Below are 288,358 nucleotides of genomic sequence, written 5' to 3'. Positions count from 1 at the left end.
TGATGAACAACTTAACTCAAGGTTTTCACACACACACACACACACACACACACACACACACACACACACACGCTTTCACTCAATGCTAAATGTGGATTCTCCAACAAGTTTAATAACTAATATTGCTCCTGTAGCTCAGTATAGACTATGGTGGTAGAAAGATTAATGGCTCACTTTCAAGGGAACACATATATAACATGTATATAAAAATATATACACTCTCAGAAAAAAAAGGTACAAAAGCTGTCACTGGGGCAGTACCTTCTCAAAAGGCACACATTTGTAGCTAAAGAGTCCATATTGGTACCTTTAAGGTACAATTTAGTATCTAAAGTTTACATATTAGTAATGTGTTATGTTTAAATTGTCTTTGAGTGATTGTGTCCTGTGGTTTTCAGCTCCAACCCCAATCAAACACACCTGAAGCAGCCAATCAAGGTGTTCAAGGCTACTTGATAATTACAGACAGGTGTGTTGGAGCAGGGTTGGAACTGAAGTCTGCAGGATGGTAGCTCTCCAGGAGCAAGGTTGGAGATCCCTGTATTAGTACCTAAAAGGTACAAAAGTGTACCTTTTGAAAATGCTGGCATGCATGTATAATATGCCATATTTTAACATCCAAAAGCAATATGAATCAGCAACTGGCTTTTATAAAACATATACAGTATATTGAGAAAACTGCTATAATTACATAATAATAATTACAATAATAAAATTAAGATAAAACACACTTGTGGCAATTTATAACTATTTTACATTTTGATTTATTACTCACCGCACTAAGGTTTGGTGTAAATGTTTCAATTCATACAAATTTGCTTTCAATTTACCAATAGTTATGTTAAAATATAAGAATATGTGTGTATATACCAACATGGATGACAGATGTGAATACACAAATACAATTTTAGATCAACAAACTGTAATACTGTATACAATTTCTATTCGAGCAGAGTGCATAAATCTAGGCTATTCACTGGCGTTTACAAAGCACAATGAAAAAACTGTGAAATGTCACCCCCCGGCTCTTAATTTCCTTCAGGAGCATCAGTGAATGTTTGAACATTTTTTAATAGTTGTGTTTGAGTGCCTCAATTGTCCTCAAAATCATACTGCTGGAAAGGGTTCAAATACACAAAAGATGCTGGAAAACTGAATAATCTGCAGGAGCTGTAGGATTTCTCTGAAGAACAGTTTCACAGTTTAACTGTTCAGAACAAACAAGGGACTCATGAACAACCATCACAAAACAAACAAAAAAAAAACAGTTGTGGATCATCCAGGTAACCACACACAGTATTAAGAACTTTTGAACGGGTTTATTTTAATAATTTTAGCATTTTTTTGTCTTGTGGACTAAATGTAAACATCTTTTATGTAAAATATCTTACTCAGGCAGTACTAAAAAAAAAAAAAAAAAAAAAAAAAAAAAAAAAAAAACCATGCATTTTGTATGATCTCTCTTATTTTGTTAAAATTACATTTTCACAGATTCTGCAAGGGGTTCACAAACTTTCAAGTGGCAATGTATATATATATATATACATATATATATATATATATATATATATATATCTGCGAGCGAGAGATACCACTCTTTTGACACAATTGGTTTGTGAGATGTCTATCGGTGCAGCACCATCTGAGCTGCTGAGTATCAGTATATAGCTCATCTTAAGCATATCCTGCCACTGTATGTTCCCTGAGGTAATCACTCTAATGCTTCTCTTTGATTTGATTTCTACCGCACTGTCTCCCTCCTTCCTTGTCCGTCTTTGGCTGATATTCAGCGATATGGCTTCCTCCAGACGTTAATACATGTGAGCAGGCCACATCACTCCGTTATAAAACCTATCTCACCCTCCTTTTCGTCTGTATTTGAGATGATGCACTGGAACTTTACACAGATTAAACAGACTGAATCAAGGTCAGACGTCTATTTCTTATGAAAGTCACATGCCAGCTCAATCACATACATGGTACACACCCCCCACCAAACACACACAATCACACACACTATTAGACACCATAAATGAAATGAGGAGTGTGAAATCCATCATTGTCGCATCCACTGCAGTGGAAAACTATTTTCATTTCTGTGTGTGTGCGCGTGTGTAGGCATAGGTATGTCTGAGTTTACGAGCGTGAAAGCATTCGTATGTTGGTGTGGAGTGCACACGTTCACACATTCTAACAGTTGATGATATTTTGCTCTGACAGCTTGCTGGTAATGGCCATCACAGGCTCACTGTTTATGACAACATGCAGCCGAATCCCTCCACTCCATCTTTATCTATTTAATCTGTGTGTTTATGTGTGTGTGTCCCTATCCTAATGTTGTATGAAGCCCAAAACTCAAGACTGGCCTGGCATACATAATACAGCCAGGCCAGTTTTTTAGTTATTTTACGTCATCTTCACAGATCTGTGTTATTGTCTGTATGCGGAACTTCAAAAAAAAAAAAAAAAAAAAAAAAAAAAAAAGCAAAGCAAAATCATTTCTATTTTTAGTTCAATGTTTTCATGTAAACATACTTTTAAACTAAACCCATTAAACCCCTTTTTATTACTTAAAAATAAAAGTAAATATTAACTAATATAAAATTAAATAGTACAAGACTTTAAATACTATAAAATATTTGTACACAGTGCATCCAGAAAGTATTGCTCCAGATCTGTGCCTCGATACAATCCTTATAGTTTAAGCTAGTTGTCCAGACAACATTTCTCATCTTCCTTTAGTTTATATGGAAGCCCATTTCCACCACAGAATACTTCATATTCGCAATTCGGAGAAAAAAGTCTGAATTGTGAGATATTTCGCAAATTGAGTGTTAACATTAGATTATACTGTGAGTATATGTTTGAATTTCGAGACATAAACTAAGAATTGTGACAAAAAAAGTCCCAGTTACTTCTTAAATTTTTTATTCCATACTGGAAACGGGTTTCCAGAAGTTTAGGGAGAAATACTAAAATAACGCACCCAAAAACTAAAAACTATAAATCATGAAACTCTAAAAACTAAAGAATGATCAAATAAATTACAAAAACACACAACAAAGTTACTAAACCTTAAATAAAAGTTTAAGAATATAAGAAACAGAATATATAAAAATGAAATCTAATCAATCTATGTGCATGCATCCATCACAGTTTGTTCTCTCTCGCCACTAAATTGCCTCTTTTCCAATGCTCTGTTTGCTCTGAGGGTCTGCAGGCTGCTGAACTGATCATTATCTCTTTGTGATCAATAACGTCCTTTCCTCTCGAACTGACAAATGCAAGCTCATCATCTGCACTATCTACAGCTGACAAGCAACGGAGATCATTTAAAGGTAGGACATTTTCCGTAATCAATATGAAGGGAGTATGAGAGAGTTCAGCTAACCCACTCATGTCCAGAGATTGGCGAGACGACGCATCCCAAAAGAGCTCCCCCATGGCTTAGGAGAGATGGACAGTGTGGCCCCCTGTATGGATAGCAAGAGCCAGAAATACTCCAAAGCAGACAGCTCAGGCAACTGGACTGGAGAACGATCTGAATTTTGCCACAGGCGATATTTCTGTGGGCTTCTTAGCAAAGCAATGCCAAACAAGCGTCTGTCTCTCTCAATGTGCCCCCAACGACTGTCTCTCTCTTTCTCTCGCTCCATAAAGGGAGATTTCACGCTATACAGTATTATAAAGCTATTAAATATTGCCACCTCTGGCTCTTTCCTTTCTAACTTTGTCAGTGCTCTGTACTATATATATATATAATTAAACTCATGAACAATCTCCCAACGAAGTCAACCTAAACCCTAACTGTTTTTTTCAAAATAAAAGTTATCTCTCGAGTTTTAGTGGAAAGAGACCAATTAAATGTGTTATTTAACCAGGGTATATTCTATGGTGTCATTTGTATAATGAGCCGTGTTATTTGGAGGAGAAGGACTCGCACTGTTGAAAAAAAGCCCCTGGGTTCTAAAGGGAAATGCCACTGAAGTTATGTTATGGGAAGTGTGGCTTCTCGTGATGATATATTTTGTAGGTGATGGGGGCTTTTTAATAGGATGCATTATTTTAAAGTTTGCATCCCATCTGCATTTTTATATACCCTAAAAGCCAGTGCACCCTGGCCTAGACTAACTTGGAATACTTTAGTATTCTTTACCCACAATACACCACTCCAAATTGCAAATCCTGATGACAAATTAACTGCGTCCCAGTTCAGAGGCAGTGTCTTTCAAAAGCTGTATTCGAAGACCGATTGTGTCTCTGCGGTTGTGACAAAGGCTGTCCCAATTCGAAGGCTCCTTCAAATGCATCCTTCATTTGCCGGGCAATGAAGGATATAACTGATGGATCCTTTGTGGCCCAGGCTATCTGAAGATTCATAGTTCACTGATGATGACAGGACTTTTTGAGAGAAAATGCCAGTGTCCACTGTTGAATGTAAGTATTGGGTTTCAGCTCAACTCCAATATCTAAAGATACAAATTTACAATTGTGAAAGAAACCCTTTTTTTTAAAAAAAGGGTAACTGTTGGAATATCTTAGATACTATTTTATAGGTGGTTTATACTTGTTATTATATACATAAATGGACCAAGGTGAGCATATTAAGATGTCACTGCCGCTCGTCAATGGCAGCTGTCACACTTGCTAGGTGACAAGATCAGTCCTTCGCAGGCTAGACGGTCCCATTTCACAATGCTCAGTCCAACCTTCCCAGTCTTCACGAAGGACCCAGCCTTCGAATGGGGACACAGCAGTTGTACAATGCAAATATGTGCTTTGTTCAATCAGGAGTTTTCAAATTGGGTGCTAGGGTGACCGTGGGACATTTCAGAGTAAAACTTACATTATTTTATAGAGTAGAATCATTTAAATAAATACATTTAATACATTTTGTACTATTTTAAAATGTTTCACAAACATTCATAATATTCACTATTTTTGCAATATAAATGGGTATTCATATATGGAAATATATAGCTATCTTTATATTTCAGGAAGGAAATCTTCATGTTTTTGGGTCCATGGCATCAGATACAATAGTCTGAGAAACTTAACATACAGGCATTATTTTAAAATGTTTAAATCATTTGCATTTTTATAGACCTTAAAAGTCAGGGGAAAAATCTGCAATTCTGAAAAATTCAAAGTAAAAATAGTGCAAAAATGTAAATAAATAAAAATACAAATAAACAAATATTAGATATTAATGATATAAAATAGTAATTTTTAAAGATTTCAAAATGTTTTAGATGTATTCATAATTATTTTCCACACTTTAAAAGGTTCTTTACAGAAATATGTATTTTTATATTTCAGGAAGGATATTGTCATATTTGGGGTCCATGACATCAAAAGGTAAACTCACCATACAGGATATTAATGAGGGAGATGGGCATGACCAAGATGCCGACCAGCATGTCTGCCACTGCGAGCGAGCGCAGGAAGAAGTTTGTTGCATTTTGCAGCTTCTTCTCCAGTGACACGGCCAAAATAACCAAAATATTTCCTCCTATCGTCAGAAAGATAATCACAAGAATCAGCAGGGCTGGCCAGTTCTTCTCCTTCATCGACTCCTTTTCGACCCCACGAGGAGAGGATGAAGTGGAGGAGAGATTGAAGCTGTAGTCAGTCAAGAAGAGGCTGTGGTTCAGGCTCACGGTGGTATTACCAGGCCAAACCATCCAGCCAACAAGGTCTAGGGAGGATGTTGTAGAGCCAAACCCGCCCAGAACTGGCCCACTAGGTGCCCCCATCATCTGATGCCTTTTCCTGTCACCCTGTATCAATCTGAGCTCCTTTCTCTCATGGCCGCTGATGGCCACTAATGGGAAGAAGAGTTCAGAAGTTCAAAAATAAAGTGATCCACTCAAAATGCTATGTGAAGGAGAAATCTACAGCGCTGAGGATATCCATAGCATCTCCTGGTGCAGGTTTCTACCTCAGTATCTTATTCATGGAAACCGGATCTGTAAAACACAATTAGAGAGACACAAGATGAATGTTAACTCATAGATAAAGGTACAATAAAAGAACTGACAGAATATCAAAGTATTACTCATAAAATAATAACAGGAATCAAAGTCACAGAATTGAAGGTTGTGATATTTACAGAACATTGTCTGAAGAATGATTGACAGCACTGCTGACTTGACTCAGTTGTCACAGTGAGAATATCTCTATATTATTGAAGGAAGCACAAATGATCAGTTACGGAAAGATCCATCCATTTCAAGCAACCAGTGGTGCCTTGACCCTGTGGTAATGGAGGGTAATTGAGTTCAGAAGTTAAAATGATACGCTACAATCCGGGTCTCCGCAAACCTGCTGCACTTGCCTACTGAGAGCAATAATTCACCAAATCAGAGGTTACTCGTCATTAAATTAGCTGGTATTAATAACTCAATACACCTGTCAAAGGTAATGTGATGTAATGTCATTATTATCGTGATGGACAAATGGGTAATAGTCACTTCATACAGCCAGTCACTTTGCGCTTGAACCAAACAATGTCTAATAAGCTTCGGAAATGCAGTTTTTTTATACCACTTTCCACTCCAAAGGCTGTCATTTATCACGACTACCAGATCAATACAGTGATTTAAAAATACATCTTTATAGGTTAAGATAATCAGCTTTATTTTCATTAGATGAAAATATTGGTTGGTTCCCTCTTGCAATTTATTATAAGTAAGGTGAAAAGAAACCAAAGTATGAATCAGTAAATCAAGGTGAAACTAGCCATTCCTCTCTGAACTGCAAAGATTGACCCCTATAGACAGGAAATGTAAGTCACGCAGAAAAATATGATAACCTGTCCCGGTTTCCTTCTACAATGCTAAGACGGTTTATTCACTGCAGGGAATAGCAGTTTTCTGATATATAGACATGTTTCCCCGCATCTAAATAAAGAGAAAAATTGCAATGCTCCTCAGATGCAGCAGAGTCCGCAGTAGTTCACTGGAGACGGGAGATAAAGCAAACAACAGCAAAAAGTAAAACGGCCCTGCAATAAATAAATCACCAGATAATCACTTCCTGTGCATCCACCTCACACATACACGAGAGCATTGTAAATGCAATCATACACAGGTTCAAGGAAAGCGCTTAAAAGCCACAAGACTTCAAATTTACACAACCCTGAATCTTAACATGACATTTCACATCCCATTATAAAAGAAAAGATCTCCTTTTGGAAACATGGTGGGTACAAAAAAATATATATATATAAGAAAAAAAAAATCAATATCATGGGCCTCAGCAATCTAAAACAATATCAGCATTAAGGGGCTCTGAAATTAGAGGTCTGTATAGACTGACTTTCTCTCTTATTACACTGTGACCCACACACACTTACATAGAAATATTCATTCTACAGTTCTAAAGTTTGGGATCAGATTCTTATTCAACAAGGATGCATTAAATTGATATTCAAAAAAGACAAGACATTTATAATCTTCCCCAAAAAATAAATAAATAAAAATAAATGAACTGCTGCTCTTTTGAACATTCTATTCCTCAAAAGTATTGACCCCAATCAGCATATTAGAAGGATTTCTGAAAATTCAGCTCTGCCATCACAGGAATTAATGACATTTTAAAATACAATAAAATAGAAGCTATTTTAAATTCTAATAAAGTTTCACAATTTTACTGTTTTCACTGCATTTTTGATTAAATAAATGCATAAGAGACTTCTTTCAAAACCTTTATTAAAAACCTCACCAACCCCGAGGTGTTCAAAACACTATGGGCTCAAAGCATATGTTGGAGAACTGCAAAAACAAGCCAAAACCTCAGCGTTTTAATGAAGAGAACACTGAAAGAAGAACAAAGCTGATTGTGGTTCACCTGATAAGAATCCTAATCTTAGTCTCTCCAACTCTCATTCTCTCTCTATTGCTCTCTCTCAAACGCTCTCTTTTCCCTTCAGACACCTCTTCATCATCTATTAATGAAGTGGATGAGAGTGCACTCACACGAGATTCTGCATTCCAACAATGGGTAATTAGCCTCCTCAGCAGAAGCCAATCAAGTAACTGTGAATTGGGATAAATTGGCGTGAAATAGAACGACTACAGGAAACAAGGACAATGCTCAAATACCTTCCAGAGATTCAAGTGTTTAATCTGGTAACGATCAGCACTGGATTGGAATTTGGGTTCATTTGGAAAGCTTTCATAAAAAAAAAAAAAAAAAAAAAAAAAAAAAACATAAAATGGGTACAAAATATAATTCTGCCTCAGAGTGTTTCAGACGTGTTCTTAGAACTGGTTGTCTCATTTCATATTTGAATTATTTTTGCATGATGGGAATCGTGGGCAGAAAGATTTGCCTGAGGGAACTAAAATTTCCTCCCACTAAGAAAAGTTTAAAAACCTTTTTACTTCCTGACAGGAAGGTTAAATATTCTCCTAAGCTATATCTGAGTGGTGTGTGTGTGTGCGTATGTGTGAAATAAGGATAAGAAATGAATGTTGAGTAGTTAATTAGTCCTGGTGCTGTCAACCGAGATCAACAAAGACAAATGAAGAAGAGAGCAAGGCATGCATTGCGAGACTAATATTAGATTGAGTGACTCTGACAGCACCACTAAGTGAAGGAATCTGTATCTGTGCGTCCATAGAATTACAAATCTAATATTATGGTCCCACTCGCTTTGTTTGGTGATATAAATGAAATGTAAAACCAGGCGAGCGAGAGTAGCCACATGTGTGTGTGGGGTCTGGCACAAATAAACAAACAGACTTGCACAGATCCCAGAGGACCCCAATAACACAATGGGCAAGCACTAAACATATGCATATCCAGATTTCTTCTCTGCATGTGGTTGCGAAATGAACCCCAATTGTTATCCCACAGAGAAGATTCTCACATCTCCTAATTTATTGTTCTGTGTAACTCAGCACTCCTTTTCATAACTGAGACTGTCATTTTTGTCCATAGGGCTGAATAGTGGTATATAGATTAAGGAAGTAACCAGCAGGCTTGAAAAGCCATTTGCTCATTGTCATTCAGTTCAGCACTTTAATGGAACAGAAAATAAATTCCAGTCTCAATTTATCCTGGTAGAGAGAAAAAAAAAAAGTGGCATAAGACCTAAAAACTTGTTTCTACGGAATGGAAGCAGTTTCTGGATTCATTTTTCAAATGCGGCACGTTATAAACATCACTAGAAAATAAAATAAAACAAAACCAAACAATAAACAGCTAAACATGAACTGCTTTTCTAACTGTCGCCCTTGGGCTTTTCTTTTCACTTTATTTTGCAGTTAGCAGGGGGAAATACTTCAGGCTTCTGAAAAAAAAAAAATCACTAAACATCCTTAACACAACAACAAATACTTTGTCTTCTTTTTATATAAATATATATTAGGCTACATGTTTTCACCACAGTCAAATTGTCTTATTGCAATGATACAGTAATTAATCTGCAGCTTGCGGTACATGATGACCATTACCTGTCTCCACAATCTGCTTTTGTAAAATAACCCAGACTAATGATTTGAAATCTATTCATATATGTCGATTTTGCCCTGCTCTTCACATCACTGGAGAAGGTCATTCAGATAATAACTGGGAGCACTGTTACTGGAGACACTAAATCAGGCATAAAATTCCTGCTGCTGCAATATTCTGGCAATTATGGACTCTAAAAGATGAGAACCCCCTTGTGTGTGTGTGTGTGTGTGTGTGTGTGTGTGTGTGTGTGTGTGTGTGTGTGTGTGTGTGTGTGTGTGTGATTTTCTATGATTTATTTGAAATTTACAAAAGAAAATTACAAAAATTTAAATTAAAAAATTAGCATGCAGCAACTTTTTCCTGCACATTCTGAAACAGATCGTCTGTCAAAGGTTAGATTTACAGTCAGCTGGTTACAGGACCATTTGACATGGCTTTTTGCTCATCCACCTGTTTTTCTTTGAACCAGATGCTAGTCACATGCTAGCCAGACTGCTAATGTGCATTTAACAGGCAGAAATCAATAACTAATCAATACCGTTTCATAAAGAGCTAATAATGAGGGGAATACACACATTAACTTGAAAACACAGACACACACATACAAACAAAGTATTAGAGATTATGAGAAACCTATATGAACCATGAAACAGTGCTTTACTTGCTTGAATTAGCATAAGTCACTCTAACACCTTTGTGAGATGAAGCTTTCAGAAAGTCTTCAGGTGTGATAGGAACACCAATCTCACTTATTAGATGATTTCCTGGATGAGTGAATATGTGGACAGGTTTTTATCTGAGAGAAAAAAAAATGCCAAACTTAACAGCAACAACCTTTTTAAAATGCACCTGCTATTGTTTACCACAACTGGTGCGGTTGATAGAAGTTTCCTTTCAAAAGCCGTTCCGGGGTTATCCGCTCACGCTTGCTTGTGCCTACAGCAAAATGCATCTAATAAATTGTGTGTGTGTGGGGGGAGTGGGGGAGGTGTTGGGGTTGGTTGGGTAGAATTCAGGCAAAACCGCACCAAATTCCAAAGAACAGGTCGACGCATGGCATTCTCGGATTTCTTTGTCCTTTTTTGCATTCCGTTTGAAACTCTGCATTTTTCTATTTCTTTTGTGGCAAAGTCACAATGGCCATTGGCATGCCTCTGAGCAGCACATCTGCTGTCTCCAAATGATCCCTATTTACTAATAAAAAATTTTTAAAAAGTAAAATAAATTTATGCATGAGGTCAGGCTGGATTTCTGATAGGCAATCAACCACTCACGATCAGCTCTTTCAGTGTGAGGTGGCATAAATTTAGAGTTCTACACCATACACCATCCCAAATGGTTAATTCATTGTATCCGCTTGCTTTATTTGACATTCTTCATTGTGTATAATTGTAATTATTATAATTAATATTAGAAATACTGTCTGCTGTTGTTAATTTTATTTAATTGTATTTATTCATTTATTTTCTCTCATTTATTACTCATTTTTTGTGTCCCTTTTCACTTTGATGGTGTAATCATATTTTGTATTTTACACAGCTTAAATGCTATGGCAATACAGTAACACAAATGTTATGCCAATAAAGCAACTTGAACTTGAACGTGAAAAATTTATGTGTGGATATTTTCAATATTGTGCTATTCCTCTAGATTTTTTTTTAAAGTTTAGCTTTTATCTATTTGTAATATTACATTTTTTTTTCTTTAAAATTTTTACAGGCCTTGGGGAGTGGGAGAGTTATATTGGCATCCAGGGAGACAGTCTATTGATTTCTATCTTTCTTTGACTTCCTTCAAGCTTTTCAATTCTCAATCTCTGTCTTTCTGGCATATTTCAGGAGCAGTTGGTGAAGAGCCCGTTGATGTGCTCTCTGCCCTTGACTGAGCACCATCGGCTGCAATTTCACCCCCTTCGCTCTCTTTCTCTCTCTAAGTATCTTCTCCTCCCTTTCCTTTTTCTCTTCTCTTATTCCATCAAACAGAGCAACCGTTATTGCTTCTTCTGTGGGAATGGCGCTCATTTTCTTTTTTAACCTTTTTCATGATTTTACTTAATGTATGAGCCTGCCTGTTTATATAACACCTGTTTTTTTAATCAGAAGATACAAACACGCTACTGCTTGAAAGCATCTTTTGCACCATGTGGCTGACTGTTCCATTGAGAGTTTCATTAGCACCTCTCAATCCTATAATCATATCTAAATTAGTTATTATTTTATATGTAAGGAATAATTGACTCCGGGAAGTTGAATTATTAGAAAAATAATGCACACCCGAGGTGTAACGGCGCCATTACACCTCGGGTGTGCATTATTTTTCTAATAATTCAACGGCCCGGAGTCAATTATTCCGCTTATACTACAGTTACCACACCTCAAGACATCGATCAGATGATGCATTTAAAGGGATTCATCCATTTTTTTTTACTTAAATCGCTATTGTGAGAAGGATTATTTCTTCCGCATCTCATCCAACGGCTCCAAAATACTGGTTCCAAAACGTCATTTTAAAGCTGGTAATGGAGGCTTGAGCAGTTGATAGCATTCTAATGCAGTTATTAATGAAGTTAATAGAAAGAGAGCGAGAGAGACAGAGACACACAGAGAAAGAGAAACAAAGAGAGAGAGAGAGCTTGTGTGAATTAGGCTACCTCTGTGCGTCCCTCAACGGTGTTCTGCAGCAGCGTCTCTAAACAGTGCTGTTATTACCTCGCTAGTGAGAAATGTCATGTGTACTTACTTTCGGAAAATCATCTGTCATGTTGTTGTTTTTGTTAGCCCTGTAATTTCCGTTATTAAAGTTTTACTACGAGAAGTGATATGGAACTGTAATGTGGTCAAAAGAGCTGCCTGGAACTACGTTCACCGTGCGTTTCCCAGAAAATAATTGCACACCTCAGAACGTTTGTCAGCCAATCAGATTCAAGCCTTCAACAGCCCCGTAGTATAAATAAATATATATATTGTTACTATAGCAAGCATATATATATATATATATATATATATATATATATATATATATATATATATATATATATATATATATATATATATATATATATATATATATATATATATATATATGCTTGCTATAGTAACATTCAAATGAACAGTCACTGCATGATGCTGAAGTATTTAGCTCTTCGTGATCTGTAATCTGTTTTTAGTAATTCACAATTATAACGCACTATCAAAGATAAATAACGAATTCTTCTAGTCCAATTAATGACCACTTCAATTACTTCACTTCCTCCCATTGACCCCACAGCTCACTGATGAAGTGATGCATTTTTCTATCCCTCATTCTCTTTTCCGTAAAGCTGATTCAATGACACTTGAGCTGCCTGGATATTCAAGGGCAATCAGTGAGACACCATCACCCTGAGCACCACACTGGCCTCTACAGCAAGGTTTAACTGGAGGAGTGGCCTGGGTTAATGTTAACACCGAATAGATTGACGGATCAGTGGTCTTGAGGGATGCAAGGAACCTCAGAATGCCTCCTGCCGTCCTGATTGACCCATTAAATCATTCAGAAGTGTTCACTAGAACAAGCACACAGAGTTATGTGGGGGAATGGTGATGATCTGGGCAGAGCTGGCCTTTGAATGCATGTCTTGGGGCTGATTGCGTTCAGAAGCACTACCTTGCAGCATGTTGTGGGAAGCCTATTCCACTTTATCAAACATTGATCAAAGACACTCTTGAGATATGGCAAAAGAAGTGAGCTGGGGGGAGGGGATACATCTCTGTCTATTACAATGGACAATGGATGGATGGATGGATGATTGGACAGATATACAGACAGAACAATGCACAGACAAACAGATAGACACATGGGTGGATGGATGGATGGATAGACAGATAGATATAACAAACGGTGGAATGATGGATAGAATGGCAGACAGAGCAATAGAATGATAGATAGCATGACAGACAGACCAAAAGAATGGATAGAACAAAAGAACACTACATAGAATGATAGAACCATCAACCTGCATCCTCCAGCCCTGCTATTAACATGTACTGCAGAAAAACAAAGGTTGTATCTTTCATGCTGTCCTTGTGGTCAATCCCCAGTGATGCTCCTACAATAAAGCCAGTTACTGAAGCCTCTGATATGGCCAGCAAAAGAACAGAGAGTATGAATCTTCATTAGCAAAAAGCCCTTGTCGTAGGGCATCCAATGCGCCCCCTGCACACTCCCTTGCCATGACAAAACGGCAATAGGACAAGGACACCTTGCATTTCATTAAGGATACAACCTGTAGCTGTGCTTCAAAGGGGAATATTCAGAAACCCAAAGACGACTGAGTGATTGTCCTGGTAAATGTGAAGTTAATTTAATTTGTAATGATATTGTTAGCCATCTATGACCATCTATCCACTTAATATTGCAGAAAGAAATGAAAATGTGATTGGATTTACACTGCAGAAAGCCTCAGAGGAAAAACTGTATATTGTGTTCCATGTACAAAAATGGGAAAAGGGTGGTGTTATATTATTATCAGACAGCAATACCATGAAGCAAATGAATACAGTAATCATTCAGTACCATGGGTATATATCAAATATAACCATTCATTTGATTTTTATAATAGTGGTACCGTTGAAAATAAATTAAAGCCCACTTGAAAAACAGAGACAGTTCAGTTATAGTGAATGCGGTCTATAAATACTCCCTTCCCTTTTGGGATGTCCTAACTTGTATCTCAGTGATGTTCTATTATAAGTCATGGCAGTTAAATAGTGCCTGTCAATATCATCGGAATGGGGTGATTAATGAGGGAAGAAAAATGAAATGAATCCTTTTGTAAAGAAGGGCAGAAAAAACAATGACGTCTGGAGTGGAATCCATCGATCAGCGTGAAACAGACAGATGGTGCAGAAGATGACAACTTTCATCTCCCTCTTTGGCTCTCTCTCTTTCTGTGATTTATGGCAGGTATTAATTGTTGTGATAATGGTTCAAGCCTTTGTGTGAGGATGAGAGAAGGAAAGAAAGACACACATCAATACAAGTGCACACACAGTACAACCACTCACCAGAGTTGGGGGATGCAGGGGCCAGACACCCTCCATAAAGCTTTAACCCACTCTCACATGAAAAAATAAATACAAATAAATTAAAAATAACTTAAGGGCTCCTGTTCTGTTTAATTAAAATAATAATCAATTAAAATATAAAAATAACACTACCTTGCATTATTTTTGCTTAATGAAATCCAATAATTGTACCTTACTAATTTTGTAGTGTTGATTTAAAAAATAGTGGCTTTCTCAAAAGATATGATGTGCATTTCACCACATTTTTGCTTTCGACATCTATTTGTAAGGTGAAAAAATCTTGTATAATTCCCGTTCCTTAATAACCTTAAGATCAGCCACAAAGACATGATTCCTATGTTCCTTTTAGCCAGGTTACAACTTTTTTTTTCCAATTCTCAGCCAATTTTCACATGTATGAATGATTCTGAAGACATTATTTTATGCCTAATCCTGATTTCAGTGTTAGAATTACGGGAAATGCAAACATGACCCAGATATTTTCCGCTGTTCTACTACATCTATACAGACAATTACAGATTTTGTGAGAAAAGCTTATATAATTTATAAGATCTTTAACATTAAATTGAGTATTTGAGCATATTTTCCCCTCCTTTGCAGACTTTATGTTAAATGAAATATTTTAAATACTTAATAAAACAAATTTGTTGGACATTTGACTGCTTTTGTTATTCGGATAAGTGTATTAAAAGTGATACTCCACCCCACAATGAAAATTTTGTCATTAATCACTTACCCCCATGTCGATCCAAACCCGTGAAAGCTCAGTTCGTCTTCGGAACACAATTTAAGATATTTTGGATGAAAACCTGGTGGCTTGAGACCCATAGAAGCTTCTATGGGTTTGGAATGACATGGGGGTAAGTGATTAATGACAAATTTTCATTTTGGGGTGGAGTATCCCTTTAAAGCTAATACATATAATGTTAAACATTTTCATTATTATTTTCTTAAAAACCTGTACATGATGTAAAGTTTTTAACAGATATTTTTCAACTCAGCATTTTTTGAAAATTCAGAGCTGTAATACATCTTAAAAAATAGAAAACTGAAGAGATTAAAAGCAAGAAAGAACATTTTTAAATAAATTTATAAATAACAAGAAAGAAAAAAATGAAAAACAAATATTTCAAATTATTGTCCTGACATAACACTTCCACACACATGCATAAGTTAAAATAAATGGTTGTTTCTGCACTCAGGCCACAACACATCTTCATCTTAAAAATGAGGAATAGATTTTAGAGGACGTTCACAGTCTGTTCTGATAACCGCGCCATCACAACGCCCATGAATCATGAGACAAATCCCTGGTACTTTTTTGTATATATATATATTAATTCAGGCCGCCTAAAACCATAATTATGTCGCAAACGTCTGAGTGTGTGTTTGCTGAGGAATGTTGTGAGAGACTATGGTAATTAGGATTTGTTTGTTTGTTCTGAAACTTTACTTGCTGACACAAATCCAATGGCTTTCATTGCCCACACAGACCCTGCGAATAAATAAATAAATAAACAAACAAGCCAACAAATAAATGGATAAGAAACAACACTAAAAGTGGGCTGCTTTAGTGCTGAAATTCCTACATCTCTTTGAGTTCTTTCACTAAACTAGCCTCTTGAAAGGACACATAATAATTTATCCTCTTGAAGGCTTTGACACGGTTTGCAAGTGCTGCCTTATTGCTAACACATAACCAAGGCCGTTTCTACACCCGCTGCTGCTTTTGACTTTGCACTGACCATTCAGCTCTAAAGAAAATCTTGCATGCTTAGAGCTTAGTTCTTCTGCCTACTTGTACTGAAGTGGAAAAAGCTGCTAATTCTTCAACTGAATTTACAGACGAGACAAATGTCACATAATTCAACACCATTCTCTACAATTGTGGCTCTTCGAAGCTAAGATTAAGCCCTAATCCTGCTCTCAGTTACACAGTCACACATCCACCTATGTGTCAAGGTACCATATGGATTTTGGCTTTGTGGAAATGAAGTACTGAGGGAGGGTGAGAGTCTTTCTTTCTTTTGTATATTGTCTTTTTGCAATCTAAAGTAAGTAAGAGTGGCAAGTGCTCATTTTGAAAAGCTTTCTGTAATGGTTTGTCCTAACAGGGTCCCTGAGACTGTTTACTGGGTTTATGTCGTTCTGTCATCCTCTTCACCTCTTTGAACCTTCCTCTGGGCTGTTTGCTCTCAGGAAGCTCCTGGAGTTATTCTCACTTCATAGTTTCCAAGAACACTGTCAAGGGATTACTGAATGTACTACTGTTAGGATAAAAAGAGGGTAGAAGAATGAGGAACATTAAGATAGCTTCATGCAACAGCCTTTTCTTTGTTCTTGCTCATCATTATTCAACATGCAGCATTCACATAATTTTACTTGTGATGTCTGTCATTTGGTCACATCGTCACTGTGCAAATTCACCCACTCACTAAAACTTCTCACTCATTTCGTCAGTCAGGCATTTGACCATCCATTCACTCATTCATCATTCCCTCATTTAGATGCTTATTCATTTACTTGCTCCCTGATTAATTTGCATATTTATTCATGCATGCTCTTGCTCATTCACTGACTCTACTTTCATTAATCCGTCCAGTCAGTGGTCACTGACTTATTTACCCTTTTCACTCATTTAATCATTCAGTGACTGAATCGCTTACTGAATCACTCAGTCATTCACATATTCATTCATACATTCTCACTTGCTCCTCTATTCATTGATTTAATTATACAATAATGGATATATAATTTATAATAATATACAATTTATTTAAAATATCTATATACAGTTACATATACAATGATTTACAACATATTAATTCATTTATCACTTAATTAAGGACTAAACAATTCATGCATGTTTTATTTATTCATTCACACATTTCACAGATATTTTATCACTCGGTTCCCCATTTACATGCTTATCTTTATTTCACTCACTGAATTATTTATACATTTGATTCATGAATAAATAACTAAATAAAGGATATTTTTTGCAATAATGTTTTAAAAATAATTATTTTGTAACAAATATTATTTAACAATTTAATTACTGTATTAATAATTAATTCATTTATGCACTCTAATTCATTAATTCATTCTCTTGCTCACTCTTCACTTTTTTCGACATTCTCCCATGCATTTCACAGGCATTTTTTCACAAGCACTCACTCCTCTATTTACATGCTTATTAAAAATGCTAATAATAATAATTTGTTTTTATATAGCACCTTTCTGAATCTCAAGGTCACTTTACAAAGGAAAAAAGGAAACAACAAATGAATAGGACATAAGTCTAATTAATTTAATCACTCACTGAATTAATTATACATAAATGTATTAATTATATATTGTAATCATTCATTATTAATTTAACAAATATACATTTATTAATAATTTGATTCATACATGAATTCATTCATGCACTCTATTATTCACTCACTCAACCATTCATTACCTTATTCATTCACTTACCCATAAACAAAATAATTTTTTCATGGATTTTCTCACTCATTCAGTTCCCTCGTTCTTGCATTTATCCAGGTAATTAGAAAGTCAAAAGAATTGTCCCCACATTGATTCATCCTACAATATACCATTCTGTTATCAATATTCTGCTCTAGTGACTGAAATGAATGCAGAAAGTACCATCTGTTCCTCCCTGTGGACCCTACGACCTGCAGTTTTACAGTGTTCACCTGAGAGCTCCTTCAGTGGGCAGCAACACAGGGTGAACCGTCAGGAGCTTATCCACAGTCAGCTGTCAATCAAAGCCTGCTCTCCAACTTAAGAGCCGCCCACTGTGGGAAAGATACACGCTCGCTCAGACGCTGCTCTTTTCCACCATCACTTACTCTTGTTCTAACCCTACGCACCCAAACAATGAAGCAACCCCGCCCTACCATGAATATACATCGGATATTTTAATAAGATGCAAAGTGAGTGTCAAGGAGAAATAATGAAAGACAAGCAATTAAGGGAAAACGGGAAAGTTAGTGCGACCTTTGCCCTCTCATTAAATGCCCAGGAGCCAACTGCTTTGTCGGCCCATTTCTGATCCACTTCCTTTTGAAATGCAAACCATTAAAGTCCAGAAATTATTTGTAAAAATTAAAAGCAGTTCCCTCTTTGGAAGGCTGTGATCATTTATCTTTTAGGTTGCTTTAACAAACCTTTGGGGGACAACAGTGTGAAGAGGAAAAAAAAAGGTTGACAAGAGTAGCAGTTTTGTTTTAAGGCAATTTAATGTTTTTAAGTTTTTGTCCACAGAAAGAATGAGCCCCGCTTTTAGGAGTTTAAAAAGAAAGATTCTAACTGAGAGAGGTTCAGAGAAAATAAAATTATATTCATTTACTGAATTACAGAAAAGAACAGAGTGTGAATAATACTCGTCTTCTGTTTTCATGCCTGTCTAAATCAAATCAAAGTTTATTTATAGAGCACTTTTTTAAAACAACAGTTTTCCAAAGTGCTGTACAAGCATAATCAAAGTAAAACAATTTTACATGTAACAAAAATAACAAACAATAACACTAACCAAATGCATAAAACAGTTCTCATATTGAGTTAAATGCCCGAGCCTAAAAATACGTTTTAAGACTGGATTTAAAAACAGCAAGTGTTTGGGCCTGCCTAACATATACAGTAGAGGCATGTTATTTCAAAGTTTTGGGGCTCAGGTGTTGCCACGTCTAAATATCATGACTTCTGTTTTTTTTTTTATTGAACTTTTAAAAATTTGTAGCCATCCAGGCCCTAATTTAATCCTAATCAACAATGCACCATTGTTGGACTGTCTTAAGGAAATTAGGGCCTGGATGGCTTCAAATTTTTAAAAGTTCAATGAAAAAAAAAACAGAAGTCATGATCTCCTTAAGACCAACAATGGTGCTATAAAGTTTGCATCTTTAAGGGAGATAAAGTGTATCATCTGCATTACAATGAAACAAGACGCTATATTTCCTAAAAATGGACCCTAATGGAATTAGATAATAGTGAAAATAAGATAGGACCAAGAATGGAACCCTGAGGGACACCACACGAGAGAGATGCAGAGGAAGACACAAAATCCCCAAAACAGACTGAAAAACATTTGTCAGATAAATAAGATCAAAACCACTCCAACGCAGTTCCCCTAACTCCAACGTAATGCTCCTACCGAAAAATCAGGAGGTTATGGTCTACAGTGTCAAATGCAGCAGTAAGATCCAGGAGAATGAGTACAGCATAATCACCTAAATGAGTTACATGTAACAGGTCATTAGGGCACGCACCAGAGGGACCTTTACATAGTACCAGAACTAATTGGGGAACTACCCACTTTTGGGTGTTTTCTCACCGCAGGAACTGGGTGCGGTTTTAGTACCGGACTGCCTTTTTCAAGAACCAAATTAGCTCCTACTCCGGAGCAGGGTCTAACCAGCACAACTGGTACTACCCGTGAAGTAAGTATATACTGACTGGCCAAACGCGTACGAAAACACCCTCACCCTCACCCATTATTTAAAACGCTGTGTAACATACTGTAAACATTGTGTCAACTTATTTCGCAAGTATGACGAACAGTGATAGATGGACGGACACTGAAGTGCAGGCTCTTGTAGCAAATGTAGCACTGCCAGTTGTCTTTGGAGATTCTTAGTCCTCCTTTCCGTCCTTTTAATCGCTTTACGTATACGTCAACATTCCATGTCCATTATTGTGAAACCTGTGAGACACAACAAAAACACAGCTCCGATAACAGCGTTCTCCATCCTCCTGTTGTTAATGTTGTTCTTCTTTTGTTAACGTTGTTGAAAGCCACACACAAATGACGTCGCTGTCGACCGGCTTACGTCACTTCCTGCTACACACTGTCGGTGCGAATGCAACCCTTTAAATGGTACTGGGAAACAGTTTGCGACAATCGTCTCAATACTTTAGTACTGTACATTTAGTTCTGGAACTAAAATGTTGCGAAAGGCCCTATTATAACCTTATAACAGGGCCGTCTATGTTGTGTTGAATGATTTAAAACCAGACTGAAATATTTCTTGCAAACCATGTTTACTTAAAAATGATTGCAATTGTGTAAAAACAACATTCTCTAATATTTTATATAGGAACAGAAGTTTTGAGATAGGTCTAAAATGATCAAGAATCGAGGTATCCAAATTTGATTTCTTAATCAATGGTTCCACTATTTCATGTTTAAAATTTAGAGGAACAAATCCTGAGGCAAGACTACTATTTATGATTTCCTGAATTTTAGGTCCAAGGGTTTAAAAAACATTCTTTAAAAATTGATAGTCTAAAGAAAATAGTTTAGCCTTTCTCTCACTTTTTCTTCACTGTATTTTTGATCATTCGCTCATCTCCCTCCACAGTTCATGCACAGGAAAAACTACTCTCACCACTTCACTGTCACATGGTCAATGGAGGGAAAAATAACTTTGCATTTGAATAAATATGACTTGCAGTCCAACATGCACACACACACAAAGGTTTGAGCACACATGCCCAAGGCTTTATTGAGTTTGTATAACGGGTGGCTGAAGACAGGAGAACAGGATCCCAGCATCTGCAAATCTCTGAGAACTGCGGGTAAACCACTAAAACAAATCACATCATGACTGCACGCCATCTTTAAAAGGATTAACATATATTATATTTGATGTAATTTTGGAGGATAAGGAAAAAATGTCACTTGTGTAACATGTAGCTCTGATCACATGGGTCTCTAGTTTCCTTTCACACTTAACCCTGGGATAAGGTCTTATTAACATCCCAGAAAAATGCTAGTTTTTACCCTAGGTTAACCCCTTATTGCAGCGCTAAAATTATATAGAATGAAACAGTGCTGTGCTAAAATGAAACAGTGAGTGTGTAGGAACAGACAGCCAATCATAAACTGCCTCAGTGCTTAACTTATTAAATATTAATATGCTTTTAAAGTCACAGAAACTTTCTGGCATGTCACAAAATGAATAGTCTGGAGTCTGGAGGACACAGCTAATGCATTGATTGGACATTAACTGAAGAGATCAAAAGACACTATTAGAAATATTATTGTTGTATCAGAAGATTTAACAACCAGTGAATCTAAGTAGTTCAATATTACAGATTGACAAACTGACATGTATTAAAACAAGCTTTTCACAGGCTAAATTTGTCAGTCTATGCAAATTAGAATGTTAACCCAACAGTATGAAATTTCAAGACCTGACTATTCAGGATTAATTATGAACCAAAATGAAGTATGAACTGTTTAAAATATGAATCGGAATAACCTGGTTATTACATTTACCAAGGGATAGGAAATAAACATTTATGTATTTGGCAGATGCAAAGTGACTGATGTTGCATTCAAGATGTACATTTAATGTTAGTTTCATATGCGAAAAGTCCATCTATGATAGCAGACCTTGTTTTGACAGCCAAACAAAAAATTTGTAGCTATAGTAGGAATGCCAAGTTCATGTGTTTGATTCCCAGGAAATGCAATAACTAATAAAATGTACATATTGAATACAATTTCAGACACTCTGGATAAAAGCATCTGCCAACTTAAATATAAATACAGATTGTTTTGCCATTACCTCTGCAATGCCATTTAGGGTGCAGAAATCACTCAAAAATAGTTTCAATATCTCAAGTCACTGATTACAATGTATTAGCAGATTTCCAATAAATCCTATAAAATGTATTATATTTTTACTTCAAATCTCCTGTAACCTGAAACCCAAACACATCAGAAGCTCTGAGGATATGCTAGTGACCTCAAAGCTGACTGGGTCACAGATATTTTTATGGAGCACTGTATGTACAGTGAGTTGATTAAAATCTCATCTCTGATGTAACAGGTAGAGGAAACATGGCCTGCTAACACACATCCATTAAGCATTTACGCAAGATCCTCCAGCTCTGCAGGAGAGAGGCTCTTGATGCAGATGTATGTGAGATAGAGTGAAAAAATCTTCAAACAATGCAACAGAATTGTGTTTTTGTACATGAGAAAGGCTCCCGTGTTTTTACAAAGCTATGCTTTGGAGACTAAAGCTAAAATGGACAAAACCTCAACATGGGGATATCGTCAAAGATAAAATTATTATTATATATCTTCCAATAATTAAGATTACAAATAATTTGTAATGAAATGCTTAAAAAATGTATGAAAAAAATTTCAATAATATAATTTATTTGCATTATATTGCTGTACCCCACTTGGGGGGGAGGGGTGTTAAATAAACTTATTACATATATAATAAACAACAACTTAATAAACATCTAAATGTACAAAATGGTTTGTTAGAGCATTAGGTTCAAGGTCAGGGAATAGAAATTTTCATAAGCTCAATATAAACAATAGAAGCCTATAGAAAGTCTACTATAATTGTTAAGGAATAGTGTGTGTGTGGGTCAGAGGGTTTCTCAAATATCTTCTACAGCAGACGTTTAGTGATAGATTAGGTCTTCTCATTATCTAGCTCTGTGCTGCACCTCTCAAAAGACACTGGCCTGTATCCGTTGATTCACTGAACCAATTTAACCAAAATCACTCCTGGGAGAATCGAAAGAATATCCTTAAACACCTGTGATATACTGCGGACACAGAGGTGATAAGGCATTCATATAGCAGAAATAGAGCTAAATGATGAAATACTGTGTAACAGGACTGACATAGGGCAAAAAGAGAGAGAGGGTAAAAATGTAATGTAGGAAGACTAGATCACAGATGAACATGGAAATGCTTATAATGAGTAGAGCTGCCAACCTTCCCCTTTAATGAGAAATCATTCCAGACTGCAGGGAACAGAGTTGGATTCTGTATTAAATCCATATGGGACAAATTTTGTCACTTATATTAGTGTCTTCCATCCAAACACCTAGTTGTGTGAACCTTAACATTGGCTGTTGCTATTATTTTTATGTACATATACTGTACAGCTCCAGGCATGCGCTTTGCCTGTGTAACGTATGGTTTTGTTTATAGTCTGGTCAGTTGTCACAGATGGTTCACTTCAATCTGAAATGGTGCATGCGGTAAAAATACATGTCGAGCATGAGAGTGTGCCTTACTCTCCTCTGCTGAAGTTGACATCCGCAGTAATGAGCGATAAAGAGAGAATCGTCTTATATACATAAAACAAGAGAATGTGTGTGAGACAGAGAGGTTGGTAAATTGTAGCGGGTTTGAAGTAACTAATTAACTGCAGAGACAGATTTGACCTTTCTCTCAGACTATATCGATTTCCCCTACAGCACACACACACATAAAGATAAATAGATAGATAGAGAATGCCAGACTGTAGAAGTGACAAACACAAGAAAGTGTGAGAGAAAGTATTCACTGAATGTGAATCCACAAATACACACAGTGATAGTTGACCCAGCTATCAGAACTGCACACACATGCATCTTTGGTTTGCAGCTGTGTTTATGTTAAAGGGACTATCTTTCTCCTGAATTCCACTTACAATGTTAGCCAAGGTTTCTTGCATCAAAAACAGCCATAATTTAATTTTACATTCGTCACAGCATGTGGCGGTGTGTTAAAATGAGAAAATAGATCTTCCCTATTATAGTCAACAAATCTGTCTACATCCGAATCAGCCGATGCTTTCAGATGACGAACACCTTGTTCCTATTCCTGAGGTGCTGCTTGCAAATAGCCATTTCACTAAGCCACTTTATATTCCTCACCCTTCTGAAATAAAATCATGAATGTCTATATAGTACATCAAACTCTTTTATTTCATAGAGGAAGGAATATTGATTTTTCTATGATACAGCGTCTTGGACTGAATCAGAGGGGATTTCATTTGACTTTTTTTTTTTTTTGCCACTGATCAACAGAAAAGAAACTTGTTAAACTGACAAAAATTAACTGAAATGTAATAAATATAATATAATATATAAAGTAAGAATGTGTATGTGTTTGTGATAAGCCGGCAATAGACCATCAAACCTAGATTTTACAGCATCCCTGCAACCCTAAAAAGAATAATATAATATAATATAATATAATATAATATAATATAATATAATATAATATAATATAATATAATATAATATTATAAATATTAATATAATATACTATAATATAATATAATATAATATAATATAATATAATATAATATAATATAATATAATATAATAATAAGACGGGCATTCATTCTTTTGGCATTTGCAATTTTGCATTCACATTCAAGTTGGAAACATTACACAAAAGTAGCCTAAACAAAACAAAACAAAACTTCTTACATTATTATTGTGATATACTTTATAATTATATACTGTGATCAATAAAATAAGATATATTTTATAAAGTAAAGATAGGTGTTGCCACAAAGTTTCAAATAAACATTTAGTTTCCCACACATAAATATGACTTCACCTGGTCATTCATGAGCTCAGAATATTGCTTCTGACTCCACTTGCTTGGCACATTAATATTCATTGACAATATAAAATAGTTTTTTTAGTACTGAGATTGAGATTTAAAGAGATTTCAATCAATTGTAATATAAATGCAGCTCTATTTGGAAGGTACTGAAGAGTTAGTCTGTTTAGTTGCAGAACTTGCAGCATGAAGAAAAAAGAACACTCCGAGCAACACTGCAGAAAAATAATTAAAAAGCACAAGGCATGTAAAAATACAAGAAGATTTCCAAGTCATTAAATAACCCTTGAGTGCAGATGAGTCAGCAGTTAAGAAATGGAAACAGTACGGCACAGCTGTAAATTTACCTGTCCTCAAAACCTGACCGTGCCAGGAGGATACTAGTGACGGAGACCATTAATAGAACAACTCTAAAGAAGTCACAAGCTGCAGTGGCTGAAACACTGTACGAAAAGTATAATAACTCTTGTCCAGGTGCTTCACAAGTCACAGATTAACATGAGAGTGGTAAAGAAAAAAGCCTCTGCCAGCGTCTATTTCATGCACACAATGTGAATAAGCTACAAGAAGTAAACATGTCAGCAGTGTGGATGCACTTCACTGTGAACCAAAAGGATGCTAAAGTACAATTTGCTCAGCTGAAATATAGATAGGTGACTCATTCCTGATTTATCACCTGAGAACACGACACCCTGAACAGCATACAGAGTGAAATTACCCAGCTACCCAAACTGAATTACCCAAAATTTGTTTTCAGTTTTGGCTTCCGGATAAATAAAACTTGAATTTCAGTTTTGTTTTTTTGATCAAAAAATCATTTTTGTGCATCACTTCTAAACTTTCTATTTGACGTAAGCATGGCATCAAGCCAAACACTCTGCATCAGAAGCCATCCCTACTGTGAAACATGGTGGCGGCAGCTTCATGCTGTGAGCAGGTTCCCTGCAGCAGACTTGGCAGGCTTGTGAAATCAACGCTTCTGAACCACAGGGAAATCCTGAAGGAAAACCTCCTGGAATCTACGACACCAGCAATTTGGGATAACATGTTTTCCAGCAAGACAATGACCCCGAGCACAAATCCAAAGCTATGCAAGAATGACTTAAAAACAACAAGTTCCTCTGCTCTACTGCTTGAGCTGCAGGAGTGCATCTGAAATACATTTAAGTCAAGAAAACCCTTAGTATTTATTAGGTTTAATAGTAAGAGTCCTGTCAATCGCTCACCTCACTCTTCTGACAACTCTTAAAGCGCCCCTGCACCACCTCAGCCCCACCTTTTATTTTAATATCTCTACTTTATGCTAACTAACATTAATCCATTATTAAGTTCATGTGTGGGTTTAACGCTCATTCCCTTCATTTGCGCAAAACAAGCTAAATCTCTTTACTTCTATGACTTTTTAAGGATTAGATGAATGTGTACTCGGGAAATCTTATTAAAGCCTTTACGTGTGTGACAGCAGCATTAGTCTTGCAGGTCTACAGCAGGGTTTTCCAAATGGGGATTTCGTGAGGAAACCGCAGGGGTTCATGAGTTAATGAAAAGCTAATAATTAATTAAATCAAATGTAAAATTTAAATAAATGGGGCTTCACTATTAATCAAAAAATAAAATAGAAACCGTGATATACTGTAGCTTAGTGCAATTATCAAATCAAAGGCTCTGATTTAATTAGAAAATTAAAGCTCGATTTGAAATGTTAAAATCTTCAGGGTTTGAATATTTGAAAGTGAAGAATTGAAGATAAATATCGGTAACCTGTAGTGTAAAATAAAATGACTTATCATTTATTTTACAGAACAACTTTTAAAACAATAGTATATTTGTCTTCAATTTTATAATTAGAGCTAAAACTACTACTACTAAAGTTATTGGGCTTTAGCAGTAGCCATACGTTTTCTTATAAGATGAAATGTCATATTGCTGTTGAAATCACCATTTATGACAAAATTGCATGCTTTAAATGCACACACAAAGGCTCAAGTCCTTCCATTCAGTCTTGTGGTTTCATAAAGTGCTGTATGTTGTTATATGGGTAACTATATGGTGTTTTGAAATTGATCACCACCCTGTTTTTCTTTTTCACTTCTTCTCTTTATAACTTTCTGTGATTGCATTAGCATGTCTATCACCCGTGTCAGCTGAAACGCGCATGTTAAAGCCATAGTTCCTCCAAAAACGAAAATTCTGTCATCATTTACTCACCTTCATGTTGTTCCAAACACGTATGCATTTTATCTGCTGAACAAAATATTGTGAGGAATGCTGACAAACAAACAAATAAACAGGAACCAAAATTGTTCTTAAAAGAAAGAAACTCATACATTCTCGTACCCTGACTGCCTTTGTGTTTGTAATTTGGTGTGTAGATTGACTGTGGAAGTGAAAGTGACGTGACATACAGCCAAGTATGGTGACCCATACTCAGAATTCGTGCTCTGCATTTAACCCATCCAAAGTGCACACACACAGCAGTGAACACACACACACACCGTGAACACACACCCGGAGCAGTGGGCAGCCATTTATGCTGGGGGTGCCTTGCTCAAAGGCACCTCAGTCGTGGAATTGCCGGCCCGAGACTCGAACCCACAACCTTAGGGTTAGGAGTCAAACTCTCTAACCACTAGGCCACGACTTCCCCAGTCATCTTAGAGTACAAGAATGTACAACATAAATGATTTTTGTGTGTGCACATGTCAACATACAAATGTGTGTGTTTGTACAGTGTTTATGCACCATTAACAGAGCAGTGTTCAGGTCAGCATAGATAGCCTGCAGACGTGCAGCTGTCTGTGCAGCTTTCTTAATTAGCATAATTGGTCCAAATGAACCCTTAATGAACTCCAAATGAACTCTCTAATGAATGATTTCAGACTTCTAACTCTGTCCGATTTTCAATTACTTCTCTAGCATTTCATCTTTCTCTCATGTTTTAAATGCTGTCTTGATTCTGTCCTACTTATAAAACCCTTGGCTTTCTTTGTTCCTCTGTGTTCTTTCAACAGAAAACAGCATTTTCTTAATTCTTGTTCTTCAGTTTGAAGATCTAGTGGTTTATAAACTACTCATTAATCTATATAAAATCTAGTACATTTTCAGATTTTTGACTTTTTAGACAAACTCCGTGACCAACCACTCCATTTTGTTTTTACATGCCAATAAACTAAAGCTAGATCGCATTTTGCCAGACCGACAAGAGTGCTAAACCATTTTTGTATGCTACTTCCACCAGACAGTCAGAAATAGCACACAAAAATAGTCATTCTCTCTCAAAAAGAAGTAAAACAAGAAAATTCAGTAAATTTTAACTTAGCTTTAAAAACATACATTTACTCAGACATTTTGTGTACCCCCAGACCCAAGTTTGAAAACTCCTGAATTAGTTCATATGTTATTGCCAAAACTGTAATTTACTCAAAAAGAAAAGTGTATCCAAACTAACTCCTTCACTAATGCCTGACTTTGTGCTGTTAGTAAAGTGATTTGTCTTCACTTTTCTGTTGTCTTTGTTGGACACATCCATTTCCTGGCCTCTATTAATGCAGACAGAAGCGTCTCTTTCCTTCTAAGTGGTTTGTTGTTCTAAGTGATTTGATTTGTTTTTCCATTACTCTTCCCCTCTATGTCTGTCAACAAAACCTTTGTCTTGTTTCTCTCTCTCACATCTATTTATCTCTTCCTTTGTCACCAAACTCTTCCTTCTATCCTCCTGGACATCTTTCCATCCTGCACTCTCTTAATCTTTAACCTTCCTGTCATCCATCCATCCATATGTCCATCCATGTCTCAATATTATACTGCACTTGTGAGTCAGGTTGGACTTGCGTTGTCTTCAGGTTGACAGGTGTAATTTCCAGAGGAATGCTGGGAAGGAGAGCCCCCAGAGAGACACGTGCAGAGAGGTGCTGAATTCCTCTGTCCATCGCCATTTCTTTCACAGAAATTTCCATTCGATCATTCAGCTCCAAAAGATTTCTGATCTGTCGTATCAAATTTAGAGTGGTGCGCTACAGAACAAAACAGCAGAGAATACAAAAGCGTTTTTTTCCCCTGGGGTAAAATTGCTCTTTGAAATGGAAATCTGCAATTCACAGATACCAGAAAGAGCAAACACAGGAACACAGCCAAAAAGAAGAAATCCAAATTCCACAAGAATAGAAATACACACAAGAAAGAAAGAACAAAAAAACCCTTTAAACTTCACTATTACTATCACTAGTGTTAGTGATTTGAACAAACTCCCCAACATACACTCTTTTAAAAGAAGGTTCTGAAAGGGGATTTTCCCAGTGATGCCATAGAAGAACCGTTTTTGGTTCTCAAAAGAACCTTTCAGTGAACAGTTCTTAAAAGAAGATTTTATTTTCTTAGTATAATGAATTAAAAAAAAATATATAAAGAACCTTTTGAGCAATGGAAGTGTTCCACAGATGTTAAAGGTTCTTCATGGAACCAAAGATGCTTATATCGAACCTCTATTTTTAAGAGTGTAAGTACTAAATCTCATCCTGCACCTTTTGTGCTTTTGACATGAATGCCATCTAATATGAAATGCTTTTCTCTTACAACTGTCTTTCATGTGTAATCAAACGCTCTCTGCTCTCCTCCTCTTCACTTCTTCCATGACTCCGTCTCTGTATTTAAGGACAATCTCTTGAGCCTGATAAATATCTCAGTTAATGATCCTTTCTTTCGTTTTCTCTCACAGTGAAGAGCACCACTTCTCATCCATCAAATGCAATCCTAAACTTTGCAATCAGCCTCAGATCATGTGTGTCTGAGTGTGTATGGGTTCAGTTTTCCCTACAATGTGTGCGCCACCAATGTACCTTGAGGAAAATGGCTTAAAAAGTATGAAATATCGACTCAATAAAATAACGTAAAAATGAAAAAATTTTGTTAGGATTATATTTAGTGGTATGGGACAGAAAAAAAAGCACAGTATAAAACCAGCAGAATCAATGGAATGCCAGAAAATCATCGTTTTGTGATGCATGTACATGCTGGTGTGCCTTTAAGAACATGTGTCCTTGTGCATTAGTGTATTTGTGCATGTGTGTGTGGTTTCATGTCCTTCACAGCTACAGTATCTCAGTAGTCACAGCACGTTGCTGTAATTACCAGGTGTCTGAGACTCAACTCTAGCTCAATACTATTTTCCTGTAGAACTTACAAAAGCCTACACAGACACACACATATTCACATGAACTAAACCCACATTGTCGGTCAATACCAAAGCATATACACCATCAGAGTCAGTCATATTTACAAATATCACACTCTATCACGCAAATCGCAAATACAAATTAAAAAGAAAGAAAAAAAAATCAAATAGACAGCAAGGCTTCAGCAATCACAGAGTGCATGGCAAAGAAAATCAGCAGCCAGGGACCCAGCTGTGTTAGATAGAACCCGATATCGATCTGTGCTATCACTTCCTTTCAGCCAGTAAGGTACAGAAAAAAATAAAGAAATTCCACTACTTATACATGAAAGTATCAGCAGGTTCATGCAAATGTATAATTGATGTCATTTTAACCAATGACACCTCGGTAGATAAATAATTTACAGACACCCACCCCCCCATAGCTGGTTAGAGCCAGGCCTGTGCAAACTAAAATCATGCAATACCCCTGCTTCTTTACCATCAGAATTTCTAGAGATGATGAGAAAGTGCTAGGTGTTTCGGAGGTGATCTGCAAATTCTGCTGTATTTAAAGGTGCAGTGTAATTTCTGCATTGCTACCATCAGAGAATTGCAAAACTATTTTCAAACATGTTTCCTGAACACTCCTATTACCTGACAAACCACCCTAAAGTCATGCCATTGGTTGAGCCAATGTTGCTAAGCTAGGCTGGTTGGGTGAATAAACAGAGCAATTATTAGTAGTAATTACTTACTATGAATATTAAACTGGGAAAAGAGAAATATTTAAACATTAGACTTACACACATTACCTTTAATGTTGAGAATAATTACATTATTTAGGATCTGTATTCGTCTTGGGCTGCTAATTAGGCTAATAATAACAAACCTCTCATCATCAGCAGGAAAACAAACGTATTTAAACTGTTTATTTGCTTGTGTATCTGCATATGAAATTGAGGTAAATAACTGGAGGCGGGTTGTTGCTGTAACCTCACCGTAATTTTCTTTTGTAGTTTGCTAGTCAACTGACTATAAAAATGCTGTTCTACTTTCATTTGGTTTACTTGATCTCATGACCACCATACTTTGCCTTTGGCATTGTTAATGTGATACATAACTGTGTGTGATGACTAATGATGTCAAAGGTAGCAAAAAGTGTTTCCCTCATGACATCGCATCCTTTAATTTATATTCACAAGGTCCATAATTAACACTTTTGCTAAACAAATAAATGCAAAATGGGCTTTGGTGAGTAAATGTATGTAAATGTAGTTACTATATTACAATATTTTCTAAGTAAATTTGCATTTCTCTAGACTCAGTTGCCATTTCAGATGAGTGCATTCTGAGATTGCAATACATTTTATTTTATGCTTTCTGACACTTAGCCAACAAAAATATTATAAACACAATCTAGACAAGCTTTGTTTCTAACAGGTGTGGATTTAAAGAGACTGGTTTGAATATGATGCTGCAGTCGTGTGCACTGTTTGATACAAATATCCATGGAAAGACAGTGAAATAATCATTTTGTAACTAGGACAAATGTATCTTAATTATACATTGTAAAATACAGGTTTATATTTATTAAAAGAAAATACGAGTGGCTGCTAAATGCTCTCAATTTCACTCACCATTGGTAAGTGGTCGGTTAAAGCCTTATGCACATTCTCAAGAACAAATCATTAGCAGAACAGAACTGTAAGTACTCTAACAGCAGTTAACAACAGTTCACAGCATAATCCCTTTGCACAGCAGCCTGGGATTGAACCTCCAATCTGGTTGGCAATGAACTTTGCCTGCAAAATGTCAACAAAATATCACTTTTATAGTGCTTTCTAGGTAGACTGCTCAGTTAGTGCTGGATGTCTATCTATTACTCTGTTAGGCCTAACACACTGACCTGCACTCACTCTGTCATGCAAATGCAGTGCGAACATCTGTCGGCTCTCACTGCAGTCAGCATTGACTTCCGGTTGTCAGGGTCATGTAAAGACAGAGGTCCCCAATGGGTGCTTACACTTACTGAGCTCCAGTTACACAATGCTGTTGTGTGCTAGAGAGAACATTTCACTCCCTGAGTCCCTGCAATGAATTATTCAGACTGGTGGTTTGCATACGAATGCCAGGAAAAGTGAATACTGGCACCAGCCGTCCTCAGGCATAAAGCAACCTAGAGCCCTCAATATGCCCGAGATCCTTGACAGCTGCAGGAAAACTAATAAAACATTTTGTACAAGTTCAAACATGCAAATCACATCAACATAAATTAACACTGGCAGGGTTGGATTAAACATTTTGAAATAGGCAACCCTCTACTATCAAGAGAAGAAAAGAGAGGAGAGGAGAGGAGAGGAGAGGAGAGGAGAGAAGAGAAGAGAAGAGAAGAGAAGAGAAGAGAAGAGAAGAGAAGAGGAAAATATACACTATTGGGTCAGTAATTCAAGAAATTAATATTTTCATTTAGCAAGGGCGCATTAAAATAGTCAAAAGTGACAGTAAAAACATTTTAAATGCTACAAAAGATTTCTACTTGAAATAAGCTTTTGACATTGACAAAAATAATAAATGTTATATTAGAATGATTTCTGAAGGATTATGTGACACTTAAGACTTGAGTAATAACTGTTAAAAATTCAACAACTGTAACATTATTCAACAACATTGTTGTTTTTATTGTATTCTTGATCAAATAAATGCTTACCATGCAAACACAAATGAGATTTGAGAGCTATGACACAAGATGTTTTCACTAAATAACATGATTCTTCCCGCATGAATATTTTCTACCTATGAAACCAGTGTAGCAACTCACCAATCTGCTTTAACAGAACTGCTGAGACATGGGAAAACTTAGACAATTTTTAATTAAAAAAGAAGAATGATAATCTGGGTTTTGCTCCTAAAGCTTTGCTTCCCATGTGTTTTGAGAGAACCATAGCTCTTGAATGTGTAAAGAGTTACAGATGTGTGATCAATACACTTAAAGTGACAGAGCCTACACTGAGACTGATGTGTAAACACACACACACACACACACACACACACACACACACAAACACACACACACACACACACACACACAAACACACACGGTCTCAGAGGAGAGAGGTGTGTCGCGCTTTGTAATTGAGGTGTGTTAAGACAGGCAGATGCAACAATTACAATCTTTTCTCCATTATTCCCCTGTCTCCATTTAAAATCCCTCTCTCTTTCTCTCTCTCTCGATTTCTCCCAGACTCGCACACATAAAATCAATCTCCATTCAAAATCAGCCATGTAATTGCTGTAAATGAGTCTGCTGTAATGAAACCAGTTTAACAATAAGAGACCACAGGGATTCAATGCAGTGTTCATGAAGGATGGGCAATAGAATCTGTGATCGGATATTGACAGGCCGACATAGTTATGCAAAGTCCTCACATTCTCAATGTCTGTCTGTCTATATACAAAATATGTTATACACACACTACCAGTCAAAAGTTTGGACAAACTACCTCATTCACATTTTTCCAAAATGTTCTTTATTTCAGAAGTAGAGAAACAAATGGCTTACAAGACCAGTAAGCTTCCATTCTTCAAGTAGCTGCCACTTTCGCTGATAAGAGCTTTGTTCACGCTTGCCATTCGCTCCAGAAGCTTCATGAGCTGCCACCTGGCATGCTGAAGGAGTTCCCATATATGCTGGGCTGGCTGCTTTTCTTTCACTCTCACGGCCAACTTGTCCAACTTGTCATCCATTCCAACTGACCTCACTGTTCTCTTTTTAAATGGATTTTGTCATTTAGTGCCATTTAAATCACAAAGACTATTAGATTAATTTTTGTCCATCCATGAGTACAATATCACAATGAAACAAGGCTGCATTTATTTGATCAAAAATACAGTGAAAATATTTAGAAATATTTTCAGTTAAAATATATTTTAAAATTGTAATTTATTTTTGTGATGTCATAACTTGGGACACACACACACATAAAAAAAAAAACATTTCTTATTTTTATCACTGTGAACAACAGTTGAGCTACTTAAGCTGTTTTTAGAAACTGCAATATATTTTAACACATTTTAGATTTGATAAATAGAAAATGTAAAAAAAAAAAGAAGCATTTATTTGAATATATTTTCACCATCATAAAACAACATAAAAGTCTTTACTGTCACGTCTAATCAGCTTAATGCATCATTGCTGAACATAAGTGATAAATAAATAAATAAAAAATCATACTGAACATAACAATGACTTATTTATATTTATGCACTTAGCAGATGCTTTTATCCAAATTTATTGACTAGGAAACAAGCTACAGAGGAAGTGAAATGCAGAGAAGAGTGTACTATTCCTTACATTACTTACAGTGTGTGTGTGTTTATAAATACATATAATCATAATTTGTGTTCCTTGAACAAATGCAGACAATTCAAGGTTTTCAGGGAAAAAATGGTATATGTACAGTATATATAGGTTGTGGAGGGTTTATAAGTTTTGACATGTGTGAAGTGAAGTCCTTGGAGAGCATGTGGGAAAAACAGCAGGAGAAGACATGGAGGAAAGAGTGTGAGCTGATTTGATGTGAGCAGGGCCTGACCTTGGAGAATCGTGCAAAAGAAAGAGCATATTGAGAGTGGAGGAGTGTTAGCAGAGGATTTCTTTGTGCAGGTAATGAAGTTTGTCTGCAGCTTGCTGACTCTCTGGTGTAAAGATCCTGATGCAGCCCACTGAACATGTATGACAGACTAAATCTGTCACCATTCACTATGGTTCCTTGGATACAGATTAAACCAAGACCATTGACATTTATGCATATAGCAGACACTTTTATCCAAAGCGGCTTACAGTGCAAACAGGCTAACATTTATTTATTTATTTTTTTACCTAATATGTGTTCCCTGGGAATCAAACCCACAACCTTTTGCGCTGCTAAAGCAATGCTCTACCACTGAGCCGCTTCTGCTCTATTATGTACACACTACTCTCTCGCTGTCACCTCATTCCCTTTCAGTCGGTCACTCTTGATGTCACGTCGATGACTGACGAATTGGGATCTCACTTAGAGAGACCACTCTACTTCGAGTGTACTAGATTATTGCATCCAGCTGCAGCTGATCATAGTGTGAGCATAAAAAGGCAGCAGGTGCAATGCATACCGGCTTTTCTCTTCGGAGCAGAGCGATCACATTATTCTGCTCCTGACTACTCTACAGAGAGAAGCCTGAACGAGTTTGAGAGCGCACTCTTTGAGAGCTCTTCGTGTTGGTGGTACACTTCAGCGGTGGTGGTTTCCGGTGTTGAGTGGGTTGCACACATCAGGCTACACTACCCCCTTTTTGTGTTGCAGGTGGCCATCTCCTCTGTTCGCTTCAGCACACTAAAAGAGCTTTTTCTCTAAAAGAGCATTTACGGGTGTGTCTTTTTTAAAGACAACATTGTGTGGCAAACTTGATGTTACGTGTTTGTAAAGATGATGTGGGTCTTTCTATAGACAACGTATCACCCGGATGTTTCTGGATGCGGCCTTTACCTGGTGCTGGGTGATGGTCACGATCGCTGCCTCATGTGCCTGGGCATTTAGCACGCTGAGGTGGTGTTTGTGGATGAGTCATGTTCTCATTGAGGGAAGATGATCATCTCGGAGTCGCGGGCCAAGCTCTGTTTCCTCAAAGGGGCCGCAGTTGGTTTACTGCAGTGTCCCTGTTCCAAGTGGAACGGGTACGTTTTCCCAGTGTTATCCAATCTCACTGAGTGGGTAGTGCTATGACAATGGTGAATGGTCTTCTTGTTGTGAGCCCCGGCCTACACCAAAAAGGGGTGCAGGCAGCTCGCACAGGGCACTGGAAGGGGCAGCATCCATGGCGCTTTGGTTGAGGATCCCAATTTGTCAGTCACCGACGTGACATCGAGAGTGACCGACTGAAACAGAACATCTCGGTTACATATGTAACCCTCGTTCCCTGAAGGAGGGAACAGAGACGTCATGTCCCTTCACCACGGCTGCTGTACAGCCACTGAGCGGCCAGGTCACCGGCTCAGCTCCTCAGTGAAAACCTGGCATGCATTGCATTGCCTTTTTATGCTTACGCTGTGATCAGCTGCAGCTGGATGCAATAATTGCATGCCAATGTGCATTGGCTCGTTTAGTTTACACTCGAAGTAGATTGGTAGAGGGGGAGAAAAGCTATTTATATGAGTGAATGTCATTAAGAAAATGAAAAAAGTGAGTAAAAAGAATTTAAAATATTTATATTCAAGATATTTATATCCAAATCCTACTTCTCACTATCAAAATATTGTTTAATATTCTAAATAAACATAAATGTAATCTATAAAAATATTTATAAATATTAAATACCCAATGAGAATCATTGATTACAATAATAATAATAATAATAATAATAATAATAATAATAATAATAAATAGTACTTTTAGTAAAAATTAGAAACACATTGATTTATTGACAATTTTAGGGTAAAATATTTAGATTTTGCTTTTATTTATTAATAACTTAAAAATTACTTTTTAAATTTATTAATAACTTAAAAATACTTAAAAACTTACTTCCACTATAATAATGTTTTTTTTTTAATCATTACTAACACATTTTAAAAGAATAATACATTAAAAACTATATATATTCTAAATATATAAAGCCTATTTCTCATCAATTTTTTTTTAAAAAGCTGTCAATAAATATTAACAAATCGAAATTACAATAATGGGAATTATTAAAATTCTACATAAATCATAAGAAACACATTGAATGTATGAAAAGATTGGGGTGAACTTTTTGGATTTTGATACATAATATGACGTTCCTGACAGATATTATTAGATCCATCCACAGATCTCCCATGGAAGAAGAGAGATAAAAAGAGAGAGTGACAGTGAAAGAATGTTATGTTGTAACATCCAAAGTGTTACCTCTAGGGTCACAACAGAATAAAATGTACTATCTTCACCATCAAGTGGAAGATTTTTCGAATGGCCTGAGCCAAAGTTTCACCAGATACAGCAACCCACACACACTAGCTTTTTGAGTCACTCGTATCAAACAGGAGGTAAAACTATGAGTCATACGAATGTGTGCACTCTGAGTGAGAGTCTTCAGACAGCCTCACGCCCAGAATCCATTATTACAAACAAGAATTGATCCCGTCAAACAAAGACTAGAGAGAAAAATTATAGTCTTTCTCTTTTTCTGTCTCTTTCTTTTACCCTCTCTTTTTCTATGAAGAATGATGCAGATAACTGCTGTATTACAGCAATAGGATTCAATATTGAAGTGATTTTCATAAACATAGTCATTAGTGACTCTAGTCTGACAGAAAGGCCTTGACATTACACTCTTCCGGATGAACCACACACTAATTTAACCACTTCATTACCCAAGGTCTATTTGCTTCAGCTTTTCTGCTGAAGTTTTTTTCATGTGATTCACATGCAACTTAGTCAATGGGTGGTTTTGCATAGTTATGCAACAACTGCATTTGAATACATATAAAAGTACTTTCAAAATTATCCACAGCCTCTCCTCTGGCTGTCACAGACATCTGTGCTGCTGTCTCTGTAAGAGAGGAACACTCTTAATTGGTCAGCGATATCATTAAATTACCTCAGCAATAGCCTTCACATATTTTACTTGATGTAACTACCTGCTCATGCAGTCTTTTATTTCATATTGCTCCCCATCTCACTTTCCTTAAAGGGTTAGTTCACCCAAATGACATGGGAATTGACATGCTTGTTAGCAAACATCTATTTTCTTTAGGCCCTGAGATAAATCTATACCACCCCATCCTGAAAAGATCACATATTCGGTATGTGAATAATTAATCTTGCTCAGCATCCGTTGATCAGTGTTGCACATACACATCAGCAGATGATAATCACTTCTTGAGACTTGCATGCCCAGCCTGACTGGAATGTTTCCTAGGGTAATTTTTCTCTGAATTAATGGATTTTGCATTAATTTCAGTTTGACAAAGGTTAAAGTCAACATGAAGCAGCATTCACATCCTATTCAACGAATGTAATGTAGCTTGGCTGGTTAGCATGAGCTCATTTGCATAGTCCAAACTAATTGTGTATTCAAATTATTATTATTTATTTTTTTTGCAAGCAACCTATAAATTACTAAAATGTCATTATGCTATAGCAGATGTTTTACCAGTGCCCAATATTTTTAGTGGGCTTATATTTTATATTTTGTTCAGCTTTTCTATTGTTTTTAAAGCATTTTTTTCATCTATTTTTCCATGTAATTCACATGTAATGTTTATACAATGACTTCATATTCAATCACTAAAGTGTTACCAATGCTTTCTGTTTATTATAAGCACATTAAAGTTATGTTGTCTGTCACTTTAAATGCTTGAGCTCTTTAAAGCAGGATGGATTCTTTGAAAGTGATTCCAATTAAATTGTTTTTGTGTCATTATCATTGTAATTGTGGTGTAAACTCTGGTTTTTTATATATTTTGAACAACTTTTTATATTCATATTTGCATTCACAATAATGTCCAAGTCCAAAAATCAATTAAATGGATGTTTTGTAATGGAGTGACTACAGACCAATTGCTTTTGCACAGGCTAGTATTTCAGCTCCAATACATCAATTATTTGCTGAGGAACTGGTTGCCTATGTTGCCGTACATCCAGATGCTCCTGGCTAAATTTCTCAACAATGGTTGTATGTGTGTGTGTGTGTGTGTGTGTGTGAGTATGTGTGTGTGTGTGTGTGTGTGTGTGAGAATGGTTCCAGGGGCTCTGAAGAAGGATAGTCAATAACCAAGCCTGACGCTCTGACAATACAAAAACAACAATAAAGTGGCACCATGGTTGCCAGAGGATATTAAAGTGTTTTTTTTTTATTTATTTTATTTTATTTTATTTTATTTTTTTTTGGGGGGGGTATCCCAGTTGATGTATTTGAACTACATAATGCATTAAGCAAATTATAAGAACCACTTAATAAGTGGTAATTGCTAAGGCAAGCATTATTGCTTATATTTGACACACCAAATACTAAGTATAGATATATGTAACCCTGGACCACAAAACAAGTCTTAAGTGTCAATTTTTCAAAATTATCTGAAAGCTGAATAAATAAGCTTTCCATTGATGTATGGTTTATTAGGGTCGGACAATACTTGGTCAAGATACCACTATTTGAATATCTGGAATCTGAGGGTGCAAAAAGGGTGTCAAAAATATTGAGATAATGGTATTTTAGTTTTTGAATTTGTATTGTTGGATTTTTATATTTGTATTTTAATATTATGTTTTTATGTTTTTACAGTAGGAAATGTGGAAATTTTCTTAATGTAACATGATCTTTACTTGATATCCTAATGATTTTTGGCATAAAAGAAAAATTGATAATTTTGACCCATACAATGTGTTTTTTTTTGGGGCTTTGCCAAAACTCTGCTTTGCCAATAAATAAATATATTAACATAAAAATATATTCATAAATTAACATAAATATATTCACATAAAAATAGTTATTTTAAATTGCAATATTATTAAATATTTTATGTTTTTACTGTAAACTTTAATCGAAAAAATGCAGCAAAGTAATATATATACACCCGAGTAACCACTAAGCAACAGCATCTGAATTTCACAGACCACTTTGTGAAGACAGCATGGTGAGTGTGCAAAGTTTGTTGATTGCAGCACTTCAAATGACTGAATCCTTACGATGAATCACTTATTATATTCATCTTTTCTAAGTTGCTTTGGATAAAAGCATTTGCTAAAAAAAAAAAAATAATAATGTAAATGCATATAAATGCACTACACTTACTCAGAACATCCTGGCAACTCCAAAGTGATGTCCTGGCAACAACATATAGGCTACTACAACACGCAAGCACAATGAGTTATGCAAGGTCAAGCACCACTTTACATTTTCTTCAGAGAACACAACATTAATGTGCTTCTAGTGCTACTCAACATGATCACTGAAGGGTTTAAATGGGAATGGTAGGGAATAGATATTCTCTTTCTGACTAGGTACGTTCTGTTGTCCTAGTTTAGGTAACTATCAAACCAGATCTGGGTGCAGATCTGGGTGCTACCAATCTCTGCCGGTGTGAAGATCAGCAGATGGTGCTAAACAATGTGAAATTTAGATGACAGGTCCGTGAGAGTCAGAACAGAATCCCCCCAAGCTGACATTTGTCTGCAGTGAAACAAACACAGACTCAGGAGAATTATCAGTCACTCACCCTCCCCTTGCTTCAGGTTGTGGACCCGTTTATCTGATGGTGTCAATCTCACTGCAGACTGAAGGGAGACTGCAGCCCACAAGACCACATTACTTTTCATTTACATGTAGCAGATGCTTTTATATAATTTATGTGCATTACGTTCATCTTATTTTGCATCTTATTTGTTTTCAACATTACAATGCATGGCATTGTACAAATACGAAAAACACCATCATTGTAACACACAGGACTAAAATAGTGTCCAGTGCAATGGGAACATATTAGGTTGTATATTTAAGTTGTATATTAAGTGACATACAAACTCTCTCTCACGCCCACAGAAAAGAAGAACACAGAACTATTAGAAAGCAAAAAAAGTTACGACCTCTCACATCTTTATGACTTTGGTCCTCTTCTATTTCCTTTTGAGGGAGAGAAAATAAAGAGATGTATTAGAGAAAGGATATATTAGAGCTGGTGCTTCAAACAAAATACCCCAATTAATCATTCTGCCCAGAACATCACGCTTCCAATCAAGGCTGAGGCTTGAGCTCGATTACCTTTAAAAGCAATGTGACCCTCAATAAAGAGGATGAGGGCCCTGCGAAAATAACTAATATGGAGGAAAAGGGGGAGGTAATTTCTTTTATATCTAGAAGGCAGGAGGTTGGCTCAGTTTTTTACAGTAGAAATGGTGGCAGTTAAAAAGTACTGAGTAATAATTTTTTAGAGAAAATTTTTTTCCTGATCTTTATCACAATGTGGACATCTTCCATCTTTGTGTCCCACAAATATGACAACATATCTAATATAGTGCGATGACCATTTGACATGATGACATAACTAAAAAAACTACTACTTTTCCTGCCCACAAATAAACAGTGCAACAGAGTCTTACTGTGTGTGTGTGTGTGTGTTAAACAAGCATGCTTCTGATGCAATTATCAAAAGCTATAATAAAAAAATATATATATATAAATTCATGATATTTGTAAATGATCTTACAAATAAATGATCAAAATGTAAATGATCTTACAAACGGTTTTAGATAGAGTTTAAGAAATGTGAAAACGTTTTAACATCAAAGTATTTAAATTACGAGTACAACTCATAGAAATCAAATCACATATTATATTGTAAATAATAAAGTGGTTGGAGTCACTGTGAACTGTAATTTGGAATCAGTTGTTTGAGTTTTAGCTATTTCAAAAATCTTTTTCATTGTAACTTTTAGAAAACAGTTCAAAAGAATCATGAATAAATGCATTTTTGCTTTGAGATTGAGCGCAGACTTTGATTAAACCGATAAGTGATTCTGTTCTAACACTTGAAAAGGTTTTATTATTACACAGAATTTCTTCCATTCAGCCATTTTAATGAAATAAGAGAAAATAGGTGTCTGAAAACAGCACTTTAACTGAAAAACACACAGCACTTTCTTTGTACTCTGATAATTAGTTGCAAAGCAATTTCCATCTGAAGCTGCCTAGGTGAACTCTGTTGCTGACTGACACAAACCAATCTTATAAAAAATGAAAATGGTTCTGAGATTGTGTATAAATGAGAAAAAGGAAAAGAATAACTTTGAAATGTTAAGCCCTAAATTAATGAGGGCAGGAGTTTGCCTAAATCTGGTGTTTTCCCACGGCTACATTAAGACCAATGTATAACATAATGGATAAAGTTGTAGTGTTTGTGGTTGTTTATCTGTTGTCTCTGAGTCCCCTGGCCTCCACATTGCAGGCGCTGTGAGGACCAGACTGAAGACACACAGCATGCACAATGAGGAGACCAGAGAACCCTAAAATTGGACGTCTGGACAATATAGAGACTGCAAAAATGTAAATCAGCCAATTAATTGCATTATGGTTTGAGGTCTGCATTTATTCCCCATGATATTTTCCAGTCATTTTGATATGGATGTGGAATGCTTGTTAATGTTACTGCATTAGAATAAAACTTCCCAAAAAATTTTGAGAATTTTTGTTCTTTTTATTTTTTTGGTGTTCCCGGTTAAAAATAAGTAGCCTATTAAAATGGCTTATAAATGTATTACTTATACATTTTCTTACAATCTTTCTATCAACTTTTTGTTTTCTTTAAACTGAACCGACTGTTTATTTGCCTCTTTGATCTGAGTTTATGCACCTCCATTTTTAAGTAATATTATTAGTGAATATTACCAAAAATATCCACAAGTAACAGACTGTAATTACTTGAAAAAGCTTTATATATTTTAAAAAAAGAATTATATATTTAAAATTATGTAGATAAATAAAAGCAGTCATTTGATCGTATGCAAATCCTGGAATTCAAAGAGAAGATACTGGAAAATCCATCTTTATTTAATTAACATTGTCCATTACGGCATTTAAGAATTTAAACCTAATGAGCATGACTTCAAAAGAATAATATAAATAAATAAAAGATGACCTTCAGAAAAACCTTTGACTGGGTTTAATGTCTACTAATTTATTTCCACCAACATTAACTTCAAACCCACTTAAAGGTTCTTCTAAAGTAAAAAAAAAAAAAAGAATGAAAGAAATACCAAAGGTACAATGATGATGACCATCATTTTCTGAGAACACATCTCCTTCTCAGATTAGCAGTATGGTTCAGTGCACTGGTATGGTTCACTGTCTCAAATGGACCGTAAATTAATTATAGCATGCTCGTTTACCCACAAGTTCCATTAAGCTCATCAATGAATCAATATTCGATTTAGTAATGGATATCTTTGCCCTCAACCTTCAAAGATCCTGCCACTGGAAATAGTAGTCTGCAATTATTCAGAAACATTAAGTCTATTCAAAAAGGTTTTTCTCAATTTGTGCCATTGCACAGACACAAGTCAAAACACAGCCTGTTTTCTTTCATGACCTCAGGGTGTTGCTTGACATGACATGATGGCAATTATTGAAATTTTAGTTTTTAATTGGAGGCCAGTGTCACTCTAGTCATGACTGACCTGTTATTACGCTCAGAAATAAACCCACCCACCTTTTCCCCTTGAGTGAACACTTAAACACAGAGGTTATTGGTTTTTTCAAGCACGTTTTGTTCACATACAGTAACATTATAGGTATCTATGAGTTCTGCCAAACTATTCAATTTTTTTTTATTATGAAGAAAATTACTGAGACAAGGAAAGCTTCAGCTACCTGAAGTTGTTAGTTTTATGTGTGTGGGTGTTGACAAAAGTTGACTGAAATACTCTGAAGAGAAGCTGACCAATAACAACCCATAGAAAAGCATAATTGAGATGAAACTCAGTCCTAAAACCTTAACCCTTTTCCACCATTCGGCCACCTGTGCTGAGCTTCTGGAACTTTCTGCCACCTTCTAGAGTATTTCATGCAGAAATCAAGCCAATCAGTCTGACACATTTAGGAGAAACAAGTCAACCACACATCATAAAATCTGAAAAAGATTTGTGTTTCAGTTTTGGGTGCATATTCACCTTCTTGTGAGCATTTTTTATTTCTTTTTTAGATGCTGTCAAACACTTCAGAATGGAGACATCTCCAACACCTACTCAGTCCATGGGCAGCTTCACACTGACACTCAAACAACAACTAATGAAAGAGAACAGCTAGCTGTCTTTGCTGATAACTGAGGAGCAGAAGGGGGTACGAAGTGAACACATAAAGGGAAGGTCTACAGGATACTTATTTGTATGTATGTATTTATGTGTGTGTATGTGTCTGTGTTTGTGTGTCCAACAAAACGCAATCAAGAGAGGTTTCACTGATTAAAGCCATAGACAGTTATTAGTACCTGAGGACCATAAAAAAAATGCCAAAGGTACCTACAAAATCTAACAACGTCAAAAGGGGGTTTCAAATTAGGAGGCCAGAGACCTTCAGGGGGTTTCAGTGTGTGAGTGTTTGTGTTTTCTTATGGCTGTAAAAGTTAACCGTAAAACTGCTATAGACTGATGTGTATTGTGAAAAATGGTATTCAAAGTGGCACATTCCACAACCTGTCATTTTGGCAGATTGGCTTCAATATAAGCAGTTTTTAGAGAAATGATAAAGTTTTGAGTTCTGAAACTTACAGGACGTGTTTATAGTACAATGTACAACTTATATGTCAAAAGATTTTTTATTTCTTAGTGCTTCACCCCTTTAAAACCGGGGTCAAGTCAAATTTTATTTATAGAGCAAACTTTAACACAATTATCGACGATCCAAAGTTCATTACAATAAAAGGTTAGATAAGAAACAACAGAGATCAAAATTAAAAGAAAAAATATATATATAAATATATATAAATAAATAAAATCAAAATATGTATATATATATACACACACAAAAAAATCCAATCCTGTTACTGGAGGGCCACTGTCATGTAGATTTTAGCTCTAAACCCAATTAAACACACCTAAGCAAGCTAATCAAAGTATTCAGAATTACTAGAATTTTCCAGGCAGGAAGGTTTGGAGAAGTTGGAGATAAACTCTGCAGGATATTGGAAACAGAAACAGAAATTTTTTGAAATATTATAAATTCCTTTACTGTCACTGCTGATCAGTTGATTGCATCCTTGCTGAATATAAAGTATCAATTTATAAAGTAATAATAATAATATTAATACAATATACAAACACACATAAAAGTTTATCAAGGACAACACAAGGACAGCGAACCCCCCCCCCCCCCCCGTACTATTTAGAACATTTCCTGTATTGTTGTTCCGCAACCAAAGCAACCATCAATGCTGGTAGCCAACAACAACTGTTGTGCTGTGGAGGCTGATCTCCAGCAAGGAACATTATTAACTCTCTTAACCAGCAAGGATTTCTTGTCCATCCAGTTTCATCTTAAAAAAGACAGTGCTTGTCTAATCCCATAAAACACCACATACATTACAGTAGAGTCTGCTGACTCCTCACAGAGTTAAAAGTCAATTATAATAGCATTAAAAAGAACTCCGAATCTGTTTTTGAAAACCTTTCCCACATACAGACAAATCACCACAGAAACAGACAGATGGAGAGAAAGCAGCATGAGTAAAATGAATATTCAGAGGAAATCCTTGCCATTCCTTCTGTCAGAAGAAAGCAATTCTCATTAAATCCAACGTGATCACGGCACAACTTTAATTAAATCTCACAGTATGAAGCACAAATGCTGCTGCTATCAACCAAACACATATGTTGCAACAGATCATGAGTGTGGAGTTGATATCATATAGAAACACTCACACGTCCATTAAATATTAATTGCAATATGCAAGCATGTATCATGGCATGACCAACACCACAGAGCAGATGGTGCACAAACTGCATCCCTGTAAAGTATGTTTATAGATTATAAAGAAGCATATCTCAGTCATGACATGATCTACTTCACACACACACACACACACACACACACAGTCTTTCGCTATGGTTCATGTCAACGAGATCAATTACACCTCAACCACGCAGAATCTGCACAGAAATACTAAATAGCACGCAAAATTGACCAGTTCTATTTTTCTTACTATATATTACAATAAAACTGTATGTCCTGAAGGTCACAAAAGCAATCGCATCCTTCAGCCGCCATCGACCTGCTTCACAATGTTACTGGAATGAAAGAGGAGAGCTACGGCCACTTATCGACAATCCCACATTGAATGATAATGATTAGCAGATCACTTATGTCAATGAATAGTGATGTTGACACGGTTTAGGGAAAAGATGAAGCATAGGGGACAGAGAGGAAAAAGAGCAAACATTTCTTTCTATTCCCCAGACCGCTGAGCACAATGTGACCAGTAAGGACTTAAGTCATTCATCTCCTCATGAAACCACAGAAAATCATTAATAGTGGAGTCTGTCTCGCTCCTTTAAGTGAATCGTTTAATCACTGAATGGAACTGTGGGCAGGCAGAATAAATGGACCGATGCAACAGTGATTCATCTGCTTTGTTTGGAAGCCTGCAGGACGAAAGGGAGTCGAATCGAACCCATTGCAAAAGAAATACAACACAGATCATTCTTTCCAAAGATATACAGAAGGCAAGAGAGAAAGAAGAATAGATAGAAAGAACTAAACCCAGGTGGAGAAGAGTAGTATTAAATGTATTAAAAATATACTTGCAATTCAAGTAGTGTTTATAATACATTTCTATTCCCAACATGTTTATTTGAAATGCATTTAAAATATACTGAATTGCATTTTAATATATTTCTAAAAAGTATACTAGAAGTACTTTTGTATTAAATATATGCTTAGTTATACTTCTAAGAACTATGCTAAACACAAGCATACTTGTATATTTCTAAAAAGTATACTAGAAATACTATGTTAATAAATGTATTCTTAGTTTCACTTTTAAGGAATATACTAAACTTAAGCATACTTTTAGTGACGTTTTAGTGTATTTACAGTATGTTACTCTTACTTAAAGTATATTTTATGCCTACTTTGTGTAAGAACATAACAAAATGATTACACTTTTAGTGGGATTTTAATGTAGCTACTTTATAACCATGTGTAGGCCTACTGCAATATATTTAAAATATTTATGCATTTATAATTTTTATATTTAGAAAAGTACGATTTTTTTTATTTTTACATTTACAATGTACAGAGGTTTGTCAACTATTATTAAGCATTGCAATACTTAAAATATGTTGTTTAATATGTTTGGTTGATTAGCCTGTTGTCCATTACATGATACATTAACTGTAATAAGCTACTACTGAAATTCCCACAAGGATTTCAACATTATATCTGAAATGCTTAAAAAAAGGTAAAAAAGTATATTTACTTGTGTCTAAATTCAAACAACACACTGACTAAACCTGATTTGTTCCAGAGCCATTGAACGGCTCTGATTGGTTCGTATGATAATAAGCTAGCACCGGAGAGCTTCATAAATCAAATATGATGTGCGTGCAAATGTTCCTTGAATGTGAATATAAGTCTAAATTTAAAATGTTATATTATATAGAGCTATCATGTATCTTTAGAGCACTTGGAGGAAACCACTCAATTCATATGGATTACTTTGGCAATGTTTTTTTTTTTTTTTTTGCGATTAACTTTTCGAAACATGAACATCTCTGGTGAATCGTCTTTCATCGGAGGGACATAAATCTATCAGATTTCATTAAAATATCTCATCTTTTCTTTCGAAGATGAATGAAAGTCTTACATGGTTTGGAGCATCTTAAGGGTGAGTGATGACAGAATTCCAATTGTTTTGGGGGAACTATGAAATTAATTAGAAAATATAACAGTATGTTCTTATTTTTACCAGCTTCTGAAAGCGTGTATGGCATCTCACTTTTGGAACCTCACTGTGACTTCAGGTAAGATTTGTATTTAATTAATGTTATTCGTCTGTGCCAGTCTTGTTTTTGACATGCATTGGCAGAAAAAAAAATGAGTCATGACATGTACAACATTAATATTCTTTTATTTGCAAAATGAAGTTATGTATTTATTTCTGATTTCCTGAACAATTTGGCTTCATTGTAATGAGGTTAATGATTTTCGAAAAACCATGTTTATGAACATACAATTACTTTGATTTAAGCTGATTAGCCAACTGTGGTAGTGTTTGTTGATTGCTGTTTATATTTGTTCAAGCTTGACAACCTTATTGCCTTTATTTTCTAATATATATTTCTCATTACAGATAAGAACAAAGATCAAATTGTAAGAAGGGTTGCTTTTAAGAGAGCATACAGTACATCTGAAACTGCTGAGGCTGGGAAGGTTTTTGACTATATTACCGACCAGGTACATTGTTCTCAGCGTACTGACATTCTAAAAAAGAAAACAAATCATCAATCATCATTTGCTTTTTGTGTGTGTGTGGAATATTAACATCTGCTGTTTTTCTGATCAGCTGCTATAGCAGACAAACTGAAATCTGAGTGCAGAGACAAGCAAAGGAATAGTAAGTATATTTAAATGTTGTATCACCCTTTTATAGAGATTTTTGTATCAGGCCTTTTTCGGAGGGTGATTCGGTCAATCTTGGAAGAAAAACTTTAGCAATGTGTCCTTTCCAGTTGGTTACCTTGTGCTTCCTTTCAGTCTTTCATGTAAAAATCTGTTTATTTAATATTTTTGGTGTTTTTTGTTTTGTTTTTTTTGGACGACTAGGACAACTTGTTGCTTTATTGAAATAATTTATCAAATTATATGAGTGATTTGTACTTGAACTCTGCTCACTGTAAGTGCTGTTGTTGGGCTTCTTTTAATCTTATGTAACTCAAAGAGTGCTGTACAGTGAGGACATACAAGAGGATAAGAATGGACACTCATATGTCAAGTTTGATGACGATATTGTCAAACAGTAAACTGAGACGTCAACAAAATTCTAATGAATATCAGTGCAAATTATCATACATATATATCATGGATGCAAAATTGTTATTAGCTCATTTTAACAGATTCTGTCGGTTTTTCCTGTCGGTTACACCGGCATCACTCCAGTCCTTGGGTACTCTGGCTCCACCAACGATGTTCATCGCTGCGGCTATGCCCAGGTCTCAGGAACCTGCGACGATGCTTAGCTCCATCAGCTCTCCGTCTGTGCCTTTGGATCACCAGCTCTGTCTCCATCGGTCGGCCCCCAGATGTCGGCAGCCACACCATCTACATCTTGGCTCCTTGCTCCCTTGATTCCGCCGTGTGTTGTCAGCACTGGGATGCTCTGGGTCTGTGCCATGTGCCAAACACCATCTAAGCTGCCAGGGCATCATTGTCATACTCCCATCACCATCCATTCGCCACATCCTGCCATCATCCCCACACTTTTGCCTCTAGCCATATCCTCGTCCACCTCCAAAACCCCCTTCCATCCCTCCCTATTCTGTTTCTTGAACTTTATCATCTTCAGTCCTTGCACACACACAGCTATTCACTTCTGCACTTTGTTTTCCAGTAAAAAAAAAAAAAAAAAAACAGAATTTTTTCTTCAGAAAATTGCATTGTAATTTTTGTATTTATTGATACTTTTTAGTAATACAGGTATAACTGATATGTTCTACATATAGATAAGATATCACTGCCATAGCATTTCAGTCTTTTTTTTCATTTATTATAATGTTTTTTGTATAATGTATTAAAATGTACTTGAGTATGTTTGTAGTAATACAAATATACTATAAACATACTTGTATTTCAAGTGCATTTTTAATCCATTTAATAGTATGTATATACAAAGGTGTATATATGCTGCTGTACTTTTTTAATGTACTTTATAAATATTTGTAATGTACACAACAATATATAATACATTAAAGTTTTCTAGATATCAAAGTGTGTACGTGTGTGTATATACTGAAAAAAGCAGCTTTATAGTGTAATGCTAATGCATTTCTAATGAGCTGAAATACAGTTGAAATGTACTTGAAGCACATTAAAACGATGCTTCAAATATACTCTAACTGTAGCTCATGAAGTATTAAAAGTACATTTTAAATGTATTTTAAGAAATACACTTAAATTGCAACAAAATATATTTAAAGTGGTTCCATTTTAACACAATTTCAATATATTAAATATATTGCAAATAGATCATGTATATTGATAATAAAATCGAACTTAAACATATCTTGAAATACACTTAATATACTTAAAGTTGTTTCAAAATAATACATTTAATATGAACTAAGTTTAGTATAGTTTAAATATATAAAGAGTGTCTGGAAAAGCACAATTTAAATATATTTATTTTTCACCTGGGAAGACACACCAAAAGGCTCTCAAACATCTCACTGATTCAAGCCTGCGGCATCAACTGCACTCGTTCCCCACGGTGTTTCTGATGTTTGGGTGTGTGTGTGTGTGTGTGTGAACCCATCTGATGGATGGTGTTAAACTTCTCCAAGAGATTTTGTATTTTATGTTCCTCCACCTTCTCTAGTGGCTCCACTCCAGAAGCCATCGCGAGTCTGCATTTGTATAGTGCGTTTTAGTGTAGCTGCCATCTGCGTTTATCTACGAAGCATTTAAATGGAATGGACTCCATAGAAAGGGTCCTGTTTCACAGACAGCGTTTGAGATGACCTTTCCCAAATCGTGCGGTTGTTCTGTGTGCTCCATGAGAAAATGAAGATGAAATTTTAAAGAGGTTATTCTTGGACAGAGAGAGAGAGAAGCAAGAGATAATAGGTGGAACAGAACAAACATTTTATCTTGAACAGGTTCTACTGACCCAAACACAACCATTCCATTAATAGACACAGCACCTTCATGGGGATGCACTTTAGGTCATATTCCATCATCTCACACCAGCATGCACACATAGCACACACGTGCACAACCAAGCTGCATCTCATTAGTATTGTGTTGTATCACTGGCAAGCCGAGGGTCATTCCACACACACACACACACACACACACACACACACACACACACATATATATATATATATATATATATATATATATATATATACAGTATATATATGTATAATGGGAATTATTAACAAAACTCAAAAGAAAAAAAAACTCAACCCATTACAGTAATAAGAATTTTGAGTGATAATTCATGAAACTAATGTCACAATGCAAATACCCTAAAACAAGCTTTATCTTAATAATGCAAAGTACATTTTATTTTTTATTTGGGGTTGAGATTGACCCTTTTATACATTAATTATATCTAACACACACACTCACACATTTGTTCTGTGTTTTTTTCCCCTCTCTTTCCCTCCTTCTACTGTGTGCATTCACCCTCTTGCTTACAACCACACACAGACACACACCACATGACACAAAGAGCAGCTAAAAGACAGATGAACAGCTCCTCTCTTTTACCCTTTCAAGTGTTTCAGTCTCTCAACTAGTATGGCTGGCCATCCTTCCTACAAAACCGCAGAGGGAGAATACATTTAAAACTGTGTAAACAATATCCTTTAAAAGCATCACTCACCGTCCACCTCTGGGGAACTTGCAGAGGAAGCAACCTAATCTGACTATTAACAAATACCTAGAGTATTTCCATTAAATCTTTCTCTTGATTCAGCCTGGATCAAATTAAACATATTGAAAACCAACCAGGACTTACATTAAACAAGGGGCTCGAGCAATAGCCTACAGTCTTTGTTGAGGGTTCTTGTGACTTAAAACATATTACAACATTTAAGAAACCCTAGCTGCCTCCCCGTGACATTCCTGGTAGCACCCACAACAGCCATGGGCAAGCATTCACACATTTTTCAGAAAATAAAAAAATACAGCTGTAAATGTGTCTGTAAATGTACATATACAGTACATAAGTGTAAAGGGATGTACAGAAGGTTTTTTAATCTCACAAAACATTCGAATGGAAACAAATTAAACGACTACTGAGTTGTTACAGAGAATACTTTGTTGACTGATTGAGAATACATTGATGCGCTGTTTTTCAAAGCAAGTGATTCTAAGTGATCTTAATGTAATGACTCTTTGCATATGTGTGGAGATTCTTTGAGTATGTTGAATTAGCTGACTCCTAAATTAGTCTTTTCATTAGAGAGCAGATTCATTTAGTGCGAGTTGTTTCTGAATGACTCTCGAGTGACTCTTGGCATTGGAGTGTGATGGTTTAAATGACACCTGAATGACTTTGTGCATCAGTTGGCTGATGGAGTGGGCAGTAGGGCATAGCCGTGTGATTTCAGGGGCTAAATATATATTAAACACACACACACACACACACACACACACACACACGCTCACACACAAGCTCAATGTTTTTCTCTGATTTCAGTGAACAAGATAGCTATGGTTATAAAATGGAATTAATTATTATATCAATTAACTATATACTACAAAATACTTATAGTACTATTGAATTCTAATGAAATACATGTCTATTTTACAATAGTGCTATGGCCAATTGTTTTAAAATGTGGTGTAATTCATTATGATTTTAGAGCAAGAACTACACTTTGAACAGTCAGACACAGAGACAATAAATTTCTCTCCTATTTTTTCTTTTTCTACAGACAGACAGACATATTGATCTATCTATCAACTATCTATCCATCCGTCCGTCCGTCTATCTATCTATCTATCTATCTATCTATCTATCTATCTATCTATCTATCTATCTATCTGTCTGTCTGTCTGTCTGTCTGTCTGTATTCTACTATCCAATGAACTGATCTATTCTCACTTAGGACAATGAAAAGCATTTGATACGGGGAGAGGACAGAACATCCTTGAATTCTCCATCTGTGACAATGCTGAGAAACGTCTCTCACGTGAACGTACATACACACGTGACATGACTCTGGTGCTTGGGGACTGAAAAGGCCAGAAATCAGATTTTACACTTAACACACTCATACACACACACACACACACACACACACACACACACACACACACACACACAAACAGGGAGAATGTTCCTTGGGGTCGGCACAGATCAGTGGTTTGTCAATGATGTCATCCATCTCTTCTGTGACAGACAGAGAGCTGGAGAATGAAAGTATGTGTGATAGACTGTCTGAATCCACACAGTGGTGCGGCTCAGTCGGGGGTTATGGTTGGATGTGACACATCAGAGTGACAGGCAGCATGTGCTTGTTTTTTAGTGTCACAGAATGTGATGCCTCAAATTTGCCTCTCTGGTTAACAACTGACTGACTAAAAAAATAGACAGATTTCTGACTAACAAAACAAACCCTACAGAAAAATTATGTGTATTAATCAAAAACTTCATTGGCACTAACCTACAAGCAAAACTGTGATCTCTGGGTCGCTGTGGGAGCTCTGCTACAAAGAATAAGATCTGACATCATAAAAGGGATGTGAACAAATCAAATCTGGCAGTGTGAGCACAGAGCAGAAACTTTTCAGCAACAGAGTGAGAGAACGGCTACTGTTGACAGAGATGCTGAAAACCACTCTATAAAATAAAGCAGCAAAAATGAGGCAGAGATATGGGATATTCAACTTCTCACCCATCTGTATTGTTATCGTCGGCCTTCCAGATGAATGATCTGCTAATTTAATTTTCCCCTGTGCCCCTGGCTTCTTCTTTCTTACTTGGATTAGAGGCAAGTTCTTCTTAGTTCTACGTTGTCACCCAAATTAGGTAGTTCACATCTAAGAGATGCATTTGGAACCGACAGAGAGCACAGAACTAGTCAAACTGAATGAACCTTTGGCGCGCACACACACACACACACACACACACACACACACACACACATACACACACATACACACACACACACACACACAAAGAATGTATTTACTCAGAGACATTCCAAAAGCTAAATATTTTATTTGGAGTAACCATTTGCACCTCTTTAAATATTTATATCTCATTTATAGCTTCTTTAGTGAATCAATCCCAATGAGGAGGAGAAAAATAGACCAAGATGCTCCACGCTTCAGTGACCTCTCCAACCACACTGCCGCCTTCACGAAAGCTGCTGTCTTTATTACTCTTTCTGTTCATCCTATTTTAAATGGAATCATATTTCGTAACAGTGATGCCAGTTTTCCCCCATAAAACAGACTTGATTTCTTCTTGGCTTGTGATGTCTTAGAGTACAGTGAGAATCATTTTCTGATCCAATATTTTTGTCTTGCGTTAAGAGAATACATCATGAAGTACGTTTATTTTTCTTTTCTTTTTTCATTGCATAAACCTCACAAAATCAATAAATCATATATATATATATATATACACACACACACACACACACAACACACTTTCTTGATTTTGCTTTGAATGGTAAGCACTGGTGTTTGACGTGTTAGGATGGTGCAGGTTTTTGGTGTGCAATTAATCATGCTCTCTCTATGTTATTAACTATAATGTCATAACATAATAGTAAATAACATTAACTGAGAGAGAGCAGAATCTGTATTACAAACTATATTTTCAGTTCATCTTTTATATCATGGATTGTGGGGTCATACAGACTGTGGCTTAGCTACAGATTTGTCGTGAGTTTGAAACCTTTAATGTTAATGAATGAAATGTTCATTTGAAGTTGTAAGTATACATGAGCCAGCTTTGAAGTTTATCTTTGAAGAAATCTGGGCGATCACTTTGAAGTCAGAAAAAGAAAAGCCATGGATTCCAAGAGTAATGATAATGGACAGGTGCCTTACACATTCACGAGATCTTCTTTGAGGCCAGGAAACCTCATACTAGCAGAAATTTAAAAGAAAAACAATTGAAACAGCAAAAAAGGCAATGACAAATCCCAAAAGCAAATAAATGTACCTTTTTAATTAATGTTTCATTCCATTCGTTGATTAATGTTTCATTCTATTCATGCTTTTTGATGGGTCAATCCAAGCTGCAATTCATGCTTTTTGCATCATCCAAGATATCAGCTTCCTAAACAAACTCATCAGCCTTAAAACAAATATCTACAATGCAAGCCATCCATCATTGCTAATTTTCTCTTGTCAGGCTTTGTATATTAACCATTGTTTGGCCCAGAAGGGGTAGAACACAACTGATCTTGTATTTGCATTTCCATCTTGTTACACCAACTGGTAAGCTCATTCCTGGTTTATGCGAAAGTCATGCAGTAGTTTCTAAGATATCACAGAAAAGAAAAAAAAAATTTCCTGTAATTACACTCTTTTCCCTTCCACAAAAGTTTAGCTTCGTTTTACTGTTCCTAATGGATAAGATATCCATTTTAAAGTTATTCATCTGGGATTTAACTAAAAGTACCACTTTTTAGCCCACAAACGGTCATGATTTTAAGTCCTCTGACAGATAATCTTCTTAGGGTCTTATTACCATAACTCTTTAAATTCTCTCTAAAATCTCTGTGATAATGGTGCTCTATCCATTCTCCTACAAAACAGGGACAAGGGAACAAGTGCCTGAATAAAGAACAATTTTATAAGTTTTTCCCACAAATAAATAAATAAATAAATAAATAAATAAATAAAAATTCTCTCTACCTGAACCAGCTCTTTCTTAATGTGCATCAAGGAAAAAAGCCCAGTGAGACATGAGATCAAGTCCAAATCATGTCCAGGATGCATTTCATTCCACATCTGAACAGCGGGTCATTCATCAGTTTGACAGGTCTAATCCCTTTTGGTCACATTACAGAAATATTTTTGGCTTGATAGCAACTGAAAAAGGACCACCAGACACAGAATTCCAAATACAAGATTTACTGTTGCCACATGATGAGAAATCACACTGGAATCTACACGTAAGATGTGGAAGTATGTTTCCAGTGTCAAGGTGTTTTTTTTTTTTCTCAAATGATCGCTTGAATGGGAGTCTGCAATGTCTGGCACATTTTGTCCACATTTACTGAAACAATGTCTGTGTGCTATTCACACATACACACTCATCTGCAATCAATACGCCCTCCCGTGTCAAACCTTGAAGCAAAATCATGGGAAACAGGGTGACTACAGGTTTTAATAGAGAAATTTCAACACCAACACATGAAGACAGATGGCTATGCACTTCAATGTAGTAGAGAAAACTTTAAATGGACTTTACAAGTCTAGAAGATATTCCCAATACAATTAAAGACCATCTACAGCACTCACTGTAATGTTTAAACAGAATCTATTTCAGGATTATTTTCTGTGGATTTAGCAGTGTGTTCAACTATCTAATGCAACTTTCATAGCAAAGGCAGCACAGATGCAGATTATATAACATAAAATGTTGAATTTTAAAGAAGTCAGTAAAAGTTAAAGGTACATTTAACATAAAAAATCGTTCCAAACCTGTATGCAGAAGATGATATTTTATAAGAATTAGTATGGATTGTATTGTAAGAACACAAAACACACAAAATATCATACAGATTTGGAACAACAACAGGTTTGGGTAGTAAATAATGATGAGTAAATAATGACAGAAATTTCACTTTTGGGTGAACTATGCTTTCAAGCTCAATCAACAGTGTTGTTTACCAGAAACATAATTTCCCTCCATTCCACCAATTTGTAAATGTTAAAATATGTATTTCACAAGTATAACTACAAGACAAACATAATGCATGTTAACATAATTTAGTGCCATGACAATGTAACCCCATAAATCCCAAAATGACAACAGCTTTTCAGTTCAAATAATGCACAGGATTTAACAGAAGAATTAATGCAAGTGCTTTCAAAAAATTAGAAGCTTTACAGATTGCTGGTTTAAAATCCTTCAAAACTTTACTTCCAGTGCCACAACATAACCTTGATTTTTGCCTTTTATAAGGAGGGATAGGTCAAAATTAATTTTTATGGCAATCAACAATGTGCCACAAATGCTGTCAACTGAGTTTAACTTGTACTGAAAACTGAATATTCCTTTAATGTTGCATGACACTGGAAAAGAACATGTCCACCACCATAAGACCCTTTATGTTCCTCAAAGACACAATGCTGACTGGCCTCATGAGCAACAACAAAGAAGCTGCCTACAGGCGGTCTGTCAAACGGTGTCAGAACTGGAGCCGTTACAATGACCTTTTCACACCACCTTTACTTTAACACAGCTTCAGGTTGATAGGACCCATAATTTCACAGTGCCTCAAGTGGGAGGCAATCACCAACTCTACAGTAAAAGAAAACACGACCCAGAGGATTGACTTTCTGAGACAATTAAAGAAATTCAATCTTCTACGCACTGTGACCACAGACGCCATCCTTACCTCATCTATAACCTTCTGAAACAGAAAATCACATCAGTTCAGCAAAGATCATAACTGGCTTCAAAATCACCTTTTATAGATTAATCAGATGCCATAAATACAATTTATCTCCTCAATGTATCACACTATTGTTTATGTTCAGCTCACAATGCTTCATATGCGATTTCAAACTGCCAAATGTGGATGAAAACCAATAAGGCTTATCAATTAGGCAGTTTTGATTTTTTTAATTTATGTGATTCATAAATGATGTCCTATCACTCACTTTGCATGCCATTGCTATCAAACATTGTTTATTGAATACAAATTTGCCAAAAGCAGCTTTGTACAATTAAATGTTCATTTACATGTTACTATTTGCATTTAACATTGATTTTTTTCCCATCAGTTGAGATGTTTACTGTTTACTTATTCTGAAAGCAACTCAAATTCTAAGTACAAACTTGACATAAACTTGTGACCCATTACCTGTCCCAGAAAATTAATAAATACTGTACTAAATGGCAACCTCTGTCCCACAGACACTGACACAAAAAACCTTTTGCAGAGCAACATGCTGTCTGAAGCATCCCATTAATCTGCAGTTTTGTCTTACTCTTTCCGCCTCTTATTTCTATCTCTGTAGTTACGGGTATATACGCTCAGCGGTGCTTGTCTGCAAGCCGACAAGCAAATGACACACTGTCAGAGAACTTTACGTCCCATAACCCTCAGCTGGGCTGCTGGGCGAGGTGCAACTCTTGAGTGACATTAGGAGGAGAAGGGACATCACAGAGTCAGTGAGGTGTGTGCGCGTTCATGTATTTACATGTGTGCCAACCTACACAAAGACAAAAAAAAAAAAAAAAAAAGAATATCAGAAACTCAGTTATAGGAACTAGCAACCAGAGCATTCCCCCGATAACTAAATTTTTCCAAAGGTCCATTTTCCTGGTTGCATTTGCAAGTGACGTAAGCCAGCCTACAGCAATTTCATTTAATTGCAGCATTCACTGACATCAACTTCTAGAGGATGAAGGACAGGGAAGAGCCTGGACTTCAGTGTCGGTCCATTTATCACCGTTTTCAAAAAGCAGGTACTTCTAAAAATAGTTATAGGAATTATGAATACGTTCCTTTGGAATGAAAGCTCCTAAAGTCAGCAACGTGCCCATTTCTCCAGGGGCATGATGCCAGCGCATGTGAATTTGTGTGTGAGAGGGAGAGTTCTCTGTAGGCGCTTTGTTTGTGGCACAGTACACTATAAAACAGGTTTCTTCCAAGCAGTTATACAGCAATCTCCAAGATTCAGAGTCTCCCTGAGACTGTGGTAGAGAGGTCTTCCTTTTCACTCTGCTCTGTCATCCGTAAGACCCCAGATAAAAAGATCACAAAGCAAAGAGGATTAAGAGAATAGAGAGCAGCCTCATGGTTTGGATCAATTGTAAATATGTATGTGTATGAGTTTTTGCCAAGTTTGTGAGGCTTTCCTCACACAGTATCATAAACTCCCACTGCATGAAATACATATTCCCAAACAGTGTGTGAAACAAACTATATCCTCTCACAACCTATAAAGTACAGGTCTTCATGGGTCCACTTGGATCTGAAAATCCGAGGTCTCACCTGAGACCAGAGCAGGTTCGGCACAGGTTGGGTCTGAGATTAATCTGGGTCTTAGTTGATTTTTAATAAATGTGCTTAAAGGCCCCGGTATACTTCAAATTAAGTTCGTTTTCGTTCTTCGTTTGGGAGCAAAAAGAAGTTTGAAAAGGCTGAGTGACAGTATACTGTTTTCCAACACTCCCGCACTGCTGGTAGATTAATGTAAACATAACTCGCGACGCTCAAGCGTATCCCCCAAACACAACAACGATGAAATGATGAAGTGTAGGCAATCTAGATGTGAGATGGGCAACAATGGTCAGAATATTATAGAAAAAAGAATAATGATTAGCAGCAGTTTAGAGTCAAGTAGCATGTTTGCATTACAAAAGAACCATAATCAGTCTTTTATGGGAAGTGTGAATGTCTCATAGTCTGTAAAACTTTAGCATGACGTGGAAAAAAGAATATTGGAGTCAGTTTGTTACTTTATTTTATTAGTGGTCATTTATTTTATTAAACTGGATAAATTGTTACAGCTTTTTATATTTTATGTGGTGTCATGATTTACTTTTGATAAAAACAAAGGTTTATTATTGTATGCTCGTTTGGCATTTCATTTATTGTATACCCTTTAAATTTGCTTATTGAAAGAAAAACAACAGCAGCAGCAGTATGGTGTAACATTTATTTGAAACACATCTATTTGGTACTTGCTACCTTATGTATTTACTCTTTCCTTTCATTCTTTTTCATGTCTCAGCTGTTTATCTACGTTGCTTTTTGCATAACTCCAGGTTGTCGACACCAAGCTAATTTGCAATTTCTTTCTAGGAGTTAAATGCTTTCTCTGAATCTGTAAATTCTCTCCGTGAGCGATCGTACATGTGCGAATATATCTGTGCCAGCTCAGCTATTCGACACTCCAGTGTATTCATGTTGCTAGTGACTAGGCCGGAGATATTGTTCTCTTTTGCCTGACCTCTGTTGAATGAGAAACACACCCATCGACTGCATAACCGCCACAGACCAATGGAAACTCAAAGGTGTTTAGGAGCCAAAACGAACTCCCCCGGAAAGTTTGCTTTGGTCAGCTGTTTCGAACTGCCAAAACGAACTCAAAATGAACTTCGTTTCGGCCTGATTTTGTTCAAAATGACATCATATCAGTTGGTTCTTCGATTTAGTTTGATGTATATTGGGGTCTTAATGGACCCAAAAAGATTCTTGGCAGATGTTGCAGATTTCCATTATTCGCTTCAGGTGTTTAAGAACATAATTATTTGAAACAAATATATATTAAATAGGCCTACTTCTGTGACAATGTTTCTTATCCCCCTACTTCTCTGTTCTCTGCAGTCTGTGCGTCTATGTGTAAATTATCAAACCCTCCATTATACTGCTGTGCACTGCAGTGGTAGGAGCTCCACATTAACTCTGCTCTGCAACACCTGATCCATTTTAGAGAAAGAGTGCAGGGATTTGCTTAGTAATATTCACATAAACATACATTTTCTTCTCATGTGAGGTACAACATAAAGCTATTAGCAATTAATCTTCTTGTAATTGCTTGCATAAGCAGAAAAAAAAACTATGCACTGTTGCCAGATATTAATTAAAGAAATATAATGCTAATAATCAAAATCAAATTAACATACACTGATACACGTTTTGAAATACACAAAGTTAGGCTACATTATCTGCCAACATGGGTTAAAAGCATAGCTAACTTAGTATGAAGGATGAGAGAATGAATATCATTTACAAATGAAGTAAGAGACTGAAGGACTCTCTCAATTCAGGTTCCCTTTCAGACGGTCACTCTCGACGCCACGTCGGTGACCGACGAAAATGGGATATCGCTTCGATAGACCAATCTACTTTGAGTGTAAACTAAACGAGCCAATGCAAATTGGCATGCAATTATTGCATCCAGCTGCCGGTGATCACAGCGTGAGTATCCATCAAGATGGTAGGGTACTTGCACGCATTTTCGGTCAACAATTCGTGCCTAGAGTTTGGGCCGGCTGACTCCCAGGTAATCCTGAGGCCCCCGGCCCGGCTACGTGCCCAAGGTTCCCACTATACCCTTCAAAGACCAAGTGGTGAACCTGCAAGTGCTGCCCCTGGAGGAGGCAGACCCAGCCCTGGCTTTGCTCTGTCCCATCCAAGCATTGAGATGCTATGTAGACCGGACACAAAGCTTCAGGACCTCAGATCAGCTCTTTGTCTGTTACGGAGGCCGGCAGAAGGGGAATGCCGTCTCTAAGCAGAGGATGGCCCACTGGATTGTGGATGTCATAGCCCTGGCTTATCAGGCACAGGGTGTGCCCTGCCCGTTCAGGTTGCGAGCTCACTCAACTAGAAGTGTTGCATCCTCCTGGGCGCTGGCTCGTGGTGCCTCACTGACAGATATTTGTAGAGCTGTGGGCTGGGCGACTCCTGACACGTTTGCTGGGTCCTATAGCCTATACCCTCGTTCCTTGAAGGAGGGAACGGAGACGCCACGTCCCGTCGCCATGGTCGCTGTACCACCGCTGAGCCGCCGGGTCTCCGGCTCAGCTCCTCAGCAAAAAGCTGGTATGCATTGCACCTGCTGCCTTATTATACTCACGCTGTGATCAGCGGCAGCTGGATGCAATAATTGCATGCCAATGTGCATTGGCTCATTTAGTTTACACTCGAAGTAGATTGGTCTATGGAAGCGATATCCCATTTTCGTCAGTCATCGACGTGTCGTCTCCGTTCCCTCCTTCAGGGAACAAGGGTTACCATACGTAACCGAGACGTTTTTCTTTCTTAAAAAAATAAATACATTTTAAAAAATTATCATGCATTAACTGCTTTCCATCATACAACGAAAGTCAACAAGATCCAAAAAACACTGGACCCCATTAACTGTCACTTCAAAAATAAAAATAAAAATAAAAAATAAAAAAAGGAAAACAAAACTCATGCTTTGGAACAACAAGAGGGTACATTTTTGGGTAAACCATCCCTTTAAATACAGTCATAAATCTCAAAATGAATATCCATTTTTAATTTGTACATTATAAATGCCCATGATGTTTTTATTACCTTATTTTTAATTAATTTAAACAAAATAGGGTTTTATTATCAGCCAAATATTAAAAATCACTTACTGATCATAACAATAAAATAATAATCAACTTCGTCGTATCAGACAGAATTTTAATATGATTTTTATAAGTGCCATTACATAATACAATATCCAAACTCCCTCTGAAGTTCCACAATAGATCAAATACTTTTCTAAGGACAGTTAGGTACATCTGATTATAAGTCCAGGTATAGAAAGAGGTAAACAAGCCTTGATAAATGGCCTTTCAACAAGGGACAGAGACTGATCTGGATACAGACTGACCCTATTTATTTAATATCTTCTTTGATGGCTGGCTGGCTGCCTTCCTGTCCTCTACCCTGCCCCCTCTCTCTATATGTCTGTCTCGCTACTTCACAGCATAAATTCAAGTCTCAGACATACCATTGTGTCCTGCTCTGAGGCACTGAACTTTAGACAAGCAAAGACTCCTGCCCTTGACAATGTTTATTCATGTGCTCTACACTGTTTGAATCTCAAAGTCACACCACCCGAAGTGTAAGCACATACTGCCTGGCACATAACGGTGAGCAGTGAGTCGTGATGTCACAGAGGGCACACAGCAAGACAGTAACTGAACATGCTGGATCTACTGATGCCACCCTGGAGAGAATGTCAGTTCCCCACAAAGACATGTAAAGTCTGCTTATTTACCAAGAAAGAGATACCTTTAAGGCTGAGACTTAAATACGTATATCAGGGTATCCGCAGAGCTTTTAAAGTCCAATTTAAGACTTTTTAAAACCTGCACAAATAAAAACAATACCAATGTCCATATGGAACAAACCCACACAATCTCAAAATTGTAATATTTTAAAACTAAAAGGGATAGTTCACCCAAAAATTAAAATTAAATCATCATTTACTCACATTTGTTGTTCTAATGCCTTATGGCCTTCTTTCTTTTTCGGACCATAAAGGGAGATTTTTTTTATTTTTAATTGTCCCACGCATGCTTGTCCATTTAATGCCGGAGTATGGCGATCAACATCTAGTTTTTAATAAAAAAAGATGCAAAAGTATCACAGAATGGTCCCATGCGACACATGCCATATATTACAAGTGTTCGGGGGGTATACAGTAGAGTTAGGTGAGAAAAAAAATATATATATAACATATTTAACGAATATGCTGACCTTGGCTGTTGGTCTCTGCGCATGAGACTCTATTAGTGCAACAGTTCACTCCGACTCACTCAGGAAAAGCACACAAGATGAGAAAATCACTTGGTAATAAAAACCCGACACGAAACAACACCTAGAAATCCCCAAAAAAGTATCTGTGTTCTTCCTTCACTGAGATGAATATCTCCGGACCGGAACTCCGGTTTGTCATGACATTCAAAATGACAGCTGACAGATGAATCCAATAACTTGTTGTTGCGATGAGCACAACAGATATATTTACCTCAAAGAAGAAAGTATTTCATGTCATGTTTTTATTAAAACTGCCATTATATGGACAAGCACGCATGGGACATTTTTTTTTTAAAAAAAATCTCCTTTTGTGGTCGAAAAATGAAAGAAAGGCATATGGCAATAGAACAACACAAAGGGTGAGTAAATGATGACTTAAATTTTCATGTTTTGGGTGATCGATCCCTTAAATATTAGCAACTGAATTGATATTGGTTTATGTACGAGTATATCAATAAATAAAGGGAGGTCAACAGATATGGGATTTTGCTGATATGATGAATGATTATATATATCAATGATTATGAATAATGAATTTAAAGAAAGGCTATTTATAAAAGATTATTGTGTCGAAACTAGTCAAATCTATATATTGAATGTGTTAAATAATGTTCTTAGTTTTGAGTTCCTGTGTTGCGGCTGCTCAGAGAAAAGCTACATGAGTTCACACTAAATTAAATGCCAGATGCATTTTATTGTTTGACCAAAATACAAATAATAACCAGGAAAAAAATGACTTTATGCATTATGTGGGACTTTTAATTATAAACAACCCCAAAATACGCATGAACTCTTATTTTGAAATGTCTATGCTTTACTTCTAGCTGCTCATTCAAAAAGATCAGAAAGATAAAATATGCACTCTTACAATATAAACACTTTAAAGTACAGTAAACATTGTCAAAATTCATCAACAGTAGTTCATAAGCATTCGCTTGGCATAAATGTATGATTTTGACTGAAACTATGAGCCTGTAGAACATGCAAATGCACCTCATTTTGACTTTGAATGTGCAGCCCTCACATTTATTTAATTACATTCATTATAGCCATTTGAAATTCATAAACATAAGGCCATATCCTGTTTTTTTTGTTCTAAATTTAAGACCTCTTAAATGGTTAATTATGACTTACAGCCTTAATTTTGATAACATTTTGATATATTAATTAATATAAATAAAAGAAACTGCATATGCTGGGTACTGTACTTCAAAATGAAGGCACAAACTCTAAAAATAAAGAAATATTTATAAACATTTCTCCAATACCACATTGATTATTTCCTTAACAGCCATAAATTACAAAATTATTAATAGGAGTTAGCCATTAAGAATAATTACAAACTCAATCATGGTGAAAGAGAATTAACATGAGGAGGGGATCACATTTACATCCAAATGATAATTAATCTACATGGAACCCAAACCTCGAAATGCAGCTATAAATTGCAAATCATCTGGATTAAGTCCACTTCAAGCTACTCGATTCAGTTACTGAATGGAAAGTGTTTGTGAAACATGTATGCCTTTTTTTAAAACAACGGGTGATTAATTGACTCTTTGATTTCATGTTGCTTCATAAAATCCTTTTAGATTGTGTTGATTTTTTAGTATATGTTTCATTTCAGTATGGTTCAGCATTGTTCTGGGATGCTTTCGGGGTTCAGCACGACATGCCTCACCTGACTATTAAATCAGTGCAATCACAATAATTATCAAAAATTACTGCAATTTGATATTTTTGTCATGTAAACTTTTATAGTTTTATAGTATAGTGCTATAAAGTCTCTAAAATGGCTCTTTAGCTTTGCACAAAAACTCGATAGAAAAATTTATAGTATTGGGATGTGAGAGTGAAATCAGAAAAGAGACAGAAAGAGGACAGCTGCAGGGGGGAATGAATGAATGGACTGAACTGAAAGGCATTGTGTGGGAGGATGGATGTTTGAATGGCTCACACCTCCTGTAATAGTCTGAGAGATATTTTAAAGCCTCCTTCTGACACCCTGATCTACAAGGTTTCTCAATGTCACAGGAAGGGACACAGTGTGAACAGAAAACCACTTCAGTGCTTTTACTGTTTGACACAGTGTACACATACACACGCATGAACACACAAAAACACAAACTGACACCTGACTCCAAATTTCCAAAATATCTTGTCTGGTCAATATTATTTCAGTTTTCATTAGTAAGGCAACCATCGCTGTTATTGCTATAGTACTTCACTCATACTAAGTATTTTACTTTGGAACATAACAAGACTTGACAAGATTTTCACTTGCTGGAAGACAAATAAATATTATATTTATTACATGTATAGATTTGGCAGATGCATTAATACTCACATTACATTCAAGTCGCATAGGAATCGAACCCATGAAGTTGCCAGTGCTAGCACCATTCGAACTACAAGAAGGCTATTGCAGAATGAACACTGTAGGATGAAAATGAGACTTTAGGGTATGCTGTTTGGACTTGGGCCACAGCCACCAATTAACAATGCACTAACGACATCTCAAAACACCCAGATAGTAACAGCCTGGCAACCATTCTGAGCAACCTCGCATTATGGGATGGGTTTTTTTTTTGGAATGGTAAGCTCAAATTGTATTGTATTTGGTTTGTTTGAATTTACTTTCTAATGAGATCTGGAGCTTGTCCGAGAAACACCATCAGTTCAGAGCCCTTTTTTGGAGGAATTTGTTTTCGGAAACTTTTACAAAGTCTCTGGACGCCATAGATGTCTGTAGTCATGCACAATAAAAGTAATGACTCTAGTTGGCCCTGCTCCACGCTTCACAACTTTATGGTTATTAAGCATTTTCTGCTTCGTAAATTAAATATACCTGCATTTTTACGACTACTGGGACACTCCACATGTGTAGCTGTAACTGAGAAGTTTCGCTGTGTGTGTAATATGATGTTTGTCTGTCGTGACAGTACATTCTGAGGGGAAGGAAGAAAGCAAAGCACGTTTCAGACAACAGAAAGTGATAACCATGCTGGAAAAGCCATATTAAACCAGCCTAAATTGGTTTGCCAGTCTTCGCTGGTCTCCCATCTGGGCTCAAAGTGGGCTGGTTTTAGACAGGTTTTGATCTTAAACCAGTTGAAACCAGCAAAGCAGTTTAGGCTGGATCCGGATTGGAAATTGCAATGGATGCGGGTATTGATGTGCTATAAAAATACATATACGTATGTGCACACAATAATTCCTTCATTAATTTACATTAATACATTTTTATGCTTTAAAACCTACCTGCTTTTGTAGATTTATTGATGAGACATGCTTTCTCTTTGTTAGATCAATTCAGCACTGACACACAAATCAATCAGATTCTAATGTGTATGTGTATGTGATCTGTAAATTGCGACACTGCGAGTACCGTGGTGGGCTGCATTGTGGTCCAGCTCATATACATTCCAGGTGAGAGCCGACGATTTATACAACGCTCACAGCATTTTGGAATTTAAGCCTTACACATTTCGCACATGCAGGGTCCAAAGCCACATGCGAAGCTCTGTGTGTTTTTCCACAGCCAGAACTTAAACCCTCACAGTCAGAGACAGACAGAATGCATATGAGGAATTGCTGTTGACACCAGCTGAAGTATTTCCAGTAAGTATTATGGAAACAGAATGTCCAGATTTTAAATAAGAACATGATGAAAATAGAACATCAGAAAAAAGCCCACGGTCAAGGCCATTGTTTCGTTTAACTTGTCATGCACATTTTGAAATTTAACAAAAGAGACATCCAGCAAAAAAGGCCATCTGTAGCACTTCTAAACATACTGCTGAGCTACAAAGACTACCAATTATCCACTTAATGTTTACAAATACAAAATCGCCATGTGTCTGTAATTTAGTTGTACTCTTCTTATAATAAACAACTGACATGACTTTGTCTGTAATCACAGAAAAGCCTGCCAGCAACAAGAACAAAATGCACAAACAACTTTGCTCCTTTTTCTCATGTGATTAAACTTGTTCGCTTTAATGTAGCAGATGCCAATAATTCAAAATCATTTACAATGTAATAGTGTTTCTGTAGCTCAACTGGTAAAGTGTATCTCTAGCAACGCTAAGCTATTCAATATATAGCTCAGGGGTCTTCAGCCTTTTTCAGATCCCTTGGTGGATACCCTTGCTTAAGCCAAGCTTAAAATAACGAAACAAATACTTTTTATGTGGGCTTCTTGAATTGAGCTTTAGTTAAAGTAATGGTTCACCCAAAAATGAAAATTGAACACCCTCACGTTGTTCCAAAACTTTGTCTTCTGTGGAACATAAAAGAAGATAGTTTGAGAAAAAAAAAAAAAATTCTCCATACAGTGGAAGTCAATGGGCTCCAACATTATTTGATCCCAAGTGTTATACAAAATAACTTATTTTATGTTCTGCAGAAGAAATTAATGCATACAGGTTTAGGACGACATCAGGGTGAGTAAATATGACAATTTTAAATATTTGAGTGGAATGTCCCTTTAACATTGTATTTTTCTGTTTAATATTAATATCAGAATTTCATTTTGTTCCAAAAAAAAAATAAAATAAGCTACTGCTAGGTCCAGAGTTGACTCCTGAGTGGAGTAACACGGCAAAACAATACGCAATTTAATTTCTTTTATATGCTGACATTAGAAATCTGCTTCACTGATCTTTCTAATAGATAATATCGTGCATACAGATGCAGTGTGTGGGGAATAGCTCAGGACTGGTATAAAAATGCAAATACACAGAGACATTTAAGTTCCGGTGTATATTCTGAATGATTCCTAGTAACTGGAAAAACAGGTTCCGCAACATTAATATACAATGTTGTTGTGTCTTCAAGGGAAAGAGTCACCTCTTCTATATGGATTGTGTTTGCCTCACCTCTTTGTCTGAATTATTTTCTTTAATATGTTCAGCAGCTTCAACCTGATACTGTATAAATAAATCCCATTATGTTGTTGAGTCTATTCCACATACACACTGTCATTACACCTGAGAGTGCCTTATCTCGGTGTGACCACTGCATTCTACAAATGATCTACTTCCTGAAAAATTCAAGTTGTGATAACCTAATTTTCATTAATCGATGTGGTTTGCATAGAACTAAAGTGAGCAAATAGTGACAGTGATGCCATTCTAATTGTGGATACTGACAGCGACAGTTCTCCTGGTGCACGGCAAGCAAATCGCAGAACCAGAGGTACGTGTCTGCTTATTTGCATATTTTCATACCAGTCTGTCTTTCTATAAAATACTTGCTACCAACCTCCCTAGAGTCTAGGGGAAACCCATTTATATAAGTCATATTAGAGTCAAAATGCATTAGAATAGGGTTTTTTTTTTGTTTTGTTTTTTTTACTTTTTCATGTCAAGGTTGGCTAAATATTATGGTCCCTTCTGAAAATATTAAGGCAACTATGTATTTTCACATACACAGACCCCTTTATTGTGTAAACTTGATTCTGTATTCTGAAACATACACCTTTAAGTGTGGTATCATATAGGCAACACGTCATTTTTAAAATTATATAACTGGCTTTTATATTGTCATTTTACAAATTCATTAAAATATGATCCAGCAAATATTTGCTTTGTGTTAAGTTGACACACAGTTCACACAGTAAATATTGCAGCAAATGGGTTTTGCAGATAATACATAAGCCCCATTTTTTTTTTACATAAAAATTAAAGCTGCCAATAGAATAAAAAAAACCAATTTGTTTTTAAAAAGCAAAATAAAACCATAAAATCTAATTTGATACATGGGTATAAAAATATGTTAAACATATACAATAAACATCACATCAACTTTGGCAGTCATAAAAATGTATTTAGCATGCTATCATCCCCTAACATCCACGGGCATCCTTAGACTCCAGTTTGAAAACCCTTGGGTTAAAACATCAAAACATTTCTACAGCATTCACATTTCTATAGTATTCTGTCACTTCCAAAAGAACCTTCTAGTTCCATTTATCCTTTTGCTAATAAACTGACTGCTGTATAAGCTATAGTATATCAGGCCAATACTGTATTCTGCTATGCTTGCTGTTTGATCTGAACTGCTGACACCACTTGCACAGTTTAAGGTGTGTAACAACTGGAAACAGGCTGCTGGAATGAACAGGGGCCTCCACAGACATGTCACTTCAAAGGAATACCTCACCTGCCAAAAGGAAAGAGAGAGGTGCAGAGACCGTTTTTCTTATTCCGATCATTCATGAGAGAGCCCAAAGGTCTCTGATGAACTGTAATCCTGAGAAATGAACTTTACTTCTGAGAACAGAGTTCTCAATTTCCTCAGTTTCGTTAGATATATTAAAGCTTATTAATATTAGAATAACCTAAGTTACTCCAGTCAAAACTTCAAAAAAAAATATTCTACTGTTGAAACATTTGGGGTAAGTATGATTTTTTAAATGTTTTTGAAAGAAGAGTCTTTTATGCTCACCAAGTTTGCATTTATTTAATCAAAAATACAGCAAAAACAATAATATTCTGAAATATCAAAATAACCTTTTAAATACATATGTAATTTGTTCTTTTGATGGCAAAGTTGAATTTTCAGCATCACTACTCCAGTCTTCAGTGTCACATGATCCTTCAGAAATCATTCTAATATACTGATTTAGTGCTCAAGAAACATTTCTTCATATCAGAGTTGAAAACAGTCGTGCTGCTTAGTTTAGAAACTTTTTTCAAGATTCTTTGATCTATAGAAAGATCTGCATTTATATGAAACAGACAATAAGTAGTAGAACAGAAATAATTTTTTTATGTCTGTTTTTTTTGTTTTTTTTGATCAATTTAATGTGTCCTTGCTAAAAAAAAAAATTAGTTTCTTTAAAAAATAATATATATATATATATATATATATATATATATATATATATATATATATATATATATATATATATATATATGTACACCACTGACCTAGGGATGTCACCAGTATAAACTTGCAACAAAACCACAATTTGGATGCTTTCACTTTCTTGGTGTCATGTTAAACACATTTTACTTTCTAAAGCTAAAACGAATGCTTGAAAGATGGATTCGTTATTACACTTAATAAAAACCACAAAAACAATAAAACAGTACAATGACAAACTAGCTTACATAACATTTATTCACAAAAATGAATAAGACGAGGCATGGATTACACCACATGCTGTATTATATATCGACAAATAAATTACACAAAGTTTAGCATCGTCTTGTCAGTATTCACGTAATTTTGGCCACACACATCTGTGCGCTTGTGCAGACATGGCAAGTATAAAACTGCCTTTACTTTCTGCATGTGAAATCCAAATCCTGCTGCACTGTGCTGTGACTCTGCAGCACGCTGTATGGAGCAGAGCAGACGCTTTCAGTTTTGCCCACCACAGTGGGTCAGTAATGTAATAGGTGTTTGTCCGAACACCGGGCAACACAGACTACTGCAGCAAGCCTACACTAACCAAAAACATTTGAACAGTAAACGTTACGTTTAGTCAGAAGTGTGGCAAGTGTGACCCCTCTAAATATCAAAACGCCCCCTTTGATTCATCCCACCACCGATGCGCCCTGGTAAGAAAAGTGGCATATGGGCTATCTCTTGTATTTCCACACCTATAAAAAGACAGTCTCAGGGAGAAAGGGTGAGAAACTCCCCATGCTGTGGCACTGAACCTGGGATGTCTTTACTCCCCAGGGTGGAACACTATGACAGGTGGGTTGTTTCTGCAGCTTGTCTCCGGGGCTGTAATCCGGGGATATGGGCATGAGAGTACACCATGACAAGATCAGATGAGATGGTGGGGGGGATGCGAAAGACTAACAGACAGGAAAAGAGAGAAAAGGGCAGACAGGCAGAAAGGGAATTTTCCCCTGTGAGCATACACAACTGTTTCAATGCACTGCACGCATGTATTTATCCATGTTTGGACAGCTTTTGTTTAGCATAAAGCAATTAAAAAATGCAAAATGATTAAGAGGAGGATCTTCTAATGTGCATGGTGTTTGTCAAAACAGCAAATAAATTTAAACTGGAGCAGGTCAGGTCACCGGCTTAAGATTATTGACGTTTGTTATCCCCACAATCTATGCAGGCTGGTTGTTAGTAAAAACACACATTCCCCAGATGTGCCAACAAATGCAACAACAACAAAAAACAACTAAAGTAAATAAAATGCAACCATAATCCCAACCTAAATACTATGAACTACTGTGTTTCATTCATGCTGGTAAGCCATCCCCACTGGGTACAATCAGATTTGACAGAACACTGACTAAACACGGTCCGGGGCCACACCGACAAAGCCTTAATACCTTCACCAAGCAGCCAATTCATATTTATGAGAGAAACCCCAGAGAATCAGAACTTGAACATAAAACCAAAAGCCCAGAACACCAGAATATACTTCAGCACAGCCTCACATTATCAATTTCTCTCCAGGTTGTTGACTCAAGATCACTTGTCCACTTTAATACACAACCTAATGAGATCAGAAAGAAAATGATGAAAGCTGATTCTAGATCAGCCAAGATGCATTCTAGATCATATATTGCCAAGATATATGAACAAATCAAAACCACACCCAGGGAAAAATATTACTTACATACATCCCTTGTAGATTATTTCTAAAGGACCCTTTTTACATTTCCGGGGTTATCAGAAGCAGAAGTCATCAGAGATGGGTAAACTTACATCGTAGTGAACAGGCGACTACAAGCGAATATGATTGCTGTGTTCCTTTTTATTTTGTTTTGTTGATTAATTCATGTCTAAAAACAGTATCAAAATACAATTACTCTATAAAACAATAAGACTTTGTTTCATTCACTTCAGTTTCAAAAAGCATACTTAATATTATGTTTGAACGACGCTAAATATGGCCTAATTACGCTAAATGTGGCACAAACACCTTTCTATATAACACAACATATTTTCAGCTCACTTTCGTTCCCAAACTTAAATGCGAATTATTTATTTATTTTTTTGTTATTTTTTTTTTACCGACGCTAAATGTGGCACAGTTACGCATGCAACTCTAATGTCGGATGATGTCAGTCGTATTGCGTCATTTCATTTTATTACAGCGTCCACTTTTCGAACCTGTACGTCCTCACTCTCTCTCGCGGGCGCGCGCATCTCCAAGTCCCCGTTACGCGTACCCCAAGAAGCGGGAAGGGCGCTGAAAGGATTCTGGACACATTGCGTCGCAAAATGTCACCACACGAAGCCAGGAGTCATAAATTCACAGCTAGGCTCAGAGTGGCCCCACTTATTAAACTGGCATCATCAATTAATCATCAATTTTAATTAGCTCAAGGCAGATATACACCTCAGCAACTACAATGAGCGTGACCCGTGCTCATAAATCTGTCTCTACACATCACTGAATCTGACATAAAACTGGATTTCTTAGAGCAAAGACACCACATTTAAATGCCACTGGAAGTGGATTCATTTGACACTCTCTGACAGTGACACTGGATTGCGAATAATTGAGGTAGGACTTGCGTAAGGTCATGACTCTATTTCATGCAAATGTATGACTTAATGTGTTTATTTCACGCGATTAACAATATGCGTAATTTAAGTGGAGCGATGGGCAGAAGAAACACTAAAGTTCTGTTACACATCACAGCGCGTATCAATGCAATCTTTGAGGTTAATCTCTAACTACATAATAGCAAAATAACCAGCAATGCTGTAATTAACATAAGAAGTCAAAACATTTACAACGCATTGTCTTAACCAGCGCACAGGATCATTGCCAAAAAAAAGAGAAGCCAAAAAGAGTAATTATGCTACTTGAAATGGGTTAAATCTACATTTTAAACGTTTAGGAACTCGTTCACTTTTCCAGCTCACAGTCGTTGTCAGACATAACTTACTGTAAACACTTAAATCAAGTTTTTAATATACTTTTTACAGATGAGTCAAGCGGAAACGCTTGTGGAAAATACAGTTGTTAAAGAAATACGTAATACTTCGCAATGAGAATAAAGCGATATATCCATCTAAAATGAAATAAATAGACACAGCTACAAGTGTTTTCTCGCGTAAATAAAGAATGCATGTTATTTATCATTAACTCACCAATTGAGCAATCGTCTGTCTCCTCTGATCTACCGGCATTCTCGCGTTTCTCCTCTCCTGTTTAGTCTTCCTTCACTTTCATTGATGACGAATTCCTCAAGAACGCAATACTGTGGCAGGAGGAGGATCGTGCTCATTCAGGCTAAAGCTCGGTGAGAGAGAGAGCGCGCGCGTCGTCACTGCCTGCAACCAGCCGCATACCAGCTCGCGGATCCACCAGCTGTCTGCTAAAATGCAGCTGCGCTCTGGCGCGCGGCCACGGGTAGCAAGGGTGGTGGCCAGCCAGCGTTTATTTGTAACGCATCTCTCAAGACTCAACGGTCCGGTTTAATTACTTTGAATGTGCAATAAGTGGACGATTGAGCACTTTTCTCACCATCCAGAAAATGAAAAGTCACAGAGTCCGTTTCATAATACGTCGTCTCATGAAACGACTCTGCATACGGTCCAAAAGCAGTGCCAAACTGAGTTCCTATATAAGAAGTTTGATAAGCCAGTTTTGTAAATGTGGCTACTTCAGTAAATTATCCGCCTTTAAATACTATATAGGCTACATCCCTTAAATTTATTACAATGTACATAGTCGGGCAAATACATTGTGAACACAAAATGCAACTAAATCAGCCACCATAACTGATTTACATCTACTGATAAGCAGATGGTATTTGTTTATTCCTCTCACACTTACAGCAAGAATATTCATCAGAGCCATACCAACTTAAAAAGTAGAAGTAGAGGACTGAGCTCCTTTAAGACTTCACCTTCAACCCTGAAGTAACCAATAACGTTTGTAGCAGCAAATTATGATAGTTTTGCAAGATATATTATCTAATGTTTTCTATTTTAGTTAAAAGACACCTAAAACCACTTTGGATGACTTCTTAATATATATCAGCAAATACATAAATTACATAAAATTGTGTCTAGATTTAATTTCACCCTAAAATCAAATGAAAAAAAGGTAGATTTTGCATTTAAAAAAAAATTAAAGGCACTTTAATACATTTACCGCTGTAATTTTATTTTTAATTTAATTAATGCTTTCAATTTTAGTTAAAAACACCTAAAATAAAATGTTACCACTTATTTACATAGGATTTCATTTCACACTAAAATGTAAAAAAAAAAAAGCCAAAAAAAAAAAACATAATAAACAATGATATTCATTTTCAACTATAATATTATTATTTTTTTTACAAGGGATAGTTCAAAAAACTAATCCCAAGTTGTTAATATTTTTTATGAGTTTATTCTGCTGAAAGTTGTTTAAGATATTTTTTTGTTAGTTGGTAACCAAACAATGGCTAGAGCCACTGACTTCCACAGGATGGGGGAAAAAAAAACTATTGAAGTCAATGGCTACCAGCAACTGTGTGGTTGCCAAAATAACATCTTCTTTAGAGTTCAACAGTAGAAAGAAACCCCATTTGGGTGAACTATCTCTTTAAGCACATTTTCCTCCTGAATTCCCATTACCAATTTATGGACCTTCCATTATTCTCAATAATGACTTTCATTACTCTAACACAATATTTGGCAGTGCAAAATTGTCATAAAGTAAAGCAAGACTATCAACAAAAATTCTTGTGACTTAAATGCAGTGAATCCTCTTATGGACAGCAGCGTCTGCTCTCTTATGGGGTATGACTAATCATACCTAACAAAACACCTTTTCAAAGAGCCAATTATGAAGGACTGCATGGTGCTGTGTGGAGCAGAATACGATTAGATGAGATCTGCAGTTGCGCATTTTGACACCATCTCAGTGCTGAGTGCTATGTGTTAAATTATACAGATCCAGCACGGCTCTTACGAATGGCTTCGTCGTGCCTCTGACATATAATTTGTGACAACAGCAGGGACCTGAGCTTCATCCTAAAGCCAGGCTAGAACAGATCAACTGAATGCACAGAGGCCAAATGGAGCTCCACGAGGGTTGAAGGGCAAGAAGAACGGGGCAATAAAATAGCCGGTTTATGATATGAATGTAGATTATATGATTTGAAAGGTCAATCAGATCCTGTTCAAACATCTCAAGTATAATCATAAAAGCCAAAATTCATTACTGGGCGAACTGGGGTTAGAGACGACTGAAATAGACCATATAATGATCTTGGAAGTTTAGGCGGGGAAAACATCAACCTAGAAGAGCATAAAAGCGCAACTCCTACCTCTAGAAGTTCTGCCCTCCATCAGTGCCTCCTATGTGCATTAGTGTCTGTCTAAAGTGGCCTTTATGCGAGGTGATGAGTGCAGACCCCTAGAGGAAAGAAAATTTTCTCTTCTCTCAACCAGGCTGCCTGCAAGTCTAATGGGCCTCACAGGAACATCTCCCACCACACACACATACACATACACACACACACACACACACACACACACACACACACACACACACACACACACACACAAAGTGTAATCAAAATAGCTGAAAGGTAATCCGGCCTCCCTCTTCAACTTTGCCAGCAGACAGGATCATTAGACTACTCAACAATAACGAGGGATATTTGAGGCACATTTCCACCACTTTCAGGAAAAGTACGTTTGGAGAATGTCAAACGACAACTCCTGCCTTCCTACACCCACATATATCCCACCGACTCCCTGCTGCACGCACATCTATCATTAAGGGCTTTGTAGAAGAAAAGGTAGAAGAGAAACAAGGATACTGATCATAAACTTTTTTCCCTGGGTTCTTTATCTTCCTGTCATTTAATCATTTTTCTGTCATACTATATATATATATATACACCACTGTTAAAAAGTTTGGGATCAGTGAGACTTGAAATGTTTTTTAAAGAAGTCTCTTATGCTACATTTATTTGATCAAAAATACAGAAAAAACAATCTTGCTAATTTTTTTTACAATATAAAATAATTGTTTCTATTTTAATATCCTTTAAAATATAATTTATTTCTGTGATGCAAAGCTGAATTTCCATCAGCCATTACTCCAGTATAAAATGTCACATGATCCTTAAGAAATCATTGCAATATGGTGATTTATTATTAGAATTATCAATGTTGGCAACAGTTGTGCTGCCAAATATTTTTTTGGAAACTGCAATACTTTTTTAGGATTTTTTGATGAATAAAAAGTTAAAAAGAACAGCATTTATTGAAAATATAAATCTTTTCTAACAATATAAATCTTTGCTATCACTTCTTATCAATTTAACACATCCTTGCTGAATAAAAGTTTTAATTTATTTAAAAAAAAAATAAAGAATAATACTGACCCCAAACTTTTGAATGGTTGTAAATATTGTTAGAAAAGATTTATATTTTAAATAAACGCTCTTCTTTTTAAATGGGTCATATGACGTTGCTAAAAAGAACATTATTTTGTGTATTTGTTTCTAATGCAATATGTTAATATGGTTTATGGTTAAAAGAAAACCCATTTTTTCCACATACTGTACATTATTGTTGCTCATCTTTGCCGCGCTTTTCTGAAACGCATTGATTTTTACAAGGCTCATTGGTCTGAAAAGCGAGGTGTGTTCTGATTGGCTAGATATCAGTGCATTGTGATTGGCCGAATATCTCAAGCATGTGACAGAAATGTTATGCCGCTCACCATACTGTGATGCTGTGTCCTGGCGCGATGAGACAAAACCAGTAAAACCCATTACAAACGAGGCATTTGTTGCATCCAGTGAGGACATAATTATGGATTATAATGACTTATACTGTCTTTTTAAATGTTGCGTTGCATATGGCACCGCGTAAACATAAAATCATTTGTCTGCATTTGTGACTGGAGAAATTACAAACAACAAGCCTACTCTACACTGCTCAAACCTCACGTTTGAATCATCAGTGGCAAATTCTTTAAATATGAAAACATACTTACAGGTTGTGAGTCAGAACAGCTGGCATTGTAGGTTCAGGAAACAGTCCTCCGTTAAATGAGTTGCACACACACAAATATTTGGTTTGAACTGTTCTGGAACAGTGTTTTAAATACAACTTAACCACTGATTTCTAGTTGTGTCCTCTTTTGAAAGGCCAAACAAAATAGTTTCGCATTCACAACGAAACACATAGCGTCTCCACAACATGGCAGCGGCGGCAGCAACAATACTACAGCGAGAATCAAAGTTACTCCTTCTTTATTTGCGTGAACATTTGGGTGTTATGCAAATCTTCCCACTCAGTGACGTGGACATGTTGGGGCATGTTTAAAACAAGCGTTTAGGAGGGTGTGGACGAGTCTTAACTTTCATAAAGAATATCTCTTTGGGTTTGAGAATTTAGTGTTTGCAACTTTAGGGATCTTATCTGTTAATGAACAGCTTGTAACACTCCAGAGAGAAAGGAAACCTGAAATCGCATCATATGACCCCTTTAACTTTTTATTCATCAAAGCATACTGAAAAAAAGTATCACAGGTTCCAAAAAAATATTAAGCAGCACAACAGTTTCCAGTACTGATAATAAATCAGCATATTAGAATGATTTCTGAAGGATCATGTGACATTGAAGACTGGAGTAATGATGATGAAAATTCAGCTTTGCATCACAGGAATAAATTAGATTTTAATGTATATTAAAAAAGAAAACCGTTATTTTACATCATAATAATATTTCACAATATAATTTTTTTCAAATAAATGCCGCCTTGATGAGCATAAGAAACTCCGGTAAAAAACACTAAAAATCGCTCTGATCCCAAACTTTTGAACGGTAGTGTGTGTGTGTGTGTGTGTGTGTGTGTGTGTGTGTGTGTGTGTGTGTGTGTGTGTGTGTGTATATATATATATATATAAACAAGCATTATAATCTTATATGTATATATATATAACATGTTAAGCCCTGTGGGGGAGTTTTTGTGGATGAAGTCAGTTATAGGAACAAAACTCCACACATTATGGCACCTTATTGTTCAGGCTGAGAAGATGTAAAAATGCCCAGAATTGTAGAAGATGAGAATTAATGGCTGGTAATAAACATGGAGGTCGGAAAAGCCACTGAAAAGCTACCTTATGCTGTGATTATGGCTTTGTTCCCTATACAGTTGAGGCTGGCCTGAAGCTTTATTCTACAACTCACCCAAAGCAGTGCCAAAATATTGGAAAGTCATGTTCCCACAGTATAGGAACTGTTGGAATTTTCAAAAATTACTTGCCCTCCTGTCATTTTAAACTTTTCCACATTTTGGAACACAAAGGCTATTTTGAAAAATGTGTTAAAACAGTAAAAAAAATGTTTTTTGGGGGGGGGATAATATATACTTCTATAAAATCATGTGAGATTCTGGAAAGACGTCCAGAAATGTCCTTTACACATTTTTCACCATAATTATATGGTAATTCAATTTTTACTTGCAAAAACCATGAAACTGACAGTGAACGTACATGTTAAGTTGTTTACAATTTTTCGTCTTTTGTGTTACACAGAAGAAAGTCATACAAGTTAGGAAAGACAAGAGGGTGAGTAAATGATGACAGAATTTTAATTTTTAGGTGAACTATTTCTTAAAGGACAAGAAAACAGTCTCATATACTATATTTGAACAGCTAGAATGATGCACTGCCCAAATTATCACAAAAGAAGCGAGCATTCGGCTTGTGTAAAAGAAGATCACAGCAGCTGTCTTAGAAATAGATGACAAGTAATTGAGCACAATTTTCTGTCATTATCCTTATTTTTGCATCATCTTAGCATAACAAATCCTGTTGTTTCAATTAGACGTGCACCGCAGAAAGACACACAAGCATGTCATCTGAGAACACGGCATGTATATTCTTCAGTCGCTGAGTTAATCGGCATGTTTTTTCAATACTCGCCAAGCTGTTATTGAAAATAAGAACTTGTTCTTAATTAATTTGCCTGGTTAAATAAATAAAGGTTAAATAAATACTCACTGCAAACACAGTGCCCTGCAATTCTTTATTAATGGTGCTTAATTTTCTGTATAAAACCCTGGACTTGTTCCATGCTCAGCCATAAGGTGGCTGATTTAGATGTATTTTATGTTACATAGAGAAATGATATGTGGTGTAGTATGTCATATGTCTCCCACTGACTAGAGGGAAAAATAATAGTAAATGTAACCACTGTTAAAGTTGTTGAATGTTAAAGGACTGGTAAAGGACTCATGCATTGAGGATTGCACTTGGACACTGAATCAGATCAGGGTCGACTGTTCACGTAACTCCTCTTAAATGCAGATCTAGGCTCAGTTTTACAGTCGCTCGTCTAATGATTAAATGTTCAGAGTCAGGTTAGCAGAGCTGATTATGGAACAACCTTTACCAGTTAGCCAAGACTGAGCCCTACGGATCAAGTTTCATCCTCCTCACTGCAGAAAAACTTAATATACACAAGTCCCACTGACCCCTAACCCCTAACCTTCATGCACAGCTTAATAAACCCGAACAGGTGAAGCATGCAGACCCAAGCGACACCCCATTTAATGGGTATCCTCGCTGATCCTAGTGTTTTCCCGGCTTCAGCAATATGCTACAGAGAGGCTTATTTGAACAGGGCATGCTTGAAGCTTTGTAATTGGTAGGCAAAAGGTAAAGAGAAGCGTTGGTGTGCTCAAATGCAAGAGATAGAGAAAGAGTGATATTATTAGTGACAATGCAAATTTCCCCCTTATCTCCCCTTCACCATATAACCAACAAGTTGTCTCACATGCAAATATCTCATACAAGAGATAAAAAAGCTGTCAGCAAAGCCTCCACATATGTGTAACACAAAAACAAACAAACAAAAACAAGCACACAAATTCACAAACATACACTGAAAATACACACACTTAAAATTCTCGACATTTAGGGAAAACCAGATGAAAATAAAATAAGAAAAAATGATAAGGCAAAATATTAAAAATATACTAAAGTGCCATTCACACAGAAATTTAAAAATGCAAGATGCGTTTTATTTAAAATGTATATATATATATTTTTTTAAGTTGAAGTTCTTATAATTGGAGCTCCACATTTTCAGAACAATATGTTTTTTTTAAAACAGAAAAGTCTATAAAGAATATTTAAAAAAAATAAAAAATAAAAGCTAATTCACTGCTAAATTGATGCTAATGTGCTAATTAGTTCATTGAAACCCAGGTGAACTTCACAGAGCAAATGATTTTTCATAGCATGTAAAACACCACACTCACACAAAATAAATCTTTTGTTGCCTACCAGGAAATATTCTACAAGCGAAGCTTCTAGCTTCTTAAGTCTTTAACGATGGGACTCAATTCATATCTGTAGGCACAGGCAAACTTTTCATGAAAAACTTTTCAACACGTGCATACTTGCATGAACGTGTTCTTAACCTCGTTCTAACATTAATGAACTTGGATTGTTCTAAATGAGCAACAGCGAGACTAAGGTTTGTAATTTGCATAAAACATGCCCAAACCATGTCCATATGAGGGCTTGCTGCACACTCTTTCCTTTCACCACTCCCAGCCATTGACACTCTCTAAAGACGCACTTTCACCTGAGAGATGTGCAGAAAGACCCTCAAGCAATGCTGTGTACCATCCACAAAACAAGTTCAAAAACAAAGAGAAAACTTTTATAAAGACCCAGATTGGAGACCTGTCATTAGCCAGCTGTATATATGCATACAAGTGTCTTTGCACCTTCTCGCAGCTCAACTAATAACTATGTATTTGTACATATATTTTTGTTTCTCATAAAAGTTAGGTTCAATTTTCAAAAAAAAAAAAAAAGTTGACAATTTTTTTCGTAAAAACTTTCATATGCATATTTCATGCACAAATATTCATGGTTAAAGAATAAGCCCCAATGTGTTAAAAAATATTGATTACAAACTAATGTTTGCTGATTCATGCAAACACCTTACTAGAGGTTAAACATTTAATGAGTAAATGATTTCAGAATTTTTTAACTATGCCAATCACACTGAATTAAGAATAAGTGTTAACGAAATTATTGATGAAAACATTTGTTAACAATGTTTTTTCGAATTTGTAAATGATAATGATGACAAGTGGAACGCTGCGCATTATAACAAAAATAAGACGAAAATAAGATACAAAAAATTATAATGCATAACACAGAACATATAGAATGCATTTTTTTGCATTTAAACACAAGATGCACATGATGCTAAAAAAAATAAATAATAGTGCAGCGTTCAAACGTGCCCGTCTAGTATGTTTACGTGTTCTGAGTGAACAGCCCATAATAAGTTTTTTTTTTTTTTTTTTTTACAGAAAAATCTATTAAGGATATTTTTTAATATAACTGATCTATTGAGGATATTTTTTAATACAACTGAATTAACACTCTAAATAAAATTGAACTAACTAAATTTTTGAAGGATATTTTAATCAAATGACAAAAACTATGACTAAAAAAAAATCTGGTTTGAAACCCATTTCTCAGTCTTGCAGATTTCCTGTCAATCTACACTTTCCGATTAATTAAAAGGTCAAAAGCCCATAAATAAAAAATAACACACTGTCTCTCTCTCACTAAGATTTGAAATTTGAAATTGGACATGTCGTGACATTTGGCCGACAAACGTCATGACATTTAGCTGGAAAGTTGTACATGTGTTCCCATGAAGTTGGTTACACTAAAGCTGACTTGCTTTGAATTTAAAAACTTCACAGGAAAGTTATCATACTTTTCATCACAGGTAGAACAAAAAGTGTTTTGTTACCTACCAGGAAATATTCTATAAGCAAAGCTCATTTCAATTAGAACCTAATGTTTACTAATCTTGCAAACACCTCACTAAAATGTATGAGCCAGAGTAAACGATGACAGAATTTCCCTTTAACTATGCCAATCACATTTAGTTACAGAGTTCCGCATTTCAATTCATTCTAATCCAAATCATTTGATCCTAAACTCCAGTCCTGACTGAGACTGAGCACCCAGATGAACATGCCGTCAGTGGACTGGGGAGCCGAGCCCATCGCTTCTGCTGGACTCCAGAGGTCTGGAGGTAAGAGATTTAAAAGCAAGTCTCCCTGAAGCCAAACATCTGAAAGCTTGATTGATCGATCTGCTCTCCTTGCCGCAGTGAGGATTGTGTTTGTGTGGGTGTGTGTGTGTGTGTGGGTAGGTGTGTGTGAGTGGAAGTGTGTAAGGGATTGCATCAGAAGGATAATCAGCTTCTCTGGCTCATGGAAGATGAACTGAAATGGAATTATTTATTGCACTTAACCTTTAAATTGAATTTAACAGCATAGTTCTTGCAAAAATGAAAATTTGCTGAAAATGCACTCATCCTCAGGCTATCCAAGATGAGTTTGGTTCGGAACAGATTTGGGGATATTTAGCAATACATCAGTTGCTCACCAACGGATCCTCTGCAGTGAATGGGTGCCGTCAGAATGAGAGTCCACATGAATCCAGCCCATTAAGTAACATCTTGTAATGTGAAAAGCTGTGTGTTTGTAATAAACAAATCCATCAAGACGTTTTAACTTATAATGTCACTTCTGGCCAAAAATACCATAATCCATGAAATTTTATCTCTGCCTACTTGTGGATTATTTTGATAGAGAAACAAACTAATATATACATCTTGGATGGCCTGAGGGTGAGAAAACTTTCAACAAAATGTCATTAATGGGTACACCATTTCTTCAAACACCACTGTCTGATATTAATGCAGAACAACTGAATAATCTGAGAAAAGCTTTGATAAAGTACACTGAATGAAAGTCTTCTATGAAAACGCTGAGCTTCAGCAATACCTTGACTCAAAATAAGGAGTCCACACTTCTCCCAGTTCAGTCACCAGTCCAGTCTAAGTAATCCTCTCAGACTGTGGATTATAGTATATTATGTGGGGCACCTATGGGTAAACCATCCTATTTAATCTCTATAGAGCGATACGTTTGAATGTCCTTAACCCCAGGAAGGAAACTTGCATACGTCACTATTTGTGTTTGGATGAGATTTGCAATGCCCATATTAGATTAGAAATACCTGATTTCCTCTCACCCTGTTTAAATTGCTTAATGTCCTAGGAACAACTCTGGCCTCGCTAAGGTAAACACTGTTTTTTTTTTTTTGCCCTCATGTTTCAATGCATCACTACATTATCTCAGATCGTCCACAGCAGACTTCATACAGAAGAGACTGTCCTAGTTTCTCTTCTGATGAAAAAATAATGGAATAAAGAGAGAGTGGGCCAAACACATTAAATGTATCTGTGCAAGAGAAGAAAAAAGAACCTTCCACACAGGTTTCTGGGGCAGACGTTGGTTCATCCATGAATCGCCAGTTCTTCCTGCCACTAAGGGTGCTTAGAGAGAGACAGAAGAGAAGTAAGAGAAAAGAGAAAGACGACGACCTGTAAATAGCAAAATCCTCTGCAGGCGAACTGTGGTGTAATTTGGTTTGCTCCCCTAGGACAGATTCACTAGTGCAAAAAGAGAAAATGAGATTAAACAACATGTACTATTAAATCTGACTACATGGGGGCTTATTCAATGCAGAAACAAAATGCTGCCGTTTTCCTATCCAGTATTCAAATGAAAGGGCAAAAGCGTTTATCTAGCATGAATTAAGTTTGCTTTGTCATCTGACCTGATTTCAGGTAGCTGAATCCATGTGCATAGACACACAAGTACACGATAAGGGTGTGTTTGGCTAACATGCTCATTCTGGAAAACTATGAATCACTTAAGATAATGCTGTGGAGAATGGGCAATAGACTGAGAAATAGCTATGACAAAAATGTAAACAAAAATAATAAGTGTTTGTCAAACTTAAACAGGTTTCATAGTTTAAGTAAATGTCTTAAAATTTAAATGAACTCAAAATCTGCCATTATTATCCACCTTATTTTACAACGCGGAAGCCGGTTTTTCTGTGAATGTGTGAGACTTCTGTTTCATTAGCAGCTATAGGGAGATAATAAGCAAAACATAGTTATATATTTTGTGAAAATTAGTTACAACAAAAATTAGGTGATCTGTAGCAGACCTGTTTTGGTTCAGATTCAAATTAAATGTAAAAACTGATATCAAATCAAGCAAAAAGACAACCTAAAAAAAAGTGAGTGGCGTGACATACAGCCAAGTATGGTGACCCATACTCAGAATTCGTGCTCTGCATTTAACCCATCCAAAGTGCACACACACACACAGCAGTGAACACACACACACCGTGAACACACACCCGGAGCAGTGGGCAGCCATTTTATGCTGTGGCGCCCGGGGAGCAGTTGGGGGTTCAGTGCCTTGCTCAAGAGTTGGGAGAGCACCTCAGTCGTGGTATTGCTGGCCCGAGACTCGAACCCACAACCTAAGGGTTAGGAGTCAAATATTAGTAATATTAGTAATATTAAATGCAGCAAATAATATTTACAATATTTACACACTCACACAAAGATGTAAATATTGTTATATTATTATAAGTAGATAAAAACTTTATTATAAAATGATAAGTAAAACTTGATTTTAGACAAAATTATTATTTGCTACTTATATTATATTATATTATATTATATCATATTATATTATATTATATTATATTGATAAAAATTATATTATAAAATTATGTGTAAAATGTTGGTTTAAATTTTTCAGCATTATTTACTTTTTTTGAAATGTGGTCAATCTACAGCAGCATTGCATCGGTCCCTGTATGTGTATGTGTGCATGCTGCTGTAAATCTGTTCTTTCTCCCTGACTGCTGACAACTTCCTTTACCGTTTACTGATCAATTCTCATTCTGTCTCACTGTCTGTTTCTTTCTTCCACAGGCAAGCTGACATTCATTGATGGGGGAAAAAAATATAGAGCATTTCCAGGTGTTATTTTGTCCAGTTGATCACTGTCCAGATCCCATCTTTTAGCATGCTAACAGGGCAGCCAATCTCAGTGTGAAAGCATGATCCTTTATCAGCAGAGCACCACAACTACCATTGACCAAACACGCTCTCTGTCATGCAGACTACAAAGACCACAACCCCCCCCCCACACCCCCATATCTATCTGCTACCTGAATACCGGCTGTGAAAACAATGACCCAGCACATGCTAAAACAATAGCAGCTTCAACTGTCATTCTCAAAGTGAAACCCAGGATCCCAGAGTCCCCCAGGCTGAGAGCCAGACCCTCCTGCCTGGCTGGAGATAACACCTGTGACAAGCTCCAGTAAACCTGCGCCCTGCAGAGGGACAACACAATCCTGCATGTCTCTCATCAGCATAAACAAATAAAGAAAGAGTTTAACATATCAGACATGCAATATTTATCAGTTTACACATGCTGATGCTCTTCAAGAATGCGATGAGATCGTTTAGCCATTTTCTTCTGTTGTCAACCGGCATGTAATATGTAATCTCACTGACTACATCTAAGTCATGCAATGTTGTGCTGTCTTGCCACATGCTTCTTGTTCTTTAACTGTTTGTCACTTTCCTAGAGCTCCTTGCATTTTCTTTTTTACGTCTGTATTTACATATCTGTTTCCCTCATTTTCTTTCAGCTCCCAGCAGGGGAATGATAGGTCTTCAGGAGCTGCTGAGAGATTTAAGTTGCTTTGCTTTGTCTCAAATATATTAATCTGAAATCCTGCAGATAGCATCCTACTTCTAAAAGCCATTAATTGACCGTGACTTTTTGATGTTTTCACAAATAGGTTATAGCAGAACCTTTCTGGAGATATTTGAGATTAAAATCAAGTTTCAATAGCCAGAGGGTGTTTACAAAAATTGGATATTCTGCTAGTGTTTTTTGCCTCCATGGTACATGCTTAAGTAGAATTTGTTGATCTAAGATATACTTTTCGTTGCTTTTTTTGACGTGACGTAACTTAAACAGGTTTCATAGTTTAAGTAAATGTCTTAAAATTTAAATGAACTCAAAATCTGCCATTATTATCCACCTTATTTTACAACACGGAAGCCGGTTTCTGTGAATGTGTGAGACTTCTGTTTCATTAGCAGCTATAGGGAGATAATAAGCAAAACATAGTTATATATTTTGTGAAAATTAGTTACAACAAAAATTAGGTGATCTGTAGCAGACCTGTTTGGTTCAGATTCAAATTAAATGTAAAAACTGATATCAAATCAAGCAAAAAGACAACCTAAAAAAAAGTGAGTGGCGTGACATACAGCCAAGTATGGTGACCCATACTCAGAATTTGTGCTCTGCATTTAACCCATCCAAAGTGCACACAAACAGCAGTGAACACACACACACCATGAGCACACACCTGGAGCAGTGGGCAGCCATTTATGCTGTGGTGCCCAGGTAGCAGTTGGGGGTTCGGTGCCTTGCTCAAGGGCACCTCAATCGTGGTATTGCCGGCCCGAGACTTGAACCCACAACCTTAGGGTTAGGAGTCAAACTCTCAAATTGTGCTTACGCTACATACCACATGTGACTCACTGAAATTCACTGAAATCACGAAAGCTTGAAACAAGATTGGAAACATGTCCATACAAGCTCATACAAACACTCTTTTAAAAACATTCATCTAAGCACAAAAGAACCTGTGCACCTGGCTCTGGTTGTATAGCGTAGACACAAAGGCTACCTCTTGATACTGATGCTCTTCAGACAGTGTGATCCAGCTGCTGGTTTCATACATACTGCAGGTGAGGGAGGTGAATCCCTGATTCTGTGTAAGTTAGACTGTCAAGACATAGAAGGTTACGAAAGGAATCATGCAACACTGATGAAACACAATTATGCATCAGAATTTCCGTGAATCCACAAGTAATTACAGTGTAGGTGCCAAGTGATTTGCCTGGTTTTTCAATCCATCCGAGATAAAATGGTGCGTGCTAGATCTTCTAATCATGATCATTTCTTACTGGCTTATTTGGCTCTTAGAATTTGTTAGAATATCTAGATTAAGTTGTTTGATATAATTGTGAATTCCTGTGTTCACTGATGAGGGTATGTGTTTCAACTGATACTTCAAACCATGATCAGCTATGTAAGCATGTTTTAGTGATGAGACAAAATATACTCAAGGCATCATATAAATAGTAGCTTCTTTGCTCTAATAAGGTAAAATTTTATTTTGAATTGAGGTCAGTAATAAATTAATAATTAGAAGGATTATTAGAATATTAGAACGATTTCTGAAGGATCATTTGACACTGAAGACTTCAGTAATGGTGGATGAAAAATCAGCTTTGCCATCAGGAATAGTTTTAACATAAAACAGAAAACTGATTTACTTTTTATTTTATTTAAATAGCACATTTACAAAGAAAGTGCTTTACAAAAAAAAAAAAAAACATTTAATATTGCATGCAAGCACAATTTATTAAAAACTTTTTTTTATTTAAAATTGTACATTTTAGAACATTGTAAGAGCACAAGAGAAATGCCACCAAAGTTGCCGAAATAAGAAGAAAGAGCTTACAGAAAGTTCTGGATCAATAAAATTAAAGTGATAGTTCACCCAAAAATGAAAATTTGATGTCTATCTGCTTATCCCCAGGGCATCCAAGATGACGCTTCACAGCAGCCTGCATCATCTTCTTCTTCTTGCTTTATGGCGGATCGTAGACTTGTAAGTGTGCCACCTATCTCTCAAGTGGACCATTAACACTCTATCTACAATCTCAATCAGGAATGTCAATGGTCCACTTGAGAGATAGGTGGCGGTAATGCACTTATAAGTCTGCAATCCGCCATAAAGCAACAAGAAGATGATGATGCAGGCTGCTGTAAAGCATTCACAAGAGTTCTAACAGTTCGGACATTGCGTGAATTAGAGGTAAAAAAAAAAAAATGATATAAATACTGTTCAGTTTCTTTGTGTCTTTACACTTCAATTTATCGTCACGAGCCGCAGGGTTTAATTTGGATTTTTCTGTGCATGTTTTTTTTTTTTTTTCTCTCATAGATTCTGTTACCATTACCAAGCATTGTAATGCTGAGAGACTGCAACGGCTGAAGTTAAAAAACATAATTTGTGTTCTACTGAAGAAACAAAGTCACCTACATCTTGGATGCCCTGGGGGTAACCAGATAGACATCAAATTTTCATTTTTGGGTGAACTATCCCTTTAAGCTTTATTTAAAGAAACAATCTTTCTAAGCTCTCTGCATCTACATCCAGGATGAGTTGTGCAGCTACTGTTAGGCTCTTATAAAATTATGAAGCAGATTATTTCCTTAAACTAAAGCAGAACCCCTCAATAAGCAAAATAGCCTGTGTAATATAAAATATTATTATATATATTACCAAATATTAAGAATTATTGTTATGATTTTTCGTATTGACCTGGCTCAACAGGAAGTTTATAAAGCATCTCCGCTTGTAAAACATGTTAAACCTACACCACAGCATTCTGCAAGGACAACTATTCTGAGAAGGGAACAATCCAGGATAAAGTTAAATTGTCAATAATTAAATCAAGATAACTCCGTAAACAACATTTAAATGACAAGACAGTCTTCAATATTGTTGACAGTTCTGTCAGATTCATGGTTCTTGCTGCTACACAATTCATTGGCAAAGTCTACCGTAGACGTGAATCTCACAACTCATTTACATTTAAACTGTAACCAAGCAACTTCTGCAGGCAACACCCAGTAAAGTTCACCTCGCATTAATTCACAAATCAAGGTTATATAAGCAGCATGCATACTTACAGTATATTGCATTGCAATCGAAGCAGCAGTGCAAATAACCAAACAGAATCACAGATGGTTTGTTGTATCAGTTGAATGATTCTAACCTTAATTGTCAGACTCAGTTAGCAAAAAAGATTTAGGCACAAGTCTAATATATATTATTCATGTATGAAAGGATATTTGCAATCATGTCTAGGGATTTAAAAGTTTTATGTTTGTCCCCAACCAAACTTTCGGCAGTGAAGGGACAGACTCATACAAGACTACCCTTCCATAAGTGCTATCACATATTTCACCATGAAAACTGCTAGTGACCTGTATGAATATTGAAACAAGATTCTCTATAATTCACAGTCCAACTCTGTCAATCTGTCTCTGAATAGCATTACTGAGTTTAAGCATGAATGCAGTTGGTTTTTAATTCATTTCATTCAGAAAGAGCAGCAAATGTGTTGTGACATTGAACACCAATGGTCACTCAAAGGGCAGCTGCAGAAGTTACAGCCAAACAAGAGACTTCCCATGTTAATCACATCTAGGAAATAACTAATGAAAATGTTATTGCTGAAAGGATCTATGACAGTGGTTCTCAATCCTGGTCCTGGAGAACTCCCAACACTGCACATTTTAGATGTCTTCCTGTTTAAACACACCTGATTCAACACTTCAGCTCATTAGTGAAGACTCCAAGACCTCAAATGTGTGTGTCAGATAAGAGAGACAACAAAAACGTGCAGTGTTGGGGGTTCTCCAGGACCAGGATTGGGAACCACTGATCTATGATAATGAAGACAAAGACAAAACATGATGTTAATTAAACTACTTTAAATATTTTAAAAAGAATAATGCAATATATTACCAATGCATTAGTGATACAATAAAAAAAAAAATGAAAATCAAATCAAGCATATAATTTATTCAAATAAGTCAATCAAAGTATTGAGGACTGCAATGGGTAGTTATCACAAAACTGTAAAAAAATAAAAATTCGCTTAAAATTGTCTGAATATTTGGTTCTTGTTAATGGATGAATATTGCATTGCAAAATATTGATTAAATAAAAAAAAGTACAAATAAATACAATAAATAAATAACAAAACAATGGAAACTTCTACCACTTGTCACTTTTCAAAAAAGGAATCTCAGGCAAAAACTGCTTCCTTGATTGAGTTCCGCCTCTACTTACAAACAGATAAACAAAAACAGGCCTGAGTGTGACAAATAAGTTTCTTTCTGTCTCATTCTCATCAGCTAAGTATTTATTGCAGTCCATCTGGGCGGCATCCCACCAGCTCGCTCTTTAAACAGCCTGTGACAGCCTGTATGACGGGAGGCAGAAGTGAGGGGACAACAGAGGGTAGGAGAAGAAATAGAGACAATGAAAACAAGAAAATTCCAGTCTAAGTTCCCTCAGGTGTTCATGGGAATCTTCATTTGTGTGCTGAAAGCATAAAACTGCCTGAGGTTTTCCTGAGAGGGATCTATGCTGTATAGGAGTTTTCTGTAAAACATACAACTCTTACTGACAGGTGTATCAACACAAGGACAAAACAGAACTCCAGCTGACAATTGCAATTTAAGAACCAAACATATGAGTGATTCTCCATTATAAAAACATAGACAGTACATAATTTTAGATGCAGCAAATGTAATACATTTTATAATGAGCATTTCAATATTATTACGTCACTTTTATAAATAACATGCTGAACATTGTTAATGGTTGTGTTTATGTGTCTAAACAGGCAATTCCAGACTGCCAGAGATACAATAAATAATATCTTGCTACAGGAACTATGCCTGGCCACACATCCCCTCAAGAATTCAGCAATATCACCACAACATTGTGAAAGTGAAGCTATTAGAGCTGTGTCTACCGGCAGTGAGCCAGTGTGTTGGACTCTTCTAATCTAACACATTACAGTGATTTCAGCAGGACGTCTGATCCACCTGTGTCAGAGACAGAGTGCTGCTACTCCAAGTGCCAGGAAATGGCTTGAGGTTACCAACTGTCACTCATTAATTATGCGGTTCAGCACATACCGGAAAATGCAACTCTCTCCATTGATTTCAGTGTGTTTGCAGGGAGAAGTATTTTTACGGTTTTGCTATTTTAGTTCTTATTTTGAAAATCAGATTCCTGCCAAAAGGAAAGAAGCCAAAAACATTGACATGCTTACTGGACAGCAGAATAAGGTCCAGCCATTAACACAATAGGAATCTAATTTACAAGTATGTAGTTAGATTTACACACCAACTGCAAAATACATAATCCCACACTTTTCCAGGGATTCTACCTGTCCTTCACACAGAGCCTTAAAAGTGTTGCAGTGTTCACTAAGTGATATATTCACAGTTAACCAGATTTTAAAGTAGCAGTTTCCTTTTAATGTTATGGCAGCCACTGATCTGCATGAATGTGATGATGCACGTGAAATGAAAATTTCACAGGTTATTAGCAGCTGACCGCAGAGATTTGATCTGCACAGAAGCACCGTTCTGAAACATTGGTTAGAGTGAAATGTACTGAGAGGATGGGGGGGGGGGGGGGGGTTGGGGAAAGACAAAGACAAAGACAGAGAGAGAGAACGCTCACAAGCTTTTTGGTGGAGCCTCAGGGCCTTATTAAAAAGTCAAACATCTCAAGGTCGGTGGCTGAGAGTAAGCTGGAGAGCTGCAGGGCACCAGAGGCCACAGATAACACAGGTTACATCACTCAACAACCGTTATAATCCTCACAATCACAGAAATGATTGTGAATAAATGATCTGATGATTACTATGGTTTGCTGGAATGAAGTCTAAAGATTATTTCAGGTCACTCCAGGTTGTCGAGTCAAACTTCTGTTCTCAAAGAACCTGTACACACTTAAAAATAAGGTTCTTTATTAGCATCTGTGCTTCCATGAAGAACCTTAAACATCCATTGAACCTTTCCAATCCACAAAAGGTTCTTGATAGTTAAAGATTCTTTTGATTATTAAAATGTTCTTTGCACTAAGAAAAAATAGTACTTTTATGAACTATTCACTTAAAGGTTCTTTGAGGAACCAAAATGGCATTGCTATGAAAACACCCGTTTGGAACCTTTGTTTTTAAGATTGTGTGCACTGACCTGAAAGCAGTTTTTAAAAACATTAAAGTAATTGGCTAAATTAGGTCTCCAGTCTGATCATACTGGTTGGGAAGTTGAAATATGGCATTCCTGTGATGTTAAACCAAACATATAAACAAACAACAACAAAAAAATAATGCTACACGATCATTCAAAAGTTTGGAGTTATAAGATAAATATTTTTTATTCAGTAAGGACGCATTAAATTGATCGAAAGTGTGGGTAAAGACTTCAACATTGTTTCAAAAGATTTCTATTTTAAATAAAAGCTGTTAAAAAAATTTCTTGAGCACCAAATCTGCATCTTGGAATGATTTCCAAAGGATCATGTGACACTGAAGACTGAAGAAATACCTGCTGAAAAATCAGCTTTAATATCACAGGAATAAATTATATTTTAAAATATATTAAAATAGAAAATTTAAATCACAAAAAAAATCATACCAACCCAACGGTAATTCATACATATTTTATGAGGTGGCTAATTCGTATGAATTTGTACGACCTCATTCGTACAAATTGATACGTTTTGTTCTAAATCGTACATATTTTTCGAGTTGCACAATTCGTATGAATTTATATGAATGACCTACACCTAACCCTGCCCCTAAACCTACCTGTCACTGGGGTCTAGACAAATCGTACAAATTTGTACGAGAGAGGTTGTACGAATTAATCACCTCGTAAAATACGTACGAAATGGTGTATTTTAATCATTCATTGCATGCAAGTTATTTTACAGTTCACTTGCAGGCGCAGCCCTAATCCTTTCTATTGAATGCCAAAGCAGGTCTTCCTGGTACACAAAGAATATGATCAGTAATGCTGATTTAATTTTAATTGAATAAAAATAATTCCTTCCTATGTAAAACTCCAGAAGCGCCATTTACACACACACACACAGAGAGAGAGAGAGAGAGTTTAGAAGTACCTCACAATCACTGCAACTTTTCGCACTGCTGAATACTTTATGCAGTTGAACTGAGAAGCTCCCAACCACATTCCTCCTTAAGCAAATGTTCCATATAATTGTATACACCTTGAATCAATGCAAAGCCCCACAAATAGGATGAGGGAAGCCAGGCTAAATAGTCAAATCACTTCACACATTCAGGGATGAGAGAGAAACCAAGCATACCTGCCGTAGCTGAGAACAATCACAATCGGCTCCCTCTGAGGGGGGAATCTTGCTTATATGCTTTACAGACAGCATACTAATGCAGAAGTAAACCAGGGATGCAGGTCTGCCAAAGTCCAGGATCAGCTCTGCCCTTCCTATAGGTTGTGGAAAGCAATTATATGCAGGATCTAAAGAGGTTATGGTTTTAGATCAGCACATTTAATTGGGGAATGCAGACAGAAGCTTGACAGATAGGATATTCTTCCTTTGTAAAAGAGAGAAAGAAAGAGAATTAAAGAAACATTGGATTGGGAATATAAATCACCCTAAAAATGCTTCCTCAAGAGTCTTAACTGTTTACACAACACACACAACGTACATCCTGTTACAAATTTGCATACATTTGCTGCTCATTCAACAGGCCACTCAGCAGAAGCAATTAATCAATACAAATATCCAAATTCGATTAAGCTGTTCAATAATAGTTATGGAAGTATATTCAGAACTGTGCACGACTAAGCAAGCACAGATCACTGTTGTGATGTTAGTTTGCAAGTACGAACATCATCAAAATGATTCATTTGAAGTTGTTATATTCCTAAGGGCACTCATTAGGGTACAACTAACCGGAGGGAAGGTGGGCAACATTGCAAAATGGTAATAACAGTTATAACAGTAAGGTTCAAATGAAAGCAGAAATGCTATCAATGACAAAAAAAAAAAAAAATGAAATAATAATAAAAAGAATAAGAGGACAGATTTTGTCCTGTCCTTTTGATATCATATTCATGTTCTCACCTGAGGTTAAACTGTAATTATCTAATGATGAAATCCAGAGAAATGGTCAAGCCCTGGAGACACTGATGGACAGATAGAAAGGGGTGGGAGAAGCAGAGAGAGAAGGAATTAGGAAAAAGGCTACTATACACCCACTAATTTTCAATGAAGAGGCTTTCTTTAGACTAGAAATTACCAGTGCTGATATACATCCCTTTCTGCACAATTCTTCATTAAAATGAATAAAAGACTGAGTGTCACAGTAGCAGAAAGCTGCCATCACAAAACCTCAAGCCACCCTCCATTAGCCTAAAACATCCAAGATTTAATAAATCACCCTTTATTGCGTGATTCATCAACTATTTCACAACAAACAAGAGCTCAAAAGGTTTTTACACAACCTTGTAATGGACATTTTGTTTGTCCTAGAATCCATTAGCAGCCACACCACAGACCAGCTCATATAGAAGCCCATTTAGTATGTATGTATACTGACCATTAATTTGTCTTTCAGAGACCAGCATTGTAAAGGAAAATAAAAAAATCCTGAAGTTAGTGTTTAAGGACACAATGGGCTATAGATGTCAGAGCTGCTCCAGCAGAGAAGAAACTAAAATAACTTAATAAACTTAATTATTTAAAAAAGAAAAGAAAAGCTAAAAAATAACATATCTGCATTGCATGTACATGCTAAAACAAGATCCCCTTAAAGGAATGATCAATATTTTATAGAATGTTCCATTATAACTTGTAGCCTCTATTTCGGTTTTACATTTAAAAAAGTATGTTGTTTCAATTAGTTACTTTTATTTTTTATTGACAAGTGAAACTGTAGCAAAATTACAGTGCTCTAACAACAGTTATTAGCTGAATACATTAATACATTCAACAAGAATAAATACATAAAGTAAAACACAAAATATAAACACAAAACAGATGTAATAAAGATCAAGTTCCAGTGAAAGACTGTATCTATCTTTACAATAATCTATGATGCCTTTACGTCCACCATTTTGGTGTGATTGAGTGGCAGTTTCTCTCTGCAGATAATGAGGTTAATGGATGTGTCAGCATCTGAAATACACAACTGAGTTTAGAGTTACAGTGTGTCTCTTCCAGTTGTTTATGTAAAAACAGTTATGTTTATGAAAGCCAAAAGTAGCCATTGTGAATGGACAGTATGTAAGCCCTTCACAATGTCAAAAGGAAAAAACAAGAGGAGAGAAGTATCCTTTACTGAACAGAGTTTGTCACACTTACATGTTTTGTTACACTAAAATAGAAAAATACATAATTAGTAAGAAAACAGTTATAAGTTTAAAGGTAAAATTTATAGAGATTTTAAGAAAGAAATTTACCTGTCGAGCGTGTTGACAGTCTGTGTAGCTGGACTCCAGAAAATCAATAATGAGGTGACTTCAGCAGTTACAGATTTGAAAAACAAAATTAAGAACCCTAAACTCTAACACAAAGAACCATTTCTGCATAAAAGGTTTCTTCAGGACAATATGGATCTAAACAGAACTGTTACTACATTTAAAATACCTTTAAAGAACCATCTTTTTTAAAGTGTAAACCTGGACACTTTCTGGTATCTCTATGCTGAAAAGCGGCCAAATTTCTTTCTAGAATTTATCCCACACTCTTGAAATAAACAATGTAACAAGAAACTCATCAAACAGCCAAATAAGAAAAATAAACTACCCAGATTTAACGAAGTAAAAAAATTCTTAACCAGCATTATAGAACCATTAGCTGCATTTGATAGATGCTGATACTATTTAATTTAATTTAAGATAAAAATGATTTCAGGCCCAGCGATATGGCTCATTAATTAAATTATGTTGTTGTTTAATAGGCTCACACTTCTTATCTATATAACCTGTGCATTCAGAGTAATATAGTTTTATGTTTCCTATTTCCTATCTCGCAGCATTTGACAGGGCTAGTGCTAAGAGGTACTAAAATACAAATCTTTGGCAGCTACAATCAATCTTTGGAAACATAAAGCATTAGTCTGTGTCCAGTAAATTCTAGAAGAAACAGTTGATTGATGTAGAGAGCTGAAGAGACATCCTTATGACCATATCATTAATAATCCATAAGCCCTGCTCTTAACCTCCTTTTCCTTTTCAACGACTCAAGACAGGCTGTGTGTGACAATCATTCTTTCTCTGGACATGTGTATGGCTGTGTATTTAAATGTCCTAAATACAATACCAATGTGTGGAGTAAATAGCCAGTTTTACTAGTCAACTCATGCAGTGCTGAAATCATAGTTCTAGTGCTGTAATGGGTGTGTGTGTGTGTGTGTGTGTGTGTGTGTGTGTGTGTGTGTGTGTGTGTGTGTGTGTGTGTGTGTGTGTGTGTGTATGTGTGAGATGAGATGAGAGAAAAAGAGCAAGGGCTAATGAGTGATGAACTAGCATATTCATGTGACAGTTTGCACATTTATAGCTGCCAAAACACATGAAACAAATATTTGATAGTGCTTCTTGTGACACTAAGCTTTCAGACCAAGAACTAAGAAAGACCTGCTTTGCCAAAACCATTTTAATTTTACTGACAAGTGATTGAGCAGTTGTGCTGGTCCAAAAAACATCTGTTGTTGACAATTACTGTGGAAGATTTAAACTAAACTCTGATCAGCGCAGACAGGTGACTGTTTTTTCTACAGCTTAATATTATCTCTAAAAGCAAATTTTCACTTTAAGATACAAATATAGCTCTAGTTAGCAAAGCTATAAACAAAGCTCCACAATGGGCTTTTCTGCACAGTAAAGGCCAAGCATGGACTAAAAGAATGTCTTAGGAATCCAGGGAATGTTTCTTGGGTTTGGGCCATTCAAGGTCAATATCTTGAAGAGATATAATCTACTGCCTGATTTTACAGGAAGCACCGTGGCTTTTTCTCTCTCCCAAAACCTCTGCATGATTGATCACACTATAAGATAATTGCATGTCTGATTTTCAATGCCCCGGCAATACAAAAGAACGATATATAGCTGGCTTCCCTTCCCCAGCCCACCCTCAAAGAACAGCATGAGAGCCATGAGTCAGACTGATCCAACACTCTGAATTAAACTACGTTTCAGTGCACAGTTTGATTTATTGTTGTGATGGTAGTCTTTGATCTATCTCTGAAATACACCGATACATTCCAGGAACTGGTTGCAGCATTTTGTTGCCTTGAGTGAGATGTATTCTGTGTACAGAAGCCTACTTTCTTTGAGTTTGCATCAAAACTACAACTGATAGATTTTTCAGCCTTTCAAGATTAGGAAAGGAGAAAATAAAATAAAGGGCAAAGAGTATAGAGGAAAAAGAAATGGAAAACAAAGGCAAAAGGAAAAAGAAAATGAAATGTAAATAGATTATGAAAAGGAAAAGGCAGACAGAAGAAAGACAGAAGACAGAAGAAATGAATAGGAAAAGAAAAGAAAATTAAAAGAGAAATAACTCTAAAAACAGAAAAAAAGGCAAAGAAAATGAAAAGAGTACAGATAAAATTAAAGAAAATAAAGAGAAAAAAAATCTAAAACAAAATCCGAAGAAAAGAAAAGACAAGACAATTTTCAGTTAGGCCTGGGAAACTATGCGGTGCAGTGGAGGGGAAGATAAGAGACATTTGGTTATTTCATTGGTCGATATCTTTGATCAGAACATTGGTTGACTTTCCTCACCCTCCTGAGGAAATCTGACCTTTTTTTTTTTTTAGAAAATGCCCACAGGGTGCATAGCTTGTTTTACCAATACAATCATTTAGCTGGAGAGAGAAAAAAAGCTTAGTCATACTGCCAAGGTTATCAGAGCCATCAGAACAAATATTTACCCTTGCTATTTAATGCTCTACAGTAGACGGCAGCGAAGTAAATCGAGGCGAAAGGTAAAGCAGCATTTGTGGTTAACTGGCTCTTGTTGGAGGCTGAAATAATTGACTAATCTTGGATCAGTTTCAAAGCACTTATCGGCTCAGTGATCATGGTCTGTGATTACCATATGTTCCTACGTCATAAACAATAACCACATCTGAAGATATGATTGAGGGTGACTACATAGGATGCCACACTGACTTTGTGCTCAAGTTCCTGTCAACTGCAAGAACCCATTCCTCTGAAGGCATTTCTGTCGTATCCCGAATGGCAATTTTTGACGTAATAAATACCACAAGGCCGATTAGGAGAGCCTATTAATCTCACAGGCCACAAAGGACAAAGCCTCATAGAATAAAATGAAAGAGGTGCACTTTGCTAATGGCTTTTGATGACATAATTGGCAGGTGTTTTATAAGACACTGAACATTACGATTATGAACATGCTTCAGTTTCAGAATAATGGCTGATGTTTCTGTCAATGCTTCTTTGCACAGAAGAGATAATATATTTCAGGCGCAGAGGATTAAAAGAGGGATAATTGTCCAGCTGCTCGACTCTGATCATCAAACATAAGTGTGCAAATAAACCAGCTGTGATACCATATAGCGGTCAAATGTGAGACAAAATTGTGAGACGCGTGTTCAGAGCCAAAGTACAGAAATGTTCTGCCAGACTCAGACAGCGAGATTTCATTTTAATGACTTCTAGGGATCATTGGTAAAATGACGCATCAGATATATACGACTGGTTAGTCTGATTCATGTTTATGTCAAGTTCAAGTCAGATTATGTTACCGCGACTGTTATCACTTTCTGCCACTGAAAGACTTTAATTAAGATGCATGCGATAACTTCCAGACAGTATTTTCCTCTCGTCTTGCTGTGCAGAGCTTTTCCCAGGGTATGAAATCAGCAGCTTTAGATTTCTGATTTCTGAGGAGTTAGAAGTGACAACCATGTCTTGACTGCCTCATTGCAGACTTCTCATAGCAGGAAGGCAAGCGAGCATGTCTGTTTAAGAGAGTTGGGTACAGTACATAAGCTCAGAGGTGCTACTGATGGAGAAAAACAACAGATGAATTAGCATTACACTGTTACAAACAGATTTGAACAAAATATGGTATCACTTTATGTGCACACTGCTCCCAAATAAAAAAAAAAAAAAAATTCTAATTATGGTAAAGAAAATGGTTGTCATCTGCACAACTGGGTCCACGGGCGAAGAGAAGGTGAAAAAGAACAAGACACTGGCTTTGTTATGAGGGGCGGGTTGGTTGTAAACAAGGCGGAAAATAGAAGCTAAATTAATAAAATGCATGGGACAATGGCAGGAAAAACAAGCACTTCTGTAAGACATTAACTTTAACAAGGGTGACAGACAGATTGAGTGAGACAGATTGATAGAGTTGTATAAAGCAGGAAAAATCAATGCAAAGCATTGACAATGAAGACACATCACACATCAAAGTCACAACCTGTCCAAGTGTTTTTGTTTATAGTCTGTCTCCTCTTTCTACTACCCAAAATGTGTATGAACAACACATTCTCACTCCCAACTCATCACATATGGACACTAAGTCAGTCACTTTAATGGACTCTTTAGCATCATTTTCCAATGTGCTTTCAATGAGAATACCATTATTATGACATATACAAGAGTTGAAAGATAAAAAACAAAAAACAAAAAACATGAATAAAAAAAAAAAAGTAACAACATAAAATTAGGATAAAACAACATCAGTAAATGTCTTCCACTCAACTGGTTAAAGACTCAACGTGGACTCAGACCCAACACTATACTACATTCTCTAGATTGTGTGTCAGTGTGTAGTATAAGTTGTGTTTAAGAGTTAAGTAAGCCGTGGGTGAAATGTGTGACTTGTCTGACTTCCAAAAAAGGGCAAATTATGAGGGCCTCTTTAGCAGGAACTTCTGTGACCTTACCATTCCAATTGTTTGGTGTTTTAAGAACAACACTCCATACCAAATCATGGCATGACTTCATCAAAAACTGAAAAGTGAATAATAGGGACCGTTGATCACAAAGTATTGTGTCCAAACAACACAGCACTACTGCAGCAGAGCAAAAACAAACAATTTGACCCCCATGCAAATAAAGCAGCTGAAACAATGAAACCACAAAAAGAAAAAAAAATCACTTTAAAAGGTTGAACGAGAGTTATGTTTCATGCCATGACATTTATTGGAGACATTAATCTGGCACCTGCTCTGATGCCAAAAGATAGCAGTGGTATTACCAGGGAGTTAAGCCAGCTTAGAATAAACACAACAGGGCAAAGAAAGCTGCCAAAATCATCTCAATTAATCTGCTCTCATGAGTCACAGCAAGCTTCAGGCAGAATGTATCTGCTCATGCTTATGATGTTTGAACCTATTGCCTTGTTTTTAGAAATTAAAGAAGAACGGAAGGTCACATCATAATGGGGTAAATGCCAATGGTGCATTGCATGCACTCTTTTTAGGGTAATGAGACTAAGAGGCATGAGATGAACAGAAGTTGTTGGTCATGGCCGATTGTGTGCGCATATGCGTGTGTGTGTATTCATCCTTTATTGGGCCAGATTGTTCAGAACTGTAGAGAATCATGTAAGAGGAAGCATTGTTTGTTAATTTGCCTGATTACTGTTTGTTTTTGTGGGTCCCACTCAAAACTAGAGAACCAGTCGTTTGTATCATTCAACTCTACAAGGGGTAAACAACCCCGTGAGTCGACTAAGAATTGAGTGGAAAATGCTTGAAAGAAAACAAAGAATGGGATGGAAAAAAACAAAGAGGAAGTACAAAAAGGCAGGGAAACTGGACAATTCCTTGTTCACCCTTCTACATAAAAGACTCATGGCACAGTCTCGTAATGAATAGATGAATCCTTGGTGCTGCAATCAAAATTCACAGTCACATGGAGAGTGAAGGAAGAGGACCAGACTATCTTCACCCAACCAATCCACCAGCTATTTCCACGACAAAAAAAAAAAAAAAAAAAAAACTGCCCCAGAGGTTGAAGGGTGGCACTAAAAAGCAATGACCCAATTGTGCCATGAGCTAGTACTAGAATTTCAATGACCAGGCTTGTACATGTCCCTGTTGACCCAAAAGTGCTACTAGATATACTGAAAATGTGGCATATTTATTAGTTAGAAGACTTAAAGTTGGTCTTCAAGATTAAATCTGTGTGTTGCGATTTCTACCATCGACTACCATCAGAATAACAAGTAGAACATATAAATTGAGTAGATAATATTGTTTCTCATAGCCGGTCTATGATAAAGATCAGGAGTACTGGTATAGTCCAAAATGCAATCCATTTGATTTGCAGGAAAATCCTTTGCTTCAATAGTACCTATTACTGGCTACATTCACATACACCCTTATGAAGGCAGTAAGTGTAATAAATTTGGAGCTCATACTGTGATTATGCTCATTACTGGAGTATAATATGTGGGGCACTATGGATGTAAATCACACTATACTGGCATGTCTATGCTGCAATTGGATACTGGACATTGTGAATGTTACTGGTTGTCAGAAACAACAGAATGAGGAAGGCTGGGTATTATAGCAATGGAGATCATTTATCAATAGGCAAATAAAATATAGCTGCAACAGGCCTATTGAATTTGAATTTTGTGTCACTAATATTATTACACTTTAAAATAATTGTTGAATACATTTGTGTTGCTTAAGATTTTTGGGGCAAGTTTGATTCCAGGATGCTTTGATGAATAGACAGATCAACATTATAGCATTTATTAGAAATAAAAATCTTATAAATGTATATGCTGTCATTTTTTATCAATTTTACCCATCACTGCTAAATAAAAGTAATGATTTCTAATATTATTTTTTTAGGTTTCTTTTGAACTGTAGTGTATAGTAATATATGACTGTAAAAACAGTTATTAGCTAATAAAATGTTATCTTATTTTCAACAATTACCAAAACACCCATTTCTCCCATAATTCACAGTGTTTAAGTTGCAATGCTAAGGACCGTTAGCTTAGGCTGTCTATGGGACATTGTGCTTGCATTTTCTGAAAAAAGTCTGTCAGAACTAGCTGTTGTCAAAAGTATGGTTAAAACAAGCTTAAGATCAATAACCACATCCATGACTGAACTGATGAGTGTAATTTCTCAAAAGCAGATAACTGTTTATACATTTAAACACTGATCATTCATTGGTTCAGCTAGAAATCATGTACCATTTACCTTATTTAAACAATTTGAAAACCCCATCACAGTTGTGCGCAGATTATTTATATTCTTTAAAACAGCTTTTGCTAAAGAGGCACATTCTCATTTTCCAGTGCAGGTGCAAACTCTTACATTATCCTGTTGTCAGCAAATCACCCAGCAATGTCAATTCACAAACAAATAGTGCATATATCGAAAACCCATACCTGATGTCTAAAAAGTAATTCCAAATACCAATGCTGTAAAATCTAATGTTGATTCATACACTGTGAGAATCCGCTGTTTAGGACTGCAGAGCTCTTTTGCTCAGGACACCTGTTTGGATACCCATCAAGTGTTTGCTCTGGAATAAGTTGCCTGTCCAACAGCTGTTTCAACAACTTCTACAGAAAATGTCTTTATAATCTCCTTTTAATGTTTTTTCATGTCATTCCATGTCTCTGAAAGAATAAGGTTTCTTTCATGTCACCAATGTGTTGACATGCATCATACAACCGAAGTTACAGTCATGTGATGCAAGCCTGGGGTTCTTTGTAGAAGATACATTTCTGCACACTCACAGTGTTAGCTCTGTCATAACCTCACCAGTCAGTTAAACAGTTTTACTTTATATCTTTTCTAGTTTACCTTCTGTAATTTGATCTGTGTTCTGATGTCTGATGGTGTCATAACACTCAAAAGTCTCGGCTACACAAGGCCAACTGAACCAAGTAAACAGACAAATATCAAAGAAAAAACTAATACTAAAGAGTGGGATGATAGCAAATGGGAAAAAAAGATGACACACTCACATTTCAAAACACTTAAGACTAATTGAAACAATATAAAAAATAAAATATCCCGGCAAGCTCCTGTAGTGCAGCTCCTGTTCTACAGATGACAGCTCTGCAATAGGACTTTACTTCAGAGACGGAAAGAGAGGTGGAGGGGGAGAGAAAAGATTAGCGAGCATCTTGTTGAAACATGGTGGCATTAATATTCATGTGATGAGCACCTCCGTTCATCCCTGTTGTCAGACCTGGGAAAGAGAAAGAGGGAGACAGAGAAAGAGGGAGATTAAGAACACAATTGTTCCTTTCCTCTTCTCCACCTGGGTCCTGCAAACAATTAATCAGAAACGGGCTGCTGATACCAGCACCACTAGTATGATAGAAAACATCACTCAACACTTGAAAAAACTGGTTTGAAGCAAGCATTATGAAAGGAGGATTTATGTGCTCGGATCCTGTCAAGTTCCCATGACAAACAAATAAAAGGACTATGAAATGGAAACTTTCATGCCACTTCAGAGAGACCCTGGTAAAAGAATGAAATAACTCCTTTTTCTATTTTGTGATGCAATATAAAACATAAAATACCAACATTGAACCCACAGACTAAAAACAGTATATTGGAAATTGAAAAAGATTTTTGATATTCAGCTCTGATATATAATGAATGCTACAATTACACAAATGTGCTTTGTACTTTACCAGTTCAGCATTTTAAACAGGTATTAAATGGGGTCAAAGGGTTATTCAATTAAAAGCATAGTGACTTGGTATAATAATCAATTTATCAGATGCTACTACCATTAACTCCATTTATGCAGCATGCAATATTTTGGTACACTCAGATAACCTACTACATTTGCAAATTTGTTCTAGTGACATGACATACAGCCAAGTATGGTGACCCATACTCAGAATTCATGCTCTGCATTTAACCCATCCAAAGTGCACACACACAGCAGTGAACACACACAAACCGTGAACACACACCCGGAGCAGTGGGCAGCCATTTATGCTGCGGCGCCCGGGGAGCAGTTGGGTTTTCGGTGCCTTGATCAAGGGCACCTAAGTCATGGTATTGCCTGCCTGAGACTCGAACCCACAACATTAGGGTTAGGAGTCAAACTCTCTAACCATTAGGCCACAACTTACCCATGAAAATTTGTACACAAATTTGTTCTGTACACAACTTAAGCATCCATCAATGCAATGTGACAATTTGACCTTCCATTTCCATTGTAACTTCTCAAACAGTGGCTAATTCATAGACTGCCAAGAGTAAAGACATTTCAGAACAAAATGGAATTAATACTTGTATTTTACACAGCTGAATAAATCATATAACACAGTAAGTCATGTGACAACTATGCAGCATGTCACTGTTTGAAATAGCGCATAATGCTCATTTGTTCAAAGTTGCGATCAAAGGAAGCAGCAACAGAAGTTTTGCATATGTCACCAGAGAAAAGTCATTTTCTCTATTTGGAAGAGATCACTGGATTTTCACAGTAAGATTAAATTATGGGATTTTTCATTTAAACATTACGAGATAAAAAAAAAACGTAAATAAAATGCACAGATGAATTTATAACAAGCACATACCAAATAAATAGGGTTATTTTTCATTCCATTGTAGCTAATAGTGTATCCTGTAAAAGTAGTGTGAACTGCAAAATGGCGTTCTGTTCTGAGCATGTGTTTGTTTAGCAACACTTTCATACATTAGTTTTCCCTCGCAGACACACACACAGAAATCTTCATTCTCATTATCACTTTAAAGGTTGTAATTGGTTGTTAATTAGCATAATTAAAACCAGCTGTAGCTGAGTCTTTAACCCCATGCAGATAAAACTGGTTATAAAGACATTTTGAATTATGTTGTTGTGGCAATAGGGAAGAATATCTTGGGACATGGTGAATAATTGCAATGGCATCAGTGGAAGGAAAAATGCATCACTGAAAGTGAAACCTTTTTTTACTCTTTTTTTCTTTTCACTGAATTGCTTTTGTTCTAAAGGTAGTTTGATGCTGAAAAATATCTTTCTGTAGTTTGTAAAGAAACTATTGGCAGTATCAACATTAACAGCACACCCAGCTTTCGGTCTGGCAGCACACTTCTCCTTTTCCTATTGAATCTCATTACCCACTGAAATATGCACTGAATTGTCAAGCTGGCGCACAGATTGGTTTTGACATTTTGCTTATTTTCTTGGAGCGAGACCCTGCTCTGTCCATTTATGAACACAAATAACAGAGGTTTAGCCACTAAGCTGATAGTATTAATTTAAAACGATCCCTCTAGCAAAACATAGCCCCTTCATTATCAGTGCCCTGCAATAACAACCTCAATGAAACTTCTCAGGCTATGCTTAGTTTTGCTAACAGGTCATCAATCTGTCTGATTAGCTTGGCCTGACTACAGGCAGCCACCCATTCAGTGCTTCCACAGTATTAAGAGGGAATATCCCACTCAAGAAATAGAACGACTGTCTAAAACAGAACGAACAGGGATTTAAAAGGTAAGCAATGCTGCATGTGAACTACCCTGCTGTACAACAACAACAAAAAACAGTTAATTAGCTGGTTTTATAGGACTTTTGATAACTATATGGCTGACCAGATAAACCAACTAGACCTGAGGGGTATTGCACAAAAGTAGAATTAAGAAAGCCAGGATAACAGAAAAGGCGCGGCTTGACCTAGTTCAATCAGCACATCCTGGCTTAGTCTGTTGCACATTTGCTAAGCCAGGATGAGAGCGTGCAGCTATGTCAAGCCAAGTGTAGATAGTTGGGATAAGTGCACGTTCACGGCATTCTGAAACAGACCACGGGATCGATCACAGAAACAATGGCTGCATTTACACTGCAGGTCTTGATGCCCAAATCCGATTTTCTGACTATATCCGATTTTTTTTGACGACCCGCTTACATCATCTTTTAAAAGTGACCCGTATCCGATTTTTGCATTTACACTATACACTGCTGAAACTACCAAACGTAGACGTTCTGACCCGGAAAAGGAAGTAAAACAGCACAAAATGCAATGGATGCAGATGCAAATAAAATTATACAGTGTTTTGCTTTCCACAATATTTTGAAAAGTCAACAAAAAAATCAGCAAAACATTGGTCTCGTACGGCGGAGAGAAAAAAGCGCTTAAACCGTGCCTCCCCATATCTCGTGAAATGTCTTCAAACAAGGATTTATTTCTGCAACAACCCTGCATTTTTGCCTGCACTGTCTCTTCGCCCCAAAGACTTAAAAGACATGAAACCTCCGCATTGCTCCACTGTGTGTATCCTTCGTCTTCCATCGCGCCTATAATAAGTCATGTGATTTCAGTTCCACCTGAGTTGACGTCACTTTTTTTAAGACGTACGACTCGCATTTACTGGGGAATATCCGATTTGTCTGCTTACATGGCACACGCAAATGCACGTATCCGATTCATATCCGATTTATTACCACATATGAATGAGGCCTGAATCCGATCTGAGAAAATCGGAATCCATGCGGTTTTTTCCTGCTTACACGTTAACCGGTCATATCCGATCTGTGCCACATGAGAGGAAAAAATCGGAATTGGGTCACTTGAACCATGCAGTGTAAATGGGGCCAATGATGCAAAAATGGATAAAACCCATGCGGCATACTTCTCGCCAACTGAGCAACAGCTTCTAATGGAAACATATGAAGAGGTGAAACATATAATATGTAAAAAGGGAAATACAGCTTCTTTAATAAAACAAAGACAAAGTTTTATTTCAGCTTATAGATTAGATCAAATCAATTAGATAGAAAAAAAAAACTAAATAAAAATAGATAAAAGAGATAGATTCGAAAGATTAAATAGACAGATAAAATGAGCAAAATAGATCAAATACTGTAGATGCACGTAGTGTATAAGTGTTTGCAATTGATCATACATGTGCTTGCATGAGTAACATGCATGTCCACTGGTCACATTTAAGGCAAAGTGTCCAACTGTTAATTTTAGGGAAATGACAAATAACTCCTTGAATTGTAATTATGATGGCTTCAGTGGAGCACTGGTTATTTGGACTACTTATGCATTCAGTTGGTCCGCTATTGTCTGCCAGGCTTACCCACTTATCCACTATGTGTATCTACAGTATTTGATCTATTTTGTTCATTTTATCTGTCTATTTAATCTATCTCATGTCTCTTTTATCTATTTTTATTTAGGTTTTTAGTTTTCTATCTAATTGATTTGATGTAATCTGATAATTTGATCTGTTTTTATCTATCTAATCATTTATTTATCTCTCTTATGTATCTCTCCTTCTTAAAGAACAAGCGTGTCTGGCCAAAAAAGGACCTGGCAGCAAGTACAGGAACATTTTGCAGGCTGGTAAGTGACTTGATGTGTAAAAAAAAAAAAAAGTCAAATTAAGTGAATAGTGTCTGCTGCCATATTTTATTGTCTGTGTTGATTTTAGCATTGAAAAAAAAAGGCTCATCTATCTGGCACGGGAGGTGGCCCTCCAACCCAAGACTTGACCACAGCAGAGGAGCTGGAGTTGAATAAAGGGAAGCCAGTGATGGAAGAGACACAGTGAGGGACAGCCACTAACTCTGGCCCAGCAAGAGAGACTGGCCTCTTCATACAAGGTACATTACTGCCGTACTACTGCACATGGAAAACAATCAAGTATTTAGATTTTGTTATGTGGACTGTCTGACTTTGCCTTACCTTGCAGTGTATGGTAACACACTTACACTTCATGAGCCACCAGACTATGATCCGCTGGTGACTTCTCTTTATTAAAATCATAGGCTTGGCACGTCCTGTCAAAACTATCAATACAAGTTCTGTTGAATATAGCAGATCTGCTGATGATGCGATCGTGTCACTGGACTCCAGAAGGCTTGAGGTGTCATGTCAATTTTGTGTAAAGAAGATATTTTGAAGATTGCTGGTAATCAAACAGTTGGTGGCTCTTACTGACTTCCATAGTATTTTTTTTTTCCTCTTTTATGTTCAACATAAGAAAACAACTCACATTTGGACAACATACAGATTTGGATATTTAAAAATATTTATAAAAATATTTAACTATAAATATTTATAAGGTTGTTGCCATCCTCAAGAGTAGAACCATTTTCAAAATATATTTTATTATTCCTTTATTCGAGTTGAAAGAGACTAACAAATGGAACATTTATTTAGAATAAGCCTATATTTATTTTTTGTGTTGGACTTGTCATGGACTTAAATGAAACCACATTTGCAACTTCATCAGCCATTTCTTATAATCTCAACAACTGCAATAATATATGCATTCATCAAACCTCTAACAGCAATATGAACAGTCTTCATAACAACACTAAAATAGGGATACTTAGATGAATGACAGTATATGTCGTATTTTTAATGCATGATAATTAAAATGATGCAACATTTGCAGAATACCATGGAGTGACTGTAAAACATTTAATTTCTAGAAGGATTGACAGCAGAACTAACAGATAAATCACTAAGATTAATCTTAGCCTGGTTGTTAGCCTGCTCCGGAGCAGGCTAGCTGCAAAGTGTAAATCTCCATAGTAACTTAATGTAGATTAATTTAGCCTCCCTTCATGCAACCGAGTCAGGGCTAAATTCAGCCAGGATAACTGGAAAATCCCAGCTTAATCCCTTATCTTGCTTTTGTGCAATACCCCCCTGCTAAAGAATGTCAAAACAAATATCATGGTTTAGGATGGCCTTTTGCAGTTAAACACTTGACATTGCCTCATTCCCTTTTTTACTGACTACAAAAATATGTTCACTTCACTCAACTGATGGTGTAGACTTTACAGATATTTTCTGAAAGCAAAATCAGTTGAAATGGTTAAAATATGTATTCAGGGAAAAAAGAAACGACTCTGCTTCTGTATGAGCTGTTCATTGCATGAAGTCAAATTCTAAACAGGGGTCCAGCATCAATATTTTATATAGACAGATTAATGGGTAAATTATTTGGTTGAGGCAAGGTCATAAAGGTAAATATAATTGAAAAAGCTGTTTTTATTGGAAAACTCTGGGAGATATAACACTCCATTCCAACTATAATAAGCTGAAAGGCAACACAGTATGATGCCAAGATGGGTAAACACTGCAGTAGATGCACTAGAATGAGCAGTTATCCAATTATAAGAAAACTGCTTGCAATCTGTGCTTTACTTTAAACCCTTTGTCATCACACTTTTTAGATGCATGAAAAAATAAATGTATTTTTTTTAATATAAAAATTTGTTCATATGTAATAGCTTTACCATATTGAAGAATATTCAATAAATTGCTTGAGCATATAAATTTCCTCAAAGCGGTTTTGTTTTTCTTTTCAAAGGTAACTCGACATGACTGGATGTCTAGGAAAAGCTCATCCCATTTGGTCTTCTCCCGTGGAGAAGCCTGAGATATACTTCTGCTCACAGGCAAGCAGGATAAAATAGATGCTGGGGCTCAGGCACATATGATCTCCAGTCAGTTCAAAGAATCAAAAGAGAGAGATTTTAGGCTGTTGAGCAGATTTACCATTGAAAAGTGAATGAGTGCAAGGGACAGGTGACTCAGCACCATCACTGAACTGTCAGCGTGTATCTCCCTCACAAACATGCACCCACACATGTAAATTACACGTTACCTAGCATCTGTGGTCTACTCTGTTCCTCTCTTTGGAGCAATGCCACGTACCACTCTGAAACAACCTCTGCATGAACAAGGTCATGGTCATCAGTGTTGGAGAAACTGCTTTGAAACTGCAGATACAAAATACTCATTTCAGGTAAAAGTTAACAAAATCCATTTAAGGTACACTTGTGGAAAAGCAGTTAGCTACAACATAATGCTAACTACACTGAAGCTAGAATATGTGTTTATGGTAGCCATTTTTCTTCTTTTTGGTTACCAACATTCTTCAAAATATCTTCTTTTGTGTTTAGCACAAGAAAGAAATTCATTCAGGTTTGGAACAACTTGAGGATGAGATATACAGTGAAATTCTGAGAATCTGTTCTTTCGTTGAACCTAAGGTAAGAAGTTCAATAAACTCAGCAATGATGTTTTATACTCATGGATTCAAATTCAATAAGCTTGCATTTCAAGTGAAGCTGATCATTAACATTAGATAATAGTTAGATAGAACTTTCTTAGTTTCATTTCCTTTTCAATTGTTTTCATACTAAATGGCCTAAAAGTTAACTTTCTAAAATGTATGTAATGCCAACATTTCCTACATTTGACAATTCAACCTTTAAAATAAGGTGTCTGAAAAAAAAGTTGGATTTTTTTTTTTACCATTATTTTAGTTAGGAACCAACTTAGCCTGTTATTTTCAAAAACCTGTTGCTTTTAGGAATGTCAAATAAGCAAGAACTTACCCAACGAGCTGACAGGATTTTTTAACCATCACAACAGCAGGAGAGAAAGAGAAACTCAAAACCACTTTCTCTTGAACGCAATGTGTCAAGCTGTGAGCTCTTTAAAGTCACTGGCTCAGCTGATGCTGAACTTTCCACACTCTAAACCATTCAGCAGTGGCCAGCATGGCTGGAGACTGGTTTTGTTCACATGATATAAAAAATTTGTGATTCCATGATCATCACATGGATAACTGTGCTTAAGAAATGTGCTCAGTAACACATAATGGAGTGGGAGTTAAAGGCTAGGGAGAGAGACCCAAAGACTGCTTCAGCATGCCACTGTTTCTCATTCATTGACATTTCTAATGTGTGAGTAGTTTTTAACTTCACAAAAACTAAAAAGCATCTCAATAGCCTCAAACGCTCCCCATGAGCCATTGCGCTGGTGCCCAATAGTGGTATTTGCCTGCCAGTGGCAAAATTACAGTTTCTGCAGCCATTATTTGAAAGACAGAGACAAAGAGGAGGGAAAGAGAGAGAGAGAGGTGTTGAAAAAGGAACAGTGCTCACATGTTATTATAGAGGCAACGGAAAGGTCATTACTCTCAGTATAGTAATCTTACGCTTTTTATGCAAACAAACACCTACTCATCTCCCACTGGCACAAACATTCAGTCCTTCCTCTCTCAGACTATTAATGAAAAGTGCTTCGAGTTAACTGTGATGGAGTGCTTTTGATTCAGGAAATTACATTTAAAATGTACCAGGGAGAAATGTCACAACAGCTATTTCCCAACATGAATGGGATGACGGTGAATCTCTGAACGGCAGAGAGGTGCTGTTGTTGCCACTTAACTAAGTTATACTGAATATAGTCTCTACAGGGAGGTAAAAATAAAGACATGATGCCACTGCTACCTCAGCGGCTGGAAATACAGTTCAACAGTCCTCCAACGGAGTATTTCATATTCACCTGCCAATCCAGTGCATGCAGCTGAGCCACTGGCAGTTAAGCTTACAGGTACTTGCTTAGCTTTTGCTAAATAAAATAAATAGATGAATGTTACTAAACCATTAATCAACTTAAACTAAACAAACTCAGAACTGGTATTGAGTTGACAAAACCAAACAAAAACAAAAAGTAAATAAATTAATACATAAATTTAAAAAAAAAAAACATAAATTAGCAATTTAATTAATTTATATAATTTATCATTTATGTAGGTCAACAAGCTTGAAAGAAAAAAGTAAGCTTAGTATTTTTTAAATCTTAAAAGTATTATATAATTAAAAAATAAGATTGCTACTGTATATAAATTAAGTATACAAATTTACTGGTAAAAGGTAAATGTTTTTTAACATCAATAACTAACATGAAAAGTCTTATCTTTAGTAAAAGTTTTTAACACTGATTTGTATAAATTTAAATTGTGTAATGAACATGAATTAACATGTTTCTGTAAAAAAAAAATAATAATAATCATGTTACCTAATCATATCTAATGCATCAATAAAATGTTACAAAATCGAACCTTTTTATGCTAATTGTTTAACTTGTAATTTATACAGGTCCACAACGAGCTTAAACAAAAGTTGTAAATGTTAATTTTAAAGTGACTGTCAATCTCCACAAATCTTTCCCTGTGAAATGTCTTTAAATGGCAAGTGATTTGCATGAAAGAAATATTACTTTGCTCACAGTTGATTGCTCAAGTCTCTTGCCCAGAGCAAAACCTGCACCAGACCAGATTAGCTGTGTAGTGTGATGAGCTACAGTAAACAACCTTCATAAGGCAAATTAAAAAATAAATAAAGAATAAAGAAAAGAAAAAACATAAGTATGAGAATAAAAGCATCAAATATGTTCAAACTTTAGCACATAATTCAATATACATATAAACAACATTTATATAAAATCCCTTTAAAAGCAGCCAATTTCAACAGAATAAAAAATGCAATGAATTAAAACACCAATTGACAGCATGGTGGCTACAGCAGTTCCCACACCATTCCTTAAAATGCGCATTGCAGCACCAACAACTGACATTCTTTCAAAGGAGTCGAATGTAATTTTGCCGTTAAAGATACAACTAAATATATCACCATCTCAACTGTGAGAGTCCCTTTTACAGAAGCAGCAGCACACACCTTCAGCAAATGAGAGGCAGGAGTGACAGCGCAGTTGAGCATGTGCAGAAGATAATACACAAATTGGGTAATTAAATAATCGAATCACACCACACTCAGAAAATGTAAATCAACACCCTATGCACAGTGAATAAAACCATTATGGAAATCCCAAAAAAAAACTCTCAAATAATACAATCACCCTGCCCATACTGATTTGGTCACTTTTATACATCCCAAAACATAGACTGGATTACATTAAAGCACAACTGCTGTATAAAATACATACAACAGGCACTTTTAAGGGTTGAACCCATTGGCACACTTTAAAAAATGAGAGCAAATACAGTAAGACGGGAAACCTATAGATGGTTGGTTGATCAGTAGTAAATGCACACTACATGATTTATCTTTAGTTAGATGGTGTGGCATCATGGATAAAGTCCATTCCTGGTAATAAGAAGGTTGCTCTCTAGGAGAGGGTCATGAGTGACCCATCACCACTGTGCCCTTAAGAAAGGCAATTAACCTCAATTCACTCCAAGGTAATTAAGCAGGCTTCTGTAAGTATGAATAAATGCATCAACTCAATGAATGATGTGAACTCCCAACAGTATATCAATTTCAGTTTATGATATGTGTTCTCATGAAAACATTATATGATCTATAATATCTTTTTGCTTATAGAAATACTGTTTAGCTGTTGTAAATAAGTGAAGCAAGAATTTATTATCATTTTGAAACTGTGATAATTGTGTTCGGCTATGTCCTGTCCTCACTTCCTCATTCAATAGGAAATACATCAACAAAGCAAAGGAAACTGTGCTCATCAAATCATTTCAGTTATTTAACTTCCAATGCCTTATAAGTCTGACATATAAGTTGTTATTGCTTTACTATTGCTCCAACCTTGAGGGCCTTATGTTTCAACTATTATTTCTGTTTTTAACATAGTTTAATATTACCATATAATTGTTCTGAGGTCATTTTAAATTCATTTCACTTTCTTCACTCATTCAGATCTGATGAGCAGCCTTGGGCACCAAAGTTTCTCTCTCTCTGTCCAAAGCAAGTGTGTGTGTGTGTGTGTGTGTGTGTGTGTGAGAGAGAGAGAGAGAGTAAGAGAGCATGTTTATGTGGTTTATGAGGACACAGATTTGTATAATGACATGGTTATGACATAGGTATAACAATGAGGAGGTGATTTATGAGGAGATTTTCAGTGTCCCCATAATTGAAAAGCCTTATAAATCATTCAGAATGAGTTTTTTTTTTTTTTTTTTTAAATCCAAAAATGTACAAATTTTCCTGTGAGGGGTAGGTTTAGGTGTAGGGTTGGGGTAGGGCAATAGAAAATACAGTTTGTACAGAATAAAAACCATTACGCCTATGGAGAGTCCCCATAAACCACATATACCAACTTGTGTGTGTGTGTGTGTGTGTGTGTGTGTGTGTGTGTGTGTGTGTGTGTGTGTGTGTGTGTGTGTGTGTGTGTGTGTGTGCTTTTTCCTCCCAATAAGTGGTCTTAGTGTTTTTTTTTTTTTTTTTTTTTTTTAAACAGCCTGCTGTGGAGCCTCTCTCCCCTCATGACAAATTGTGGTCCTTCTGTCACATATACAGTAGCTACTTCCCACAAATGGTTAAAAATTATTAAACTGAGTAGGGTTTGCAGGGAAAACCATATGGGGAAGCTTTATCCCTCTCTCTCAGCTCTGAATTTAAACACTCAATCGCTCCTGGCTATTTGCACTCATTGTAAATACTTATTATTACATTATACAATCTTAAGAACTTTCTTTAAAAATCTTTATTGTTCTTTTTATAATTTTTTTAATATTTGGAAACAAACCCACAATTAAAAACATAAAAGTCTTTATATGATACAACAATATCAAAACAAGTGGCCTTCATTATGAATACATATACAACAAGCACAGTTTTCTATCAAAATTCAGATTGTTAAAATACAAAATGCGAAACCAAATAATATTTTTGGACACATTCTGAATATGTTCATATGTTAATATGATGAAGCGCCAGTGGTTATTGTACATTTGATGGGAACGGACTTCATACATCCATTGAAGAAAAAAAAAAGACCAGGTCTTCAAAAAATAATTTAAAGAGCAGTTCAGAAAGTAAAGTGAGATCTAAGAGACATCTACATGTATCTAATGCAATGAAACTCAAACATTTTTGAGTGTGGATTGTAGGGTGTGTTTACACTTATATAGTTTGTTTCTCTTGGTACTTTTGGTCTGGACCAAGAAGAAATAAAATAATTTAGTCCTGGTTTGCTTATAGCATTCAGACTTCCATTTTTAACACTGAACCTAAATATACAAAACAAAAAGACATAAGGATATGGTCACAACCCAATTGAGCAGCTTTTATAATGTATGTATAAAGAGTTAATAAAATGTGGAAAAGGAATCAAAACAGTGCCAGGATTCCGCCATTGCACACACAGAAATCTACTGCAAGGAGATGGCTGTACAAACTGTAATGGCCAACACAGCTCCTATAATGAGAAAAGGCAGGTATCCTTTAGCATTTTGTCCTTTCTAGGGTCACAACCCGTGATATCACATACTATTTTTGGTACGTTTAGATGTCTTTGCTCCATGCTGTATAAACATCATTCAAACCACACCACCACATCAGTCAAACAGTCAAACCACGCCAGAGTTTGTTTGGATTGGAGTGTTCACACTTATTCAAATGAGCTGCACTAACAGAGTAATCGCACATTGAGTTCATTTTAAACAAACCAGATATGCCAAGTGTAAACTCATCCTTAAACATGACCAAACACTATTAAATGAAAAAAAATGTAGACCCAAAATGAATGATTCAGAGTGAATTCAGAGCAAATGAGCAATCAGAGCACACGTTCAAATCTGAGTGCACTGGCTTATGACAGCATTGAAAAGCAAGTGAATTCTGTTGGTAGATGTATGAGTCAGATCTGCAGAGGTGCATATGCTATCTGCAAAACACTGTTTATTAGCAGAGGGAATGTGGGTGGCTCAAGGGCAAAGCTGATTATAACATGATAAAAATCACAAAGAAGGTATATAGAACTGCAAGTAGTTCTGCATCTCTCATAACCAAATCTGCTTTCTTTTGCACAGCTAAACAGGTTTAGAATAAAGAGTCCATAATGAAATAAAGCAGCTAATCTATCCCTCTCAGGCCGTTTATTTTCATCAGACTATCATTCTCTGTCTCTCCCTCATTTCAGAGGGCACTACCGCCAGATGAGCTGTAAGCATTGAGTCACAGAAATAAAATAAATGTGATGTTTGGATATTTAAACCTTCCTCTTCTTGTTAATATGTCTTACCATCTGTCCTGTCTGAGGAACAGAATGTCTAAAATTAAGCACAGAATGGGGAAAAGAGTGACACTTACATAATATTTATTTTTAGTTTCACATTTCCTAGTCCTGTTTTGGCTTAGTCAAAACAGCTAGTCTTGAAACTAGAGTGGTGGTCAGTGTTAAACATCTACAATGACAATGCTTCAGATTATTCTGCCATTAAACTGAGCACTTTTTTATAGATAGAGAGCCTGATGTGCTGTTTGCTAGAATTTTAAACGGACACACACACACTCATAAACACACAAAGAGAAATAGCACATATAGGGTTGGGTATCATTTGAATTTGATCAATTCCGATTACGCTTATCGATTCCGATTCTATTCGATTGCCAGTTTTGATTCCAATGTGATTAAATAATGATATCAAACATTTATCCTTTCTCTCTTTTTTGCAAACCATTTATTGGAGCTGAATACCATGAACAAAAATCAACAGGCTACATAAAAACTGTACTCTTTAAAAGCTGTTTGTGTGCAAAATAGAACTGTATAATTCTGGATTATCTTTTTCCCCCAAATGGAAGTTGTGGTTCTCTCATGATTCTGAAGAAAAAACATTAGACAGCTAAACAAAATCACGTAATTTATGAATAAATGATTTACTGACTCACTCAAGATGTACTTATTTCATTACTGGATGAATCAGTGTTCTTGAACAAATCTCTTGAATGATCAAAGGCAAATACATTTTAACAGCCCCAATTCGCCACCTACTGGTGTAACAATGTAATCGACAAATCTTCATTTAAAGGGTTAGTTCACCCAAAAATTATGTCTTCTCCGCATCACCCTTGTGCCATTTTGGAGAATATCCGCTGGACGTATGCTGCTCTGTGTCATCTGCGTCACGCCAATATGCTGTTTCCATTCAGATCAAATGACAACCACAGGAAACAGATCCGGCGTGTCGCAGCTAACACAGAACAGCATATGTCCAGCGGATATTCTCCAAAATGGCACCAGGGTGATGCGGAGAAGTCTTACGGGTTTGAAACGACATGAGGGTGAGTAATTAATGACAATGTTTGTAATTAATTGAATGTTTGTAACACAGAAATAATGATACTGTGTGGTTGAAAAGACTGTGAAGCTGTTTCATTCGTGACAGCTGCTCTCTTTAGGTCAGTGGCAGTGCAAACGCAAATTTAAACATTCAAATCACACTGGTGAGATCGTACGCTGCACGGACAAACCAAGTGATCACAACACTGACCGCACACAGCAAAGGTGAGGAATGAAACAGACGAATCATTGTAATTTAGGAATAGAATCACGTTGGTGTTTGAATCGTGTTCGCGAAATTTAAAGATCTATTAAATTAAAGTACTTTGTCAAGTTGGTGGTGACACCTCTCTTGCAACATATTCAGCTATCACAGATATATACATACTTAGCTTTTTTGGCAAATGATTGCTAATGTAGCCAAACTTTAGAGCACTTAGATTAGTGAGCAGGATCCTGGCAGATACAGCTAGTTCATGCTGTAAATGCAGGGCTAATACAGTATATCCCTCTGATATGTAAACCTATTGTTTAAATCAAATTTTTTCTTTAAAAATATGGTAATCATAGCAGGTTTCATCAATATTCTGTCCGTTTAAATGTCTGTGTTTAGCTTCAAATGGTGCCCTTGATGACAGAATTCTATTCAAATTATTTGCATTCCGATTATAACATCCAAAGGCACAACAATAATTTTACCTGTTTCCCTCCACTTGTTCCCAGTGTTTTTCTGCCACCACAATGCGTGCTCAGCTGCAAGTGACGTAACTGTGACGTATACTCCAAATTGGTCTATAACAACACTTATATATTTATATATATTTAAATAGCAAACGTATTTTAAATTTTAATAACATTTCACAATTTTTGATCAAATGTAGTCTTGGTGAGCATAAAACTTTTGAACGGCAGTGTAATGGACTACACTGGCCGTGCTGTATGTCTTTGATTCAGTAATAACCAGTTTAAAAGAGTAATTTGCTTGTGAATTGAACAACATTGGTCACATTGCATATTAATGTGTGCAGCCTGCAAGGAAAACCAATAGAAAAACATGTTGTCTTGGCCATATTTTGCAGTAAATGGCCTTTTCATATTGAATCATATTCAAATTTAGAAAGCTAAAATAAGACTTCTTTAACCTTGGGACTGTAGGTTCAGTAACAGGGGAGGCGCCAACACTGAAGAGCGATGCAGGAAACAGTAAAATTTGACCTGTAGATTTTAATATTCAAATAAAGAAATTGTGATTAATCTGAATTTTATTATATTTACCCAGACCTACAGTATGTAAATCTGTATGAGCAATGCTTGCTATCATGTCACCAGAGGCAGCTCAATGGCTTTCTGCAACACATTGTAAACACACACGCAGTGCTCAACTATCGCTCTCAGCCAAATGAATGTGTGTCAGATTACATTAATCACTGAAAATCCCATTTTCGGACCAAGGCCAGTGTTTACAACACATCTCATCACTGGACAACTGATGCAAGTCCAAATTTGGCCCCCTGTTCCAGCTGAGTGCTGGGAAAGTTTCACACTTTCAGTTTCAATGTAATGCGAGATTACTTCTTTGGTTTAGCCTTTAAATGGTCATGGTTAGTAAAAACCACCCACCTTTACTCAGTCAGTATCTCACCAAAAAAGATCCTTGATCATTTTTCTTCTAAAGCATATAGCTGATGTTTTCAGCCTTTTTGCATGCAAAAATATTTGACCCTGACATGAGACAAGAATCAGTGAGCATGGCTGCACTCTCAAAAAAGCAAAATCAAAAGACCTTCTGGGTAAAGGAAGACAAGAGCGATGTACAATACAGTCCATATAGTCAGAAGCAAGAGCTAGATGAAAAATAGATAGAAACACTCCATTAGCTTCTACTACTGCAGTCACGGTTCGGTCTGATGACCCATGGGATGAGGGGTCCGATATATCACTGTTGCCGTGGCAAGCAGACAGAACAGTAATGGATATTTTGACACTGGGCATATGGCTGCTCACATTCCATTTTCAAGACTTGCCTCAAACCTGAAAACAGCCATACTGTCACCATGCCCTGTTAACACCTTCGGCTACAGCCACGGTTAATACATGTTGGCTAAAATAAAACTTTAACCAAATGTCAACATCTGCTAAACTGATATTTTGATGGAGAAGGCACGCTAAATGGCTTTCTAGTCCCTAGCTGGCTGTCATGAATAATTTAAGAAGTGGAATATAGCCTTTTATGACTGAACTAGGATTACAAGGAGAGGAATCCCAGTTCAAAGGTACAGAAACAGGCCTAAGTCTAGGCTTGAAGTTGCTTTGAAATGTGTCCTATAGGTAAAAACCTTTCATTCTCTAGGGCTCAAAAAAAATATTTTTTCCAAGCTTGTCTGGTAGGGCCAAGGGTTCAATTTTCTATTTGCCCTGTCAACATTTTGGGGAATATATATATATATATATATATATATATATATATATAGTACATTTAAAATTATACAATTTATAACCTCCTCATTTTCAATGTAATTTTATAAATGGTTGATTTGAAAAATAGTTTTTAATTATTTTTAAATATTCTTATACAATTTCTCATTCATATAATGTTTTATTATGAAATGTACAAATAAAATAAAATAAAATAAAATAATTTAAACCTAAAAAAGTCTCACATTTAAAAAAAAAGTATAAAAATTATATTTTATACTCTTAAGTATAAAATAATACAGAAAATATCAAACAGGAATTTCGAGAACATATACAATATTGCTGATAATTATTTTCATTTTAGTACATATAAATATAAATGGCCAATTTCAAATTCTGTACTATTTTCTCTAAAAAAAAATGCATCACTTGAAATGCTACAGGTAAATTCAGGCATCACAAAATGATAATGTTCAGTATGAAAAATTATATTATACAAATGTGCATAGTAAAACATCTTATATCTAGCCGATAACTGATACAGTAGAGTCCGTGAATTCATAAACAATTTGGCTGGAAAATGATGGCTGCTAGACAAGACATTACTGTAATGTCACAAGTCATTCTTGAAACTTCGACAATGCCTTATCTATCTCACCTGTTTAAGTTCACAAAAAAATGAATCCCATTGCCATTTTTATGCAAATAGAACAATTCTAAACCTAAATCTTTACTCACAGATTTGGCTACAATATGTTAAACCATGATGGCTATATCTGGTCAGTGTCTTCCACCCATGAAAGATGTTTTCTTAGAAAAGATCTAATTATTTTCTAAAAGATCAAATTATTTTAAGACTTTGGGGGCCATCGTGGCCTGACGGTTAGAGTGTTGGACTTGCAATCCAAGGGTTGCAAGTTCGAGTCTCGGCCCGGCAGGAATTGTAGGTGGGGGGAATGAATGTACAGCGCTCTCTCCACCTTCAATACCATGACTGAGGTGCCCTTGTGCAAGGCACCGAACCCCCAACTGCTCCCCGGGCGCCGCACCATAAAGGGCTACCCACTGCTCTGGGTGTGTGTTCACAGTGTGTGTGTGTGTGTGTGTGTTCACTGCTGTGTGTGTGCACTTTGGATGGGTTAAAAGCAGAGCACGAATTCCGAGTATGGGTTACCATACTTGGCTGTATGTCACGTCACTTTCAAATCAGAACCAAGTTAAAGGGATAGTTCACCCAAAAATGAAAATTCTGTCATCATTTACTCACCCTCATGATGTTCCAAACCATTATGAGTTGCTTTCTTATGTTGAACATAAAAGAAGATAGTTTGAAGATTGCTGGTAATCATGACTTCCATGGTATTTTTTTCCTACTATGGAAGTCAATGGCAATCACCAACTGTTTGATTATCAGCAATTCATCAGCAACTCATATAGGTTTGGAACGACATGGGGGTGAGTAAATGATGACAGAATTTTCATTTTTGGGTGAATTATCCCTTTAAGATGTCAATAATGACATTCAAGAAGGCCACACTTTCCTTAGCCAAACCCTGTAAACCCCCCAGGCATCAGAGGGGTCGTAGAAGGTCAGTAACATTGACAGACACTGCAATGTAGCTGAAAGTGATTCTTTAACACAGATCTGAGGTCAGTGTGCTGGTTATTGCTCCAAAGGCTCAGGGGCTGCACATAAGACACGCCACTCTCTGATCTGCTATTTGTTGCTGATCTCTGTAAACACAAAGTGCTATTCTGAGGAGCATCTTCATGTTGGTCATACCCCATCTGCACAAGCAACACCCCCGCAGGGCCAAGTGTGGTCAGCAGATGACTAGCAGGAAGGGGAGATGTTTATACGTGAAGATGACTTGCTAACATGGAAAAAGAGTTATTTTCCCAGACACGCCACCTGCAAGTGTTCTGCATTGGTGAGATTTGCTCTTATTGAGGTCAAGGTCATTCTTATTAATATGTGGGGAAGTGTGAATAAAAAGTGTCCTTATTAACCGTGACAAAGCAAATATCCTGGGGAAATGTGCACTATCATTTTTTTTTTCGAAATTGCTTTGCAACTGACTTTGACATTCATGGCCAACTTTGGTGCTGATGAAGTGGTAATAATTATTTGTAATATTGTGGCTCTGGATTAAAGTCACAGTGATAAATTCATTCGATAATTCCCCCTGACTACAGTTTGTCTGTGATGGTGGTTCATGTAGTGTATTTGTCTGTTTACACACAGATGCCTGTGTGACACTGCCAGATTGCTATTAGTAGCCATTTGTGTCATTTATTAGGTTAATGTATAAAGGCTGCCCCTTTTATTATAGTTTTAGTTTGATCTGTGTGTCCCTTTAGTGTCTTTGCTACACACCACTTTAATAACAGGAATTTTCCTTTAAATTATAACTGCTCTTTTTATGACATTTTTGTAGGCTTATGCTTATGTGAGCTACTGAGAGAGCATTCACGTCTCAGTAAGTGACATTTATTTTCTATTTTAATCTACAATGGAAAAAGTAACATATTTAAAAATGTAGTTTGAGAAGGTTTAATTTTCTCAATTTGGTTAACTAGCTCATTAGTTTATTATGAGAGTGAAAAGTGATGAATCCTTTTAATAGAAATCCATTTCTCCAAACTAAGGTCATTGTTCCAAAAACAATTAACACAGCCATCAGAACACTTTCTAATTATCATAAATGGTTTGACTTGTTCATGATTGATTTCATACAAATTACTTGTATAATTCATTGACACAATACATATACATTTCTCCAATCCAAAGTTAAAGCTCTCAAAATGTTAACACAGACAACTGAAGTGAAATCAAACCAATATTTGCTATTAGAAATGCCCTTTAAGGCAAGTCAGTTCACTCTGTAAATATTCATAACACCGCTGAGCAACTATATATCCAACCATGTAAGTACAGCTTCTATCTGTTTTAAATGGGGAAAGACTGAAACCTACAGAAAATCAAATCTAATTATACTGAAATCTCTGTTTAAATAGCATGTTTTAAATCAGCTGAACAGTTGAAATTCCTGGTCCAGCTAATAGACTCTTTTAAAGAGGCGAGATCTTGTGCGCTACTAACTTGAGAAGATAAAGTAAAACTCATGTTCTTATAATAAACTTCCCCAAACTCTTTGCAGAGGAAGAGCAGGAACAACTCAAGCAAATGTTTCAGAGATGAAATTAGACATTGTCCCAAGCCACATTTAGCACTAGAGCAAGAGTGTTTAAAAAAATAAAATAAGAGGCCTCCAGAGATAATGAGCCATATATGCATGCAGGCATGGATTCAACATTCATGCTGTGCTTCATTCAAATGCTCAAAAACTGCTCAAGAAAACATATTATGAGAAAGGAATGAATCAAATCAGTGGCTACAAAAGCAATGGGGGTGTAAAAACTACAGAGAAATTGCACTTGAGTTTAAGTATGGGTGGTGCTGCATCAAAGTTTTACACAATTTAAAGTCAAAGTATCTAACCAAAACTTTTGAACTTTATTTTTAAATACAAAGGTATCCAAATTAAGCATTTAAAAATAAGTGTTGGTTAATTAAAAAAATTAGTGCCTTCTTTCTTTGTGTGAACATTTGGGTGGCGTTATGCAAATCTTCCCACATCATGACGTAGACATATGGGGGCGTGTTAGAGCGAGCAGTTTTAGGGGGGTGTGGTTAACTTTTAAAGATAAAGAATATCTCTTTGGATTTGAGACTTTAGTCTTTGCAAAATTACAGATCTTCTTTATGCACCAAGAGCTTGTAATACTCCAAAGAGAAAGGAAAAATTTAAATCGCATCATATGACCCCTTTAAGATATGCCAGGGCAAGTTTCTTTCAGTTAAAACAGCCCAGACTTTAATTTTTGTATGGTAATTTGTATTAAGGTTTTTATGTGATATGTTTTTGTTTTTATTTTTAATTATATGGCATAAAATATCTATATTTTTCCATTGAAAATGCAATTAAACAGAGGTATACCATATCAATACTTCTGTAAACTTCAAACTTAAAAACAAATCAAATATACTAAAATAATACTTTAGTTGACAAATCTGGATCCATTAATTACAAACAAAGTTTTTAAAACTCACAATATATATATTTTTTTTTTTTATTTAAGTAATGTTGCCAGTTATCTTTCCTATTTAAATTATTGCTTGTTTTAACACTGAACCATACAGACTCATATTTCTCCTACTGCAAGAGGATCTGTGAGTGTTGTGGTGAAAGCACAATAAATGAGATCAGATTAAATTTTAGGCACCTTTTCATACAATCTTAACTTAAGTTACAGCTACAAGGAGCTTAGTAAAAATGTTCTGATACTCACATCTCATAGTAAGGACTGAAAATCTGACTAGCAGTATACACTTTTTGATGATGCTTATTTTTGTCTGAATTCTATAATCTAAATGTCTGTTTGGTGTAACAAATTTTCTGCAACCTCTACGAACTCTTATATTGCTTGTTAGCATTCTGCACATCTGCCAGATTAGATGAACATCATACAGACACTGTTTTACCACTGGGGATTTGAATTGAATTAATGCAAGAAGGAGGAAAGGAGAAATAGTGATAATAAAAAAGGACATACCAAAAGTCCTACAGAAGAGAGTGGATGAATTTCCTGTTGAAGCCCTTTGCCTGACTTTGAATTAAGAGTAAGAAATTTGTAAGTATGAAGAATAATTGTCTGCTATACATTCAACTGAATTGATGCAGAAAATATTTATCTAAAATTAATTTTAAAAAGCACATTGGAACATAATGGGGGGGGCAAACAAATGGAAGTCATTTATGTTTTTTTGTTTTGTTTTGTTTTATTTTGTTTACAAAAATGCATGGCTACAAATATCTAGAAAAGGAATCCTGATATAAATATCCAGATATAGTGTACACTATATATGGAGCCAATTATTATTAAAAAGTCTAATATCTAAAAGAATGGTGAGTCTACAGGTAAGGAACCTGAGATGTTCAAAATTTCTAAAAGAATTTACTAAAACGCAGTTGCTTTTGACATTCAAAAGGATCAAAGTATAAATTAAGGTGTTAAATCATCACCCTAGTACTCTCCTTCTAAAGACATCATTGTCTCCATAATAACTTTATATGATGACTGAACCCTGAGGCCAGAGCATTTGAGACTGAAGAAAAGAATAAAGTATTTTTGTCTATGCAAAGAAACATGCAAAACACCACCCTGTGGCCTACCTTCAGTCCTATTGTAAAACTTTACCAGAGCGTTCCTTCTGCCTACATGCGCTCTCATTCCCCAGGGTGAAAGATTTTAGAAATCCTCGCTTTTATTCAAGGCCACCTGAGACATGCATTAATGAAAGAGATTTGAAAAGGGGGAATGAAGACCAGGGCTAATCGAGCCAAGACTGCCCTGCTCTGAGTGTACATATTTATGTGTGTGTGTGTGTGTGTGTGTGTGTGTGTGTGTGTGTGTGTGTGTGTGTGTGTGTGTGTGTGTGTGTGTGTGTGTGTGTGTGTGTGTGTGTGTCCTGTGTCTGTGTGTGTGTGTGTGTGTGTGTGTGTGTGTGTGTGTGTGGTATATGAGAGGACGATGACTCCACTCTGACAAATTAAGGCCGAGAGATTTGACCTTGAGTCGAGTGTCATTCAAAGTCTTTGCCTCGTAGCTCATTTGAGCTCTGGCCTGCTGACATCTTACTTATTCCAAAAGCAAAATGGATGCTTTGATTCTAGCTCCATAAATACTGTTAAATATTTAAAGTGCATTTTACGTTTTGAAGGGCATGCCAAAAAGCATTAGGCTTGGTAAAACATCTACCATACTATAAGTTGCTTGCAAAAATAGAGAAATGTCTTCCTAAACAGTCAACGTCTCTGCTGCCCTCACCAGCTCTGGACCATCCATGTATGACACAACAAGTCTTCTGGAAAATGAGTTTGGGGTATGTGTATTTTATATTTATTATGTTTAATATTTAATTTTTGCATTATTCTCCACCCAGCAAAATAAACCTGCTGAGTGCTTCAAACAAAACTGCTGTCATCTCCTCTAAGGACTGCACACACAGACACAAATAGTCGAAGCTTACTGTCATGTTTACTTGTATCAGAAAGACAGCGATCCACTGAAACTGCCAAGTAAATGAACAATCTCGCCACCCTTGTCAACAAATGTGCAAATGGAAACAGAGAAGGAAGCATGGAGAAAAAGAGAGCGAATGTGAGAGTGAGTGTGCATAATGTACTAAATAATGCACAACAATCATCCAATTATTGGAGTAGCATATATCTGCCTCATTTCAGGGGGGTTTCCATTCTTTTCTCCCTTCATTAACTGACTAATTGTATTTTTCATAATAATCAATTGTCTGAACCATAATAGTGTGTTTTCAAATTCATTCCCACGGTTAGCTGCATAATTACAGTAATCTTTCTAAATCACGCAGCCTGTCATTGTTTTATTAAGCCCTGTAAAGACACTGTACAGACAATACTAAACAATTATAGATCAATTATATCAAATGTCAAATGACAAAGACAAAAACAAAGTCAAGGGAGTCAGGCTGAGTGTTACTCAAAGTGGCAGAAAAGGAACTGTGACTTCACTTTCTTTGGTCTCTGCTGGTCTCGTCAAACCCCCTAATAATACTTTTGCTCCAAGCAGATTTTGAACAATTTCCAGAAAAGAAAAACTACTTTTGATAAGTATGCTGCATCATTATTCTACCTTAAATCGCTGCTTACCAATGCTGGAGCAGAAACACAACATTCATAGGTCTAAACATGGTCAGTCCAATCGAGTCACACCTTCTTCATATATAAAACACTCTATAGATTGTTTATACTCATGCTCTCGTAGTTTTTTAGCTTGTAGATTTAAATAAAGATTGAAAGAGTTGTCGGCAGCTTAGTGACAGTGACACTGAAGTCATGAGAATGTGGTGTAGTTCTTTATAGTTTGACTTAACCTTTTACGTCTGGTAACTATAAAATTTTTTTTTTACAATTATAGGCTAGGTTTCAGAATTTATAAAAGTTGTGTACATTATCGTGATGAACAAAATATTTTACATTTATAAATTATTTTTGGTCATGAAGCTTATTATTTGGAATCATCCAAAAGTCAATGATAAAATACTCCTGGCTTTGTGTCGAAGGAACCAGTGTCATGCTAACTTATAGGCTGGCCTACAAAAATTTCATAAAAATCACATATATTTACTAATATAAACAAGACATGTGTAGCCCAGGTCCACTACATTTTTACCATTATTGACAAAATTGCCACTAACATGTCTTAGGCTTACATGAACTACTAAGTAGCTAAAAGTGTTTTCTTCCTTTGGTTATTATGTCTCATATTGCCTATGGCACTAAGTGAGCAAGAACCGCCTCTGGTGGCCCCTCAAAGAAAATAGGTGCAAGATGCCCCTGGTATGTGTCTCCTTTTTTAATCTTACATTTTCGGTCACCACAGTCACATCACATACCGAGTGAGTCACTGAGAGAGAGAGAGAGAGAGAGAGAGAGAGAGAGAGAGAGATGGAGGCAGGGCCTTTTTAACTTTAGTTTACACAAGGGAGGAGCTAATCCTGTCAATCACCTCACAATAATATAATGCAAAAGCGCCTGCTTATCTCACTCTTCCAAAATTCTTCAACTCCAGTTCCGTTTAAGTTATCTTCCGTCAATTAATTATTCCAGGTGGGACCTTTGAGCTTAAGCCCAGTAGTCATCCAACAACTGCAGGTTTGCTTGAAGATATAGCACACACAGTTTCGGCCAGTCTTATGTTAATCGTGCAGTACCTATAGTACTACATCCTTCATATCTCCAAAGAGTCTTTAGTTTTATCAGATTTACATAAGAAAGATACAGCTTTACCTCTTCTTCTCTGAAAACAGTCAAGCTCCTGGAGGTGTACCGTGGGCGGAGATAAAGAGTCCCGAGCACAGCTGTTCACACCCTTGGACTCGGGACTATCACACTATCAATGCCTAAACAGAGCGCCTAATGAATCTGAGGTGGTCAGGTGGTGGTAGTGGTGCAAGTTGTAGCTCTGAGAAAACTCCCAGTTCACAAGATGTAATTACGAGTTCTATGAAGACTTGAACGCTTTTTACAAGTTGGTATCTTGTAATCACGGTAATCACAACATGGCGTGAACGTACCTTCTATCCACCTTTTTCCTACACCACATGACGCTTTGTGCGAATTATGGGAGTATCTTCTGTTAAACTGTAGCAGTCTGTGAAATGTTTGCTATGAACGCAAAACTGAGCATTTTCAAGAACTGGATACAATGAGGTTACATTATTCTACTCACCCCCTTAAACCATGGAACATTAAAAGGAAATGTAAGCGTAAAAACAAATTACTTTCATCCGACTATGTGGTGTGCTATATTAAAATGGACACAGCACTCCACAAATGCGCTGTAAATGTTGTCTTTTTTCAAATAGGCTAGTTACAGCAGAATACAATGGAAAAAGGAAAAATAATCAAGCGAAAAAGAATGCAGCGGACTGAAATGAGCTCTTGCCATAGATATTCTTGTTATACCATGTCACATTAAATTAACAAGCGTTACATTATTCTCTTGACTTCCCCAAACCGGATGTGCCTCCCATAATTTAAATGCGGTAAGCTAGTTAGGAAAAAGGTGAATTGGAAATCTTATAGTACACTGAATTTGTGCAAGAAAACGTTAACTATTAGGTCTAATATCTGTTAGTTGCCACACTGAAGAGCTGAGCACAGAACGCTTAAGGGAACATTCTAAAATCTGATTACACTACTGTCAAGATTACATTTGTAAATGTGCCATACACAGAAAAACTATCCCTTTAACAATACCAACACATCTTGTCCTGCATTTCCTTCCACCATTTCCACTGGTATTTCATTGTATGTCCGGCCCTATCATGAACCAAATATTTAACATAAAAAGTTTACGCTAAAAGTAAAATCTTAACCAAACTTAGAAAGGTCTTCAAGAAGGTCTTCAAGGTCTTCATTGTGCAAGAGCGAGGCAGAGAGAAAGTTCAAGTGTAGGGAGAGGACAGAAGGACAGAAAACAAGAGCAAGAGCAGAAATTGAGGGGGTTGAGTGGGTGGGTGGTTGTTTAATGTTTTATGTGGTATTTGAGTGTTTAGTGGTTAGGGTAAAGATAAGAGTGAAAGGCAATGAGAGAGAACAGTTTTCAGACTAAGATTCACTCAGATGCACCTCTGAGTTTCTCTTGCTGTCAGTCATGTAATTGTTGCCTCACAGGTTTAACTGCTCCTCTCTTCTCACTCAACAGATGAGACAGGAGTCCGTAGGCCAAATATAATTACACACAGCGCTTTGATGCTTTCCAGCTCACCTCATACAAACTCCGCCTCCAGCATCACAACAAACACACCTCTATCTGGACAGAAATTACAGTGTGTGCGTCCAATTGTGTGTGAGGCTGCTATGATGGAGCTTTTGCTTAATTTAATAGCAAAGCTCAGCTGGGTACTGGCTCCATTTGTCTCTCTCTTATCGTCAAGGACTCGTATTCGTGTGGGTAATGGATGGCTATTTGGACCACTAGACAATGCTGATGGATGTCAATTAGCATTTAGTCTGTCATCTGCTTTTCATCAGCATTTTATATAGTATGTCTTTTTTTTGGTATTTATCTATTATTTTCTCTTTTTCCTCTTTTCTTTCATGATATGAATTTAATTAACACAGAAACACAGTTTCTTTGAGCTAAAGTGTAATGATTATTTGTTGTCATGACATCCACATAAGACCATAATGGTGTTCAATTGAAGGTCATTAGCATTATGGAAGAATGTGTCATTAAAAGATTCAAACAACTATTGCAGATTCCTCGAAAATAATTCTTAATAATAATAAGGCTTGAACTTCTTTCAGTTCAACCTATTATAAATTGGTTTTCTGAACATTAAACTCTAAACACAATATTTTATTACATGTATATTACATGTATACTCGAATTACTCCAACTAAATCTCTATCCTGCACATATTAGCATCCTAAAATTATTATGTAATGTATGGCAAGGAAGAGAAATCTGGCTTCTTTAATAGCATTTGCATTGCTTCTCACTAAAACAGCATAATGAACCCTTATGCAACCAGAGCACAAGCTCTATTCTTCACCACACCAGAAACCCTCAAACCACCAAACATGGAAAAGTTAGTCTATATCCTAACATGAAAGAACATTAAAAATGAACAAGTCTCCCCCTTTTTACATATTGCTCAAAAACACATAAAATAACACTCAATTTCATCATTTATTTGCCATGCAAAGCATGCTGGTAACAAAAAATCCCTTGCCAGCATCAGGTAATGGCAAAACAATATTTATGTAGTCCCAATCCATATTAATGTAGTAAACATATGTTTTTGTATTTGTAAATAAATTGTAAATGGCAAAAAAAAAAAATACAAACAAGTATTGTTTGCATTATCATTTAATTAATTGAACAAGCAGCAAAATAATTTTTGAATGTTAAAAAAATCCTAACCATTTTGTATGAAGCGCACACATGCATAAGAAACACTGAAATTATCCTGAAATTTTATTTTTTTCAATATTATGAGGGGTTGAATTGGGGTTAATATTTCGATATAAGAAATCCTTATGCACATCGAAAAAAAATTAAAAAAGTCTACCTCAAAAGATATTAGAGTCAGAAGTAATATCATCTCTTTAAATAAATCACCAAACTGAGAGACAGAAAGATGGAGGATGACAGAGAAAAGCAGGAAGAGACAGAAAACGAAGGAGTGAATAAATGGGGAAATGCCTTAAAAATCGCCTCGAGGCAGTTGATACGGCTTTGGCTCTGACCATCTGCCAAGGTCACTCACAGCATCCCATTTGGTTGGATTCGAGCTGCCAAGTCACACTGGCCAATCACCTGTGGGCATCTGGGTGGAATGCTCTGGCTGAGTGCCCAACATGGTTAACATCAATTACAGATCCTCTTCACACATAGGCACAACTGAGTCACCTCTCTGCAAACCGAATGAGGCGGAGTGCTTGTGTTCCTAGGACTGAGAAAAGGATTGAAACGCATGGATGAATTTATTAGTACATCACCGGTGGAAAAACATTTGGTGATTCGTCAGTTTCACCTCAGTCAGAGGAATCTGATGAACCAACTGACAGGAAATATGGCCACGCTCACTGTACAAGAACATAACAGCCAAAATTTCACTTTAGATAAAAGAAAGTGTATAAAAATGAAGAAAAATCCAGCTACTTTATTTGTTCAAATCAATTGAGATGATCAGTGTTCGAGTCCTTAGTGTCTTTTACACTGATAATCAATGAAGCTCAATAAACGTCTATGTTGTTCTTAAAAGAACTTTATTGATTTTCATTGATCTCTTGTCATGCTTATTGAGTTGTTTTTATCTCACAGGATTGTATGTTTTGGGGTCATGTGAGGTCTTGTGTACTGATGTAACAGTTTTACCATTTGTCCTTTCAGAAGTTTTCTCCTTTTCTTACTTGTTTTCCTCCTCATCCATGGCCTATGAGTTAGTGGTGGCACAGTGCATTGAGGCACCATCCTAATGTGGGTTGGACAGAACTGCCTTCATTTGCACCCGAATTTCTGTCAACCAGCTGAGACAATTTGACATTTCATTGGTGGCTTGGTTTCTATTTCTGTCACAATGCACTGTAGCCCCACCCACCCAGTGAAATATCATTGGTTCAAAACCAAATATCTGCTTATTCTCATTGGTCCAACACTATAAAATCAAATATTAATGTAGACATAAAAATATGTCCTAAGAAATTCTGATTCTTCTGTTCTCAGCCATTACAATTGAACCAGAAAAACTAGATAAATAGCCTTACTGCCATTAGATTTTAATTTGCAATGACTCCTCCCATAGCTTTTAACTCATTTCTGACATTCTAGTGTACTCATTCCATAGGTTTTAATCTGAGATAATATCTAGCACAGCATACTTATATAGCAGCTATAGCAGTGACCTTTAATAGAACTACAAATCATCAGACTGTATTTGACATTTTATATCTTATCTCTCTTAAACAGCTGGTAATTCTGTTTGACATATTTAATGTTTGATCATGGCTTAGCCTGTCAAATTGCACATTAAATGGTTCCCAAGAAATACAAAATGCTTTTAAAAATTCCACAACATTGCATTTGGGTTGGAGTTAGGTTGTTACAAATCACCATTTTAAAAACATGAAGGAAAAAAAACCCTAGAGACCATGTTTTAATTTTTTTCAAAAATAAAACATTTTGGAAACATTGTGAAAATATCTACCTTGCAGTTATTCTTTAACCCCTTAACTGTCACTCACATTTCTGAACATAGATGTGAAAGTGCATGCTCCAAACTTAAATTTTTATAATTCATGAACGAAAACATTTTGTAACATGATATTGATGTACCATTTTCATGGCAAAGCAATGTCTGATTTTAAAATTGGTTTCAAAGGATGAATTTTGAGATTTTAAGTTTTCAATTGATATATAATTTCTAATGATTTCTAAAGTCAACGAAGAAGACTTTTTTTGACAAAAGTCAGAATATAAATTCTCTACACTGTCAAACATTTCAAGAAAATTCTGATTATTCATATTATTTCAAATTCTAAACAAAAGACACTTCCATTTAGCCCAGCATACATGATAATAATAATTATTAAAAATATAAAAAGAAAAAACTTAATTCTCTTTCTCTCACTTACACCATTTTATGTTAGTGGTAAACACTTTGAAAGATGTTCAGGGCCGAAACATTTTGATGCTTGATGACGGGGGGATTATCTGCAACTGCTGATAGCAGTTTATTTGCACATACTATGCATTATTAGACACACACTACATTTAAACATTTGGGGTCAGTACTGTGGAACAGAGTGCTGGTTACCCATTTTTTTCTCATCTTGTTCAAAACCCCATAAAATAACACATTATTTAAAACATTTGCCCTAATCAATCCAAGCAAAGCATGCTGGGAACTAGAAATTACCTGCCCAATTTAAGTTAATTCCAACAGAAAAGTATTCATGTAGTTCCAACACAAATGGATTTAATAAACTTTCTTGTATTCTAAAAGATCTTTTCTATTTTCCTTTATGATGTGCCTATGCAATCTCATCTTATATCAAAATAAGTAACTTCTGTTATTTTGGTCTTCTCTTACCTAGGGTCTCTGAGAAAACATTGTGGCTGGTTAAACTGCATCATGGATAGTATGAAGGATTTTACCCTGAAGTGGTGCAGCAGTTAGTGAATTTGCACCTTGAGTGAATCTGCTACTTAATTGACATTGACAGCTGAATGTGTACCGTGGGCCACTGTTCCTCCCAAAGCCATCATCCCCTCCTGTCCACCCCATGTCAAGACTTGTCTCTGTAGTGCCGGGTTAAAGCTTGGGCCAAACGTCCCATAAATGATGTGTTCATCAATTAGTCAGTGGCCTTTAGCAGAGCTGTCAAACTGAGAAATCAGTTAAGAAAGGTAAGAACATTACACAAACATTCAAGGTGTCGGGTTGAAGGTCTGTAAAGAGTCATGAAATGAATAATGCACACACAAAGAATTATACACTTGGGAACAAAACTTCACTAACAAACACGACAACTATATCGCACAAATTTGATGGAAACTTGAGTAGAAAACTTTCCTTCTAATTAATGACTAAATTGCAACACTTGGTATTTTCTAGCAAGATATTTGCTTCTCTGTGTCACCAAGTGACCGAACTGAAACTTCCTGCAGAATGGTTATCTGAATATAGAATGCGGGTAACCATAATTAATGTAGTCACCATTAAAAATTATATATATTATTTGTCCAAAAACAAAGTTGGAACGTAAGACAGAAATGCTGCCAAAGAAAATCATTGCACGTTGGCTAAACTTTTCTAATACATCAGGGATGAAATAAGTAGGTTAGGTTTTCTACCAAGACTTCATTTAAATCCACAACTTGATGTGCTTAATTATCAGCCTTTGTTGGATCATGTGCATCTCCTCATCTTCTCATGACTGTTATTCAAATGAAGACTCATTATGATGCCACTATAGGGATTCGTGGGCCGGCGCTATACGCACTTAAATTTTGATAACCCACCCACATCACGGACATAAAGATGCTTGCTTCACAATACAGTAAAACTGTGCAAAGCTTTGTCACCTGTCATATTTTATTACAACTGAAAAGCCGGAGGAGGGGTGGAAACAAATTAAATTTTTTTTGTTTTTTGTTTTTTTACCAATTTCTCAATTTTTAGGTCACTTTTTCAAAACTCTTCACACACACAACAGACAATGTGGGCTAAACTGTGGATCATTTATCATTGCTTTGGAACAAAATTCTGAGCACCAATTCTGAGTATGGGTCACCATACTTGGCTGTATGTCACGTCACTTTCACTTTCACTTTCAAATGCATTCAATGATACTTTTTTCCAATTACATAATTTCTTTTCTCACTCAGACAAAAGCACCACCAAAACTACAGGTGCATCTCAATAAATTAGAATGTCGTGGAAAAGTTCATTTATTTCAGTAATTCAACTCAAATTGTCAAACTCGTGTATTAAATAAATCCAATGCACACAGACTAAAGTAGTTTAAGTCTTTGGTTCTTTTAATTGTGATGATTTTGGCTCACATTTAACAATAACCAACCAATTCATCTCAACAAATTAGAATATGGTGACATGCCAATCAGCTAATCAACTCAAAATACCTGCAAAGGTTTCCTGGGCCTTCAAAATGGTCTCTCAGTTTGGTTCACTAGGCTACACAATCATGGGGATGACTGCTGATATGACAGTTGTCCAGAAGACAATCATTGACACCCTTCACAAGGAGGGTAAGCCACAAACATTCATTGCCAAAGAATCTGGCTGTTCACAGAGTGTTGTATCCAAGCATGTTAACAGTAAGTTGAGTGGAAGGAAAAAGTGGGGAAGAAAAAGATGCACAACCAACCGACTGGCCAGCAAACTCACCAGACCTAAACCCCATAGAGAATCTATAGGGTATTGTCAAGAGGAAAATGAGAAACAAGAGACCAAAAAATGCAGATGAGCTGAAGGCCACTGTCAAAGAAACCTGGGCTTCCATACCACCTCGGCAGTGCCACAGACTGATCACCTCCATGCCACGCCGAATTGAGGCAGTAATTAAAGCAAAAGGAGCCCCTACCAAGTATTGAGTACATGTACAGTAAATTAACATACTTTTCAGAAGACCAACCATTCACTAAAAATGTTATTTTTTTATTGGTCTTATGAAGTATTAAAATTTGTCGAGATTTGGGTATTTGATAAATGCCAAAATGATCACAATTAAAAGAACCAAAGACTTAAACTACTTCAGTCTGTGTGCACTGAATTTATTTAATACACAAGTTTCACAATTTGAGTTGAATTACTGAAATAAATGAACTTTTCCACGACATTCTAATTTATTGAAATGCACCTGTATATGTACAGGCCAATTTGCACGTTTACATACTCTTTCCAAAACTGTTAAACTTCAATTTAAAATCCCAATTTTACAAAACTGAAGAAGATAAAAATTTGCAATATTTTCTACAGTAATACCATACCACTAATACCGTAATATCATACCACTTTAAATATATTCCAAATCTAAAAAAAATACTATCAAAACAATGAGATGTACAGTAGGTGAACACCTACATAGTCTTTCAATTTCATAACCATCTATTAAAAAGGGGGACAACTTACAGTATCTTACAATCTCTAGGACCCCTTTCTCAATACACTTTTTCAAAACTCTTTACTCCAACCAACTTTCAACTAGGCACAGCAGTTAATCTTACATTCAAAATGCACTAACATAAATGTCTCAAATCAAAACTTGTTCTTCCATAACACAAAGGGTGTCACCCAACAAGCACACTTTGTTACTCATAAAACAATGACCTGAAATACATTAACAACAGTTAGTTATACAATTTCTTCTTTTGTAAAATACTTATGTTTAACAGTTTTAAACGAGTATGTAAATGTGCAAATTGGCCAATGGGTACAGATATGGTTGTGTCTAAATGAGCAAAGAATTCATGTAATTTTAAAGACGTTGTCACTGAATACATTTTGTGCCGAAGCAGTGATATGATCCACAGGTTAGCCCACATAGACTACTGTTGTGCTCACTGTTTTAAGAGCTTTGAAAGGAAAAGCAAAAACACTAAAAACACTAAGAATAATTTTATAATATAATATGAATGTGGACATGTAACAAACTGCAGCAAATTCTAAACAGTCGAGAGGTGTCATGCTTGCTTTGAAAATAAATTTGACTAAAGAAAACTGTAATGCTACCTGTTTTGGTGTTTTTTTTTTAGATCGTTGCTTTATGAGTGACAAAGTGTGCTCGTTGGGTGGCAACCTTTCCTAGTGTTATTGATTTGAAACATGCATGAAGTGTTTTGGTAGTTTTAGTGCATTTTGAATGTGAAATCAACTGCTGTGCCAAGCTGAAAGATAACTATGTGGAGAGTTTTTTAAAAAAAAGTGACATAAATATTGAGAAACTGGTTCTAGCGATTATAAAAAAACTGAAATGCATTAGTTAGCTTCCAAATTTTTCCTGCCTCGTGTACAGATACACAAAGAAAGTAAAAAGATAGATGATACGTTACAACAGTGGCAACATTTACCTCAATCAAAGTGGCAGTAGATGTCCTCAGAGACAACCAACACAATCAAGTCAGTGAAAAACCTCTGGGAATCTATGACGCAAATTCCTCCTCATCCCCAACATAAGCGACACTTATGACTGATATTTCTCACAAGAGAATCAATTTGTGGATTCCGTCCCGTTCTATCAGGTAAACTGGATGGGTGTAACCAGCCTGCGGGACAGATAGTGAGGAACATCTAATCAGGAACATTAACGCTGCCGAATGGCCTCTGCTGACAAGCAGATGACGAGAGTGGAAATCTAATTTTCCATGTTAGGGCTATCAAATTCAGTGAGTGGCACACAGAGGCAGAGGTCCGATAGAACATCATCACCTATAAAAACAAACCCAGTGTTTTTGTATTGCCTCCAAATTGAGTTCAGATGGGCGGGAGCGAAATCCATTATGGTGCTCGCTGGACACTCTGCTCTGAAATGCCATTAGAGGAGTTTAACTCACTCTGACAGTCATCTGATATCAAACAGGGGAATGGAAGGGGACATCAGACGTGGAATACACAGTGGCAACAAAAAACTCTCTGACACCTCTTGGGAATATAAAGAGAAACTGAGCCATAGCACTAATGCTAATGTTAACTTGCTACACATGTTGGACAGAGAGGCAGGATGTGAGTGGGCACTTAAGAGCAGAGCTTGCATTTCATTTGCGATATTGAATAGCTGCAAATTAGTTTGGCATGGCTTGCTATATAGAAGCAACATTTAAATGGGGAAGATCTGTCTTCATGCAGAATTCGGTTTCTGATTTTAATCAAACACTGCTGAACCAGCAAATCAATCAATTATACTTTGAGAGCGGCGATCATTAGCATTCCCATTCATCTCAATTGCAGTTGCTTTGACATAAATTGACAATTCTTTTCTGAGATGGTAAATGTCATGCAGTGATCACTCTGGAACCAGAGGAAAATGATGCAATGAAAATGACTGCTGTGTTGTGAAAGGAAACAGACAGGAGAAAATATATTAAATGGCTGCATTTAATTGCATTTAATTGATGAAAAATAAATTAAAACAGTAATTTTGTGATATATAACTATTTTAAATATATTTTAAAATGTAATGTAATGGCAAAGCTGACTTTTCAGAAGTGATTACTTCAGTCTTCAGTGTCACATGATCCTTCAGAAATCATTCTAATATGTTGATGTGGTGCTCAAGAAACATTTCTTACTATTATCAATGTTGATGCAATAACAAGAGAAAATGAGCAGTATTTCCCATGTAGATGTATATTTTGTGTAGTATTTAGTGTAAAATAAAACCGCTTTTATTAGGCTAATGATATTTACTGCAGTCTTCATCTCATGTGGGAGTACATGATTGTGAGCATATTCTATAAATTAATATTCATTTTGTTACAAGTAAAAGCTATTAGTGAGAGAAAAGTGACTGAGTGGAGTTCTGAGGGCATACTCTCTCTCCCATTGCTGTCTTTCCTCCATAGAGTTTGATTACATCAACACATCATTTTTTTTTTTTAAGGATGCAAACCAGTGGGCAGACCGTGGCACCCACCTATTCATCTCAGTCATCTTATTCATCTCAAGGTGATCAAGGTGACCATCATCCTCTAATTATTTGGTAACCATTATTTTGCCAAGTAAGTGTTCCTCTTTCAATCCTGGAACAACTTTACTGTCAAATAAACATCTCAACCCAATCCCTAACCATCAACTAGATGTCAAATCAGAAATTAAATCATATATTGGTATACTGATAATAAACTCCAAACCCAACCCTAAACATAACTATATACATATATGCTCAATTATGTCAAAAATCATAATCACGATTATTTTGGTATTGTAATCATGATTATTTAACATGATTATGAGTGGGCCATATAATCAAACGTTATCTGAATTATTTATTTAAAGATGGCGATATAGATCAAATATATATTTTCTGTTGCTATGACATCTACATTTTAGATACCAGTGAACAGGCTACTACAGCAAACTGAATAACCAAATGTAAAATAAAACATCAATGTTTTCAATGTAAGAATTAAACTTCCTTTGTTTCAAGCTACAAAAGTCCTTTAGTTGGGCACAATAACCATTTATTTCGATTATTGGATATTCATAATCATTGGAGGCCACTTAATGTTTAAAATTTGTTTTACATTTTTGTGCAGATTTAATGGTGCACACAATGCATACAATTTTGTATAGTTTTAGTTTTTATTTTCATCTCTTACATATTGTAGCAGCACAATTGTTCTGTCTTCCTATGACAATCCATGCTTTATCAGAAACTGCAGAATACTTCAAATAATACCATTAAATTTTAAGTTCAAAGTTTTGTCAAATTCACAACAGCACAGCATACTGGAGTACTTGCTGACAATAAAATGTGCCGTTGCTACCAGCATGGGAAAAGAACTAGTTAATGCACTTGTCAAAGTTTGCATGGTTCATGGCACTGAATCTTTGAAATATATTAGCATTTAGTTTGAGGCAGTTTGTATCAACTAAACAAGAAACATTTTCTCCATTTTGTATTTGCAATGTACAAAAGGTGTTTGGTTGTTCTGCATGTCTAAATGAGAGATTCCTTTTGACAGAATAGAGCTGTTCAGTCATGTCATCAATTTGCAGGCCGACCCAGAAGGCTAATTCGCCATGCATTCCCTCTGGAATTTCTAAAAGGTTTTCAAAATAGCGGAAACAGACTTCAGCAAACATACAGTGATACCTCAAACATGAATTTTGCAATTACATTACTTGCTTTGCATTATGTGCAGCACAACCTTGTGGTAGTTACCGCACATAAAAGTAGTTCTATAATAGTTTCTAAAGCACACAGCAGTTTAAAGTTTCCCATTGTGCATTGAGTGTGTAATTTATGTCGTAGAAGAAAATGTTAGGTCTCATACAGTAACATTAACCACAGTCCTTTTACTCATAAATGGAAAATTGTTATTCTAAAACTATTTGAATATCCTGAATCCTTTGGATTTTAGGACTACAAACTGAACAGCTTAAGATTCATTCAGCATTGATTAAACATATGAAAAATTGATGTTATTTTATATGTAATTCTGTTTAGTCTTCATTCAGATTATAATGAATAATATGATAATATGTACTGTTTATTTTACAAAAACAAACTGCTGAAAGCAACAACATGGCATGTAGAAAATTTTACCATACCTTATGAGCTCAACTGTTAATGACATCAGTCTGCATTATGATTTTTGTAGTGGTTGTTGATTATTGTTCAGCACCATCTCCTGTACTTCAAATAAATACATAAGAAATAAATGATTCAGGCTCAAGGTTTTACCTCTAGGCATCTGGCCAGCTGTAGATGGAGTGCCACATCTGCACTCTCTGCTGATTTGATCATCCCTCCTGAAAAGAGAACAAATCTCCTTATCATGCAGGTTATTTCAAAAGATGGCAAAAGTGCTCATAGTTTTCATGGTTACATGCAGTGATTCACTACTGAATTTTCTAAGATTTGAAAATATTGCTTGAGCTAAACTGCTAACATTACACGCACTTACTGATTATATTAAAATATCAATACTTAACTGGTTTTGTGTATTGTAGTTTTGTACTGCATTGTATTGCTTCTACCATAATGGACAGGTTCATGTGAGGTTCAATACATCAATTCTTTTCGGTGCAGCACCAATACAATTTTCTTTTCATTATTAACATATTTATAGATGTGCCTTCAGAAGGCTTTGTCTAAGAATTAATATTGTTTCATGAACTTGACACCAACTTATTTTTAAACAGCTTTGAGCAAAAACTATCTGGAAATCAATTATGGCAATCAATGGTAAACGTATGAATGTACCATCCATTTAGAAGGTCACCTGCATGGTCAACTACTACAAGAAAATCCATTTTTGGGTTCAACTGAGGAACATAAGGACAAACAGATAACATTATACACTTCTGTTCAAAAGTATGGGGTCAGTGAAAAAATCACTCAGCAATTAAATTGATCAAAAGTGACAGCAAAGATTTTACATTGTTACAAGAAAACTGTCAAATAAACGTTGTCAGATAATTTCTGAAAAGCAGCACAACTGTGTTCAACTTCAACATTGATAATAATAAGAAATCACCAAATCAGCATATTAGAGTGATTTCTGAAGGATCATGTAACATTGAAGACTGGAGTAATGACTGCTGAAAATTCAACTTTGCCATCACAGGAATACATTCAATTTTAAAATATCTTAAAGTAGAAAACAGTTATTTTCAATTGTAATAATATTTTGTAATATAACCTTTTTTACTGTATTTTCTATCAAATATTTGTATGTTAAAACAATAAATTATATATATTATAAAAAAAATATATATATATACACAGTATATACTGCATACACCTGTTATTACACTCCCTTCATCCAAAAAACATCCAAAAATTTGTCTGTCTACTTTGCTCTTGCACTAATTTATAAGAGTAATGCAACACCACAGATTTCTCAAGGAAATGGCAAGATGCTCTGAATAGCCAGATGTACCTTAGCTAAATCAGTAAAAACTGTCTTCTTTTGGGCACAAATGAAAATAATGGAAATATTTTGGTTTTGTCTGGAACAAATGTTAAAAAATAATATATTTAAAATCTGTGATGATTGGACAAGTTGACATTTCAAACCGCAATGAGACATAAATTTCATCTTAATAACAAGGAAGCCCATCTCAAAAGTACTGATTTGTGAGTTCATATCAGTTTTGTTTTGTTAAATTGATGTGAACAGTATTTTTGACGACCTGCAGTCACCAAACAATTTTCTGACCTCACTATAATGAGCCTTCAAATTCAGTGTAGCCTGGGTATGGGCACACATATACACACACACACATACACACACTGAATAATACATAGACAGAGAAGAGGGGAGTCTAACACACACTGACACCCTGTCTCAGATGCAACATTCTTCAATCTTGAACAAAAGCAGCCATTACGCTCAACTGAATGCACCCTGGTGTCTCAATTCCCAGTTTTTAGACTTCCTAAGAAATTATAAAACACATGCACACACACACACACACACACTTTTTAATGCAAACCATTGACCATTACCCAATTGATCGATTGATCGATTTTTTCAGCGGGGCGGGTGTTTGCTGTGGTTTTCATCAGTATGGAGATACTAGATGTGGATGGAGTGGACAGATGGAGGGATGATAAACGGAGAAATGCAGGATGCCGGACAGCCCGAAGTGTGGGAGGTTAGTGGAATGAAGGAAAGGGGGAGGAAGAGCAAGACACGACGTGACATCTCAGTCCCAAGAACTGCCAGAACGCTGCAGAAGTCAGAGCTGAATCACTGAAGAGAAAAGGAAAAGGAACAATAAAATTCTTAAAAGTAGACGTGTCTCAAAATACGAAGCGGAAAAAAATCCAGATGAATACCGTGACCCAAAGTCACCTTTTAGAAGAATTGAGTTCAGGGTCAGTGGTTTGGATTCGCCAAAGTATTTTGGAAAGCTAGTAAGGTCAGTTATAACATTTCCGCATGACATTTCCGCAGGTAACCAGTAAGTAAATAAAGAAACACTGTTTTTTTTTTCCCTCGTGCCCTGTGAAAGCAGTCTAGCCAACTGGTTGGTCCATCTGTCTATGCCTGTGGCAAAACCTCAAGGCAAATCCTCACATATACATCACACCACCTGTGGGAGAGCAGGTATTTCATTCAACACACAATCATTTTGAAGTCTGTGTGCACATTTAGGTCCATGTGTACCACAATTATACCACAGGTCTACAGACAACTCCAACATGTAGCAATTATTTCCTGGCTTATCTTTTATTTGTGAAGTGTGATGAGAGCTGGGAAATATCATGTAATCATCTTAGTGACTGGTGGGCATTCAAAGATTCAGTTACACATTCTTTCCTTCAACTTATTTGTCCTCAAGTTCTGTACAGAAATAAAACAAAAGCTCTATCTGGCCTTTTCTGTTATTCGCCTCCATAGGCCATCAAAAATTGGCAGGATGCTAAGAGCAGCTCAAGGTTGAGAGCAGCCTTCACTGAAATGATTTCACCACAGATTTGACAGCCCCCCATTGTTTTCGGTGTACGTGATATGAAATCCTTTATATTGGGGGTAAAAGTTACAACATTAATGGCTGAATTTAATAAATTCATGCATCACCTTTTTCACAAAGATATTTATTTGCAAATGCAGTGTAGTTGTCAATATCATTGTCAACAATATTTAATCACTGTTATTCCAGTGTTGTTATTGTTAACCAAAACTTCAAGTATTCAAATAATTCTCATTATGTGAAATAAAGTTGAAGTAAATAAAATATAAAGTAATTATGAAAAACCTTTTACCTTGGCCATTAACTGAAATAAAATAGTTTTAAGTACAAAAATTACTAAAACTAAAAAAAAAATCTAAAGTTAAACAGAAATATTAATAAAATATTAATAAAAATGAGTAAAGCACATAAAAAACTAAATGTCAGGTGTTGGATAAGTGCTTTTGCTCCAATAAAAATGTATTATGTGTTCACTCACGTTGCCTTTGTTTATGTTGTATTTTGTTTAGATATACACAACAACAGAAAAAATCAGGATGGGGCAAACATTTTTTCACAGCACTATATACAATATGCACTATATATCCCTGTTGAAGAACTTTACAAAAAAAAAAAACATGTATTTGCTCTAGTGTATTTGTGCATCTATAGATGAATACGTTTTATAATCAATAGAGAACACTAGCTTTACTTTTAATAAATTCATTACAAGAAAAGAAAAAATGCTGTGCTTCATTTTGCAGTAAAGTTGAACTGTAAGCATGATAAGCATGTGTTTAGATGGCTGTGTTAACTGTTTTGAGAGCAATCACATTACTTTGGAAAAGTGTCAAATTGACTGAGAAATACTGTAAAAGAAAAGATCACCATAAAAGAAAAAATTCTCTAACTATTTGCTCACCCTCAAGTCATTCCGAACCTGTAACCATATGTTTTGGAACACAAACATAATATCATAATATTCATAATATCTCCTTTTGTTTTCCATGGAAAGAAATAGCAACTAACATTTTTGAAGGACAATTGGAGTGAGTAAAAAACCAAATTTATATTTTGGAATTTATATTTATATATATATAACCTCTAAATTTGCTTTCAGAAATTATAATAAGCTTCTGTTGATTATTTGAGCTCTGGCCCATGAGGATCTATTGACTGTTGCTGTTGAAATGGCAGGGAGTTCAAACATTCTCAAAGCCTATTAGAGAGATATAATTTATACAGGAGAGCTGATGCGCATCCTTTGGTGTCCCAAAAGTAAAGCCTTGAATTTGATGCGTGTGTGCGTTTGAGTACAGGGAGAATCTCTTAATCTCTTAATGGCCTCTGTTTATCTCAAGTCTTTTTAAGTTTATCTTAAGTTCATCTCAGTTTCTAAGTTTTGAATTGCTGTCCATAATTATATAACTTGGAAGCTAACAAAAGTAATACACCAAATGACTTCAAAAATACCAATTTCTATGATGATGCTCTCAAAATGTAAAAGAAATTAGATCCGTAAGGGGCGGTCTAAAGATTTTAATCATGCAAAGTTATTTCAGTCCCCATAACAAGGACAACAGGATATGATGTCCCGCTCTAGAGCAGGGGTCGGCAACCTACGGTACGCGTGCCAACAGTGGCACGCTTAGAGATAATCACTGGCACGCGAGCCATAGGGAAAACTACATACTGACGTACATTTTGAAGTAATAACTTCTCATAGTCACACAGCCTGTTAGAAGCTATAAATACTATTTAATTGTGAGAATTAACTTGTGCTAGTCTACGGATGCGCGCGTGACCGCTGCACCTTAGGCACTTCAGATCAAAGCCTCTGCAGTCTAACAGCGCTTGTCAATGTCAAAATGACTGAGATGCCCAATCAAATCAAAGTAGGTGGGGTTTACTGTTCACAGAAGAGCGCAAAGTGTCAGTTTAACGTTAAAGAGAGCGAGGTAAGATGAAGCTGTAAATCAGGGGTCTCCAACCCTGCTCCTGGAGAGCTACTGTCCTGCAGATTTCAGCTCCAACCCCAATCAAACATGCCTGAAGCAGCTAAACAAGGTGTTCAGAGCTACTTGATCATTACAGACAGTTGTTTTTTTGATGGTTTTGTGTTGGAGCGGTTTTTTAGGTGTGTTGTTGAGGTTGGTAGCTCTCCAGGATGATGTAAATCATTTAATATTAGTCAACTTTTAACGATACATTTTACATTAGAAATGTTAAATGACTGACAGCTATATCCTGTGATGCAAACTACTCAATTTTTTTTTTATCAAATATGGCCATTTTGAGAGAGAGAAATGTGTAAATTGTCTGCGTCTGTGTCTTTCTCTAATGAAGCTGAGTTTAGTTACTTAAAAACAGTGATTTTAACCCACTCCTTGCTGAGAAATATAATGTTGCGATATAATGTGGCACAGTGTTTAACCAGAAAAATTAAAAATGGCACATCATGCCAAAAAGGTTGCTGACCCCTGCTCTAGATACTAAATATAAAAGTACTTTTTTTTTCTTTTTTTATCCCTTGTAGTCATCAGTTCCATCTTTCTTTTTTCTCTCACCACCAATCTACCCTGCATTCATCCTCTCCCCTTATCACTTACTCTTGCTTACATCCCATTGTATCTCAGTAATCCTCCTTTCGCTCCTTCCTTCTTAAATGTGAGGGAGGTCACTCACTCTAGGTGGCAAATCCCTCCACTTCTGTCCTGGACTGATGAGGAGTGAATGTCTGTAATGAAGAGAGACACTTTCCAGTCACACAGTAGAACCGAACTAACCACTGTGAGAAGGGGAATTCGGAAAGTCAAAAATATTAGAATTGCAGTAGAATTAAGAAAGACAGACAGACAGATACATGTACATACATACATACATACATAGATACACACCGATAAGCCACAGCTGTCAGGTATCTGAACATCATTGTATTCCAAGTGCACTCATTCATGGCAACTGTAGATAATGTGCCACAGGATAATGTGCCAAGCTACACTGTCAGATTCATCAAAGAATGGTTCGAGGAACATGATGGTGAATTTCTGTTAATGCCTTTCCTCCAAATTCACCTGACATGAAAATTGGCTTTGTGCTACATCACCACCACCCCACAATGTACAGGAACCACAGGACCTGCTGTTGACATTATGGTACCAGATACCCCAGGAGACCAATCGCCACCTCACTGAATCAATGCCTCATCACATGGCTGCTGTTTTAGGGCTAAAGAAAGGTCCTACAGGTTATTAGAAAGATGGTCATGATATGAAATGGCTTTTTGTTGTAGATGTGCATATGTACTTTGTGCAAGATTTGTTGGGGATACACTTAAAGATGTCACCTAGAAAAGTTGCTTCAAGGCAACATCAAAACCAGAGATTGCATCACCATGACTGACAGTTTGCTAAAACAGACTGTGACGGTGTCAGTAGAAGTCAGCCTTTTACACAGATCTAAGATGTCTCATCGCTTACATTACCCACAGAGATATCTTAGAAATGGACATCTTGTCCCAAATTAGTTCAAACAGGAGTCATTCAGTCTAAGTGGTATGAAGTTAAAAAGTTCTTTAGATGCTACCAGGTAAAACTGATTCTGCTTTCTGAGTGCATCTAAACTTGAATGCCTTTAAACAGTTTCTTTTTAAGAAACAGTTCATCAAAAAGTGGAAATTCTATCAACATTTTCTCTCTCTCATGTAGTTTCAAACCAGTATGACATTCTTTCTTCTGCACTGTTCTTTCAACTGTATACAATGAAAGTGAATAGTGACCATGGCCTGTCAATCAAAATTCTCAACAAAAAAATTACTTTTTGGTCTGTTCCTCTCACAAATTTAACATATGGCTTCAAAAGACTCTGACAACTTTCATGGTTCTTCTTTGGTGCTTTTTTTTTAACCTGACAGCCCCAGTCCCTGTTTGTGTTCCACACTGGTTTGGAACAACATGAATGTGAGTAAATGTTGAAAACGCCATGTTGAAATGTTCATTTTTGGATGAACTATACCATAACGCATAGTATAATCAGCTGGTGGTTTGGCGGCAGACCGTAGGCGGTCACGCTAGAAGCTTGGCGGCTTCCCCCGGCAGTCGTGATAACAGATTGCATCCATACGTGGATGACAAGCTCAGAGGAGCTCTGAGCATTTACGGTTGGGGAAAGCAAATGAGCAGTGATGCAATCATGAGACAGGCCCACTGTGTGTGATGAGAGAGGGATAAAGAGGAAGAAATTGAAGGATTTGAGGGGGAAAAAGAAGAAAATTGCTTCTTTATCAGAAAGAAAGACAGAGGCGGGTTAGAATGTTAAGTCTGTCAGGAATTCAGCAAGGAGGCCGTAAGAACTGGTTTACTTCTATGCAAGTGAGTTTGTATGTGAGCCTGCCTTATTAGTTGCTTCGAACTGTGCACTGGCACAGTAATTATAACTTTGTTTATTTGTCATTTCGTCCTCCCATTCTCAAGAGAGGGGGTGGGAGAGAGACAGAACAACAGTGATGACAGTACAGAAAATAATTATCCCTTATCTCCAAGGGACGGAGTCTCAGAAGGTTACATGGTGTTTTAGGATAATAAATAACATCCCTTTAGGAGAAATTATGCATGTCTAGTGAAATAAGCATGTGTTTATAAATAATGTATTATGCACTTTAATTGGCGCCATCAATTTTCAACAAAACAAACTCATCTAAAAGACAACTGCCCATCAGTTTTTTTCCATGTAGAGCAGCAGGAAGTGGTCATGAAACTGAAACTCTAACTGTTTACATTCCAACAGAACATTTTGGTTGTTTTGTTGATTTTTCAGTTGGGTTCCCATTCCTGAGAGACAGTGAGCAAGAGTGAGCGTGTACTGATTAACAGTCACCCTGAATGCACTGTTCGCACAGTCTGCCAAGTAATCAGTTTCATATGAATGCCAGCATGACACCTGCAGCAAGCAAACATCGCCCTGAGATTAGACCCAACTCAGTCTTTATGAAGCCTCTGAATGCATAATGAACACAAAATGCTTAGCTTCTGAATATCTATTAGTTCATTTTAATACATATGACCAATAAAAAAGATAAAGGAGCTTTTTATACAACCTTTGTTTTGTTTCAGATTAACTGTGTATGTGTCCTGTCGTTCTTTGAGCAAGAGCTTCTGTCACAAATGAATGAAGAGGTTGATCTCAGCTCTCATCTCAGTCCTCTTAATCTCCAAAGCCTGGAGCAGTGCAAAAACTAAGTATGTCCACACATAGAAGGGTATTTTTATAAACAGAGTTTTTCCTTCTTCTGTTTTTTAAAAAAAATATCCAACTACATGAAAACGCAAAAGCATGCTATGAAGCACTGTCAAGAGCATGCCAAGCCAACAGGTGGTGATATAATATCAACAATAAAGCCGATCAGAAGCCTGAACAAGTTTCCAGTAGGCGGAGATAACAGCGCATGCTCCGACATCACAAGCCAAAATCTCCGGTTTCGTTGTCTACACGATAACACAAACGGAGTGTTTAAAAATCTTCAAAAATGTTCGGTTTCAATGACCTGGTGCTCCGTTTGCATGTGGACGAACGGCAAAACCGCATAGAAAAAGCAGTGGTTTTGAAAATACCCGCATTCGTGTAGACAGGGTCTAAGAATGCACTATATATATCTGCCACCATATCGGTATCAGCCGCTAATTTTTTTTATGTTATCGGTATCGACCTGATAAGAAAATTTGGTTGATATAGTAAAGTCGATAAATAATGCATTATTTCCTTCAGAGACACCTCAGATGCACACTGTTCGCCATGATGGATTTGAATTGCTTGAAATATGATTGGAATAACTTTGAAAAAAAAAAGGGCAGGTCCGTGATATAGGCTACATAAAATTAAAATGAGAACATTACTGCAAATAATGTTAATGTCTCTTACGGGAAGAGCACATCCACAACGGACACCTTCATGACTTTCACACTTAAGTTTGCTTGTGCATTTGCGGCCTTTTGTGCAATTGCACGTTGTAATATTTTATTGTATATTTTTATATGCATTGTTATATATGCTTTTGTCCCCTTTCAATTTGTGTATTGCTTTACAGTTAACTTTTTGTATCGCAGCTTGACTTCTCTAAAATTTTAAAAAAGCTCTTTGATGTTGCACTGTACACATGTACTGTATACTATACAATTCTTTTCTTTCATATGTGCTTATATGGACTGCTTATATCATTTGGTTCTTTGGTGTCCTTTCAGAGAATCTAAGTCTCCTTTTTTGGAAAGGTATCTAAATTTATCTTGGAAAAAAGCTTGCAGAAAATACAGATTTTTGAAAATAACCCTTCAGTGTTTTTGTTTACTTTGCTGGATATAGCAAATGAGGACAAAATAAACATTTGAAACAAAAAATGGTCTGTGCTTAATTTCATAATCACGATTAATCACAGAAAAAGGTTGTGATTAATTTGATAATAAAACTTTCATTTATTGACAGCCCTAATTTCAACATTTTATTAATACTTTATATTTTTAGTTATCATCACTGTTATTGCCACTGACTTCCATAGTATTTTTTTCCATACTATAGAAGTCAATGATAACTGTCTACTATCTGGTTACCAACATTCTTCAAAATATCTTCTTTTGTGCTCAACCAGGAAAGAAACAAATACAGGTTTGGAACAACTTGAGGGTGAGTACATGATGGAAGAATTTTTATTTTTGGGTAAACTATTCCTTTAAATGGATACTCCACCCAAAAATGAAAATTCTCTATCTGTTTACTCAACCTCATGCCGTCCTAGATGTTTATGACTGTCCTTCTTCAGATAAACTCAAGTTAAGTTTTTAGAAAAACAGTCCATCTCTGGATTGTTTAATATAATTAAAGTGGTTAGTAACCCAGATGTTGACGCTTTGAAAACCACACAAACGATAACGATTGAAACCCATATGAACCCAGTGGATGAATCAGTGTCTTCTGAAGCGAAACAATAGGCGTGTATAAGAATAATAATAATGACAGTTTGCCAGAAGTGTAGTTTATAGTTGAAAAAGTTTGAAATATTACTTTTTTTTTCTCTTCAGAAGACACTGATTCATCTCCTGGGATATAATTTTTGGGTGAAGTATCCCTTTAGGTCTGGAGGAAGTTCTAGAATGACTAATGTCTCACTTGTTAAGTCTTTCTTTCAGTGGGAATAATCTATTGTTCAGTCATACATCTGCTGTATATGGTGATCAGTGATTTCTATGAATGTTCAATTCAAATACGGATTGTGCTGTAACAGATGCATAACTGTCATATCCTCCCTCAGTCTCACTGGCTGGCTCTGGCTCCCTCTCTGATTTTTTGAGTTTCCTTTGGAGAAAAGGGTGGTATGAATCTTGATGATTAAGGAGAGATAGAGTGGAATTGTGGAATGTTTTTGTTAGGGATGCACTGATATGAAATTCTTGGCCGAAAACAATTACCGATAATTCTTTATATTTGAAAACCAATAATCAACATGTTGGCCGATAAATCTAAATTTTAATTTTTATATAATTTTTGAGAGCCTGATTACAAAAGTCTCACCATTAAAAGCCATGTCCCAAACACTTCAACATAAATCAAACATATACAGTACAGCAGTTTGAAACAGTGTAAGTTTTAAAATTCATTTTACACTCCTATTACTAAATTTATTTATCACACAAAAAAAAAAAGCCTCACAATTCTTAAATAATGCAAACAAGTACTTGGACAACATTACCTATGTGTAAAGAATCAAAATGCATGTGCTATTGGATAAAAGGGAATAGCCTCGGCAGGGACAATAATGAAATGATTTTAATTAAATCTTAATTTAATTAAGATAAAAATAAAAGTGGTGGTTATTATTAATAATGCAGTTGAAATCTCTTTTAAGCTGGGGGGAAAAAAATTATAGCCAATCACAATCCACCCAACTTACATGGACTGAATGCTTTGTTGTCAGAAAAAACTAGTAAATGTGGTTTTATATGCTGGGCATTGGTTATATACATCATGGTAATACAAAACGGCAATAAACAGAACTGCAAAAACACAGTTATATCCCACATTAGTTACCAACAACATTATAATGTCCTTACAAAAGCATTCTGGCCCAAGCTGACTGGTTTTAATTAACTGACATAAGTTTGTTCAAAACCAGATAATATATTTTAAAACTGTATAATAATATTTTAGTAAAATAAAAAAAAAAAAATTCAAATAGATCAAAGTGGCCAAAACAATAACATAAAATTTACTAAGGACCAAGTTCATTTTTTCTCAGTAAAGAAAAAATAAACAAGACATGAGTGAATCTATTAGGCTGTAAGTCCTGCAACAGATGCATTCCTGTAGCATCTTCTATATCCTGAGCATTAGTCTCAGCCTCAGACATCCCGCCCACGGACAGACTGCCGTCAGTCTGAAGGTCTGGCTACGCAAGACTACCTGACCATTGACTCTGGTAATTATTGTCATGGAGACAGATGTGCAGACCAGATGATGTTGGGTATACATCATAGACCTCTTTCACGTATTTTACATGTCCATTAGACTGATTTATGCATGTATAATACACCCATTAGTAAGCAGCACAGCTACAGTGTCATCATGCTCTTAGTTTGATGTTTTTCACCTCTAACTAACACAGCTGCTGCCTGCTATTATGTAACTGCCATGTTTATGTGTCCCATCAGAGCTGCATGTGATCGCAGCTGAGTGTAGCCTTTCATAACTGGATTGTAATGAATTTTCAATTGCAGTTAGCTGGCTAAGGTAAACGCTTTTGCTCCATGAAGCATTTGTGGCCAAAATAGCATATCTGGCTCCACACTCATGAATTTATTTTGGGTGGAAATGATCATGGATTTTTTGCCTCGGGAGTCCATGAAAAGGACAGGAAAATGATATTTAAACAACACAAGTCTGTTTTAGTACAGATAAACAAGAGGTCACACACAGAATGTGGATGGGGTGAAAAGCGATGTGCCATTCAAGAGTAATTGGCTCAAAACAAGCTAAAAATATGGAGGTTGTGTATAATTTGACGTCACCAAAATTACAATTATTTGATATTGCAGTGTTTTAACAAGCAGCCTCGCTCTGTCATTCTCACAGAATACATTAAGATAGCAGAGAAATGTCTGCAATTTACCACAGTTAATTGTGTTTGGTTTAGCGAGGCCAGGGCAGGACTTAGGGGCCAGGGGCCCCTGGGCTTGAGGTTAGTTTGGGCCCTATACCGATACACTACAAATGCCCTCAACTAGAACATCATTATGGAGTAACACAAAATACACAAAAATCTAAATATGCGTTGAGGTTTATATACAGTACAATTAATATGCAACATGTCTAGCCTAGTAAAAATTTAGATGTAATATTAAACTGGTCATTATAATACAATAAACAGGGTGTGTTCTCTAATTTGAGAATTCAAAACCCTGAAATTACACGGAAGAAGAAAAAAAACCCAGATGTATTAGTATTATAAAAATGTATTGTCATGGTCTGTCTGTGTCCTCTATGTCAGATTCTTAAATTTAATCAATAAATCCAATCCGAATAAAAAGACTTGTTGGCTATTAACAATCAAATGAAATCACTATCAACAAAATCCATAGATAGGCTAGACTTTGCAGAATTTGTTAAGTTCCAATATAACATTTTAATGTAGAAATGTTAAATGATTGCAAAAATGAAATGAGCTACTTTTTTAAATATGAAACTACAACTACCAGTAGGTGGCAGCAAGTGACTGTATTAATAAGTGACTTGAATCCTTAAATCAACTGATTTGTTTAAATAGTGAATGTATTTAACTTCCAACTGAACTTATAGCCTGATCGAATCATTTACTGATCCGCGTAATGCTGAGGAACTGTTCCGAGTTAACACCTCACGGTTGTTGTTTTTTTTTTTTTTTTTTTTTGTTTGCCTCGGAATAAAAAAAAAGGCAATTGATTTTTTTTCTCACAATTTTGACTTAAAAATAATATTTCTTTTCTCACAATAGACCTTAGTCAGGGTAGTAGCACCATATTTTATTTTTGACAGAAAACAAGGCTGTGAGGGACAGAAGTACAGTGTTTAATAGACTGAACTGTTTGACAACATGCTGATGAAACATCTTTCCAAAAGATTTTCAGTAAAAAAAAAAAAAAAAAAACACTATAAAAACCATAAAAGATTTTTGAAAGTTTTGATATGATCTAGAACTTTTAAACAGTGCATGCAATTGTAAAGACTCTAGGTCTATCCCTCACAGACTTGTTTTCATCCACGTTAAATTCAATATGGCATCTAATCTGACTATAAGGTCTATTGCAAGTTCATATCTCACAATTTTGACTTTTTAGAAGAGTTGTTGTCTTGCAATTCTGAGTTTAAATCTCACAGTTCTGAGAAAAAAGAAAGAATTGTGAAATTAAAAGTCATAATTACCCTGTTTATTTATTTATCCTGTGGCAGAGAAAAGCTTCCGTCTTTGTCTCTTGATTTAACTGAAATGAGGTTTAGGACATTTATGAACGTGCATTACACTCACAGAATATGGCATAGAGATGATGTATTATTCAACAGATGGCTCTCCCATTTTTACTCCGCCAGATATTGATGTGTTGGCCTGCTTATCCCAATTAATGGAGTCACCACAGACAATTACCAACAAATGTTTAAGCATCCAGATTATAAATGGTATCCTTTAGCAGTAAACAAATTCTGTGCCACTACTAATGAGAAATCAAGGTTTGCATGTCAATTCTGCAGTCAAATTTAGGGATTCGCAGCATACATGTGAAGCACTCAGAAAACAATACCCAGGATCCAATTGGTCAGTGATCAAAGGCTGCTGTCCGGCAAACACGCCACGCCACCTGGGACGGAACGCACAAACGTCAATGAGTTGAATATAATAACTAGGATTAGAAACAGCGGCCTTTAAAGCCTGGAGCACAAGCAATCAGCATTCTGCCATCCCAATGAGCAGGTCGAGAAGACTTATGCTAATCAAAGACTGTCTTTTCCCCTTTCAATTCACATCTAAACCACACAAGAGAAACTAAGAGAATGCAGCAAAAAGAGCAAACATTAGAAACCGCTCTGAGAGGTTTGTTGTTCTCGGTTGGCCGTGATGGATTGGACTGGCTCACAGCTGTGACTCAAGCTGCATCCGAAAACAACCAATCGACGTCAGAGACTGTTAGGACATCAGAACCGCCAGACAATCTCTTCTGATAAACAAGACTGGTTTCCTACATTCAGTAATCACTGGGGCTGAGTGTGATTGAGGTTATTTATTTATTTACTATAGGTGCAATGATTGAGTGCGGTTGAAAAGACATGCAGTGCATGTAGTTGAATGCAGACACATATTATCAATGTAGTGATGGAGGATCTGGGATCATGCTGCCTCCTACTGGTTAAACTGAGATATGCAGCGTTGTTGGTATGTTTGTAAAATTTTAAAAGGCATTTATTTCAAATAGCAAGTAAATGCAAGAATCAGGCAAATATGCAAAATACTTTTTTAATCAACCAGTGTTTAAAAATACACTTCAATTGATTAAGAAAACATACAGTTATGGCAAACTATACAAAGCAGTACGAAAAAGACAAAAAAATATATGTACAAGATTAAGCATTAAAATGCCATTTTAGTTACAACATTTAGTAGCACCACAAATCTAATGACCTAATGTATTCAACCAATGAATGGTTTGTAATTTTGTCAGTTTTTGAAACACTGCTAGGGTCAGTGGTGAGTGTTTTGGTCAAGAATAACATGGTTTGTAAAAACAACTAAACAGCTGAACATACAATGGAAAACATGCCTATACATCATATCAATTTACACACAACACTTTATTTCAAAAGATTAAAATATAACATTAAATATAATTATTTACAATGTTCAAAACTTTACATATATTCTTTCAGATTATTTCAAAAACCCCTCCAACTTTTCGAGAGTCACTGTTGGGATCAACGCAACTTCAAAGAAAACCCTGTAAAAAATAAAAATAATAATAATAAATAAATAGCTTAGACATAATAAAATGCCACAATCTGGAGTATTTAAATATGAACAAATGGCTTCATTAGTCAAATGCTTTCAAGAATTCAACATCTGCTGTAGGCAGGCGTAACATTACGTAACACAATACATGTCAAAGTGCCAGTCAGGTTTGGGAAGTGCTTGTAAACAACACACCAGTCAAGCTGAGACTCATAAGCAAACAGAATCTACATTTTCTAAACAATAATTATGACTAAACTTCATCCATCTAAATTTCTCAACTGAAATATAATTTGTCCCAAATGCTTTCCTTGCAAAGCTTGCCTACAAACTTTAAAAGCACACAATATATATATTATAATAATATAATATTATATACACACACACACACACACATACATATATATATATATATATACATATGAATAAATATATAAGTTCTTCCTTTGAAGCCTTGCCAGCTAACTTTAAAAGCAAATGATTTTAGATAATATAAAAAGTAACGGACCCTATACAAAAAAAGAAATGGTTTAAAATACAGGCCTGTGGCTCTTAATTTCTTTTTATAAATTCACCATTTGTAAACTGATGTTTACTGTTAATTTTTTAGAAATATCAACAGCATTTGTATTAAAACTATATTGAATGTACTCAAAAAAAAAAAAATTGGGAATCAAACCAAGAATCGAATCGAGTCAGGACATCTGAATTGATACCCAGCCCTAGTCTCACCTCGTGTTATTGAGGAAGGAAGACAGCGTAATTCCTGCCGGACCTGAGACTCAAACCCGCAGCCTTTGGGTAAACTCACTAACCATTAGGCCACGACTGCCCCCTAAACGTTTTGGTTTAGCACTTTTTGGTTTAGCACAGTTTTTACTTATTTTAGTTTTGCATAGTTAACCTAGGTACCTAATAATACTGAGATAATTGCGTGGAGCAAAAGTAGACACAAAGAACCTACTATTCTGGTTAAAAAAAAACAATTTAAACTGCACTGATGACTTACTTGTGTGCATACTTGCTCCTGACGACAGCGAGTTTACTGTCCGGCGGGCTGATGAGCATATCATGAAGTTTTCTGACCACAGGTGCCAGATCCTCCACACTGTATCCAGAGTGGAACTGCAAACACTGTGTCTGGAAACAGAAGATGAACATCAGTCAGAACCTGTGACTTTAAGACGCCTGCCAAATATTTCATGGTGCGAGAAGAAAATGCCCTCAAGCTGTCAATAATCTGAGGATATGATGGAAACAACATCCGGAGAGAATGTAAATGAATGTGTGCAGTGTTGTTTCAAGGTAACTGAACTTCTTCATCTATGACTTCTCCATAGAGCCACACAGGACACAAACCATTTACTCTAACGTTGGTAAAAAAAGTCCAGCTTCACTTTAATTAACCAAAATACCTTTGTCACAGTCTTAAAGGACAAACCAACCCACTACTTAGTTTGAGTGTGAATGTGTGTTTGTGTGTGTGTGTGTGTGCATACGGATGGAAATTAACATCCATAATGAACAGTTACCAGGCCATCAGAGCTGTCGTCCGCTTTAGCTTGCTCAAATCACAGGAATGATGAACTCACTGTGAAAGTGTGTGTGTATCACCAAGGAACGGTGGCATTTTGTGAAAATAAATGGTCTAATTCATGAGCTCTGTGCTTGTGCATACATTATAAAAGCATAAATGTAAACACATACCCATCCTCCAAGATCCTTAGTAACCAGAGCGATGAGCAGACAGGCAGAGGCGAGCAAAGACGCTCGCACGGGCACAAAATCCATCTCCAGCAAACTCAGCTCACAAATAAAGCGCGCCAGAGTCAGTGTGTCCATACCTGCATTCACACACTGCCGGGAGACGAGAGACAGTTAATCACACACACACAAACAAGCCAGAAAGAGCATCCATACACTGACAAACTGCAGAGAGGAGAAGTCAGGTTATTCACGTTCAACACACACACAAACAGATACAGAGTCAGTAGCAGTGCCAGTATCTTCAGGGCCTGCAGAAAGAGTACAAAAAGCTCACCCAACCTTCCAATCCACTTTTCATTTTTGGCAAATTCAGCGCACAATTACTAAAGGAAGTGCTTCAGTAAGCCATAGCAGGAAAGCGTTTAAATGTAAACATCTGAAATGTAACATTTGATTTCCTTGATTCTTGAATGTTCTACTCTTTGAAGGAATAGTCCATCCAAACTTTCTGTCATGACTTCCTTATCCTCATGTGGTTCTAAAGCGGTGTGCTGTTATTTTTTCTGTGCGCAAAAGGACAATCTTTTGAAGAGTCCTCAGACAGCTCTTATACAAATCATAGACTGGTGCTGTTAAGCTCAAAAATGAATGTTTTTGTCATTTTGGAGCTTAACAGACAAGGTCACTATGAACTATAAACTTTGGAAAAAACCTGCACAAAGATTGTTCAAAATTTCCTCTAATTTACACTACCATTATAATGTTTGAAGTCTGTAGGATTTTTAATGGCAGTGTAAGTTCTACAAAGGTTTAGAACAATATGAGGGTGAGAAAAAGTAGGTAAAATCTCCCTCTAGATATTTCTGAAGGCATTTTACAAATGATATCAGTAAACAGTCAAGAAAAGTCTGAGTTTGTCTCCTGTGCCCTAATCACTTGAAACATCACTTGTAGAAAGTCCCTGGATAAAAGCTTTGGCATGAATAAGTGGAAATGATCTGTTTTGTGCGTGCTGTAATTGCTTTTCTTTAGAAAACTATGCCAACAATTAAAAAGGATTTTATTTTTATTATGTTCTTCTCTTAATTAACGTTCTTCTAATTGAATATAATGGTATTATTTGTCAATGTGCACTTAAGAAGCTAATTTCTTTGCAAAAAGAGCAATTAGTAGAACCAGCAATTCTGCCAACAAATAAAAACATACACAAAGACATATTGCAGATCTTTAACTAAAGCTCAATTAATTCAGCTGTTGAAAATGAGAATAGATCTGACAGCAGCAAGCGGCAGCAACCAGTGACAGCTGGTCATACACACACAGATTCCTCAGGGAATACGGAGGAAACAAACAGGTCTCACCTTACAAACACAAAGACATTCAAAGCATGCTACCCTGCATGGTCTTTCTTTCTGACTTTGACAAACACACACATACACTTGACGTTAATCCCTGTGTGTGTCAACTGACTCCAAAGGAGTTCCACCTGTCTCTTAAGGGTATATGCATATGTTGTCTCTCACCTTGGCGTAGCGACGGAGGAAGCGGTATGGAACGGGAATATTGATGTCAAAGTCCAGCGCCTGCAGGATACTGATTTCCATGGCGATGAGCTGAGAACGCTTGTAGGCATCATCACAAATATATAGGAAATCATCCACGCAAGGTGGAGCTCGCTCCTGTGAGGACACACCAGAGAGATGATGGGTAAAAACTGACTAATCACATAGTACTCACTATTTTTCTTAAAGCATGCAATATGTATATTGTGCATAGTATGCAAAAATACAGAGCACACTGTGCGGTTACTGCAACCCACAATGCAGAGTCAACTTGAATTTCTTTGTCTTGTGAGAGGGTTGAGATATTTAATATCAATTTCTTGACTTTTTTAGGCATTTTTATACAACATTGTATAGAAACATACAATAAAAAATAAAATTATTTCTGAAATGATAAATGGACGGCATTCACACAGTTCAACATCCAAGAGTGATAAGCATCATATTGTAGTTTATATAATAATAATAATATAATTTACTACAAATATATAAACCTGCATATCAAAAGAGTAAAAGAGCTGATCAATTATTCTGGATAATATAATATTATACATTATTATAGGATTTGAAAGAACCTGGATTTAGACATTGTGTGTACACTTTTAACGAGTAACTACATTTCTGTGAGGTTGTGTAAGTGTGTGTGCAAGTGAATGACTAAGTCCTTGAGTAATTACAACTAAGCCCAGAAAAGTGCGAGTTTAAAGTAATGGCTTTCAGCTATCATGAGAGAGCATATGTCTTACCTCAAATTTGGAAGCAATGAGCATGGCAGTGGAACCAATGAGCTGTAAAGACTCCCGTCTGGCCTGGCTCACAGCCAGATAATGATCCGTCATTTTCACAGCCAGGTACAGAGTCTCATGATTCAGCTCAAAATTCTCCTGCAAAGTAAAGAGCAAGAATAAAGTCACATCAGTGCTTAATCCACCAAAAGCCACCAACGTTTTACCAGACTTACCAAGTCAGCACAACGATGACAAACATTGACACTTACCTGGACCTCAACCAGCCAGTCCACCAGAATTGCTCTCATATTGTTGTTCAGATTTTGTTGATCAGCCATGTAGTCATGTAAGACAAACTTTTCCTGCAAATAAAAAAACACTTTAGCTTGATGTTCTCTGTTCCTCAACTTGCAAGAGCATTAATGAACTCACTACTAAACCAACCTCTCTGCTCTTGAGGTAGTCAAAAATATCTTTGGCGTACTCCACTGCATGCACAGAGTCACTGAGGTGCTCTGAATCAATGTCAAACTCAGGAGGGATCTGAAAGACATATGAAATGATGAAGTTTTTTGTGTGTTTGAAATCTGGATAACCCCCAATATATTAAAGAATATGCCCAGCGGCAAATATCCACATTCACACCAATTCTGTAATGGTTAAATCATTTCCTGATCTTAATAAGCATTGCACCAGGGCAGCAGACCTAGGCCTTACCTCAGGAGGCAGTAGGTGTGGAGGAATTGGAGCTTTGGAAGAGGATTCTTCCAGTTTCTCAATATTTGACTCCACATTCTTCAGTTCCTCTGACTTTTCCTCTGAACTGACCACAGATCTGAGGGAAGAAAAGATAAGCAATCTGCATAATCTGGGCCAATCATCTCACAGTGCATTTAAAACGCCTCAATGTAAGGTAGGGTAAAGATAAAGAGCCAATAAAATATGACTTACTTTAAGTTGACATCATTCTTAGAAAGCACCGAGACCTTCTTCCGCAGCTTCTTGACAGGATCTTTCTTCTTGATGGGGTTGCTTAGCTCAATCTTGTGTGCTTTAACAAAAGTGCATTTTAAGAGAGGCTTTTCACGAAAGAAATATATATGTATATATATATATATATATATATGTATATTTTTTTTTTTTTTTTTTAATCTGCTGACATTGTAGGTCAAAATTCAGCCTAGAAACTTCACAACACACCACTGTACTTGGGCTTAATTTGTTAAAACAAGCATGAGTCACATCAAATCAATCATATCGGTTGGATCTGAGACCGAGAGAATGAATACAAGGTGTTAGACAACGGCGAATAGAGCCATCATTCTAATTTGCATATGAGAGCACCTCACCTGGAAACCCAGACCCACCAAAGGAGAGCCCATCTGAGTTAATAAAAGATGAGATCTCCTGCTTTTGTGTACAATTTGTAATTTACAGCTCGAGCATGAATGGGATTTTAACGAGGTCATGAGACATGCTAAATCTGTGCTGATTTGCATCATTCAAGCAAACTCCTGGTGTTAGTGGTATTAAAGTTACAACTTAGATAGACGTTCAACACTTACTGGTTTGACACCGTCAGAATCAAAACGAGGGGCCATAAAACACTGATAGACAGCCTAGTCAGGCAACACGAAAGCAATAAGACTCTGGTGCATGTGTACTAAAACACGTATGAACAAAAATTTAAATGGCACCCTTACATTTGTGATGTCAACAAAAGCAGTTCTTTTCTTAGGGGCCCCTTGGGGAGAAGATGATGAGCGCTTGGTCTGAGGGCCATCCTGCTCAAACACACCAACACAGTATTGATCAGATCAACAAATCAGATCAGCAAAACTAACTCATTTTCAGATCCGACCTGATCTCATTGTATACCTGGTTCTCCAGGCCTTTAGGTTGAAGTTTGGGGATTTTACTGGTAGTGGGCTTCTTTCCTCTTGAAAACGGCATCTTGTTGTTCTGATCCTATACAGTTATATCCTGTTTCAGTGTGAAGTATACAAAGCATGAATGAAAGCTGAATGTACTATAGTGATGCACAGTTCCATCCGACACACACACACACACACACACACACACACACACACACACACACACACACACACACACACACACACACACACACACACACGATGTGCTCCACAAGGTTACTAAACATTCGAACAAAACTCGGTATAGAAACTCAGGAAGCATCAAGTCGGTCGTTAAACAACAACATGCGTACGACTGTTTCGTTTAGTTTTGCGAGAAATTTCATAACTGCGGAAAAACTATCTTACCTTTCACCATACGCTGAACATCCTCAATTAAAGCAGGAAAATATTTTGAAACAGAATGTGTGCAAACATTCACGAAAAGGACAACGAAGAGCTGTTCAGACTGAACCAGACACACAGCACTACTGTTTGCATGCGTCCAAAACTACACGCAGCGATCTGATTGGTGGACTGCACCTCGCTGTAGGCCAATCAGTGTCGATCTAGGATGCCGTTGTTAGGGGGCGGGACAATAGAATTTCAAATTCAAAACACCCTAGCAACCAATAGAAAGAACGCTCGCGTTCCATTGACTTTTGAGCAAGGAAGAGAATGATGAGAACGAAGAGAATGTGCTTGGTAATGACACCATCTGAGGTTCTGCTTATTAGATAAAATAACTGTAATAATGTTACGTAACTGCTTCTCTTATTGTGAACATTATTATTGTATTTGCAATGAAGCCACACCTCCCAGCCACCCACACACACACGCAGTACATGCAGGGGGCAAGGAAGTCGACCGGAAGTTGAAGTCGGCCGCGTGCCGCCATCTTGTAGCAGAACTTCACTTGCGTTAGCATCCCATTGACTCCCATTCATTTTTGCGTCACTTTGACAGCGAATAACTTTACATCTGAGGCGTTTAAAGACTCCATTTTTCCATTATTTATTTCTAAAGATACACGACAATGTATAAAGGGCTCCATTACCTTCTATGTTACATTATGGCCCCGTAGAAACAGTTTTTGTAAAAATAGGCTAACGATTGCGTCATAACCACTCGACTCTCTGTCGCACAGTAGAGAAATTACCGTACAGACAGGAGGAGAAGCTCGCAGGCAATCGGGGAGACGTCAAGAGATATGGCGTACTGGCGTTACATTTTAAAATACTATACAAAATAATTAATCAGAATATTTACTCCTGCTCACTCAGGCCAAAGAACTCCCCGCTCAAGCTCGCCGTCTCTGCAAGATTAACGATGGCAGTTTGCACGCACAGCTACTAGAAGGTTTACATCTGTCAGACAGGTTGCTGACGTCATCAAGCTTAGTTTGAGTCTGCGCGTCAGAAACGGAAGTTCTAAAAATCGCTAAAAACGGGCTTCACTTGTCTCAATTGAGTTCCAATGGGGTCGCTGTGTCCATTTCTTTTACTGTCTATGAGTACATGTCTTTCACACAGGAAATCAGCAGAGTCTGCAAACTGCCCGTGGCCCCGTCATTCACTTACTCAAGTCTTTCAAGACGAACTTGTTTGACTGATATTCCTCAACAAGGTATGAAAAAAATATATATTTTTACCAGTGTATGAATTTATTTTGTTAATTTTTATCACTATTTATTTATTTTTCTTTTTTTTCTGCAGAATGTATTTTCCCTTATATATATATATATATATATATATATATATATATATATATATATATATATATATATAAATATATATATAATTTTTTATTTTTTTTGGTTGAATATCTTAAGTAGGCCTACTTAAAAAGTTGGCCTGCCTGCTTTGCCCTCTTGTCTTTCAGCCTAAATATGATGTATTATGTGGAAGATAAATTCAATTGCATCTCAGTACTCTAAAACATGGGTATGAAAATCATATTATCAGCCATTTTAAAGCAATGTTATGTGACATTTGATACATTAGTTTACATCTGATTACTGGTAAGATGTCTTTCATACTCAAGGTGCAGTCTCTCTCCAGCTTTGTTCTACAACCAAAATTATTACACACATGATTTTACTTCTCAGTATCTTTTAGCAATACCAGGAAATACGATGAATCCCACCTTCTACAATTTTGTTTAATGGGACATTTGATGTCAAAGAGCATTGCGTTTCCTTGGACCATTCGCTCACACACACATTTTATTACTCCTTAGACAATTTCCATCATCTGTGGTTTAGCAGAAAATTTCCTGTAAGTGTTTCATGTTTCCTTTGAAAAGTCAAAGAATTATGAAACATAAACAATAGATTAGAAAACCAAAGCCTTTTCAAGGTGATGTCCTCCACAGCACTGCACACGAGAACTTTTATTTCAAATTCTTTTATAAATGTGCTTAAAATTTAACTTGAACTGACTGCAGCTAACAGGTTATGCATGTGTTGTAGCATTCATTGCCAAATTAAATAAATATGTGGGTGCTGCTGCTGACTCAAAATCCTTCACAAGTGTTAGTCTGAGCAGATGTTTATCAGTGCTTAAACAGACATCCTCACGAGCCTCTTTTCTGTTTCTCTGCATATGTTGCATTGGGTAAAGGTTGCCTTATGATCGAGAACCATGATTTTTTAATATCAGTCAGTATCAGTTTACATTTGTAAAAATGTAAATGGAAACATCTACCCTCATACTTTCATACTTTCCTGTCAGTCACATGACTTAGTTCCTGTAAGAGCGATTCATCTGGTGATCACTTGTGGTTTTCAGTTCTTTTTTTAGCTCATTTGAGACTTGCTTTTCTTCCGTTGTTCTTGGATTAATTTAGTTAGTCATATATCAGTGTTTTGATTTTAAATGTACTTTCCTTTGCTTATTTTCATTCCTGACTTCTAATATCACCATTATAAAATTTTCAGTACTCAGGATGTACTAGTCAAACACTTCTTAAGTTAAAACATTGAAACTTTCTATGGAGAAAATAGGGTGTTTATGGGGTGCAACAGATACCAGTCAAACCTTCACACATTGTTATAGAGAATAGGGCTTCTTCTGTCCTCAGCGATAATTGAATAATATCATGTACCCCAAGAGGTTTGCTCAATCATGCTCTTGAAGATCAACCTCCAAAGAATCACAACCTTCAATTTAACTTGAAAATCATTGGCAGGTGTGTTAGGAAAGAGTTAGAAGAAAATAATGCAGGGTGTTTTATCTCCAGAAGCATTAAGAAAACCTGCACTTGAATATCAATGAACTTCTGTCAGCCTCATCCTGAGATACAAAGTAAAGTTTTTTATCATGGCTCAAAAAAACAAAACAAAAACACTAAATACATTAGTTTTTTAAATATTAGGGATGCACTGATATTAAAATTGACTAGTGATAAGCCAGTAATTATTTTTTAAGAGTTATTTTAAATTAACCTTAAGTGAGCCTTAGATGGTGTCGAAGGTAATTTACATGGAAAATATTTATATATATATATATATATATATATATATATATATATATATAATATATATATATATATATATAAACAACATTGACTGATAAGGAACAATTTGAAATAATATCGATAACCTATATGGCCTACAGTATATGATCAATATATTGTCCAACCCTAAATTACATCTTGTTCAATCTCTTTTCCAGATGATTAATGAGGAATGGCTGGGCAGTTCATTTAAACTGTGTGATATAGTCACCACTTCAGAATCTGCTCACTTTGACGTAAGTACAGAAATGTAAGCATAGTATTTAGTATAAAAGTATATTAAAAGTAAATACTTTACAGTCGTGAGACTTTTCAATCTCTTCTAAATTAAGTTTACAAATATTTAACACTGTAGAAAAAACAGCTACAGTATAAAAGTATACATTGTTCACTGTATAAATTGTATTTGCAAGTCTTCACTTTTCTTTCATGACCTTCTCAGGAATCTGCAGAGGTAGTAATCCATGGTGAATCATACCCACAACCTGCTTATAACCCATCATCAATCCAACATACTCTGGAAACATACAGCCATTTGCTGGATGTAACATTAGAACAGAATTTAGAGCCCATTCAACACTTTGCACAGACGACAGCCAAAGCTATTATAGATTCAGCCGTCAGGATCAGAAACCCAAGAGAATCCGTCAAAGTGAGAGAGGATGATGTTGAAATGCTAGCTGAAGAGTTAACCTTACAAGTCTGTTGCAAAGCATTGGAAGAGATGGAGAGACATTATCACTGTGATGATCCATCATCCAAAAGTACGGATGATAAGGGGGTTGTGGAGGGGACTTATGGAAATGCATCGGTCCTGTGCTCTTCGGGGTACAACTGTGATAAAAAAACAACTGAAATGGAAACAGACAACAAGATGGAGGAATATGATGACACATCTACCACAGTATATGCTAATTCCTTGAAGAGCATGGCTAATCTGGGCTCTATTGAGTACCCTGATGCTCCTCCTAGCACCCCTTTACTTCCAGAGATGATAAGGAGTCGAGCCAGTTTCACAAGGAAGCTAAAGGGAGGACTGGCTAAAGAGTTCCTTCCTTCAACCCCTCCACCAACCCCCAAAGACCACATGCAACCACTAATGGAGAACCATATGACAGATGCGTCCACTGACTTCATGGTGAGACTGATGCGCTCACTTTCACTGGAGTGCTGTCAAAACGAAGGCTTAGAAGAAAGCGAGGATGGAGAAGTTAATGATGGCGGACTCCAAAATGATGTTCCCAGGCTGACTGACTATGCAGCTCATATTTCTGCAGATATCCTTCATTTTATCACCACAAATGAGATAAAAGTAAAGGATGAGGGTTATGTGAAAAGCATGTTGGCTATTGCTGACCAACTAGCGAGTGAAATAGTCACAGCGTCTCTAGCAGAGGTGATGGCGAGAGGAGAAAGGAAGGTTTTGGAGGAAGGAACAACATCATACTCAATGTATAAAGTAGACATGGCTCCAGACACAAGGGCTATGATCTCTGCAACAGACAGGGTGAAAGTTTTAGCTAGTGAGCTAATCATTAACGCTATGGTTCATGCTTTTGCTAAGCTAGGACAGGGTGTGTTTAAACATGGAACCCAGCCACATCTTTCAAGCCAAGCTGTAGAACCACAGCCATGGGAAGAAGGAAGATATTCAAACACATTGTGTAAAGACTCAGTCAACTCCCACAAAGCCAAAACCTTCAGATGTTGCAGCGATAAATCAGAACTGAACCCCATTACAGATGACGCCATGAAAGTGAAATCATCGGTACACACATTTGCCAACAACTTTGCAGAAGACGTGCTTCAGCATTCTGTGTGTGACGCTTCCAGCATACTGTTTAACTATAAGCAATCTCAGGGAGCAGAATTTGGCCCAGAGAAAGACATTACACCATGGGTAATCAAGATGCGTGCTGGGGAAAGTCTTGTCCAGGAACTGCAATGTGCTCTACTCTGGGCCACAGCCTCTCAGAAAGGGACTAAAGCACTTCAGTTTGATCTACCAGACAAAAGCCTTCAGCAAAAGGTACAGAGCATTACAGGTTTCACAGACCAAATTTATATAGCCTCTATATAGTCTCTATAATAGAGGAAAATGTTGCTGGTTGTAACACTGTTTGCTTTAATGTCTAAAGGACGTTCTCCCAAAGGACGATACCTAAAACAGTTAAAGTTTTAAAAATCATTCAAATTCTATGAGAATAGGAAAGTCCACACCACAGCTATAATGATAACGAAACAGAAGAATAATATCAGAATGACTTTCAGAATTTTTGCAGCTCACGAGCGATGAAAACAATGACAGCCAATCAGAATCTACCCAGCTTTAACAAGCTCGAGCATGTAAAGCAGCAGATGACATAGCTGCAGCACATGCTTATAATAAACATAAGTATGTTAGCGTCTATTGGTGTGAATGTTAATATAGTAAACATTCTTGGTAAGAACAGGCCTTTAGCTATGGTGTGGAATTCTCTATTCTAATAGAATTTGAATGATTATTGAAACAGTTATCGTTCTTGGTGTGAATGGTTTTTAATGCTGTATTTTTGAGGTGGGGTAGGTTGCCTATAGGACATTGACATCAGGTTACATTTTGTGCACGCATTTATACTGGAAATCAAATTTTACTTAATCAATATTTTTTATAGCAAGCCCCAATCAATAGTTGTAAGCATGTTAACTTGAAAGAGGAAAAAAGGAAGTAAACATTTCACCCTAAAACAATTTTTGGAAAAAAGCAAAAACATAAAATATTGGCTTACAATTAAGATTAGTTTGGAGTGTGGTTTCAGTAAAAGTAAATGGGCAAACCAAATCCCTGAATTGATTTTTCATCCTGAAATTTGTATATATGTGGTTAAACTAACAGTCACAGTAAACTAACAATTATTCCAGTTGTTGTATGAGACATCAGCTTTGAGTTTATAAGACTTTTGAACATTATAATAAAAAAATAAATTAAACGGAAACATTTTATCACAAACCAAAATGATTTAATAAATAAAATAGAACATGTCAGTAACAACAGCATCAAAATGTTTGAATTGAGGCTCCAGTAGAAGTAAATATGGAAACATATTCGCAAATCAAATTTAAACCTAGAAGTGAATTGAACTGATTTTTCTTTCTGAAAAGGTTTTGTCCTGTAAATCATTTTTAATAATGACAGTTCTACAACTAATTTTACAACAGCACTGGTTGCCATATAATACTATAGGTTTGAGTTTATTATAGAAGTTAGGGATAGTGCTTCCTTATTCTTTTGTAATAAACCCAAACCTATTGAATTAAATGACATTCACTGTACTACCCATACTAGCTGAATTGCTTTGAAAGAGCCTATCAGTTACATTAGAAGTCCTCACAATGAATTCTATCATTTCAATTATAAAATAATTGTATTACTTTTTATTACTTTCCCGTAGCTTTGCAGACTCTCTCGGAGTGCCCGTCTGAATGGCTGGACCGTGGGTGCTTTGATTGTGTCTCTCCATGAGTTTTGTGACATGCAGCAAGAGACCAGCGGAGGGCACTATAAGAGCTCCGATTCTCTCCTGGAGCATCTGCAGCACCTGATTGACAATGTGTGTTTAAACTCATCTTGAAGCCTTACCCTTACAGAACTGGTCAATGATCCATGCAACACCCACTGAAATAGAGACAGAAAATGGCACACATAAATCTTCATCCACAATCTTTCACATCCCAAACATTAATAAAAGGAGACAATGTAATAACAAAGTATAAACAGTTATAATCAATTTCACTCTGACCCATTGAAAATGAGCCTTTAAAGACGAAACAGCTGCATGCACACTGTCTGTTTATATGAGATCTGCTCTCCCGGTCCAAGCGCTCAAACCACAGTCATTATTAGGTAAGCGGAAATCTGACTACATATCAGCTTTGGAAGTTATTACCATCCAAAACACACTGACACATTCTTGACCAAAGATCCTGTATTCTGTATGTTCCGCTGTTGTTATTTTTAAAAAAACCTATAATAAAGTGTGTCTGACGATGATAAACAGTGAATGCTGTATTGTAAAAGCTGTTTTATGATGGAGCTGCACAGGGCTTTGCAGGGTGTATAAAAAGCAGGCCTTTTTTCTGCATCCCATTAATACTCCCTAAGCAGTGATACCTAACATGGCAGGAATGCGCTTTCACTCCCGCTCTTGGCGACTTCATCTTGAAAATCAGGGGGACACACACCATCTAACATACTCATTCTGTGACCCCCTGCTTCACTCTATCAGTCTCCCAGACATGCTCTCTCCCGCACACACACACATATTCTCATACACGAGGGGGACTGACTTCACAGCTGCAGTGTCAGTGAAGACACAATGGCTTTCAGTCCAGCCCCCATATATGCATCTGGAGAAGTGTTTGTTTTCCGATGTCTGAGGAACTATCACTGCCTAAAATGAGAGACGGTGAAAAAAAAAGTGCATAGGGAAAAAAGATAGCAGAAAAAGGGAGTGGGGAAGAGAGTGAAGGGAAGAAATGATTGCAACAGAGCTGACACATATAGAGTCAAATGGATCATGGGGGTTCTGGAAAATCTCCCAACACCCCCTCCTCCCACCCTTTTCCCCAAGCTATGATTCATCGATTTATTCTCTACAATGAGAGCCAGACACATGTAAAGGAATTCCTTACACTAAACAGGCCTCATAGACTTAATGTACTCATATATTTTCTATTCGTATCATTCAAGCCTAGTGAGGCACTGAAATTTTGTGACTTAAGTCAACAGGGATGGTGAGCAATCCTTCGTATTTATATGATCAAAGGATCTGGCAGAGAACTGCATAAAGCACTAAATGCATTAAAATGAGTACAATACATTGCACATCTTTGCTCTGGAGAATAGGGATGTGTTTCAAGTTTTTCAAGAATTTTCACAGGCCCTATCTATCATGAAGATAAGGTCATTGTGTGTAAAACATGACATTTTCTCTGTGATCTACAGTTTGTAATGTGATCCGATGTGTATCACACTATATTAAAGGGATAGTTAGTTAACTCAAAAAAAATAATAAAAATTAAAGGGATAGTTAACTAATAAATAAACAAATAAAACTGAAAAAACATCATTTACTCACCCTCATGTTGTTCCAAACCGGTTTGAGATACTTTCCTTCTGTAAATTAAAAAAGAAGAAAAGATTTGAAAAGCTCAAAGGTGTTTTTGCATATGTTTATTGACCTGTTTTGAGACCCCATTAACTTTCTGTTTTGAGATTTTGGGGTGATTTTGCTTCCATAGCATGTCTTCTTTCAGACTAGTGGAAAGAAAACATCCCAAAAATGCACTTTTTATATTATATATTATGAAGCTTTTTATAGAGGGGTTTGTTCATATATAATTTGCCTGGTTTATGTAACATTTTATTCTTAAAAATATGATTAAAATTTTTTTTTTTCTTTTCTGGCTGTTGAAAGAATTTTCTGACTTTAGAAAAACAAGATATCGAAAATTCGCTCTTTAAAAGCCTTTCATTCTGCTATGTCAGCAAAAATGAAACAAATTTTGAACCTGCCTTAAATCAGTGTTCAGGAAATGTATGCAAATTAGTGCATACTTAACTAATGTCTCGCTTGCATACTTAAATATAACATTTCAGAAAACTGGCAGTTGTCTTGATGTACTGTAACTTTGTGTATATCATCTCTACAGCTCAGGGTGCAGTTGCACACCACTATGATGACTTACAGTAAGACTGTCTTACTTTTACAATTTAAATAAGACAGTCTACCTTTTTACTATACAAAGTTATGACCAGTCTTGAGGGAAAAAAAATGACTAATGCAGCCAGCACTAAATACATCAGTAGCAGTCATGACATATCCATCTATGTGGAGTTGTCTCATATATATATATATTAGCTGCTCACCCGTTTCAGTGCACTTCCATAGCAGAGACCAGCGATGATCTGCGGTCGAGGTGAGAGCATCAGTCTGGTTGGTTTCTCCGGCTGACGTGGGCCTTGACCAACCAAACATCTGTCATCAGACATCTGTCTTTCATCTCCACTAGATGCTAATTTAGACAAACATACGCTCCGGCTCACAGACGATGCTCGTCTCCTGCTGTTTATGGCTAAAACAGACAAAGGCTGCAGATATATTTACAGTGTGTTGAGAGGAGTGAATTTTTGTGTCCCTTCAGTTTTATCGAGGACCGTTTATCTCAAGACGAATGTAATGTTCAAGACTGCTGAAGAGTGCAAGTGATAAATGTAATTTATTAGATATACTCAAAGTCTTTCATCTTCAGTTGTTTTAGTCATTTGTACACAGATCATTCTAGGTCATCTTTCTTTTACTTTTTACTTTTTTCCCCATAATATATTTTACCTTTACAAAAACAAGGCTCTGTTAAGTAAGCAAAAGTCATCATCACAGTATCTTGTCTTTCTCAGTCACACAAATAGCCCACAAGCAATTCAGTTTGTTAATGTCTGATAACCTACACGCATCTGCATGTTTCAAGTCCAGGTATGTCTAACATTCATTTTAAGGACTATATAAATAAGTTCTATATAAATATGATGGTTTTACTCACCCTGCTTCACAATAACGTCTTAAACCATCAAGATGGTTTGTGGTTGTAGAGGGGTTTTGGACACTTCTCAGCTGGTCTGTCTAGACCATCTTAAACTTGAAGACCAGTAAACCAGTTTAGGCTTATTTAAGCCAATTGTTCTCTACTCCATGTGCATTTTTTTATAGTTACAAAGCATTTTTTAAAGCAAGAAATTGTAAATACATGTTTTATTTATTTATTTATTTATTTATTTATTTCAATCCTTATCCTTATTTCTCATCTAGTAAATCATAAACAACTGGGAAAACTCGTGGGGCCTTTGAATATTGTTATGGACAATTGGGGGCCTTGGAGTCAAAAAGGACAAGCTCAGTTTAATGGGTTTCAGCAGCATGGAAAGAGAGCATTCTGGGCTTTTCTGTAGGTTGGGATAATATGACCAATATTATTTAATATGTGACACAATAACAGTTTAAAAAATGATCAATATAAAATATAAATCTATTACTACATTAAAAATATATATATATAAAATATTTATTTATTCCTATTGCAGTTATTCTCAGTGGGTCATCTTGTATGAGGAAAAGGGTTAAGGAAGTCATGAGTTGTAAAGTGTAGCATACCTTGAGAAACTCTCAAGACTCAACCCACCACACACACACACACACACACACACACACACAAGCCTAGTCTACAGCATTAGTGAGTGCATGAGAGTGTGGGACAGACTCTACCCTCCCACGGCCGCTCTGCGCCAACAAGGAGTTTATTCAACGTTCCGTTACTGATTTCTATTTGTTTGTCACTAACCACGTATCTACTCAGTCTTAGGAATGCCATGGCTACTCAGAACAACCAGGATTACTTCAGGTCGGCCAGCAGCGAGTCCACCACATACATGATGGTTCCGGCGAACAGCCGTGGTCGAGACTCGCCGTCAAAGTTATGGATCGCGATGGTGGTGATCGTGGTGGTCGTGCTGCAGATCGCTTCGACCACCGGACTCTTTGTCTACTTAAACATGTCTTTATCGCAGGTAAGGCAAAGTTGTTTAAGTTGCACTGATTCTTTTCTTGTCGCACAGGCCGTGACTCTAGTGAGTTTCGTGCCACTATTTTTGGGTATCACAGGCGCGTTCGGGGCGACGGCGCGTTCAAAACACAGTGCACTGCATAGACAGCATGTTTACTCTTGTTTCCAGTGTCCATGATGCCGCAAAATGCTGTCAATGTAGGCAACGTACTAAGTTTTGAAACACGGTTTGCAGAAGAGGAGAACATAGCTACCAAGTTGCAGATCCAGCAGCAGTGATGCATAAGTTAATATTCCGATATACAGAGGGAATGCTATTAGTTTATTAGGCAAGCAACGCAGGGAGATTGGGATGGGAAAATGGTTTTGTTTCTTTTCATTTAATCTAACCATTTGTTGTTTAGTGAGGATTTACGCGTTAAAGGCTTTCACAAAATATCAACACAATGATTCCATCAAACTGTTAGAAGAATCAAATCACATTTAATGTGTGCTTGTGGGTAATCTTCTCAATAATAAAAAAATATATATATATATATATATATATATATATATATATATATTCTTAATATACTACAAATATTATTATTGCTATTATTATTATTAAAAGTACAATACAACAAATGTCTAAAATATTTCTAAAAAATACAGTGTGAATATGAGATTATTAACAGCATGAATTAATTTGGCAAAACGGCACACAAACAAAAAAACTAAAACACGATTACTCAATCAAAAGACTGAGACAAGGAAGTCATGTTGTTTTGCTGCATTTTCTTCAAAAGTTCATATGCATGCTTTACTGCCTTGTCTGGATTCAACACGATACATAGATAACAACAGGTGCTTGAAATACACACAACAGCATAGAATACAACATCCAGATTCTATAAATCAGAATCACAATGTTTGAAATACACAAAACAGCATAGAATACAACATCAGCATTCTATAAATCAGAATCACAATGTTGAGATTATTGGATAAGTGTCATTTTGAAAATGGGCAATATACTCAACATGTAGTGCATATCTATCATGCTTTGCCTTTTGTGATGAAATAATGTGTTTAATCATACTCTGAGCCATATTTTTGAAGGCTAACCAAATTGAAAAACCTAGGAGGGAAGGTTGAGGTATGGATTCTGTAAATTCAACTGAATATTAATAAACTCTGGACCCATATTTAAAACTATATATGAAGTTTCTAACAGGGCTGTAATACTCTCAATATAAAAGTGCTCTTTGAACAGTAAAGCCTGTAAAACGATACCACTTGGTGAGATAAGACTAATTGTGTAAAATAAATGCTCTACCTCTGAAAGGAAAAAGGAAGTGAGGTTAATTCATGGTCACACTGTGAGACTGTAAACACAACAGGGAGGATAATGGCAGAAGCTCCCACGCAAGTTGTCACCATCGGATTTAAACAGAGTGACATCTGACCTATTTATAAGTAACTACAATTGACAAAATCCATTTAGATTAGACTGAGCTGGAAGGTGGTGCTGGGTCTTGGTACTATATGGTGCCTGCTTTTGGGACAGCAGTTTGCAGTTTATCCCAGCCATAATCTCCTTTTCCCTCACACGTTGATACGTGTAGTTCTAGACAGCCCTTTCATCAGCAATAACAGAAATTCACTGTAAAGCAATACCCTGCAACGAAATGTGTCTCCTCTCGGGCTCCCCTTGGTAAACCTCCTGTGACATTTTCCATTGCCAAGATCCACAACGTCTCACTCTCTCACCCCCTTGTTTTCCCCTCTCCTTCTTGTTCTGTCTTTATTCTTATTCAATTTCCTTCTGTCTTTCCCTCTAGTTCTCATTTTAATATCAGGGTTTTTATGTAGAACATATAATTATAGCTAATTGTGGCTGCTTTTCTCTGATAATTCTTTGCGGATTCAAGTTACGTTATGTTTGCCAGGCCCAAAGAAGGCATGGATAGTTTCCAGTGTTACACGGACTGGTTCAACCTTAAATACAAAACTGACAAGAGGACAAAGCTCTGGATAAATTTCACAAATATAAAGTGACTTTGAGATATTTAAGACATTTTTATAATTTGTCATCCTGCAATTAAATTGATTAGGGAGCACAGAGTAGCTTTTTATTTTTGTAGTTCCTAAATAAATCAAACTAGGCCAAGCAATGATTCACTTCTCCAAATAAATCTTGTGTAACGCACAAGACGCTTACTTTTCTAATAAATCTGAGAAGGGTTTGAAATATCTCCTGGCCTATTTCACAGGCCCCGGTTATGATGAAGTTTCAGTCGTACATGAACAAAAAGCCTTAGGAAAATATTTTCAAGGATTAAACATCACCGTGGTGTTTGCTGAAGGATTAAAGATATTTTCTTTTTTTTTCCAAAGGGACAGTCATCAATTCAACACATTGACAAGCTTAAAAAGCAAGAAAAGAAGAAAAGAATTGTGAAATATTGAGTGAGAAATGCTGACAATAAAGACACATATGCACCGGCTTTCTTTTTCACACACACAGCTGTTGCCTAATGAGCATTCTTCAGCAGTAACATAAATATCCTGTGCTCACTGTTGGTGCACCGACCAGATGGGATGCTCACAGTGTTGTCCTAAAAGACATGTAAACACCTCCATTTTACCCCATTATCAGAGTCTGCGAGGACAAACAAATCCCTGGTTTACACCAACTAAACGATGCTACTCCTTCATTTAGCTCCATTAGCACAGTAATGAAAACTCTGCAGACTGAATGTTCCACTGACACATCGGGGCATTTTATCAGCCTTTATTTGACAATAATCAAATTTAACTTAAAAAGTACTTTTCTGAAGTAATTAGCCCCAAAAGGAGGCTAAAACTTGCTATTCAGTCAAGTAACTCGAGTTAAAATAAGTTCATAATCACTCCAATCTGTCCATGTCATGTTTAATTTCTGTATTAATTACGTGTGGAGAAAAAACAAAAACAAATCCTGCTTCTCAGAAGTATTTTGATATTCTAGTAGAGCGAGACGATTGTTGGGGCCCCATTTGGATGGGGAAAAGAAGCCGGGGTCCTCTGACAGGCACATAGTTAGTATTCTAGAAGTGTAACATTCAGTCAGACAGAGCAGAATGTGACGGCGATGGCCCGAGACTTCATAGAACACCCAGGGGGCTTTAAAAATGCATCACAATGGACTCTTAATAAGACCCGTCTTCATTGGCTATTTACCAGAGATTTATGAGCCAATGAGAGAAGCCAAGACAAAGGTGATTATAAGAAAAAAAGGATCGTTACCCTTGGCAACCGGGGCTTTTGCCACACACAATGGCACAGGTTATTGTAAAGTCGAATGCTTGTATGTACAGGTGCATACTAGAGGGCCAATGGCATGCTGACTATGCACTGTATCAGTAACTTTAACTCATTGTTTGTCAACACGCCTATATCAAAGTTCACTTGTAGTCATGTGCTAATTTTAGAGAAACTCGTCATTGTGAGGAAAGCACCTACTGAACTTGTTTGCATACTCTTCATTGTCTGAGTCTAAATAAAAACCAAACTTTGCTCAGAAAGGAGGTTTCCTTCTTAACGTGACATGATTTATTGCTTTAAGAGACTAGTCGACTCAAGGCCAGAGAGAGAGGTTTTGACTTCAGTGTGGTCTTCTGGAGAAGGAAAAACAAAGAGAATAATCTCCTCAGAGTTGGTTCTTTGCCAAATGCACAAATTGAATATTTGGCTGGAATTTTCTTTGAAGACCTGCTTAGACAAACCTGTAGCCCTCTGGGAACTCATCCGAAGATGCAGGGCTTCAGTCATTTAGATCACGACCAACTTTCAGGCTGCTTTCCTTTCTTTGAGACCGCAGGGGGGAACTAGAAAAAACATACACATGGATCAGGAAAAACCATAAAAAGAGAGGAGTGAGAGGAAGGGTGAGACGTTATGGTGAGATGCAGAGACAGAGAGCCCCTGGCATGGATTTAAGTTACACGCCTGGTTTCTCTTATTTAATCCTTTCCCAAAAAAGCAATAGATGTGGAGTGAAGCAGAAAGTTCAGTGGTGGCTTCTTTTCCCCAGCTACAGAAATGTGGGCTAACACTGAAGCATTGTTCCCCACTTCCTGCTGCCCTCTCTGAGATCAGAACCACTAGTCTCACTACCAGTGACTCAATACCACCATCTATGTTGATTTGACTTAATTTAGCGCGTTTTGAGCTACATGATTTTTAGAGTCGGCCCATCTGTGAACGATTACGTATAGCAATACTGTCGGAGTTTACATGTATTAGGGTGTAACTAGCATTGACCCAGAGTTGTTGAATTTATTTGGTGTAACTCATGATGACAAATGATCAATTTCTGGCTCACACTTCTCCACACCCTGGACAGTACTTTAGATTCCATCCAGGGCACGTGTGACTGACCCATTTTTAAAAGAGAAATACGAGGAAGTAGGCACTTACATGACAAGTAGTTGTTTACAGTTAAGAAGGTTTTGAACATGTACATGCAAGCACAAAATATGATGCATCAAGTAAACTGGGTTTTCGTGATCAATCCATGTCAGAGGGCGTTTCTATTTTCCAGGTGAAAAAAAAAGATGATCAGATATAGCTCAGGTGGTACCCTATATGAAGTGAAGTGACATGTGGAAAAAGTATGGTGTTCCTTTCTTGGAATTTGTGCTCTGCATTTAACCCATCCAAGTGCACACACACAGCAGTGAACACACACACACACAGTGAACACACACCTGGAGCAGTGGGCAGCCCAAGCTTACCCATGAGACAAAACCGCAAACGGGTTGTCGATCAACACAAATGAAGGAGCCTAGCCCCAATACTGTAAGTCCTTCCAGGATTAGGACCAGCCTTGTTTGTGTGGTCACACAAGAAATTGCAAAACTGGTTTCAGATCAGTCTCGAGCTGTTCCTGTGAGCGCAGCCCTGCTCAACATGCAGGACCCTCATTACCTGCCTGACTCGCTGTGATAACCATAACGTGGTGAGAGTTAACGAAACATACCTTCTGCTGCCACACTCCATCGGCAACTGAAGAGTCATTAAGAGATTTGGCGGACCGTGACTCAAGGCTTCAAAATTGCACACAGAGATCCTTAACTGGCGACATATTTCTAGGAGAGACTCCGGGTTTCTGAACAGAGACAGAAAGAGAGAGAACGGCACAGAAAATAAGAGCAAGGGTTTCAGAGCAAGGTCATTTGAAAGTACCTCATTATGTAGGACATACCTCTCCAGCTGGCTCAAGGTCTTGAGCTGAACTTGTACCCCATTGGCTTTCCATAGAAAGCCCCTTTGCAGATGTTCTCATCTACTTTCCTGGAAAGGGTCAAGAGGGATACATGCCCTCATTTTGATCTTCAGCCTACGCTCCGGCCTTGAGCAGATTGTTTCCTCATTGAGCATGCCATCAGCTCCCTGTTGATTGCTTCCCAATTTGCTTCATAAACCAAAGTGCCGTTTTCATTGTTCCTTGGGTTGACATTGCATTCAAACCTCATTTTAATGTACTGATTCCAGTTGCATCTGAATTGGGCTTGTTTTAAAACTTTTACCCTATTGGCAGGTTAAAAATCAGGGGGTTACAGAAGAGCTGCGGTGCTTGGGATTGCTCAACGCCCTGGATAAAGACCGGGACATTCCCGAAGACCTGGCCCAATTGTTTGGAGAACCTTGCATCAAGCTAGCCGAGGGTATCAAAGCCTATATTTCCAAGGTGAGTTCACATCTCGGTTTGATTGTACTTGTTGCACAACATTCTGCCTTCATTTGTTGGGATATCTGTTGAGGCAAGCCATTTCTTAATAACAGCTATTAAAAACATCATCTGCCTTTTCAATGCATGAGCACAATTGTAGACAACAGTATTAAATGAAGCTCCTCACAGCATGAAGCAACGTGCTATTACCATAAATGTGTCCTGGCAAGTGATTACAATCTCCTTAGGGAAGAAAAGTGGATGGTTGAGTCATGGGAGAGTTTTTCAGGCATTTATACTTGTGCAGCATTGTAGAGGGTGAGTCACCCCCTTGTCCCGATCATGAACCAGTCTTGTAGTCAGAGCTCAGATTTGAAGGAAATGGCTTGGTTTTCCCCTGGCGTGGCTGGTTATACCTTCAGCATTCAGCTTTTTCCCCTCACAGCCTTCCAGTGGTGGTTTACATTAATAAAACTGACATGTTTGAAAGCCTAGGGCTTGGTTTTGAGCAAGTCTTGTTCTAAAGGTGTGATTAGACTTGCAGAGCATCAAGTAGTAAAGTCAAACACTTATTTACATTAAACACGGTACAATTGAAAAGTTTGAGATCGGTACCATTTTATTATGTTTTTGATAGAGCTCTTATGCTCTATGCTGAATTGTTGCTCAGGAAACATTCATTATTAGTATCATTAAAATTGAAAACAGTTTTTGCTACTTAATATTTTTGTGGAAACTGATTTTTTTTTTCAGGGATCTTTGATGAATAGAAAACATCAGCTTTAATTAAAAAAATATAAACTGTATCCATGTAAAAGTATTTAATGTCACTCTTTCACTATGCATCCTTGCTAAATAAAGATATGAATTTCTTCATAAAAACAGTCCTCAAATGTTTGAACGCTAGTATTATACGTTAAGGCATATATAAAAATTTCTATTTTGTCTAAATAAATTAATATAAAACATGAACAATTATATATCCATTATTCACAAATTTTAAAGGATACAATATTGTTTTGGGAGTCTCCTATAATAGGTTTACATGGATGCAAGGTCAAAATGCGCTTTCGTTTTCTAAAAAAAAATATGCATTTAATATCATCTAATTTTCCAACGATTCTCAAACGATTCTTTGGAAGCAGTTCTAAGATTCCGTCTCTTTAAACCCCTCCTTTCTGTGAGCCTACTCTGCTCGGATTGGTCAGATGGCTCAGTCTGTTGTGATTGGTCTACCACGTACTGCGCGTGTCGGAAATGATACACCCATTGCCATAGTTCTGTATTTTGAGCACTTGATAGAAAATACAAACATCTATTATTTATCATACTTAAAGTTGTGATTCAGTGGAGCCAGCTGGTCCAAATAAACTGGATACTGAGACATCTTTCAAGAGCAAGCGTTTGGGAATCCCATGTTGAACTACCCCAAAATTAGAGAAGCAGTCATCAGTAAAATAACAAAATGACAGTAAAACACACACACAAAAAAGATTGTACTGCTGTGAATTTTAACCACTGATTCTTTGCAGACTCATCTTTCAGAAGTGAAAATAAAACAAATTTACTTTAACAGCATAGGATACAGTGTCTTCTTGACATGATGTTAACCACACAAACAAGCTACAGTGTTTGAGGGTGAGTCAAGTTATTCGCAGCCGGCCAACTTAGAACATAGGCATTATGCAAATGTGGTTCCCTGTGATGTGTAGCTGTCACGGAAGTGGAATTCGAATACTGACGACTTTTTTAGGCTGTTCAGAGTTGATTTTTTTCTTTTGGGAGACAATGACTTTATTAATTGTACACTTTCAGCTTTACAACCTTGCAAATCTTTTACATTCACATACCGCTACATTACACACTGCATGAAAGGCAATATTCAAAACTGCATAAAAGGGGCACTTTAACATCAGAAGATTACTGTTATGGTACCACTATATTGTGCGTCCCTATTTGATTTTATCATTCAGCGTCAGACTTAATAAATAGCTATTTGGCTATTGGTTTACATTATCCAATAGCCTAGATGGCCTAAGTGACGTCAGCAGAAAAGAAAAGGTTGTTTCAGAGGAGAAAGAAATTCTTTGTTTGGAACAACCTGCACCAATGAATCATTTACAATAAAACCAGGAAACATTTATTAGAAAGTTAATATTGTTCATTTTGACTTTAGGCTTTTCATTATGGTGGAAGTGTCGCAACTTCTGCCTTTTTTCTTTAGTAATTTTCCATGCCACCTCTTTGTTTACCCAAGTTCCTCAGCTCTGGGAATATATGTTATCAGATTAACGGAGCATGTCTACCCCGTCCTCCCTCCTGCCGCTATGTGCAACAGCCCGTGCGTACCGTCAAATCTTTCACTACTAAATGAGTGAGGCTGCAAACAATTTATTGGCACTCAGAGACAGAGGCATTTGCCTCATAATTAAAAACACATGCGCCACTTCTGAGAGATGCAATTATGGTGCGTTAAAGAATTCCCTGATCATGCTAGGGGATCGGTCAGTGGAAAAAGTAAACAAATAATGGAGTTTTGCCAAATAAAAAAAGAACGTAAGGGTTAGATGAGTACACAAGTCTCAACATACATATATAGAGAAAACATAACGTATACGTGCATGTATTTGCTTGCATGTTCACGCGTCAAAACGAATAAGAGGGTGAGATTCAGATTTAGATAAAGAAGTAAGATATTTTCACGCAGAGAAAGAAACAGGCCGAACAAGCACACGCCGAGGCTTCGGGCTCTTTTCCAGCTTCATGTCAGCACAGAGGTAAAGCACACAGAAAAAGAACGAGAGGACAAGGAGGATCTTGAGAGTGTTCGCTGCGAAGGCAGCGAATGAGTGAGTGAGGAGAGATGAAGGAAATGCAAGTTTCTGAAGTGAAGGCCTTCAGAATAAAGAGAATGCAAGAACACCTGGTAGTTATTATGGAGGGCTCAAAAAAAAAGCAAAAAGTAAAGTCAGATGTCCTCCAGATTCTTGACTTTAGCCGGACTCAGCACACAAACAGCGTACAGAATTGCAGTATATGCAAACCGCTGACCATTGTTGCTCCCTGACTTTCCGTGGCCCTTGTCCGGCTTTGGTGTAACACGTAATGCGGAATGACTGCACAGCTAACAAGAGCCGAACCCTGCAAGAGTTCAGTTAATTCTCTAAACAGATGGCCACGTCCGCAGAGAATCCCATGCAGAACACAAGTCTTTGACACTTTAACACTTAAACACAAGTCAAAAAATCAAAAGACGCTACAACATCTCGGCCAGAATGGATACGATCCAGTCTAGAAATAATATCAGCATTCCAAGGAATATTATATGCTTAACCTACACTCCGCAGCAGCCACTTGAGTCCTCTCAATATCCCTAAATCCCTCCTCAGTTTCCTGCAAAGCTAAATGGGACATTTTGTCCCCATTCTCCGCTTGTCTCGGATTCTCCTAATGACTCATTAGATGAGGAAGCATCTCGTCTTCGCAGCGCTGCATCACCGCCGGCGTCTGAAACAGATTTATGATGAAAGCAGTGATCATACTCGGGGCATCCCGCCAGCCGCAAGATTTTCCGCCAACCTTAGAACAAACACAAAGGCCATCTCTGTCTGCCCTCTAACCTTTATCTTCTGCATGATCATTGCTCAAGGACTGTGTTTTCGATGGTGTGGTTGGTTTTACAACATGCGGTTTCTCTGGATGAATGTATTGTTTGTTACAGAAATCTATGGGAAACTACTAGCTTGTGGATGTGGATTGGGTTTGATAACAAGCAAACATGAGATTTGCTAGGGTGAAAAAGGGTGAAAAGAAAGAAAAAGAGAAAAACATTAATAAAGTAATAAAAGGGCGGTCCAGTTGGTGTTCTCATGTTGCGCTGCATGGAGTTACACGATGGCTCGCCTCCTGCCAAAAATGTGCTGAGCTCTCAAAGCTGGTATTACTTAAGAGTCGAATTTCAGCGAGTGCTCCGCAGTGACCTTCCGTCTAAAAAAAAGAAAGGAGAGAGGGAAAAGAAAGAGAGATTAAGTTGGGTTTAAAGCCTCGGAAGTCTTCAAGTCCATTCTCCACACCAAAAGAGACTGAAGACAACCTGTCACATCTTTAACACCCCATTAAGTGTCACTGTGGCAGAGAGCCCTGATGAGAGAGAGAGAGAGAGGAGGAAGACACAGGCACAAACATAACTAATCATGTCTGCTGTTTTTAAAGTGCAGGGTAGGGTTGCACCAGCGCTTGTAAGTCCTAAATTCAATTCAGTTCATGTTTATTTGTATAGCGCTTTCCACAATAAAAATTGTTGCAAAACAACTTTCTCAGAAAATTAATCCATACTAATATATGAAAAAAATTATTATATACCTATATATTTATTTATTTGGGAACGGTATACCAAGATAAATTTCTTACTTGTCTATAGTAGTCAGTAATATATATATTTTTTTAATTTTATAATTTCATTCAGCAAGGGTGTATTAAATTAAATTAAAAGTGTCAGCAGAAACAGTGTTTAAAAATTTCACATTTAAATAATTTTTATTCTTTTGAATGTTCTATTTATTCAAGAATTCTGAAAAAAAAAATTGTATCACCGTTTCCACAAAGATATTAAGCATGCACAACTGTTTTCAACATTGATAATAATGAGAAATGTTTTATTTTGGTATGCCAAATCAGCATATTAGAATGATTTATGAAGTATTGTGTGACAAGTAATGGCTGCTGAAAATTCAGCTTTGCATCACTGGAATAAATTACTTTTTAAAATATATTAAAACAATTTACTTATTCTATATTGTAATAATATTTCACAATATTTCAGTTTTTTACTGCATTTTTCATCAAATAAATGCAGCCTTGGTAAGCATATGAGATGTCTTCTTTCAAAGAACATTTTTAAAAAATTCGTACTGACCCCAAACTATATGTCAAAAAAGTATGCTCTCAATGATGTAATCCAATCAGTCTGTCATATTACTGGCAGACCAACTGAATTACATACTCCTGGTCAGAAGGTTTCATAAATATTTAGTTCATACAAAGGCTAACTTTTGATTTAAGTGTAAGTAATGATCACATTTTTAGTGGTTGTAATGTAGTTTTCATTTACGCTACAGTTGTAACTTACGCACAGCTGAAGCAGCCATCCCAGGTGAATAGATGCAGACTTTTACAGAAGGGGAGGAAAGAGAAAAAAAGAGAGATGAATTCTCATAGTGCTTAAGGTCAGACTGTTTTGCTCTGTAGTGAAACATCGAGGGCTCTGGTGAAGGGGGCCAGGGTTTAGAGGAATGGGGCCGACCTCAGACAGCAGCCAAGAATGGCAGGAAACAACTTGTAAGCATACACACATACCCCATTCATTCAAAGGCCCATAACAGGCGTGCACTGATTTTATCCAGAGGAGCGTGTGTGTACAATAAAATATAGTGTGTGTGTGTGTGTTTGTGTCTATCAGTGCTGTGGGTTATTAGCCATTTACCTGAGTCACACTGAGCAAAGTCTAGCGCTATGAGATTTATTGTTTGCTTTGTTTTTATGCCCCAAGGAAAGCAACAGTTATTTATTAATAATTCTCCTGGAGGAAGGGAACACGCTGTGCTTCAGAATCTCAACGACAGAGCAAACTCTGGCACTTACAGCTGTTTTAAAGAATTGGATTGCTGTCTCGACTAAGCTTAGCTTGAGAGGACGCTAATGGATTTCTTCGCACGCTGTGTGCATGCACTCGCCCGCTTCCTGCTCCTTGAATGAAGGAAAAATCATCTTCGGTCGTTTGTCTTTTCCGGCGCACGAGTGCAAGGGGCCAAAGGTTTAATGTCGGGTGTGTTTATTGTTATTGTTGAGGCCTTTGTATGGGTCTGTTCTCTGGCCTCCACCTTCTAAACTGTTGTGTTTTCCAGAAAACAGATTGTGCACTCACTTTAACTAGACCTCACAGACTCCTGTGTGATGGATTCTTCACTCTTAAAATTAAAGGTGTTTAACGATGCCATAGAAGAACCTTTTTGTCTAAATGGTTCCATAAAGAACATTTAACATCTGAAGAATCTTTGTGTTCACAAAAGGTTCTTTGTGGTGAAAGAAGGTTCCCTACAAAAACACAAGAAAGAGATGGTTCTTTAAAGAACCTTGGACTGAATGGTTCTTTTTGGAACCAAAAATGGTTCTTCTATGGCATCGCTTAAAGAACCTTTTGAAGCACCTTTTTTTAAGAGTGTTATTGTAATTTCTGTCATAAATGGGAACCAATCCAAAAGGATCCTATTGGGATCAACTAAGAATCCCATAAGATCTTACTGGATAAACCAAGATTCCTACAGGAGTTTTGGATTCTTAATTGGTGCTTACAGTCCTATAGGATGTTGTGTAGAACAGTTGTGTTGTCCAGAAAGGAGTTTTAACATTTTTGTGTTTCCTACAAGAAAGTTAGGATCCTTTTTGATCAGTTATAACAGAAAGTCCAACGGGATTCCATCAGGAGCTATCAGTCTTTCTTTTGGTCCTAGCAACCACCCCAAACACCCTAGTAACCATCTTACAGCATCATAGCAACATCCTAACAATCTATCTATCTGTCCATCCATCCATCCAGAAAAGTAGAATTTTACAAAGATGAGTAAATAAAATAAAACAGCATAGCAGGAAAGATGAAAATAATTATAAAGACAATTGAAATAATTTCTTTCTATCCATCTTGTTCTCTTTTTCCTTCTGTCTTTCTTGTATGACATGCTGCATGTACAAGAAGATGCTTGTAAAATAGCCCTTTATCAGCTCCATATGTGAGATGTGGAATTGATTTCAGGATCATTTACCAGGAATTATGGTGAAAAAGTCAAATCCATCTCTGCTGTGGCCTGGGTGAGATTATGTCACGATATAAAGGCTGCAGGCGCTCTGCTGTCTGATGAATGGAGAGGAGAGAAAGAGCGCCAAGAACAACAGAGACTCCATCACACACTCACTCTTGGATGATGCCAGACAGAGAGGGACTGGGGAGGTGGGGACAGACAGAGAGAGAAGGGAATAAACTATTATTCCTTAAGAAGAAGAAAAAAAACACATTCATTTGTTGATTTATCAAACACGGTCATGCCAGAAAGCTAAAATTAAAGTGTTTGCTTTAAAAAGCTGTTCATATTTTAACACAGACAGTAATACACAACATAATTTACTGCGAAACACTGAAAGGCAAAACATCATAAATTTTATAGACTAAAATATATTGTAAAATGCACATGCCAAATTTTATATTTCTTGTAACTATGGTGTTTAAGTGGCATTTAACCTTTATCCAATGAGTATTCAAGAGAGTGGAAGGAAAATGTGAGGAGAGGTCAAAACCAGCCTGAGGGAGTTGGGTTAAACTTTGGCTTGTAACGGAGTAGTTTTTATGAAATCTGAACAACTTTATGGATTATATGAAATATATATTTTTCCACTGCTTTCCTGATGAAATTCTGTGTTAACATGGTATTTTTTGCTAAATAGTGTTAATGCAGTGATCCAGTGAGTTTTCGATTAGTTTAATTTAGGTAAATCAGATGGTGTTTGGAACACACTTAATCCCAGAGCAATGCTGCTGACCTGAGGCGATGGAAATGAGCCAGTAATCAGAGTGTTTTTAGTTCAAGACCCAGCCGGTGGGACTAATGATCTGGATACTGGGGTTTGACTGGTTGAAATACGGCCGTCACAGACTTCTGAAAAACTGCCCTTGAGAAAGGTCACCTTAAAAACGATTCTTAGCTGTTCCAGCTCAACACAAAGAGATCATTTCTGTCCTTAGAAACCGCCGTCTTCAAGGCAGAAAAAAATAGAAGTGTTTCTGTAATAAAATGGAGAATTAACTTATGTTGCTGTTTTGTAACATGAGGTAAACTTTAACTTTAGTCGTCTGCCTGCGAGACAAGAAACAAAAACCAAAAAGGAAGAAAGACATGCTCATAAAACTGAATCATCCAGTTTCACATTCCTGTTAACAATCTAGAATTTGAAGAATCATCATATGTCACTGTACTAATGGGAACTTTTTCTTGTTTTTGCCACAGGTTACAGACAGTATCATCTCCAAACAGGCTTTCCATGGTGAGTATGTGATCAGTCATTTCTCCGTAATCAGCATAATCACAATGACAGCATACAGCACAGTGCTAGAGACACCAGGAACAATGATAAAAATAGACTGACTGTACCAAAACACAGTGTGGTTTAAATAACAGGTTAAAATGTCTTGCGCAACACCAGTTAATATTTTATGATCAGTCTGAATGTGCTGACTGTCTACTGTCTGTCCCTTCCTCAGAAGCAAGAGCCATACCTCATTCATATAATACATCAGGGTCGAAGTTCATGACCACAGTGACACAGCGACCGTCAGCCCACCTGACTCTTAGCAGTCTACCAGGTGAGCTTCTGTGTGTGTGTGTGTGTGTGTGTGTGTGTGTGTGTGTGTGTGTGTGTGTGTGTGTGTGTATACAGTACAAGCCGAAACTTTGGACATACCCATCTATTCTTTATTTTTACGGTTTTCCACATTTTAGATTCAACAACACTGATAAGTTTAGCAAAAAAATAGATTAAAAAAGTATAATAATAATAAATAAATATTCTTCTAAAAATTAAATAAGTAAAATGAAAAACTGTATTATTAATAAAATAAACAATATAAAAATTACATAATAAATAAAAATAAAAATTAGTCTATAAAAATAATTTAATTTAACTTGAGCATATAACTGTAAAGCTTATTTTTAATCATTAAGATCAGTCTTAAGCTCTTTTAAAAAAAAGAATAATCATTTTGTTTAATGCTCAATTTTTCCCCTGATTTGCAGTCTAGACGAGTCGATAGTGAAATTCAGAGCCAGTCTGCAGATTTCTGTCACTTAGCATACAATGCTCAGTTTTTTCTGTGTAACCATTTATGAAGTGGCAAGTGTATGATGCCTTGTGTTTTAAAATCTGCTCAGATTTTAAAAGTCATGTAGTGTATTCCAGCCAGCACTGTAACTAGTACTGTACATGCACATGCTTTTTGTGCCCTCCATGTACTGTACATGACACACCCATCCATCCTGCCAGGCACAAGCAGAGCTTCCCGATGTCAAAAAATGCCTGGCAGACAGATGCAAAGAAAAAATTAATTATATAACAGCCTGAAATTGTTTGGTTATTTAGCAACTGTAAAGTAATATCGCAAATATCCCAAAATCTTGTCCGCTCCTTTGAAGTTCGTCTATAGCTTCTCGGATCAAAGTCTTGTTTACTGCGTGCGTGCCAAAAAAAAAAAAGAGATTTATTCAGTCACGCATCCCAGAAGGAAATGAAACCAAGTCAAACCAGCTTTGTTTCTGGAGCACAAGTCACAAGTCTGACTGCTAAACTGCAAGGGAGTGTTTTTATTTTTTACACTTGCATGCATTATTCACAAACCTGTCTGCACAGTGCTTGATGATGGATCACATACACACACTCTGAAAACTGCAAATGCTGTTAACTTCAAAAAGCCGAACCTGTTTAATCCATGAGAACATCTATATTAACTTGGGCTTTCCTACACATCTGTACTTCATATGTGTATCTCTTTATTAACTTTTGTCAGAAGAACGGCCCTTTTAAAACTTTTTGAAGCAGTAAATCTAAGAGCAGGTCTAGTGTGTTATTGATCTTCTTTGAGGAATGTGGCTCACTGTGTGTGCCGCTACACCTCCCTTCCTCCCCAGTCTTTCTCTCTCTGTTCTTCGATTTTTCACTCTATCTGTGACTTCCTCTCCTGTGCAGCCATACCTTCCTGTTCTGATATCTCCTGTACTCTTAAGACAATCCACCAATCTTTCATTCCTACCTTTTAGCTCGTGAAGTATGTGCCTTGCCTTAATTGGCACCTGCTCCTTGTGTTGGAACATTTCTTCTTTTTTACTACTGTTTTCTTTTTCTTTTTTTGGTCATGAATTATTTGCCTTTCCACATTCAGATTACCTTTGGCATTACTTAATGCTCACTTAAAGGTAATCTTTTAAACACTAATAATTTTATAACACTGTTAAATGTAATCTTTAGCAGATCTCTAAATTAATATAAATTATACTGTATGTTTATAATGTTGTGATGCCTAAACTCACCTGTACCATTTAAAATGATTTATGTTAGATTTTATTGCTTCTTTTTATTCACTGGGACAAAATATTATTGCATTTTAATATCAGTAATTTATTGGTTATCAGCCATAACATGAAAAATTATCAGCTTATCGTTACCGGCCATAATTAACATTTGCAATTCATCAATTAACAATCCAATCACTTGCCGATGAATGAAAGTCCTGTTATACATTTTTCTTTTAGCATCTACATATTATTATTCATTCATATTTTGAATTGGCTTTTATTTTTATATTTTCAGCTTTATAAGATTTTAATTTTTGCCTCATTTTTAGTAATTTTGTTATGTGCTTTTGTCATTTTATTAGTTTTTTATTTCTGTATTTTATTTCAGCTTAACTTTGTCATTTCAGTTAGTTGCCAAGGCAACATTTCTAATTTTCATCCAATTTTTATTTCAGCTTTATTTCAATTAATGACAATGGTTTATAATATTTTTTGATTTAGTTTTGGTTAAAAATAACAACACTGGTCGCATCGAATGTCAAAATGTTTAACTCAAAAATACATACTTTACAGAAGGGTTGTGAATGGCATTTCATGCTAACATTAAGTCCGTCTTCTCCCTTTTTTGCAGTGGGTGCTCAATACTTCACCCCTCAACCAGACCTGCACCAGTCCTGCCGCCACCCTGTACGTTCCTGGGCCAACCAGAGCTTCGGCGCCCATCTGCACAACATGACACTGGCTAATGGACGCCTTCGCGTACCCCAGGGCGGTCGCTACTACCTGTACTCCCAGGTGTACTTCCGCTACCCCTCTCCTAGCGAGGGCGATCAAAACAGCGTGAGCCACCAGCTGGTTCAGTGCATCTATAAGAAAACCTCCTACTTGAGACCGATTCAGCTGCTGAAGGGAGTGGGGACCAAATGTTGGGCTCCGGACGCAGAATACGCCCTTCACTCAGTGTACCAAGGCGGGCTGTTTGAGCTGCAAGCAGGTGACGAGGTCTTTGTGTCCGTCTCATCTCCCACAATGGTGTACGGTGAGGACTCTTCTAGCTACTTTGGAGCTTTCCGTCTGGACCTGTAAGAACATATCAGAGGAGCTAAACCGGGACTTATCCCATTGGGAAAAGACTTCATCGTTCAACTTCCCTTTCCTTAAGACTTTAAATATGTGAAGGATGTGTGAATGAGAGACATTTCAGACAAGGTTATTTCTTTTAAAGACAGAGGAATGTATGTATATTTCTACAGATCACATCAAAGATGTGAAACTTTGAAACAGTAGCAAAAAACGAAGAGGAGAGACAAAAACTCACAAAGTGAATCAGTGCCAATGAACTCGCTCTTGTCCGCTGGAGGGGAATATTTTGTGAACAGCGGATCTAAAACAGTTTTAAAAACAGAGAAATGAGAAGAGAATGATGACAGCGGGAATGTGGAGGAAAGAAAGATGAGAGGGGAAGTATGCAGCTCTGCCAGCCTCAAAGCAGCATCCTGGCAGTTTGCAAGACTGTGGAATTCTCCCCGTCCTGTCGGACCAGCGGAGCAACATGCCCGGACAAGAAAAGGACCTAAAAAAGTTCACATGCACACATAAACACAGAGGAATTCAGCTTGTTGCTGAAGAGCACTCATTTTGTCATTTAAGAGCACTCCTTTTCTTGAGTATTTATGGCTTCCATGCATACAAAACACAGCGATAAGATACAACACACATATACGTTTAGTCTCAGATACAAATCATTTTTACAAGTCTCCCTCTGCTGTCTGGTCCAGGGTGCAGGAGGAAGTACTGTCAGGGAGGGACGCACAGAGACACGTGCTTCCCAGCTCACATGGTGCCAGCCATATGAAAAGTTAAATAAACACTACGCTACATGGTTTGTTGAAATGTCGCAGCCATATAATGCTTCGTTTTTGCTAGTGTGCTGACAAGTGTCTCTTCTTAGTTGTACATCCTTCTCTTTCTCTATGTGGTTGGTTCAACCTGTGTATATAAAATTGTATTTAATTCAGAATCATGAGGTTTGGAAATGAATGTACAAGCGTTGTAATGTTCTCCCATCAAAATGAGCCTCACGCTGTAAACGTAAACGCTGTGGCGTTCTCCAAATGAAACGGCGTTGTGAATCTCAAGCCTGTTTTTTCTGAAGAAAAAGTTTTTGAAAGAGGAGAGGGTGGGGGTGATTACTTTTTCACCATAAATGATGGAGTGCTATCACAATGGTGTTTCTGAGAGTGAGAGCAAACACTCGCTTGGGTTTCATTGTAAACCCTGAGCATGTTTTCTTCTCTCTGGACTCTGCCCCAGTTTTTACTGAGAAAGTCAGTGAGCTAAAGGGCCCCTGCCAAGACAGTGCCTTAAATCACATTATACAGCAAAAGTGAATGAGCCAAGACTCTTAACTACGGTCATAATATTAGTTATACCACACATTACAAAACTTCATTCTGTCTGACTCTTATCTGCAGTTAGTCTGGATTAAGAAACTTGGATGCTGAATTAATCCAAAGGGGGAGAACAAATTATTCTTCAGCAGGTTAATGCTTTTGGTGCAAGTGCACTTCTGTCGACTGGTATAATGTGCCACAATGCCAAAATCTCTCTATACAGGGTGCTTTTTTATGTCTTAAGGGAATGTGATGTCAGATATCACTAGACTTTATCTTCCATTTTCACAGACAAGGCTTAAACCTAGTCCAGGACTAAAATGCATGTCTGGGCTGTTTTAACTGAAAGAAACTTGCACTGACTGATCTTAAAATATGTCAGATTCATTGTTTTGTCTCAAGATGCACACCAGTAATGTTTTTTATTTAAGGCATATTTCTAAAAACTACTTAAATGTCCCAATTGAACTATAGCCTAATCCTGGCTTAACCTAAGCCCTGTCTGTGAAACTGGGCCTGTATGTGTAAGTGCCTTTGGGTTGTCGTTATGCACTGATCTGAGACCACGCTCAATCTAAATACTAAGTTTTATCATGTTAAGGGAGGTTCAAAGTATGTTTTAGATCAGTGTTGAAGTCATATGTGACCTCATCAGTGCTTATTACCCATCATTTCGCAGCCCAGTGAGACTTCGTCTGCTTAGCGAAAACATGAACATTTTGTCATGTCGTTCCAAACCTGTATGACTTTTTTTCTGTGGAACACAAAATAACTATTTTGAAAAATTGTTGTGTTTTTGTCCATACAATGAAATTCGATGGGGTCCATTGAATTTCATTGTATGGACAGTGCAAAAGAAAAGAAAGTAAGTCTTACAGGTTTGAAATGAAGGTGAGAAAATGATAAAATTTTCATTTTTGGGTGAACTTTCCCTAAAGGAGTCTGGATAATCCTACCAATTCACACTGACCGAGCTCATTATCCCAGTCAATCTGCTCCAGCCCGCCCAGGGTCTTATGTGAGTGTGCACATGTGTATACAAGTTGAAATATGTACCTATCTGTTCAACACAGGGGTCGTAGTGGGGTGAGGGGTGGCCAGGAAAGAGAAATATGGCTGAATTCCATCAGCTCTAGAGGAATTACAGCAGGACTTGCCCTCTGAACCACAAAGAACCACAGTGTGAACACAGAAGACAAATGTTTTTTAGGTGTGTACATAAATGAGTGTGTGTTTTTTAATTAAATGCTTGACTGGTTTCTAAAACATGGACGTGATGGTTTGCATACTTTAAATCTCACCGAGCTTTGCGGAGACTTTACAGGACTGCTGTGAAAAACTTGAGCGGGGCAGAACACAGTGAAATCCAATGAGCAACATGAACTGTCAGTTGATACAAAAGGACTATTGTATTTCCTTTTCCACTGAGGGTTTGTTATTTTCTTTGTGATTGTTAAATTCTCTGACCACCAATCTTTGGGACTGTTTTCCATTTAAAAAAAGATGCTATGCACTGTTTACCAATGTTGCGTCTCCATCTTGGTAAGAATGTATTGATATCTCTCGCGCTCTCCCTTTATTGTATAATTTTACAGTGTCCTTAAAACATAAGTTCGAGGTGTCATTTTTCAACAATTAAAGTGCCTTTTTTTGAATCTTGACTCATAGTGTGATCATTCATTTGCTTACTTGTGCATTTGTGCCCATGCCAATAACTTCCACCATGAATTATACACCATTTGTTTTCCCTTTCTTTTGCCAAACTTGCACACACACGCTAATACCACAGCTAACCCACCCACATGGACACACATGGTGCTCTTACACAAAAGATGTTTTCACAGACAAAAAATGTTTGTTTCTCTATCATGGTGGGGACTTCCCATTGACTCCTATTGTCTTACACTCTTTTAAGTGGTCTTTTTCTATTGTTTTATATTCTTTGTACAGTTTTTAAATAAAATCTTAAAAAAACATGAATACACACGTTTCAAATTTGATTTAAAGAAATATTTTATTATATATTATATATATATATATATATATAAATTGCTTATGAACAGGACAGGATTTTACATTTGGGGATCACATTACAACCTTATCAGCATGTCTCAAGAATATTACATAATGCTCACCATGTAGTAATAACTAAATAAGCAAGTAGGATGCAAATTATATTAGTATCTCCACTAATTGACTGGGAGTTAGTTTGTTCAATTAATAAACCGCTTTACCAATTGACCATTTCAACCAGTTGCCCAAGGCTTCTGTCATTTTACAATATTTCACAATTTTTTCTTTGCGCTACGGCCAAGATAAACGAAGCTCTTATAAAATACAATGGCAGATATATAATGACTATTGCACCATTGGGGCCTTCCCTAAAGGGATATTTTGTCAGATGAAAACCCACATAAGTGTATACACTCAGATCCAAGCTTAGGATCACTCCCCAGCTCTCTGTTCTCATAAGTCTTCTAGACAACAAATTAAGTCTTCTAGAGTCACCATCATTCTCACTTCTGCTTAGGGTCCCGATGTCTCACCATCAAAAAAACAAAAACAAAGCACACTCACAGGCCACACACACTTACACACCATTTGGCTAATTCAGCATTGACCACACACACACCAGTCTATTCACTATTAGATGTGGCCACACACACCCTGAGCATATATACCCTCACCCACATCAACTGAAACACTTCATCACACATTCCCCTTGCCAGCGCTCCCAAGCAATCCGTCACTCATATGTGTCATCAGTAAAGCTTTTCTGCCATTCATTAAGACCACCAAGCATTCCTATTCACAAACCCAACCTTGTCCTCCCCAATTCCCAGAATCCACCAGAAAACTCCGGAATGTCACAGGAATCGAAACATCTCAGTGCACACGCACACAGGATTCACTTATCTCATTTATTTGTGCAGGGCCTAGAAAGAGTAAACACAAATAAACAAATGGGACAGTTGGCACGGGGAGAGCGGCGGCAGGGCTGGAGCTGGATCACCTCCTTCCTGTGAGACAATAAAACTCTGCAACCATCCCTCAGTCCCATAGCCATCTCCTCTCCTGTCTGAGACCCAGAAATTAAGTTTGTGATCACATAGACATTACCAAACTAGATTTTTACATTTCCTAAAAACAATCACTTTTTTGGTAGTGTGTAATGTAATTGCACAGGCATTTACCCCAACTAAACAGCGGTTTATACAGGTGTTTACTCAATGTCATGGTGTTGTTATATGGTTGCCAAGATGTTCTGAGTGGTTGCCATGTGGTTATTAAATAGTTGTAGGTGGTTACTAGGTAGGTGATTACTGTCCCAAGCCAAGTCGCAACTTTTTGTGTGTGTGTGAGGATAGCTTCTATAGAAAAGTGTTTTCAGTATTATTTCTGTACTATTATAGTATTTATCAATATTTTGAATTTATTTTTGTTATTAATATATATAGGTATATAGGTACAAATGTAAGATATTAAATCAAAGTTGCAGTTATCTCACATTTCGAGATTTAGTATCAGATTGTGAGATACGAATAAGGCTGAAATCGTTAGATATGAAGTTGCAATTACCTTTTTATTTCTTCTACTCCGATGCAGAAACAGTCTTCCATACGTTACCCATCTCAAAGCATTAATGTCGCAGGATAAGTAATGTGCTGAAGTTTATTACTTGAGGTTAGAAGTTTAGAACGGTTACGTACATAATAGCAGTGCTTATTTTAACAAACGCTACATGCACAATGAACCTGAACTGAAGAATTACAAGGGTGTGTTTTGTTCAAAGGTCCGTGTACAATTATTCTCGAAGTCATCTGTGAACAATTTTCAAAAAAACAAGCAAAAACACGCCCTAGACAGATCATTTCACATTGTTGCTACTTTAAAAAGCATTTGTGCTTTTTCAAAAGACAATATTCCTGATAATAAAGTTACAAAAGAACGGCTATTAAAACATTGGCCTTCAAAAGGTGTGGGGAAAAAAAGAGTTCTGAAGCAATACATGAGACTCACCCACAGTCCTGTGGTGTTTTAAGAGACCCTCAGCGATTTCCTTCAAATACCACATTGAACACAAACCAGCGGTGGTCTGTTTCTAAAGGCACCAGAGTCGTTTGGGATTCTAGGGAATAAAAATGCTAATACTTCTGGAATTTTCATATCCCGGAGTCTTTGATTATGTAAGATAAACCAAAAACTTGAAGCCACAAGCCATTCTTTATATATCTAAAACATAAACATACTTTTTGACCTCCAGATGAATGCAGTCTGCATGGAATACATCATTCAGATTTCTTCAATTGGACAAAAGTTCATTTGACAATATGATACAAGCACAGACATGTACAAATACTGTAATAGAAAACATTTTTGTGCAATTAATACCTATTAAAGCTAACATCTCATCACTAAAATGGACACATACTTAATCTCCGAAAAGTGCTTTAGAATTAATTTTCCTTCCAACCAATTTGGTAATAACTGTATCGTCTTTTTGGCAAGAAAAAAAAAAAACAGGTTTCTTTAGACATGCATGCTCAATGACACCTGTAAAAGCAGTTTACTCAGGTTTAGCATTTCTCTTCAGCACTAAACTGACTGTTTGCATAGAAAAAGGCAAGTAGACGCCAACTAAACAGCTGTTTACGTGGTGCTTCCTGAGTTGAAAAGTTGCGTTCTGTAAGCCTACGTTCTGTAGATAAGAACATAGGAGGTCTGTGGCGCGTCCTTGGCCATTTCATTTGGTCCCATCCTGGCCTGGTTCCTTCTGCACCAATCGAGTGTTGGGTTACAGCGCAAAGAGGCTCAGCACCCACCCGGATTGTAGGAATGAGTGGAAGTCCTTCGTGCCAAGTCTCTCCAATAACCCCCCGTGTGACACAGAGGGGACCTTTGTGAAACGATCCCTTCCACTGACCAGTGAACACTGTTTAATTAACCTTTCCTGCTCTCCCTCCTCCCATATTTCTAAGTTTTCCTAGGAAGGCAAAAGAGAAAAGCGTAATCTCTCCTTCCAACACCCCTATGGCCCCACACACAAATACTCACACACACATACACACACCTTTTCTTTCAATAATCACAGCACAAGAATTTCTTTTTTCCCCCGCTCCATTATAACAGTTTAGAATCGCCTGTTGTTTAAAGACTGGACCGGAAATTGTCTTTCTAAGAGTGGAAGGCGGTCTGGGCTGCGTGACGGTGCTTGAGGGAAGCAGTCGGGGGACATCCTGGCGACCGGGAGCCCAGACGAGCAGGAGCGAATGGGAACAATAGCCCTCCACGACCTCCCTGCCCCTAATCCAACTCTCGGGAATTACAGCGAGTAGGGAAAGTGAGTGTTTAGAACAGGCATAAAAAGAATCAAATGCCTATAATAGGTCATAAACAACTCAAATGCCAATGTAGGGGGAAAAAAAAGCATGCACTGAACTGCAGGGTGGAGGTTTTGAAATGCAGAGAGACAAAAATTTGAGCAAGGAAGAGGACTACAGTACAAGTTTTGGCCTTTCATTACAGGGAGGATCTTATGTCATGATTGGGTCCTCACGGACAAACAAGGGAGTTGCCTGGAGATGCTTCACTGAGGTTGCCTGAGGATGACAGCGTGGTTACATGAGAAAGACAGTGAGGGTGATGGATGAAGGAACGGAGGGGCCCAGGTGCTCAATATGAGAATAAAAATGTAAAGAGTCCCAACTGTAATGACATGAGAGAATGCCGCAACACACCCAGAAAGCGAACCTGGTCAAGAATCAATCAGACGGTGCACAATGTCCAGAATGAACAGTCTGTGAGATAGTGCCTCCTGGTGGTGCCACGCAGGAACTGCAGCTTGGTTCATTGGGAAAGCTGAGTGGAAATCAGTTGTTTAGCAGCAACTACAAACTTTTTGGAAATCATATGCCACTGGTAAGACCAAAGAGCTTGCTGTAATAGCAGAACGACAGAGGGAGAACCAGGGCACTTCAACTAACTACTGAAGGCATATTTCATACAAAAAAGAAAATTCCCTCATCCGTTTACTCACCTTAGTGTTGTTCCAAAACAGTATGACTTTGTATTCTTCTGCAGAACACAAAAGAACAGATTTTGAAGAATGTTGGTAACCAAACAGTTTTAGTTGCTATTGGTTTTCACGCTCAGAAAATGTCTTATTTTAGGTTTCACAGAAGAAAAGAGAATCATACAGATTTGGAACGTCAAAAGGGTGAGTAAATGACAGAATTGCTGGATGAACCATTACTTTAAGGCACCTTCCACAAAAAAAAACAAAAAACAAAAAAATTCAACATTGGCTTCTGTCCGGTTGAAGTCATATATAAACGCTTCAAGAGTGGGATGTCTTTAGAGTGAGAAATAGAGTAACAGCACTACTGGTGGCGTTTTGCTAGTATGCATAAATGAAAAAAAGTAATTGCGTCTGTATGACTTTTCAACATGATACACCAAATCTCATTGCACTTCTACAAAAGTCGGCGCATCTTCCCACAGGGATCGCTCGACACACGCAGGTTCAGACGAGACACCCTTAACGCACGTTTCCCAGATCATCTCAGGAATGTTCTCACCCTTCTGAAGTTCCTCTCGAGGTCAAACGTCACTCCAGGGATGGAAATCCTGCTAAAAAATAGCTTAAGCTACCTTTTGTTGGCTGGTCTCAGTCAGTTGGTCTCCCAGCCCGATAAATACCCAAAACCAGCAACCCAGCCCAGCCTGAGAGACTAGCAACCATGTAAAGCTAGTTCAAGCTACCTTTAGCAGAGCAAAGCACCATAAACGAATAAAGAACACAAAAAGAAGTCATCGATCCCCAAATTTAAATATACGTGCAGGCAGGAAAAGCATTTGGTACACATGCAGCATGTCCTGATGGCAACAATTCAGATCAGGTCATATATGAGGTTCACAGGTGTGAGGGGACAGTATTTCTCACATTACTGTCTCTGTAGCCTCCGGACAGGCTAAACAGCTCCTGTCTGAACATGTCCAGTTCTGGAGCTGCAAAAAGCTGCCTTAGGCCACTCTCAGACCACTCTATAATAGCAGTAGCTCAGTGACACACACAGTCCTACCACTGGCAGCATGTGTGTGTGTGTGTGTGTGTGTGTGTGTGTGTGTGTGTGTGTGTGTGTGTGTGTGTGTCTGCAGGAGTGAGTTTATCCTGTCCGTTCAGTCTTGAGAGTCTTCAGTTGAAGAGGATTGATTCCGGGTCTCTGTTGGCCATCTGCGCCATGTGTTTAAGAATGTCCTTTTTAGTGATGATTCCCAGCAAACGCCTGAATGAGCGACAGAAAAGAGAGGGAGAAAAAGGATTCTTGTTTTTAATTAATACTGATCATTGATCTGTCAAGACACACAAATCAAACAGACAATTACTGAACAGATGGTCCTAGTTAGCATATGCATGAGAGAGACTATGTTTGCATAAAGGTTCAAGGCCACATGTTCTAAGTGCGTGTGTGTTTCCAGTCTTCTCTCTTTTCATATTATGTCATTTCCTTTTATTGTCCTAGATAGACTTGAAGGGTGGATCACAGGGATGGAGAAAGAAAAACAGCCACGTTGATCTACTCAACATCAGGACCGGATTAAAAGAACTCCAGCTGTTTTGAACAAATATAATAGGGAGCACTCTTATGAGAAAGGACATATGTGGGAAATAAAAACTGAAACTCAATGTGGACTTTTATAAGTATAAATGCCCCCATCACAGAAGAGCATAGACTCAGCTAGGACAGCTCTCATGCTTGGGCTGGTTTAACAAACATAGTTTAACTGCAAATTCGAGACAACAGCTCTGTTCTTAAACCTGGTGGGCTGACTTTTAACACTGCAAATCATGAGCAGCCCTCAAGGCGGCATTCGAACTGAGGTTAAACCTTATAAATTTCTGATTTGAAACGCTTAACATAGGCAGCAATGACAAATATGGGAGAGTTGACTCAATTGATTCCAATAGAGAATGACATTAGCATGGTGCTAAGCTAACCTATTTTGTTGTACCAATTTGTGTTGTACTTCAGCAGTGGTTCTAACATCTGCACAACTCCCAGATCCCTCACTGTCAAAGAAAATATTCATAGGTCCACCAAGATATTTATGGTACTTCTGCTGTACTGACAAAACTGCTCAAAAAAAAAAGAGGCGAGATTAAAATCTTTCAATCAGACCTGCATTCATACAGCTAGAAATGAGACGTGATCACTAAAATGTTGTTTATTTCTCCTTGGCCCAGTCAAATCTAGCTTGAGATGGCAAAAACTAAATTAACAGCTTCATTCTGCTTCTCATGGGAGGAAACAAATATCTGCTACGCTTGTATCTCATCTACTGCTTTAAAGAGACCACACAGTTATACAAATCATGCATGACGACAGACTCACCCGTTCTGAATGACGAGGCACTGCCGCAGGCCGAGCTTGCGGAAGATGTCCACCACGATTTCCATGGGCGTGTGCACAGTGACCGTAAAGGGGCTGAGGTCCAAGATGTTGTGCAGTTTGACTGCAGGAGGAGCGCTGGGTGACACGGGTGGATCACATTCAGTGAACAGGACGGCAGACACGCTGACCACACCCTCCTGATGCCGCCGTGCATTCTCTATGATAATTTAGTGGAAAAAACACAGGGATATAAGCTGGGTAAACTCAACACTAATCTATCGATTACAACAAAGGTTAATTAGCAAACTTCTGAGGCAGCCCATGGACTGTTCAGAAACTATCATATTCCACACAAAACTGGCAGGAGCTGGCTGAAATCACTGCTTCCAATCTGATTGGCTGACCGCTTTAAAATGTCTTGGAATCAGGGCACACCGGTTTTTAATCAGTCATCCAGGAAACAAAGTTGCACTTACAAGGCGCCAGGCTGACAAAATCTCTGTGGTATCAACTCTTCGACTGATAATCAAGGGTTTGGTTTAAGACATTTAGTAGCAAGAAGAAAAAAAAACTACTTTCAGTCTGTAGTCGGTAGCTTTAGTCACTGGTTTAGACTCCTACTGATGTCATGATGGCTTGCAAGTGACTTTTAACAGAGAGCAATATACAACCTAGAAATATTGTAAAAAATAGGTTTATACTTTATTCTGTTTTTTTGTTTGTTTTTTTAATCATACCCTAAAAGATACTCCATCATGGTTTCCTCAAAAATATTAATCAGCACAATGGTTTTAAACACTGATGAAAATATTAGTTTCTTTCAAAGAACTGACCCTAACCTTTTGAATGGAAGTGTGTGTTTGTGTATTTATATACACTACTTACAGGGTTTCCTTTACAGTGTGTGTATTTTATATATTATATTATATATAAAATAGCGATATTTATCGAAGAAGATACATTGTACATAGGGCAATGCCCCCTCAGTTCCCATAGATAGATGTATAGGTAGATTCCTCATTTGCCCGCTTCAAGCACGTAGACGTGTCCGCAATCCTGGTCAATACGTCATCACTCAATAAAAATCAATGAGTTTTGAGCTGTAACAGCATTGCGCAGTATCTGGTTGTAAAAAGCGCCTAAATTTAAATTCCTGAATAAACTGGATACACTTTCACAGGTAAAATTTTGTTGGTTTTAATTTCTATTAACTCAAAAATTACAGGTTTTTAAACTAAAGTACCTTTTTAATGCCTTGTTAGCTAACGGTTTCGTCTTGTTGTTTTGTGCTAGTTTGACAAAAGCATCTTCTGAAGTTTAATGAATATGTATATTGTTCATGCGTACAACTACAGTTAGTGCAGATGCACCGGCAACTTGCTCTCAAGTGTTCACCAACCGGCATTGACAATCTACCTATTCATACAGTATCTATATCGGTCCCCTTCAAAGTAGGCACCTTGGGACCCTACATAGTTCTCCCAGTGTCTCTTCCGCTGCCTCGTCTTACTTTCCTGAATCTCATCGACAGTCTGAACTCTCTTCCCTTTTTAAAGGTGTATTCAGTTTTTGGAAAAGCATCCTATTACATCTCTCCTCTTGTATTTTTCATATTACTATATACTTTCCGGACAGCCCTCGTGTATATATAGGTCACACACACACTTTATTTTCTTAGACTTAGAAAACCCTGTAAATAGCGTAAATATGTGGAGCAACCAATAAAAAGACGCTCACCTAAGGATATGACCAGATCCCTCCTCAACACAAAGCCCACCAATCTCTGAGACTGCTGTGAGATAACCACAGGAAAGCCGCTGTAGGTGGTGTCTGCGATGAGTCTCTCCACCTCCTCTACAGACATCCCGCTCTGCGTCAGCACAGACAGCGGTGGGTCGCTCTGCCGCGGCCGCATTACATCCGTGGCAAGAGTCTTGTGGCGGAATTCTTCTTTGGCCTCCAGGAAAGGGTAACCATTCAGACGGATGTGGGCCTCATAAATGCTCTCACGACTCAGAGCATCAGCGACCCATTTGCTGGTCATGGTAGCAGCCATGAGGGGCACAATGTACTCTAAACCTCCTGTCAGCTCAAACATAATGACCACCAGAGAGACGGTCATACGTGTCACACCACCTAGAGTAGAAATGAGAAAAAAAATAAAAAAATAAATGCTTGCTTGCTAGTTTGACAATGCAGCAAGATTATAGCTAGATGTAGTGATTTAACGGTGTAATTCAAATTATTAGAATGTATCAATGACTAAGCAGGGTCAGGCTACGTTCCTGAAAGCCACCATTAAATGCTTCTGTATGGAAGACTGCGCAGGGCAATTTGATTGCGAAGTGAAAAATAAATCATCTGGAAAATGAATGTTCGGAAGAGTTTCGCAGAGATGCAACTGAATCACCCCTCACCCAGACAGGCTGCTGCGCCCACCATGGCATACAGGCCCGGCGTGATGCAGTCTGCCCCTGGAGAGCACCAGCCTCTGAAAATTTTCCGTTCATGGTTGTGTACGGCTAGCTGCTCCATGCCCACTCCAAGAAGTCTGCCTGCTATTGCCCCCACAGCAATACTAGGGATGAATAAACCAGACGGCACCTGGAGAGAGAACAAGGAGCAAAACAGAATTAATAGATAAAGATGGCAGAGCTTACTTGATATTTTCACAAAGAGGTTATATTTTTTGTGAAGGTTTAAAGTATTTGGGGTTAATCAGAAGATTTTATTTCTGTTTTATCAGTCTGTTTTTGGGAGTTTGATAAGATATGGAATTGCAGCATGGAATGGAAACCTGACTGTCCAATCCAAATCAAAACTTGTCAACTTGTACATACTGCTTTAAAAATGATAGGTTGGGAAGTGAAACGACTGAGGTAGGCCTATCTGTTTTAAAATAATAATTACTAAGTTTCTAAGTTAAAAACTTTCCAAAATTAAATTGTACCATGGTAAATTTGTGGAGATATTATATAAACCATTATATTAACTCATTCTGTGGTTTTATTCTCAGAACTGCCCTGATATTCTGTTTTGCCTTCAAAAACACATCTAGGTCTGTTACCTTAATGCCAAATGTAGCCACAGTGATGAGCATCTTAAAGACCAGTGCAAGAGCTAGCTGCCACATAGCTGTATAGAGACCTGGCCCCGCCAGCCGAGCCCCCAGACCATTAGCAGCAGTGGCATTAACACTTCCAGATGTGCCTCCACTGTTGCCGGAGTAGTCGCAGAGTTTCGATGAGTCCAGCAGACCACAGTCATTAAACAGCTCAGAGATCAGTTCGCTGCTGCTCATCCGAGTGTACTCGATTGGGAACGCCAGCAACGCTGTGAGCAGGGTGACCACCAGAACCTCAATGACAGGGTAGTGGCCAAGGCGGGTGTTCTTACGGAGACGGCACCAAGCAATGTTAGCATGAATGAAGAAAGCCCCCCAAAGGCCACCGAAGATGCCCAGAAGCACAAAAGGTATGAGTTCTAGAAGATGCCAGGGTGTGTGGAACTCCACGTAGAAAAGGACCAGTCGGCTGTTCCCGAAGGGATTAATGGAGCGAAGGGTGAATGCTGCAACCAGAGCAGCGAAGAACGAACGCCACAGAGTCTTCAGAGGGAAGTAGTAGCTGACCTGAAATAGAAATGCAGGAGAAATATGGTCACTGTCAGATGTTCAAACAACATTCAGCAAATGTTTTCACAGTTTTCATGCTGAACTAATCAAAATGACCACAGCTGATCACAGTTGAAAGTTAAATGGCTTTGTGTGCCATTGAGAAGGTGATTTAGCGGCATATGATTGAGTTTACAAGTCATTATTAGGATGGGGCGGGTGATCCTTTTTCAAAAACAATGAATCTGTTTTTTAGTTTTAGTTTTTGCAGACAAAATGCTGTTATATCTTTTACTTGGATGTTATAAGTTGCACTGAGTAAATACATCTGGATAAAACAAACTGTGTCCACAAAAAAAAGACACACAATGTGATTATTTTAAAGGGAGTGATTCTTTTCTACACCGAGACACTCAGTTGGATATTATCATGAAATAACTCCCTCAAAATGACCCCTGATCCCATCTGGGTTTATTTGGGGTTTACTTAGCGGACTGTTTAATAACCTTTCCAAAAAAATAAAAAAATAAAAATTGAAACATGAAATATACAAGACTCAATGTTTACGAAAGGACTACAGAAATATAAAATGCATACCTCTTCCAAACTAAAAAGCACCCCTCCAATAGGAGCACCAAACGCTACAGACACTCCCACTGCAGATGCTGCAGACAACACCTAACACACAAACAAAAATGTATATTTACTCATTTACATTCCATTGCATTCTTATTTCCCAAGTAAAACAAAATAAAGAGCACATTCACCATCCTAAATTCATGAAAAATGAATTATACATCAGCCTAGATAGTCTAGAAAAAGCCTTGTCTGTTCGCTATTTCTATTACCAAATTGGCAATGGCAACTTCCAGCACAGCAGTTAACAGAGACCAAGCCAAGAGGCTGATATCAATGTATTACATTACAAGTTTTGATCCAAGATGCAAAATACTTTGTTACTTTTCCATCAGACTATCCCACGCTCCCCTCTCCCTTATCTCTCCATCACTCCTCTCCTTATCTCCCGCCCCAGTTCCTCTCACCTCTCGTCTCTTGGCCTCATTTCGACGGTATTTGGTGAAGAAATGGCAGAGGATGTTTGCGCAGCAGCAGGCTACATGAACCAGCGGACCCTCCTTCCCCAGACTGAGGCCAGACGAGACGGCCAGCACAAGTGTGATGGTCTTTATGATCAAAGTCCACTTCCCCAGGTAGCCCCGAATTATAAAGCCACTCAGGATGGTCTTAATCTGCAAGAATTAAAGACTGGTTAGTCAGGATTCAAAATTATTCGCAAAAACAGGCCATTTTCCAGACCACAAGTTGAAGAATGCAGGTTAAGCAGTTATTCTTGGCATGTAAACATGTTTTAATGGACCAGCCATAAAAACAGCTATTAGAAATGTCCTTAAATCTCCTCTGACAACTCCTCCACATGATTTTAAATCAGTAGTACAACTACAATAATCTAACATGGGCTTTTGACAGAAAGCCCTTCATTGTTCTCTCTGCCGAGGTTAGAAAGCAGAAGCAATTGTGGTTGAACATCTGAAAACATTTTGAACATCTGAAAACAGTACAGAAAATTGTGGAACTGTCAAAAACTGTGCAATGTACAGTTATAATCTCTGTACATAATAAAACTGAAGAAAGAGTTTGAGGTATAAAGTGGCTACTACTTAACAGGGGGGGGTGTTTTTGAAGTCACATTTAATGTGAAGCTGAAGTGACAAAACAGAAAAGTCCTAGAATGAGTGGATTGTTGGGAAATGAGCTTGAATGTGTGGAAAGATACATGACGCATTGTGTGTGTGTGTGTGTGTGTGTGTGTGTGTGTGTGTGTGTGTGTGTGTGTGTGTGTGTTTGAGGATCATCTCACCTCTGGTATTCCTGAACCGCAAGCATAAGGGGCGAAGGCCCTCACAAGAATCACAGCCAGGAAGGCAAAGAGAAGAGCCCAGCTCACATACATGAAATGATTCAGCACATTTACACTGCCCTGCTGCAAAACAAACACAGGATACAAGTGAAACGAAAGGATCTTATACACTGTCACCCTCTACAGGACATATCTATAGTTAGAGGCCACAATTGTTTTTACATACCACTTGATTTATAATTTTGATTCTAAAAAATAATAAAGAAATGAATACTGGTAGATTTGAGGAGTCATACATCCTAATTAAGGCTTGAAGCTCCCTCCCGAATGATAATAATGCTACAAATCTCAAGACATAGCATCCTAAAAATGATCTTCAGAAATTACTTTTAAAAAGGCCGGTAAAATTCAGGATACGTGAATAAAAGTTTAAATTCAAAGAACATATGTTTTTTTTTTTTTGTTAAAAAAAATAATAATAATTTTAATATAATTTTTAGTAAAAATACAATTAAATCTAAGATTAAAAGGCGTGTTTTATTGTCATTTCTTCAAAAATAATATTGTAGCTTTCTCTTCATACCACAAGGGGTTGATATACACTACAGTCAGATATTTGAAACTATAAGGGACACATTAAATTGATCAAAAGTGACAGCAGAGGCATTTCTAATGGCATTTATTATTATATTTCAAATAAATGTATCCTGAAAAAAAGCATCACTGTTTGCACAAAATTAAACTGCACAGCTGTTTTTAACATTGATAAGATGAAAAATTTGTTGAGCACCAAATCAGCAGCTTAGAATGGTTTCTGACGGATCATGTGACACTACTGTTGTTTTTAATCAGCGATACATTACTTCTATAATAAATTTCAATATTCAAGTTTAACTTTATTTTTGAACAAATAAGTTAATCATTGGTTAACCATAAAAAGACTTATTATTTAAAGGCATTTAAAAAAAAATAACCGACACCAAACTTTTGAACGGTAGTTCATACCAACACCAGCGACAAGCACAGAACTGTAATCCACAGTGAAGAGAGGCACTTGGAACTCATTTCATTTAGCCTTCGCAGAACACTTTGTCATACATTTATTTGAAATTCTTTGAGCTAAACAGGCCTGTAATTCTTGGATTCCACTAAACTGGAAATACTTATTACAATAATCAGAATATAAAAAGGAAACATATATCTGTCCTTCATCTGTCAACATGTCAGCAACAATGTGATGTTTCACGAAAACAAGAACCACAAATGTTTGCACTTTCTCATGTCACTGGAAAAAATTATGCAAAATTTGATTCAAAGCCGTAAACCACAACATGATGAAATGATTACTCATGCAATATTCTTCTCTTGTTATTGTACTCTTGCACTGGTAACATAGATCTCTGTCACGCAGTGTGCCTGAACCCACCTCACTGACTCCAACCATGAGTTCTGCCCAGGTTTTCCACTGGGGACACTTGTCTCTTTCCTGGAAAGTGGTCTCATTGGACGCCCAGCAGCAGTGCTCGTGATTAAACCAGAACCCATTCAGGCACACGCCCTCTTTAAGATCCGTCATCCAATGGGCAGCAATGTCTATACCTCCAGCCAAGGCCCCTGGTGAGGGGTGAGATGAGACACAAAAAACCTTCAATTCACATCATACTCAATCACTACTTTTTACATTTTCTAAAGGGAATGTTAGTAGTGTTTGTCCAATGCAAACTATCCATCACAATGCTCAGGTATTGTGGGAGTTTGCCAGAGCGTTGCGTCCCAAGCAAAGAAAATTAATAGCACATCTCGTCAACATCTGAGGTATAATTGCTCTCCCTATGTCACAAATGCTGTGTGAGGTGTTGTGTACTTATGAGCAAGAATATTAATTTAGTTTATATGGAAGCCCATTTCTGACATACACACATAAAAAAAAAAGAAAAATCATGCTTTGGAAAGTTATAATTTTTACAGTCATAAAAAGCAATAATGACACACAAACTCTAAATTATGAGATAAAACTGCATAATTATTGACAGTAAATTTATTATTTCATACTTTTGACATTTTTTAATAATTAGGATTTTTTCTTTAAATGGGAGAAATATGCTTCTATATTCAGGGCCAATAAGTTCTACAGATGGTGGCGCCAGGTGCAGATTTGGTAGCACTTGGGGGAGGGGTTGTGGGGGTATTAAAAATAAAGATAATTTTATCATAAAATTACTATTGTTTGACAATAATAAGTGCATCTGACAGTAAAGCACTGATCTTGAATTGGGAAAGATTACAAAATGTACTTTAATTAACAACGGTAACGTGAACAATCTATATCTAAATCTATTTTTATATAAAAAAATAATATATTCTACTTTTAATAAATGTACAACTATTCTTCTATAGTATTGTATGGAACTAAAGTGATTATAGAAGGAGCAGTCAGTTGCAGGTTGAAGAAAAGTTTGTGCACTTTGTGACTTTTAAGTAGGCAAGTAAACAGGAAGTGGGCACATGTGGGCTGACCTGACATGAGTCCAATGAGAAGCATCAGAAGCCAGCCGGAAAAGGCATCACTGATGCTGAAGAGCAAGGCTACTGTGGAATGCTTACTCTTATTGGTGATCTGAAAGAACGATGAGGTGTTACAGCAGGAACTGAGGGGTAATGTTTCATAAGCAGGTGGAATAATCTTCTCACCTCTCTATGCCGATCTCTGTCTTTAGACTTCTCCCTAACCCAGTCGATGGTGTTGAAGTCCTCATAGGTGCCAATGCCAGGGACGGGGTAATCCATTAGATCTATCAGCTTAGGACTGTTGCTCGGCCTCCAATCTGCTTTACAGCCGCCTACAGGGACAAAACACAACACACTCTCATGGGAAACCAGCAGAAACTCTGCATATTTGTGTGCAGCATTGCATGCCTATGCCATTTTTCTATTGTGAAAGCAGACTGCAAATAACATGCCAATTAATCGTGGACAATTCCCATTGTGGTCTGAGAGGAATTCCAGATAACAAAAAGTGCACTAATGCATTGCCAATCAGAGCTGTTAGTGTGTGGGATACTGCTGGCAGGTCAGAACTAATGCAAACAGACTCAACAAAAAGAAAAGGGCTGAAGCTGAATTCAGTCGCTGACCACAAATAACACTGGATGAAGTCAAAGTCAAAATACAAGCCAGTTAGAACAGGAAACACTGTGAATGTAACATGTGTTTACACAATACATAAAGCACTTTTATTTTACTTCTAGCATGTTTACTCGGAAACAATGACTAACCTTGAAAACACAAAAATTCTTTATTCCAAGAACTATGATTTAAGTGACTGAATGCTACATTTAGTGTCAATACTATGCGATCGGACTGGGCAGGAATTGATAACAGGACAAGTTGCTTTGTCTACGGTTATAACAAAATTAGCTTTATTGCCAAATAAAATTTACATAGGGCTGGTCAATATGGCCAAAAAATCATATCTCTGTAAAATTTTAGTTTAAAAAAAAAAAGAAGTCACATCCTGCTCAATGTTGTGCAACAAACAATGTACATATTAAAGGCCTAATGGTTAGAGAATTGGACTTGTAACCCGAAGGTCGCAGGTTTGAGTCTCAGTGCTGGCAGGAGTTGTAGGTGGGAGGGAGTTAATAAGCAGCACTTGCTTCCACCCTCAATACCCATGGCTGAAGTGCCCTGAACCCCCAGTTGCTCCCCGGGTACTGGATATAGCTGCCCACTGCTCCGGGTGTGTGTTCACGGTGTGTTCACTTCTCACTGCTGTGTGTGTGCACTTGGATGGGTTAAATGCAGAGCACCAATTACGAGTATGGGTTACCATACTTGGCAAATGTCACGACTTTCACTTTCAAATTAAAGTGCATGTAAGCATGTAGGCTATGCTATGTATTATGTGCAAAAAGGGTTAAAATCACATTACATTATAGCATTGTAACATTACAATCTAAAAACCAAAATAATGCTTTTTAAAGCAGAATTCACTAAAACTAAAAATGAAAACAAATTTTAAAAAAGCACAGACTAATTGTATATTTTGATTACCCCCATTACAGCCACTTTATAGTTAGTGCGATCATAAAAATATACTTATTTGTAGGTTTAAACTTCTACATACAGCACATTTATTGTCCAACAAATATTTTAGCAAAATGTATATTTTAGTCAGAATTAATGCACTCCAATTCTATTGCGCTCCGTCTGCTTGGCGCGCTCGTTCACTGAAGTCTGAAACGCATTAAAAAGTGCAAGTATCCTATCTGTCAGCATGTCTCTGTCAGAGCAACTGACTGGGCAACTATTTTAAACTTACGAGCTGTTTTAAAGCCCTTAATATAAAGCATGTCTCATGTTTAGGACAAATTTGATTATGCACTTTCCCTGCAGCAGCTCACTCCACTCTCTGCTATTTTTCAGATGCGCTAAATGAAACTTCTCTATATCGATATAAATGGTATAACCTCGTACCATATCATATATATATTGATATTCTATATTCCGCCCAGCCCTATGGTTTACACACACAATGAATTTATACTGATGCTTAAGTGAAGTGAAGCACAGTCAAATGTTTCAGATCAAACAAGTTTAGCTGGTTTAACACATGTAGAGCAAAAGACACCAGGCCTTCAGACTGGCTCTAATACAATCTGAAGCAAATTCAAAGATTCAGGTTCAACTTAAAACAAGGCCTCTGACAGCACAAAAGCATGTTAATATTTTCAGCATCTGACATATAGGACAGTAATGCAGTGGGCTATAAGGTGCAGCCTGTGCTGTCAGAATCTTAGCCTGAGCAGAAATGAAAAAGAAATACAAGAAATAGCTCATGTCACTGCAAACCTGTAGGACTTCTTTCTTCCGAGAAGCACAAGTGAAAATATTTTGCAGAACATTTAAGCTACTCTTTTCCATACAAAGGAGTGGAGACTAGGGCTGCTAAGCTCAAAAAATGGCAAAACAAAAAATGACAATAAATAAATAAAATTACAAAAAAATAATAAATCTTATCTTTTTAGGAAAAATGTTGCAAAAAAGGCCTAGACACTATGAAGGTGGAAAAAAAATACAACCCTCGGCAAAGGAACAGCAAACATTCTGGTCACAACAGGAACATCAGCGCCTAATTACAGGTGCAAGAGGACGTCATGTTGTAATCAAAACGTTTGCCATTCATCAGCAAAGCTTTGTTTTTGTTTTTAATCTTGCACTTGAGTTTTTGGTTGACTTTTTTAATATTTGAAAGTGCAAGTCGTGACATTTGCCAAGTATGGAAACCCATACTCGGAATTGGTGCTCTGCATTTAACCCATCAAAGTGCACACACACAGCAGTGAGGAGTGAACACACCGTGAACACACACCCGGAGCAGTGGGCAGCTATATCCAGCGCCCGGGGAGCAACTGGGGGTTCAGTGCCTATCTGTATGTTATATGTATATCTCTCAATCATCTTCGTTTTGCATCACATTTAGTTTGAATGTCTAAAATAAATCCTATTCAAATGCTCAAATAGGCTGGAGAGGGTTAACAGGAAATTTTAGCGCTCAAAATAGATCTATGGGAAAATAAGGTTAAGGAAGCAGTGTGGACTTTGACCCATAAACCATTATTTGAGTCTGACTTAGCGGAAAAACATTAATGAGGAAAGGATGTTTAAGAGGAACCAGCAGCTCTGTAAAATAAGTCTGTGTGCTTTTATTATTATTCTGTAGTATATAGTCTCATTCAGTTCACTTTGATCTCATATGTTGGGTCTTTTACTTCTGATCCAGTTAACGACAAAGCCAAAATTAACAGAAAGAGTAAAGACTGAGTAAGAGAAGAAAGGAGAATAGAGACATTCACCACGAAAAACAGCAGCTCAACCTAAAATGAACTTTCAATCTACTTCCTCTCAGTTCTTCAAATCATTCAAACAAGAAATGAAATTATGCAAACGTTGCTGATATCTTTAAAGGATTACTGTGCTGCTGACATAATTCCAATGAATACTGAGCAGTGGGTCATGTGACTTGTTCTGGCAAGCTTCATACTTCAACAAGAAGTGGTCAAATGTTTAATCAATTATCAGTTCATGTCACTGATCTCTCACTGATCTCACTGATTTCTTTAAAGTAAACTTAAGAATAACTTGTATATTGTTATCCATTTCAAAATGAACATTTATAGAAGCTTGTTTACGCCATGGGATGAAAATAAATTAATAAAGGTAAAGGTAATCTGCAACTCAGAATTCTGAGAAAACAAACAGAATTGTGAGATGTAAAGATGGAAAGTGTGAGGAAAAAAAAAAAAAAGTTACATTCTTAATTTATATGGAATTTATCATCTCACAATTAATTATTTTTTTCTTGCAATTTGGAGTTATTTCTGAATTAATACTTAGATTGCGTGAAAAAAAAAGTATGAATTGTGAGATAAACAGTCACAACTATCTTTTTTTTTTTTTTATACTATGCATGGCAGATACAACATGGATAATTACTTGATTATCCATACTTCTTTTATACACACACACACAAAAAAAAATATTAAAATGTGAGTCAGTATCAAAAATTATACAACAGGCTTTGGAGGAGATTTTATTTGTATATCTCTCAATCATCTTCATCTTGCATCACATTTTGTTTTGCCCCCAACAATAAAAACTACAGAGCTTCGATAATTTAATCATTTAAATATCATCTTGCTAAGCCACATTATTGGGATGTTTATATGCATTTTATATAAATAGTCTGCTATACTGTTATAAAGATATCACTGAGTTACATTACAAGCTTTCAGAATTTTATCTTTTTGCCCATTTAGATATCAGCAACTGCACATTGCATTTTTTAGCTCAGTTTGGTCCTCTGAATATTTTTTTTTCTTTTTTTTCTTCCTTGAGTAAGAGCTCCATATTCTCACTATATCATACTATATGAACCATAAAAACCTGTTTTATCGAATATGATACTCATTAAAAAACACATATGCAAACTTTATTTATTTTATTTTATTTTATTTTTTTGTCTTAAACGATTCCATTTCCAAGGAACTAGATTTTCTGACAATTAGGCTACTTCATATATCAAGCTTTGCAAGGTTAAGGTAAAACAGTTACATCACAGTAAGAGTTTCAGACAAGAAAGAAGAGTGAAAAGAGGAAGAAGGTATAGACTGTGAAATACAGACATGAAAAAAGGAACTTCCTGGTATGTTAACAGTCTGTCAAGTGACATCACACACAGCATCATCTGTCTCTGTGCAGAGAAGAGAGTGATCTGATCCAACCAAACTGACACGGCTGAAAGAGCAGACCTAGATGTTTTACAGAACCAGTGTGATGCTCCATTCAAACTGTAAATGTCTATGCTTTATCTATCAAATGTTTGTAAAACTAAAAAACCCTAAACATCAAAACAAACCAGTTAATCATGCAAAAGCATAAAGGTCTTTGATAAATGCATAAAAAATTACAGTGTGTCCACTATAATTGGTTAATATCATCTTCTGTAGTGCCTGTGTCCTTACCCGCACTGTAATCTAGATCCAGAGGCGGGACATCCTCACTGAAGTTCACTGTAACATCTGAAATATCCACCAGCTCATCATCACTGCTTCCACTGTGATAGTTATTGTTGCAAAACCCTCCGTTGTCCATCATCACCCCTGTCAGAGCAGAGAGAACATAAGGTCATAGAGGACTGAGGGGGAGTTGACAAAAAATGTTATTCTTCATTCATTTATCATCCTCAGTCTGTTGCGAAATTATGACATTGCTTCAGCAGATGCAATTCTTGTAAATGGTGTGTTTATCAAGACTTTTAATTACTACGTTGGTCACGCGGAATGTCACTGATAATATATGAGGAATGTATTCATACAAGTCTAGCGTTCAGGAATCGGGCTACATTCACTAAAAATAATCGGTTCCTTCGAGTCATTCGTTCAGGAATCGGGCTACGCTGGTCGCGCTGAATGTTTCTGATTCACTAAAAAGAATCGGCTCCTACGAGTCATTCTTCAGGAATCGGGCTACGCTGATCGCGCTGAATGTTTCTGATTCACTAAAAAGACTCGGTTCCTTCGATTCTTTCTTTCGGGAAATGGGGCTACGCTGGTCGCGCTGTATGTTTCTGATTCACTAAAAAGAATCGGCTCATTCGAGACATTCGTTCAGGATTCGGGCGACAACAGTCGCGCTTTATGCTTTGATTGCCTAAAAACGGCTGATAAGAGTCATTTGTTCGTCAATCTCTCTACACTGTAGAGCCAATGGCGGTGTAAGTATTAGTGTAAGTCGAATAAGTAGTGCAGGAAACACTGTCAGACTATTAAAATTCATAAGAACAGGTTTTCCGGTTTCTAACCTCCTGCACAGTGCGGCTTCGGTTTAGTTTTGGTTGGGTTTGTATTGAATGATGAAATTTAAGATCACTAAGAGTTCAAACACTACCACTTCCCCTGTATCTTGTTTCACAAACATTTTACAAACCAACTAATATGAATGAAAAAGAAAACACACCATCATCGCATAAGGGCTTTTGAGTAACGTTAGTTCCTCTTATTTTATTGACCACATTTTAAAGTCATCAGATTGTTTGTCAATTATTGCAGAGCTACAGCAATGATTTGACCCGGTTATTGACGTCCTCTGTTTTATCAGCTGAAGTAGCTGATAACACTTTTCCATTTGGATGTTTTACATTACATCATCTAAACAGCTGTCATTTATCCTCGTTTTGTGTCACGAGACTAAAGCTAATTCATTCTTTTGAATGATTCGATCAGTCCAAGTGATTCAGATGGCTGGATTCGAACAAAAAAGTTTGATACATACCTCTGTGGGTCTTTGCGTAGTAGTGGTCGCTGTTAGTAAGTAGTGGACTTTACTGAGGCACCAGATATTGTGATTTGGATTTTAAAGTCCCTCGGTTAGGCAATGCACAGCTGTCCGCCAATTTCTTCAACTGGTGCGTCACAGTTTACCCGGGAAAGCATCTCACAACCTCTTCACCACCGATGTCTTCAGTCTGATCGCACAGACCTTTCGCATGTGATAAAGATGAAAGAGGAAGGTGTCCATGTACCGATGCATCGCTGAGGGTTTTTTAGCCCAATAACTTCCCTTCCTCAAAAACGTGAGGCTGAATATCACGTGTTTGGAGGTCAATAGCGCCGTCTAACGTCTTGAGGAATTACTGAAAATAATTGAATTCATCCCAGAGACAACAAAGTCCTTCAGAAAAACTATTTTAAGCATTTTTTCCCCCCTTTTTATTGTATAGTAATTCCATTTTCAGTTGTTGACCTCATATAAATTGAGAGACTACGTGGAAAATAATTTAAGAATTACTGTAGAAAAGATAAAAAGATATATATATATATATATACATATATATATATATATATATATATATATATATATATATATATATATATATATATATATATATATATATATGCCTACAGTGTAGTTACAGTAGTTACATGTAATGTTATTTAATTACAAAATAAATGTAACTAATCTGTTACTGAGAAAAAATGTGTGATTAAATTATAGTTACTTATGAAAGTGTTAACAATTACAAAGGGGGTTACATATGAATATTTTCAGATTTAATTGATTTCTTTCCCAAAATGCATAAAATATGAGACATCAATGTTTCAGGAGTTTAGGTCACAGAACAGGACATATGCTTATTTGATAACTGTTTTATTTCTTATTTGGGTTGATGTACTTGCTTTATTTTTTAAGATTAACTGTTTTTTCCAAAGGCATTGTTAGATGCCAGTGTTTCCTGACATATTTTCCATGCAAAGATTTGATTTCAAAAACAGTATCATTTAACTATATCTTATGATTTTAAATCCGTATTTAACCTACTGTAGGGTTAACCCTGTCTGGTTTAAATGTTTGAAAATGATTAACAGTTCATTAACATTCATTAGAAATTTAGAAAAGAAATCAAATGTAATCAGTTACATCACTTTAATAAAGTAATTGAAATAGTTACACTACTTATTACATTTTAAATAGGGTAACTTGTAATCTGTAACTTATTATAAAGTAACTTTCCCAACACTGTGTGTGTATGTGTGTGTGTGTTAAGTTTTTAATTCTTTCATTCAGCAAGGATGCAGGATATATTGATCAAAAGTGAGAGAAAAGACTACATTTTAACAAAATTTAGCTTTGTCATCACCAGAATAAATTACAATATATTACAATTTAAAAAAAACATCTATTTTAAATTACAATAATTGTTCACAATAAACTGTTTTTATTGTATTTTTATCAAATAAATGCAGCATTCATAAGCTCACTTTTCAATGAAGTGTACATTAACCTTTCTGTATTAAGTCATCTGCAAAACGAACATAAGAATACTTGCAAAAAGCAGAAACAGCTATTAATCACTTAATCTTAATCACTTTATTTCATTTTGTCACTCTTCAAGGGCATCAGCAGGACTGTTTGGTGTTTGCTGTCACCCACAATACAAGCAAAACATTCAGACAGAACAAAGAAGGGGAATGAAGGGGATGGTGGCAGCTGAAGCTGCGAACAAAATAAGTTGCAGGTTAGGTTCAGTCCATGTAGGGGAGACATAAATAAACCACCATCCATTATCACTAAACCAGGAATTTATGTCTAGTTTAATTGCGGATTTGAAGTATTGTCTGCTAAATAGCCACTTACATTTGTTTCCTATTCTAAATAAATAAGTCTATCATAATATATCTGAGTAAATACATTTCTGAATCTTTAACAGTTTTCTGCAGGTCTAATGTGAAAACCAGAGCTGCAACAGGAAAGAACTACAGTAAACCTGAGGACAAAAGTGACAGATCATATCTAAAGTGCTAAAGTGAGGAGCTCAAGTTATGAGCATCAACAGGCCAATGAAAGACGGGCAGAGATATAGACCTAAACATACACAAACAACCCTCGCATGGTTAAGGCAGGTAGTTTCAAGCAGTCAGAATACATGACGGACATCTCAACAGGTATTTTATATTGGTTATGACTGTTATTGTACCATATTTGAACTCATTAAAGGCCGGATTGTTCATGTAATAACTGCCTGTCAGAAATTAAAATAGAGTATACGTGATTTTTCATCATCAGTCTAAGATTTGAGTCTAAAAACACACACACACACACACACCCACACACACACACACAAAAAATAAATAAAATGGTGGTTTCTTAAACTGTTTCCATAACAGTCATCATCATGCTGTGATATGTGGCAAAATAAGTTTTGAAATACACAGTGTATATTCGGTTCTCCAGGATGAGGCTGTGCTATTCTGCTGGCATGTGGATAGACAAAAACATAAAAAAAAAACAAAAAGAAAACACATATACTGTATATAAACATGCCACAAAGCTAGACCAGGGATGCAGAGAAGTTGTGAGGTATTCTGGCTGTCTGACGGCAAGATGAAGTAACATCTCCTATGACATGTCACTGTTAAAATCACCTTAATACATCTTCACAATGGTAAATAAACTGAATGTGAGAACAGCTATAACAAAAGGAAGATTTTGTTGATGTGGAACAACTTAGCGGGGATCGTCTGGAGCTGCGATCTTCTCCAGACTAGGCTCCATGCCCCAGATCTCACGAGCGTACTGGCCGATGGTGCGGTCGCTGGAGAATTTGCCACAGCCAGCAATGTTGTGGATGACCATCTTGGTCCATTCTTTAGTATTCTGTTTGAGAATGAGGAAGAGGAGCAAGTTTCAAACAAGTCAGCTCCTGCATTGTTTTTTTTTTTTTTGTTGTTGTGAGTAAAAGCCCTTTAAAGCATAACATTAAATCAGAAGTGAATTATATGACATATTTGCAAATAAACTTGTGTTCTTTCACTGATGGAACAGCCATCTTGAATTTAAAGCCCCGACTGGAGTGTATTCCTAATTAAATAATAACTTATGCACATATCTTCTTCTTCTTCTTCAGGTAAAATGGACCAAAAATATGAACCACTCATCTTGTTCACACACACTACCATTCAAATGTTTGGGAAAAATACAGTAAAAACAGTAATATTATTAAATGTTATTATTACCCATTTAAAATAATGGTTTTCTATTCTAATATATTTTAAAATGTAATTTATTCCTGCAAAGCTGAATTTAGAGCAGCCATTACTTCCATCTTCAGTGTCACAAGATCCTTCAGAAATCATTCTAATATGCTGATTTGGTGCTAAAGAAACATTTTATTATTACCAACTGATGAAAACAGCACTTCTTAATATTTTTGTTGAACTTGTGATACTTTTTTTCAGGATTTTTAAGAGATTTTGTTCTCTTAAACATTAAATATCACCTACCCCAAACGAAAGGCTTTTGGCAAAAGACTCTACCTGAAATACGCCGAAACATTAAAAAAAAAGTATAATACAAACCTTATACAGGGCGCTGACTTTCTCCTGACATTGAATGTAGTCTTCATAGTCAGCAAACACCTTGAATTCGATCACACCAGACAACCAACATTTTTAACAATTTATATCATCAGTGTTAAACTGTGACTGTATGAGAAAGGGACTGAAAAAGGACAGATATATCCAAAAAATATAAATAAAAGAGAGACATAGCACTAGGATTTGTTGTTGTTGTTTTTCTTACCTGTCATGGCACATCAGCATCTTAACAATGTCTTTAAACTGATCCGGCTCTCCAGGGCTGAAGAATCCTCCAGAGATCTGATCAATGGCTTGCTTCAGTTCTGGAATGCGGTTATAATACTCCAAAGCATCATATCTAGAAACAAACCAACTTCAGCTAAGTCAAGCAGAACTGTTTCCGATACCCTCATTTGTACCCTTTCCTCCAGTAGAATAAAATTGACCGCATTTTAATTTTATTTTGCTAATGCCCACATCTCTTTTTAAGTGGATGAATGTTTCATAAAATACATTTAAATGGATAAAGCTTTTATAAACATTAACAAATGAATGCACTAAAACTTAATTGAAGCTTGCTTTGTCACCCTTTCTTATCCAGAGCTTCCACATCCTTCACTCTCATGCCGAAGATGAAGAGGTTCTCTTCTCCTGCCTCTTCTGCCATCTCCACGTTAGCCCCATCCATGGTGCCGATGGTCAGAGCTCCATTCAGCATGAACTTCATGTTACCTGTTCCAGAAGCTTCTGTTCCTGCTGTGGAGATCTGCTCAGACAGGTCAGCTGCAGGGATGACTGTAGAAAGAGAGAAAGAAGTGTGAGTGAATCAATAATACAGGAAGCTGGTCCAATAATAAAAAAATCAATCCTACCTTTCTCAGCCAGTGTGACCCTGTAGTTCTCAAGGAAGATGACTTTCAGACGATCTCCCACCACACTATCATTATTTACCACTTCTCCAATTGCTGTGATCAGCTTGATGATCATCTTAGCTGTGTGATACCCAGGAGCGGCTTGAAGATGCATGATTTAGCCAATTAGTGTTCAGAGTTTGGTAGAACACATCTTATTGGTCAGTGAAGCGATCACTCTCACCTTGCCTCCAATCATTATGGTCCTAGGAGTCCAGGCCTTGTTGGGCTCCTTCTTGATGCCTGATCACACAAAATAGTAAAGTTAAGTAGACTATCTTTGGAAAGAAATACTAGCTTGCTATTCCAAACTTTCTAGTAGCACGCTAGATATTCATTACTTGGTATCACCATTGTATGAGAAGCGTGTAAAACTAGAGCAAGCTGTTTCCTGTTTCCGCAACTTACGATTGTAGAGGGTGATGATGTGCAGACAGTTCAGCAGCTGTCTTTTGTATTCATGGATCCTCTTCACTTGGACATCAAACATGGAGTTTGGGTTGATTTTTACCTTGAATTGTTCTTCTAGATGCACTGCAAATTTCAGCTTATTTTCCTGCAAATGGCAAAGCAACATAACACGATGTCCATCAAGGATCATGTAGAATATGAGCTAAATTTCACTCTGAATGTGATTTTTTTGTCTCACCTGTTTGACATTGGCAATGTCTCGAATGAAAGCATCATCATCCACAAACTTCAAGAGGCTCTTCAGCTGGCTCAGGTCGCGGATATAGTCCTCTCCAATTCTCTAATTATTAACACAAGACAGGGACTTTCAGTCAACACTGACTTAAATTTCACAGTGTTTCTCTCATGAAGTTCATGAATGGCTTTCAAAGGCTTGGACTAAAAGATGTATTAACTACGGTTATCATACTTTTTATATGTTCTCACAGTAGTGTTCCTTACCTGTTAATAATACATGTATTTTTTTTATCATGAAATGATCCTTACCTCAGCGATAACCTCAGCCAGTCCAGGGTTACACATGACGAGCCAGCGACGAGGTGTGATACCATTGGTCTTGTTCTGAAACTTCTGTGGGTCCACATCATAGAAGTCCTTAAAACTGTACAAAAAAATAACCCCAACAAATTAGACAGGACTATTTTAGAGCTGTAAACATCTCTGAGTTATTCACCAGGACTAAACACTATATGAAATTATGGTAATGACAGACATATTATGTTGATTTAAACAGTATTTGGACGTTTAAGATGCAAATGTATGAATGTCATTGCTGTGGACAAGTATGCTTATGTTGTATTTTCTGCAAGTAAATGCTCATGGTCAAAATATTGGGCTTTTTTGAGGGAAATTATACTTTTGTTTAGCAAGGATTTATTAAATTGATCAAAAGTGACAGTAAAGACATTTATAACTTTACAAAATATTTCTATTTTTAGGGTTTCCACAAAAATATTAAGCAGTGCAACTGTTTTCAACATTGAAAATAATATGAAATGTTCCTTGAGCGCCTTGAGTAATGCCTGCTGAAAATTCAGCTTTGCCATCACAGGAATAAATGACATTTAAAAAAAATATTAAAATTTAAAATGAAAATTGTAATAGTATTTCACAGTATAGCTATTTTTACTGTATTTTTGATCAAATAAATGCAGCCTAGATGAGAAACATTTTTAAGATGCATTAAAAATCTTACTGTATACATTTTGTATACATTTTTAAATGTGGCTTAAGTGTCCAAATACTTTTTTTGGGCCACTGTGTTGTAATATAAAGCATTAAGAGACATACACAGTATCTTTAATAATGTCTGAGTGGATTTGTGCCACGCCATTGACTGCGTGAGAGCCAACGATGCAGAGATGAGCCATGTTAATCTTCTTCTGACCGCCCTCCTCAACAAGAGACATGCGTCTCAAACGATCATGATCACCAGGGTAGAGCGCAGAGATCCTCTGAAAAACAAGACAGAAGATGCAAGGTCAAAACAGAGTCTAACAGGCGGGAAAGTACATGGGAAGTTACATTCCTTCATCTGCGATTTACTGGATGCTGAGTCATGTTGAGCAGAAGAGGTTGTTTATATAACATCACTGTGCAGTTTACTCCTTATTTGGAGTGAATACAGTCCTACAGTCCAAATGCAATTACTGATCTCCCAACCCCCTCAAAAAACATCAAATTCATTTTTGATCTACAAGTACATTTCAAATGCAATGTGCCAAGAAAAGAACATCTGTTCCCAGACCTCCAGGTGACGTCGGTTAACCTCGTAGATGATCTCTAGGTGACGGGGCAGAAGGTTTTGGAACAGATCGACAGGCCAGCGTTCCAGAGCTTCTGGTAACACAGTGTGGTTTGTATATGCACAAGTACGCACAGTGATGTCCCAAGCCTGAGAAGAAAGAGAAAGACAGAGTGCAGGCAGAGTGAGAGAAAAACTGAACATTAGAAGAGGCAAAAAGAATACACTACGGTGTAGGTCCATGTGGGTAAAATTAAATAGACACTTAGTCATAGTTTGGAAAACTTCTACTGTGGTGAAAGGAAACTACAACACATATATTTTTGCATTCCCAAAAAAGAAAAAAGTATTGAGAGATTGATTACAGTGGTCAAAAGACAGAAAGGTGTCAAATTTGTCGTCACTCCCTCAGCAGTAGTAATATAACACAAAGTATTTATAAATGTACATTAAATGCAAAAATAAAAAAACAGATTTCCAATTTAAATAACTGTTTAAACATGTCATCACAATCAGTAAAAGGGCTCCATTCTATAAATCAGCAAATTTAAACGATGTCCTCATATTACCCTTATTAATCAATTTAATAGTCCTACACTACAGCTTGACTGCATGTCTCTTTTTTGAGCATGATAAATGACAAGATGACCAGGAATTTCCAGCTTACCGTGTCCCAGGTTAGTTTCTCATCATCTATCAGTATTCTCATCAGTTCAGGGATGGCCAGCGCAGGATGAGTGTCATTCAGCTGTATAGCAACCTGAACAAAACAGGTTTTTAAATGTGAAATTCCTTCATTGGTAGTAATTTTGTTTAGGCCAATGCATTAAGTTTTATTGTTCAGTATTATTAATGTGAATAAATCACACCAGATATGACGAGAACTGTGTTGAATGTTCTCTACAGTCCAGTGTGTTAACATGAAAGAAAGAGCTCCAGAGCTGTCTTACCTTATCTGGCAGTGTGGTCAGATCCATGCGCACTACCTCAGTCGAGCCAAACTTGGAGGCTTTGAACCTGCGGATGATGTCCTGGAGAGTCGCAGCCACCACAAAATACTCCTGCTTCAGACGCAACTCTTTCCCCTCAAAGAACTGACATATACAAACAGGAGGATCTGTTTACATTTAGGCTCCAAGAGTCACGAGTTTTGTTTCTTAATATGAATCACTTGGGTGGACTTGAGCTGCACTCACATTGTCATTAGGGTAAAGCACACGGGAGATGTTCTCAGCTAGGTTCTTGTCCAGAACGGCCTGGATGTATCCACCAACATTAACTGTTTAGGCAAACAGAAATTCTGTTATAAGATCTAAGGCTTGAAGACACAGCTTGTACTTCCAATCAAGAGTTTTTTTTTTATGAATTACATTTACATGTAATACTAGATATTTACAGAATGATAAATGAATGATAAGGCTTGTGGGCTTGTCTGACGATCATTCTTTGATTGACTGAAGAAAACTCACAGTCTTTGAGGTGGAATTCACATGGAGCTTTGGCAGACCAGAGCCTCATTGTGTTAACAATGTTGTTTCTGTATCCTGGGACAGGTGTGTCATAGGGAAGGGCAAGGATGACCTGGTGAATCAAACAGGTACAGATGTAATGGGAAAATGTACAGATACAGTACATCTGATATAATGACACAGTTTGGGTCTTGCTTTGGTTGTTGGTTGTTCTGCTATAGGCTCTACTGAGCTCCCTGATGTAGACTACCATTCAAAAGATTGGGGTCAGTAAGATTTTTTAATGTTTTTTTGTAAAAAGTCTCTTACACTCATCAAGGATTCCTTTATATGATCAAAAAATACAATAAAACGGTAATATTGCGAAATATTTTTACAAATTAAATCAACAGTTTTCTCTTTTAATATATTTTAAAAATGTAACTTATTCCTGTGATGGCAAAGCTAAATTTTCAGCAGCCATAACTCCAGTCTTTAATGTCAGAAATAATTTTAATGTGATAAACTGATGGTTTATTATTATTATGAATATTATATTATGCTTAATATTTTTGTGGAAACAAAGACTTTTTTTTTTCAGGATTCTTTGATGAATAGAAAGTTCAAAAGAACTTTATTTGTTTGAAATATAAATCTTTTGTAATTATAAAAGTCTTTATTATCAATTTAATGTCTATATGTGTAATACAAGTATTAATGTCTTTCAAAAAAATCTTACTGGCCCCAAACTTGAATGGTCGTGTACAAGTAAAAATGAGATTGTATTTTAAAATGTGAATAATGGCTTTTCCATTCCAAATAAATGCAAATACATGGTTTATTTGCTCTCACCTGTGTGTCCACCCATTTCACTCCATCAGGGTTGTGCTCCACTCGACCATAGAAATGCACAGGACGCATGTATTCAGGTCGGGCTTTTTCCCAAGGATTGCCATAACGCAGCCAATCATCTGCTTCCTCCACCTGTCAGATGATGTCAGTCATTTACCCAGAGCCAAATGCACCAAGAGCGGTGAAATACATTTCACTGAGATAGTGTTGCAAGTAAGTTTTACCTGCCAGCCATTCACGACTTTCTGATTAAATATTCCAAACTCATATCGGATTCCATATCCATATGCTGCCAGGCCCAAGGTTGCCATGGAGTCCAGGAAACAAGCTGCAGAATAAAGTGATTTAAAGCACCATCCCGTAAACACAAGCCCTCTATTAATCTTATGATCAGCACATTTAAAGAGACTAAGTTCACCTGCCAGTCGACCAAGGCCTCCATTGCCCAGGCCAGCATCCTCCTCCATGTCCTGCAGCTCCTCCATATCCAGACCCAGCTGAGAAGAAACAGAATATGAGAGCAAGAAGAAACCTAAGAAGGTATGTAACCTCTGAGAGCACGAAGCATGCCATGTTGCCTGGTTTCATCTTTTATCAAACACATATTTGTAGGTATTCTCAGCATAGCAGTGCGTATCTAGTAGAATGAATCATATCCTAATTAGAATTAAAGAATGGCAACTGATCCAAGATTAGCAGTATTACAATGCATATACACACAGATCTAGATCACTTCCATAAGCTCTTTTTTTATAGCTCCTTATTTATTATTATGGTACCACTGGTGATGATGGTGACTGATAATGACCTCTTTCTTTATACAAAATTTTATTTTTTAAAGGTAAAGCATTGATGTGAATGGAATACTAACAGATAATTACACACAATTCATTCACTTCCTTATAGATACTGCATAGACGAGTGGTTCTCAATTCCGGTTGTGGCTAGAAGGAATACAGGAAAAACCAGAAGCTAACAATAAATAGAATTTTCTACCTGTTAGATTGTGTTTTATTAAGGACTACATCTACCCCTTACAATAATGCAAATATAGTAATTATTGTTGTACAGTGTGAGAAAAATTACACTATATTGATGTGCGCATGCACAGTAGTTTTCGGTGTATGCCATCTACTGCAAAGCTGTACTCAGAAATACTTCATCACTGCAGCACTCAATTTGCTATTAGTGTTCAGTTGTACATATCTCCTCTCACCTGATAGGTGGCCTCGTCACAGGCATTCTCCAAAGCTAAGTTTACCATGGTGTTTTGAAGGGTCCGCCCCATGTAGAATTCCAGAGAGAGATAGTACACACGCTAGAGGTGAGATAAAAGAGTAAAGATAATAACAATTTAAAATAGAGCGTTTTTTTTTTTTTTTAAGTTTTTATATTTAACACCAACAGCTGAGCGCCGTTTAGAAGTAGGAGCCATAAAAGCCCTTGCTCCTGAGCAGACTAGCCTATCTAGTGACAAGCATTATTGTGACAAGTGCACAACACAAGCCTGATCTGTACTGCATGTCTGAGACCTCACTGACCGCCACTGCAAAACATTCAATCACTGAAGGTCGCACAATGACAACTATCATGGAGTATTTGCTAGTGCACGAAAAAATAGATTGTAATATTTAGTCTCTTGTCTATAAATAACAAAGGTTAGGACTGAAGAATGTTTGTGTACTGTGTCTCTGACACGTTGCTCATGTAAAAATAGCACCATTAGCTGTCAGCATTTAAGGTTGAACACTCCGTCAGGATGCCAGAGAAATTCCAAATACAAAGAAAGAGTATCCAATACCCTTCGATTATTATAATTATTTTTATTTTGTTTAATTTAAGACTGACAGTGTTTTAGCTCTTTATTTTATAATTTAAAAAAAGAAAAGAAAATAGAATTTTACATTTTCTGTAGAAATTATGTGTACTTGCAAAGTAGGTATGCTCACGATTTAGGATAACTTATGCATGTTTGAGTATAATACTGTCAGTGGTTAACATCACTTAAAATTCAAGTTGCTAATAAGGTCTATAATTATAGTCTATTAGAGATTGCTAAGACATGTGACCAACTGGGCGGCAACGTCATCAGAACGCAAAGAATTATGGGTATGTTTGGCCAGTTTACATGGGTTGGCATAACAGGCTAGTGTTCTGGCATGAAAATAATGAACAATTAGCGTGAAAAACAGAATATAATCGTACAAAATGCAGCGGACTAAAGAAAACATTGTCGTACCATACCGCCTAAAACTAAATCCTAATGCAAAGACGAGATATGACGAGAAAAAAAGGGAATCAAAAGACTGGATCCTTACGAGCAGAGCGACTGGTCAAGGGACGTCAAACTGTTGCCCAACTTCCAGCACCCATATATTTACAACTACATGATACTAAGTGTTAGTGCATACACACACGAAGTTTTCTATGGACTTTTTAATAATGTAAATGTATTCATCTAAATGTGTTTACATGTTAAATATGTAAAGAAACTTAAATTAAGTTGGATTGTTACTACTATTTAAGTTATGTAATTGTGTTTGCAACCAAAGAACACTGATTTTGCACAATTCTTTCTTAATACAGATAAAGGAGGCAGAATTTCATTCGGTCTTTGTGTATTTTATTTACAGACATGGCTAAAAATCATTACATCTGAGAAGAGACATTGCAAAATCTTTTGGAAAACAATAAACATTTACATATTAGATGTGAGCATGGTATATAATTCTCCAAAAAGGCTTGAACCGGTCTGTGTTCGTGACTTTGACCTCAGTATGGCCGAGGTACAGAGAAGGGGTCCAGTCAGGATCTCACTCCAACATTTCATAGGCAGGTTTGCCTGCAAACACAGTCACCAAATAAATTGCTATGTAGCCTAGATTTACAACATTTAAAACTGATTAACCGTTACGCTTTAGTACGTTGGTAACTTAAGCTAATGGTCTGGTTAAGTCAAACTAAAACACGCTGGTTTTTGCCCACAACATAACATTTACAGAGAGTAATTGTAACTTACCTTTGTGAAAATGCTTTGAACACACCATCGTGTGTGGTGGAGTGTTATCGAAGGTAATCTTGGGCTCCTTACTGCTGCTATCCATGCCATTCGTCAACTATTTGTCACCTCTGAAACATGGCTTGTACTATTATTTTTTCCACGCTGGAAAACGATAAAAGGATATTCCGTTCTTATGCTTTACGCCACTTCTATTCCAGTTTATAGCGTTCTTCCCTCCATGCATAGAAGTCTGGCGCGTTATGTTTGTGCCGCGGTTTCCCAAAATGCTTTGCGTTTACCACTGGGAATACGTCATGATGACGACACATTAGCAATCTCTATACATATATAAAGTATATAAACTAGCTGCATTGTGGCAACACCAGACCTTCTCTTTCCGGTTTTAGGACTGAACCAATCACAATTCTGTATGAAAATAAACACAGGAAAGAAAACCAATCACAATAATGCATGCAAGAATTATTATGACAACAACAACTATTCAATCAATAGAAGATTTTTAAACTTAAATCTAAACGTGTTACGTTTATAAAAATAAAAACCGTATCAAATGCTGAAATTATGCAGAAAACTTGTTTTTGCTGAATTTTTTGTAAATTCAGCGGTTCAGTGCAGCAATTTCATCGATCTTTCCAATTGGCAATAAGAAAAATTAAACTGTTAGGTCTACTTGTTTTAACCAAGATGTGCATATATTATTATTATTATTTTCGAACTCGCACGCTCGACAATTATTCAATAACAATTCGACCTGTTGATACAGTTGTCAAGGGCACACAGTAAAGCTCTTCCAATACATTCGTGTCAATTGATCTGCAGAACACCGAATGCAGGCATGAAGTCATTAAAGATTATGCAATTGCTGGAAAAAAATAAATAAATAAAATTTTGCCATCTGCCGAAACATTAGCTTTAAGCGGCATTTCCTGGTGCAATATAAATACCACAGTATTACACTTGCAAGAAAAATAGAAATGTATATTTTCGCATTTTGCAATGTTGCGGCTCTACTGCGGTTGTGTGGTTCGCCCCCTCCTCCCGTCTGTCGGTGGTGTACGTGCGGCCCCGGACTTGAAACTGCGGCATTTGACTTTCTTACTTTCGGGTCTTTCTCGTAGTAATGCTGCTGCGTCCGGATCCATCTTCCCACCAAATGGTCGCGGACGGTGTGCGCCAGGGCGAAGTAGTAGTCGCGCTTCGTTGCAACATTTCGGTCCTTAACCAAAGTGAAGTGCAGATGGCGATTAAAATTGGTCTTGAGGTCTGCGACGTTTTCAACCCCGGCGAGACCTCGCACGGAAATTTGCTTCCTCTTCTCTTGGTCCGTTAGTGGCTTGGACATCTTGTATATTGTTATATAATAGTAGGTTTCGTGCACCGGGGATATTAGTCAACGTGATGCCTCCTGCGTTTGTTGCGACGCGCGTCACCGTGATCTCCAGCAGATGCTTCAGGGTCAAGCGCGCTCATTGGCGGCGCGAACTCCCCTCTATACATCGCTGGCTAAGCGATATTTACAGGCTGGTCCTGGGCGGGTCATAATAAAGTCAGGCAAAGGCGAGTTTATTTATATAGCAATATAGAACAAAACAAAGAAATACAGAACAGAAATTCGACTTTGCGCGTGGAGGTTGGTTAAGTTGATAAAGGTTAATGCAGTAGGGGTCCCAGAAGACAGCTGCGCGACTGCACACAAACGAATGTTTTAAAAGTTGCCCACTCTGAAAGGCACTGAATGATTCGCACACTGCTAACCGAGATGACAGGACCCAAGATAAAAAGTTTGAGGGCACCAGTTTCACTTAATGCACTCGCAAAATCTTAACAACCTTACAAAGTTTCTAAGTTTTATGCTGTAACAATGCAGAATTTGCATGCAGAACTCCCAGAATGAACCAACTTGATGTCATCCATCAAAGTCCCCTGAACCACCATATAACTGCAGGCTCTTTTTATAGTGGCTATATGCTCCCGTTTGCTTTTTCAGCTGCAATCCACTTTGAGACTGCACTTCTATCTCTTATACCCTGTGCACAAGAGGGGTATCGATTTTGTCCAAGTAAACTGAAGCCACAAACTGAGTGAAGTTAAAGCATCTGTTCTTTCATTTTGCAGCAAGACAACAAAAATAACACATCTAGTGTGTTTTTAAGCACTATGTGTTGAGCACAAAGAAAACTATTACATTTATATTTAAAAGTTTTAATGTGTCTTGGAAGAAAGAAAAAAAGTTAAAAAAAAAAAACTTATCATTAATTACAAAATTCGAGTTACGAATACTAAACAGAAAGACTTGATGTTAGTACAACAAATGTGAGAGATGACAATTCATCGCCATGCCAACTTTTATTTAGTTGAATGCTTCATTACAAAAATATTGAAATACATTTGGAAGGCAATTAATGAAAAGTTCTTTTAAATAAAAACAATTTGGGGAGGGATGGGACACAAGGTAAGCACAAAAATTATACTGACCACCTAAATAGAGTAAGCCAATCATCTACAACATCTTGAAGACATAAATGTCTTGTACTATGCAGCAACAAATGCACAGCTGGTTAAGAGTGTAAATGGTGGTTTATACACCTGTTGGAATGTTGCTAACTGATTCTTAAGCAGATGCCATTTTTACTCACTGGAGAAAACATGAAAGCAGGCTGGCAGAAACAATACCGAACACACATTCCCTGCACATCAACTTTTTCAACAAATATTCAACCAACAGAAGAAAAACTACAGTTAAAAATCATTAACAATTGAAGCAAATTTACAAGATTAACCACACTGTCTGTCTCTCTCACTAGCTCGATTTCTGTGTCCAAGCATGGGAAACAAATCTGAACCGAGGCCATCAAAAAAAGAATAAACCTTTAGCAACTAATCACATCAAGCTGTTAAATGAACAGAACTAGGTACAGTCCTGTGATGTATATTTTAGGCATCACTGCATGGTCACAGGGCCATAGATACTAAACGGAGCCTTTAACTCTGGGGCGGAGGCGGTGGAGGCGCAGGGGGCATCCCGTAAGGTGGCATACCGGGAATCCCCATCATGGTCACATAGTTAGGGTCCATGGGTGGGGGTGGGGGAGGAGGCGCGTACATCATGCCTGCCGAGCCAGGTGGAGGGGGTGGTGGAGGAGGGGGCGCCCCAGGAGGTAGTGGGGGTTGGACCCCAGGAGGAGGCGGCACCATAGAGGGGTTGCCCATGGGTGGAGGGGGCTGAGCAGCTGAGACGGCCGTCTGCTGAGGCTGTTGCCAGGGTGGCAGGTTTCCTGTTGCAGGGGTGGATGTGGTGGTTGTATCTGGGAAAACAAAAAATAAGTCAGTCTGAGCCAAAAGGAAACCCTTTAATGACATCAACTGTGTACTATTGTAATACACTTACTTTGTTGCCAAGGCAGTGGAGCGCTGGTTGCCATGCTGCTGGTGGGTGGTGGGGGAGGGGCCTGCTGTTGCCATGGTGGCAGAGGTCCTGAGGGTGGAGGTGGTGGTTGGTTGTTGGGGGGAGGTGGAGGTGGGGGCATCATACCCATGGGTGGCGGCAATAAACCTGATCACCAGACAAGGAAAGGAAACACTTTAAGTAGGGATGCACGATATTATCGGAATCATATTAGAATCGGCAGATAACAGCGTAAAATGTAAACATCGGTATCGGTCCGATATGAAAAATTATGCCAATATGCATAGATGATAAGAGGAATAGCTCATGTGCTCAGGGTGTGCTAGTAATAAGATAATGCCAGCAGTGTGGTCATTCTTGAAGTGAACTTTGCCTAAATGGTGATGATTAGATTTACTGTTTTGGATCGCCACAATTAATCAGAGAATGCCCATCCGGTAAGGTCTTTTATTTACTTAGGGGCACTGTTGGATAATTTGTAATAAAATGAAAGTAAAATACGCAAATACCATTAATATTGTGCTTCTGATTAAATAAAGCAGTAATCAATGTCATAAAATCAAATATTTTATATACACAGATTTATTCATTAATTTGTATTGTTTTTTTCCCCCAAACATATTATGAAGCTTAAATACACAGAGCTCTAAAAGATTTTCAGAATTTTTACAACTCTTTTGCTTTAAACCATCTACATATGTTCAACTTTCAAATAAAATGTTAAGGTTACCACTGCATTTGTCTGAAAAAAAAAAAAAAAAAAAAAAAAAATCCCTAACATTAAGCTTTCTGGAACACTTAAGTATCCAAGTATGAAAGCATGCATACTTTAATATTCTCAAATACAGATGTCAGTGGAGTTTTATAGGAAATTTCTCCCAGTGTCAGTGGAAACAAATACCCATTTATATGCTTCTATCATTCCAGGTAAATGTTTTATGCTCTGTTAAGCAGGAATTGTAGAACTTAGAGCCTAAACATCACAGGTTATACTCACCCATGGGGTGTCCGGGTGGTGCTGGGCCTTGGCTCATTGGAGGAGGTGGCGGCTGCATCCAGGGTGGAGGCATTCCATTGGGGTTTGGTGGCATAGGAGGGCCGCCCATGTTTGGCATTGGTGGAGGGAAGTTGTGAGGGCCACCAGGACCCTGGTGCATGCCATGGTAATTCCTATTATCAGTAGGGCCTGAATTCATCCAAGGAGGACGATTCTGAAAGGTCATCACATGAATAAATTACATTTATATATATATATAAATACAAATTAGCTAAATTGTAATGATATTTCACAATACTACTGTTTTTACTGTATTTTCAATCAAATAAACAGCCTTGGTGAGCATGAGACTTTTTCAAAAACATTTAAAAACTTTTACAGATGTAAAGCTTTTGAACAATAGTGCACATTATGAAGAAATTGGCATCCTATAAGGGAAAATGAGTGTCTTTGGGCTTACTGGTGGCGGCTGGTTGTTGTTGGGTCCTGAAGGACGAGGTCCACTAGGGGGAGGATTGCTGTGGCCCCCACCGGAGGAAGGGACTGGAGCCTCTCCTAGCTCTGCCATGAGAGACAAGTACTCTTTATCCATTCGGGCCTTATCCTGAGCAGACTGGGGTGGTTCACCGGGTCGTTGTGCAAAGGAACTGAGAAGAAGAGAAATACAATGAACTGTGCCGTCTTAACTTTACTTGACATAATCAGAAGGAGGTAAACTTCTTGAAGGGGTGGGGGGGGTTTCACTGGTGGATGGGGTTACCTGGTAAACTTGCAGTCTGATGAGATGTGACCTGCTCCACCACACTTTGTACAGACAGTTGTGTTTGTGATGCTGCGAGGCTCTGTGCTCTGCCATGGGCGTAAGATTCTGAGAGAGAGAAAGTAGACATTGATGAGTATCAAACATCTACAACATTTACTGGTCTGCTGCTCTGAGTCTCTCACCTGTTATCATCCTCTCTCAGAGTGCCATTGAGTCGTGCCAGCTCCCTCAGCTGCATCTTTCTCAGATCATTCTGGTCTTCAGGGGTCTCAATGCCCTGCTTGAGGATATTACGAATCTGTGGACAAAAAGAAAGCAATTAACATGCAACAAAATTATTCTTGAGTCTGACAGCTATTCGTTTTTATTAAATGGATTTTCTGATGCCAGTATTAATTCTGAAAACCTGTTTTGACTTCCAAGTACAAGAATATCTGAAGTTGACTCACCTGCTCTACAGCTTTCTTGACGTTCTCCATAGTGTTAGCAGTGACCAGTGCATGAAGAGGTTCATCTTCTCCTGGAAGCATCTGTCCATCCTTACGGCCCACCTTTCCTTCCTTTACTGAGCCTTTACCACGAATCATGATCTTAGCACAGCACTCCTTCTCAATGTTTTTCAGAGTGTTTCCACTGGGGAAAAAAAAAAACAATAGGCCAGAGAGAACTTACTTTATGACATAGTGACTCAAATCCACCAAAAAAATATAGTAAAAAAATATTGAGAGCTCAAAATCATGCAACTCACCGTGGGCCAATCAAAAGCCCAACAAAGTTGATCTCGGGATATTCATCCTGAGGAATCATCACCTTATCACTGACCCGAGTAGCTGGTGGTCTGAGAAAGTAGAAAAACAAAAACATTTGACCAGTAAATATCTGACACCAGAGCCAGAGAGAAGGCAAAAACCAAGAGAGTTAATTTGTTGAAGACATACTTGTAGTCAGCAGGGGGTTTGAATTCAGGGTTCAGTCCTACCATCTCTGTAATAAGAGAATGTCTCTCTTCCTCTATTTTCTTGCGCGTCCGATATTCACGCGTGTTAAGCCTTTTCCCCTCACTGTTGTAGATGGGCTCAGGAGATGGAGACCTGCGAAAAAGAATGAACAACAGAAAGATGCAGCACAAAGTCAAAATCTTAAAGCAGAACTTGCTACCTCAACAGTAAAACATTCAATGGCTTGCCTACTCTTGACTGAAATTGTTTTGACTTGTTCTGTGGTCATTTAAAAAGTGCATGGGATGCCCCAGAGTGCTCATGTTCTAATGGGAAAGACGAGAAAGGGAAGAAAAATGCCTATTGCAAAAACGTACTCTACTGAACCATTGAAAAAGCGGAAAACATTCTACAGATCAAAGAGCTTGAGGCTCAGAATAAGAACATCAGCAGCTTCTAAAACGGATTTCAAAATTTGGCGCCAAAGAGTCCGCTGATTTTTCAAACATTATTAAAATGGGTCTTTATAGTCTCTATATTATCTGGGAGATGAAAAATAGGGCAAATATCTGAGGCAAACGGGGCAACCAACACACTTGAAAAGCGTCTGTTCTTGAATTCTGATCTAAACCTTCACACGATCTCGGAGAGCATTCCAACTGTTACCTTCCCCTTGGATGGTGCTGAAAACCTGTTAACCTGCACAATGAGGCTCTGTGCTTGAAAAAAGTTACGAGAGGGGGAATTTGGGTTAGAGAAATAAATTTGGATTAAATATTAACCTTCAACAGCTCTCAAACAAGACAGCCACACAAGCGTGACAAGTTCATGAGAGGCAACCCGAAGAGGAGAAAAGTGGGGGGGAGGGGGGAGGAAAGAATTTTCTGCTGGTTTTCTTTTGGACTGATATCTCCAGCGCTGAAGCACCCCACAGCTTTGTTTTGCGAGCTGGAAGTTGATGAGTGATCGTTCCTAAATCCTGGAGTGGACAGACCTTTGAGAAGAACCTTTTTAGAGTTGGGCGGTGTAAAAACGTCGGATTAAGATTCTGCCGGAGAACCTAAGGCTGTTCAGAGAGCAAGGGGTGTGGCTACTAGAAAGACACTCTCAGGCCAGAAACATGACATTTCCTGCTACGTTGGATGCTTATGAAGTCTATGAGTGGCCAAAGTGATCAGTGTTAAGGTTATGGTTATTCCAGAAAGAAAAGGTCAGAGGAGTCTCCTCCGAGCGGTCTTCCAGTGCGGAAATCTGGAATACAGTGGAAGTTCTTGTACAAAATGGAGGTAGCCCCATTATGGAAAACCATTACTGACCATCCAATTAACCAACCATTCAGATTTTAGAATTAAGGATTCGATTGTGTTCATCAACACTTCATTTTGGAGGTTAGAAAGAAGGGGCATTAAAAATGCAATGTATAATCTAATAATATTCAAAATGCATTTAAATGGCTTAAATAGAGGGTAAACCGAAACTACTATCTTAGACTACAGGAACTACACTGGAATAATCAAATAAAATCAAGCCTTTGTAATACAAATTTCACATAGAAGACATGCATGCAAGAAAAATACCTACAAGAACAGTACAGATTTTTTAATTTAATTAAGACTCAAGATAGACTAATCAAGATTTCCATTGCTTATATGATAGCACATTATTCTTTGGTAAAGTTAGGTGCTGTGTATGGTCAACAGGTAATCTCCATGATATGTTTTATGATATGGTCTGCAAAACAACTTCTATTTTGTATGTAGCATTGACTAGTTACCTGGCAACACTAACTGAATTAAATAAAAGTCTAATCTATGATATGAAAATATCCTACCACAATAGCCTTCAATCATATCTTTGCCTCTCTGTACAGAACAAATCCAAATTCAACTAAGCATTTCAAAAACTGCAATGTTTAGGCATGTGACAAAACCAATTTCTTAAGTCATTTTTTTTTACTCTAACTAAAGAGAGGCAAAGAAATGAGGTCATTTTAGAGCAAGGCATTTAGACTTAGAATTTCTTCATTTAACAATCACTTACCCCTACATACATATTAATACACTTACAAACTGGCCTCATTAAAAAGGTAAAAGAAATGTTACTGTTGGTGGGTTTAAATTGTTATTCCGACCTGTCCTCAGGGATAACAGGGATTCCCAGGTCTCCTGTACGCAGTTTACGTGTCAGGTCTTCGATCTGCAGTTGGACTGGAAGAAATCAGGTTAGGAAGAAAAAAAACAAGGATGGAGAGAATTGTGGTTAACAACAAAAAAACCCCACAAAAGCAGAAACAGTACACTGTAAAACAGCGAATAAAAAAAAACAATTACCATGGTAATTGTCAGGTCGCTAAGAATCAAGGTCAACTGAAGACTTTTGATCCTCTGCAACGTTTTCTGAAATACCGAAATCCCGCCCAGAGCTTGAAAGTATTCTTAAGCCCATATAGATTTCCCCAAACATCCAGAAAATTTTATGGTTTGGCCAATTTGATGCGGAAACCTGGAGGGATTTCAGTAAATAACTATTTCAGAAAGAGGTTCATTGCAACAGGCTTTCGATTTTATGCCACCAACTTCAAGAAGTGAAACTACTAAAATTCACATTTTTAGCATACATTTTAAAAATACTGCTTCACATACTATAGTCATTTCAAGCTAAAAAGGTGGCAAAACATGAAGGCCTGTCAGGGAGAAAAAAAGTTGGGTTTGAAGTAAATAAAAAAACATATTGGCTAAGTGGCTTGAGCAACTGCATCCTCAATGAGATTGAAATGAAGTTGTTTAGAGGATAACGCCAGTGTAATTAAATGACAGGACTGTAACTTTAAACAACACTAATAATAAACATCATCAATATTATTCAACACTCATCAAGTTATTAACATGTCACGACAACCACTTACCAGATGTCATTAATACTAATCAGTTAGAACAACTGAGATGCAATAATTAGAAATAATCAGACAAACAGATCAGCCTTTAGTGGATTGGGGTTTCTTTTCATGCAAAAGACTAGATTTACTTAGGCCTCAAGCCACGCCAAAAACTGACCTGTAATCAAATAAAGTTCTGCATCACTCATGGAAGCATTTGATGGGTTTTCACATGCAATTTTCTATGACATGCTTAAGAGAATTAAGACCCCACAGGTCACACGCTGAATGGTGCAGGCTGATGGTAGGTAAGAGACATGAGGTATCGATAAAGGACTAGTTAAGGAGATGTAGATCTCTAGGTCACATTATAGTTGAACAAACACTACACCACATGCCACTGCAAAACAAGTGCCTGACAGCAATGAGAAAGCAATTTACTACACACTGCTTTCAGACACTGGGGATGGAGGTGACTTTCGCAATTCAATGTGGGACCTGCATTGCTTGGCAGTCAAATTGGACTTTTTTAGACATTTTGCATAGTAAACATGAGCACTGATGGAGTCCTGCAGCTGGAGACAGTTCACAGCAAGCGGCAACATCAGAAAAACACTGTGGGTTCTTGCTAATGCACATCAGATGGTATGTAAACGTGGACAGTGCTACTAATACCCCAGTGCTTCCTAGACAAAGAAAACGTCCTTACATTGCACATCGATGGAGTTAGTACATTCTAGTGAACACGGGGCAAAGTGCTGAATTTCGATTGATTGGCTTCTTTGAGAAAACCATCCCTATGTAGAGTCATTTGAGACATACAGAGATGGCGATTTTGCTCTGAGACTTTTAGATTGATGGTTCGCAAATAACCAAAGTTATCCCATTAACTGGCCTCAATTATATCACCAAAGAAGTCAGACTAATGAAATCCAGCAATTACATCCTGCACGTGATGTGCAAACTGTGAGGAAATAATAAACCGACAAGTTTTGGGACAAAAAAAGTGAGTTGGCTGGGTGTAGAAAGTATACCCCTCATTCACAAACAGAATGTTCCACAACTTAATAAACCATGTGACTTGGACACACATTATAATAACAATAAATTGAGATATTCACCTATATAAGCTCGTTCCTGGTCCCGAGTCAGCCCAGCAGGGATCACGGTGGGCATGCCCGGGATAACGGTCTTCTGATCAGGAGTTTCGCTGCTCCAGCGACTCCTTTTTCGCTTCTTCTGGCCAAAATCTAACAGGGAATGTTAAAAGTGAGATGTCATTGCATGCAAAGTCTATTGTTCTTTGTGTTTTACCCCATAAAGCCTATAATAACCGTTGCATACATTTGACAAGGCGTTGCCGATGAATAGGATAAACAAAACTAAAGCATATCACCACAGAACTTCCCCAGTTATTAGTTATGACCTACATCAAAAGTTATTTCCCTTTAAATGTTGTGTTTAAATATGCAAATAGCTTGTTTTGGTTAATTTAGAAGAAATCTACAGAAGCAAACAGACAAGGGTAGTAGGCTTAAATCAAACACCTTAATGTGTATTTTGGAACTTTTCTTTCCATTAGAGCAAAAGACGACATGGAAGCAAAATAGACCAAAATCTCAAAATTGAACAGTACATGAAGTGTCCTGCCTTAAACAGGCTCCTCTTCTGATAACTATCCATTCTATTATGTTGTATGCTGACAGATCTTAACAGCCCTCCCTCAAATGTGAAACAAAATGTTCTTGTCACCATCAGTTTGTGTGTGTGTGTGTGGTACAGTTGTGGAAGTTGTTAATATATTTAAAGTTTTGTTTAAAAAAAAAATTAAAATAAATATGAGAAGTGCCCTTTTTTCCACTTGAGCCCCTGCTCTTCAAAATGTCTGTGCACGTCCCTGCCAGTAAGCAAAATTTAAGAATAACTTTTATATTGTTAGTAATATTTCACGATAAACATTTACTGGACTCAAACAACTTAAGTTTACTTGATTATCCATACTTTTTTTTTTTTTTTTAATGCCCAAATAAACAAAGGAAACAGAGTGACATCTGATATTTATATGCACTTTATGCAAATAGTCTGTTTATAAAGAACTGATTGCATTGCAAACTATCAGCATTTATTTAACTTTACTTTTTGGCCATATAAATAACAGCAGCCAACTCCATACTTTTGAAAAAAAGAAAAAAAAAACATGCACACTTCTTATATTTTATATATTAAATTATTTAAAATATTTCAATGCTTCGTCAAAGTAAAAAAGAAAAGATTTATATTTGAGGTTTTAAAGGATTAAACAACAAAGCATGAAGACGATTTCAACCTGTAAACCGTTTATATGAACTACAGTTTAGTGCACTACACAATTTCAATTTTTAACAGACAATGCTACTGACAAAAGCGCACAATGACCGCAGCCACAGCTTCAAAGGACCAGGCCGTTAGTCCTGCGCCTCAGGCCCGTGCACGCTGTTTACCTCCACTCCCCGCCTGAGACTGCAGTCCCACTCCGACTGGGTTCGAGAGCGCAGAACTCACGGCTCCGGGGAACTGCGAGAAGCCTGGGTTTGATAACTGCGGCTGCTGTAAGCTCTGCATCGGGAAAGACACCGCAGGCCCGGGCGGTGCCATTAACCCCGCGCCGGGGCCAGACTCAAAGCCTCGCTTAGCGCCGATACTCGGGTGCAGCTTCCCCAGCGGGGTTGCGTTGGCTCCCGTTGCCATTTCTGGGCGTCAGGGGCTTCTCCGTAGTTTTGTGTATGCACAAAAACCGTGTGTTTCCTCTCTAGACAATATGAACGTGTGTCTCCTAACATGCAACCTTCTTCTGTCACCCGCTGACTAAGATGGCGCCCACTGAGCTCGACAAAGGAAATTTGACGTCAGTTTAGAACTATGTGATTGGTCGATGATTCTGTCAATCTAAGTGTGGTTTACAGTCATTGGATCATGTAGGGTCTGTCGTATTTCCGACGGAACACTGTAGTAGCCTCTCATTGGTCGTTCTAGTGCTCAGTAAGCAGGGTAGGTTGGCTCTTGTAAGTGCGCTAGATAACCAACCACTATTTAGACAGCATGGTTAAAGACACATTATTTGTGTATTAACAGTCCAAAGTTAAAATGCTTTCTGTGAGCAGTTTGTATAAATGTAATAAATTGTCATAATCTCCTATTATTGTTGATATTCAAATCAATAAACATGATTTAAATACACTCTCCCTTATGCCTTTATATTCAAAGGATTCAAAGGGTTTATTGTCATGTGCACAGTGAGGAAAACAAGTCTCCCTGTACACTGAAATTCTTTCTCTGCTGTCCACATTGAATGCCAAGACAAGTGCAAACTATGCAAAAAAGATAACAGATGTAAAAACAGACACACATACATACAACAAACATAAAGTATAGCTATGTTGTATAAGTAGAAATATAGACTATATACATCTGTTGTGCGAGTGTGCAATACTGACTTGTGCAAAACAATAGTATAGTAACATGTAGTAACAGTAACCTGTTCACATGTAGCAGTAATATGTAGTATATCTCTATGTGCGAGTGTGCAATAATGACTTATGTACAAAACATTAGTACAGTAGCCTGTAGCAAATTGAGTGCAACTACATAATAATAATAGCAGCTGTATCATTAACAATGTGCAAATCAAGATGAAGTTACATGATAAGAAATAGCAGCAGTAACATTTACAAATGTGTAAATTGAGCTGTAGCAGTTCAGTCCACCTATTCTATGAGATAAGTGAGACTAGTCTGTGTCCACTGGCTACTCATTTAAGAGTCTAATGGCTGAGGGGAAGAAGTTCATTAGTCTGGAACAGTGTTGGGGGTAACGCATGAATTATTCATTACACTTCTTGGTGTGAAAGGGCTTTTATATTTGTTATAAATAGAACTTCTTATATTAAAACAATCATTTCATATTTAAAAAGTAACGTGAAAGTAACACAAAAGTAACGTAATGCAAGTAACGTAATTAGTTACATTTTAGGGAGTAACGCAATATTGTAATGCATTACTTTTAAAAATAACTTTCCCCAACACTGGTCTGGAAGTCCTACATTTCACACTCCTGTACCTCCATCCTGAGGGTAGGAGTGTGAACAGTCTGTGTTGAGGGTGGGTGGGATCTTTAAGAATGGAGGCAGCTGTCCTGTGGACTCTGCGATGGTAAATGGCCTTCTCAGCAGTCTTCCCCACTCTCTGCAGACATTTGCACTCCCTCACTGTAGTGCTGCCATACCACACGGTGATGCAGTTGGTCAAGACGCTCTCAACAACACGGTTGAGACACAGTTATATTTACAATAAATAGAGGAATCATAAATTTGAGAATCTAACAGCTATTTTTTTTTTTTACATATTTGCACAAATAGAACAATATTTCTTAATTAATTTCCAAGCTAAATTACCATCACTTTTCCAAAACACTTAAAGTTTTTGAATGGCTGGTTATATTACACCAACTTGAGTACAACATGAATACGGCACATTAATCTGAGATCATATGTGACCATGGACCCTGTAACCAAAATTGAAATTTATACATCATAAATAAGCTTTCAATTGATGTATTGTTTGTTAGGATAGGACAATATTTGGCCGAGATACAACTATTTGAAAATCTGGAATCTGAGGGTGCAAAAAAATCTAAATATTGAGAAAATTGCCTTTAAAATTGTCCAAATTAAGTTCTTAGCAATGCATATTACTAATCAAAAATTAAGTTTTGATATATTTACAGTACGAAATTTACAAAATATCTTCATGGAACATGATCTTTACTAAATATCCTAATGATTTTTGGCATAAAAGGGGGAAAAAAAATATATATATATATTGACCCATACAATGTATTTTTGGCTATTGCTACAAATATGCTGTAACCCAGTGACTTAAGACTGGTTTTGTGGTCCAGGGTCAGTAAACAGATTTTACTTGAGGTAGAGGTCAAATAGCAGGAATTATATTAAAATAGTACACAAGCATTTGTAGCCTATGCATCATAATAGGTTTTCTTGGTCCATTTTATCTGTAAATCTTTTTATGGTAGGGTCAGATTGTTTGAATAAAATAGCAAAAGAGAAATTTAAAGCAGATGAATTGGACACTGTCTCTTTAAAAGACCAAAGTTATCTGTAATAGTGTGTGTGGAAGAATTCTTTAAAATATAATTATGATAATGAAAATAATTAAAAGTATTGCATATACATAAGGATATAAATCCTATGCTGATTCAGCATTGTATAAGAGGGGAAAAAGTTTAATAAGAGGAAATGAGGGTGTCGGTATGCAACATTAAGTCAGGAGTGCTGATAGTGCTGAATCACAGGAAAGGGTCAACAGATGGTTAGGAAAAGATTAGGAAAAAAAAAAAGTGAAATATTGTGCATGTATGCTGAACAGCTAGACTCTCTGCTAAGAGCTCTCCCAGCCATAGTTAATGAACTGAGACAGAAAATGTTATTGTGCAAAAATTTTCATTGAGGAAAAATGAATATTCAATTTTCCACAGTTTGCCATACTGTATAGAGCAACTGCAATACAAATACAATTGCTATGATTTAGACAGAAAAATAAGAGATTTTGTTTTAACTTTTATTAACGAGAAGAAAATATTTACAAGTATCTGTATTAAGAATCAAAAAAAAAAAAAAAAAACACGGGCTACATCAAGTTTGTTAAGATGACAAAAGGAGTTTAGTGCCAGGAAGTGGGCCCTCTGTACTGTCCTTGACCCAGGCAAAACAGGATGCATCACAACTTCTAAAATGATCCATGAGCAACCAAGAAACTCCTGCAAAAAGAAAAGATTATCATAAAATCATGTCAGTCATTCAGTTATCTATTCTGTGGACTTCCATGTGCCCAAAACCGACAACATGAAATGTTATAAGACACTTTATAGGTAATAGAAAGTAATAAAGGGCTTCGATTTGACAAATCTGACTAAAAATAACTATTTTATCCTGCTTATATTTCTGAATATATTGGATCTGTAACCTAAATATCCATGATATTATAATGAAGTTGGCAGGGCCTTGCAAAATGTAGAGATCATCAATGACAGGAAATCAAAAACTGATAACAATACTTTACTGCCATTTAAGAAATTCATTCACCCAAAAATGAAAATTCTGTGTCATTCCAAACCTGTATGACTTTTTTCCCTGTGACAAAAGTAGTTGAAGTTAAGCAAACGATGACAGAATTTTCAGCTATTGGAAATATCCCTTTGACAATAATCCCCCTTAAAAACTGCTTTCCGTTTGATCAAACTTTGCTCTAACCTTTTGTAATCCTAAAAAGATCTCACCTGAGTGCGCACAGGTATTAGGCTAGTAAGCATAGCGTGCCCGTTCGGCATATGGATCCCGCGGTACATCGTACGCAGAGCTCCTGGGAAGCGAAGAGACAGGAGAGAGGCGCGACCGTTCGTACGCATATCCCTCCGCCTCTAGGGGAGCTCGCCGGATCGGGCTCCGTTCGCGGACATAGTATGAAGAGGTGGGAGCCGGAGGAGGGGGAAGGGGATGGCGCTCATATTGGTCATGGTTAGAAGAGGACAGGCGCTCTCTCACGATCGCTGAGGAGGATGGGGGAGGAGGGACCGTAGGTGGAACCGCGCGTCTATCTTCGAAATAACTTGCTCCGTACGGACGTGCCCGAAATTTCTCGTAGAAGTCCACCACCCCGTACGGATCTCTTTCCTCATAGGGCGGTCGCCGTATTGGGTACGCAGGCATCGCACTGCCATAGGCCACGTCACTGCTCCCATACGCAGCCTCACTGCCGTACGCGGGGGCCATGCTATTATCAGCGCAAATGCCGTAGCCCGCTGGCATACCGTAACTCATTGCACTCTCAAAACTCGCGCCCCTTCCGTACCCTGGGACGCCGTACCCTGCTCCCCCGGAGAAGCCATGTGAGGGTGCAAAGTTGCCACCGTAGGCCGGCTCGCCACTGTAGCCGCGATGAAACCCCCGGCCACCACGATCGCCACCCGCACCGAACCTGAGGGACCCATGTCCTGCCGAGCCTGGGCCCTCTCTGTAGGAGCCGTTCTGGTCCATTGGGCATTCTTTGGACCAGTGGCCTTCCTGCCCACACCGATAACAACCCGTTCTCTCTCCCATTCCCGGCGCGGTACGCAGGCGGCTAGTCGAAAGCCTCACGCTCATCAGTTTGCCTAAGGAAAAGAAAGAATTTGCCATGATATTTCTATTTTAATTTTTAGGATGCACACGGATCAAACGTTCATAAGGTCAAAGCAGCCACATAGTTATTGACAAAAACACGGTCAGAATTTTTAAAAATGAAAATCGCCATTAGAGTTCAGTTATAATTTTACGTCTGTAATCTGGCGCATTACAAAGCGAAACAGGATTTTAAAAAAAATTTTATGACTGATAACTGACAAATGGCAGATATTATACATTCTACTAAATGTCTTAAAAACACTATTAAAACACTAAAAACTTAAGTTCTTGTATGGTGTATTTAGGGGTTATAACATTATAATGTAAAGTTTAAAAGAAAGGTGGATAAATATAATAAGAATGCGGTTTGAACAAGAAAAAGTAAGTCGTCCTAATAATACAGAAGATCTCAAAGAGTTACCAATAGACTATGAATAATCAGTTTGGTATTATAAAAGAGCATATGTGGTTTGTACAGCATATGTATATGTTGCATTTAAGTAACAAATATGCTCATGAAATGTCTCACTTTCAGAAAAGGACTTTTTTAGGATGAAAATACTTTCAATGAGGAATTGATCAGCTCTGGAATTGATCTAGTTTTTGAGTACCTGAAACAAAATCTACTATATTTTAGAACTAAATGGACATCCTCTATTGACCTCCATATAATAAACAGTAGAATTCCAACTGAACAAATATCCTCCACTTATCACTTACCAAATGTTCTACTTACCAACCTGTAAGGAGGCTCGCATTTGGAACAAATGTGACAAGATAAAATTATTATATATATATATATTTTTAGCCAAACTGGGCAAAGGACCATACTGGTTCACCTTGAAAGGCTGTATTGTCCAAGCCACTAATGGCCTCCATAGCATCTTCCACTCGCTCCATGTGAACAAATGCATAGTCTTTCACTATGTCACACTCAGCCACAGGTCCATACTCCTCAAACCTGGCCCTGAGTTCTTGGTTGGTGCAGCTACTGCTGATGTTGCCGACGTGAAGTTTGGTAGAGGTCTTGGGCTTCCCTTTGCTCATCTCCACATTCATGGCCAAACCATTCAGCATGTAATGGTGAAGATTTCGAATGGCTTCATCTGCCTCTGCTTTGTCATCCATGTGCACAAAGCCAAAGTTTTTCACAATGTCACACTCCGAAATCTTGCCATACTGAGAGAAGAGGGAGCGGATCTCCTCTGCAGTAGTGTTTGGCGAAAGGTTCCCAACAAAGATTTTTACCATTTTAGTAATGTAAAGTCAACGTTCAAGCCCTGCTGTGAGAAAAAAAGCATAATATTACGGTACTGTAGTGTATGTATAAAAAGGCAGGTAAGGTACAGAACAAAGGCATACTTAAATAATACAATACATATAAGAAGGATGATATTCTGTATATTAATCAATAAAAATATATGAAATACATATGAAGGAAAATGTGTGCATTCTTGTCGCATACAGAACAGTGATGTCTAATTTTTAAACAAATCCTTCTTTGGAATCGAACTTTTAAATGAATCGGATGAATCCAGATAATTCAATTGGTCCGAGTGGCTGACGAATCAACAATTCAATGACTCATCGAACAGATTGAATCATTTGTACATGCCCGACTCCTAACTGAAAACCGATGAACAACCGAAGTTGTTGCTATGAAAACGTGCTGAAACTTTATTTAAAAGTTTACAGCATGTATAATTATGCCACATCGGAATGTCAGCGAAACTGAATTGTTCGAAAGAATCGACTCGCGAAACAAGGCGGGCTTACCATCACCAGTAGAGGACAATGAACCAAAAAAAAAAAAGCTACACTTTCTGTGCACTGATTTACGAGGCGCGTAACCTTGCCCGCAAAACCTCTACATCTTAAGTATCGATAAAACAAGATAAGCTCTGTGTCAATACCTAAAGAATCCAAAGCATTCATATTGCATGCATTATAATCAAGTTAGCTTAATGTGCATCTAGCTAACCGGGAACACGGGCAGAAACACTGTGGCAAACCAATGAAACATCACGACAAAATACAGGAAATGCAGGAGAAAAGATTAGCCGTTCAGTCAAGAGGACACTGGGCTAATTTGATACAGAATAATGGATGTTTTTCATACCTTTTCACAACACAATGCTTGCAGGAGCCGGTGCGAGATGAAATGGCGTCACTCTTGCGTCGCATAAAGCGAGGCTGGCTGGAGAATAGAGTTGCATGGAGTTAACACTGCCCACCCCCTTTTCTTTTCTCCACACTGAAAGCCTGCTGTAATAGCTTGCAACTAACTGGAGCTTTCAAAGCATCACGTGGCCAGATAGATCGTGTAATGAGCCGTTACATAATATGTACCAAGAAAACACAAGATCCATTTAACTGAATGATAATCATGTATTCATGTATAAACAGAGGATTCTATTATGAAAGACATATAGGTATTTTTTTTCCCACCAAAATACTGGTTTATTACAAAAGATAATTCATAAAACACACTCCTGAATTCTGTAGGAAACAGACAAACTACAGAAAATCACATTTATAAACATTTTTCACAGAACTTCCCAAGGCACCCATAAAGAATAATCGCCAGTAAACTCTAGCCGTCTTAAAAGGTGAATAAAGCCCTGAGTGAGAGTTGGTCAGCAAATCTAATGGAAGTTTCCAATTCACTCACATGTACAGTCCACCTTTCCGTCTAGGTGCATCATCTTACAACGTAATGATATCCTGCCATAAACAGTCATTTTTTTGTTTTCAGTTTGCATCCCACTGAAAGCTGCCCAACTATTTAGGTTGTATATGAAATCATATTTTTTAAAGGGGGTTAACGATCAAAACAAGCTCAAAATTCATGTCCAAGCTCCCAAATCACAAAAACTCATAGATATTGGTAGAGGAAACAAGTTGACCATCCTGTTGAACATACCAATTAGATATGACACAATTCAACAAGCAAGTACAATTCAAATCTGAACAGTCTGTATATAACAATCACCTGTAGCAAATAATACAAAGAATGTTGGAATGCTGAATATTAGAGTTTTTTTTAGAGCTTTTTGCAGCCACAGGATTAATTACAGATTGCCACTCCCCCTATGAATACACAATGCTGGCATTATTTTGCCAGAAGAAACATAACCAGATTGTCCTCACAAAACATAAATCAAAGAAATTAAGTGGCAAACCAACCTGACAGCTGAAGAAAAGTCTTGGAGCATTAAAAAGGGTAAATAATAGTGCATCACAACTTGACTGGGGCAAAGTAGAGACTAAAGTAAAATTCTAAATCTTAGAGCATCTGTGTAATTGTAGTTAATAGCGGAGTTAAATTACACGGACATTAGACACCCCACCTTACCTCTGGATACAAGTGAAAAGCAAAGCAAAAACCAAAATCACAGCCACTTCTTGCAATCATACACAGATGTCTCCATTGGAAAAGGAAATTAAACTGCAGTTTGTGCATTATGGGTAAAACATTAATGAGCAGAGCTAATAAGCATTGTGATCAATGTGCCTATCCATTCCTGCATCTCTGAAATCCGATGGAGCGTCTGATTGAGGCAAAGACATAGGTGGAGGGGAAGTCTCTTCACTTGACAACACCTAAAAAGGAACAAATATTCTGTGAGATGAAACACTTGACAGGCATCATCTTCTGACTTTTGTACTTTTTAACCCGAGCAAAGCGGCTTCGCTTACTACTGTACTCGAAACGGCTTACGCTTAGAACAGATCACGCTGACATCTCATCTGAGTCATCAAAGTTAACGACCCGCTGTCGCTCACCTTAGCATGTGTGTGGCTTAGTATGCGTATCGAACCCGCTCGGTGTAGTTCTCTCTGGGCCGCGGCACGCTGTAAGTCGATGAGCTCCTTGATACCAGGGAAAGTCGCGAGCGCTCGTACGAGTAGCCTTCCGAACCGGCGCCCACACGTCTGATTGGGCTACGGTCCCGCGAGAAGTACGCCGATGCCGTGGGAGGCGGAGGCGCCAGAAGGCGTCGCTCATAGGGATCGAGGCTGGGAGGAGCCAACCGCATCCTTGAGAGAGAGGAAGAAGAGGGAGGGGGGGGAGGAGGGGGAATAGAGAGAGGCCTACTATCCTCGAAGAAGCTAGAGCCAGCCGGACGAGCCCGATACTTCTCGTAATAGTCAATGCTTCCGTAGCGTTCTCGCTCAAATGCGGACGGCCTCTCGGGATAGGTGCTCAGTGGCCTGCTGGGGTACCGTTCTCGAGCATCCGCACCATACTCGCCGTAGCTGGGACGCCGGCTCATTGGCGGGGGAGGGGGGAGTGGCCCTGCTGGGTAACCTCTATTAGGAAGACCTCCAGGGCCGCCCATCATGCCGTAACTCGGAGCACTCCTTGGAGGGCCTCTACCACCGGGGAATCCCCCCATGCCTCCACCATAGCTACCGTTTTGGCGGCGTCTGCAATCTTTGGACCAGTGGCCCTGTTCTCCGCAGATGTAACAGCCAGTTTGGTCTCCCATGCCGGGCGCCGTACGGAGGCGACTTGTGGACAGCTGTACTTTGATCAGCTTGCCGTGGGAGGAAGAGAACACACGCAAGACAATGTAAAACTTTCTTCCTCTCACGTAAACCGTCATTTTAAAAGAGAATTATTGCATCACGATAGCCACAGAGTTAGGTGGCCCAAAAACTTTTATTCCGTCTTTGTTTACTTTCCATCATGAAACCCATAAACCTTTGGTTCATCTTTGAAACACAATTAGTGCAAGATTTTTGTTCCTCCATTGGAAGCCTGTTAACCGTGTTAAACGTGCTCAATGTATGTGCGCTTACAATGTTTGGTTACATGGACTTTCAATTGAGGAATAGAAATCTCTTACGTTTTTATTAAAATTTAAGTTGCGTTTCAAAGATAAAAGTGTTGTGAGCTTCCGAATGACATGAGGGTGAACAAATGACATTTTTCATTTTTGGATGAACTATCCCTTTATTATTACCGTAGTGTATCTGATGTCTACTGCCAATTACCTAGGAAATGGATTCTCTTCAGCAATTAAAAAGAATTGAAAAAGGATTAGTACATTCTTCCCATTCTAAAAAATTTAGGGAGTAAAATTCAACCCTGGGTAACCGTGGATGTCGTCGGTTCGAGGTTGAGGTTCACCTTGGAAGTTCGTGTTATCCAGCCCACTGATGGCCTCCATGGCATCCTCCATTCGCTCCATGTGAACAAAGGCATAGTCCTTCACTATGTCACACTCAACCACAGGGCCGTACTCCTCAAACTTGGCCCGGAGCTCCTGATTGGTGCAGCCACTGCAGATGTCGCTCACATGCAGTTTGGTGGAGCCCCTGGGCTTCCCCTTGCTCATCTCCACATTTATGGCTTGACCGTTCAGCTCGTGAAGGTGGAGTTTGCGGATAGCCTCTTCGGCCTCCTGCTTACCTTCCATGTGCACAAAGCCATAATTTTTCAGGACGTCACACTCTTTTACTTTGCCGTATTCCGTGAAGTGTTAGCGCAGATCTTCCGCGGTCGTGCTCGAGGATAGGTTGCCAACAAAGATCTTAACCATCTTTATTGCCGTTTTTTTCCTGGACAGAGGGAGCATAGTTTCGAAAGGCACGTTATATCAACAGATGATTCCCTACATTAGTGCTGTGTTGGCCTACAAAACTATAGACAACTTAATCCTATCAAGAGTTTTTTGGTTTCGATTGTGTAGCTTCAGGCCAGAATGATTTACGCACAGCTCAGCATTAAATATGCTGTGTGTGACACTCACTGATCTGATGGAAGTGGTAAAGTGGAAAACCAGGTTCAGTTCTTAGACTTTATGGCGCAGCTGAAATAACTCGCGTTGCTAGGCCACGCATCCGCGTGACCATCACACCCAACGTATTACCCTCAAGTTTTATTTCTCATCATTCAAGTGTATAGTTTTAATTCCCGATTAAAAGTACGACCGATGAGCGTCGGTGAGGTTTTAAGAGCTGTAGGCCAATGGTTGCAACTGTGCAACGCTAAGTTAGCACGACTAACGTTACCGTTACATAAAGTGACCCGAAGAAGACGTCGCCTTATTAAGAAACACGCTGTTACATTACAGTACTACGCCAGACTGCATTACCTGCATGTGAAATCTAAACACTATCACTCACGTACAGTAATTAGTAGTTGATTACGCAGGAACAGCAGTGCCTTACCGTAGCGAGCACGTAATCTCACTGGCTGCCGAGATGAATGAAGCCTAAAATGGAGTCGCCCGCCGTCACCGACAGCACTTCCGGTCCACGAGTAAACAAAAACCCGACACGCGTTCAGAGCAGTGTGTCTGAATAGTGCATAGTTTTTACTGATTATACAGTTTACAAATATTACTATATTCCAAATAAGATCAAAGAAACGCCCAATCTGAAGCAAAGATGTCACTGAAAACTGTAACGAATCATATACAATTTATATACTGTAATAATACAAATAAACAAACATGTTCAATTAACTTTAAATTCTTATTTATAAAAAAAAAAAATTATCTATCGATATATTGTTGAATTTTATACTTATCAGACTAAATGGAGTGACTCAAACCCTAATTCTGCTAATTTTCTAACAGCCGTTAAGGTTTATTTAAAATCTGTTAAAAAAAAAAACAAAAAGCCCTAAGAACTGCATCTCTGTTAAAATAATTTATGTCTGTGATGCCCTTTAATTTTAACATCTTCATTTAAGTTTTTTTTTCCAGTTTAAGTTATTGCTGTTTGTTTGTACGCAAAATGGAAAAAACTGAAATAATCGAGAACTGTCTGAATTTTGCATTTTTTTTAAAGTTCAATTTAAAAATAAGTAGTTTTTAATGTAAAGCCAGGAATTACTGATCCAGTATGTGTACAGCTGTTAAATATCCTAGAGTCACTATTCAAAAACTTTCAGTCAAATGTTTTAACACATTTGGCAGTTTAACCCTCTACTATAAAAGGTTAAGTGATTAAATGTTTAAAAAAAAAAAAAAAAAAAAAAAACAACCTTTATAATTATACACACACACACAGCAGTTTAACACAGAATATATGTGCAGGTTAAACTTAATTTTATGTACATAAAATATATACATACACACTTATACTTTAATACAAAACTGCCATACTCTTAAAAATAACAGCCAAGACATAGTTTGGGCAGAAATTGTTGTTTATTGAAATTGCAATCACCTTAAAAATGGGAAGAAAAAAGTTCCATGCTGAGATCACTGCCATAAGAGGCACATTCATTTGTGTCCCAAAGGTAAATGAATGAACAGCCATAACACATTTTATTGTAAAATCAAGAACTATGAGTGGGGAAAATGCGTAAGTTAACCTAAAATATAAAACTTACCCTCAGGAATGAGTTCATCCTAAAGTATCACTTGCAAAACATTCGGATCCAAATACCTCACCGAGACACATATTCAGTCTCTGCACTAAAGCTGTACCTTGAAACAATTAAGTATATAAAGGCATGCTGAGTGGTAAAGAAACTAAACCGAGCGACTTACCTGTCACAATCAAACTTAAAGGACCACTGACTGTTTAAGGAAATATTGGTAAATCTACCCACTTTGTGAATCAGAGTGATAGGATTATTAGGACACAGGCCAGGAGTACGGAGACATCAATGGTTAATGCAAAAGAATAGCCCTGAAGCCGAAGTGATGGTAATGGTTTTCATTTCGCCGCAGAAGCAGTTTCATTCTCCGTAGTACTTCTAAACTAGGAAGCAAGATGTTATGGGTTTTAATTCGAATGTGTCAGTCTCTAGGCTACATAGTAACTTATGCCTATTTAGGCAACTTGAGTTTAAAAGGTTGGCAATAAAAGCAAAACGACGGACCAAGTTCCAGTCTTTTTATTAAAACTTTCAAGTGTTCCTATGAAAGAAAAATGATACAAAGTCCTTTAACTTCGATACTCCGCAATTAAAATGCACACTACAACACAATTTCAGTAAAGCCAGTAGACGTAAAGGTTTTATTGCTGCGGAGACTGTATTCTTACTTGCATGCCGCACTTTAACAAATAGCTTAGAGAGGGGAAAATAAGAGAGAAAAAAAAAATTGCTTTACACAAATGAATTTTTGGTTCTAAATCAAAATTGTCATAGCGCTTGTTACAGTACTTTAATAACAAACGATAACCTCATTCCAGATTTTTAAGGTAAAAAAGGTACAGTGTGATACATTGAAGTGTTCTTTGAAAGAATTTCTTTATAAGCGTTCCTTTAATAGTCTTAACCAAACCACCAAATTAACCTAATTTATGTACTCTGGCTTAGTGCTTCTCCCACCTATCCAATGTTAAACAATAAAAACAAGGCAAAAAATAAAGCAGAGTTGACAATTTAGCATGAGGACGTTTTTATGCGTGTAAAAGCGGTAGTTTTATAGAATGTGCAGTCCGCAACAGAACTCTTCCACTATGGTGCGCAGGCGAACGAAACGCGCTCTGGCAGACAAAGACGTATCGCGGCACGTGCACCTGGAGACAACGACGACGATCTTGTTGAATAATTTACACCTGGAAAGAGAGCAAACCACATGAGTCAAACGGCTGCAGTGCCATCTGGGATTACTGAATCGACAAGCTAAGTTAAAAAAGATTTGCATGAAGTCTATTTGATTAGTTCGAAGAGAGAGCTTAATATACCATAAGTTTACTAGAATTTACCATCTAAACACTTCGATACGAAGTTCAGCGTTCCTCGAGCAGTGCTTTTAAAAAGACCATAAGGCCATTAAAAATGTATGATCCAGGCACTTTGATACAAAGTTTACGTTACTGCTACTTGCGCATCAATTACACGACACGCAGTACAGGGTAAGTACGTAAATTCTTGGTTCTATATTAAGAGGGCATTTCAGAGTACATTTTTGGGTTGCGGGACCTATTCTCACCTTGGATTACAAAAGCGCAGTGGTGCACTTTAATACGAGTAGCGCGGAGGTGGTGGAGGCGGTGCCGCCCTGTCAGCATAGGGGTCTCTGGCCCGAGGCATGCTGTACATCGGGGTCCGAGACATGGAGAGAGGGGACAGACGAGATCGCTCGAATGAGTAACCATTCCCGGCGGGTGTCTGAGGGGTAGGAGGAGCACGTCTGATGGGACTGCGGTCTCGTGCGTAGTATGAGGATGGTGGGGGTGGAAGGGGGCGTCGCTCATAGGGGTCGAGGCCATTGCCAGCCAATCTCTCTCTCATAATGCTGGATGACGGGGGCGGTGGGGGAGGGGGGATGGCACCCGGACGCCGGTCCTCATATGAGGAGACACCGTAAGGGCGAGCACGGTACTTCTCGTAATAGTCGACCACACCGCGTTCTCGCTCGTATGCCGGTGCTGCACGCTCTGGGTAAAGGGGGCGTCTGGGGGGCATGGGTGGTGGTGGTGGAGGGGGACCAGGGGGATACCCGAAGCGACCCCTAGGATAACCAGGGGGCTCAGGCCGGTCACCATGGAAACGGGGTGGCCAAAATCCACTGTCTGGGGGGCCATAGTCTTCCTCCTCGCCTCTTGGTCGACTCTTAGAAATCTGCACATGAATTCGTTTGCCTGCAAACACAAAAACATTTCATATTAGCAAATGTGATAAACATGCAAAAGGACACGAAAGCAAGACTGCATTTTTTTTTTTTTCCTTGGAAGTCAGAGTTGTCCAATCCCTTGATGGCATCCATGGCCTCATCGGAATTGTTCATGTGTACAAAGGCAAAGTTCTTAATGATGGCACATTCGGTGACTGAGCCGTACTCTTCAAACAGCGCTCGGAGCTCTTCATCTGATCCTTTCTCCACATTGGCAACATGAAGCTTCACGGGGCCCTGGTTTTTGCCCCGACTTGCTTCAACATTGATGGGTGTTCCATGCAGTTTGTATAAGTGAAGGTTTTTTATTGCCTTTGTCGCACTTTTGCGATCATCCATGTGGACGAAGGCAAAGTTCTTGATAATGGCACACTCAGTGACCGTTCCATATTGAGCGAACAGAGACTTTATTTCTTCTGCTTCTGCCTGCGGAGGCAGGTTCCCAATGAAGATCTTCACCATCTTTGCTAATGTGTTCGGCAGAACCTGAAACACACTGTGACAAGACACACTTGCAATAAGTTGCCAGCAATGCAAAACAAATTACTATGGTTAATGTAATGGACTATGGCTTTTCGCAAACCAAAGTATTAGAATGAGAGCACGAAACCACGCCTGGTGCTAAACTGAAATCGAAACCTTTCACAGTGGACTTCCTGAGAAGCCAAACAAGTCAAACCAGTTTATGCAAATACTTTAAATGTTACTACACCCGGCCTACATGCACGCAAACACGACTAAATAAAATGGTGTTACGTTAAGCTGAACTTAACCAATGAAGTTTCGTGCCAACTAAGCAAGATTGTCCCTACACGTTTATATACGCCACGGCCTCGTGTGATTTCTTAATAGTAGCGGACTATGAAACTTCGACAAACATTAAGTCTATTCAGGGCATATTCTTTAAAGTATTTATGCTCGTTACTCACAAGAACAAGAATATAGCAAGTAATCGTCGATTCACGTGCCCCGCACCTTGAGGGACGACTCACTGGTGCTAGGTTTGAATAAGCTAACAGCGTTAGCTTAGTACATTAGCCGAACAGCCGTTGCGCGCCGAGATAAACACGATGTATGACTTTCACATGCAGCCGATTAACATAGTTTTTACATAGCATATAAAGCTGCTTATATCATAAATGCTTTAATCCCGCTTGTTATACCTTAATTTTAATACTGATGTAATAAAGGTCAAAGTTCTAAAACACAATACTCACCGCCTGTTTCTCACCACAATGAGGAAGAGGGTGCGTCATTCAGTAATATACTTCCTAAGTCCCGCCCACAAAGCTGAATGAACCAATCACATTTAAGAATGTGGATCACGCGGAACGTGGCAAGTTAGAATTGTGGAAACTGTTCTGAATGGAGGAAGAAGTAAATTGTGACTTTTTGTGCACTCGTATAAGAATAGAGGAAATGAGGAAGCAGTCAGTCATCGCAAGGGAATAAAAGGATGACATATTTAAATACTGCATGGCAGCAGAGGCTAAATCAGTAATGATAGCACTATTGGAAAACACAATCAGGTTGGGTAAACATTTTTGTTCAACACAAATAACAGTGAAGAATTAATTTTGTATTTTTTTTCTGGCAGGAATTGGGTTGAAGAAAATATTTTATCAGCCAAGCAACGCACTACTAAATGTTATCATGCATTGCAGGAATCAAAAAGCAGAAAAAAGAGTAGAAGCTGAAATAATAACACAAGAAAATCTCTGAATTCTTTTACCAACACAAGAAACTTAATTCTGCCAGAAATGAGGTCTCCAACAGTCTCCTAAACATCATCTTATCTCACATGCTATTTATACCGCTCAGACACGTCTTTCTGCTTCTGTAACCGGTTAGTGTTTACCACAAAAACAAAGTCTGCATGTCACTTGGGCAGTTAAATAAATCACTATTGCTACAGTGGCAAATATAATTTAATTCGATAGAAATAAAGATGTTGTATGGTTTTAATCAGTGTCTCTGTTTCATGCTACCGGTAGGTTGCGGTAATGCACTGCTCTAGATTAGATTGAGATCGCTCCTTGTTTACAGTGTACATCTGATATCCTTGTTCACTTAAGTGTTTAAACCTTGTTTCATAATAATGTATCATTACTTTTATAGTTTTAATGTTTTAGATAAAGCAAGCTGTCCCAGACCACACTGAAAGCTGAGTCTAAGATAAATGAAATATGAGAAATCGTAGTTCTTACTTGTTTTAGCCTACGTGTTAGGCGTTTATTGATTACTTTAAAAGATTGTTATTGTGCTGTGATGACGAAACTGACATGCAATTGACACATCCAGCTCCCTAAAAGCCGCAAACATTTCTCATCAACTTCCCTTCCCTGTGGTTTTACAATTTTGTCAGGACGGTTCTGTGGAGTGACTGATAAGACATCGTAAATAATGACCATAAACGTGTTCACGGTCATGTTTAAACACCTCTTTTATCTGGTCATTAAAACGATGCCATGTCACGAGATAAAGACTGGCGAGTGCTTTAAGTTTTAACATTCAGCCACGCAACATAGGCTTTTTCTTTTTTATCAAAACGAGAATAAAGCGTGTCTGGTATTTCCAGGTCAAATATAGGACAAATAATAATGTAGAAATATAGCATGAAACCATTGACTGTATAAAAACAGCATGAAACAGATAGCGAAAGCATGTTAGTCAGTTGCGCAACTCTGGAGTTTTTGAGAGTCACATGTCCCAAGTTGGAAGGGGGAGGATGTTTCTGATGCAATTCCCTCTTTGTTTATAGAGCTCATAGAATAGCGATATCCGCTTCAGAGCAGCAGTCCGTTAGCTGATGATCGCTGCAAACGGCTTTTGAAGGTGAGCTACTGTCTAGTTTTGTTAAACTCAACGGTACTTAGCCTATTTAGTCCGTGCATATATACTTTAGCGTAAAGTTTTTCGCTAGACCTGTGCTATTCACACATCTATCTCACTTTAATTCAGAATAATACGTTTTGCTGCAACATACGTCTGTACAATGTACTAACAAATAACGAGTTGTTTCTTGTCGTTTTTCCTTAGGTTTAACTGTCAACAAGTCAATTCAACCCAACAGAAGCTGCGACTATTTGTTTCCCACAATGAATGACAATAGCAAACTGGAGACTGAAGAACTTCTAACCTGTCTTCATGTCCATCTCTTCCACCCTAACCAAGCCGTTTCCCCGCTCTTCCACAACCTGCCCCTAAATCAGCCATACAAAATGAACGCTGAAGATCAAGTAAGGCTTGGCCGTGATGGACAGACCTGCGTCTTTGTCTTAAACGACACCTCTGTTTCCAGAAAACAGCTCACCATACAGGCGTATAGGAAAGCTGGCAGCCCGTTCTTGAGCTTTGTGATCCAGAACATCAGCCAGAAGGTCAAACTCATGGTCGGTGGGTCTGAACTCAGATACCTAGAAAGAGCTGAGCTTGATGACAAGGTGCTCTGCCGCTTTGGGAGATATGAACTGCTGATTTGGCAGGAACCAGGAGAATCAGAGAATAAATTTGAGGTCCTGTTTGAAATATGCAATAAACCCCCTTCACAGGAATCGGGCATAGATGTGCCGTGCAAACCACCTGTTATGGACACCGGCGTGCCATGGAGAAGCTTTGAGAATGGAGCACCTGCAAGCCAAGAGCCACTGGAGTCAGATGAGACAGTTGTTTTAGTATAAATATTTTCTGGACATTGCTCTGCGAGGCAGCAGATATTGACCATTCAGAATATGCATATTGTTATTTTCATTGATACTGTGTTATTAATACAGTCTGTTATGGACATCTCGTAAGTAAAAGAATGAGAACTAAAACTACACTGTAAGTGGCATTACAAACATTGTTATGATTTCTTCTGGAATGCCACTAAACCAGTTTTGTTGCCTGCTGTGTCTTTGTGTTCTTCCTCTTGTACAGATATTTTATTATGTATTTTGCGGAATTATTGGAATTACTGTCACACATTTGCTCAAAACGTCCTTTTGTGTTTTCTTTTCATTATTGTATGTGTTCATTGCATGTGCTTTTGGCCAGTGTTTTTATATATAATATTTGTTATTGCATTGTTTTGTATTAACTGTTACTTGATAAAATGTGAATCATAAGCTTTTGAAAAATGTGAAATTACCATGATTGAAGCGTTATTCATATACTACATTTGCGATATCTTATATAAATTAAATAAAAACATTTTTTTAAACATTTATTATCCAGAGTGCTTTTTCAATATAGGTATAAAATGGTTATTTAAAAATGTTTGTTTTCAGAATAAAAAAAAAAATATCTAAATTCATGGTGTTTAATACAACATACTATTTTCCAGATAATATTTAAATAGTGAATAATTTGCTTCAGTATTTAATTTAAGAAACAATGTGCTGCCTTTCAGTGATGTACTTTCTGTGTTTTCCCCGCTTGCAACCCGAGACTCTGGCTGCATCGATGGATGTGTTCACACTTAATATTTTTCACACACAGCATAAACAGCATAAATGAGTTTTTATATATGAAAATATATAGGCCTAGCTCCCTTTATATTTTAGAAAAGGGGTCCCACAAAAGGGGATCCAAAAAAAAATGTAAATGCTAGTGTTTGTGTCATTTAAAATACATACAGGTCTGAAAACAGGATATTTGTTTGCAATTTCAACTACTATTTCAAATATTGTTTTGCATGCTGCTGATAGATCAGGGTTAGTTACTGATCTCCAGAAAGCAGCTGTAAATGTTTTAGCTGGCAAACAGGGAATTACATTTTAAACAATACTACTATTACAATTGAATTTTTATTTTTTTGGTAAGGTTAAGAAAGGTTAATCCCAGGAAGTGAAAATCATTGGAAGATCACCATCCTTTCGAACTTTAAACTCACCACCTGTCCTTTTTCCTACCAACAGCTGATAAGAATCCACTACATATCTGATGGTTTACAGTAAATGATGTCAGTGATGAACAGACAAGATCGAAACTCTGATGTAACTCAACAGGAGTGGCAGTATTCATCTTTTTGATATATATCTTCATGTAAAAATTATATTATTAATGGCCAGAGCCTGTTAAGCAAAAGTTCCTCCATCATTAGACTGTTTGTAATTTTATGCCATGTATTGCAATAGTGATTATTTTAAAGAGTTTACAATGTAAAAATCATAAAGTATTAATATTGTATTTTACATATGTTATTGTAATGTTCAGCACTGAGACTGACTGATTTCTCAGAACAACATTGATTGACACACTCAGATTGTTGTTTGCTTAGTTGCATGTACAGACTAGTTGCATTTGCTGCTTTTGATGAACTTACTAGGAGGTTTGGTGAGCGCTTGTGTAGATTTTCCGACAGACACACGTAGAACAGCAGGTCACCATGAGTCACTGTGCTTCAGACATTTCAAGGAACAAGTACTAAATAAACTAATTGTGTTGAGATGTGGAACTATGTGGAGTTGCACAATGTGGAATTGACAGGAAGTCAGAGCTATCTGAAAGAACACACAATTCTTCAGTCATCAGTCAACAGTGATGTGAGAAGATTATTAGACATACACAGTCTTAAACTGCTGAGGAAAGTTTAAAATTACAGACCAATGAACTCATAAATGAAATGCAGTAGAGCTCATTTTTAAGATAGTTACATGTTAAAATACACTAAATGTATCCAATAAACAACTGACCTTTGAAAATGAAGAATTTAATGTAGTAAACCATGTTAACATAGGATGCAAAAATGGACTGGATGCAAAATCTGAGTTTTTGCAAAAAAGAAAAAAAAACGTTTTGGTTGTATAGCACTGATTTTAAAGATAAATAGCTATTCTGCAATTCTTTCTGCTGGGAAGGTTTATTGGATTTATGAGGCTGCCAGGTTTTGGTTTCTTGTAGTTTCTGGCATTTTTCACATATAAGCTCTTCTTCAGCTCTCTTGCCATTTGACATTAGGCATGCATAGGTCACCAAACAGCAGTCAGAGAGGGAAGAAGAGAGGGGCGCCAAAATGGGGGAAGGTTAGGACGATTCCAAGGGACCTGCAGTGAGGGTTACGAGCTAAAAAACTATTGAGTTTGTAAGTGTAAAACTGAAAGGAGGGAAATTGGACATTGAAAAGATTACAAAATTACCATAACATTACCACAAATAGGCAACATTTTTTACAATAGAATTACCATAACATTAGGATCACAAATAGGTATGCAAATACTAAACTGCTCTCTTTCTCTTACAAACAAACACACGTTTTTCTTATCATCGCATGTTTATTCTCTTTAGACACCAGTGCAGTGAAACCATAGGCTACCGTAACCATAAACAGAAATGTTCCAAAGAACTTCTTAACATTACGGCTTCTTTCTTTTCTCTAGTTTTCCACAGTTACATGCATGTGCGCTCTTAAAATTCTGGCATACATGAAGAAGTACATTAAATACATTTTGCAGGCAAAAAAGTTATATTAAATAATGTTCAACTGTGTTTCATCTTGACTATCATGCATACATTTTCTTATTCTCAAGAGTCAATCTTTTATAAGTCTTTATCCAAAAAACGACCGCCCAACGTGGGGCTCGAACCCACGACCCTGAGATTAAGAGTCTCATGCTCTACCGACTGAGCTAGCCGGGCTACATGCTAACATCTTATGCTACATGCTAATGTTTTCAACCAGTTTCTATTGACAAAACATGACTTTAACCTTAGATCCAGAAGTCAGTTAGATAAACATAGCCACTATGTTATACCTGTGTCTTAAGAACTAGTTTGACCAACTAGCAGTTAACCAAGAGATAACCAGTCTCACTTTTCTGATTAAAAATGGGCCAATCTACATGTTTGCAAAGTTAACTGACTTTAAACAGTTATGACCAGTCTAGAAGAAAACAAATAAGATGGCTAACTTTTTAAGACTAGTCTAAGCATTTTATGCAACCGGCCCCTGGTCTATTTACTCCAAGACCAACACGCAGTTACTCCAGAACGCTTCAGAAACACTGCTTCATGATGAAGCTTCGAAACCTTCGCGAATCGTTCGTTTCGAAACAGTTCGACTTCATGCAGCACTGCGCAGACCGATCGCAGTCTGACTTGAAGCTTTTTCACTGTAGTCGCACTGTTGTATAACACTGATAAAAGCATGTGTACCCCCACTTTATTAGTATTTAAATAGTACATGATTATGTTGAACTTTATTAGTGAGTTGCAGGCCTGACAAAACAAGCCCTGTAAATTAATAATACTTATTTTAAAAACACATATTATGCAGACACTTCATATTTAACGGTATTTCATTATTTTTATTGCATTTAATATATTATGCTTTTTTAATAAAACATTTGTTTTGGGTTTTTTATGCATATTTTAGCCTGAGTTTTTGTTGCATTTACACAATTTTGACCAGCAGGCGTCACCAGCGTCTGGTGTTTCGGGCGCTTCGAAACAGTGAATCATTTTGCAAAGCAATCGGTTGAATTGATTCGGAGCTTTGAAAAGATTCGTCTCTCCAATCACTAGCGAGAGAAACACAGTGACGAGACGAAGATGACACGAGTCAAGTGTTTCAGACGCAAACTGAAATAGTTTATAACATCTTTTTTCTTTTTTTTTCTACAGAAAAAGACTTAAGTTAATGCGTATGCTCTTATATTACTATAAGTATTCTATGACGAAAGTACTGAGATCAATGTGAAATTCAGAGCAGGGAAAAGATAACAGAATATTTCAATAACGAAAACATTGTATACAATTACCATGTTTTTTTTTTATCGTAGTAACTATACATTTTAATTACGATCTTTTTAGTAAAATCACGGAAATTCGAAATCTTGTGTTATGATCATTTTTCATAAAGCTGCTATTACTGTATTCATAAAACAGTGCGGCATCTGTCTCTGTGGCGCAATCGGTTAGCGCGTTCGGCTGTTAACCGAAAGGTTGGTGGTTCGAGCCCACCCAGGGACGAAAGTTATTTTGTCAAACGAATGATGAATATTCCTGAACGCTGGGACATCAAAGTATTCATGGGTTTCAGTCACGTGACATTTTTTGCTGCGGCCGCCATCTTTAGGATCTCGCGTAGCGTCTCCTCGCTAACGGGAAACCAAAATAACACTTCACTAACAACGAAAAGGAATGGTATATATACATATTAAAAAAGATACTTTAGGATTAGATCCTTATTTACGGTCAAGCGAACTGCTGACTCCATTAAAGTCTAGTTAAAACTTACCAATTTGACGTTTGCCGATAGGCTGTTTACATCTACCTCATACACAGCCCCTCTCCGTACACTCGGGCCTTTTTCAGTTAAATTTAATCTACTAGACACTCGGCCTGGATGCCTGTGTACTTTCAGATTCTGGGCCAATCAACCCAATACCGTAACTTACTACCACTGCCTCAAACAAGCCGGACTCATCAAACGTAGTCCAATTTTATTTCTATATCTACTGTACTGTTCAGTAACATTTCATTTAAAATGGATAATGTTACCTAGACAAAACTTTTGCTTTCATTTTAATTATATAGATTATAATATATAAATAACATGACGTAACAAATCTATAAACATCTCATTATGAAAGCAATTTTATAACTAAATAGCTAGCTTGACCAAGCTGGCACGAGGATTATTTTATTTTTTTATTTTTTTACAAAACCATGTAATTACAGCAAAAAAAAAAAAAAAAAAGTTATACAATAAGTTTAGATAAAATATTTAACACATTTTGTAAAATGACCCATGCATTTACTTGAACGAATGAGGCATTTATATGTACACTTGGACTGTAACATTTAAATAATAAATAAAGTTTAAAACATTAAATATTTAAAAGGTGTTTTGAAAAACACATTAGTAAATGGCAAAGTTTTGGATTGAAACATTTTGTACTTGATAAAATAATCTTAATAATTATAACCCAACTGTTACTATGAATCATTTTTGAAGGTAATCAGTGAATACTGTTCTTGGTTGTTGCTCATTGTGCAGCATGTCTTTCCACATCTTAGTCTAGTGAGTTATTTGCCTGGGGGCTTTCATTTCTGCACCTGTAAAGAGCAAATAACGCACAAGTATCTTTTACTGACGGTCGAACTGAATGCACCAAACTGAATGAAATTGAATATATTCATTCATGAATAGCACGACAAAGAGGAGAAATAAGCCTGGCTGTGGCCAGTGCCTACTACGTTTTACATTTTATAAATTACATTTAACTATTTAGTGTATTGTCATTATTTTTTTTTTTTTTAAATATATTAAAAAGTAGTTATTTTTATAGCAGTGTTGTCTGAAGTAAAATATGCTACTACATATTTAAATTTAAATTCTGTGGAAATCAGGTTCTGCTCAATAGCTGACCGAAGTGATTTCTTGGCCTTACATGACTGCTCCTTGGTGAAGGATATAAAATATGTCTTTAAAAGGACAGTTCACCCAAAGTGGAACGTTCTTTAATCATTTACGTCATCGCACCAAACCTTTATGGCCTAATAGCTTTAATTTAAAACATTATTAGGCTACTTGTCGCAGGTCTATTTTTTATTTTATTTTTCTCAAATCCGTGCTGTATGACAGATGAGAACATAATTAGTAAATGCTGGAGGAATCATCTCCCTGTTTGCAGTTTTCCAAGAAATAAGTGGGAGAGTTATTATTTAACAGCATGTGTGGCCGCAAGGATTTGCTTGTTACCACGATTACGTGTTGGATACATGCATGTTGTTTTCTGCATATTAGTCCTTCCTTCCAGATTCCCCCATGACTAATTTCAGCATCTCATTAAACTCTCCACAAGTTCTGTGTTGACACTGTTTGGATAAGAGACAACAGCCCAATTACAGACAGACTGACAGACACAAACACACACACACACACACACACACACACACCATAGCGATTTTTGTGATGGACACCGATGATGCAAACATGAGAAAAACAGTTTTATGAGGAAATATATTATTTATTTACTTAAATAGGTGTACACCCAATCATTGCTTTCTATTAAAATGTTTTAACTATATTTGCCAATTTCTTTATAGAGAAAAGTGCTGAAAAATTAGAAAAATGCAATATTGTTTTGTTCAGTAAAAAAATATTGGCATTGTTAAACAGGTATGCTAGATATACATATTAAAATTAACGAATAAATGTCACTATGTTATTTCAACCAAACAGTAGATTTTGCTCTTTGGGGAGCTTGGGGTTAAAGGACCGCAGGTGTGCTCATGTGCACTGAGGTCATTAGTAGGCAGGATTGATGGGTTGCAGAGGCTGGTTGAAAACCTGCACCGACTGGTGAACCGGGTTGACGGCAGGGTTAATGATCACTAGTGAGTGTCGTCGAGCCTTCAGCTCTCTCGCCATCTGACACCAGACGCACATGGTGCAGAAGGTCACCACACAGCAGTCATCCTGTATCGAACCTCATGAAAGAGAAAAGAACATCAAATCTAGTGAAACTTAAAAACATGAAACTGAGTAGTCTATAATGGGAGGGCGGGGGAAGTATCGTTTTCTGAGCCATGGAACATCTGTAAACTTGATGAATTCAGTTTGTAGTTCTAAAATCAGAAAAGAGTTGGGGTTTTTGAGGAAAGTATTGTTTCTGTGGTAAACATTACTTGAAAAGACTTTTGACTTTGTTTTTTGTTTTAGAATTAGCATTAGAATGGTTTTCCAAATCATAAACACATTATTGTGGTAATTTAATTTTGTTTATAAATATATTTATTAGTATTTGAGCTAAAAATTGCTCTTTTTTTTGGTCATGTTTGGTCAAATGGAACAAAACAAAATTAAATAAAATACAAATGTTTAAACGAATTAATTCTTGTATTCAGCATTAAATTGATCAAAAGTGAAAGTAAAGACTTTTTTACATTGAGAAATATTTTTATTAAATAAATTACACTGATGCAAATATTTTCGGTTTATCAAAGAATTCTGAAAATGTATGTATTGGGATTTCCACAAAAATATGAAGCCGCTCAACTGTTTTCATCATTGATACCAATAAGAAATGGTTCTTAAGCAGCAAATCAGCATATTAGATTAGATTAGATTTCTGAAGGATTATGTGACACTGAAGACTGGAGTAATGATGCTGAAAATTCAGCTTGACATCACAGAAATAAATTACATTTTAAAATATATGACAATAGAAAACAGTTATTTAAAATTGTATAGTGATGCTGTATTTACCTTAATGTGGAATCTCTCTCTCATACTGCTCCTCATGGAGAGTGTAACAGGAGGTATAATCCTACCAAAGCACATCTCCAGCAGGGGGAGACAGAGACACTCTCCAAATTCTTCACTGGTCCTACACATGAGGCAGTAGGGACACCAGAAACCACAGCAACCTGCCACAGCAAAACTGCTTTCAGATCATCCACAAGCTCATCATTCTTCACACATACAAACATAGACTGTAGTCTATATTTCCTGCTTTTCCTCTTTCTCTCTCCACCCCACACTTACAGACACCCATGTCTTCACAGCAGTCACACACTCCGCTGCTCCACTGGTTTAACATCGCATTACTAGTGGTCACCATCATGGCTGGCTGGACACTTATAGCTGAATGTGCCATCATGACTGACCTGGGAAAACACATTTAAAAATCCAGACAAATCAAAATTCTCATCATAAACACACACACACACACACACACACACTTCTAATAAATAGAGTTGTATTTATTTATAGAGGCATGTGCTTAAATAAACACATGCATATTTTTCAATAATGATGATAATTATACTTATTATTATTAAGCACAATTAAATTGAATTAGTTTTGAGGGTTCCACTTAACCTGGACATGTTAGATAAAGTAAGACACTTACTTTAATATTGTGAGTTATGGCATAAACCCTGTCATACATGAGTTTATGTCAGGATATTTATAGAGTCTACTTGTGGCTGGCAACCCATCTATATTTAGCTGGTTTTACATCCTTTTACATTCTAGTTGGGCTACAAACATAAAATAACTGTCCCCACTTCATATGACAATACAGATAGCAGTCTTATTCGCATTTAAATTACACTGGAATTTAAATTACTATGGAAGCTGCTCCATCAGCGATCACAAAGCTCTCCAGAGAGTCATGAGAGCAGCTGTAATCATTATAGGCTTCAAACTACCCACCTTACAGGACATCTATTACACACGATGTCTGAGGAAGGCTCGCAAAATCATTGCTGACCCGTCACCCAGCACACAACCCGTTTATTAACTGCCATCAGGCCTGCGAATCCAGAAGCAGCAGATTGAAGAACAGCTACTACCTACAGGCCATCAGAACTCCAAACACTCTTTAATACTCACTACACTCCTTACAAAAATGTATACAACACATATACCTCATGATGACTATTTTTCTTTACAAAGATCATTTGCACTTTAAAAACAGACTGCACATACTACAAGACTATAAACTTGTTTTTTTTCCTCTCCTCTCTAATTTGCATTGGTTTGTATTGTATTGCACTAATGTAGAATGCCTGAGCCTCAACCTAAACATATCAATGTGCAAATTGTCAGTGAGACTGTACACGTGACAATAAACTTGAAAGCTGAATTGGATATTTGAGAGTACAAAGCTTTTTTCTGTGAATCTTCCAAAAGCTCCCATTTTTTGCATACCTCCAAATCTTTCCGGGTCGGTGGTATCTTTTGCAAGCAAACGTCTAGATTGCAGTCTGTAAACTTTGAGTCAGACAGAGAGGTTTTACAATGCATCACTTAAACATAATAATAATAAAAAAGACATCAAAGAGCTACAAGAGTCTGCCATAATCTAATATCTCCACTACAATCAGAGAAACTTGATCGGGACTGAAAAAGAAAAATCCCTTCCCCATACGCAGGGCCGGTCCTTTCCCACACCCCAGCAAAGAGGAACACAATGCAAATTTCCACACCTTTGACTGCAGGTGTGTGTGGTATCAGTAAAAAGTATCAGAGAATAAAAAGGGGAAAAGGAAGAAGAGATGGAAAATAATAGTGCAGTGAGGTTACCAATGACCACAGAACAATATGAAATGAAAGGATGTAAATGAGGACAGAGAACTTGTTTTTCACATTTTCCTTTCATTTCACTTGTAAATGGCCTCTTGCTTCTCTTGTTTCACAGATGGAAAACATTCAGCTTAAATGCATGTGACAGTGTGGTTAATGCTGGGGGGAAAATGCGATAGAAGATTGCAAGAATGTGATTTTTAAAATATAAAGAGGTGCTTCTATCAATTACAATTAAAAATGTGCCCTATCTGGACATGCTTGAGAATTTGAGAAACAAAGCATTTCTAGACAAATTTGTTGCTGTGCCACCACTTTACAAGCGATTTAAAAAAAACTACAATCCTAAATCATCTGAAAAATAATTTAATAAAAAAGTCAACATATATAGGAAAAGTACAGTAATGGAATACTACAGAAAGCAACTGATGTATATTATTTACACAAGTCTAGAAACCAGTGTACTTGACCCCTGATAAAAAGGGAGCAAGCTGAAGGAAGAGAGAGAGAGAGAGAGAGAGAGAGAGAAAGCAGTGTACTTGCCTGTAGCCTGGTCTTCAGAGGGTGTGGAGTCGTGTGTGGTGATGCTGTGCTGTTCACAGGGGGACGGAACTGAAAAATGTTCTAGGTGGAGCGCCGGTCTGTGTGATTACAGGTGGTGATCACAGATGAGTATGTCACTCCTTATTTGTTTGCTCTGAAACGTCACACAACCCCTACCCTGCACCATTATGAATACAGCTTAAAAATAGAAAAGCAGGTGCATTTCTATTGTGTTCAAGGAAGTAAAGACAATCATGGGATTCCATTCAAATTTTCCATTTTATCTTAAATGTAAAGTTTTAGTAATGTTTATAGTAATGTAATTTTTCATTAAATAAAAAGTCTATATGTGTGTGTGTGTGTGTGTGTGTGTGTGTGTGTGTATATATATATATATATATATGTGTGTGTGTGTGTGTGTGTGTGTTTATATATGTATATATATATATATATATATATATATATATAATATATTAAAAAAGGTAAACTAAATTAAAATTATATAAGTTGCTGAAATTACAATATATATACACATACACACACACACACACACACACACACACACACACACACACACACACACACACACACACACATATATATATGCCATCCTGGTGGCCAATATTCAATGATTGCAGGTTCCACCAGTAAGAGCAGAGTGTGAAGGTTGAATTAGCAGAGCAATAGCACTGCTGTACATAAAATATTGCAATGCACACAACATAATGAGAGACATATCAGAGTTCAAAAGTGGACAAATTATTGGTGCGCATCTTTGCTGGCGTATCTGTGACCAGGACAGCAAGTCTTTGTGGTCTATCGAGAGCCACAGTATCCAGGGTGATGTCAGCATACCAAATGAAGGACGAACCACATCCAACAGGAGTAACTGTTGATGCAAGAGGAAGCTGTCTGAAAGGGATGTCCAGGTGCTAACCTGGATTATATCCAAAAAACATGAAACCACAACTAGTCAACTCACTGCAGAATTAAATGTGCACCTCAGCTCTCCTGTGTCCACCAAAACTATTCGTCGGGAGCTCCGCAAGGTCAATATACATGGCCGGGCTGCTATAGCCAAACCTTTGGTCACTCGTGCTAATGCCAAACGTGGGTTTTAATGGTGCCAGCAGTGGAAATCTTGGGTTGTGGACGATGTGAAACAAGTATTGTTCGCTGATGTGTCCACCTTTACTCTCTTTCCCACATCTGGGAGAGTTATGATGAGGAGAAGCCCCAAAGAAACTTACCACCCAGACTTCTGCATGCCCAGAGTGAAGCATGGGGGTGGATCAGTGATGGTTTGGGCTGCAATTTCATGGCATTCCCTAGGCCCACAACTTGTGCTAGATGGGCGTGTAACTGCCAAGGACTACTGAACCATTCTGGAGGACCATGTGCACCCAATGGTTCAAGCATTGTACCCTGAAGGTGGTGCCTTGTATCAGGATGATAATGCACCAATACACACAGCAAGACTGGTGACAGAGTGGTTTGATGAACATGAAAGTGAAGTTGATGATTCCCATGGCCTACACAGTCACCAGTTTTTAATATTATTGAGCCAGTTTGAGGTGTTTTGGAGGAGCGAGTCAGGAAACGTTTTCCTCCACCAGCACCACGTAGTGACCTGGCCACTGTTCTGCAAGAGGAATGGCTTAAAATCCCTTTGGCCACTGTGCAGGACTGCAAAAGGAGGCTAAAACCAGGTGTTTCAGTTTCATTGTCCAACCCCTGTATAATTTCAGTTAACATTTATTTCAAATAACAAATATGTGTTTTTAATACCTTTAGTTTCGATTAACTTTTTAACTAGTTTCGAGTTTTAGTTTTAGTTAACTATAATCCTAGCATAAACCAGTTAAAATGGTTTTCATAAATGGTGGTATGATAATATTAAAAGACCTTGACAAAAAGTCTTATTTGCCCAGTAACCCTTATGATGTAACATCCTGATATAAACCGGTCTGTAGGCTCTGAGCACAATAAAGGTTTGCTAAACAATGACGCTAAACGCTGCTGTGTACTTAATGATGGATTTGTAAACATACAGGTTAAGCTCTGTTAACAAATGCATCTTCATTTGAAGGTCTTATTATCCGTGACACCTGAACCTGGGATTAGCTTCTAAACATCTGTTATGCGTTTTAGTATTTATAAACAAAAAAGGAGATATAGCCAGTATTATAATACTGTTATCCTATCAATCCTGTAAAATAAATTATGCAGTCTGTCTCTTCATAAAGCCAAGCAATTTAAAAAAACTAGACGATTTGAGAGCACTCCCACATGGACCTCATAGTGTGTCTTGATAAGTTACTTACACAAGAGATGAAATGGCCAGTTTTATTTAGCAGTGGTACTGTGGTAACGTTAAGCAGTGTCCGAATTGTGTCAAAGCTCTTCTAAACAAATACTTTTTTTTTTCTTATCGTTGAGAAAACCCAATAACCTAATGACTTCGTCGGTTCCAAGATAAAAGTTTTTTCAATAGTTGGTGTACCAAACAATCGTTAAGCAATTAAGAATTAACAAATATCTCACCCATAGAAGAGAGTGACCAACTGCCGGGTAACGGCTGAAGTAACGTTAGTGTAATGAACTAACGTAACGTACACACATCTAAAACCTCCGTTTAGACAAGTACGTTAACTAACGTTACCAGATACGGTGTCATTAAATATTTTAATACGACTGAATTTGTATTTGAAGATCACAATTTAATAAAAACATTCTAAGTTACAAATTATATATATATTTCATTTTCAGTTAGCCAAACAGCGAGGAAATTATGGAGAAATCGAGCAAATAACATTTACATTAAAGATCGCTGACTTCAGGCTAGCCAGAGTTTACAGTAGACCCCAAGCACTCAAAACTACTATTATAATCAATAAAGCTGTCCACAGTTTATGATAAATTGATTACTTACGTCGTACGTTAGGTACTTCTGCAATTTCTTCCTTACGTTGGGAGAACTCTGGTGTTTCAGCGATGACTCATCTGGACGCTTCTGATTGGCTGTTGCTTTTTAAATACTCAACAGAACCGTGTGAGATGTTATAACGCACAACGCTGTAACGCTTAATAAGAAATATGATGTAACATGGGCAGGTCTAATTTAATACAGCAATTTACACTTTTCATTTTATTTCCATTTTCACTAGTTTCGTTTCAAGTATTAAAGTTTTATTGAAAAACCAGGGGATCTCAAAAATGTCTAACTATACATTTTGAGTTAATGAATTATTTGCACTCTATACATTCCACCGAAAAATGAACATTCTCTCATCATTTACTCATCCTCATGGTGTCAGATGTATTTGACTCTCTTCTGTGGAAAACAAGATGCTTAGAATCTATTGCTGCGAGTTCTTATAATTGAAGTGGATGGGACCCTCAAAAGTCAACGCTTCTAAAACCACACAAAACAAACATGATAACAATCCCTACAACCTCAGCTGATGACTCCATGACTCAGAGGTGGATTGTTTTTCTAAACATCTGTTTGTCTTCCAAAGAAGAAAGTCAAATTTATGTTAGATGGCATGAGGGTGAGTAAAAGAAAAGAAAAAATCACTTTTGGGTGGAGAATCCATTTAATATAATATCTAGTCTGACCTTCTGAGTTTGACTATTTCTTTCTTTTAGTTCTCATTTTCTTGGAAAAATACTATAGATTTAAGAATTCCAGGTCCTGTTTTGCACCTCATTCAAGTACACAAACTGAAACCAGACTGCAGAGAAGAAAAACTGCACACAGGTGTCATTCCAGAAATAATTTATTTCACTTCCATTTGAATCTTTTTTGTTTTTCTATGATGTGGAAAGAAAGAAAGAAAGAAAGAAAAAAACCTAAGAGAGCAGGAACCGAGATGACAGTAACAATGTGAGGGAATGCAACCTCCCTTTAACCATGACAACCGCCCCATCACCTTCTCTGCCACAGCTTCAGATCTCCCAGCAGAGACAGAAGAGGCCAAAACCCCATTTGACCAAACTGGAGAGTATTATAATGCTCTTGGATGTACATGTGTGTGTTAGTGTGAACGATTCTATCTATCTCAGTGTTTCTGGTTTTATCTTAATATGGTTTCACTGTTCCCAGAGTGCCTTCTAGATCATCAAGACCAACCATCTACACCAGAGGGTCACCAATCCCCTCCTGCCGCTCATTTAATTATGGGTTGGAAGCTATTGAGTGTGTTCGCACCACTTTCTACGCTCATACTCATCCCGCCTTCCTTCCACATACGGTGGGGAAAGAAATACTGAATCAACACTGTATCTACACATCTGTTTAGTTCTGTTTGGAAAGTCTGCTGACACTCGTGCCTGACATTTTTCGCCCGTTTTAACTGAAGAGACAGAATCCATTCAGGCTTCTTCTGGGTTGTCTCTTGGATCATGTAACGTTCCTCCCAGTTTATATGCTCTTGCTGCATGGCTCACTATAATACATATACAAACGGACACACACTCATACACACACACACAGAGATTAAACACCTTTCACATAATGACTTGACTTTGGACAAACGTCCTAATTTCATGTTTGGCATTATCTGTCTTTTCCCCCAATCTTAACCCCTCTTATTCTGTGTATTCCTGTCATTTCTTCCGACGAACTAAAAACAGGAACCATCAACTTCATCCCATGAACAACGCAAATATTAAGGAGAAAAAAAGAAAATACTCAAGTTTTTTTCAAATTCAAGGCACAATGTCTCTCTGTTTCCCCTTTTTGCCCTTAAATTCAGAGTACCACAGGCTCGATCACTCACGAGAGGCTCCGCATTCAACCCATCGCCTCTCCACTAGCTCCGCCCTCATTTAGCTAACACTGTTTAAGAGATGCGTCTGTTTGGGAGTGTTTCACAGTCCCACACCAGTGAGTACAAACAATCAAAAACAAACAATGACAGCAACGACAACTGCAAAAAGAAAAAAAAATAAACATTTAAATAAAACCCAAAAAGTCACGTCCTGTTTTCTGTGTTACGTCAGAAATATTTGAGTCATATCCATCAGCTCATTTCTGGCAAGCTTGTCTTAAATAAGCACTAAGTACTGATAGATAGGATAAACATACACCGTTACGTGTGGTTTAAAGTAGATGCGTTCGTCATTTTTTTTTTTTTTGTATCATTTTCTTCTCATAGACTTGTATGAATTCAAGGATTTTAGTCGATTTCATTCGTCAGTTTAAAGGTTTACGTGAATGCAAGCAGGGACAGAGTTCGCCATGGTGTCTTGCTTTAGACGTGGGTCTTGAGGGGGCGAGATGACTTTTTAGGAGACGCCATTCACCATGGCTAGAGCCTCCCCGGGCGATGCCACGCCATTGCTAGGGGAGCGCTTGGAAGGAGTGCGCTCTTCCTTACTCACGCTAGTCCCATTTTCCTGAATAATAAAGAATGAAATGCAGTTTAAAACTTTTTAAAACTAAGTTTGGTAGTTATATCTTATAATCCATTACAGTGTACAAAACAACTGTCACAAAACGGCAGCAGCTGCGTTTGTATGAAACGAGAACACGAGCCCGCGATATCAGGATGACAATTAAATAATTGTACACATAATATTGAAGTTCAATATTTTATTAGCTAACCAAACGCAAAGTTTCCACAAAGAAAATCGTCTTCCTAGCAAGAGTACAGTGCCGACTTCTGTTACCCGGATGAGCCTGTGTTGTTAGTTTTTACAGGTTGTTATCAAGGGATAACACACCTCGAAGTCTGCACTGTATTCTTGCTAGGAACAGTTTTTGTTTGTGGAAGCTAGGCGTTTAGTTAGCTAATAAAATATAAAAACTCAATTCAATACTATGTGTACAATTATGTAATTATGTCATCCTGGAGTCGCTCTCTCGTTTCATACAAACGCAGTTGCTGCCTTATTGCGACGATTGTTTTGTACACTCTAATTGATTATATATTATATAACTACTGGTAAGATTGAAAAAAGTTTTGTCTTGAAGCAATATCTTATTACTTATTTATCTGGTGAAATGATGTAAAATAATTGGTATGACTGCACCATTTGTCTTAAATGTCTTAACAGAAGCTTTGCGTTCAATATATTAAAATCAATATTTTGTGTCTTATTTTTACTTATGTGGTAAGAAGCTGTGTAATAAACGGGATAATGTACATCCAGCTGGTTGTTATTACAGAATAACCCCAGACAGGGTGATCAGGACCCCAACTGTGATAACAATGGCAGGGTATACATTACCCCGTACAAATGCAATGCATGTTTCAAAGTTAAGTTGCACTGTAAAATAAATGTATTATTATTATATTTTTAAATATTAATTTTTTGTTTTTTAAATATTTAATATTTATATTGATATTAAAAATGTAATTTCCTATTTTCTTCTTATATTTATAAATACAAAATATATGCAAGTATAAATATTTAAATATTAATATTAGGAAATAAAACAACAACATCAATAAAAAACAAATTTGTATCATTTCATAGTCTCATTGATAAATAAATGACAATTTTGGCCAAATTTTGCGGCTCTAAAGCCTGAAGCTTTTTTCCTCAGTAATTATACAAATAATTATAATACAATCTATATAATATATAAATCTAAAATAATAAATTTATATTTAAAAATACTGAAAAAAATCATGAATATTTTCCCCAAATTGCGGAGTCTTAATCTGAGGCGTGTGTTTTGTGTTGTTGTATTTGCAGACCTTGGGGTGGGACGTGTGCTGTGTCACCTCCTCCTTCTCTGGGAGATTCTGTCTGCTCTGGGAATCGGCACGAGAGATGAAGTCAGCAACCGTAACTATATCAACAGAGAGAACAACAGTATTCAGGTTGAGGGGGAAAAAGCAGCAAGTCATCAAACAAGGAAAGTTATCCTATTACCTACAGCAAACTCTTTATATCTCAGACCTTCTGGAGGCCATGCCTTGTGAAATTAACATCACAAAAAAGCCAACCAAATCTGCAAATATCTCCATTTACAACTGAGCTTTTTGCTAGTTTAGATCTGGTAAGCAACAATCCCACCCAGTCCCTTCTCTCTCAAAAAATGACTTTCTGTCACTCTCTACTAAAGCTGAATAACAGAGAGGAAAATAGCCTTAAAACTTTAAAAAAATCTTCAACTTGACATTTCTCTCTGTCCGTTTTGTTCCTACATCTTTGACCCCTCCCCACTCTCTCACTTGGCTGTCTGTCACGGCTGGTGGAGCCTCCCTCAGGACGATTGCCACGGTTACGACGGCGGCGGCTTCTATTGCGGCGCTGGGGCCTGCCCTCCTCTCTGAGAGAAATAATTAAAGACAAAGAGAGCATGAGATGCAATGACCCACTTATTTTCAGTTTATCTTCTGAGCCAGTTCTAAGAAATTCCCATCAAGCAAATGTCCTTGATCCACTGATGATTCTTTATGACCCCAAAGCTTTCCTAATCTTCCTAGTCTTTTCTGATAATGCTCTCTCAAGTACACAGATACCCCTGTTTTACAAATGTAACTTTTTGCTTAAATTCCGATCAAATATTCTGGTACAAGAGTGGCTTTCAGTTGCCATTACCTTGGAAATAGAAGTGATGCTCTCTTTATTCCTGAGACGATTTCAGCCCATTGAGTGACTAAACTTTTTCAAATAAATGCAGCCTTGGTGAGCATAAGCGAGAAAAAAAAAAAATCGCAAGAAATACTACCAATCCAAAAAAAAAGCAAAACTGGGTAATTTGACCACATTAGCTGCATATCACATCACCACTTTTTTTCTCCAAATAGTTAAGTGCTTAAAATAAATAAATAAATAAATAAACAAATAAGTGTTGAGCAGCCAACCAGTGAATAACCACAAGACAAATAATAAATGATGCGAGATGCACAGAAGCTGCTTTCTCTCTGTTGGACTGCACGCCCTTGATGATATTTACGGTCATTTGTTTAGTAAATGAACTAAGAGGAAGCTCATTAACTCTTTTCCTGCCAGCATTTTTAAAAAAGGTTGTTAGCCACTGCCACCGATTATGATGATGTTCACTAAAATTTGATGGCTTACAGTATATTTTGCTGTATGAATATTTGTATATGCAATACACCAAAATAAAGATCAAAGTCTTACTTTTAAACAAAAAAATCTGTTTTATTCTAGCTTAAAGCATTCTTTTTTATCAACACTTGAATGTAGTTAGGTTTCATAAAAATGTATAATTTTGAGCAAAAAGCTGAGAAAATCACATTTCTATCAAAAACTACATCTGGATAATATTCAGTATGATTATCAAAGCATAAATCCAATAAATCGCTTCCATCAACACCTCCAAAGCTTGCACAGACATATACCACTTCCTGGATCATCATTTTACTTTGTAATATTATGCAGTTTTCATTTATATGCTGTCTATTGCTGATGATCGCATTATTTATCATATGCATCTGTTTACATAAGAGATCTCTAGTTTCTCCGTCCTGTTCATGTGTGTTTTTGTTTGGGAGGTTTTGTACTCATTTAGAAGATGTGTAATAGCGCCCCCGAGTGTATAACAGTGAAAACACAAAAAGCCATAAAAACTCGTCAATGGCGGGGAAAGAGTTAAAAAGTTTTACAACTGCTTTGCAAAAATAGGGTGCAAATTAAGTAGACTAAAATATTATTCTTAATCAACCTGTATGTATCAAAATAAACAAACTTTGTCGTACCCAGTCCATTCTCACTGGCGGCTGCCTGACTGTCTGATTCATTAGCGGCTGCATCCATAAGGCTGGGTTCCTGGTCGTTACGGCGACGACGTGAACGTCTCCTGCGGTCAGTGCCGCCCATGCTCTCACTGGCATCTGTATCACCACCTATTTCACCTTCTCCCTCCAGCAGAGAGTACGGGTTACTGTCTGGATCTCGGAGAACTGGAATGTACACAAATAAACTGATGTTCAGCAGGGCACAAATGATGCTATACAGGAGACTGCATGCATAAGCTACCAAGCATTTAAAAAAAAAAAAATCGTAATTTGTATTCATTTCACCCTATAAGTTTTATTTTATTTTTTTTAAAAAACCATGGTTCCCACAACTTTTGACAGTTTTTGTTTTCATGACACTTTTACTTGCTTTACTGAACGGCAATTTATTAGTGTTTTTTTGGAACAAAGAGAGATTTCACACCAGAGCCATTTCTATCCAATTAAAAAAAAAAAAATTTATATTCCCTCTAGAAATTCTAAAACTCTAAGACCTGTTTTAAACATGTTTTTTTTTTTTTTTTTTTTTTTCAGCAATCAGTATGTACCTGAGCTGATAGTGTTAGTGTTTCGGGGCCCTGGTCCACCCCGGCCCCTACCAGTGCTGGAGCCACGGCCACGACCTCCACGCTTGGAACCCCTGTCATCTCCTCCAACACCTTTTGGCCTGGGCTCCCGCTCTCCTATCTCTTCTGTCTCTGATGCATTTGACATTTCAGAGTTTGTCCCTGCAGAAAGACATTGTTACTGAGCAATTCTTTTACAGTCACAGTTAAATGTGACAATCATTCAGTTAATAAACACCCCATTTTTAGATTTACTTCCGACAACTGCATTAAAAGCAGGATGTGATAGCATTATTATTAAGCACTATTATCTGAAGCCATTTGGGGTCAATGGGTCCCATTTATTGTAGTAACATTTCTCAAAAATATTACAGGATGGATAAAAAGTTTGCATATGATTTTTAATAATCCCGAATGACAATATAAATTATATATAGCGTACAACAGGGCAAGTGTTGGGCTAGTTACTCCAAAAATGTAATTTATTACTTTTTACTAGTTACTCCTTTCAAAAGTATTATTATTACTTTACATATTATTATTATATGCCAACAGTAATTAATTACACTACTAGTTACATTACCTTTCCTTCATGCCCCACAGAAGTTGTAATTGTGTATCTTCCACATAAAATTCTTCCAAAACGTTACTAACAATTTATTTCTGCCTCATCATTTGACCAAAATCTACACTGGATCGCAGTCAGACTGCAGTTTTTACAAACACTCAATGGTGATTGATGGTGACTTTTAAGGAAAAGTGTTGTATTAATTGTCATATGTAGCTTGAAGCTAACTGTAGCTATAATTTCTCCATTACCCAAATATGATAATATTTATTATAAGTATTTTATCGAAAGAAATCACATAAGTTCATAAGATTTTTTAAGAGTTAAGTAATGCCACAGTTTCTACATCTGTATTCAGATCTTAAAATCAGTGTAATGGCAATATCTCCATCTCCTGACTGTAAGCTTTTCTGATGCACTGGTGGCTTCATGTGCCTGTGCAAGTCTGAAAATTATGAAAATACATCTAGGAATAATTTGATAGCTGGATTTCAAATCAGTAGGGGTTGAGGCATCAAAAGTAGCTAAGTAACGAGCTGTTTTATGGATGGTAACTGTAATACAAAATCTAGAATCTTGAATATTATGACTTGAAATCTTATTAGTAATTAGTTACACTACTAGTTACTGCAAAAAGTAATATTATTACAGTAAGTAGTTACAGCTTAACACTGAACATGGCACACAATATGGAAAATGTATGGGAAAAAAGTTGTTTCTTTCGTTTAAAAAAAAAAACACACAACACCACAAACCTTCTGACCCACATAAGACCCACAAGCATGGAGCAAAATTTAGTAATACAAATACTTCACCTAAAGATAATGTGTTTTGCACAACATCAAAGATAATACTAATTCAAAATAAGCACTTCATAACATCTTAAAGATCATTAAATATTAGATCAAGAACAGAAATTACTCAATGCTGTAACTTGTAATCACGTCAAGGATCCTACAAGTTTCCTGGTTTATGTAGATGTTTATACAAGTGTTTTTGCGCCATCTAGTGGCTTAGAGCAATCAATTTCATGATGTATAACAAAAATTCTGGTACAGCTGGGTTAAAGGATTAGTTCACTTCCAGAATAAAAATAATTTACTCACACCCATGTCATCCAAGATGTTCATGTCTTTAGTTCTTCAGTCGAAAAGTAAGGTTTTTGAGGAAAACATTCCAGTATTTTTCTTCATATACTGGACTTCAATGGGGACCAACGGGTGAAGGTCCAAATTGCAGATCCAATGCAACCTCAAAGGGCTCTAAACGATACCAGCTGAGGAAAAAGGGTCTTATCTACCAAAATGATCGGTCACTTTCTTAAAAAAAAAAAATCAAAAAAAATTTTTTTTTAATACTTCTTAACCACAAATGCTCGTCTTGCACAAGCTCTGCAATGCACGTCCGTGACGTCACGCATTACGTAGTCACGTTGAAAAGGTAATGTGTGACGAAGGCAGAAATACAGACTCCGTGTTTACAAGTGTGGAGAAGGAGGAGCGCCCAAAAGTTTTTTGTTTTTGTCTTTGTGTCAGTTTAGTGTTTAAAATGGTCAATTGGTGTGCATATCTTGGATGTTTAAATCTTTTAAAACCTTTGTTTTGTAAAGGGCATTTGACTTGGTCTTTGCACGCTTACTTCATAAACACTGGGTCTGTATTTCTGCCTTCGTCACGCGTGACCTTTCCAACGTGACTACGTAATGCATGAAGTCACGGACGTGCATTGCAGAGCTGGAGCAAGACGAGTGTTTGAGTATATACATTTTTTTTTTTTTTTTTAGAAAAGGACAGATCTTTTCGCTAAATAAGACCCTTATTCCTCGGTTGGGATCGTGTAGAGCCCTTTAAAGCTGCACTGAAACTGCAATTTTGACCTTCAACCGGTTGGTCCCCATTGAAAGTCCACTTTATGAAGAAACATACTAGAATGTGTTCCTCAAAAACCTTACTTTCTTTTTGACTGAAGAAAGAAAGACATGCACATCTTGGATGACATGGGGGTGAGGAAACTATCAGGACATTTTAACTCTGGAAGTGAACTAATCCTTTAACCCAGCTGTACCCAAAATCTTGTTATACATCATGAAATTGATAATTAAATGTATAGACAGACTGTCCAAAACATAAGAGCATCATGGGAGTCGTATCTCACCATAGCCAGAGTATGTATTGTTAGATTTGCGTCCACGTCCTCTTCCCCCGTAGGTGCGTGTGGTCTGCAGGGAGTTGGTGCTCTCGTCCGTGAGGTAACCCCGTTCACGCTCGCCGGTGACCCCTGAACCAGAGCGGGTGGGGGGTGCGCGATATCCCACCCCAATCTGACGGAGCTGTTCATCAATCTGTAAGCGCTCAAGACGCAACTGCTCCACCTCCTATCAATCACAGAGAGAGAAAGCACTGTCAGGCATTGCTGTTAAACCACAAGCAGAGTTACAGAAAACAGGAATAGAGATCACAAATGTGATATAATGTAATCATTTCTATTTTTTTGTTTAATAGCAAAATAGGGAAAAACATGCTATTATTATCTATGACAATATAATATATAAGATAATATGATTAAATATGTAATATAATGAACACATATATCATACAATATATGATAAGAAAATATAAAAATATATTATATAGCAATAATATATAGCAAAAAAGAACAGATAAAATATATTTATATTAGGGCTGTCAAATGATTAATCACGATTAATCACATCCAAAATAAAAGTTTTATTTACATAATATATGTGTGAATACTGTGTATATTTATTATGTATATATAAATACACACACATGCATGTATATATTTAAGAAGAATATGTTATGTTTATATATTAAATATATTTATATATAATATAAAATATAAGAATATAAATATATAAATGTATATACATGTAAATATTTTCTAAATATTATAATTTATGTGTGTGTATTTATATATACATAATAAATATACCCTGTACACATACATATATTATGTAAACAAAACTTTTATTTTGGATGTGATTAATCGTGATTAATCATTTGACAGCCCTAATATATATATTTAATATATATATAAATGTTTAATATATAGCAATAATATATAATATAATATACAAGACAACAAAATATCAGAATTATAAAAAATATAATTAGGGATTACATAATTACAGAGAAGGATAACGTGGTACAGCTGGGCCGGGATGGACAGGGGAAATGGCTATTTTGAGAGGTAACTGGGTAGACAGCATGTAATCCACACTTTGCCCCCTCCCCCACCAAATCTACCCCCAATAGGGGTATTTTTAGCATCAGTTGGTGGTTAAGTTTGACCAACAGCTTTCCATGACGGAGGAGATCAGCTGACCAATCAAGAGACAGTTCATTTCAAAAGCTCATCTTTAGTAGGGCACAATGAATTCAATATATCTTTCATATATTAAATGTTTTCAACATTTGAGAAATTTTGAGTCTTGAACAATAACAGAACAAACAGGAATTTCCAGACACCCTTCAGCAACTGCGAAGAGTTCAGAGACTGAACACCTTTCATGCCTGCCTGGTGACTAACCTGAAGGTAGGCCACATGGTACTCCAGCAAGGCCTGGGCGTTACTGATGTTCTCTTTGGTTCCAACAAAGATAAAGGGAACCATTCCCTGCACAACAAAGGAAAAGGAGGGATAACATTTGTGATGTTAGTGAAATCAGAAGCTATCTCAGAGGTTAAATGATTAAAAATGCTCAAAATGTGTGTACACTTGCATGAAAATAAACAGCTTGTTACTAATATTGTGTTGTTTTCCTCACTGAGGTTTTATTTAGCTGTAACAGTGAGAGGTTTGTTGTATCAGGTGGGCGGCTCATTCACCTCTTGGCTGCTGACAGTGTTGTCTCTGCCAGCCCCCTGCCTGCCTACCTCCTCCCTGGGCAGCTTTTTATCATTGTCCCCTTCGATCCGGACTCGAACCACGCCCGATTTGTCTACTATTTCCTGGATAATTTTGCCGTTTTTACCAATGACTTTGCCTGTTGTGAAAGAGCGAAAATCACTGGGTAAGAACACTTGGGCAGATTTTCAGAATTTATGCTGAGCTAATGTCTGTCCACAAATGAACTGCATTCAGAACTCCAAACGGAATGTGTCTAATAAGCAACTCACCTACAAGGTTCCTTGGAACCTGGAAGGAATCCTCCTTAAACTCCAGATAGGTCCTGGCCTGCTTCACAGCCTCTGGGGTTTGAGTCAGAAAGAACAGCCCATCAAAATCACTGCTGTCACTCGCCTTATATGTATCTTTATAAAAAATTAAAAAAAGATGAAAAGTAAATACCTCTCCATAGATCCTGAATGTGCAGCTCTCTTCTTCCAGCTCAATGGCAGTGATGCCGGGAACTTTGCGGGCCTGTTGGATGTTGGCACCGTGAGAACCTATGGCCAGACCCATTAGATCCTCACGCACTTTCACTTCTTCCTGATACGCAGACGCCAGCTGTTTACTCGTCTGCAGTACACACAAAAACACACAAATGTTGAGCTGGTTGTGTTTAATTAAACCACAGGGGGAATCCAGCATGACAAGAATAACATGCACATAATGACAAAAAAACAAAACAAAAAAAAACACAGAAAAACAACAGTATAACAAGAAGTCTGAAGTACTATTTCTGTTAATTGGTCAAGTGGATATGATTAACGGTCAATGCAATAATCTCAAACTAGCTATTATATCTACACATGCAGATGTTGAGAAAAATGAGTAACAAATAAATAAAAAAAATGTATTTGTGTACCTCTAAGTGTTTAGTGGCCTCCTCGTTACGGGACATAAGCATGAGTTTGGTGCGAATACTCCGGAAGTGCATGTCACTCAGTAGTGCTGCTCGTTTCACCGTGCACTCGTTTGTGGACTGAGGAGAAACAGACATATTTCGTTAAGACACAACACACAAGTATCACAATGAGAGTGTAAATAAGAATGAATCACTGACCAGGACAATAAGTTGGTGTGTAAAGGTGCTGTAGAAGATGCAGTTGGCTCCGATTGCTTTCCTGAAGTCTTTGTGGATGTTCTCAGTCAAACAGCTGCATCATTCAGAATAGAAAAGAATACATTTCAATTTTTCAAAATTATATTATTCAATTTAGGGACCCATGAAATCCATTTTAATTTTCCCAAAATTAAGTGTTCTCATTTTCTTTTTTTACTCTTAGCGTCTTTGAGTTTGTGTAGCAGACAAAACCATGTCACTGATTCACAAAGAGACACGCAGAGCATGCAGACTTACCAGCGACATGCACTGACTGGCTTATGTCATGTTTATTTCTGCTGTGTGATTAATCCATACTGGGTAAAAATCTCCAGAGCTTATCATCGATATCGACAAATCTTATTGCAATCTCAATATGATATTGCTTATCACCCAGTTTTTTGAGGCTGACAGTCTATGACTAAAAAGTGGACTATCAGAAGACTTCATGTGTGACTTACATGTCTCTGAGATCCTCGGGTACAGCGATGGGGACTTTGTAAAAGGTGTTTTCAGAGGAGGGGATGTTGGGATTGACTGGCCGGATTCGTTCCGATGTGACAATTTCATTGTATGTGGCATCACAGGCTGCGTATTCGATCACATAGAACTGAACAGAAAAAAAAACATCACAATGCACATAACACATATGAAACAAACCAATGTTTGCATGTTGAACACAGTTTATAGTTTAGGTAGTTACATTGGATTATTATACCAATTATTACTCTCTGGAATATTTTTGATTACACAAACACGGCATTCTTGAATCAAATATTTTTGTATAATAACCGTTAAGATGTGTATTTGACCATTTAACCTCAAACTTTTTTACATTGCTACTTTCCAAATTAGTGGAAACTCTTGTTGGGTTTATTTTGTGGTAATGAGCAGCTGACTGTTTATTACACAAGTCACAATAGCCTCTTTCACACTCTCACCACTTTAAAGACAGAGCAAACAGACTGAAGCTGCTCAAAGACGGTTTTGTCTGGTAAAACTTTAATTTTAGATCAACTGGGCAATACATTGAACCAGGATACATGTTAAAATACACAAGATTAAATAATAATTGATTATTCGTTATAATTCAAAATAATTAATATTAAAGATTAATAAAACAGTCCATCAAAAAAAACATTCATAAATACACAGTCATACTCTTTGAAATGACTACTAACGCAAAGGGACATGTCCAAAATATTTTTCTGGCAATGACAGCATATGAACCCAGAACATTCCTTAAACCTGATGCCTAAGCACGACCTATATAGAGGATCCCAGATGTCTTTAAACAGACCTACATTTTGCAGTTGTTTATCTTGCTCATGCATACTGAATGCATATTCTAGAGCTTAAGGAGATCTGCTATTAGATCACCAGAGGGTTCAGTCTGACTCAATAAATGAGATCACTCTAGTGTTTATTAGGGGTGGGAGAAAAAATAGTTTTTCCGATGCATCGTGATTCTCTCTTCAACGATTCTGAATCGATTTTGAACATTTCAGAATCGATTCTGAGCTTGTTTATTTTTTCCGCATATGGTACGTGCGTGCTAGAGCTTCATTGCGGCGGGCTTCATTGCACAGAATTTGCGCTGTGAGACACGTGCACATTGCTTGACAGTCTGTGCTTCCACCGGCCGTGTTTTACTTTTGATATGCTTTCATTTATGCCGTTTGGAATGCAGTAGTATTAGATGCACGAAACTTGCGCACTGACAGACTTTCACGTGCGCTTTGGGTTTGTTGTCCTGAAGCTCAACTGTGGCTATGGTTAAATGCACTTGCATTTTCGATTACTTTTATATGAAATTGATGTACACACAGTCAGTTATGTTTTCAGAGCAGGACAAAACATCTGATATCGAAATAGATCTGTCCATTAGTGTGAATGCAGCCTCTTAAATCTGCCACCGTCTATGATCTCATCAGTAATAACCAAACGGCAATAATGCTGAGGAAACTATTGTCTGTAAACTTTCGGACACTTAAAGAACACTTATTTTAAATAATTGTTTTAAAAAATAGCCTGCTGTGCTTATATAATAATAATAAAATAATAGTAAAGTTAATTTTGCACAAAATAAATTTGATATAAAATGTATATGAAAATGTAGGCACGTGCCGTGATATTGAAAACTGAGAATGTGACACATGGTGATATTGAGTTGATAATGACAATCGTAATTGAATTGTGAAACCAGTCAAGATTCACACCCCTGTTTTTAAGATGGCAGAACTGACATACAGAGATTCCAACTATAAACAAAAAAACTGCAATTTTATTTAGGATGTAAAGTTTTAAAGATGTATTTGCACAGCAGAAGAATTAATTGGGGAAAAAATGTAGATCAAGAATCGTTTTGGAATCGGATCGTGACTCCCAGAATAAGAATCGGATCTGATTGTCAAGTGCCTGAAGATTCCCACCCCTAATAGATGTACAGGATGTATGACAACATTGTGATGCATTGATGCTTTGTTAACCGTAATCGAATTGAATCGTGGGCCTCTGAATTGTAATCGAATTGAATCTTGAGATACCCATAGATTCCCACCCTTAGTGTTTATGGGTAACTGGGTCAGTGCTGCAGATGTATGTTTTAAAGGCCTACTAGACCCCAAAAGATCTGAAACACCCTCAATCAATATTCATATGTTCACATTGGACTCAACTTCAGAGTGAATAATGAGAGACGGAACCCTTGAAATGCAGACCCCGTAACCCACATCTGATCAAACATGTGCTCATGTGCACACCAGGACTTGACTTACCTCTCCCTTCATCATCCTGACCCTCGCCATCCACCAGCCGCAGGGCTCCTGATCGTTGGCTCTGGAGTAAACCTGCAGGAGAAAGACCAGGTCAGGTGATTGCATGCAGGGAAGCACTGAAAGAAATGGCCAGTCTGTGTTTAACAGAAAGCAAGAAACAAATTAGTACCCTTCTTTGTACCATAAAAGGAGTGTGCTAAAGTATGGAGAGAAATAAATAAACAAAAGACAATGCAGAATGTGCCAGGTATGTATGTATCTAGTGGTCGACTTGAAAATGCCAATACCTACAGAGTAGGATGCATAACATATTAGATTTAATGATAGCAAATAAGACTTGCTCCACACATTTGCTGAAATTTAAAGAACACATTCTCACAATATTAAGTCAATTCACTGAAGCGTACCTGAAATTAAAACATGCATCAATAAAGCATAATAAATTGACAGTCTGATATATGTTTTGAAAGCAGAGGACTTCAAAGGGCTTTTTCTCCAAGTGATGATTCATATACGGGGGGCCTTTTTTCAGGGTGATGACTGAGGGGTGTTCCGGGTGTTTCAGAGTGAATGTATCCCTACCTCCACTTCATCTCCCTCACAAATGTCCTTGTGGTAATCGGTTGGGGGTGGCAACCTCACGTCACTGAACGGCAGTTGTCTCTCTGGTTGCCAGCTTGTGGAAAGAAGCCACACACATAGACACAGTTGTCAGTAAGTTTTCTAACGAAAGAACAGGCATAACAACACCCCACCTCCAAAAACCATGGGCCCACTGGCCTAACAAACCCAATACAGAGAGGATCATCACGTGATTATCATTGCGGTTTCTTGTTTTTTTTTTAATGTTCCTGTGCTCTTTCGTTTATTCTGTATTCCTGTCTTATATATATATATATATATATACATATATACATACATACATATATATATACATACATACATACAAACATATATACATACATACATATATATATACACATACATACATATATATATACATACATACATATATATACATACATATATATACATACATACATACATACATATATACATATACATATATATATATACATATATATATGTATGTACCCTTACATTGTAAAGCACTTTTAGAAGCTCCTTTAAAGGCGCTACAGAAAATAAAGTTATTATTATTAGTTTAATGGAATATATTTACAATTAAGTAAAGAGGATGGGTGTCAACACTGAGATATGAGGGGTCACTGTGGATCTACTGAAATGAGCAAATCATATGCACGCTTGTAAAAATCACAACTTTGAATAATTCACTCCAAATAGATCTAAAACACTAGCTGTTTACTCATTCAGCTATAAACCTCAAACTTTTCTTAAAATCTCTCACACACTGTCTCAATCTTTACTATTATACACAAATCAAACAAAATCGTAAGCACATGGTGTGAGAGAGATGTTAGTGATCAGCAGAACCATCCCAAGAATGGCAGGGCCACTGTCCCTTGCTCCCCTGCCTGCATACCTCACCGGGCTATTTATAGATCTCAGTCAGGCCGAAACAGGGAGTGTGAGTAGGGGGAAAAAGACAGAGATATAGATGGAGGAGCAGGGAGACATGGGGGAAAAAGAGGGAAGGAGCAGGACAGGAGAACTATAAAGAGCTGCCTGACAGCTGCCCGAGCGAGTTAGCACAGGTGCAGAGAGAGACAGGCTGGAGCACATGGCTAAAGGAAAAGTGGAAGTGATCTATCAGTTGAGCTCTAAAGAAAACAAGCTGATTGTGAGATGAGCACAATCAGATCACCATAGACAAAAACATTAAAAAAAGGGCTGCATTTTAAGAGTGAGCTATAATATCTGTATAGTAAAAATGTGTTTAAATACATGTGCAGATCGATCTACTTGTTAATAAAATAATGATTACATCAACATTTCTTTATTTATACAAAATATATACGGTTCAAAAGTTTTGGGTCAGTTAGATTTTTTTTTGTAATGTTTCTGAAAATACCTTTTATACTCACCAAGGCTGTATTTATTTGATCAAAATACAGTAAAAACAGTAATGTTGTGAAATATTACTACAATTAAAAAGTGCTTTCTATTAATGTATTTTAAAATATCATTAATTCCTGAGATGGCAAAGATGAATTCTAAGCAGTCATTACTCCAATCTTTAGTGTACTATGACTCATCAGAATTTATTTAGCAACATAATAAATGTTTTACTGTGACTTTTGATCTATTAAAAAACATCTTTGCTGAATAAAAGTATTTTAAAATCTTACTGACCCAAAACTATTGAATGTATTGTGTGTGGTTTATATGTATATTAAGTTAACAAACATGATAACAACATGCTAGTAACTTGTTAATCATGCTAAAAAACTTACTAAACATGCTAATCATGCTAGAATCATGCTAGCAACATGCTAGTAACTTGCTAATCATGCTAACAACATGCTAGTAACACCCTAGCAACCACCCTGAGTACCCTAGCAACCACATAGCAACTCCCTAGAAACCACTCTGGGTACCATAGCAACCGTATAGCAACACCCTAAAAACAACTCTAGGGTGCCCCAACAACCGCATAGCAACCCCATAGAAACGGACATGGGTACCTTAGGTACTTTATAGAATGAATTTAGAAATTTTAGTAGTCATGGAAGTTGGCGCATAGAAACACCTTAGCAACCACCCTGGGGCACCTTAGCAACCATCCTGGGTTCCATAGCAGCTGCATAACAGCACCCTAACAACCACCCCAGGTAGCTTAGCAACACCCTAGCAACCACTCTGAGTGCCCTAACAACTGCATCGCAATACCCTAGCAACCAACCCAGCTACCCTAGCAACCCCATAGTAACACCCTAGCAACCACCTTGAGTAACGTAACAATTGCATAGCAACACGCTAGCAACAGCCTGGGTAACTTAGCAACCACATAGTTATACCCTAGCAACCAACCCAGGTACCCTAGCAACCCCATAGTGACACCCTAGCAACCACCTTGACTACAGTAGCAACCACATAGCAACACCCTAGCAACAGCCTGGGAACCTTAGCAACCACATAGTAAAACCCTAGCAACCACCCAAAGTACCTTAGCAACCTCAAAAACGTATCCTTGTGGTGTGGTTTGAAAGGAAGAGATGAATATGCGTGTGTACTGCTCAGATTTGTCAAAATGGCGCTACACTGATTTGGAGAGACACAGAGGAGAGGAATTGTTGAATAAAGTTGTTATTTTTGTTTTATTCGCGTACAAAAAGTATTCTCATCGCTTCATAACGTTACGGTTGAACCACTGATGGCAGATGGAGTATTCTGACAATGCTTTTCATGCTTTCCTGGACCCTGACACTGTTATTTACTTGGCAGTCTATGGGACAGTCTCAAGCCTCCCTGTTTTCATCCAAAATATCTGAAATTGTGTTCCGAAGATGAACTGAGCTTTTATGTGTTTGGAATGACATGGGGGTAAGTGATTAATGACAAAATTTTCATTTTGCAATGGAGTATCCCTCTAAAGTGTTTCATCCAGGTCGCCAGTAGCAAACAATGGAGCGTGCTTTGCTGGACAAACTAAGTAATTACACCATTTCAAGCATTTTATCTGCGTTATATGTTCTGTAAAAAAAAATTCATATCGGTGGCATATTCAACTGATAAATTCAGCAAATCGATATATTGATCGGGCTCTAATGCATACATCCATATATGGGCCCGGCCCGCCCATGCATCACGTCTTGTGCAGAGCAATGGTACTGCACTTGGTATTTATATAATAATAAAATCAAATACTATTTTTGATTTTATTATTATTTACATTTTTATGAATTTATATCAAATCAACAGAACTGATGGACCAACTACAGTACCACTGGTAAAACACCATGTTAAAGACCCTAGAGATACATACACTGCATTTTAACAGGGTAAAAAACTCTTCTCTTCTTGGCTAACCTTATATTTTTGTTGGTTGTGTAGGTGGCAAAGTGTGAACACTCATCACAAGCAAAACCTTTTGAAACAGGCAGAGGCTTTGGGAAAGAGTAGGCCTATGTACAGGAAACGTTCGGCCAACTTACTTGTTTTCAAAGACTATCGTGAGGGAGTCTTCGTGTACATCCTTGATGAAACCCTAAAAAAAGAAGAGAAAAATATGTAAATAAGCATAAGTGTTTTACATGGAACCAAGTTAGTATCTGTTGATGAGGCAGCAACATTGCTAACAAAATCTTTGTGAAATGCAAAGGTGATAAAAAAGCATGTGCTTTCATTCATTAAATGTATTAAACAAAGTAACATGTATATATATGTGTGGCAAACGTGGAAACAAGCACGTCACAGGTGTAGTATTTGCTAGCTTGTGAATGTGAGACGTAATTGGGCAGTCGGGGGGAGGCACCCAAAGTCCCCTCCTCAAAATCTGTTCCTCATCCATCACTCCTCCTTCCTCCACAAATCTATCAGAGCTGCCATAAAACGATTACTCCAGTCGCCACCCCAATCATAGCTCAGCTACATACAGACAATGCCTAATATGGGACGGAGAGACTGAGACGAGAGAGAAAATTAGACAGAATAAGTGCCAGTATGCAACCTGCTTGAAAAAGACAGGCTGGTCTCAGGAAAACTAGCACAAGTACATATGCAGACCGGTTAAGAGTCACAATACACATGGATTCACAATTTCACATACAACCATCTAATGCATGAATCTGAATCACGGTTGCCAAATCCATATTATCCAGATGAGAGAGAGGCTTCTACAGTATTTCTTTCTGTATGTCTATAGGGCAATGTACAGAACCAGTATAAAAACAACAACAACAAAAAAATGTAAATGTGCAACAAATGTCAGCTATTAAATATACATATATTATTTAAAATGCCTGCTCATTAATAAATCAGCAAAAGAGCCTGAAAGTGACTAGGCCTTCTTTTAATATAGACTGTCCTGTATTGAATCCATTCCAACATACTAGATTGAAGTCACATATTCCTATGTCTGCTGACGGCTATGCCTAGAAGAGGCACAGAGTCTTACATTAGGGTGGCAATTTTGGGAATGTGACACTACAGACGTGCAGGACCCAACTGGATGAGTGGCAAATAACTAATCTATGATGGAGACTCTTGGACATGTGGGTCCTCCATTCATTGCCCCGCATGTGGGGAACCTTACGGAAACCTTGAAGTTAATTAACAAACAAAACAATATTTTAAGATTTCAGAATTATGAATAGATTTTGTAAAACTTCCATTTATTCATTTGGAAAAAAACACTTGGAAAAAAGACTGATAATACATATTCAAGACAGGACTGAAAATATTACCTTAGGAACTGGCACATATCGGTTACTCTGATTACTAATCTAAATACGGAGGCACACTTTGCCCTACAATACTTATTGTCCAACGTATTGGAAACATTATAAAGATTTCATCCACTCATGACCTGGTTACAAAACCAAGACTTTGGAAACTTCTCGAGGGCACTTCAAATCCCAGACCAGGTTTTCATTAAGAGGAAAGTGCTGACACTTCTGGTTGGGATTACGCGTTAATAGAGATTTGGAAGAACACGAGACAATGTTATCAGCAAAAAATGCAGAAGGCATATATAAACAAAACAGAAGTGAGACTAAACCGACAAGAATTCATCTTTTACCTAACATTACAATGAGGGGTCATGGAAGGGAAAAGTCAAGAGAGTAAAGGATAAAACCAGAGAGGAGTGGTAGTAATAGTATTGGTGGGGGTTGTAGAGTGTTGGGTGTCAGCAACGAGATCACCTGTTCCTCTTCCACCTGCTTTGGTCCCTCAAGAGTTTTACAGCTCGAAACAGCCGTCACCGTCACCTTAGTGCAAAATAGTACATCCCTAAATAAAAAAACCCTGATCTAATAACATAATATGACCATCAGTACATAAGAATGTTTCATACGGTTTTTGCAGAGGAGTTCACACTTCCTCAGAGTTGGATGAAACATGTGAAACGTACTTCTTGTGCTTTATGACATACATTTGTGTGACTTTGAAGCTGGAGCTTGATAATGCTGGAGGGTTAGACTACAACATCTAAAAGCCATGTGACTGATCCATCACCTGGTACTGATCTCAATCTGAACAAATTCACCTTCAAAGGCAACAGTGGTTCAGAAACGAGTGTTTGCTCAAAACAACCCATTTACTTGATGCAACACTATCACAAACACCATCATGTTTTCTCATCACAAGAGCTGGACTGAGTGGTTTCCCACAGTCTAACCTCAACTCAAGCTGACCAAACAAAGAGGACATGCTTGTGAACACGCAACCAATGGCACCAGATTTCACATACACACATAAAACACACAACATAAGCCTGAAACTTTGATAAGCTTAAAAACAAGCTCACAACCTCAGTCTCCAATGGGTAGTTCACATGAAAATAATTGAGTCATTAAAGAAGAATGACTATGTCAGACACCGTTGACTTTCACTGTCTGGAAAGGATGCAATAAAAAAGTAAATAACACTGTCAGTCCCCAACAACTCCTTTTGTGGCCCACAGAAGGAAGGAAGGATTTGGAACAACATGAGGATAATAAATGATGACAAAATTCATTTTTAGCCTAACTATTCCTTCAAGCATTAACGCACTAATGTCCCATTATGTGTCTCAAAACACCCATGTGATGCTCAGAAATGCTGCCAAGGTAGGGCAGCTCACTAGATTTTGAGATAAAGCCACCAGCTTCTAATCAACAGACACACTGGTGGCTAAAAGAAATCGGAGCTTGTACGGTTTACAAGCTAAGAAATAAAAAACAATCTCTCCAAACAGGCCGATGACTAGCGAGCAGGTCCAAAACAACAGAGCGCCCTTACGTCTCGGGCCTCTTTGAAAGTGATACACATCAGTGCATCACACCCCCAGCTGTCCTCACTCGTTCGTGCATGCGTACACTACACCTTTGGTTAAATATTGTTTTTCTTAAAACGAAGTTACCTTGTAGAAGGCCCCGTTGGAGCCGCGCACCTCTACCGCCAACCCGTCCATGTTCGTCGGCGTGTCCCCACGACTGAGCCTCTCTTTAGGCGCTCCGACAGCGTGCGAGTCCGGTACCACCCCCAGCTTCACGGGCCTCTCGCCGTTCTCCGGCCGCTTGTGTGTGTCCAGTGTTTCGGGTGGGAGAGGGGGCAAAGGTGACGGGGGGAGCACAGGAGCCACAGGGAAGGGTTCAGCTCCGACACCCTTTCCAGCGGGATAAGTTAATAACTCAATGACTGCAGCCTAGAGCGCGAGAGAAGCTCGCACGAGTGCCGTTTGTGGCAAGTCTGAAGCTGGAGTGATGCTGTCTGATGACGGAGGATGTAAACGAGGTGTTAGCACAACAGCTAGCGCAGCCGCTAATCAACGGTCACCGACACCTTCTAGCACTTGAACTCACGGTCCCTGCATATGTCGGGGTGTTTTTCGTGGGAATCCTCTATAATATTTCTGAGAACGCTGTTGATTAGGACGTTTGTTCTTTAGTAAGACTGTAGTGCTGCGTTACTTCACCCTTCCCCTCCAGCACACGCCGTCAGAGTGGAGCAGCAAGACTGTGAATGACCCCGAAATCCCCACCCCTCTCCACTTCACGTCCCGCCTATCTTAGCTTTCGTGGTTGTGATTGGTCTGTTACGCTGCCACTCACACACAGCTGCGCGCTGTGATTGGCTGAACCGTCGGGGGCCGGTCGACGCGGACCCAGTGCTCGCGGCTCCTGGTTCGCCGGGCTTGTCCTATTAGCGCCAGTTGTGTAGTTGCTATATTTGGGTGGCTCTGTTTTTTGACGAGACCCACCGATTCACAAAAACTCTGATACATGATGTCATGTAAAGAAAGACGACAGTTTCCAAACGCTCTTTCTTTCTCTATACTGATATACCTTAGGGAAAAGTTATAAAGGAACATGAGGCGTAATATTTATCTTACGCAGAGTTTTAGAACAGATGCTTTGGGGCCTTTCATAATGTCAAACATACTGTGCAACCGCATGAATCA

At 37.2% G+C, this 288,358-nt stretch overlaps 12 protein-coding genes, 1 long non-coding RNA gene, 2 other non-coding genes and 1 pseudogene across 27 annotated transcripts in view; 4 read left to right on the top strand and 12 right to left on the bottom strand.

Moving 5' to 3' along the window:
• Nucleotides 1-73,506, bottom strand: part of LOC109045980 (5-hydroxytryptamine receptor 2C-like) — an 81,923-nt gene extending 8,417 nt beyond the window's left edge. Inside the window, exons 1-2 of one of the 3 annotated variants that reach the window (XM_042759780.1) lie at nt 72,877-73,506; nt 5,369-5,969 (exon numbers count right to left, since the gene is read on the bottom strand). In XM_042759780.1, coding sequence (XP_042615714.1) covers nt 5,369-5,759 — 391 coding nt within the window. In that variant the 5' untranslated portion in view covers nt 5,760-5,969; nt 72,877-73,506. Of the gene's footprint in view, nt 1-5,368; nt 5,970-6,112; nt 7,466-7,851; nt 8,120-72,876 lie in introns of those variants that run through there. The other 2 variants (XM_042759781.1, XM_042759782.1) reach the window with 2 other exon arrangements.
• Nucleotides 73,507-152,871: 79,365 nt separating this feature from the next.
• On the bottom strand, nt 152,872-159,834 carry LOC109074305 (G2/mitotic-specific cyclin-B3-like). 3 transcript variants are annotated; one of them, XM_042759777.1, is made up of 13 exons: nt 159,653-159,834; nt 159,249-159,338; nt 159,074-159,154; nt 158,936-158,989; nt 158,322-158,422; nt 158,088-158,205; nt 157,815-157,913; nt 157,640-157,732; nt 157,389-157,526; nt 156,604-156,759; nt 155,081-155,230; nt 154,383-154,513; nt 152,872-153,362 (listed from the first exon to the last, which is right to left on the bottom strand). In XM_042759777.1, exons 2-13 carry the CDS (start codon nt 159,321-159,323, stop codon nt 153,296-153,298), a joined length of 1,263 nt encoding a protein of 420 aa, XP_042615711.1. In that variant the 5' UTR covers nt 159,324-159,338; nt 159,653-159,834; the 3' UTR covers nt 152,872-153,295. The 3 variants fall into 3 exon arrangements, with proteins under 3 accessions (XP_042615711.1, XP_042615710.1, XP_042615712.1); XM_042759776.1 differs by having other exon boundaries at nt 159,249-159,353; nt 159,653-159,833; XM_042759778.1 differs by lacking the exon at nt 158,936-158,989 and having other exon boundaries at nt 159,249-159,353; nt 159,653-159,832.
• Nucleotides 159,835-159,876: 42 nt separating this feature from the next.
• On the top strand, nt 159,877-168,095 carry LOC109074304. 2 transcript variants are annotated; one of them, XM_042759774.1, is made up of 5 exons: nt 159,877-159,988; nt 160,816-160,909; nt 162,958-163,035; nt 163,242-164,828; nt 166,231-168,095. In XM_042759774.1, the coding sequence occupies exons 3-5, from the start codon at nt 162,958-162,960 to the stop codon at nt 166,408-166,410; spliced, it is 1,845 nt and encodes a 614-aa protein (XP_042615708.1). In that variant the 5' UTR covers nt 159,877-159,988; nt 160,816-160,909; the 3' UTR covers nt 166,411-168,095. The 2 variants fall into 2 exon arrangements, with proteins under 2 accessions (XP_042615708.1, XP_042615709.1); XM_042759775.1 differs by lacking the exon at nt 159,877-159,988 and having other exon boundaries at nt 160,796-160,909.
• A 1,937-nt stretch (nt 168,096-170,032) lies between these two features.
• Nucleotides 170,033-190,256, top strand: LOC109074303 (tumor necrosis factor ligand superfamily member 10-like). Its single transcript, XM_042759773.1, has 5 exons — nt 170,033-170,399; nt 175,959-176,108; nt 184,145-184,181; nt 184,399-184,500; nt 186,834-190,256. Exons 1-5 carry the CDS (start codon nt 170,202-170,204, stop codon nt 187,286-187,288), a joined length of 942 nt encoding a protein of 313 aa, XP_042615707.1. The 5' UTR covers nt 170,033-170,201; the 3' UTR covers nt 187,289-190,256.
• LOC122145599 lies at nt 173,541-175,961 on the bottom strand. Its single transcript, XR_006160424.1, has 4 exons — nt 175,623-175,961; nt 175,398-175,526; nt 174,142-174,243; nt 173,541-174,033 (listed from the first exon to the last, which is right to left on the bottom strand). It is a non-coding gene; the product is annotated as an uncharacterized LOC122145599 (long non-coding RNA).
• Nucleotides 190,257-192,252: 1,996 nt separating the features above from the next.
• Nucleotides 192,253-211,642, bottom strand: LOC109074301 (H(+)/Cl(-) exchange transporter 5-like). Of its 3 annotated transcripts, XM_042759769.1 has the most exons (14): nt 211,313-211,642; nt 210,004-210,141; nt 205,172-205,320; nt 204,998-205,097; nt 203,907-204,094; nt 202,481-202,603; nt 201,645-201,851; nt 201,199-201,279; nt 200,056-200,619; nt 199,406-199,592; nt 198,726-199,124; nt 196,989-197,205; nt 195,748-195,881; nt 192,253-195,717 (listed from the first exon to the last, which is right to left on the bottom strand). In XM_042759769.1, exons 2-13 carry the CDS (start codon nt 210,134-210,136, stop codon nt 195,791-195,793), a joined length of 2,439 nt encoding a protein of 812 aa, XP_042615703.1. In that variant the 5' UTR covers nt 210,137-210,141; nt 211,313-211,642; the 3' UTR covers nt 192,253-195,717; nt 195,748-195,790. The 3 variants fall into 3 exon arrangements, with proteins under 3 accessions (XP_042615703.1, XP_042615702.1, XP_042615704.1); XM_042759768.1 differs by having other exon boundaries at nt 192,253-195,881; XM_042759770.1 differs by having other exon boundaries at nt 192,253-195,881; nt 202,481-202,600.
• A 1,241-nt stretch (nt 211,643-212,883) lies between these two features.
• LOC109057234 (glycogen phosphorylase, muscle form-like) lies at nt 212,884-224,828 on the bottom strand. The gene is made up of 20 exons (XM_042759767.1): nt 224,444-224,828; nt 221,539-221,640; nt 220,741-220,819; nt 220,547-220,650; nt 220,323-220,454; nt 219,492-219,603; nt 219,219-219,301; nt 218,973-219,116; nt 218,690-218,782; nt 218,026-218,172; nt 217,569-217,732; nt 216,765-216,879; nt 216,457-216,558; nt 216,216-216,363; nt 215,992-216,050; nt 215,769-215,910; nt 215,484-215,691; nt 215,120-215,254; nt 214,897-214,963; nt 212,884-214,195 (listed from the first exon to the last, which is right to left on the bottom strand). The coding sequence occupies exons 1-20, from the start codon at nt 224,684-224,686 to the stop codon at nt 214,046-214,048; spliced, it is 2,529 nt and encodes an 842-aa protein (XP_042615701.1). The 5' UTR covers nt 224,687-224,828; the 3' UTR covers nt 212,884-214,045.
• An 843-nt stretch (nt 224,829-225,671) lies between these two features.
• On the bottom strand, nt 225,672-235,191 carry LOC109092914 (splicing factor 1-like). Of its 2 annotated transcripts, XM_042759771.1 has the most exons (12): nt 234,804-235,191; nt 233,445-233,573; nt 231,580-231,655; nt 229,449-229,601; nt 229,259-229,348; nt 228,960-229,143; nt 228,693-228,808; nt 228,508-228,615; nt 228,208-228,394; nt 227,748-227,961; nt 226,733-226,897; nt 225,672-226,649 (listed from the first exon to the last, which is right to left on the bottom strand). In XM_042759771.1, the coding sequence occupies exons 1-12, from the start codon at nt 235,048-235,050 to the stop codon at nt 226,327-226,329; spliced, it is 1,992 nt and encodes a 663-aa protein (XP_042615705.1). In that variant the 5' UTR covers nt 235,051-235,191; the 3' UTR covers nt 225,672-226,326. The 2 variants fall into 2 exon arrangements, with proteins under 2 accessions (XP_042615705.1, XP_042615706.1); XM_042759772.1 differs by lacking the exons at nt 231,580-231,655; nt 234,804-235,191 and having other exon boundaries at nt 233,445-233,575.
• Nucleotides 235,192-237,924: 2,733 nt separating this feature from the next.
• Nucleotides 237,925-241,789, bottom strand: LOC109092911 (RNA-binding protein 4.1). 2 transcript variants are annotated; one of them, XM_042759765.1, is made up of 4 exons: nt 241,659-241,789; nt 240,379-240,819; nt 238,657-239,529; nt 237,925-238,137 (listed from the first exon to the last, which is right to left on the bottom strand). In XM_042759765.1, exons 2-3 carry the CDS (start codon nt 240,788-240,790, stop codon nt 238,679-238,681), a joined length of 1,263 nt encoding a protein of 420 aa, XP_042615699.1. In that variant the 5' UTR covers nt 240,791-240,819; nt 241,659-241,789; the 3' UTR covers nt 237,925-238,137; nt 238,657-238,678. The 2 variants fall into 2 exon arrangements, with proteins under 2 accessions (XP_042615699.1, XP_018962167.1); XM_019106622.2 differs by lacking the exons at nt 238,657-239,529; nt 241,659-241,789 and having other exon boundaries at nt 240,379-240,790.
• On the bottom strand, nt 240,787-245,745 carry LOC109092913 (annotated as a pseudogene).
• Nucleotides 245,746-247,385: 1,640 nt separating this feature from the next.
• On the bottom strand, nt 247,386-250,479 carry LOC109092906 (RNA-binding protein 4.1-like). The gene is made up of 4 exons (XM_042759763.1): nt 250,347-250,479; nt 249,183-249,625; nt 248,446-249,097; nt 247,386-248,068 (listed from the first exon to the last, which is right to left on the bottom strand). Exons 2-3 carry the CDS (start codon nt 249,589-249,591, stop codon nt 248,475-248,477), a joined length of 1,032 nt encoding a protein of 343 aa, XP_042615697.1. The 5' UTR covers nt 249,592-249,625; nt 250,347-250,479; the 3' UTR covers nt 247,386-248,068; nt 248,446-248,474.
• Nucleotides 250,480-250,596: 117 nt separating this feature from the next.
• Nucleotides 250,597-253,332, top strand: LOC109057233 (TRAF-interacting protein with FHA domain-containing protein A-like). Its single transcript, XM_042759764.1, has 3 exons — nt 250,597-250,658; nt 251,891-251,964; nt 252,169-253,332. Exon 3 carries the CDS (start codon nt 252,228-252,230, stop codon nt 252,807-252,809), a length of 582 nt encoding a protein of 193 aa, XP_042615698.1. The 5' UTR covers nt 250,597-250,658; nt 251,891-251,964; nt 252,169-252,227; the 3' UTR covers nt 252,810-253,332.
• Nucleotides 253,333-255,674: 2,342 nt separating this feature from the next.
• Nucleotides 255,675-255,747, bottom strand: trnak-cuu. Its single transcript has one exon. It is a non-coding gene; the product is annotated as a tRNA-Lys (tRNA).
• A 1,258-nt stretch (nt 255,748-257,005) lies between these two features.
• On the top strand, nt 257,006-257,079 carry trnan-guu. Its single transcript has one exon. It is a non-coding gene; the product is annotated as a tRNA-Asn (tRNA).
• A 1,986-nt stretch (nt 257,080-259,065) lies between these two features.
• Nucleotides 259,066-266,321, bottom strand: LOC109085602 (cornifelin homolog). Its single transcript, XM_042759762.1, has 5 exons — nt 265,623-266,321; nt 262,691-262,788; nt 260,603-260,724; nt 260,324-260,484; nt 259,066-259,546 (listed from the first exon to the last, which is right to left on the bottom strand). Exons 3-5 carry the CDS (start codon nt 260,715-260,717, stop codon nt 259,364-259,366), a joined length of 459 nt encoding a protein of 152 aa, XP_042615696.1. The 5' UTR covers nt 260,718-260,724; nt 262,691-262,788; nt 265,623-266,321; the 3' UTR covers nt 259,066-259,363.
• Nucleotides 266,322-266,454: 133 nt separating this feature from the next.
• Nucleotides 266,455-287,920, bottom strand: fxr2 (fragile X mental retardation, autosomal homolog 2). 4 transcript variants are annotated; one of them, XM_042759759.1, is made up of 17 exons: nt 287,318-287,920; nt 284,409-284,461; nt 280,915-281,008; nt 280,333-280,404; nt 278,017-278,165; nt 277,517-277,610; nt 277,319-277,435; nt 276,859-277,029; nt 276,687-276,765; nt 276,396-276,553; nt 276,097-276,183; nt 274,702-274,921; nt 271,962-272,141; nt 271,375-271,578; nt 269,881-269,976; nt 269,401-269,495; nt 266,455-268,093 (listed from the first exon to the last, which is right to left on the bottom strand). In XM_042759759.1, the coding sequence occupies exons 1-17, from the start codon at nt 287,366-287,368 to the stop codon at nt 267,983-267,985; spliced, it is 2,031 nt and encodes a 676-aa protein (XP_042615693.1). In that variant the 5' UTR covers nt 287,369-287,920; the 3' UTR covers nt 266,455-267,982. The 4 variants fall into 4 exon arrangements, with proteins under 4 accessions (XP_042615693.1, XP_042615694.1, XP_018955671.2 ...); XM_042759760.1 differs by having other exon boundaries at nt 276,444-276,553; XM_019100126.2 differs by lacking the exon at nt 269,881-269,976.
• Nucleotides 287,921-288,358: the final 438 nt, after the last annotated feature.

The sequence above is a fragment of the Cyprinus carpio genome, chromosome A7, assembly GCF_018340385.1.
Source record: "Cyprinus carpio isolate SPL01 chromosome A7, ASM1834038v1, whole genome shotgun sequence".
Taxonomy (NCBI): domain Eukaryota; kingdom Metazoa; phylum Chordata; class Actinopteri; order Cypriniformes; family Cyprinidae; genus Cyprinus; species Cyprinus carpio.
This window is presented reverse-complemented; position numbering and strand designations above follow the sequence as displayed.

Coding starts and splice junctions, on each gene's coding strand:
- LOC109074305 (XM_042759777.1), bottom strand. CDS start 159,323: ATGCCGTTTTCAAGAGGAAAGAAGCCCACTACCAGTAAAATCCCCAAA. Junction 158,206..158,321: donor AAGAATGATGTCAACTTAAA/GTAAGTCATATT, acceptor TTCTTCCCTCAG/ATCTGTGGTCAGTTCAGAGG. Junction 153,363..154,382: donor AGGAGCAAGTATGCACACAA/GTAAGTCATCAG, acceptor TATTTTTTACAG/GGTTTTCTTTGAAGTTGCGT.
- LOC109074304 (XM_042759774.1), top strand. CDS start 162,958: ATGATTAATGAGGAATGGCTGGGCAGTTCATTTAAACTGTGTGATATA. Junction 163,036..163,241: donor CAGAATCTGCTCACTTTGAC/GTAAGTACAGAA, acceptor TGACCTTCTCAG/GAATCTGCAGAGGTAGTAAT. Junction 164,829..166,230: donor ACAAAAGCCTTCAGCAAAAG/GTACAGAGCATT, acceptor ACTTTCCCGTAG/CTTTGCAGACTCTCTCGGAG.
- LOC109074303 (XM_042759773.1), top strand. CDS start 170,202: ATGGCTACTCAGAACAACCAGGATTACTTCAGGTCGGCCAGCAGCGAG. Junction 176,109..184,144: donor TCAAAGCCTATATTTCCAAG/GTGAGTTCACAT, acceptor TTTTTGCCACAG/GTTACAGACAGTATCATCTC. Junction 184,182..184,398: donor CTCCAAACAGGCTTTCCATG/GTGAGTATGTGA, acceptor TCCCTTCCTCAG/AAGCAAGAGCCATACCTCAT.
- LOC109074301 (XM_042759768.1), bottom strand. CDS start 210,136: ATGATGGACAACGGAGGGTTTTGCAACAATAACTATCACAGTGGAAGC. Junction 201,852..202,480: donor GCGGTTCAGGAATACCAGAG/GTGAGATGATCC, acceptor TAATTCTTGCAG/ATTAAGACCATCCTGAGTGG. Junction 197,206..198,725: donor GGATCTGGTCATATCCTTAG/GTGAGCGTCTTT, acceptor AAATTATCATAG/AGAATGCACGGCGGCATCAG.
- LOC109057234 (XM_042759767.1), bottom strand. CDS start 224,686: ATGTCCAAGCCACTAACGGACCAAGAGAAGAGGAAGCAAATTTCCGTG. Junction 219,117..219,218: donor TGCTTTACCCTAATGACAAT/GTGAGTGCAGCT, acceptor TGTATATGTCAG/TTCTTTGAGGGGAAAGAGTT. Junction 214,196..214,896: donor AAGTCAGCGCCCTGTATAAG/GTTTGTATTATA, acceptor ATTCTCAAACAG/AATACTAAAGAATGGACCAA.
- LOC109092914 (XM_042759771.1), bottom strand. CDS start 235,050: ATGGCAACGGGAGCCAACGCAACCCCGCTGGGGAAGCTGCACCCGAGT. Junction 231,656..233,444: donor CCAGGAACGAGCTTATATAG/GTGAATATCTCA, acceptor GATTTCTTCCAG/TCCAACTGCAGATCGAAGAC. Junction 229,349..229,448: donor AAACCCCCTGCTGACTACAA/GTATGTCTTCAA, acceptor CTACTTTCTCAG/ACCACCAGCTACTCGGGTCA.
- LOC109092911 (XM_042759765.1), bottom strand. CDS start 240,790: ATGGTAAAAATCTTTGTTGGGAACCTTTCGCCAAACACTACTGCAGAG. Junction 239,530..240,378: donor GGACAATACAGCCTTTCAAG/GTGAACCAGTAT, acceptor TCTTTTCCTTAG/GCAAACTGATGAGCGTGAGG.
- LOC109092906 (XM_042759763.1), bottom strand. CDS start 249,591: ATGGTGAAGATCTTCATTGGGAACCTGCCTCCGCAGGCAGAAGCAGAA. Junction 249,098..249,182: donor GGACAACTCTGACTTCCAAG/GAAAAAAAAAAA, acceptor TTGTGTTTGCAG/GCAAACGAATTCATGTGCAG.
- LOC109057233 (XM_042759764.1), top strand. CDS start 252,228: ATGAATGACAATAGCAAACTGGAGACTGAAGAACTTCTAACCTGTCTT.
- LOC109085602 (XM_042759762.1), bottom strand. CDS start 260,717: ATGATGGCACATTCAGCTATAAGTGTCCAGCCAGCCATGATGGTGACC. Junction 260,485..260,602: donor CTGTGAAGACATGGGTGTCT/GTAAGTGTGGGG, acceptor TTGCTGTGGCAG/GTTGCTGTGGTTTCTGGTGT. Junction 259,547..260,323: donor GAGAGAGATTCCACATTAAG/GTAAATACAGCA, acceptor TCTCTTTCATGA/GGTTCGATACAGGATGACTG.
- fxr2 (XM_042759759.1), bottom strand. CDS start 287,368: ATGGACGGGTTGGCGGTAGAGGTGCGCGGCTCCAACGGGGCCTTCTAC. Junction 277,436..277,516: donor CACACCAACTTATTGTCCTG/GTCAGTGATTCA, acceptor GTTTCTCCTCAG/TCCACAAACGAGTGCACGGT. Junction 269,496..269,880: donor CAGCCGTGACAGACAGCCAA/GTGAGAGAGTGG, acceptor CTGTTGATATAG/TTACGGTTGCTGACTTCATC.